This window comes from Pan troglodytes, chromosome 2 (genome assembly GCF_028858775.2).
Source record: "Pan troglodytes isolate AG18354 chromosome 2, NHGRI_mPanTro3-v2.0_pri, whole genome shotgun sequence".
Classification (NCBI taxonomy): domain Eukaryota; kingdom Metazoa; phylum Chordata; class Mammalia; order Primates; family Hominidae; genus Pan; species Pan troglodytes.
In genome coordinates this window covers 152,998,071-153,286,428 of record NC_086015.1, presented here as the reverse complement: position 1 = coordinate 153,286,428, position 288,358 = coordinate 152,998,071, and the positions used below count along the sequence as shown (strand labels likewise).

General features: G+C 38.8%; 3 protein-coding genes, 1 long non-coding RNA gene, 1 other non-coding gene and 4 pseudogenes across 12 annotated transcripts; 5 read left to right on the top strand and 4 right to left on the bottom strand.

The window, feature by feature from the left end:
* The first annotated feature begins 12,934 nt into the window (after nucleotides 1-12,934).
* Nucleotides 12,935-13,039, top strand: LOC112208866 (small nucleolar RNA U13). The gene has a single exon (XR_002943417.1). It is a non-coding gene; the product is annotated as a small nucleolar RNA U13 (small nucleolar RNA).
* Nucleotides 13,040-38,096: 25,057 nt separating this feature from the next.
* Nucleotides 38,097-39,970, bottom strand: LOC737608 (eukaryotic translation initiation factor 3 subunit J-like; annotated as a pseudogene).
* A 27,671-nt stretch (nucleotides 39,971-67,641) lies between these two features.
* LOC134809613 (uncharacterized) lies at nucleotides 67,642-73,324 on the top strand. The gene is made up of 2 exons (XR_010155836.1): nucleotides 67,642-68,060; nucleotides 72,593-73,324. It is a non-coding gene; the product is annotated as an uncharacterized LOC134809613 (long non-coding RNA).
* A 16,560-nt stretch (nucleotides 73,325-89,884) lies between these two features.
* LOC470963 (heterogeneous nuclear ribonucleoprotein A1-like) lies at nucleotides 89,885-106,209 on the bottom strand (annotated as a pseudogene).
* A 13,085-nt stretch (nucleotides 106,210-119,294) lies between these two features.
* LOC107970805 (uncharacterized) lies at nucleotides 119,295-122,564 on the bottom strand. Its single transcript, XM_054681165.2, has one exon. It carries the CDS (start codon nucleotides 122,489-122,491, stop codon nucleotides 121,778-121,780), a length of 714 nt encoding a protein of 237 aa, XP_054537140.1. The 5' UTR covers nucleotides 122,492-122,564; the 3' UTR covers nucleotides 119,295-121,777.
* PFN2 (profilin 2) lies at nucleotides 122,478-141,111 on the top strand. Of its 3 annotated transcripts, XM_063807271.1 has the most exons (4): nucleotides 122,584-122,808; nucleotides 124,975-125,167; nucleotides 140,491-140,557; nucleotides 140,975-141,111. In XM_063807271.1, exons 1-3 carry the CDS (start codon nucleotides 122,677-122,679, stop codon nucleotides 140,520-140,522), a joined length of 357 nt encoding a protein of 118 aa, XP_063663341.1. In that variant the 5' UTR covers nucleotides 122,584-122,676; the 3' UTR covers nucleotides 140,523-140,557; nucleotides 140,975-141,111. The 3 variants fall into 3 exon arrangements, with proteins under 3 accessions (XP_003310187.1, XP_516998.3, XP_063663341.1); XM_003310139.5 differs by lacking the exons at nucleotides 140,491-140,557; nucleotides 140,975-141,111 and adding an exon at nucleotides 127,259-128,623 and having other exon boundaries at nucleotides 122,478-122,808; XM_516998.7 differs by lacking the exons at nucleotides 140,491-140,557; nucleotides 140,975-141,111 and adding an exon at nucleotides 126,937-128,623 and having other exon boundaries at nucleotides 122,478-122,808.
* RNF13 (ring finger protein 13) lies at nucleotides 131,383-283,183 on the bottom strand. 6 transcript variants are annotated; one of them, XM_054681164.2, is made up of 10 exons: nucleotides 282,321-283,183; nucleotides 249,650-249,779; nucleotides 243,210-243,290; nucleotides 221,618-221,743; nucleotides 197,982-198,079; nucleotides 191,400-191,490; nucleotides 181,470-181,575; nucleotides 172,315-172,408; nucleotides 133,375-133,455; nucleotides 131,383-132,771 (listed from the first exon to the last, which is right to left on the bottom strand). In XM_054681164.2, the coding sequence occupies exons 5-10, from the start codon at nucleotides 198,031-198,033 to the stop codon at nucleotides 132,407-132,409; spliced, it is 789 nt and encodes a 262-aa protein (XP_054537139.1). In that variant the 5' UTR covers nucleotides 198,034-198,079; nucleotides 221,618-221,743; nucleotides 243,210-243,290; nucleotides 249,650-249,779; nucleotides 282,321-283,183; the 3' UTR covers nucleotides 131,383-132,406. The 6 variants fall into 6 exon arrangements, with proteins under 6 accessions (XP_054537139.1, XP_054537138.1, XP_001142115.1 ...); XM_054681163.2 differs by having other exon boundaries at nucleotides 197,992-198,079; nucleotides 281,650-282,982; XM_001142115.7 differs by having other exon boundaries at nucleotides 197,992-198,079; nucleotides 282,321-282,968.
* Nucleotides 153,626-154,631, top strand: LOC134809612 (nucleophosmin-like; annotated as a pseudogene).
* On the top strand, nucleotides 176,103-176,195 carry LOC112208779 (U6 spliceosomal RNA; annotated as a pseudogene).
* Nucleotides 283,184-288,358: the final 5,175 nt, after the last annotated feature.

Sequence of the window (288,358 nt, the reverse complement as noted above, 5' to 3'; positions counted from 1 at the left end):
GAGAATAGAGTAAACCAAACCTAAACCACAGCCCCAGGACAGTCCACTAGCTCTTCCCCACCACCCCAGCACACTCTTTCCTTTGCTTTCTGTCTCACCTGCAGTGAATGCCCCCTTCCTACTCCCCACAAAGCCCTAAGTCAACACTTTCCCTGTGAAGCCTCTAAACCATCCTCACCCACCATGGTCTTTCCTCCCCAGAATCCCTGTAGGTATAATGTCCGCATGATTAGATATTGCCTTATGCTGCTCTCAGCTATTCTTCTGTGCTTATCTTGCCTCTGATATAGATTACAAAGTCCTGTGAGAGCCATGCCTTCTATGTCTTTGCATATTCTCCCATGATGTGTCTTATATAGAGCTGGGGAGACAGAGGGAGCTTAATTATTCCTATTCCTGCATAATGTATCTTGTCCTGTATCAGCAATTCTTAACCCTCACAGTGCATCAGAATCACCTGGGGAACTTTGCAATATGCTAATTCTCAGGCCCCCTCCCAGGGATCCAGTTTCCATTGAACTGGAACAGAGCCCACCTATGGGTGCTTGCTTAGAAGTTCCCCAAATGATTCTAATGTGATATGCAGCTAAGAGCAAGCACCACTGCACCATATTAGCCAGGATGACTTTGTCCTCGGCGGTACTTAATTCCCCATGCCACGTCAGTTTGTCTTCTGGCTGCACTTTCTCCATTTAAAAATCTCAAATTATATCTTACAAGTTAAGTTACAATCCTTAGCTGCTTTCTGATATAATATACAAGGAATCATCGTTAGGCAAGTGAATACTTTCTGCCACTACTCATTGGGCAGAGAATCAAGCTGTAAAAAACCCAGCCAAGTAATCCCCTTCAATATGAGACTCTCATTAATCAGTGATCCCTTCTGCAAGCACCTGTGTGAAGCCAGCAGTCACTATTTGTGACTTCCTTCCCCCAAATATATCAGACAGGAGAGCCAGCAAACAATGACCAAAGCTGTGCTTATGTATTGGGGTGACCTGTAAGTTATAATAAGAGAAAAGGAAAAGAGGCAAAAAACAAAGATGATGAATTAATGAGGCTGCTATGACAAAATGAGTTAATGGCAAATATGTAAAAGGAATTCATGAGGCTTTGATGGTGTTTACAAGTTTCATTTCTCTTGAATGTCTCAATGAATTCAGTATCTTCTGAAAAACTTTTAAAAACGTTATACTTTGACGACTTTCTGCTAATGACAGGAAAAGCAACCTTGAGGAATATTATTCTTATTTGCCTCTTTTTGGTTTTCTACAGTTTTAATTACTAGGTGAAGTGAAACCATGAGGTGAAAGGAAAATAATCCAACAACCCACAGAACTCTTCAGCAGCCAAGGTGCTTTTAAGTGCAAATTTTTATAAGATTGTTAAAGAAAAGAAGGAAATTGTGAGGAAGTGTACACTATACTAACAAATTTGTCTTCAAATTATAATATCTTTCAAGGTTTTCCAACAGGCACCAATGAGTTTTTAAATATTCCGTCAGATTCATTTTCTCCACAATCACTTTAAAAAGAGCTCTGTTTACCTGCTCAGAATGAAGAGAGCTATTATACTTTTTTAATAAACCATGGAGCTGCCTTACTGAGGATCTACCACTTCAACTTTTTCTCTACTGTGTAGAGTTAAACTGGATTCTAGAATTCAATAATTTACTTCTGCATCTACCCACTTATTCATGACCAAAATTTTTATTATTCATGAATCTTTGGTATTGAACAGGTTACTTTTTTATTTGGAAATCATTGCACGACATTTTTAAAAATAAAATTTGCCATTTTTTCTTCTTGATAATTCAACAGAGAGGCTTACCGGGTGATACGTGCAGTATATATACTTTTACACATTTTAATCCCTCCCTCTAAAATATGAACAGAGGCCAAGGATCACCAACAATAGAAAAATCCTCCAATATACAAGAAAGTGACACCAAAACAAATATGCAGACTATGGGAATGTATATGAATGAGATAACGAAGTGAGAAGAAGAAAATATTGGAACAATTATAATTTATTTTCTATGGGAGAAAAGAGAAGTTGTTTGTATTCACTAACCAAATCAAGCCTAGGAAAAAAGATACATTCCAATAATAAGGAAAAGCTCATAGAAATTTAAACTATGATAGCCAAAATAAAAATCTCAGTGATTATTATCACTAAAAATGAGATGAAAATGTCAAGGGTAGAATGATAAAGTTAAGAAAATCTACTATAAGTAGAACAAAAAGAAGCCAAGAAATGAAATAAAAGAGAGAAAGAAAATTAATAACCCAGGAGGTCCAACGGTCACCTGTAATCCAGAAAGGGAAAATGAGGGATGTGTGGGGCTGAGATGGAGGAAATTGTAGACATTTTTCAGAAATTGAGGATGTGAGTTTCACATGGAAAGGGATGGATCCTGGAAAGTCCATCACAGTGGGAAAAAGAACAAAGACCCAAACTAAGGCTGATCATTTAAAAATTCTAGAACACCAGGGACAAGAAAAGATCATAAAGCTTTTGGTGATTATTTCAAAATGGGCTTCAGCTTTCTCAGCAGCAACACTAGACAGTAGAAGACAATGGGGGCCCAGCACAATGGTGGCTCATGCCTGTAATCCCAGCACTTTGGGAGGCTGAGGTGGGCGGATCACTTGAAGTCAGGAGTTCAAGACCAGCCTAGCCAACATGGAGAAACCCCATCTCTACTAAAAATATAAAAATTAGCTGGGCATGATGCCACACACCTGTAGTCCCAGCTACTTGGGAGGCTGAGGCAGGAGAATTGCTTGAACCTGGGAGGTGGAGGTTGCAGTGAGCCGAGATCATGCCACTGCACCCCAGCCTGGACAACAGAGTGAGACTCTGTCTCAAAAACAAAAACAAAAGAGAAGATAATGGATAAATACCATAAAAATTCCAAGAGTACTCAAAAATTTAAGTCTTATCCATTCTTTCTTAGGAAAGCATCAAAGTATACAGATACCAGCAAAAATAGAAGATAAACTAAGAAATACAAAGTCATTGAATAGAAGAAACAAGGGATTCTTCATAAAAGAATGGTAATAGAAGTCCCGGAAAGTTGCTCCCTATCCTTGCCAACACTTGATATTTTCAGTTTTTTGTTTTTTGTTCTGTTTTTATCCTTGCCATCCAGTTGGTGTGTACTGGTATCTCATTATGGTTTTTATTTGCATTTTTCTGATAACTAATGGTGTTGGGCACATTTTCATTTGTTTATTGACCACTTGGACATCTTGTTTATGCCTGTTCAAGCCTTTTGCCCATCTTTTAAAAGTTACTGTCCCCTTTTTCTTATTGATTTGTAAGAATTCTTGTATATCTTCTGGATTTGAGTCCTCTGTCAGGCTTGCCCCATACTCTGTTAAAGGTATATGCTTTTTTCAAAGTGTGAATTATTAGTCTTTTCCTTTATGGTTAGCACTTTTTAATATTGGTTAATATTGGAGTTTTCATTTCCAAATTGAGAATATTCTGAACATGGTTTTTGTAACATTTAAAAAATTTACCAATGTATCACAAAGCATTTGACATCATAATATTTCTGAAAGAACACTTTTTATTATTATTATTATTATTATTATACTTTAAGTTTTAGGATACATGTGCACAATGTGCAGGTTAGTTACATATGTATACATGTGCCATGCTGATGTGCTACACCCATTAACTCGTCATTTAGCATTAGGTATATCTCCTAATGCTATCCCTCCCCCCTCCCCTCACCCCACAACAGTCCCCAGAGTGTGATGTTCCCCTTCCTGTATCCATGTGTTCTCATTGTTCAATTCCCAACTGTGAGTGAGAACATGTGGTGTTTGGTTTTTTTGTCCTTGCGATAGTTTACTGAGAATGATGTTTTCCAATTTCATCCATGTCCCTACAAAGGACATGAACTCATCATTTTTTATGGCTGCATAGTATTCCATGGTGTATATGTGCCACATTTTCTTAATCCAGTCTATCATTGTTGGACATTTGGGTTGGTTCCAAGTCTTTGCTATTGTGAATAGTGCCGCAATAAACATACGTGTGCATGTGTCTTTATACCAGCATGATTTATAGTCCTTTGGGTATATACCCAGTAATGGGATGGCTGGGTCAAATGGTATTTCTAGTTCTAGATCCCTGAGGAATCGCCACACTGACTTCCACAATGGTTGAGCTAGTTTACAGTCCCACCAACAGTGTAAAAGTGTTCCTATTTCTCCACATCCTCTCCAGCACCTGTTGTTTCCTGACTTTTTAATGATTGCCATTCTAACTGGTGTGAGATGGTATCTTATTGTGGTTTTGATTTGCATTTCTCTGATGGCCAGTGATGATGAGCATTTTTTCATTGTCTTTTGGCTGCATAAATGTCTTCTTTTGAGAAGTGTCTTATTCATATCCTTTGCCCACTTTTTGATGGGGTTGTTTGTTTTTTTCTTGTAAATTTGTTTGAGTTCATTGTAGATTCTGGATATTAGCCCTTTGTCAGCTGAGTAAGTTGTGAAAATTTTCTCCCATTTTGTAGGTTGCCTGTTCACTCTGATGGTAGTTTCTTTTGCTGTGCAGAAGCTCTTTAGTTTAATTAGATCTGCAACTTCAGCAAAGTCTTAGGATACAAAATCAATGTACAAAAATCACAAGCATTCTTATACACCAATAACAGACAAACAGAGAGCCAAATCATGAGTGAACTCCCATTCACAATTGCTTCAAAGAGAACAAAATACTTAGGAATCCAACTTACAAGGGACGTGAAGGACCTCTTCAAGGAGAACTACAAACCACTGCTCAACGAAATAAAAGAGGATACAAACAAATGGAAGAACATTCCATGCTCATGGGTAGGAAGAATCAATATCGTGAAAATGGCCATACTACCCAAGGTAATTTATAGATTCAATGCCATCCCCATCAAGCTACCAATGACTTTCTTCACAGAATTGGAAAAAACTACTTTAAAGTTCATATGGAACCAAAAAAGAGCCCGCATCGCCAAGTCAATCCTAAGCCAAAAGAACAAAGCTGGAGGCATCACGCTACCTGACTTCAAACTATACTACAAGGCTACAGTAACCAAAACAGCATGGTACTGGTACCAAAACAGAGATATAGATCAATGGAACAGAACAGAGCCCTCAGAAATAACGCCACATATCTACAACTATCTGATCTTTTACAAACCTGAGAAAAACAAGCAGTGGGGAAAGGATTCCCTATTGAATAAATGGTGCTGGGAAAACTGGCTAGCCATATGTAGAAAGCTGAAACTGGATCCCTTCCTTACACCTTATACAAAAATTAATTCAAGATGGATTAAAGACTTAAACGTTAGACCCAAAACCATAAAAACCCTAGAAGAAAACCTAGGCATTACCTTTCAGGACATAGGCATGGGCAAGGAGTTCATGTCTAAAACACAAAAAGCAATGGCAACAGAAGCCACAATTGACAAATGGGATCTCATTAAACTAAAGAACACTTTTTAAAATAGCTACATATTATTTCCATTGTATGGATGTATTATTCCTTAAATAACACTTACTGTTGTACATTCAGATTGTTTTAGAGTATTACTTAAATAAAATTATAAAATTAATCAGTGTGCTATAAATTAAAAACCTAAGATTTTTAAATGCAAGTTTGACTATTTCCAATCTTCATTACCCAGTGAGTATATATTGAGTACCTAATGTTTCCTCCGCATTGTGCTGGATATTCTGGAGGATATAAGAGAACACTTAAGGTGGGCCCTGTCCTTAAGGAGGTGACAATATATTTGGGGTCCCAAATGTCACCTGTTTAGCAATGCCTTAAAGAATAATTGATAGCTCAACTAACTGTTAATAGCTATATTTGAAATAGGAAGAAAGTTAGGGGAAAGCAAGATGGGGGTGTACTAAAGTAGTTGGCTTCAAGGAAGAAATGGGTCTTGAAGGGTCTTTATATGTTGGAGTTGAGTACTTCGCAGAGTGGGGACTGCATGATCAAAGGTGTGGAATCAGAAGGAGTAAGCAGGGCATATCCGAAGGGCAGAAAGGAGTTGCTCTAGGTTGAAAGTCAGGGTAGATGTGGACAAATGGAAGGAAATAAGAATGGATAAGTAAGATGAAACCACATTAATGAGGGCTTTGACATGATGAATTTGGATCCAATCCCATAGGCAATAGGCTCACTACAGCTGGGGGTGAGGTGGCAGGGAGCCAGGCCATTGAACGGCAGTTTCCATAACAGCCTTCAGGTGAGTGGGAGGGTAGGGAGAGTGGAGAGTAACAAGACAAATTAAAATTGATAGAAATTGTCCAAAGGGCAGGTGATGTTATCTTCAAGAATTACAGATAATAGAATTTTTTAATGAAACAGAAAACTAGATATTTACTCCATAGTCTCTTGTTTGGGTCTAAATAATATCTTGGGTTTTTTAAGTGGCATTTCAAAAACAAAGTATCTTGACAATCATTACTGAGAGCCACTAACAACTGTTATGTCTCTAAAAAAAAAACCTTTCTATACACAGGAATAGTTGTGATTCTGTCACTGGCAGTAAAAGGCAAAGAGAATTCATTGTACAGTGGTTTGGGGTTTTACTTACATGGAGAAGCATTAGAACATAGTGGTCTGGGTTCAAATTCCAGCTATGCCATGTTAGAGAAGTAATGTAATCTCCCTGAACCTCAGTTTCCTCTCCTGCAAAATGGGTATAACAATAATTAGAAAAATGCTTGGCACATAATAAATGTTAACTATGATTATCCTGGTCTCTGAGATAGATGTTATCATTTTTATAGATTAATTGATCAAAATATTGGCTACATAGAGATAACGTATATTGGAAAAATACTGTCATTTATTATAGTGGTAAACAAGGGGTTAAAGGTTGTTGTAAGAAATAAGTAATGAACAATGGGAACTTTCATCAAAACCACTAAGGACAAAGTACCATTCCTTGGCTCTGCATCTATTATAACCATAGTATTATTAATAGTAATAAAGTGCTTGGTTTCTATAGAGCCTAAGACTTGGAAACAAAGCCAAGCGACATATGTATATATTTATTTAATTGTGGGAGACCCAGCAACATTTGGCGGCAGGTGCAGTGTTCCATTCAGTGGGATGAAATGCGTGCTTCACGCCAGCTTCTTTAGAGGGACTGTTATTCATCACAGCTGTAATGTTCCCTTCAGAGAGCTCCCACCAGAATGGAAAAGGCGCACTGGCAATTTATATACAAAAGCCAACCCACGTTTGGCTTTGAGAATTCACTGGGAAAACTGTATGCAGTCTGTTAGTTATTCACGGACATGCTCTGATTTCTGATGGAAGTGCTGTGGTTTCATTTTGTTATCATCACAGTAAAATTAGAAAGCAGCAAAGAAAAATTAAAGGACTAGCATGTAGACATCTTCTAGCTGACAAATTGTTATATGGTAAGTTTTCAGAGTTCAGTGGTCGTGTAAAAATAGTCATAATTGGCACAGCCCTGTGTTTGGAGTGTGCACCCTGGCATTTGCCTCTACTGTCCAGCCCTGCCCCCACATCCCCTTGATGAAGTTACATAGTTATCCTCTTCCCTAGGAACACCGAACAAGCCTGCAGAGACACACCCTGCCTCTCAAAACAGTGCCATTTATGTGAAATATATTGGGACATCTCTTAACATCTAATGAATATAAATTGCTTTACAGTTGAATCTTGATTCAAAAGGACTAATATCTACAGTTAACCTTGCAGCTAGAATAGTTCCCTACCCCTTATTGGAATAGGTGTCTAACTCCAAGATTTCTTTCCAAATAATACATTATCTCACATCTACAGAGGTGTGATCTAGTATTGTAAAAGCATGTTCACATCTACCATTACATCTGATCTTCACAAGAAATGTGAGAGGGAGACAAGGCAGGTACCACAATACCCATTTTACAGATGAGAAAACTGAAGTCCAGGAAGATTCACTAATTTGCACCAAATCTCACAACTAGGAGGGGCAGTAATGGGGCTCAAATCCAGTGACCAGTAAAGGGATCTATCCAACACTTTATACCACTTCCCTGAAATGGTTTTTATTTTGCAAGAGAAATAAGGCTTCATCTGCAACGATGAGTTAAATCTCAATTTGTTTAAATGACAAAGAATAAAAATAAGTAGTTTCTTTTAGTCCCAGCCAGAAAAGCAAGCATGATACTGGATGGTTTAAGTATGATATATATGAGAATGTGATGCTGTCATTTTGTTGGTTGCTTTTTCTCCCCCACAGAATCAGTTCTGTACTCATTTTAGTTCAACCAGCATTGAACAGAGCAACCACTATATAGCAACCAATATGTCCTGGCTCTTGTCCCAACAGTCCTTTGCGGAGACAGACAAGCAAACAGATAACACCTCACAGTGTTCTGAGTCCTGTGATCTAGAAGTACGCACCGGCTGCTAGGAGAGCCCAGGGGAGGCAGTGTCAATTAAGAAAGGCTCTTTTTTTTTTTTTTTTGAGACGGAGTCTCGCTCTGTCACCCAGGCTGGAGTGCAGTGGAGTGGTCTCAGCTCACTGCCAACTCCGCCTCCTGGGTTCATGCCATTCTCCTGCCTCAGCCTCCTGAGTAGCTGGGACTACAGGCACCTGCCACCACACCCGGCAAATTTTTTGTATTTTTAGTAGAGACGGGGTTTCACCGTGTTAGCCAGGATGGTTTCGATCTCCTGACCTCGTGATCTGCCTGCCTTGGCCTCCCAAAGTGCTGGGATTACAGGCGTGAGCCACTGTGCCCGGCCAAGAAAGGCTTTCTGCAGGGGGAGACATCTAAGATTAGTTGTGAAGGATGAGTAGGAGTTCTTCAGACAAAGAAGGGTGGAAGGAAATTCCAGGCATGTTCAGAGATGTGGAGATTGGAGACAGCAAGAATAAACACAGTTTCTGCCAAGGGGCACAGTTTCTGGAAAGTAGGGGGGAGGGCCATTTTAAAGGGGAATGGCATGTAATCATAATCATCACTAATGCTCACATAGTGCTTGCCACGCACCAGGCTGTATTCTAAGCACTTTACATATACAAATGCATTTAATCCTCACAGCCACCCTGAAAGGTAGGTGAAATTATCACCCCCAATTGCAGCAAAGAACAGAGGCACAAAAATGCAAAGCAACTCGGTCAGTATTTCATGGCTTATACTTTCAACACTGTGCTATTAGACTATATTTCAAAAATGTGTGTGTGTGCATGTGTGTGAAAGAGAGAACATGAAAAACTCCAAAGACAGAAACAAAGAGACCAAAGTTTGGGGAAACATATAAATTTTGGAAAAAATTAAACCAATGGAGGGGCTTTATTCTAGAGAAGAGGGCTGAGAAGGCAGCATGAAGAAAATGAGCCTCAGTAATATTAAGGAGCCTGTACGTTAACTCAAGTAAGAATTTTCTGCCAATTAGAAGTAAGCTAAGTCAGACACGCGTCACCCAAGGGAGCTGCCAACTCTACTTGCTGCAGGTTGTGCTCCTTGGAAATGTTTTGAATTGGTCTGAATCCTGCCAGCTGACTTGAGCAGGATGTGAAGAAGACACATAAGTTTGTTGGAATGTGTAAACTCTTTGAGTGCACATGTTCGATAAATATTAATTGATGGCAAACCAAATTTAGTACTATAACTAAGATTAGTAACATTAATTGAGAACACTTCTCATTTTATACATAGTTGTTATGTTTCATGGCCAACAGGTAAAAATTCTATAAGGAAAATTTTGCATTTTCTATCTTCTCTTTTTTAAGGACTTTGGTATAGATAAGCTATCACTGGTTATTAAGAAGTTCCATGTTCAATTTGCAATCCACTTCTGGCAAGGTAAAAAGAACTTTGTGATATTAGTTTAATTACTAATCTTTTCCCCATTTCATCTTGTTTTTTCAATGCTTATTTCCTCCCCATATTCACTATTTAAAAATAAATTGTTGCAGTATATGTATCGTTGAAAATGACAAATTTTTCTGAAACAAGATAGGGTATAATTAAATACACATGTAAACCAGATGTTACTTGGAGACTACTTGCAGATTAGGTAAAAATTAGTTTATCCCCAACCTCAGGACCTCAAGGTATCCCCATGATTTCTGCACTCCTGTGGGCCATGTCAGTTCAGCCCTATTTATTCATTTTTTTAGCTCATTCTTTCAACAAGTACTTACTGACCTCCTACTACATCCCAGGCATTATTATAGGCAATAACAACAACACAATGGTGCAAAACACAGGCAAGTTCCTGTTATGGCAGAATTTAAATTCCAGTGGGTGAGAGGCAAACAAACGAAAGGGAGGAATTCAATGCAAGAAAAGAGATTTTCAGATAGTGAAAAGTTTGATGAAGAAAGTGAAACAGGGTCCTGTGAGGTCCTGAGATGTAGTGAATTTCCCCTTGGGGGTTAGGGAAGTCTTCCCTTGAAGGTGGCTGCTGGCTGAGGCCTGGATGGCCAGCTTGGCAGCCTGTAAATCTGGAGGAGGGGTTCCTGGCAAAGGGAACCACCAGGGCCAAAGCTTTGAGGCCAGGCTGAGCTGCGCACATTTCAAAGACAAGGGAGGCCTGAGTGGCTGAGATTAGTTGCACTCAGGAGAGAAAGGGTGGCTATGGGGGATGAGCAGCCGGAAGGGGCCAGATCACACAGGGCTTTGTAACCAGAAGAAGGAGGTGGACGTTTCTTCTAAGTGGGAGTCCTAAGGGATCTGATTGCTGATTTTTAAGAGGTCAGTGTTTCTGTTTTGTGGAGAGAAGATTGAACAGAAGCAGAAATGAAAGCAGAACACCCATTAAGAGGTTCTTACGTTGAGAGCGAGGCTGCTTGAACTACAAGGTACTGGACATTCAGGCAGAAGTAGACAGAGGCAGTTTCTGTTGTAGAGATACTGAGAGAGGCAAACCTTCCTCCTCAGTCTCCCACCTACTCCCTTTGATGGCTTCTGCAAGAAACTCAATTGAACCAACTGGGATTTTTGGAATTTTACGAAAGATTTGCAGGGCCCTGAGGAGGGGTTCACTTTGGGGAACATGTGGGTATCTTGGATACCGCCCCCTTTGTCTCACTTTGCCCTTTGTAAGGGTCCCTGGTGCCTACCCATGGCCTTCCCCTCTATCCAAATCCTCTAACATATGTAATCCTGCCCCCACAACCAGCTTCCTCCAAGGGAGCAGCCCCTGTGCATCAATATCAGTTTCAGATCATTGCAAGCATATTAACTCACACAGAAATCCACCCACATTCCACATTAAATATTATTTACATGAGTTGACTTGTGGCTGACTAGATGATATGGTGTTACAGTTTGCAGACATTTAATTAGGCATTTATCTTTATTTTATGATTTACTTTTCTGTTGTTGTAATCTATATATATATTTTCAGATCTCAAACATTTTTTGGGCCATTACAAAGCTCATGTCCCCTATGTCTGTGGGGCCTAATGATTCAAACAGCCGTGACCAGGCCTGCCTGTGTGGCCCAGCCTGGCTGGCATTCAAGTGAATAACATCATCTCCATCTCACTGCACAGAAGTATGAACTGCGGTGTCAGCAGGTTTCCATGACACCACCGGTGATGTAGAGCACACATCTCTCCCACACTCTGCTGGTTACCAGTCCCCGGCAGTACAGACCAGGCCTCCTGGGTTGCCTTCCTCCTTCCGGCTCACAGGTTCCTCTTCACTCCCATGCTCTGCTCCCCAGACCTCTGGCCCAGAAGGAGTGACCCAGAGCCTGAGGCAGGAGAAATTTCGAGGCGGAGACTGGAGCTGAGGATGAGGCCCAGGCCCGGCTAGAGAGAAAACACTGAGAAGGGGCTGAGGCCCCCACATGCTGGAATCTTGTGGAAAGAGGTGAAGGCAAAGCTGGGGATGAGAGAGAGAAGACGGAGCAGGAGATTAGCGAGGAAATAAGGTGGGGAAACAGCTGGGAAGACAGACATGCATCTGGAAGATTCCAGAAAAGGCCATTTCATCCAGCCCTGCTCCAGCAGTTTGTATTTCAGCAGCCTCACGGGACACCTGGCCTTTCCTTTCTGACATCGTTCTCCATCCATCCAGCACCTCTTGGAGATCACAAGGGGCTCTCCACATGAGACTTTTGAAACTAAGAAACAGATTTGGGTGTTGCACGTGTTTGCTCTGGAGCCACATTGCTTGGGCTCAAATCCCAGATCCATGGCTTCATCACCTGTGAACCTTGGGCACATTTCCCCACATGCCTGTGCCTCAGTTTCCTCAGCTGTGAAATGGAGTGATAATAGTTCCTACTTTTACTGAGTCATTGTGACGTTTTCTGTGAAAGGCCTAACATATGAAAAGCACTCCATAAATGTTTAGCTATTATTATTTCAAGGAATTGTAAAAACAGGATCACAAAATTGTGGAATATCATTAATGTTTACATTTAACAAATTATACCCTTTAATTCAAAAAATGCAATGGCATATAACTGTGGTATTTACAGGTAATATAGAAGTTAAGGTTTTTTCTATATAATTAACTTATAGCACCCTAGAGGTAGGATGGTTCAATCATGGGACTTGAGTTTAGAGCTGAATGAGAAGTATCTGTGTTATGACTGTATTTATAACCTCATTTGGAAGCAACGTTAAAAGCCTAAATTTGAGGTCCTTTGTAAATGTTTGTCTCCAAGCCAAATGCTTTTTCCTGGTCCCCTTCCTGACTCCTGCTCCCACCCCCGTTCATATCTTAAAATGATTAGGGCAGAAAAGGGTGGGGGAGTTGGAATAGACTCTACTTCCTGCCTCTCTGATTTTACAATTAGATTAACAGGGCATAAGGCCTTTACCTCTACAACTGGATGATTTATAGTTTTATATATATTACACACACACACACACACACAGAGAGAGAAAGAGAGAGAGACAGAGAGAGAGACAGAGAGAGATATTCAGCCTAATATGTCAGTATAGATCCTTTTGCAATTCATGAGCATGATGATGTGGTATCACACTTATGTGTGAGATGTGCCTCCCTCAAACCTTCTTCCTACAGGTTGGCACTTTGCCCACCTGACATGAAAAAAAAAGTCAATGTAGAAGGAGAGGTAATACAAGGCTAAAACTCACTTGTCCTGTAAACAACTGAAGACAAGCCAGTCTTTGAGATGAAAGCCTGCAGGTGCTAGCCAAAAAAGAAGGGTGGGGAGGACAGGTAAACCTTCCCTACCTTACAATTTTGTTTTTACTCACATATGCCCAATAGAAGCTGTGTGTAATGCAAGCAAAAAAATGAATGACTTTCTACCAAATGGCACTCTTCATGGCTGCAAACGTGACCCTAAACTACAGCAGTCTATAATGTGGCAGACTCAAGAGGGACACAAAATTAACACACTGCCCCATGCTTTCCCCTGGAAACACCAATGCCATGCATGAAGGGCTTTGTGGCTGCTAACCCAGGGAACATTGCTTGCAGAACTTTAGAAACAGGAGCGTTGCCAGCTCTCAGGGAAGCTAAGATGAAAAGTCTACCTAGAGTACAGCAGACTGGTTGACCTTTCAAAGGCCCTTTTATCCTCGAGAGTCTGTGGTTTTGATGTAGTGTTGAGTACTTTTTAACTTTCTCTCAAGAAGTGTCAGTAAGTAGATGAAAAATAAAGTCTGGTTCTGCACAAATGCACTAATTCCCCCATGCATTTTCAAAGATTTTTAAAAATAGAGAAATTTTATAGTCACATAATAAGCAATAATAATCCAAACATGATGAGAAATTTAAATTTGTCTGCTTTGCAGATCTAAGAGTTCAAAATTGCTATGAAGGCATATTTTGGGGGGATACTATTTTATATACATGGGAGACAAGTCATTGTTGCTCTGCAAATAGTAGGAAGACAGCACTTTTTTTGAGTGAGTTTTTAAGAAAGTTTTTCGTGTCTTCATGTTAATTATTTTGGAGGAAATAGAGTCACTGGATAACGATGATAACTTAAAAATAGCTAACCTTTATTAAATGCAGTCTATCTCAGTTATCTATTGCTATGTAACAGGCCACAAAATTTAGTTGCTTAAGACAATATTTTATTATTTCTTAGGGTTTTATGGATTGACTGGGCTCAGCTGGGAGGTTCTTCTGCTCCAAATGGTGTCTGCTGAGACTGGAATGTCCAAGATAGCTGTCTGGTGCCTCAGTTGGCCTGGATAAAAGAGCTTGGGTTTTGTTGGGCATTTCTATCTTTCTCTCTCCAGGTGGTCTCTCCAATAGGACAACGTAATCTCTCTATGTGGTGGCTCAGGACTCTAAGAGCAAGTGTGCAAGGAGGATAAACCCCTATTTGCAAGCACTTATTAAGACTCTGCTTCCATACCATTTGCTAGAATCTCAATGGCCAAAGCAAGCTGCTCAGCCAAGTCCAGAGTCAATGGGAGAGGGAACTACATAAGGACTTAAATACTGGAAGGCATGGCTCATTCGGGGTCACGTCACCACAGTAACAGGCAACCACACAAATTATACACCACACCTTGGATTGGGTACTTTACATCCATTTATCTTCTTTAAAAATGAAAACAATCCTATGAAGTGGATGCTATTTACAATTTTCATTCTAAATAGACACAGAGAGGTTAGGTTACTTGAACAGAGTCACACCAGTAAAAAGTGGCAGAGCTGGGATTAAACCCAAGCCATCTAATCCCAGAGCCTGAACTCACAAATCTGAAGACACAAGCACAAGAATAGGAAATTATTAACTTCTAGAAGTAAATGATATTCCAGAAATACTTAGGTAATAATTAGTTCGTGAATTTACACATTCAATAATAATTATAATATTTTTGTCCTGCTTTTTTGAAGAGAGGGCTAAAAGCATTGTGAATCACAGAGGCAAAAGCGGTACCTTGACCGGGGTGACAATTGTACTTCTCCTTATTCATTGAGGCACTCGATGTCTTAATTTCCTCAACTGTAAAATGAGAATAGTAATAATATCTAACTTGCAAGTCTGTGATAAGGTTAAGTTAGATAATACAGTGAGCATAAAGTACCTAAAATATTCTTGATGCATAGAAGGTGCTCACAGCCATGCGTGAGGGCACCCGGTAGACGGAGCTGAGCATGGTATGACATATGGGAAGCAGGTCTCAGGGGATTCACGATCTCCTCCGTTAGCTCCCTGGAGGATGATTAGGGTGCTGAGCTTAAACTACAGGATAGGCTATTACTCCTGCCCATGGGTGGGAATCATGGGTCAGAACAGGGTGGGAGAAATTACTGATTTGCCATACCTCACTCTAGGAGCACTGGAAAAATAGACGCCATGGTTCCTGGAAGACTTGTAACTGCTGTCACCACAGAACTAGTCTAAGTAACCCATCCCAACTCGACTAAGCTGTGTTATCTACAAATTTAATCCGGCTCTAAAAATGTTTCAGGACACTTCCCAAATTTGGCATGTACTAACTCAGTAAGGATCAGTTATCTAGTTCTCATCACCTTCCAGCAGAAAAACTGTTTTGATGTTAGTGAAGATGTGGGAAAAAGGGAGGAAAGAAAAAGCAATTCGTCATGGATAACTTTCCAAACCTTAGTTTCCATTGTCTGGTTACGCCAGCTGCTGTCTGCTGGTTTTGAGGCAATTTACAGCTGGAAGAAACAGGACTCCACATTTCTTCATTTGGGGTCTGAATGACGGCTTTTTCCATGATATTGTAGTCACAGTTCTAAAAATGAATTATAGCAGCTTTAAATTACAGCCACAATATTATGGGTAAAAGGATAAATCCCTCACTGCCTTCTCTTATCTCGAAAGCAGTCGGGAGTGGGGAGGAGGCCACTTACCCCAAAGCAATAAAATGAGGGTGGGAGATGGGCCTGTGTCAGAAAAGACAGCTGGAAGCATGCTTTGCTGAAATGCTCTCAGATGCAAATGTGTTATTATACAAATCTCTCTTCCCCAGTTGCAGAAGGACAAAGTGAAAGAGGATGATTGAGGAGAAACCCTTGATCTTCAGGGCAAGCTCTTTTAAGATCTGCTCATTCCACTTATGTCCCTGGTAGCATATTGCCCAAACACTGCTCTCCAAGGACTCAAGGAAACTTTTCCCAAAGCTTGTTTTTGGGGTTTTTAAAGGTAGTTTTCCATAATTCATTAAATGTGTTTCTTTCTCACGATCTCACATGCTTGAGCAATTCCTGAGGGCAGCACCTCAATACTGTGATACAGTTTCTGTTTCATTAGCTGTGTAAACTCACATAAGTTTCTTCACCTCTTTAATCTCAGTTTCCTCAACTGTAAAATGGACATAATGACCCCTACGTCACAGTGTTACTGCAGGAGTGAAATGAAGTAATTTGCACCCTCTTTCCTTTCACCTTTCTCCCGGACTCTATCAATTCTGCATCCCACATGTCTCTGGGATGGATTCCCTTTTCTCCATTGTGCTGCTGACACATCCTCTTTCACCTGGACCCTGGCAGGACCCTCCATCCCCCTGCCACAGATGCCAGAGGGATTTTTCAGAATGCACACTGACCCTCCTCCACCCAAAGTTCTTTGCTCACCCTCATTGGCCGTAGACTACGGTCCAAACTGGAGCAGAACACCCATGGCTCAGTGATCCCACCCTGAGGATCCCCCCACCACCTCACTCTCCACACACAGTTTCCACTTCACGACAGCGTTTGCTTTTCCACCAAACTCTCTGTTTCTCTTTGTCCCTGTCTTTCTCAAGTCTATTGCGTTTTTACACAAGTCACTTTCTCTGCACAGGGGGCTCTAGCTCCTTTTTTCCACCAAGAACATTCCCATGCACTCTTCAATACTCATCACAGGAATCATCTTGTCCATGAAGTTTCCTTCTCCATAGCCCAGGAGGAGGTGGGCTCCCCTTTCTTTGCACAACACCTTCTACCTCCATGCGGGCACTTTGCATTTCATTGTGTTACAGTCTACCCCACCTTGCTGTCAGCTGCAGCAACTGTTTTTTGTAGCCTCAGGGTACTGCACAGGTCTGCAGAGAAGAATGACTCAAAATGTGTTGGCCTAAATGACCTAATAAATGCCTCTAGGGTCACACGCTCTCTTTTAAATGATGACTTTCCTATCTCCCTCCTTTCTGTCTCAAGAAGTCAAACTCACTTTCAGGAGCAATGACAAACTGCGTGGATCTAGCTCAGCTCAAAGCAGACAGGACAGGGAGGAGCCATTATTTTCAGCACAAGCGAAATATTAGGGGGACTCAAAATGATAAGAAATACAGCGCTTAATTCTCATAACATTTATTTTATCAATGACACTCCATCTATTTCAAGAAAGTGTCTGGGGGTAGTTCATAAATATTAAAGCATCTTTAAAACATGACGAATTAAAGAAATAAAACCCAGAACAAAAATATTTTAAAGGGAGCAGAGAATGAGATGCCTCAGTCTCCTGGAGTACTGTAAGAGTGGAGCTGGGGAGGAGGAAGGAAAGTGCCCTTGACTGCTCTGGTAGATTCTTTAGACATGAGAGCATCCACAAGTGGTATGGCCTTTGAGAGGGGGATAAAAGCTACTTATGAGATGGCAGAATTGAGAATCCAAAAGATTGTTACAACTGTGTGGTCACACGTGCAGTGGACAAAGCTGAGATTTTTGGTTTAAGTTTTTGTATGGAAATTGTATTTTAGGCACATCTTTGCCCTTGGAAGACTTTTAGCGGCCTAGGTATATTTCTGAACAAACACATTCCCTCATATTCTTTTCCTGGTTTAAAAATTTTTCTCTTAATTATAATTGAAAATACAATAAAAAGGGAATCCAAGCAGTACTTCCTTCCTTTGATTAGACAATTCCTAGGACTTCTAGTCCTGGGAAGAGACGAGGCACTTGGAGGCTCGGGAGCCAGCTCTGTGAGTGGCTCTGATGCAGCAGCATGGCACAGCAAGGACACCTCTCAGGTCACGCACTCTCTTTCCCACTTGTGCCTCTGCAATGGTGTTATCAGGGCTTCAATCTTAGCATTTCAAGGAAAAAAGAAAATTATTTGAATGGGCAGCTTTACAGTTTATACAGAAAAGAAATTGGAAGCTGAAGGACGACATTGAAAAATACCACAAGAACAATAGACTACTCTGTAATAAAAAGAAACAAAATACTGATGTATGCAAAAGCACAAATGAACCTCAAAAGCATCAGGCTAAGTGAAAGAAGCCAGGCACGAGAGATTACACATTGCATGACTCCGTTTATATGATATTCTGGGAAAGGTAAAGCTATAGAGACAGAAATCAGATCAGGGATGGGGATGAGGGGAGGGGATTTGCTAGAAAGGGGTGCAAAGGAATTTAGCGGGTGATGGAGCTGTTCTGTGTCTTGATTGTGGAGTTATTACAAGACGGTTATTACAGTTTTGTTGTATTGAATTTTACTGTATGAAAATCATACCGCAATAAAGCTCACTTACATACACACATTCAGGACAGTCCTGCTGGAGATGATTGGAATCAGGGTCTGTGGAGGTGTCTGGGAAATGGCCACTTGGATTTTGCCTGTGTTATCCATTAAAGCTCCATGGCAGATTTTGTCTGGAAAAAGAGTTCTGCTGCTAAAAACACTTGGAAACCACAGGATAAGATGAACGCCAGTGAGGGGCAGCCGAGGTGTCTTAAGAGAGCAATGCCTGTCTTCATTTTTGTTGTTGTTTTTACATGTATCTTACTAGGAGACAGAAAACAGAAGAGGAATAAAAAAAGACTATGTGTAATTACTTGCCCTCAGTAACCCCACAAGTGTTTTCTTTCCTTACAATTTAGTCTTAATAAGGACTCTGCACTCTCTAAATTTAAGACCAATGGTATGGAAGGCATCTATTTTTGCCAACTTGGAAGAGTCACCTAAATGATGCCCCTTAGGGTAAAGAGGTGCAAGTCAGCGACGCCTTTGTTAACCCCAGATAAGCCCCTGATGGGCTTTACTGGCCCCCAAACAGCAACGATTGTACAGCAATAAGGGGACTTTGGAAAGTTTTGCAAGCTGGGAAACTTGCTGAATAAATCATCTCTGAAGCTGCAGTTTGGCTCCAGGAACCAGACAGCTCTCCTGAATTCAGGACTGTGTAATGCTTCCATCTGAATGCCCTTCAGTAAGGCCAGCCTCACCCTTTCACCACCGCCCCCCTGCTCATTATTGGTTTTCGCCTGAATTCCTCACAGGTTCCTGACTGAGCCCTGAAGGCTTTAAAGTTTATGAAAACAGTTAGAGTTTGCTGACAAATATTTGGACTAAGGGTATTGATTGGAAGATGTGAAATTCTTTCTTTCCAGCCTCTGTAATTTGTGTCAAATGTTCAGATCGCTGTGTGCTCCATTGTCCTCAGAAGTCCAGGCGTGCCATGTCACCCATCCGCACCTGGACCCTCACCCCATGATAAGAGCTTCTCTCTGTTGCTAGTTCCTGGATGCTTCACCACCCTTTATTAGTTTCCTAATCCTGCCCACATTTAAGTAAATAATCCCCTCATTGCATTGTCTTCAGTTAAACCCTTTGATTGTTTCATCATCTAATTTCTGTTAGGATAGTGACCATCACAACTCCCTGCCCAAATCCTACAATAAGTTCTCAGTGTCCTAATGATCAAATCTAAACTCCTTTATGCCCTTCCTTCCTGACCTCAGCTCCTGCCACTCTCCCCTTGTCCAGTAGGTTCCATTCTGTTCCAATTGTTTCCTGTTGGGGGCTGTTTGCATCAGTGTTCCCCCCTCTAGATTGTTCTCTACATGCTGGTGTGGCTGTCTCATTCTCACTGTCATTGTGCCAGGTCAGATGTCACCTCTTCAGAAAGGCCTTTCCTGGCTACTTGAAAAAAAGTAGCTCTCCTCCCTAGACCCTCTCCAGCCATTCCATTACCCTGGTGTGCTTTCTTTTTTTAAAGCTTTTGTCACTATCTGAAATTACATAGATTGTATTTGCAAACACATTTGTTGTCTTTCTTTGTTCCACACTAACCTAAGCTCCAAGGAGGCCAAGGCTTTATCTTATTTACCACTGTATGGTCAGAGTTACTGCAAAAAAGAGATTATGGCACACTCAAACTGAGTCAAAGGAGTTTAATAAAGGAATCATTTAGAAAGATGAGGGCAATAGGGGATAGGGCAATACTCTGGGGCTAGTAACACCAGGGTCATCAGAGTGTTTGCCTGAACTCTGAGAGGACTGTCTGGTGGGCAACAGCTGCTAGTAACAAACCCACAGCAAACTGGCAGGGAGGCAGGTTCACTGGTCACTCTCCTCCTTCTCATTGTCCAACCTCTTGTCACAGGTCCCCATTATCCAATAGGAAGTTGGAGGGCAAAAGACTCAATGCAGCCCATACCAGTCGGCTTCCTGGGACACAGCACAGGGTAAATGGCCAAGTGCCTCTCAAGAAGCGTAGCATCATCTTCACTAGGCTCAAGATGAAGCTCAGCACCAGGCCCACCATAGTTTCCAGCCTCAGGGGCACCATTCACCCAGATTTGTGCAAAATGGTGGCTGTGCCTGGCAGTAGGATATCAGAGAAGGAGGCATGGAATGAATCCATGAGTTTTCATGGGTTTGGCCCTGGTTTCTAGCTACTGGTTGGGGGGACATTCACTCCCTCTGTAACACAGGGCAATCAGGACAAATGAAGGTTCACTCCCCAGTGGGCTTCCTGAAAGAGTTCCCAAGACCTCAGCCATTGCCCTGTAAGATGGAGAGAGAAAATTCCTGTAACTGCTAAGCTTGTACATTCTCGGCTAAGGACATTTCTGAAGTTGAAGAACAATCTCTATTTATGTTCAGCATGGAAACTGGAGCTTGTTTTGCATTGTGTTGGGAGGCAGAGAGGAATCAGGTAGCAGGCTGGCAACTCTTCTGATTTTTTCATGGGCTACAGAGCTCTCCAGGCTTTGTGGGGGTAGGAACAAAATAATCCATCTACAGGATTAGTGGCTGAATGGGGAAGAAGCCAAGTCATTACACACTATGCCATCAACTTTTAGCAAGGTGTAGAGTTACCATGGTGACATGTATGGGGTAGGTATATCTAAGTGGATTATTAATCAGAAATCCCCCTTCAGTGCCTACTAGGTATGGGAATGGTGAGAATTCAAAGCAATGTGAAGACAGATGTCTTCCCTTTAATAATAAGCAATGAGAGGAGCTATAGATGCATGATTGAGAAGCAATTACAAGGGGACATGTTAGATTACTAAGAGTGAAGTGGGAGCTACTTGTCAAAAGAGTTTGAACATAAGGCTAGAGAATAATATGATGTGATGAAAATTGCTGCCAGAACAATCTTCCTCACTTCCTCAGTGTAGGGCAGGTTGAAAGAGGAGGTGGCCTGGGATGGCTGTGAAAATGAAGAAGCTGGAACAGATGGGACAGACTGCCAGAATGTACAGCCCAGTCATCCCGAGTATGCCTGATGGCTAGGCTATGTCATCCCATAAATACAACTGAGCTGTAAACAGCTGTGAGCTCTCTGTGGCTGTGTTTACCTAGTAAATTTAATTTCCCAACACATCTTTCTACTTGATCCATCCTATACTATTTGGATGAAATAATGTCATTGCTTTCAATTACTTTGCATTACTTTTGTTACAAAAGGAAAATGACTCCCTAGCACGTGTTAATTTCTGGTAGGAATTCCGGTTCCTTGTACAGAAAGCTGCTGCGTACTTGTTGACTGATGACACACTGATCAATAAAAAAAGATAATAAAACCAGTGAGTACATGTCCTCTGGGGGCCTTTTAACTTCAAGCCTATAATGCAGAAACTTGTTCTTTCTTACCATAAACCACCCTGAGGCACCAGCTGACAATAGATTAAGAAGTTTACGTTCTATGTGAAATTTGCATTTGAAAGGAGGATTTTTATTCAACATTTATGGAGCCTTAACCAAGTGCCAAGCTCTGTGTTAGGTATCAAGGATACAAAGATGGCCAAGATGTGGCAGAACCCCCTCAAGTAGCTCACAGCCTAGGTGGAGGGGGGCAGATAGAGCAATGCTTGACAGCGAGAATTACAGGGTATAGGAGGCCCTAACAGGAGAAGCTGCTGATCTAGACTGGGGTTAGGGTTGGTCGGGGAAAGGATTGTGGGTGTCTCCCACTTTCCTCTCCAGGCCCACGCTCCATGCTGCTTTGTGCCCTGGGGGCTGATTGCAGGGACTGCCTCAATGGGCTCCTGTGCCTGCTGCTTCTAGTTGGATTTGGCCAATGGGGAGCTACAGCAAAGATGAGCCAGAGGAAGGAAAAGAAGGCTGAAGTGTTCACTCTCTGGAATCCCTTCTTTCAGGATCATTGTAGACTGGCTGTATCCCCTACTGAAGGACGCAGCTCTGGTCAAGCAGCCCTCTCCTCCGACTCTTTCTCTGTGTCCTAGTAACCTTCTCTCCCCTGGTGCTTTCCAGCCTCTCAGATGGTCACAGGACTACTAGCCATCAGGTTCAGTGCCATCGTTTGTTTCCTTAAACCCTGCTCTCACCTTTATAACTCGTCCCTTTAACAGTGCTCCTCAGTTACCCAGTGATAATGTGCCATGCCTTTCCTCTGGAATCCTGACAGTCAGAGAAGCTTTCCAGGGAGAAGCGATGCTCAAACTGAGTATGGAATAACAAGCGATTATTTGAGTAGAAAAGTGGAAAGGGTTCAGTCAGAAGCAACAAGAAGCCAGCAGAGGGAAGAGATCATAGGGTGTTCCAGCAGCCGAGGCATGATCCTTGAACCCTCCTTCTCCTTTACCCCCAACATCCACCTGGACACCAAGTCCTGTCCATGCTACTTCCTCACCATCTTCCAACCTGCCCACTCCTTTCCACCTCTGCCGCCCTCTGGATTTCTTGCCTCTCTTACTACACCAGCTTTGCAGTCATTCTCACACCCCTGCTGAAACCCCTTCACTGTTTCCTCATAAGCTTCAGGGTAAAGGTGGACTCCACAGCATGGTCCCCATAGCCCTGCCCACTGGCCTCAGGCCCAGCCTTCTGCACTTGCTGCCACAACTCTGCCTCATCAATCCACCTCCCCCCACTTGTTCTCTAGACTCACTCTCCTCATCCCATAGAACAAACGTCAGGGGACTGCCTCCCATGAGAAGCCTTTGGGATCACTCACCTGCCGTCAGTGACCAGCCCCTTCTCCCTTCAGGTGAGGTGTGGCCACAGTTGTGTTCCCGTGGTGCCTGGTGCTTTTCTCTATTTCAGTCCTGCCCACAGGATGCTCGATCATCCCTCTGCTCTTCTGTTTCCACTCCAGACTGTGGACTTCTAAAGATCAGGGACTGGATCTTATTCTTCTTTAAATCCTGATATACTCACAGAGCAGGGCACATCATAGGTGCCCAGTTGATGTTTGTTGACTAAGGAATGAAGTGCAGTTAACTCACAAGGGGACACAGTGGACAAAGAGGAGAAAAGAGAAGGAATATGAGGTGAGGATGGACGCAAGCAGTACCTGGATGAGAACGGACCTGATAAACTGGGCTGAGGATTACGGGTGTTATCCTCTCAGGATAACTGGGAGCCATGGAGCGTCTTAGGTACGAGTAAAGACCAGACCAGATGTGAATTGATGCAGCTCTCTAGCAGCATCAGTAAGTCAGAAAGCAATGGAAAAACCAAGATGGCAATGGGGGAGCAAAAGGAATGCCAGCCTCTGCCAAGGCAGGGCAGAGTAAGCAAAGAAAAAGAGATTGCAGATGGGAAATCCTCTGAGTCCAAGAGAATATGTAGCTATGGCATGTGGAAGACATTCACAATATCTTGTTGAATATAATATATAAAAGAGTATACATAACATACTTTCCCTCTTAAAAAATTAAAAAGGCCAGAAGGGATGTACATCAAAATATGACCAGTAATTTTGGGATATCAGAAATACAGGTAATTTAAGCCTAGAACCTGGGGGGGGGGAAAAAAGGAAAGGAATAAAGGTAATTTTCACTTCTCTATATATTTTTCCTACTCCGTTGCTTCCTTTCTTTTGTTCTTTCTTTCTTCCTTCCTTCCGCCTCCTCCTCCTCCTCTTCCTCCTCCTCCTTCTTCTTCTTTTTCTCTTACTTTTCTCCCTCTTCTTCCTTGTTTTTTGGACTATGAACCTCTATTCTTTTCTAACAATAAATATATTTTTTTCAGATACAAGAGGCAGCGAGAGATGGATAAAATTCTGGTCAGGAATTTGTCCATCTGTAAGAAATACACCTTCTCACTACAGGTTGAACATCCCTAATCTGAAAATTCAAAACGTGAAATGCTCCAAAACCCAAAACTTTTTGGGAACTGACATGACACCACAAGTGGAAAATTCACACTTGACCTCACATGACGAGTTGCAGTCAAACACAGTCACAACTTTGCACAATTTTTCAGTCACAAAATTATTTAAAATATTGTATAAAATTACCTTCATGCTATGTGCATAAGTTGTGTATAAAATAGAAATAAATTTTATTTTTAGGTTTGGGTCCTATCCCCAAGATATCTCATTATGTATATGCAAGTATTCCCAAATCCAAAAAAATTTGAAATCTGAAACACTTCTGGTTCCAAGCATTTTGAATAAGGGCTACTCAACCTGTACTTATAAAACTTCAGCCCACAGTATACGAGAAGTCTGAAAATTTGACAAGTAGCACAAGAGTTAAGAGCACAAGCTTTGAAATCAGACCAAGGATGGCGATACACAAGGGCAGGTGCTTTGTTTTGCTCACTTCCCCGGTGTCCAGGACAGTGCCTGGCACATAGCAGATGCTCAAGAAAATTTGTGCAATGAATGAAATCCCAGTTCCACCAAATACTAACTGTATGACTGTGAGCACATTGGGTCATCTCTCTATACCTTAATTACCTTTACTGTAAAATGTGGAATAATAATAGCAATTAACACAGAGATTGGTGTGATAATTACATGAGATAATACACATAAGAAGACTGCTTGGACTGTAGTAAGCTCTCAATCAATAATGCAAACATAAAAAGCCCTGGCCAATTCTAAATGAAGAATTTCCTCCTAGAATTGCATCTCTTTGCCCTTAGCTTTCGAAGTACAGATGGGTACTTTACCCATCAGGCACAATGCCTAGGGCCCATGAAAAGGTTTTATTTCTTTTAAAATCAGAAGCAAAAGGAATATAATAAAAATGAGTATGTAATAATAAACCTAGCCTGGATTATATTCATTGTTATACCAATGTGGTTATAAAACATAATATAATTTGTTTTGTTTTGATGAAAGAAAGGCCCCATGAAAAGTTACAATGTGTTCATGTTTCTTTCCATCATTCTATTCTTGTTATTCCAATGGATAATTTGATTTAAAACTTCATACATTAAGCTGCTACTGTAGATCAGACACTACCCTATAAAGAACAAAATCTAGAAAGAGTGGGAGGGGCTCTCTGCATTTGGGGTGCTCATCAGGCACAGTATTAGGTAATGGAGAGGCAAAGAAGGAGGGTGATAAAGAGATGGAATAATCCAGAGAGGACTATTGTTTCCTCAAAAAGCCGATGATGTGGGTGACTAGGGAGTTCCCAACACATGATCCCAGCATGATGAACTCTGTGTATCAAGAGGAAGGTGACACAGCACTGTGGCATCATATCATTTTTCCAAGTAAGGAGCATAAAGCTAAAAAATATTTTTTAATGACAAGACATGGAGCAGTAGAATCATGGTTTTCCTTCTTGGCATTTGTAATATATCATGTCAGAATTCATCTTGATTTTGCTGAATACCCAATAAATAAGCTCTGAAAGAAAAATAGTAGTAATGTGTAAAATGTGAATACATCAGTAGGTTTTTACTACATGAGTACCCTGATAAAATTTCAGCCATTTGGGCAAAGAGGAAAATAGAAGGAAATTATCAGAATTTTACAATAAACGTTCTGTCAACTTAGGGATGGAGTGCCATCAAAATCTAGCTGAGTTTATCTTTGGGTAATGGAATTGTGAGTTATTTTTATTTTATTTATTTTATTTTTGCTTCTCACTCTATTTTTTGTTTTTACAATGAACACCTGCAAATTTTGTCTCTAAAGGTCAATATCGTTTTTTGAACTCAGGTATAAAAAAATAATGTCACATATTGAGGAACTGAAAACTGGACATAAGCTAAGTTTCACCAATACAAGACTGATTAAATACATTATAGTGTAGCCTTAAACAGATATTAAAAATTATTATTTAGTCAGGATTTATTGATGTAAATCACATTCACAATATAGTGTTGAATATAATGTACTAAAGAGTATATATGGCATAATTTTTTTAAAAAAAAATTAAAAATATCTTTTTAAGGCCAAGAAAGACACACATTAAAATATCCGTAGCAATTTCGAGGTGTTGGAAATAGAGGTAATTTTTACTTTTTCTTGATATCTTTCTTTCTAGTCTTCTTTACAAACAAAATTTTTAAAAAACTACGTGTATGTATTTTTTTCTAACTAAGAAACATTTCCCCTGAACAACATTTCTCTAACTGAAATCCATGTGATTTTGAAAGAAGGAACAACAAAAATGCCATTGCCACAAATTCAACATCTCCAAGATGTACTGTCTTTCCCATCCAACCTGCTTCTCCTTCCTGCTTGACTTATTGGGACCATCCTTGAACTCACAAACCCAGGCATTTGTTACCCAAACCAAGTTGCAGTGAGTTGCAATGACTAAAAAGACCACATGGCAAAAGTGAGGTTATACTTAGGATGGGCTGAGGGGCCATGCATTCCAGGCAGGAAGAAGAAAATGAACAAGGGCTGGCATTTGAGAATATGCACATCGTCATTGAAAAACTGTGAGGAAACACGAGTGGATGAGTGGGGAGTTTGTGAGGCGTATAGTAGGAAGTAAGATAAAGTGGGCCAGATTAGAGGGTCTTAAATACCAGGCTGAGGGGTCTTCAGTTTATCCAGGAAATGATGGGGCTGTTGAGCTTTTGAGCAATAAAATGACTAAAGGTAATTGGAATCTTTGAAAGACTCATCTGAAGGCAGAAAGCAAAAAGATCAGTTTTACTGCTGCTGTTCATATCTGGGATGAGAAGAGCCTGGATTAAAATAATTAAAATAGCAGCAGTGGCAGAGGAAAAAGAGACAAATGAAAGACTCCCCAAGGAAATAAAATATTTACAATTTGGATTCAAGATGTCCATCTACCAGGAGTACACCTACAGGCTTGTCCCAACTCTGGGAAGAGACCCTCCCTGACCTCTCAGACATACAGCTGACACTCTACCATCCAACAGGGAAAACAACTGTGAAGCTCGCCATGAAGCCATCAGGCAGGTCTCACTGGGATAGTTGCCCACGGCCACAAGCATATTTGTCCAGGCACAGTTCAGAACATCCCAGTGAGCAGGTATTACTGGTGTGTTCTCCTCCTACCCAATTTAAAGATGAGGAAAATCATGACCAGGAACATTGAAATGACTTGTTAAAAGTCTCACAGCTATTAAGCGGCAAAGCTAGAACCAGGGAGGAAAATAAACTATTGAGCACCCATGGTGGATTAGGCAATGGGCTAGGCATTCATATACTTTACTGGGATTAATCCTCACAGTAACCCTAGGTGCTGTTATTATTCCCATTTTATAGATGAAGAAACTGAGGCTTACAGAAATTAAGAATCCCTCCCAAAGTAGGCAAAGAGATTTAGGGTTGGAATTCATGTCTGTCTGATTCCGAAGCCCTATGCTGTAGTCCACTGCTATACAACAAATCACACAAGGACAGAGGAAAAATTTAAAGACCACCAAGGGCAATGATCCAGCCCCAGTCCAAATTACTGGAGTAAATGAGCCGAGAAATTTCAATTCACTCGTCAGTATGTATAAGGATAGAGTCTGTTTTCCTGCTAATCAGCCTTGCAGTTTGGCCCAGACCTGTCTCCTAGCAGCTTTCTCTCCTCCAAGCCACATACAGGCCTGTGAAAAAATACTCAGTGGTGCTTGGAGTCACAGAAGGGCTCGACTTTTTTGATCGCGACAGAGAGGAACTCAGTGTTAGCAAACTGAAAGCAGAAATCCCAACTGCCAGAGAGATCCTTACACTTTGTACAATGCCTATTTCCTAAAAAACCAAGCAGTCCTAACTAACCGTCTGTTGTGACTCAACAGCAGAATGTTCTTTGGACAGACAGAGCTCAGAAGCTTCCAACAAAAAGTAAGATCGGCCCTTTGGAACAGCTTTTTCTCCCTTAGGGGTTGAAACTTCTGAACAGAATGCTTTAGTTAGGGTCAAGTTTCACTGGGACCTTAAATATAATTTCTTCTCTGTGGAGAGATCAGTGGATGAAGAAAAACCAGAGGCCTGGAAGATGCCGTGGGGGTTCCACTCATCCTTTTCCTGGTTTCACTCCTTTGCTACCTTGCAGGGGAGGGACAAAAACCTAAAACAGAGTTTATTAGGACTCTATTGTTTAGGTTTACACTGAAGTAAAACATTTGTTTCATATCTCACCTACATTTACCTAGTTTCCTGGAAATTCCTTTCATGATCCCACAGTCTAGCTACCCAAAAAATTAAAAACTAACCTCAGGTAAAATTTATATGAATGAAACGAATCTGGGTAGTGAAAGGTATTCTGTCCCAGCCTGTGGGGGTTTTGTATTCCTGATACACCCAGCCATGTATACACCATCCAAATTTGTCCACGCTTTTCCCATAAACCTCACAAGCAATGATCTGTAACCTCCACAGATAAATACCATTTTTTCACATCATACCTCTGATTTGGCACTCATATCCACACAGACATGTGGAGAGACCAGAGAACATTGAAAAAAAAATGTGTGCCTTTAAGAGAATGTTGTTGCTGCTTAATATTGCTGTGCATATTCCTCTCTCTCTCCAGCTGGTTTTTCAAGTCCCTGAGGGTAGGAACCATGCCCTGTGCATCTTAGAGCCCCCACAGAGAGTCTAGTTTGTTGTGGTAAGTATTCAATGAATAGGTTAGAAGATACAGGCTGGCTCAGAGAGCAGGTCAGTGACACAGCCAGGAGGAAGGAACGCCAAACACAAAGGAACATCTAAAACCTGAGAACAGGCCACTTCTGCAGTGCCCATGATAACGCTGAGTTGGATCTGATTTTGCCACTGAGTTCCAGTGGTACAGGCATAAAGCCCAAAGTGGTGTCAGGTGGCTGCCACAGGGAGATGAGGCAGCAGCCGGTTGGCAACTTCTGAACTGGCCGGAGTGAAAGGGGAGATGATTCAAAGGGAATCTCACTTGTCGCTCCAAGACCTGATATGCCTTGGAAACAATCGGAGAAGCTTCAACAATTACCAGAAGTCCTCAGCCCTTTGGTTGTGGGTGGCACTGATCTATGACACAGCCTCCAAGTCCTGGCAGGCTTTGAGAGGGCAGAAAGGACACTGCTGGTGCAGAGATTTCTATATTTAAGATGGTTGTCTCAGCCTCTGATTTGGAAACAGTTTGTCGTAGCTAAAGCATGAGTGCTTCTCTATGGGGTTGTTTCTTTGCAGTTGACACCCTACATTGAAAAAGCCATTTTTTGTTCTTTGTTTCAAGAGGTAGCCCATCTGGATATTATCCATGTTTGCAGTAATAATTATAAAACAGAAGGATTGTTTAATTTATAGTTAAGCAAAGAAACCGGGGTCACTGATCTTGGCTTTGAAATAGAGATTATTTCGAAGAGCACATGCTTGTTGCAAAAACATGCAGCATCTTATATGATGGTTAGTGGTAAGAGAAGATCCAGAATTTCTATAATGGAGGGGTTTAAGGTACGCATATGTTTGGAAATAGAGAAGGAGGCTGGAAGCTGCATTTACATGGTAACTTTCACAATATTGGGAAAACCTCGATTTTCTATACCAAGAGTGGAGTGAGGACTAAAGTCCCCCGAAGTACAATCATCATCCTTCCTACCCCTGAGGTGTCACTGCTTTTAGCTTAATGCTGCATTTCATCATGATTCTCAATCTTTCCCACTCCTTCCAAGGAAAGCCTTGTTTAGTTTTGGCATTTTACTCTGAAATGTTCATTTCAACCTATGATTTATGTAGCAATATGGGTTATTGTTGACTCCTCTCTTTTGAACCTACCCTCTGTGGGTTCTCCCATAGTCACAGCCTAAAACCAGGACCCCAACATCTCTCTCCCAGACTGTTGTAAAGACCTTCTGCCCTCCTTCTCATTTATCCTGTTGCTTGATGGACTTTCTTAATGCATATTTCAGTGTCACTCCCCTTCTTTAACAGTTCTCTGCAGTATCCAATCTGACTTCCTTAGCATGACATCTCTAGGCTTTTATGACCTGACCCTTGCCTACCATTCTTATAAAAATGAAAATAGTTCTTTCTGTTGTTGCAGAGGTTAATAATTTAATGAAGGCCTTTGTAACTGGTCTCCATGATTAGGGATTACTGAACCCTCTGCAGCACTTTGTAGCTGCCTCCCAGTGACTTCTGCCTCCAGGGAGCAATCTCTGGTCAAGAAATAATGACCACCACTGGAATCTGTTAAAAAATGAACTCTCTTAGGCTTTTCCCAAGGACAGTCGTATAAGGGAGGGTGAGTTCAAATCAGGGCAGGTTACATATGGCACTCCTTTCCCAGGTAAATATCTTTACCTTGGCAGCAGACAAAGGTTTACGAATATTTTTTAGCATTCTGAAAACTTTGAACAACCGAAATAGAAATAGCCAATCTAATTAACAGCACTATTCAGAAGCTGTTGACTCAAGGCCAAGCCTATTAAATGACAAGAGAAAGTACTCCTTGTGGGCCCAATTGAGCCCAGAACTGCTGAGCTGTTGATTCATGCTAAAAAAATTACTGGTGTACTTTACTTTGTACTTTGCCACTGAGGCCTGCTAGGGGATGTTTACTCTTTGGGCTTTGAGATCTATATTAATTTATTATTAAAGATGAGTGGGGTTGGTGGCAGGCAAACTCTGACGCTGAGGGAGAGACCCTAGTTGCCCTTAGAACCAGCCAAACTGGAAGAAGCCAGCCTTGGAGAAAGGCTCATGAAGATGAGATTTGCCTCCTGGGCCCTAGCCTCCCCTTTTGGGACCCTCCATGGCACCTCATCGGAGTGACATAGAGACAGGGTTAACACTATAAAGTCAACAGGCCTGGGTTCAAATCCCTTAAGATACATGGCCTAGAGTAGGGGTTGTCAAACTAAGGCCTGAGAGCCAAATCCAGCCTGCCACCTGATTTTATAAAGAAAAGTTTTATTGGAACACAGCCATGCTTACTCACTGAGGTATCGTCTATGACTGCTTTTGCGCTCCAGCGGTAGAGTCAAGTAGCCACAAGAGAGACCACACAGCTGTCAAAGATTAAAACATTTTTCACCTGACATTTTACAGAGTTTGTAGCTCCCTGACTTAGAGCTAGCGACTTAATCTCAATTTCTTTATCCATAGAATCCTGATAATAATATTCCAAAAGATTTTATGATAATTCTAATAGATGTAAAACAGAAATAAATAAGTACACTTGGAAAACTCTAAGTTAAACAAGGATGTGTGCTTTTACTACAGGCTCTCTCATTTTTTGTTTTTTGTTTTTTGTTTTTTTTTGAGACAGGGTCTTGCTCTGTCACACAGGCTGAAGTGCAGTCACAAGATCATAGCCTTGACCTTGACCTCTAGGCTCAAGCAATCCTCCTGCCTCCCACTGAGTAGCTGGGACTGCAGGTATGTACCACTAAGCCCAGCTAATTTTTTTTATTTTTATTTTTTATGGAGACGGGATCTTGCTATGTTGCCCAGGCTGGTTTCAAATTCCTGGTACTGGTTTGTGACACATATTCAAGTAGTCCTCCCACTTTGGTCTCCCAAAGTGCTGGGATTACAGAGGGGTGAGCCACCACATCCGGACCCTCTCAGAGTCTTTAAGAAGCCAGTCAGGGAACCTGGTATGCATTTCCCAAATTAATGTAAACTTGGAACCCTACTGTCATGAAGAATGTACAAGAGTTGTCTTCATACATACATGCATGTGCTTCAGGGATACACAAAGACTTCTAAGAGATACAGATAGAGTAAAATGAACCAGTTTCCAGATCTTAATTCCACATGGATTTGTTTCATAAAACTGACCCACCGAAGAATCAGCCTGCCTTCCCAATACTGTGGTCTTCTCCCGCTTACAAGACAGAGTCTGGCTCCACCCTTATCCCAAGTCTTACCATGGGGACCTGCACAGAGATCTGATTACTCTGGATTTCCCACTTCTTTAATGATAAATCGTGAAGTCCCTAGGGCCCACTGTCTTACACAGATTTTTGTTAAGCCTGAAGTTTTGCATTAATGATGTGTTTGGGGCCTGCTGATATGCTCTGAATTCAGAAACACATATTCTTTAGCCTATAACTGGAAAGTTTTCTGAGACTACCAAATTTTTTAAGATACATTAAGGAAAACCCTTGGGTAAAAATTCTACATCATTTATTTTAGATTTGGTCCTCTTATTCAACAAGCTAGTTAAAACATTTTATCAAGTCATATTATGAAATATTTATGTCAGTTGTGATCTACCCCCACCTGATTCCAAGTTATCAAATATTTGATCTTTGCCACTCCTATGATTAAAAAAGGAATCTTTAGACTTGTAATGAAAAATCTCAGATGTTAACTTAAAAATGTGTAAAAGGGTATGTGACTCCTCAAAATTCTTTTGTGAGGTAAGTGAGCAAAAAAGTTTGGAGACTTGTCTCTTGCAAGACTAGTTTTATCAGCACTCTCTTTGGGAAACACTAAATTAGACACGTATATGAAGAGTCCGTGAAGAAGCCCGACCCAACACACAGCAGCTGCTTAACAACTGTCTGTTCTCTCCTCCTGGTCTCTTCCCCAGCCAGTCTGATCAATACGTTCATGCTCTTTCTCCTCTCTCCAAAATGCCAACCTTGCTCCCAGCAGAGGGTTGATAAAATAATTTATACTAAGAGATGATTTAATTTAGGGTGCTTGCTCATAGATCACCCAGCACCAGCATGTTCACATTAGAGAGAATACAAGCCAATGGAAGAGGCAAGACAGTACTGGGGAGTTTCTCTGCTCTTGAGGTCAGGCCGCTGAAAGGGACCGCCTATTTGTACAGCTTTTTTTTTTTTTTTTTTTTTTGCAGGTGATTTTTCACTGGGATGAGTATGTGCTTTTTGGGCCCCAAACAGAATGCTTCATAAGAGCAGCTTCAAGCCTGGGTTCCCCCTCTGTGGACTGTGAGGCTGAGGCTGACAGTGACTTCCGGGCCCCAGGAGCACATTCCCTTTGAAAGGTCCCATGGGGGCCGTCTACCAGGAACACTTCTGCGCCTTCTCCCAGCACCACCCACGCTCTGCCAGCTTGTGGTATTTGGGGCTGTCTTACTTTCTCAGAAGTTAGAGAACAATCTGGAAGGGCCAATTTTGCGAGTTTTCTCTAACCTCAGAGATGAGATCAGTAAAACGATTAGCAGAGCACAAGAAATTCTGACACATCTACCCTTTTAGGAAAGCCCTGAACAAAAATCAACCCAAGGTGACAACATTCTCACCATTTACCTTCTGAACATGTTTACTGGCCTTGCACTGCCCTGTGTTCAGTTTGTGGTAGGGGCTGCTGCTTCCAAAAAGAAGCCCCCAATCCAGGAGGACTGCGCTCAGGTAACATTCCAAACCACCATCCCCAGAAAAGCCAGGAGGAGTTATTTTCTAAAAGCCTGATTCCTGAACTCAGAGGCTTTTGTATCCCATTATTACTCCTCCTTTAGGCTTTGCTCCCTTCATCCTAAGACTCTGTGTTGAAAAAACAGCAGGTAAAACTCTGTGTTGAAGAAACAGAAAGAGAAAATACCATTAAAATTGGCTGAAGTAATAGTAATAGTAATAATAATACGTATTGGTTCCAGTATCTGAAACACAGGGGTAATTGGTACATTAAGTCGGGTTTGATCCAGCAGCTCAGATAATTCACTAAAGTCCTCCCTCCTCCTTGCCACAACAAAGGATCCATCCTCAGCTCCACGTGATGTGGGGCTGCAGCCCACCCTGCCTCATGCCCTCCACCCCGTGACTACAGCCACTGTGCACCTCACACATTCACACTCCACTGCCCAGAGGAAAAGAGGCTTATCAAACGGAAAAGGAAAAATTTCTTTCCTAGAAGCCCTAGCCAGCATGTTGTTTCTCATCATCTCAGATTGGCTTATGCACCCATAAACCAATCACTAGATTAAGTCAACAGGGCTCACTCCTGTTATGAGGATAGAATAAACCCCACCCAAACCATGCGTAGACCCATTCCTTCCCCATCTTGAGACCAACTCCATGCTAAATAGAATACGCCTGGTCACAAGCATTATACTGACTGAACTTCTGAATTCTTGACTTTTTCCTTGCCATGACCCTTAAGATGGAGCCCCATCTTTGTGTCTCCCGACAGATGCCTTGCCTTCTAAACATCTGCTTCTTGTAGACCCAGTACAGGTCATTGATCTCAGACTACTGCCTTGATTGCCAGTGCATTGGGGTTGGAATTTAGGTTTAAGGTGAATAGTATCTAGTTCTCTCCTTTTATTTTTCCCATGGGCTTTTCCCCTGTAACAAAGCCCCAGCATTGGCAATCTTGAGTACAGGAGTGGTTGGGTGGGTAATGGGTCCACAGCCTCAGTTACCCTGACAACTTGGCATAAACGCAAACCATCCCAGTCTGTTCTGAACCAACCCCCTTTGATCCCTTCCAGTTAGTTAGCTGCCTGCTTCTAGCTCCAGCCCTATGATGAAGCGAAACATTGATGAGAAACATTATCTCCACTATTATATTAAGGGCTTCTTCAATCAAGCTAGCTGTTCGCTTTTCTCTTTAGGCAGCCCAATCAGAGGTTAGCTCTAACCAGGGTAGAATGGGAATCAGCCCAAAGTATGGCAAAGATCTGATTTACTGTTCAAGCTCCTCTGGAATCAAGGCAGAAAGTTACAGTAGCCTTAAAAGATCTGATTTATTGTTCAAGCTCCTCTGGAGGCTTATGTAGACTCCCTTTCTTTCCTGTAGGCATCTGGATTTAGGAACCTCTGCTTTTTTCCCTATCCCCCACGCCTGTGTGTACATGGCACGCCCTAGCCTGGACACCACTTCACCGTGACTTCCGTCGTTTGCCACATCAGAGCTCAGTGTGCCATGCTCACAGTTAAGGCTCCCTCTGACCTTGGTAATGGCTCAGCCAGCCCTAGGAACAGCTTGCTTTGTTTGTGCTGCTTCTTTGAGCCACATGACTGATTTGTCATTCAAGGTGCAGGTGCTCTGCTTACCAGCCTTAAAATCTGCCAATCCTTCCCAGCCCTGATCACTGGAAATCTACGTTAAAACAGCTGAGTCCTTTCCCATCTGAGCTCCATGACTGTCCCTTGACTTTGAAAGACACCCGCTCTCTCCTGGCACCCCAGGATTCTGGCAGCTGAAATTCCCTAAACCAGCCCCCTGTCTTTTCCAATCCTACACACTCCTCTTAGGTGAACCCCCAGCCTCAGTGAGCATATCCTGCTTTCCTCCCAGGCCTTTTCTGTTTTCCCTCATAAAAGCCACAACATCTCATTAAAACCTCATGGTCTACTTTCTTCCCCCATATTGCTATCCTGAAGCTGCCAGGTAGCCTGCTAAAGAAAAACATTTCACCCCTTCCACTTTACATCTAATGTCCAAGTAGTAGTCTTTCCTTTTGCCATTAACATATTTTAAAATCCAGTTTTATTTTTTTCACATGCAACCCACTGCTCAGGGATGCCCCAGCAGTCTACAAAGTGCAAGCTCCAGTCATGAAAGTGGGCTCTTGTGATAGAACTCCAGGGGATAGGCTAGCAGGAAGGGTGGCAGGAACGCATTTTAAAGGACTGAGGCATTGGGACAGGAGGCAGGAGACAATGTCCATGGAGGACATTAGGCCTGTGCCTAATGCCTGTGACCAGGGCCAGGATTAGAATCATCCGACTAGACCAGTGACCCCACTCCTGAACCTTCTCTGTCTGGTGCTCTCTGGGTAGACTAGAAATATCCTCAGACTTGTAGTGAACAGCTGTTTGACCTTCTTCTGGTGTCCCACCTCCCTTCTCCCATAATAGTGAAGATGTAAGAATCAAGGCAGAAAGTTACAGTAGCCTTGAAAATAGCCTGCCACAAAAGGCTGCCAGCCCCAAATGACACGAAACCATTTTCCAACATGGTTGTCAGTCAGCATTTACATAGCACTCCACATTTACAGATTGGGGAGCTGAGGGCAGTTAGTCATTCATATCAGCACAGAGAACAAGATGAGGGCTATGGGTCCTGTTTACAATTCTTCTTAAGATCCTGATTCACTGCCTGAATGAAGAAACCCCAACCCCATCTCCTTCAGGTGGAGGCCTCCTGCACAAGGGCAGGCTGAACCCCAAACTTGACATTGGCCCCTCCTGAGCTCTCAGCCCACAGCCAACAGCTTTCTTTTCACAGAACACTCTAGGTCCCCTCTCCTGTCATGAGCCCTAGCAGAGACAACCAATAAATCAAACCCTAAACAGGTGAGGATGCCAAGCTCTCTTGAACATTCACAGATCAATGCAATTATGAGCATCTTTGTACTTCCAACTGACTGCTTCATTATTAATGTGAAATTAAACCCATTCTGAGCGCTTACAATCTGATAAGTGTTCTATAATTGTTTTTACTGATATTGCCCTGATATTGAACACCTGGGAACAGATATAATAAACACAGGAGGTTGCAAATCTTAGCCATGATTACTTTCAAGTTGGAAAAGTACGGATCTGGATGTGGCTTTGCCAGATGCTTGAGCCACTTAAATTCTCTCAGCCTCAACTTTTGCATCAGTAAAACAGGGGTAATTATGCCTTCCACCTAGGGTTGTTGTGAAGACAATGAGGTAAGATTTGTAAAAGGCCTAACATAACATTTGAAAATGTAGCACATCCTCAATAAATAGTAGTTAGTATTAATGTGCTACATTACGATGGAAGTGCAGGATAATCAGAAGATACAGATAAACAGAGCAACTCTTAAAAGCTCTCTTTTTCTTCCTTTATGCATTTAACAGTATTCACGGAGCACCTACACTGTACCAGACATCATTCTAGAAGCAGAAAATACAGCAGAGAACAAGACAGGTAAAGCCCCAGCTATCCTGAAGGTTACCTGTGAATGGCAGGAAAATAATAGAGAAATAATAGTTAATAAAGATAATTTCAGATATCCATAAATGTTGAGAAGAAAATTAAACAGAGTGATATGATAGACAGTGATTGCTGGATTCTAGAAAGAACCTCTATAAAGGATCATAATTGAGGTAATACTTGCCAGGAGAAGCCGTAGGAGTAGAGAGGGGGCCAGGTAGAGGAAACAAGTGCCCACGCCTGAGGTGGGATCAAGCCTGGCTGGTCAGGAGAACTGAATGAGGACAAGGGTGTCTGGGGCGGTGAGAGAGAGATGGGACGAGATGAAGTTGAAGGTCTAGGCAGGGGATCTGAATTCCTATCCCAGCTCTGCTACTAGCAAGCTGTTGGGCTTTAAATAAAGATTTTAAACTCTTGAAATCTCTCAGTTTTGCCATCTGAAAAATGAGGGGAAGGGGTTACCCTTGATCATTGTTAAGGTCCTTTCAACTCTGACTGTAATATAGACCAAAAGCACTATTACTCTTCCTATGATGACAATACTGCAGTCAAATATGACTCTCTTACAGATTGTCTAGTCTTGTTTGCAAGTGTCTATATTGATCTTTAGGCAAGAGTTACCTGTAAAATTAATCAGGCACCATGATGTAAAATCCTTTATTCTGCTTATGTCGAAGTATCTTTTGGATTAGTAATGGCCAAAAGATCAGCTGGCCATAGACAGTTTTTGGTTCCTGGTGGCAAAATACTAGCAGCTCACATATGGTCCCAGGAACCTAGTTTTTAAAGTTTATTTTAATCGTTCTGTATTGTGTCTTGACCTTTTTTCAAGCAACTAAAGAGCATGTATCAAGTCATACAACTGAGTCTGGGAAAACTTTAAGAAACTTTCTATTTTGTTTGATAGCATCAACTTGCATAGTAGGTTATTCTGAACAGTTAAAACAAGTGTTAAAACGCTGTTTGTAAATCATTATCATCTTTTTTTAGTCCTCACAATAGTGATTTTATTAAATTAGTTGCTTTATAAAACATTGCAGATGTCATAATTGTTAACATAACAATTTACCAAACCGCAGTTAACTGGTGCAATGTGCTGAGCACGTTTTATAAAGGAAAGGAAATGCCAAAATCCTGGTAAAGTTGTTCCATTGTGGCCTAAGAGAACAAAGATTTGTTTCTCAGACACTTAAATCAGGCAGATTAAAAACAGGTAAAGAGTTTCCCTCCCCAGTCTGAAGCACTTCATCAGTAGAAATAGCCTGATAAATTACTAGACAGCCTGCACTCAAGAGATTCCACAACATGTAATGCAATAATGGAGAGGTTTACCTCCTTTAGCTTCAAAGTTGGAGGGTTTTGGCCATTTTAATTTTATATCAAACTAGTGCTATAGTTTGATATAAAAACTATAGAGTGAAGATATCAGCCACAGTATCTTCACTCTGAGATAAGCAGTCTTCTTCACAATGTATTTTTAATATCCTTACGTTCAATTTTAAGACAAAGCAATTTTAATACTAGGTGCACATCACATGCCCTTGCTGCAAGCTGGTTTTCTTGACAAGTTATGAAGTAGTTCAAGGAGGTATGGTTAAGACTGTATTACTGAATGGTGCTGGTAAATACTACACAATTTTTTTTGTCATGTTGCAACCTTTTATTTCCAATTCAGTGACTGCTGCTATGAAATCAGACAGCAACAATGACAACATTATTAGGTTCGTTTTGAACTATGATTTAGTAGCCACTGAGGTTCCCAATTTTAACCCCTTGGCAGCAAGATCCAAGTTCCCTCATTTGCACATTAGCACCTAAGTGTTGAGGGGTTAAATAACCAGCACAAAAGATACTACTGCACTTCTAATTGTAGCATTTGGCAGAACTGAAAGGAAAGGAAGTTGTACTACATGTTCAAGGGATTGTGGGCAACACAAAGATGACACCAGGACGGGAGGCTGAGGCAGAGAATTGCTTGAACCCGGGAGGCGGAGGTTGCAGTGAGCCGAGATCACGCCACTGCACTCCAGCCTGGGAGACAGAGCGAGACTCCGTCTCAAAAAAAAAAAAAAAAAAAAAAAAAAAAGACACCAGGAAAAGATAAAATGTCACATGAAGTCTTCATAGTCTTGTACATATACCTCCATCATAACCACCATAATCTGCCAGATCATCTTTCATGGTGGCTTTTATCCCTCTCCAGGAACCACACCTTTCTTCTTCTTTTTGGTTTTTCTTGCTTCTGTTTTTACGGCAAAGTACAGTCAGTGAATTGGTAATCTTTTTCAAGTTATCAATTTCCAATGAAATACACACATCTCGAACTAAGATTTCCAAAAAAAAAAAAAAAAGACATCATATAGTGACTTTTCATTTTGTGTAATTTTATCTTTTAGTAACTTTCCAAACTCTGTAAAATCATCTCTTGAAGATGGGTTCATAGCATCTATTCCATAAACTGTATTATTAACACCAAAAGTTTCCTTTGCTAATTCGAGGTCTGACTCTTCCTGTAATTTATTTAGCCCCAGTTTATCTGCTAATTGTTCTTCTGGTGTTAGCACTTTAGGTTCTTCAGGTTCTTTTAACCTCTTTTTAATTTCTTCTTGCCTTTTCTTCTGTTGCCGTTCTTTCTCTTTTATCTTCTCTGCTGTTTTTTTCTTTTCTGAACTTTTTACCTCTGGTTTTACTTCTGCTTCTTCTTTTTTTAAGTCTTGATCGTCATCCCAGTTACCGTTGACGCCCTCGTCTTAGTCCTCGCCTTCCCAGCGCTCCCCGCCAGCAGTGCCGCCGCCCCACACCTTCTGCACTGGGTCTTCCACGGAGAATGCATCCGCGTCTCAAGAGTCGGAGTCCCCCGCCGCCGCCGCCGCCATCTTGAGGAGGGTGTGAGCGCGGATTGAGGGGGAGAGCTAGCGAGGAGTTAGCGCGGCGAAGGTGAGTCACTGGGTTTGCTCAATCTTTATCATCTTAAATGTTCAAGCAACTCTGACTGTAGTGCACGCCTTTTCTCTAGGGATTTAATATGCAGTAGTTGGCCACCAGAGCAAATGTACATTTAGGAAAATGACAATTATCCACCATGGTCAACAGTGACGTAGATAATTTAAAGTCACCCAGTGTGAGAACTGAGTGAAATTCTAAGCCATCAGGTCAAGAAGGTAGGTGCTTATTCTGAAATGGCTCTAGTATAACAGATTTGCACCCCAACTATTCTGGTCAAATGAGTAACTAACTCTCCTGCTTTGTTTTTTAAGCACTTATAACTTCTTGGGTAGACCATTCCAGAACTTAAAAAACAACTTTCCAGTTCTTTCTTATTTCTAACCTAAGTCCTTTACATTGCTTTCTAGGTTATTTCCTCTAATTCTGTCATATATGGAGAAGGGTAAACTGGTGGTTACCCTCAGCGCATTACACTTTTTGATATGGTTTGGCTCTGTACTCCTACCCAAATCTCATGTTGAGTTGTAATCCCCAGCGTTGGAGGTGGGGTGTGATGGGAGGTGATTGGATTATGGGGATGGTTTCCAATGGTTTACCACCATTCCCTTAGTGCTGTCTCATGATAGAGTTTTCAGGAGATCTGGTCGTTTAAAAGTGTGTAGAGCCTCCCACTTCACTTTCTCCCTCTTTCTGCGGCTATGCTTGTGTCTGCTTCCCCTTCAGCTTCCGCCATGATTGTAAGTTTCCTGAGGCCTAACAGCCATGCTTCTTTTACAACCTGTGGAATTGTGAGTCAATTAAACCTCTTACCTTTATAAACTACCTAGTCTCAGGTAGTTCTTCAAAGCAATGAGAGAACGGACTACTACACTTTTAAAATAAATAACAATGACAAGCAACACAGTGTTTACTAATCTAGGTTCTTTACAGATTACCATTTAATTCTCACAACAATTCCATCAGATAGATAACTGTTTTAATCCCACTTTTCAGGTGGGATAACTGAGGCACAGAAGCTAAACACCAGCTAGTGAGAGACACAGCTGGGATCTGAGCCCAGGCCCCTGTCTCCAGGATCTTTGCTTCAGCCACTGCACCATTTTGCCCCTCCCATAAGCAAATTCTCCATCTGGGTTGCTATTCACTAATCCCTCTCTTTTTCTGTTTCTTTGTTTAAGTGATTCATGAAGAGACACCAAAAACCTTTCTCTTTTTTCTTTCATTATTTTATAAATAAATGTAATTCTTTTCCTTCTTCCTGAAAATAAAAACCTACGACCAATGCTTTATCTGAAAAAGAGTCTTTGACAGGTTATTGCAGAAAGGGTCTTTCATTTATTCATGCTGCCCTCATTAATAGAGAAAAAGTCTTGCTGGGCCAAATTAAGTCAACGTGTTCCCCATTCACCATCTAATTATTTTAAAAAGCACAATCCAGCACCAGAATTAAAGCAGGAATTCTACCCATCTTTTGTGAGAGCACAAGAGGCCACGAGATGAACCACATAGCTAAGACTGGTGACGAGGACTGGAGAACCCAGGAGATAATGTTATTCAAGTTTATGTGGAGGCTTTCGTGGCACTCTGGTTTTTCTGCATCAGGAAAACTGCTGTAGGCAGACAGATGGCAGCTCCATATCTATCTACCTACCTATGTATCTACGTGTCCATCTATGCACATATATGTACCACACACACCCACACAATTTCTTTTCATTTTCCTTATCTTAACCACTAAAATACTAAGTTTTTTGTGTACCCTTTCAAGTCCCCATCACAGATAGCAAAGAAAAGCCTACCCTTCTTATTGTCCACTTCCCAAGCAAATTCCCTAAAACAAACCAGAAACATAAAATAGAGGATGCACATAACTAAAAGATATAAAATATATACCACATAGGTATAAATAAAAAATTATAGGTATAGGTAAAAATTATATATAAGGTATAAATAAAAATTATATATATGGACATTGTGTATATGTATATATGTGTGTGTATAGGATATTTCACACCACAAACTTAGTGGTATAAAATATATCACTTTATTTAGTCTCATGAGAACAAACTTTAACACATCTTATGAGGAAACAATCTCAGTCAAGGAGGGTTTCTCCTGCCTTCTAAGTTGCCGGAGAAGAGCTGTGTTCCCAGGCAGTGGGTGGAAGGGGTTGTCTGGTCTGGGTCATGATCTGTCCAAGTTGGTGAAGACTGAGGCATCCTTATTGCTGTCTGGTCTTTGATTGTTCACACACAGAGGCAGCAAGGCTCCAAGGGTTCAACGCTCTCAGAGCTGCAGCCCAGGGCACAAGCAGCTCCATGAGGTTGCCTGGGGCCCTGAACCCTGCTGCTCCAGAATGCACATGAAGATTCCAGGGGGCCCTGGTTCTGGCTGCCACCCCTTTGAGGTTGGGTAGAGGGACAAGAAAGTAGACGCTCACCACGCTCAGATCCTCTCCTTTTACTTGGTATTTTTCTTACCCTGCTCCTTACCTCCTTCCCAGGGTTTTAGCCTAGGGGAGGGAGCAGCAATGTGGGACCGTTTCTCAGGTCACGCCAGAGTTTAGCTAACCTCCCTTTGCCTCCCCTCTAATTGTCTTCCTTTCCCTATGCCACTAACCTGTGAACCTTTGGAGGAATTAAGGGTCAAAGGGAAGACTGTCTCCTTCTCATCAGGTCTTCTTTATGCCCTGAGCCCCTCAGCACCTATGCTTTTAAAAGGCATAGCCTTTTTTTCTGCTATAATAACTTGAAGCAAAGAGGTTGCATGCCTAAGTGATAGAGTGGGGCAAAGGAAAATGGAGTGCAGAGAGACAACAGTCTTTTCCTCCAATCACATGTACCCACCTGGCAGTATATAATATATGCCAACTGTGTGTATCTTAACATGATATATACATATATGTATTTAATACACAAGAATCATATTTACACATATAGGCATTACTCATGTGGTTTGGGGCTATGGATTGTGGCTTTTTTGGGGAGAAAAATTTATGGATGAATACTTCTATCCAATTCTTAAATATTTAAGTCATATGTTCTTAATTTGTGGATCATAACAGAAAAAAATGGAGAACCAGAATATAAAAGATAATTATCTTATAGATAGATTGTAAAATGGATTATAATTATAATATATCAGATTATAGATAGATTTCTCATCACCATTTGCACGGAGAGAAAAGGGAGCAAGAATTTCTGACTCAGGAACTCTGTAACAATCAACTTACTGTAACCCCAGCCATGTCATTTAGCTTCATTAACAATCTCATTTTCATTATTAATGAGGATGAAAAATGTGCTCAAAATACATTACAAGTATAAGATCACAGATTTCAAATAATAAAGCTGATTCAGCTGAAGATCGAAAATATCAGCTTATTCATAAGACATTTTAGAGCACTATGCAGACAATAAAGAATTCTTAATCCTTGTACCAAATGCCATGATTCACGTTGTTTTCCTTTAGTATGAAATTACTTTCAATGTAAACTCTGACACACTGGGGAAAAAAATAGGTACTTTAAGACCTTTCCATACAAAATGTAGGTAAAATAACTTGAAAAAGAAGTAAAACAATCTTAGGTTATATTGGTTACATCTTTAACTTATTGCTACTAGTTTAAGGCAAGAACTTAATCTTTATATCTAAACATGCAAAAGGAAATACCCCTTTGCTCCATGGTGAGGAGACAGGACAAAGCAGTTTTTTATTACCTGTGGTTGAGGAAATAGCTGTTTAAGAAAAAGATACTTCCATTCTTTTGGCTAGCCTGAATCTTGAGAGGACAATCCCTCTCTTCCAGTTGTTGGGCAGGCTGTTTTTGTTTCTTGATGGATAAACATATTTCCACTATTAACCCTAGGTGATAAGATTCAGGGTAAACAGTGTCTCAGGGATTACTTAGGAGGGACAATAGGCAGAGGCAGAATCTTGGGGGAAAGCCCTCAGGTATAAGGTTGTCAAATTTAGCAAGTAAAAATACAGAAAAACCGGTTAAATGTAAATTTCAGATAAAGAATATACGTTCCCTATATTGCATGGGACCACCTTACCAAGGTGGAATTATGTGAACATAAGAAATGGCCACTGGGTGAGTGCCCAGCAGGAATATGGGCTCACCAACCAAGAGAGTAAACAAGTGGCCTCTGGGCATTCCAGCCTCAGAAGGTAACTTAGAATTCTACCAAATTCTACCAACAGTAGAAGCAATCTTCAGGGAGTACTAAAAATGCGTGTGGCAAACCGAAGCAGTGGTATTAGCACGAGCCTACCTTGGAATTAGCTTGAGCTGCTTGGTGCAACATTAAAGTGAGACCAAAGTAGGGCAGAAGAAGGAACAGGGGCCTGTGTACCCAGGGAGTGTCTGTCATGCCAATCTGTGCCTTGTCTCCAAGTTATCTTAGGACACAAATCTGCGCTCAGGAAGCTCATCTGTTTCTGTGCTTCTGTTTTTTCCCTTTTTTGGTCTTCTTGTGCTTTCCTCTCATTTCTCATTCAAATTTCTTTTTGAATATTCTAGCTTTTGTCTCTAAATAATTAACATCTAGGCCTTTAGTCTTGATCACCCTCACCAACCCATCCTCTTTGTGCCAACCAGAGGGCCTCTCTCCTTCTGTCTTTTAAAATCAGATTTATTGAGATATAATTTATATATAATAAAGCTCACCAATTTTATATGTATGATCTATGAGTTTTGACAAATGTGTACAGTGATTTTTCTCAATGTTTTGAGTTTTCAGCATACAGATCTTTCATGTATTTTGTTATATAACTTATAAGTGTCATGATTTTTTAATGCTAATGTAAATAATATTTTCATTTTAATTTCTAATTATGTATTCATAGCATATAGAAATGGAATTGATTTTTTCATTTTGACATGTATCTTGCACAGGTGCTAATTCACTTTTTAGTTTGAGTCACTTTTTTTATAGGTGCATTGGCATTTTTTATGTAGACAATCATGACATCTATGAATAGAGACAGTTTTATTTCTTTCTTTCCAATGTGTATGCATGTAATTTCTTTTTCTTGCCTGATTGCACTAGCTAGGGTCTGTAGTACAACATTGAATAGAGGTGGTGAGAGCAGACAGCCTTGCCTTATACCTTATCTTAGAAGGAAAGTATTCAGTCTTTCGCCATTAAGAATGATGGTAGCTGTAGGTATGTAGGTAGTTGTAGTAAATGCTCCAAGTGCACTTGATAAGAATGCATATTCTGCTGTTGGGTGGAACATTCTGTAAATATCAATTAGGTCAAAAGAACTAAGATGGCCTTTATTGAGTTGATGACTTTCCCTTCTATTTCTAGTTTGCTGACAGTTTGTATTATGAGCCTCTGTTGATTTTTGTCAAATGTTTTTGCTGCATTTGTTGAAATGATCTTATGCTTTTTTTCCCCTCATCTGTTGATATGGTAAATTATATTGATTTTTAAACATTGAACCAGCCTTGCATTTCTTTTATAATGGTCATAATATATTATCTTTTTATACCACTGGATTTCATTTGCTAGCATTTTGTTGAAGATGTTTGCGTGTAGGAAAATTGGTCTGTAGGAATATTGATCTGTAGTTTTCCTTTCTTGTAATGTCTTTAACCGGCTTTGGTATCATGATAATACTCATATTAAAAAATGAGTTGGGGAGTATCTTCTCCTCTTTTATTTTCTGGAATACACTACATAGAATTAGTCTTCTTTCTTTAGTGTTTGATAGAATTCAGCAGAATAGACAATTAGGGCTGGAGTATTCTTTGTTAGGTGGTTTGTAATCATGAACTCAATTTGTTTAATTGTTAACACTATTCAAATTATCTATTTCACATTGGACAAGCTGTGGTAGTTTGTGCTTTTCAAGGTATTGGTCTATTTCATTTAAGTTGTCAAACTTAGGTGTGTAGAGTTTTTCATAGTATTCCCTTATCCTTTTGGTGTCTGAAGGGTATGTAGTGGTATCTCCTGTTACATCCTTGATATTTGTGATTTGTTTCTTCTTTCTTTTTTCTTTTCATAGTATTCCCTTATTATCCTTTTGGTGTCTGCAGGGTACATAGTGATATCTCCTGTTACATCCTTGATATTTGTGATTTGTTTCTTCTTTCTTTTTTCTTTTTCAGGCTTGCTGGAGGATTGTCAAATTTTATTGATTTTTTTAAAAGAACTAATTTTTGTTTCATTGATTTTCTCTATTGCTTTTCTATTTTAAATTTCATTGATTTCTGCTCTTTTCATATAATGTCTTCTTTCTGCTTGCTTTGGATTTGATTTACTCTTTTTTTCTAGTTTCTTAAGCTGAAAGTTTAGAGGCATTTCTTCTTTCCTAATATTAGTCTTTAATTCTATATATTTCTCTCTAAGCATTATTTTAGCTGATGCTGTGTTTTTATTTCATTAAACTAACAATATTTTCTAATTTATCTTATGAATTTCTATTTGACTCATGACTTATTTAGCACTATGTTATTTAATTTCCAAATATTGGGAGATTTTCAGATATCTTTCTACTACTGAGTTCTAGTTTAATTGAGTTATGGACAAAGAACATATATTGTATGATTTCAATACTTTTACATTTTTAAAGGCTTGTTTTGTGGCCCAGAATATTATCTATATTAGTGAATGTTCCATGTACATGTGACAAGAATGTGTATTTTGTTGTTGAGTGGAATGTGCTATAAATATCAATTAAGTCAAGTTTGTTGATTATGTTATTCAAGCCTTCTATATGCTTTCTTTTTACATTTTTTATTTTTTTATTTTTATTAAATATAATTTAATATCATACAATCCACTCATTTAATGTGTACAATCCAGTGGATTATTAGTATATTCACATTGCATAACTCATCACCATTATCTAATTCCAGAACATTTTTATAATTCCAAAAAGAAATTTCATATTGTTTAGCAGTCACTCCCCATTTGCTCCAATTGTGACTGCTAAACAATGTGAAATTTCTTTCTGGAGTTATAAAAATAGATTAGAAATAGAAATATCTAATCTACTTTCTATTTCTATGGCTTTGCCAATTCTGGACATTTCATACTAATGAAATCATGCAATGTGTGTCCTTTTGTGTCTGGCTTCTTTGGCTTAGCATAATATTTTCAAGGTTCATCTATGTTGTGGCAATTGTCAGAACTTCATTCCTTTTTACAGCCTAATAATATTTCATATGTATATATAGTCAATCATCGTCATTCAAAGATTCCATATTTGTGAATTCACCTACTTGCTAAAATTTATTTGTAATCCCAAAAATAAACACTCATAGTGTTTTCACAGTCATTTGTGGACATGAACAGAACAACAAAAAATTGGATTTACCCAATGTGCATATTCCCAGTTGAGGTCGAACAAAGTGATACCCAGCTGTCTTGTTTTAGCTGTCATACTATAAACAAGTGTCCTTTTTGTGGTCTGTTTATTGCCATGTGTCCTGGTCCACCTAGTGTTGCTATAAAGGAATACCTGAGGCTGGGTAACTTATAAAGAAAAGAGATTTATTTGGATCATGTTTCTCAGGCTGTACAGGAAGCATTGCACCAGCATCTGCTTCCAGTGAGGGCTTCAGGCTGCTTCCACTCATGGCAGAAGGCCGAAGGGAGCCAGCATGTGCAGAGATCACATGGTGAGAGAGGAAGCAAGAGAGGGAAACGGTGCTAGGTTCTTTTTAACAACCAGCTCTTGCAGGAACCAATAGAGCAAGAACTCACTCATTACCACAAAGATGGTACCAAGCCATTCATGAGGGATCCATCCCCATAATCCAAATACCTCCCATGAGGCCCTATCTGCAATATTGGGGATCCTATTTCAACATGAAGTTTGAAGGAGTCAAATATCCAAGCCATAGCACTTATTTTTTTTTGCTTTTTTTTTTTTTTTTTTTTTTTTTGCTTTTTGTTGGTGAATTTGCTATTTAAATGCTCCCCACCAAGTGTAGTGCTGAAGTGCTATCTTGTGTTGGTCAGCACAAGAAGTCTGTGATATGCCTTACAGCAAAAATACGTGTTTTAAATAAGCTTTATTGAGGCATGAATTATAGTGCTGTTGGCTGTGAGTTAGATGTTAATGAATCAACAATATATATTAAATAAGGTGTCTTTAAAACAGAAACAAAGGCAAAGAAAAATTATTTATTTATTGGTTGACAAAAATATTGTGACCAGAGGCTCACAGGAGCATAACTGTATATTTTGCCTAGGTGCAATGGTTCAGTATTCACTGAGTCAATGCTTATGGTGGCTTTATTTACAATACTGCATTTTGTTTACCCATTCATCGGCTGATGGACATTTGGCTTGATTCCACTTTTGGTCTATTAGCAATAGTGCTGCTATGAATATTCATATATAGGCTTTTGTGTCTCTATATTGTTCTGTCAACTACTGAGAGAGGAATGTTGATGATTCCAAATGTTATTGTGGATCTGTGTATATCTGATTTCAGTCTTACCATTTTTGCGTTATATGTTTTGAAGCTCTGTGTTAAGTACATACACATTTGTGATTCTTATGTCTTCTCGGCGAATTGACACCTTTATTACTAAGTCCTTTACTCCTAGTAATATTCTTTGTCTTAACTGCATGCCAGATATTGCAAAATTTACATTATTAATTGCTGGATTTTGTTATATTCCTTTGAATAGTGTTGGATTTTTTGATACACAGATAAGTTACATGGAATGATTTTGACTTTTGAGGCTTGCTTTCCAACTCTGTTAGAGTGAGTTCAGAGGGGTCTTTAGGGCTAATTTAGCCCTACTACTAAAATAATACCCTTCTGAGGAATCTATTCAATTTCCTGTGTATTACAAGGTCTTTTAACTCTGGATGGTGAAATACAAGCTATTTTCAAGTCTAGGAATTCTTCTGCCCCACCATTTTAGTGGCTTTTTTTGCTGCTTCTCATGCATATACAGATCTGTACTCAGCCAAAAACTTGAGGATATTCCTCTACATCTCTCTAGGGCACTCTTGTTGGTTCTCTCTCTCTCTCTCTGTCTCTCTCTCTCTCTCCCTTTCTCTCTCTGTCTCTGGTACTATGCTGCCTTGGCTCCCCAAACTCTGATCTCTGTCTCCTCACTTTGGCATGATGGTTGGGCCAAGTTGGGTTCCTCTTCCTTGTGCTGCAGCTTAGAAAGAGCCTGCAGACAGAAACCTGGGGACATTACAGAGCTCACCTCAATTGTTTCCCTTCTATCATATATCACAATCCTGCAGCACATCTTATGTAATATGTGAAGGCCATTGTTTCATATATTTTGTTTGGTTTTCTAGCTGTATAGGCATGAGGGTAAATCTGGTCCTGGTTCCTCCATCTTGACTGAAAGAGAATTCCTGAGAGCCCAGAGTGCTCTTTTTATGACAAGTCTAATCCAGTTGCCTCCCCTAAACTTTGTAATGACTTTCTTGGGCATCAGTTTCAAAAGAGTAAATAAATGAAGGAGAAAGGGATGTGTGTATGTATCTCTGAAGATGGAAGAAATTAAAACGTGGCCTTTAGGGAACCAGAAATAGTGACGGAGTTTGGACAATGAAAGGTGCAAACACATGAAGGGGAGGTCCAGGAGTGGATTATGAAGGCAGAATGGAGCAAACACTGGTCCAGAATCCAGGGTCCTTGAGTTCCTCTGCTGGAATCCACAAATATAGCTAAAATAGTATCCCACTCTAGCCATTCCAGCTACTCAGCTTCATGTCCTGTTTGCCCATACATCCTTCATCCCATAGAGTCTTGCCAAGAATACAGACCATGTAAATAATGCTGACCACACTGCTAGTTTTTGGGGGGAGGGGGGAGTTATCTGAAGGAACTAGAGAACTAAAATGGAAACATCTTTTGCCTTCAAGATTAAAAATGAGAAGGTGGAAAGACAGACTATACATGATTAAAAAGGACTCAATCAATGGTTTTAAAAAAAAATGTTTAATAAGACAGTGAAGTTTCAGCTGTCTGAGAACAAAATGGGTTCAGGAGGGAAGCCCCTAGGAGGGAAGCCATCTTCTGCTTCTGGGTGAGTCTTGGGGCTGAAAGAGTCGTGTAAGCCATAATCAGAAAGAGAAATGGGCTCCCGGGTCTAGGTGTTTTTAGCTGCAACTGTTTACTTGCCAAGAAAGCACAGCTGTGGGTCTAATCTTCTCAATTTCTACCTTGGGTTCTGGGAGACACCTGAGCTGCCTTGAGTAACTGAAAGCATACTGGCTGAGACAAGAAAGACGTCAACAATTGTTGAGGGAAAATATGTGAGGTGTTATGTCAGAGCCTTAAAGACCTCATCTCGTAATGTTAACAGCAACCCACATTTCACAGATGAGAAAATTGAGGCTCAGAAAGGTTACATGCATGGTTTCAAGTTGGGGCTCTGTGCCAGCCCACCAGGCCATAAAATGAAAGAGATTATGAGGTTTTGTGGTGAGAGCAGCTCAAGCCAAGTTCGAATCCTGACTGTAAGTAAACATATAAAGATGGGTGACATATACTTGCGTATGTCATAATAAATTATAAATAGAATGATTTTCTTTAGAGAGTTTAACATACTGTCAAAGTACAGTTTTCAGAAAGTTAAAGACATAACTCCTGTACAAATTTAGAATGAACACATGTCAAATATGTTATTTAATTCATTAAGGAGGGAATTTGTAAGATGGTAACTCTGGTGCAAAGAATATTGGAGGAACTGGGTGTTCCTTGGCAACAAAAAATAAAGAGAGAATGAGATTACTAGATTAGATACAAAAGTTGTTAATGTCTTACAGGGCAATAAAACTATAATCTTTTAGGTTACCTTTTCTCTCAGACAGAAATCATTTGCATCTCCACCAGACAAAAATGTCTGCAAGTTAGCATGTAATTTCACAAAGTCTGAGACCTGTAAACATTAATTAAAAAGGAATCAAACAAAGATACATTTCCCTAGATAATTAAATACTCATTGATGGGTTTCTTGAACAACTCCTTGACTGATATTAAAAGGTCGTGGTTTCTCTCTTGGCCTTATTTCCAAATTTTGGTTGATTTTTTCTTATCAATACACTAGGAAATCTATCATAATAGTGTTAAGTCCTTTGACAGAAAGTGATTCCAGGTTTTATGGGGCCTGGAGTTCTTACAATATTAGAGTCTCTTTTAAAAAAAAAAAGAATACAAAAATATTTACTTTTGCAAATCTTATAAAAATATATAAACATGAGAACACATAAATTTATATCCCCCAAGGGCATTGGAAGGAGTCATGCACAAAAAGGTCTCTGTTTTTTTTTTTAATGTCAAATATTCTGTAACCAAGTATCTTCAACTCTGAGTTAGCGTATAACTGTAATCGTTCATTTTCATGCTGCTGATAAAGACATACCCAAGACTGGGTAATTTATAAAGAAAAAGAGGTTTAATGGGCTTACAGTTCCACATGGCTGTGTCACCGGTGGAGGGTGTCCAGGTTCTTGGCATCTTGAACAAAGAATTGGACAAAACGCACCAGCAAAACAAGGAAGGAATGAAGGGATTTACTGAAAATGAAAGTACACTCCCCAGTGTGGGAGTGGCCGGAGCATAGGGGCTCAAGGGCCTGGATACAGAATCTTCTCAGGTCCAAATACCCTCTGCAGGTTTCCCATTGGCCACTTGGTGGTCACCTCATGTAAATGAAGTGGCGGCCTGCAATCAGAGGCTGCAGCGAAGTTACAAAGGTTACACTCCTGTGCAAACATCTGATAGGCTGCAAAAAACAACCAATCAGAGGTTAAGGCAAAGTTACAAAGTTGCACTTTTACACAAACGAAGACTCTGCCTGCAATCGTCTGACTGGTTGCAGACATTCAATTTCCAATCTGCCTTGCAGAAAATGTGGGGGTTTGTAAAGGGAGTAGTCTCTGGTCCTTTTGTTACTTAGGCTTGGGAAGTTAGGGTTTTCCTTTCAATTTAGTTCTCGGAAGTCGGTGTGAAATGGCCTTAGGTTCCCTGCCTCCATACCTTGTTCTCCTGCCTCAGCTGGGGAGGCCTCATAATCATGATGGAAGATGAAAGGCACATCTTATATTGAGACAGATGAGAGAATGAGAGCCAAGCAAAAAGAGTTTCCCCTTATAAAACCATCAGATCTCATGAGACTTATTCACTACCATGAGAACAGTATGGGGAAAACCAGCCCCATGATTCAATTGTCTCCCACTACTGGGTCCCTCCCACAACACATGGGAATTGTGGAAGCTACAATTCAAGATGAGATTTGGGTGGGGACACAGCCAAACCATATCAATAACCAAGCTACACCCCTATAATTTTTTGTATTATCTAATATTCTATATTATTTTAAGATCATTCTGCTCACTGTTCCACAGGTGATTTGGTTGAATGAATTCCCTACAGCTTTACAAATTGTCTTTAAAATCGTATACCAGAAAATATGTACCAGCATTAAATTTTCACTAGTTAAGAAGATATTAAAGGCTAATGTGAACAAACTGATTAATTTGTGTTCAGTCTATATTTGACGAACTCAACTTTGTTAACAAATGTGTGTTCTTGACAGATTCTCTTTTATCCCCATTCACTGAAGAGGCTCTGCCTTCACCACCTCAGTTATTTCCCAGCCCCCAACCTTCAAAGCAAGTTCTGCCTGGTATTTACCAGACTAGTTTTCCTCTTTTCTTTTCTTTTTTCTTTTCTTCTTTCTTTTCTTTTTCTTTTCTTTTCTTTCTCTTTCTTTCTTTCTTTCTTTCTCTTTCTTTCTCTCTCTCTCTCCCCTCCCTCCCTCCTTCCTTTCTTTCTTCTTTCTTTCTTTCTTTCTTTCTTCTTTCTTTCTCGCTCTCTCCCCTCCCTCCCTCCCTCCTTCCTTCCTTTCTTCTTTCTTTCTTTCTCTTCCTTCCTTCCTTCCTTCCTTCCTTTCTCTCTCTCTCTCTCTCTCTCTTTCTTTCTTCTCTTTCTTCTTTTTCTTGACACAGGGTCCCACTATGTTGCCCACACTGACCTTGAGCTCCTGGGTTCACTCTTGGACTCAAGCAATCCTCCCCCCTCAGCCTCTCAAGTAGCTGGGACAACAGCATATACACCTGGCTCTGCCTTTTTTTGATGCTGACTTCGGATGGGGGAAAATTAACAGAGGAAAGAAAGGAAATGCAAGGAGACTACTAGAGTGGAGAATATGTATAGAGCATTTACTATGTGCTGGGCACTGTTCTAAGAGCTCTGCATGTATTAACCTACTGGAGGCAGGCACTGCTACTATTCTTATATTATAAAGGAGGAAACAAAATGAATAAATAACTTGCTCAGGTAAAGCCAAAACCCACGTTTCCATCTCAGAGCAAAATCACATTCAAAGAAACACAAACAGTTTGCATTTTTCTGTGTCGGGCCTTTGAAAAATGTAGTGTAAACACAGCGTTTGTATCTACTCTTATTAAAATCCTTTGACTTTTTTTATTCTCTAATTCCCTTGCATTGGGTTTCACATGACAAAAATCCAACTGAAACTTTCTCAAGCCGAAAGGGGCTCTATTGAGGCTCGTGTAACTAGGGTGTTCTCCCTTCAGGCATGACTCGATCTGGGGCCTTTGGTGACGCCATCAGAACTCTTGAGTGTGTTTGTCTCCCCACCCCTTGGCTCTGCTTTTCTCTGTGTGATGGCTTGGTTCTACAGGCAGTTTCTCTCATACTACTGGGGAAAATTGCTTCCAACAACTCCAGGCTTACCCAATCCCTACAACTAGAAATCCCAGAGTGAAATAGACATCTCCTCTCTCCCAGTGTCCATAGAGCATGCCATAGGGAAGGCCAGTGTTCCAGATGATGGAGACTGCCGGTTGGTCAGACTGGGCCACAGAGATCCCCTCTGTGAAGGTCATGGAAGAAGGTCATGGGGGAACTTAGTTTTTCCAGGACCACACGCAGCGTGAGAAGCATAGTGCCCAAAAAGAAAAAAGAGCATGCTGTTACCTGACGAAGGGGAAAGAATACCAATCAGGTGAAATCAGTGGACATCCATGACACTATGAAACACCGCTCTCCCTCCTTCTGCTGACCCAGAGCTCCACCTTCTTCATGCCATTTAGAAACTATGCTCTCACACTCCAACATCTCTGCATGAATCTACCCAGAGCTCTCAACAGATTATATTTCTGCTTTGTCACTCCCCTCTCACAGCCTCTTTCTGATTTAGGCTTACATGTCAATCATTTACATTTTAATGTGATTTTTTTCACTAATGCACTGTGTCTCCCAATGATATTTGAACTTGAAGCTTTAGTGAGCAATTAAAGCATTTATCCCTAGCTTAAATTAATTTTAGCATAGGCAAACAGGGAGGCTGCAGCTTCCCTGCAACACGTGAAAGTCCAGCAGATGGGCAGTTTTCCATATGCAAGCCGTTGTCACACAGAGTTCACTGACCACACACCGGTTCATCGAGGCAGAAGAACAGAATCTGCCTGCAGCCTGTACACAGAGAATTCCTTCCATAAACAGTCATAGTTTCTTTTAGGCCTGGGACACATGGACAGTCGCTTCTTCTTAAGGAGATTTACTAGCGGCTCAAAATGATCTTCCCTTCTCTGGTTACCCAAACCGAATAGTTGACCCAACCATATTTCATCTGATATCACCATATCTGAATAGCCCTCTTATTCTTGCACAATTCTATTTTTCTTTATACTTCCTCAGTCTCAGCAAAAATACATTATAACCCCTCCCTCTTAGTCATTTTTGACCACTTACTGCCTTTTCTTTTATCTGCTACATAACTCTTTTGAATGAGAGCTGTCTACAGCAATAAAGGAAGGAAGAATTATATTGGCTGGATGATGGAGTGGCATCCCAGATGCTACAAACAGTGGGAATAAATGGAAGGTGACATTTCGTCCCAGCGCTAGGTGGAGGAGGCTATTATTAAATCAACTAACAGCTCACGCGTAGAGCAGCAGCCATGAGATCTCCACTGCTGGGCCAGCCTTTGGTTTTTAAATAGATTCTGCCCACAGGTGGCCCAATGTTTTCTCTAAATTGTTTCTTGTCAACAAATGAGCTTACCCCTATCCCCTGGGGATGGCCACAAAGCATTGCAAGGTCTACCACTACCCTGCAAGCAAAAGAAAGTCGTGGCATTTCTAGAGGAGAAAAGTGCCTTATGTATTCCTACATTTCTTCCACATTCTTCTGGTTGAGTTGGCATTGATCCATGTAACAAACTTCTTCCCTGAGGAAAAGACTTTGCCAATATAAGAATGCTAAATAATACACACATCACCAGAGTTTATTTTCTTCATTCTGTTGGTGACATTGGTCCCTATGGACCAGTAATCAATAGGAGCTTGCTATTTCTGTGCTGTAAAATACTTTGCGCTAAAATGTTGCTTTCCCTTCCTGTGTTCCTTAGGGCAATGTTTCTTTGTCAACCAAGTACCGTTATAGCTGGGGTCTCAAGGATAGCTGGGGCTGTCTTACCAGTAAAATTCAGGCGTGTCCAGGTACCTCTGGAACACTGTGGACCAATAAAAGGAGCCCATTGGGATGTTCATTTGCATGAGTGTCCAAGAAATGTATGGGAGAAAACTCCTAAAAGAAGAAAGGATTCCTGTGTGTGCACAAATGTGAGTGAAGGGGTGATTTTGAGTATGATGAGGAGTGCAGGGCTCACACTGCCTGTGGATCCCCCTTCTTGCTGCCCCCACCCTTAGCTTTCCCCTGTACCTTCTTCCCGCAGTTCTCTACCTAGAGTGGGGGAGGGAGGTTGAGATACAAAATCAAAGAAGAGGTGTTTCACTAACACCTCTGTGAGGCTGTAAAAGCAGAAAGATGCCATCCCCTATGGCCCATGTTACAGAGCACAACACAAATAGAAAATAGTATTTTATCCCCATTTTATAGGGGGCAACCTGTCAGCTCAACATTGCCATCCAGAGCAGCAGAGCACCAAAGCCACCCAGCACAACCCAGTGCTATCTGAGTGGGGAAGGTGGGAAATCACAGGAGGCATGTACAAAGCTGTGGAGACAGGTTATGCTCAGGCTTCACCAAGGCTGCCATCTCCCTGCATTCTTTGGGAATAACTTGGTTGAGGGGCAGGGGTAGCAGGAAAGATGTGTAGCTAGAGTTGCTGAAATTGTGCCTAGATGCTGAGTAATAAAAAATCACTTTATTACTACTTCTGTGACCTGTTTCCCCCAGGTTTGATGTGTGGAGATCAAATTCACAGTTATGATAAAAATTCATTTATTCAATTGTCGGTGGGGTTTTTTTTTTTCCAAAATATAATTTTGACTCTAAGTCACTCCATTTTCTAGTTCTTAAATGAGCTGACATTTGGAATTAGTCTGATTTTTTACTGGTCCCATAATATATACCGTTTTAAAGAGGCTCATAAAAGCATGGAAACTCAAGGAGGGCCCAGAGATTATAATATTGATTTCGAATTACAAATACACTTTCAATGGGACAAAGAGCAGGCCAAATCCTTCACCAAGCTTCTACTGGGTGTCCCTATTTTAAGACTGCAATTTGTATGACTGCAATTATTTGCATTTTTATTACTAATTGCTCCTGCCATTGGTGCAGCCAGCCACTTTTGGGTGCAATTACCCCCTCATGGGAGCAATTACATATAAAAACAATTCTGCACGTGCAGCTCATTGTGACAAAACAAAAGGAGGCTGAGGAGAACAATTAGGCTCATCAAGTCCTATCTCCAACTTCATCGTGTGCTAGCTATAAGGTAGAACAGCAGGGACAGGAAAGTAGCACCTACCCTGGGATTTGCAGGCTGGAGCAGTCCTTCCACCGTCTATGAACATTTTTTTTTTGAGACAGAGTTTTGTTCTTGTCGCCCAGGCTAGAGTGCAATGGCATGATCTCAGCTCACTGCAACCTCCGCCTCCTGGGTTCAAGCGATTCTCCTGCCTCAGCCTCCCGAGTAGCTGGGATTACAGGCACCTGCCACCACGCCGGGCTAATTTTTGTATTTTTAGTAGAGACGGGGTTTCACCACATTGGCCAAGCAGGTCTCAAACTCCTGACGTCAGTTGATCTGCCCTCCTCCGCCTCCCAAAGTGCTGGGATTACAGGCGTGAGCCACTGCGCCCGGCCCTACGAACGTATTTTTAGAGGATTAGATTGTGGATTTATTTAATTAGAAAAAAGCAACTCATCTTGCTAAAGTGGATTCCAAACACCAAATCAAGCCATATAGCCCTCTAATTAAGTACCCAGACTTCCAGAAAATGCCAGATTTTTATGAAATTCTGTTTTTTCACAAAGAGCACTGACACATCCATCCCACTGAATTACAGCGTATACACCAGTCTCCCTCCCCTTGTCTCTGCTAGACACACTAACTTAACTGCTCCAGCCCTAAGATTGGGAATGATGGTGTAATGAGCTGACACATGAGGTCTGAGCACCAGGAGGAGCAGCCCCAATTGCAAAATGCAGCAGGCATTCTACACAAACCATCTTAGGGTTTCCAGGCAGCCCACAGACCAAATTGTCATATTACATCTCATCACCCGATTCAAATTTTAATTAGAAATGGGAAATGGGAGTGCATCCAAGGCCACCATCAGCCTGTAAACGATTACCTCATTGTGCCTCAATTTCCTCCTCTGTAAAATGGGGATAAGAATAGCCCTTGCCTCATAGGGTTTTGACAGTGATTAAAAGAGCCAATTCATGGAAACACTTAGAACAGTGCCTAGCACTCCAAAAATGTTAACTGTTTTTATCATTACCTGTGCAATTTTGTTGCAATTATTTATTTCTAGATCTGTCTCCTCTTTGAGTTGTTAGGAAAAATTACACAAAACTGGAGATAATCATAGTTTTTGTCATCATGTTCAAGCATCATTTAACACAGACCTAAAGGGAAAGTAACTTTGACTTACTATTTTTTGTTAACTAGAGGCTAGATTCTGGAAAGTTAGATATTTGTAGAAGATTGATAAATTACAAATGATTTTTATCCAGGAAAGAGGCAAACTATTTTCTTCCAATCAAAAAGAATAAACCCAAAGGTTTAGGGTCCTGAAGAAAGGACATTAACCTGTTTTGTACCTAACTTTGACACTGTATTCCAGCATTTTCTTTTTTCCTATTGACTACATTTATCAGTTTCCTCCTATTCTCCTTTGCTCCAGCTTTGCCATTTTGCTGGTCCCCTCATTAGTGAATTAAATAAATCTTTGACACACACTCACTGTACATTTTTCTGAGATCCATGTTTTTACTTTTTGTAAAAAAAAGTATTTGCCAGAAGCCATGCACTCCGTGCAGGTGGAACTCTCTCACAGTCATCTTTGTGTGCTGGTTCAGTGTTTCTCACATTTTAATGTGCATCCAAATCAACTGAGTGTTACCACCAGCGAATCCATATGGGTCTGCAGCAACCTCAATTCTTCCCTCCTAAGAAGAAAGAATTTGAGGAGGCGTAAGGCAAAAGGAGAGACTGAGGCAAGTTTTAGAGCAGGAATCAAAGTTATTAATAATTTAAAAAGCTTTAGGGCAGGAATGAAAGGAAGAGGGCCAAACAGGCGACTTGAGAGATCAAATGCATGCTTTGACCTCTGACTTCCAGGGTCTTGCATTACTTCCGTGATTCTTCCCGTGGGGTGGGCTGTCCACATAGGCAGTGGCCTGCTAGCGTTTGGGAGGGGAACATGAGTGGTGTGTTTAGTGGAGTTGTACGCATGCTCTCTTGAGGCGTTCTCCCCTTACCAGTCGAATGTCCCTAGAAGGTCATATACCATTTAAACTCTACCATTTTGCTTCTTAATGCTCATGCTTGAGCTCACTTGCCCAACTCCTGAGGTCTTATTGGGAAGCTGCTGATTACCAGTTTCAGGCATTTTCTATCTTATCGGGAGACTGCCTTTCCCTGGCACTAGCTGCAACTGACCAATTATTATTTTGGAAAGACAGTTAACAACCGCCTGACCATCACCTGATGGTTGCCTGACATTCCTGGTTGGGGGTGGGGGAGTCCTCTCCTGCCCTGAGCATGCCTGACTAGCCACCTACTGTAACATGACGATTCACTCATTCTGGGGAGAGGCCTAAAATACGAAATTTCTGCAGATGCTGCTGGCTTTAGTCCTGAGCCCAAAGCCTGGACTTGGAAAATGCAGGTGCTTAGAAATGTATGTAAACATCCACCTGTGAGGACAAATGACATGTCTTACTCCTTATTGCTACCTCCTCCAATACATGTCTTTTATTTCCACAATGTATATGTAGTAATGCAGAGGACCTGATTTGGGTGGGGACACAATAGGGCTTGCTTATCATAATGACGTAGTTAAATGAGAGCTTATTAAGAGGGTGAGGGAAGATGGGAGGTAGTTCAATAATGGGAAAACACAGTCAGTTAGGATGTAAAAACTATGCCACTTACAGTGGTTATGGTCCCCCCTGTTGATGCCCCCATTGCAGGACTCTCAGCAGGACTAACACCAGCAGCATTGCCCAACCTCATTCCTCAACGGCTGCGTGGATCCCCTCTCAGGCAATCTCAGGCTTAAGAGAAGTGAATCATAGTTGGCCTTAAAAACACAATGGGGACTTCTAACCTAGGCAGAAGACTTAGTTTCTAGCTTCTGTTGGCTCAGGGCATCCTACCTCCATGTGCCTTCATGTATATAAATTAACAGGCAGTTAACTCTACTGCTAGAAAAATAAAGTAATCATATAGCCCTTGTGTGAATTTAGGCAGAATTATAATTGTCTACCCCAGTGGTTCTCAAACCTGAGGTCACATTAGAATTGGGAGCTTGTATGAAAACATTCATATGCCTGGGTCTCACTTCTAGAGAGTCTGCTATAGTTAGCTTGGGCAACACATGAACAATATTCCTCTATGCCTAAAGAGGAGATGGCATTAGCTCATCAGCTGCGCTGTCATTGTGGTAAGTGAGAAGTTGTTAGGCATTGACTTCTTCTATCATTCTCCAACACATTAAGGCAAAGGTGTCTCTAGTCATCTTAGAAGCACTGCAAATTTTTCAAATAAAGTAGTTTTAATTTAATTTTCTGTACTTTATAATGTGAATACATTAGAACTGCTTTTCAGGGGGAAGTGCTAGATGCTGCGAAAGGTCTGGTATAAGTGGCATGAATCCTGACCATGAGGTGCTACTTCCCCAAGCACCCGGAAATAGGAAGAATAATGTTTTACTTGAGGCTGAAAATAATACAGTCCACACATAATGGATAAAATTAAGCAGCCAAATGATTGTAAATATGTGATTATAAAGTTTTCTTTGGCTTTTAAATAGAATACTTTTATTATTGAAATAATATCTTTCTAAAAATAAATTACTTTGGAAAGAGTTATACGAGGTAAGAATGTAAAGTTTCCATTTCTGCACCCTCTCTAACTCCCCATCGCCCCCTGCTCCCAGCTGCTCCTTCCTCAAAGAGAGTTTTCATTGAGTTTAGCTCATTTCCTTCCAGAGCTCCTCTGCACGTGTACAAATGCATGCTCATGTGTATGTGTGTATATAACTTTTTCTTCTTTTTGCATCCTGTTTCCAAGTCTTCCCCACCATTCTCATTTAAATCTACTCTAGTGAGGTTTTCCTTTATCCCAGTTAACTTTATCACAGGCAACTTCAGCAAAGCTCCCACAGTGGTAAATCCTATGGCAAATCTCTTATTGTCACAGTGGCTCGCTCCTGACACCACACACATCTGGTTTTCCTCCCACCTCCAACTACTCCTTCTCAGTCTCCTCTGCAGTTTTTTTCTTTAATCCTCTCTCTGATCTCTAAATTTAGACACCTTCCCCCCAACCCCCAGTCCTCCAAGCCCTTTCCTGCTCTATGTGCACTTACTCCCTTAGTGATCTCCGCAAGTCTCTTGGCTTTAAACACCATCTGTACGCTGATGACACCCAAATTTATATTTCCAATGTGAATAACTCTCGTAAACTTCATGTTTTGGTTTAGTTTTTGTTATTACATGAATATTTATTTGTATGCATATATCTTTTTTTCCTTCCCAACTTTTACTTTAGGTTCAGGGATACATGTGCAGGTTTGTTACATGGGTAAATTACATGTTGTGGGGATTTGATACACAAAGAATTTTGTCACCCAGGTAAAGGTAATGAGTACAGCACTTGATAGGTAGTTTTTCAATCCTCACTCTCCTCCCACCCTTCACCCGCAAGCGGCTCCAGAATCTTTTGTTGTCTCGTTTGTGTACATGTGTACTTAACATTTAACTCCCACTTATAAATGAGAACATGCAGTATTTGATTTTTGGATTCCTGCATTAATATTCTTAGGATAATGGCCTTCAGCTCCATCCATGTTGCTACAAAGAACATGATCTCATTCTTTATTATGGCTGCATAGTATTCCAGGGTGTATATGTACCACATTTTCTTTATCTAGCCCACTGTTGATGGGCATCTAGGTTGATTCCATGTCTTTTTTTGGTGGGGGGAAGGAGTTGTTTTATTAATTTATTTTTTAATTTTTGCTTTACATTTTAAAAATTTTTTTATTTCAATAGGTTTTGGGGGAGCAGGTGGTGTTTGGTTACATGAATAAGCTCTTTAGTGGTAATTTCTGGGATTTTGGTGCACCCATCACCCAAGCAGTGTATGCTGTACTCAATGTGTAGTCTTTTATCCCTTGCCACCCCCCACCCTTTCCCTGAGCCTCCAAAGTCCAATGTATTATTCTTATACCTTTACTTCGTCATAGCTTAGCTCCCACATGTGAGTGAGAACATAACAATGTTTGGTTTTTCATTCCTGAGTTACTTCACTTAAAATAATAGTCTCCAATTCCACCCAGGTTGCTGTGAATGCCATTATTTCATTCCTTTTTATGGCTGAGTAGTATTCCATGGTGTGTGTGTGTATATATATATGTGTGTGTGTGTGTGTATATATATATAGATATATATAGATACATGTGATATATATCACTGTGCAAGTATCTTTTCCGCATAATGACTTATTTTCCTCTGGGTAGGTACCTAGTAATAGGATTGCTGGATCAAACACTAGATCTACTTTTAGTTCTTTAAGGAATCTCCACACTGTTTTCCATAGTGGTTGTACTAGTTTATATTCCCACCAGCAGTGTAGAAGTGTTCTGTTTTCACCATATCCATGCCAACATCTATTTTTTTTTATTTTTTCATTATGGCCATTCTTGCAGGAGTGAGATGGTATGGAATTGTGGTTTTGATTTGCATTTCCCTGATAATTAGTGATGTTGAGCATTTTTCCATATGCTTGTGGGCCGTTTGTACATCTTATTTTGAGAATTGTCTGTTCATGTCCTTAGCCCACTTTTTGATGGGATTGTTTGTTTTTTCTTGCTGATTTGTTTGAATTCTTTGTAGATTCTGGATATTAGTTCTTTGTTGGATGTATAGATTGTGAAGATTTTCTCCCACTCTGTGGGTTGTCTGTTAACTCTGCTGATTATTTCTGTGTAGAAGCTTTTTAGTTTAATTAAATCCCATCTATTTATTTTTGTTTTTGTTGCATTTACTTTTGAGTTCTTAGTCATGAAGTCTTTGCCTAAGCCAATGTCTAGAAGGGTTTTTACAATGTTATCTTCTAGAATCTTTATGGTTTCAGGTCTTAGATTTAAGTCTTTGATCCATCTCAAGTTGATTTTTTTTATAAGGTGAGAGATGAGGATCCAGTTTCATTCTTCTGCATGTGGCTTGCCAATTATCCCAGCACCATTTGTTGAACAGGGTGTCCTTTCCCCACTTTATGTTTTTGTTTGCCTTGTCAAAGATTAGTTGGCTGTATTAGAGTTTATTTCTCGGTTCTCTATTCTGTTCCATTGGTCTATGTGCCTATTTTTATACCAATACCATGCTGTTTTGGTGACTATGGCCTTATAGTATAGTTTGAAGTTAGGTAATGTGATGCCTCCAGATTTGTTCTTTTTTCTTAGTCCTGCTTTTGCTATGTGGGCTCTTTTTTGGTTCCATATGAATTTTAAGACTTTTTTTTTCTAATTCTGAGAAGAATGATCATGGTATATTGATGGGAATTGCATTGAATTTGTGCATTGCTTTTGGCAGTATCGTCATTTTCACAGTATTGATTCTACCCATCCATGAACATGGGATGTGTTTCTATTTGCTTGTATCATCTATGATTTCTTTCAGCAGTGTTTTGTAGTTTTCCTTGTAGAGGTCCTTCATGTCCTTGGTTAGGTATATCCCTAAGTATTTTGTTTTTTTGCAGCTATTGTGAAAGGTGCTGAGTTCTTGATTTGATTCTCATCTTGGTCACTGTTGGTGTATAGTAGAGCTACTGACTTATGTACATTAAATTTGTATCCTGAAACTTTGCTGAACTCATTTACCAGTTCTAGAAACTTTTTTTTGGATGAGTCTTTAGAGTTTTTTAGGTATACAATCATATCATCAGCAAACAGCAATTCTCTTTACTGATGTGGATGCCTTTTATTTCTTTCTCTTGTCTGATTTCTCTGGCTAGGACTTCCAATACTATGTTGAACAGAAGTGGTGAAAGTGGGCATCCTTGTCTTGTTCTAGTTCTCAGGGGGAATGCTTTCAACTTTTCCCCATTTGGTATAATATTGACTGTGGGTTTGTGATAGATGGATTTTACTATGTTAAGGTATGTCCCTTGATGTCAATTTTGCTGAGGTTTTTAATCATAATGGGTACTGGATTTTGTCAAATGTTTTTTCTGCATATATTGAGATGATCAAGTGATTTTTGTTTTTAATTCTGTTTAAGTGGTGTATCACATTTATTGACTTACACATGTTAAACCATCCCTGCATCCCTAGTATAAAACCCGTTTGATCATGGTGGATTATCTTTTTGATATGCTGTTGGATTTGGTTCACTAGCATTTTGTTGAGGATTTTTGCATCTATGTTCATCTGGGATATTGGTCTGTAGTTTTCTTTTTTGTTACGTCCTTCCTTCATTTTAATATTAGGGTGATACTGCCTTCATAGAATGATTTAGGGAGGAGTCTCTTTTCTCTATCTTTTGTAATAGTGTCAATAGGTTTGGTACCAATTCTTTGAATATCTGATAGAATTCAGCTTTGAATCTCTCTGGTCCTGGACATTTTTTGTTGGCAGTTTTTTATTACCCTTTCAATCTTGCTGCTTGTTATTGGTCTGTTCAGACATTCTATATTTTCCTGGTTTAATCAAGGGGATTGTATATTTCCAGGAATTTATCTATCCCCTCTAGGTTTTCTAGTTTATGTGCATAAAGGTGTTCATGATAGCCTTGAATAATCTTTTGTATTTCTGTGCTATCAGTACTAATATCTCCCATTTCGTTTCTAATTGAGCTTATTTGGATTGTCTCTCTTCTTTTCTTGGTTAATCTCACTAATGGTCTATCAATTTTATTTATCTTTTCAAAGAACCAGCTTTTTGTTTCATTTATCTTTTGTATTTTTTCCCAATTTTATTTAGTTCTGCTCTGATCTTAGTTCTTTCTTTCCTTCTGCTGGATTTGGGTTTGAATTATTCTTGTTTCTCCAGTTCCATGAGGTCTGACCTTAGATTATTTATTTGTGCTCTTTCAGTCTTTTTGGTGTGGGCATTTAATGAACTTTCCTCTTAGCAATGCTTTTGCTGTATCCCAGAGGTTTTGATAGGTTATGTCACTATTATCATTCAGTTCAAAGAATTTTTTAATTTCCATCCTGATTTCATTGTTGACCCAACGTTCAGGAGCAAGTTATTTAATTTCCACATATTTGCATGGTTTTGAGAGTTCCTTTTGAAGTTGTTTTCCAATTTTATTCCACTGTGGTCTGAGAGAGTACTTGATATAATTTCAGTTTTCTTAAATTTACTGAGACTTGTGTGTTGGCCTATCATATGATCTCTCTTGGAGAATGATCCATGTGCTGATGAATAGAATGTATATTCTAGGGCCAGGCACAGTGGCTCACACCTATAATCCCAGCACTTTGGAAGGCCAAGGCAGGTGGATCACCTGAGTTCAGGAGTTCAAGACCAGCCTGGCCAACATGTCGAAAACCCATCTTCACTTGATCTTAGCCAAAAGGCCAAGAAGCGATTGGAACCCCATCTCTACTAAAAATACAAAAAAATAAAAAATAAAAATTAGCCGGGTGTGGTGGCAGGCACCTGTAATCCCAGCTACTTGGGAGGCTGAGGCAGGAGAATTGCTTGAACCCAAGAGGTGGAGGTTGCAGCAGTGAGCCGGAGCCAAGATCATGCCATTGCACTCCAACCTGGTGACAGAAGGAGACTCTGTCTCAAGAAAAAAAAAAAAGTATATTCTTCAGTTGCTTGGTAGACTGTTCTGTAAATATCTGTTAAGTCCATTTGTCGTAGGGTACATTTAGATTTAGGTTCACTGTTTCTTTGTTGACTTTCTGTCTTGATGACCTGTCTAGTGCTGTCAGTGGAGTATAGTCCCCCATTATTATTGTGTTACCATCTATCTCATTTATTAGGTCATAGTAATTGCTTTATAAATTTGGGAGCTCCAGTGTTAAGTGCATATATATTTAGAATTGTGATATTCTCCTGTTGGGCTAGTCCTTTTATCATTATATAATGTCCCACTTTGTCTTTTTAAACTGTTGTTGCTTTAAAGTTTGTTTTGTCTGATATAAGAATAGCTATTCCCGCTTGCTTTTGGTGTCCATTTGCATGGAATATCTTTTTCCACCCCTTTACCTTAAGTTTATATGAGTCCTTATGTGTGTTTATATGAGTCCTTATGTGTTAGGTGAGTCTCCTGAAGACACAGAAACTTGGCTGGTGAATTCTTATTCATTCTACTATTCTGTATCTTTTAAGTGGAGCATTTAGGACATTTACATTGAATGTTAGTGCTGAGATGTGAGTTACTATTCTATTCATTGTGCATTTATTGCCTGAATACCTTGGCTTTTTTCATTGTGTTATTGTTATATAGGTCCTGTGAGATTTATGCTCCAAGGAGGTTCTGTTTTGGTGTATTTCAAGGATTTGCTTCAAGATTTAGAGCTCCTTTTAGCAGTTCTTGTAGTGCTGTCTTGGTAGTGGCAGATTCTCTCGGCATTTGTTTGTTTGGAAAAGACTGTATCTTTCCTTCATTTATGAAGCTCAGTTTTGCTGGATACAAAATTCTTGGCTGATAATTGTTTTGTTTAAGGAGGCTAAAAAATAAGTCCCCAATCCCTTCTAGCTCATAGGGTTTCTGCTGAGAAATCTGCTGCTAATCTGTTAAGTTTTCCTTTGCAGGTTACCTGATGCTTTTGCCTCACAACTCTTAAGATTCTTTCCTTTGTCTTGACTTTAGATAACCTGATGATTATGTGCCTAGAGGGTGTTCTTTTTGTGATGAATTTCCCAGGTGTTCTTTGAGCTTCTTGTATTTGGATGTCTAGATCTCTAGCAAAGCCAGGGAAATTTTCATCGATTATTAGCTCAAATATGTTTTCCAGACTTTTAGATTTCTCTTCTTCCTCTGGAACACCAATTACTCACCAATTATTTGAAACGTTTAACATAGTCCCAAACTTCTTGGAGGCTTTGTTTATTTTAAAAAATTCCTTTCTCTTTGTCTTTGATGGATTGTGTTAATTCAAAAGCCTTGTCTCCAAGCTCTGGAGTTGTTTCTTCTGCTTGTTCGATTGTATTGCGGAGACTTTCCAGTGCACTTTGCATTTCTCTAAATGTGTCCTTGATTTGCATAAGTTGCGATTGTTTTTTATTTATGCTATCTGTTTCACTGAAGAATTTTCCTTTCATATCCTGTATCATGTTTTTCATTTCTTTAAGTTGGATTTTACCTTTCTCTGGTGCCTCCTGTATTAGCTTAATTCTGAATTCTTTTTTTGGCAATTCAGAGATTCTGTCTTGGTTTGGATCCATTGCTGGTGAGCTGGTATGATCTTTTGGGCGTGTTAAAGAACTGTGTTTTGTCATACTACCAGAAGTGTGTTTCTGGTTCCTTCTCATTTGGGTAGACTATGTCAGAGGGAAGACCTGGGATTCAAGGGCTGCTCTTCAGATTCTTTTGTCCCATGGGGTGCTCCCTTGATGTGGTGTTCTCCCCCTTCCCATAGGAATGTGGCTTCCTGAGAGCTGAACTGTAATGGTTGTTTTTGCTTTTCTGCGTCTTACCACCCAGCAGAGCTACCAGGCTCTGGGCTGGTACTGAGGAATGTCTGCAAAGAGTCCTGTGATGTGATCCGTTTTCAGGCCTTGCAGGCATGGATACCAGCACCTGCTCCAGTGGAGGTAGCAGGAGAGTGAAGTGGACTCTGTGAGGATCTTTGGTTGTGTTTTTGTTTAGTGCACTGGTTTTGTGTTGGTTAACCTCCAGGCAGGAGGTGCCACTTTCAAGAGTTTATCAGCTGTGGCCCTGTAAGGAGGATGCAAATTTACCCTAGGGAGACCTGGTTAAGTATTCAGGTTTCTCAGGCAGTGGGGCAGGGCCATAGACCTCCCAAGAGATTATGACCTTTATCTTCCGCTACCAGGGCAGGTAGAGAAAGACCACCTAGTGGGGATAGGGATAGGTGTGTCTGAACTGAGCCTCTCCTTGGGCGGAGTTTGCTGCAGCTGCTGTGGGGAATGGGTGTGTGGCTCCCAGTCCAAGGGAGCTATATTCCCTGGAGGATTATGGCTGCTTCTGCTGAGTCATACAGGTTGCCAGGGAAGTGGGGGAAAGCTGGCAGTCACAGGCCTCACTTCACTCCCACTCAGCCCACAGTCCTAAAGGCTGGTCTCACTCCCACCGAGGCCCTGCAACAGCACCAAGTCTATTTCTAGGCAGCCCATGACCAGGGCTGAGAACTTGCCCCAGACCATGAGCCTCCCTGCTGAGAAAGCAAGTTAACTCACAGTTTTTCAGCATCTCAGGGAGCCTGCAGCAGTGATCCAGTTCCTTCAAACTGTCTGTGGATTCTCTCGGCTTTCCTGGTATGTGCCTGAGAAAGCAAGTCGACTCAGTTTTTCAGCATCTCAGGGAGCCTGCAGCAGTGATCCAGTTGCTTCAAACTGTCTGTGGATTCCCTCGGCTTTCCTGGTATGTTCCTGTGCTACAAGAATTGTAGCAAAAAAGCTCATGATGTGAGTCTCCACATGCGCTCTCTCCATATGAGCAGGAGCTGCAAGCTAGTCCTGCCTCCTATTCGCCATCTTAATCCTGGTTTGGGCTGATTCCATATCTTTGCTATTGTGAATAGTGCTGTGATGAACATACATGTGCATGTGTCTTTATGGTAGAACAATTTATATTCCGTTGGGTACATACCCAATAATGGGATTGCTGGGTCAAGTGGTAGTTCTGTTTTAAGTTCTTTGAGAAATCTCCAGATTGCTTTCCACAGTGGCTGAACTAATTTACACTCCCACCAGCAGTGTCTAAGTGTTCCCTTTTCTCTGCAACCTTGCCAGCATGTTATTTTTTGACTTTTTATTAATTGCCATTATGACTGGTGTGAGATGGTGTCTCATTGTGGCTTTGATTTGTATTTCTCTAATGATTAGTGATGTTGAGAATTTTTTCACATGCTTGCCCATGTGTATGTGTTCTTTTGAGAGTATCTGTTCATGTCCTTTGCCCATTTTTTAATGGGGTTATTTATTTTTTGCTTATTGATTTGCTTAAGTTCCTTACAGATTCTGGATATTAGACCTTTGTCAGCTGCATAGTTTGCAAATATTTTCTCCCATTCTGTAGGTTGTCTGTTTACTCTGTTGATAGTTTCTTTTGCTGTGCAGATGCTCTTGGTTTAATTAGGTCCCACTTATCAATTTTTTTGTTTGTTGCAATTGCTTCTGGAGTCTTTATCACGAACTCTTTCCAGGGCCTGTGTCCAGAATGGTATTTCCTAGGTTTTCTTCTAGGTTTTTTATAGTTTTAGGTTTTACATTTAAGTCATATGTCTTTGTGTAAGTATTTATGAGTTGTAATTTTTTTTTTTTTTTGAGACAGAGTCTCGCTCTGTGGCCCAGGCTGGAGTGCAGTGGCACGATCTCGGCTCACTGCAAGCTCCGTCTCCCAGGTTCATGCCATTCTCCTGCCTCAGCCTCCCGAGTAGCTGGGACTATGGGTGCCCGCCACCACGCCTGGCTAATTTTTTGTATTTTTAGTGGAGATGGGGTTTCACCATATTAGCCAGGGTGGTCTCCATCTCCTGACCTCGTGATCCACCCACCTTGGCCTCCCAAAGTACTGGGATTACAGGTGTGAGCCACCGCCAGCCTATGAGTTGCAAATTTTTTAAGTGGAATTACGAATGAGAACGTGGCCAGGCATGGTGGCTCACGCCTGTAATCCCAGCACTTTGGGAGGCCAAAGCAGATGAATCACTTGAGGTCAGGGGTTTGAGACCAGCCTGGTCAACATGGTGAAGCCCCATCTCTACTAAAAATACAAAAATTAGCCGGTTTTGGTGGTGCATGTTTGTAATTCCAGCTACTCAGAAGGCTGAGGCACAAGAATCGCTTGAACCTGGGAGACAGACGTTGCAGTGAGCCGAGATCACGCCATTCTACTCCAGCCCGGATGACAGTGAGACCCCATCTAAAAAATAAAAAAAAGAATGAGAATGTTTTAGAATACCCAGGACTGCAATCAAGGTCACCTAAGTTTAATTTCTGGGAAGCAGATTTGAAATTGATTGAATTTAGTGAATAAAAACTGAATCAATTTTATCATGAGATGGTGAGAATGAAGCATAGAAAAAGAAAACCCAGTGAGCAAAAAGTATACATTGTTGTCCAGCATGCTCAGTCAGTGTGAAAATATTTATTGAATATCCATGATAGAGCAGGCACATGCAAAGGAGTGAGACACTGACTCAGACAAACAGGAATTCAGCCCTAGAAAGATTCTCTCTCTGAGGAGGTACTGCTAATCTATTGCCCCTGTCTGTGGCCTTGATCAGATTTCATCTTCACTGAGCAACTTCAGGTTTATGCCCTGATCCTGCACATTATACATGAATCTTTCAGGCATTTCAAAGAATGTCTCCCAATAAAACAACCACTTTCAGAATCATAATAGCAACATCAGTGTTTACTTTGCACCTGACAGCCACTAAACACTTTACAATCTAATTTAGTCTTTGCAGTTATTCTCTGAGGTACGTAGTATCTCCGTTTTCTAGATGAGGAAACTGAGGCTCAGCAAGATTAGGTCAGTTGTCCAAGATCACATTGCTCCACATGGCAGAGTGAAGATAAGGACATAGTTCTGAGTCCAAAGCCCGTGGTCATAATCCCTGAGCTATCCTGAGTCTAGGATTCTGGTTTAGACAATTGGTCCTTCATTAATCAGTTGAAACAAATCAGTGCTTTGCTGTCCATCAACTTTGAGTGACCTGATAAAGCTTAATTTTTGCCTGACAGCAAGCCTTGACCCAAGGTTACATAAATTCATGGCACCATAGTGAAAGGCTTAGCTTGGGAGCCAGTGCACATCCCAGAAGGACATCTATCTTACTTTTGCCCTTCTAATCCCAAAAAAGGTAAACAGCAACAAGGACCACAGTGTTTATGTAACAGGAAGAATGGCCCGTGTGTGAAAGACATAGTATTCTTCCTGAGAGGTTTTCTTCCATGTCACTGCTACTTACAAGTATCTTACAAGGCTATTGATTAAGAGTTTTATTCATTAACAGCAGTGAGGTTACCCTAACTAATACAGTTTCACTGTGAAGATATTTTCTATTCAGACTTAAAAGACTAATTTTGCCAAGGAGTTTGCAAAGCCCAGAAGAGTAGCTTTGAAGACGTTGAAAGTGAGGTTCAAAGGACAGCTCATATTTTGTTGTGGCTTTATTCAAAACATTTATGGCAATGATGAGTTTATTCGGATGATATGAGAGGGAATAATATTCTATTAATGATTTTTTGAAGGCATCTATACAATTTCATCTAAAAAATCTCTTGTGAAATTCACAGTCTTTAAAATAAAATGAATAGGCTTATCATTTGGGTTCTGATGCCTTTGTTCTCATCTGCTGAATGGTGTGTTCTCATCTGCTAAATGAGGGGTAGAGATGAATGAGCCGGGAAGTACCTTCCAGCATCAACATTCTAGGCTGGCTCAACATGGGAAATTTAACTTAAAGTAGGAGTAATTGCTTATTACAAACAGTTCAAGACTTAGGGACAAATCAAGCTTCTCGCTCGTCTTAACTCTGAGCTTGGAGCAGAAGTCATGAAGCGTCTGTGTAAGAATGTGAGCATATTTACAGACACCAGCTGATATAAAGGATTCTAGCTACATTTTAACTAGGCTATCATTTTTTTAAAAATCACGTACATTGTATGACTCTACCTTAAATAAAATGATTAATTGAAGTATTTCTTTTTTTGTGCAAAGTAGAGTACTGCTAGATCCTCAAAAGGTTTCTAAGAGAAAACACATCAAGGCGCAGTGGCTCACGCCTGTAATCCCAGCGCTTTGGGAGACCAGGGCGGGCGGTACACGAGGTCAAGAAATCGAGAAAACATACCAGCTCAGCTAGGCCAATTTGACTTCCTCTTCCTTCCGTCATTTTCTTCACCCCTTTGTTCTCTGTCCTTTGAACTCCTCCTCATTAGAGCCCCTGGCTCTCTAATTTCACAGTCCCACCATTTGACATTGAATTCACCTTTCCTTTTGACAGGACCTGCTGCTTTATCTTTTCCCTTTTCTAACTTTGCAAAGATAAAATCTTATTTCTCAATGAAAACTGAGACTCGGATACAAGGTATACCCAAGAATTGACTTAATTGTCAAAGAAAATTAGTGATGAGTCAGATAACTGAGCTAACCCAAATCCAATTTTAAATCTGGTATAATAATGGTCCTTTTTCAAACTCAGAGCATAACCAAATCACTACTTTTTGAAGGCTTCATGAAACTCAATCAAGCATACAGCAGGGTATGTGAATGGCAATCTTTACAAGAATCATTAGTACCAGCCTGCCTTTCACCGGCTTGAACCTAACCAAGCTGGAACAACCTCAGGTGTAACTAGAAACTGAAATCTAAACAGCAAATTTTAAGCTTCTGCTCCGTTGAGGGTTAAAGTAGCAACTGCAATTAATTTTATCAATTAGGCTGAGTAGTCTCTAAAAACAGATTTGAGAATTTGATTTTACTCTTCAGATAATTTGAGTTCTTATTTATTCCATAAGCTAAAGTTAGACTCTAAATCTAGTATTCTCTCTCTCTCTTTTCCCCCAGCTCTGTCTCCTCACCTCCTTTACCTTGGTCCTCCCACCTCCTTTTTATCTCTCCCTCCCCTGTCCTCCCTCTTCTCTCTCCTTTGCCTTTGGTTGCTGGTGGGGGAATGTCCTCCAAGGCTCAGGCTTTTTACCATTTCTCCTTTGAAGGGTCCAGTCCATTCTTGTGAATCCACCTCTCTTATCTCTGTCTGTGATTTCTATTTTTGGTCTCTAGTTCTATTCTTTCATCTAAATTCCAGGTCTGCATGACACATTTGCATGAATGTTGTAGCTTGTCTCCAAGAATGCTGCCTCAATTTCTTCTCCTGTTAGTGAATTCTATCCCTTCACCCCCTTGAATCTGGGCTAATGTGTGACTGTTTTAACCAACAGAAATAGTGATGCTGTGACACTTCTAAGGCTAGGATTTAAGAAGCCTTGCAGAGTCCACCAGGGTCCCTTGGAACACAAATTGTGGGAGAAGCAGTCCCTGAAGAAAGCCAGCCATTATGGAAGAAATCCAACGACCCTGAGACCACTATGCTGTAAGGAAGACCAAGCCAGCAAACAAGAAGAAACCATGTCCGGGTGCGGTGGCTCACGCCTGTAATCCCAGCACTTTGGGAGGCCGAGGTGGGCGGATCATGAGGTCAAGAGAAAGAGACCATCCTGGCCAACATGGTGAAACCCCATCTCTACTAAAAATACAAAAATTAGCTGGGCGTGGTGGCACGTGCCTGTAGTCCCAGCTACTCGGGAGGCTGAGGCAGGAGAACCGCTTTGAACCTGGGGGGCGGAGGTTGTAGTGAGCCAAGATTGCACCACTGCACTCCAGCCTGGCAACAGAGTGAAAAAAAAAAAAAAAAGAAGAAACCATATGGAGACAGAGATGCCCCACCAGTACCCAAATGTCTCAGACATCACAGGCATCAGACACATTAGTAAAGAAGCTGTAAGCCAACCCCAGTTATTTGACTGGAATCATATGAGGAACCCTAAGTAAGAACTACATCTCTGAGCTCATCAAGGCCACAGAATGGTGAGAGGTAATCATAAATGGTTGTTTTAAGCCACAAAGTTCAGGAGTAGATGGTTATATGGAATAAATAACTACCAGAGGTGTCTAACTTTCATTCAATCACTGACTCTTTCATTCAGCAATTGTTTATTGAACACTTTATGTGCAGCAACTTGCAAGGCACTAGGAACAAGAATGAATAAGACAGGCCCAACCCCTACTACTTTTATGGGGTTGACAGTCTTTTGGAAAGGCATTGAAAAATTGGTTGATTGATCATTTCAACTTCTAATACCTGTTCCCCTGTGCTCACTCTAAGCTGGTGACTTTTCTCATTTTTCATTGAGACTTTAGAAATAATTAGAAAGGAACTCCTTCATCAACCTAGAATGTAGACTCCTAACCTACCAGCATCTATGTAAAATTCTCCACCTTTTCTTTTCTCTGGATGAAGTGTCTCCAGAGATTCCCCGTCCACTTGAGCTCTGGATCCCATCCCCTTAACAATGACTTCTCTATCACTTTCATCAGAAAGCAAACATGCTCCAGATGATCTCAACCAGGATCCCAGCTTACCATCTTTGGGCTGATGGTCCTGGAACCCATGTCTCCAGCCTTGATCTATCTGCAGAACCACAGACTTTTATATATTCAGCCTTCTACTTGGCCCCTCAGCTTAGATATCTGATCTATCTCAAACTTAGCATGACCCAAATAGAACGCCAGATGTTTCACCTGCAACCTACCCCCTCTCACATTCTTCCCTACCCCCATAAATGGCCTCTTCACCAATTCTATTTCTAAAATAGATAAGTTATCCTTATTTTCTTTCTCCCCATTCCCCCCACATCCAACCCAGTAGGCAGTCCTATTGACTCTACCTTCAAAACATATCCTGAATCCACCCACTCCTCTTCAGCTTCAGCATTTCTATCCTGGTCCAAGCCACCATCCTCTCACTGAATTGCTGAAATTTCAAGCCTCCTAACTTGCCTGCCCCATTTCACTCTGACCCACACAATCTGAGCCTCCTCTTCATATGGGTGGCTGACTGGAAACATCCAAAGGGCACTGAAAAGGATGTTAACATTCTACTAGGTTTTAAGAACAGGCCTAAAGTGAGATACACTGCATGACTCATAGCAAATTACTCTAAAATCCCTCTCTAGCCATCCATGCCTGTTTCCAGGGCAGCCACTCAGAAATCTCTCCTGGCTCCTTTCCCCACCCTTTCTTTGCTAACTCTCCCGCTAAACTCCTCCAGCGTTGGCTATTTCCCTCTCCCCTCCCCACTTCTGCTCAGCTCTTCACTAAGGAGACCCAATTAGCTTTCTAGGTCTCCTTCAATTCATTTTTTATTCCAAGCAGCAACACAAAGCCAGGCTGTAAGACCTCCTTAGAAAGAAAGGGGGAGGTTGCAAACATTTGTTATATTATTCTGTTTCTTTTTCACCCAGTCACAAATTCTCTCTAGGGAAAACTTTTCTGTTCTCTGAAATGAGGACATCATACTCTCTGGGTCACCTTCCAGACACCCCAGCGTACTTCCCCCAATCCTTTTCTCCTATTGGATTCAGCCAGGTTCTGCTCTGACATAGGCCTTGTGGGGGTGGGGTAGAGGGCACTACTGAGGTTGCTGGTGAGGACCAAGTCCTCTAGACTTTCTCCTAGAAAAGTGACTTTCACACTTTTCTTTTGCGACTCACTGTAAGAAATACATTTCACATCTCAGCCAAGTGCACATATGTGTACACACACACATCTGAAGCAAAAGGTTAATATTACTTAACCTTCACTCTGATATTTTCTATTCTCTGTATGTCATTTCAAAATGGTACTAATCATCTTTTAGTGATACATACCAAAATATTTACTGATGAAATGATATGAGGTCTGGAGCTTGCTTCAAAATCTTTGAGACAGATGACTAGTGAAACAAGATTGGTCATGAGTTGATCATATCAAACTGGGTGATAGGCACGTGGGAGTTTGTTATACTATTCCAATATTTTATATATTTGATATCTTTAATAATAAATTTAAAACAAAAGAAAATTATTGGTCATGCCCCACTAAATTGATTTCAGAACCCACTAATAGGCCAAGAACTAGTTTGTAAAGTACCTTCTAGAAAAATCTAGGAGTTGGGAAGTTTAAAATTAGATGGCAGGGAAACAAATCTACAGCTAAATTTAATCTAACGCTCTCTTTCTACCCCACCCCCTAATGAAGTCTATTTCTTCTTCCAGGGTTAGGAGGTAGGATATTTACTGAGTTTTCTGCCACCCTCAGAGTACAGTTTCATATCAGATGTCATTATTTGCCAAAACTGAAACAAAGAGGTGATCTCCACCCACCAAGATTCAAGCCAGTTTCTCATGAACTGCAGTTTCCTAGACATCAGGGGATTTGTCCCTGGGGGCCACAGGGCCAGCCACCTGGGAGATTCTATCTGTGAGCAACCCAGTCATGTTGGAAGCAAACTAAGGGATATTGTCTGTGACCAAAGTCCTGGAAAGGATCTGGTAGGATCCTGGGCTGGGCAAGAAAGGCTGCTCAGTCTCTCCTCCACAGCCAAGCTGTTCACCACTTCTGGCTCATCAGCTGCTCCCTGTTGCTTTCCTGGTGTTCTCTGATGACCTCCATGATCACCCCATGCTCTTCTTATTTTTTAATTAGTTTCATGGAAGTAAGAGCTCAGGCAGCCCTTTAGTTTGTGGCCAAATATAAGGTTGTTTGGTATCTCTTGGTCACGAGGTTTTCCTGAACAAGCCTCAACTCTGCTTCTCCAGAGCTCTCCATTGTGCTGAGTGGATGCCTCAGCCGCCTCTTGTGTCTGAAAGCACACATGGACCATTTCTCTATTCCCTTTGCTAGGTAGCTATGAACTCTACCTAGAAATCCCACTTTGGTTAAAAAAAAAAGTCTTTCCATAGCTAAAGCAACTCTGTCACAAAAACAAAGGACCCGCGAATTTTGAGTTCACAATGCTGACTTGGCAAACCCAATCATTTCCCCACCTGAGGCCTGTCACCTTCATAACTCAAGGTTCCCTTCTCCCATCTGGCCCACAGTTTCGGTAGTTTCTGAAAGCAAATAATTCCTACTTGTGGTTTCTAAACCCTTATCAATTGAAACACCACAGTGGCCCAATTCCCAGTGGATCCCAACACTATTATCGTCTGTATGGATAAAAATGAATATGGTTGAGGGAGGAAAAACACAATGAAAAGATGGTAAAGACAGTCAAGGCAGTTCTGTCTGGTGTCTGTTTTAAGTGGGGAAAAAAAAGGAGGTAATCATTGCATTCCATCTAGACATGACAGTGAGATTTACTGGAAGTATTTCCAGTTGTGTTCATCTGCCAACCCTCCAGGAATGCTTGATAAAGTTTATATTTGATGTCAAGTTGCCAGCCACCTGGGATATGATCTCCATAGTTGAGGTTATGTTTATGAAAAAAGGCAAGCTCCCAGTTGAGGAAGGATGGGCATCACCTATTGCCTGTAACAGAGAATGTGATCCCATATACTATTTAGACCAGAAGGCTATAAAGCTCATTCTGAGGCTGACTCCACCATCCCAGCTTTCCTGAAAGGTATCTACCGGGTAGTGATAGACCTGTCTCGTGAGGACTCTGGTTATGGGGCTCCTGACATTGTACCTGCAACACCCATTGACCTGTCAGATCTTCTGAGTGGGGACTGGCATAAAACCGCATCAACATCTTTCCTGGAAACCATCAGCAAGAAAACCCAAGCCCGAGTCCTCTGACTCCTAAACAGAAACATGGAGAAGGAGGCCCCTAAATGCACTACTGAATTCTAAGATTACATAAACAACACTGCAGAAAGATACTGCTAACTTATAAAAGTATGGACCTCCTGGAAGAAATTAAAAGCAATCCCAATTTCCATAAAATGTACTATTAAAAGGTTGCTAACATCCTTCTTAATAACCTGCATACATAAATAGCTGATTCCAGTGGTAACCTTCCTTACCACATTGGAAAATGTGGCAGTCTACCATGGCGGGATGACAGTGAACTTTATTTTATTTACTGTAATTCTCTACTGGAACCTATTTCTCATCCTGCCTTTGGGTTGCTATCAACAGCTCTCTCGGAGACTCCCTGGTTGCGAAGCCCTCATGAAGCCTCAGTTCCTCCAATTGGCTGAGAAAACTGACCCATTCACAGTGACTCTGAGGAGTAAGACTCTGAACCCTGGTTAAAAAAAAAAAAAAAAAAAAAATCATACCCACTCAAAAAGATGCTTCTATAAGCCATGACATGGTGATGCTGCTGCTTCTAAAATGCACACTAGTCCAGCTTTTCTGGGGTCTCTAGCCACCAGAGATGGGGACAAGGTCTGGTCTAGGACTAGGCCACAGTACAGTCCCTTGGTATCAGGAAGCCCCGCTGTCAGAGTCTTTCATCACTACAGCAGACAATGGTGTTGCCAGATGGTGTTGCTGGATGACCACACAGTGTCAGAGGAACAGCAGTCTGAGTGGTGAGACTCAGGAACCCACTGGCACTCCTTACACTCCTTACACTACCTACCCCATGATGTGTGCCCCTGACTTCCTTTTCTTTTCTGAAATGGATTCACATTTCCTGAAAAAAACTTATCTTTATGGAGGCTCAAATAAAAATTTTTTAATAAAAAACAAACAAACTGTATTTAGCCTATAAGCTGATGAGGGAGTGGATAGTCTCAATCTAAAGCTGTCTCAAAGTCCCCGTGCAAGTGTGACTCGATATCCATTCACCCAACTCTGGGTCAGACATTCTTAACAAAGATTGGTTCTGCAGTTTTAGAGTGGGTTCCATCACTTCCTGATGATTCCAAGGTGCTGCTCCATGAGGAGATCTGCTGAGACTGCATGCACATCATTTGCTTTGCACATCAGTTTGCTGGCAGACCCTCTTGCTGAAGTTGACCATGAAGTTCAGTTCTGGGGGGACATTTAACTATATTTACAAATAAATATGTATGTTTATCTGGAACTGAGATACTGGTGAGTTGCTGCTACTTCAGGGCCAAGGTCCAGGACACCTTCTCTCAATTTTGCCTTGTAGGCAACACACAGGAACTAAAACCAAAGAGAAAGGCTGGGAAAGGATAAGAGATTGTAACTTATGTTTTCTTGATTTCCTTTGCAGCTCATGGCAGAGAGTTGAGACTTAAGTAAGAGGCAGGGTCACTTTATGAATTTATTTCTTTCTTTTATTTATTTATTTTTTTTTTGAGATGGAGTCTCACTCTATCATCCAGGCTGGAGTGCAGTGGCGCGATCTTGGCTCACTGCAACCTCCACCTCCCGGGTTCTAGTGATTCTCCTGCATCAGCCTCCCGAGTAGCTGGGACTATAGGCGTGTGCCACCATGCCCGGCTAATTTTTGTATTTTTTACTAGAGACAGGGTTTCACCATATTGGCCAGGCTGGTCTGGAACTCCTGACCTCGTGATCTGCGTGCCTTGGCCTCCCAAAGTGCTGGGATTACAGGCGTGAGCTACCACGCCCGGCCTTCTTCTTCTTTTTTTAAAGTATTATTAAAAACTTTTAAGTTTTATTTTAGGTTCAGAGGTATATGTGTAGGTTTGTTATGTAGGTGAACTCATGTCACAGGGGTTTGTTGTACAGATTATTTAGTCCCCCAGGTACTAAGCCTAGTACCCAATAGTTTTTTCTCTGATCCTCTCCCTCCTCCCACCCTCCACCCTCAAGTAGGCCCCAGTGTGTGTTATTCCCCTCTTTGTGTCCTTGTGTTCTCATCATTTAGCTCCCACTTACAAGTGAGAACATGTGGTATTTGTTTTTCTGTTTCTGTGTTAGTTAGCTAAGGATAATAGCTTCCAGCCCCATCCATGTTCCTGCAAAAGACGTGATCTCATTCTTTTTTATGGCTGCATGATATTTCATGGTGTATATGTACATTTTCTTTATCCAGTCTGTCATTGATGGACATGTAGATTGATTCTTTGTCTTTGCTATTTCTAATAGCACTGCAATGAACATATGCGTGTGTGTCTCTTTATGACACAATGATTTATACTCCTTTGGGTATATGTAATGGGATTGTTGAAGTGAATGGTAATTCTGCTTTTAGCTCTTTGAGGAATTGCTACACTGCTTTCCACAATGGTTGAACTAATTTACACTCCCACCAGCAGTGTATAAGCATTCCCTTTTCTCCACAACCTTGCCAGCATCTGTTATTTTTTGACTTTTTAATAATAGCCATTCTGACTGGTGTGAGATGGTACCTCATTGTGGTTTCTCTAATTGCACTTCTCTAATGATAGTGCTATTAAGCTTTTTTTCATATGCTTCTTGGCCACTGTATTAATCAGGGTTCTCTAGAGGAACAGAACTAGTAGGATAGATAGATAAATATAAAGGGGAGTTTATTAAGGAGTATTAAATTCACACGATCACAAGGTCCCACAATAGGCCACCTGCAAGCTGAGGAGCAAGGAAGCCAGTCCAAGTCTCAAAGCTGAAGAACTTGAAGTCTGATGTTCAAGGGAAGGAAGCATCCAGCATGGGAGAAAGATGTAGGCTGGGAGGCTAAGCCAGTCTGGCCTTTTCACGTTTTTCTGCCTGCTTTATATTCTAGCTGAACTGGCCGCTGACTAGATGGTGCCTACGAAGATTAAGGGTGAATCTGCCTTTCCCAGCCCACTGACTCCATTGTTAATCTCCTTGGCAACACGCTTACAGACACAGCCAGGATCAATACTTTGCATCCTTCAATCCAATCAAGTTTACACTCAGTATTAACCATCCGAGCCACATATGTATCTTCTTTTGAAGAGTGTCTGTTCGTGTCCCTTGCCCACTTTTTAATGAGGCTGTTTGTTTTTTTCCTGTCAATTTGTTTAAATTCCTTATAGATGCTGGGTATTATTAGACCCTTTGTCAGATGCATAGTTTGCAAATATTTTCTCCCATTCTGTAGGTTGTCTACGTATTCTAATGATAGTTTCTTTTGCTCTGCGGAAGCTCTTAAGTTCAGTTAAAGCCCATTTGTCAATTTTTGCTTTTGTTGCAATTGCTTTCGGCATCTTCATTATGAAATATTTTCCAGTTCCTATATCTTGAATGGTATTGCCTAGCTTGTCTTCCACAGTTTTTATAGTTTTGGGTTTTACATTTAAGTCTTTAATCCATCTTGAGTTGATTTTTGTATATGGTATAAGGAAGGAGTCCAGTTTCAGTCTTCTACATATGGCTAGCCAGTTATCCCAGCATCATTTATTGAATAAGAAGGAATCCTTTCCCCATTGCTTGCTTTTGTCAAATTTGTCAAAGATCAGGTGGTTGTAGGTGTGAGACCTTATTTCTGGATTTTCTATTCTGTTCCATTAGTCTATGTGTTTTTTCTTGTATTAGTACCATGGTGTTTTGGTTACTGTAGCCCTGTAGTATATTTTGAAGTTGGGTAGTGTGATGCCTCCAGCTTTGTTCTTTTTGCTTAGAATTGCCTTGGCTATTCGAGCTCTTTTTTTGGTTCCATATGAATTAAAAAAATTTTTTTTCTAGTTCTGTGAAGAATGTCATTGGTAGTTTGATAGAAATAGCATTGAATCTGTAAATTGCTTTGGGCTGTGTGGCCATTTTAATGATATTGATTCTTTTTATCCATGAGCATGGACTGTTTTTCCATTTGTTTGTGTCATCTCTGATTTCTTTGGCAAGTGTTTTGTAAATCTCATTTTAGAGAACTTTCACTTCTCTGGTTAGCTGTATTCCTAGGTATTTTATTCTTTTTGTGGCAATTGTGAAAGGGATTATGTTCCTGATTTGGCTCTCAGCTTGGCTGTCGTTTGGTGTATAGGAATGCTAGTGATTTTTGTACATTGATTTTGTATCCTGAAACTTTGCCGAAGTTGTTTATCAGCTGAAGGAGCTTTTTGAGTTGAGATTGTGTGGTTTTTCTCCATATAGAATTATTTCACCTGCAAACAAGGATAGTTTGACTACCTTTCTTCGTATTTGGATGCCCTTTATTTCTTTCTCTTGGTTGATTGCTCTGACCAGGACTATATTTAGTACTGTGTTTAAGCAGGAGTGGTGGGAGAGGACTTCCTTGTCTTGTGCCAGTTTTCAGGGGGAATGCTTCCAGCTTTTGCCCATTGAGTATGATGTTGGCTGTGGGTCTGTCATAGATGGCTCTTTATTATTTTGAGGTATGTTCCTTCAATACATATTATGAATTTCAAGGGCCCTTAGCACTTTTACTTCCCTGGGCTTCTTCCTTCATTAAAAATATTTGAAATTATATTTTGTCACTGCATTGCTGTAAAGACAAATAATATTAGTATGAAAACATTTTCTTCAACCTAAAAGTTATTTTTTCTTCTAATTTTAAAAGAAATTAAAACATTTTCACAGACCTCTGAAAATAGTGTGGATCTTAGTTGTTGTACCTACTGTGCCTGTTAAGATATGCCCATTAAATATCTGTTGATGGATGGGTGGATGGATGAATGTTATAAAAAAGTTAACTTTAGGGGTAAGAACATGACATAGAAGAGCGATGGAGGTATGAGGAAATCATTTACTGTGCTTCCTTCTATCTGTTCACACTGCCCTGAGCTCCCTGTTCTCAGCCATGATGTCTGGATCTCCAATTCACTTTGAAGGATGGGAGCATTGATGTGAAGCATTGATGTGAAGCTTCATTTCCCACATATAAGTCACTACAACACTAATACAAGATTATAGTTTTCAAATTTAAAATAAAATTAATTTAAGCACACTGACAGAAATATCAAGAATAAATTTTGTCTTCGACTACAAACATCACTGCAGATGTCATTAGAAAGACTATTCTAAAAGATGTTTAGAAAACTACCTTCAGAATCTTGGGCCTTATTATCATAATATTTTTCAGCTGTTGATTAATTGAGTATCTAGTCTTATGATCCACTGAGTCACAAATAGAAAGACATAAGATTGGCAATGGCTTCTACAATATTTCATATTTGTTATTTTCAGAACATATCAACAAGAGAAAATTTATTATAGTATTTTTTGTTGATGTGGCCCTAATTTGCTTTTCCCCACTGTTCTACAGGTCTACAATGGTGAGAATCTAAGATGGAATCCTGAAAATCCTATGCTTTTCAAAATACATTTTGAGTTCCCTTTAACCTAACACAGAGATGCCAAGTGGCGCATTTAGCAGTAGATTGTGTGTGTCCTCAAGCAAGGATGGAGTGGCACACTAGAGAGTTTGAAAATGGCTCTTAATATTGTCAGAACTAAGTTAACTGAGTTATTATCTTAGAGCAGCAGTAGGCAAACTACAACCTGTGAGCCAAATCTGGCCCACCACCTGTTTTTGATTAGACCAGGAGATAAAATGGTTTCTACATTTTTTCAATGGTTGGAAAAAAAAGCCTAAAGAAAAATAATATTTAGTAACATGAAAATTATATAAAATTCAAATTCCAATGGAAGAATAATATTTAGTGACATAAAAAATTATGTGAAATTCAGATTCCAGCATACATAAATAAAGTTTAATTTGGAACATAACTATGTCAATTTATTTATGGATTATGGCAGCTTTCATGCCAAACAGCAAAGTTGAGTATTTGCAACAGAGATAATATGGCCCACTAAGCCTGAAATATTTACTACCTGGCTCTTTACAGAAAACACTTGACCCCTGTCTTGGAGCACAGAAATTCCTGAACAAGATCTGAAGCACCAAGTTTCTTTTAGTAATCCCATTATGGGAACTCTTTTTTTTTTTTCTTTCAGATGGAGTCTTGCTCTTGTCACCCAGGCTGGAGTACAATGCACAATCTCAGCTCACTGCAACCTCCACCTCCCGGGTTCAAGCATTTCTCCTGCCTCAGCCTCCTGAGTAGCTGGGAATAGTGGTATTCCCAGCTTATTTTTTGTATTTTTAGTAGAGATGAGGTTTCACCATTTTGGCCAGCCTAGTCTCAAACTCCTGACCTCAGGTGATCCTCCCGCCTCAGCCTCCCAAAGTGCTGGGATTACAGGCATGAGCCACCGCACCCAGCCCCATTACAGGAACTCTTATCCATGAATAATGCATAAATCATATTGCTAGTTCACCTGTGTTGATCTTTTACTATGTACTGGGCCCCATGTTAGATGTTTCCATTCATTATCTCATTTAATCTTCACAACCTAGTGAGGTAGATAATGTCAACATCTCTATTTTATAGGTTAGAAAAATGAAGTTCCAAGGAGATTACCTAACTTGCCCAAAGTCACTCTCAGCAAATGGCCTACCTGGGATTCAAACCCAAGACCATCTAATGTCAAAGTTTATGCCCTGAGCTATGTTATCATAATGACTCAAGCCTTTCTTGGCATTAAGGATGTTTGTCACTAGTACTTCCCCTCTGAGAAAAGACTGCATGAAACTTACTATCTTAGTCTGTTTGGGCTGCTATGCCATGGACTGGGTGACTCTAACAACAGAAATTTCTCAAAAATTGTGCAGGCAGAATTTTGGGAGATACAAAATCCAGGCATTGGCAGACCCAGTGTTTGGTGAGGGGCTGTGTCCTGGTGGAGAACGAGGGAGCAAGCTCTCCCCTGTCTTTTATAAGGGCACCAACCCCATCATGAGAGCTCCATCTTCATGACCTAGTTATCTCTCAAAGGCCCCATCTCCAAATACCGTCACACTGAGGAGCTAAGCTTCAACATATAAATTTTATAGGAATACAAATATTCAGTACATTGCACTTACTAACTACTGTGCAAAGTAATTCTTCCTTTTATTTGTCTTAAATTTGCAACTTTCAAGCTTCCCATGAGACTTACTCCTGGTGAGTTTGTGTTTATCTAGTCACAGCTTTCTCTGCTATATGTATTTTAATCTTATCCCCCTCTAGGCCTTTTTTCAGGGGAAATGGAGGGTCTGTGCTTTCTGTATATGGAAGTCCCCCCTGCTCTTCTTCAAGCCTGCTATGATTTGATTTCTTTGAATGCAATGACCAGAATAACACATGATATTTCTATGTTCAATAAACTGGCAGGATAATGGTTATTTTCATTTCCCATGTCTTCTTAATGATTCATAGCATTTCACTGTTGTTTTAGTTCATCTTCTTGGGGCTACAGAAGCAAAATAGGTAAATGTTTTCAGCTTACAATTTCCCAGTCATATTCCTGGAGTATAACTTTGCTCAGAGACAATCATCTTATTATATTGCTCACATTAGTTTTCTCTGAATAGTTTAAATATCATTTTTCTGCAGAGTTAAAGGTTTTTGGTTCTTATTCTAGAGAGAAAGGCACAGTACAAATAGCGTGAGTGTGTGTCCCTGCACTGGGAAAGGCTGACCAGTGAGGCAGGAAAAACCTATATTTCTTTAAAAGAAGCAGAACTTCCACATTTTCCCAAGAGTAACAGATATGATCTAATCTCTGACAGACTCTGTTCCTATGACTCATGACTCTAGATACATCTTGTAACAATCAAGCTTTATCTTAACATGGATGAGAGTATCTATCACCTGAGCAATGCAGATAAAGCAGATCTTTTTAAAGGCTTCTATGTCTTCCAAAGAAGTAGAAACAATATTTTGATTCAATATATCTTATGCCTGTCTTCTTAAATATATTTTTGCAAAACATATATTTCTGACAGGTTTATAGGTAAATTTGCATGTAAGCTTCAGTGTAATTGCCAGTTGGTGGTGGGGGTTGACCCTGACACAGCTCCTAACAGTACATGTCTAGGCTCTCTAAGGTAATCAGCCTCACGGGCTGTATAATTTGAGATGATGCCATTCATCAACCTGGCTGAGAAAGACTGTAATTCCTGCCTAGCAATTCATCTCCACAATGAAAGATTCTATTGATGAGGCTCTTTCTGGACATTCATGCAACTTTTTCAAAGTCTTCAGTGTTTTTCATGACCTCTCCCCTCTATGCTATTCATGTTTATTCTGTCTAGTCAGCTAGTTCCTTTTGTACTAACTTCTCCAGTCTCTTTTTAGAAAACCTAATAAAAATTTCACCCACTCTCACTATTTAACACATTTCCCATTCTATATGTGGTTTTTTTTTTTTATAAAATTAAGTTTAGAAGCCAAGAAAAATACTTTTGTGATAAGGGAAACCAAGTGTGTGGTATCCCTGTTGACTGTACTGGGCACCTTTCCTCAACCAAGGTGAACATCACACTGTCCTGAGTTCTCCCAGGTTCCCAACACCTCACGGCAGAAAGAAGAGTGGACCCCTTCTGCCTCCAAGGAATAAGTATAAATCGTGAAGAATGAATAATTAATTAGGATATTGCTTTAGAACTTATTTTTATAACTATTATAGTAAATGAATATAATAAATCCATGTGTGAAGATAAACAAAATACAAACAGAATACATTTTATTTGCTTAACAGGAATCTATACTATAGAGTAGAATCATGTCTCACCCAGAACATAGACTCTAAAATCAATCTGTAATAAGAAGATTACGTATAATCCAATCTTCTCTTAAAAAGAATCAAACACAGTATTCATGGATTTGGACTTACAACTTCTTGCTATGTGTGCAGGATGGACAGAATATAATAAAGAATACACATGCCAAATATGTTTACAGTGTTTTATTTCCATGAAGGTAGTTGAACTGGACTCACAATATGCACATATTATGTGATATTATGTGACTCTACTATATCTCATCTCTTCTGAATAGTAGTAGTAATGATGATGATGATCATGATGACAATGATTATGCTAAAATTGTTCAGTATGGTTACTGGTAGACACTAAAGCCACTGAGATCATCACGGTACCGCTCAGATCTCCTTCCATGTTGTAGGGTCAACCTTAGCCAAGGACAAAATGATGCCAGCTAAGTTCAAAGGTAAACTCATTTAGCATATTTCAAATGTCTTAATATAATAGCCAACCCAAACTTTTGGAACCTGTGTTCTACTTATTATCTTGCTTTCCATATAAGCAAGTAATTTGCTTATATGGAAATCACTTAGTAATTTCCATGTCTCATTAATAGTCTGAGACTGGACTCAGCACAGACCTGAAGAAACAGCTTTCTTTGGCATTTCTTCCTGTAACCTCTCCCTGTCATCAGACACTTCCATTGACAAGGAATGTACCCCAGGGTGGGTCTCATTTGCTGACTTTAGGCTTTACTCTATAGCTCAACCTCTCATGTATTTTGTGAGTGGAGATTCCCCACCCACCCTACCCTATGATTGACTATGAGATTGACTTATAGTCAGTCTCCATGAGACAGAGATGAACTAGAATTACTAATTCATCTTCCTTATTACTCTTCATTAGATAAGACATAAAGAGAAAAATAGTAATTAGGTATTAATGTTCATAATTCACATACAGAAGTCAGCTGGATTACATTATCTAGAATGCACAAACTCCGGGCTTGCTGAAAGGCTAGAGAATGTGACAATGTCACACATTCTTCAGGTGGTCATAATTCCACAAAAAGGGGCTTGCTTACTGGGCTTTTTAGAACTGGTACAATTTTATCAATAACATTTCACATATTGACAAACAATTTATTTAAACTTGGTGTAGATATTGTGTCACAGCATCAGCCAGTGTTCTCAGAGGAGGATCCAAAGCATTTCTGGACAATCAAAGCTCAGGGACAATGGATCAAGGTGTCTGCAAGACCAGGTTTGACCTAAAGCCCATGGAGCTCACTGGGAGCCCAAAGTGAAAAGAGCACTGCCATTTCCAGGCTCTAAATGGGTCCTACAGGACAGAGCCTGAAATTGAGCTAATGCTTAGTTAAAACAAGAGCAACCAGTCATATTTGAGGCTTGCATCAAGGTAAAGGGGCCATAAAACTGGCAGAGCTTGAAAAAGACAAAGCTTTTAGCCCATGTCAAAAATAATTATGTAATGTGACTCTCTAATCTTGTAATTATCTATACTAAATAAAATACTCTAGAACTAGAATTATTTCTAATTTATTTCTAATTATTTCTGTATCTGGAAATAACAGTCTGTGGTCATGAGCTTTCTATGCATGCCAAATGTGCAGTGAGGTGTTTGTGAGAGGAGAGATAGGACAAAAGGTTGTAAATCTCAGGCTTGTATCTTTTAGAGAAGACCTTCTTGGCCCTTTTCAGAATTGTGGAATGTTAGCTATCACCTAGAGAGACTGCCCTAGATAGGGCACTTTTAATACATTAGGGACCCAAGAAACCAGGAAAAATCTTACTTTGGGAGAGTAGGTTGCAGGTAGCCCTTGAAACAAAGAATTTCTACAGTCAATTTTGGACTCTCCCTGTTTTATTAAAATGCAGTATACATGTGAACTCTTGCCTATTTAAAAAAATTCTGAACCACAGAATATCACAATAAAAAGCCAGAAAGAAGAAGGTAAAATGAAACCCTGCATTTTGTCATGTAGTTATTCTGGTTTCTACAACAACTGGAGAAGAAACAAATTAAAAATTACCAATGCTTCTTAAACATTTTCAAAATTCTTCTGAAAAGTTTTTCTCTAGTTTTACATCCTTACTGATTCCCCAAACTGACCTCATTATTGATAATGTAATGGAACACAAACAGCGAAATATAGTCATGAATATGAAACATTTGTACTTAAAAATCTAGTCTGAACCATCATAGTTTTATACACTGTTCATCAAAATAAAATATCACATGTCATAATCTGTCAGATTTTGGAAAGAAAAATATTTTTATCAAATAGCGTTAATCCTTCTTTTTCCTAGTTGAAATCTTATTTTTGAAGCAATTAATACTTTATATAACTCACATAATTTGTCAGTTGTTCAGTAGGCCGCCAGGAGGGCAAACCCAAAATTCAGACCATAGTGTGGTCTATCATTATCAAAATTAGTTATTTTCTCTAGGAAACAGCCTAGTCAAAAATTAACTTGCCACTTTATTTTTAATTGATACGTAATACCTGTACACATTTATGGGGTACATGTGATATTTTGTTACGTGCATAGAATGTGTAATGATCAAGTCAGGGTATTTAGGGTACCTATCACCTCAAGTATTTATCATTTTTATGTGTTGGGAATATTTCAAGTCCTTTCCTCTAGCTGTTTTGAAAGATACAATATATTGTTGTTAACTATAATCACCCTACTCTGTTATCAAACATTAGAACTTATTTCTTCATCTAACTGCATGTTTTTACTCACTGACCAAACTCTATTCATTCTTCCAACCCCCAACACCCTTCCCAGCTTCTCGTAACTATCATTCAACTCTCAATCTCCATGAGATCAACTTCTGTAGCTCTCATAGATGAGTGAGAACATGTGATTATGTGATATTTGTTTTTCTGTGCCAAGCTTAATTTCACTTAACATAGTAACCTCCAGTTCTATCCATGTTGCTGCAAATAACATGTGTTTATTATTTTTATGGCCAAATAGCATTCCATTATGTAAATATAGCACACTTTCTTTATCCATTCACCTGTTGAGAGACACTTAGGTTGATTCCATATATTCCATATATTGACTATTGTGAATAGTTCTGCTGTAAACATGACGGTACAGGTATCTTTCTGATACACTGATTTCTTTTCCTTTGGATAAATACCCAGTAGTGGGATTGCTGGATCATATTATAGTTCTATTTTTAGTTTTTCTGATAAATCTCCATACTGTTTTTCATAGTGGTTGTACTAGTTTTTATTCCTATCAACAGTGCATAAGAATTCCCTTTTCTCCATATCCTCACCAGCATCTGTTATTTTCTGTCTTTTTAATAACAGCCTATTTAACTGGGGTAAGATGATATCTCATTGTGATTTTAATTTGCATTTCCTTGATGATTAGGAATATTGAGTATTTTTTCATATACCTGTTGACCTTTTCTGTGTCTTATTTTTAAAAATATCTATTCATGTCTTTTGCCCACTTTTTAATGGGATTGTTTGGTTTATTGTTGAGTTGTTTGAGTTCCTTGTATATTCTGGATATTAGTCTCTGACTGAATGAATAGTTTGCAAATATTTTCTCCCATTCAAGAGATTTTCTCTTTATTGATTGTTTCTTTTGCTGTGCAGAAACTTTTTAGTTTAATCAAGTTCCACTTGTCTGTTTTTGTTTTTGTTTTTGATACTTGTGCTTTTGGGGTCTTAGGCATAAAATATTTCCCTAGACCAATGTCCTGAAGTGATTCCCCTATATTTTCTGCTAGTAGCTTTATAGTTTTGGGACTTACACTTGCGTCTTTAACATATTTTGAGTTGATTTTTGTGTATGGTGAGAAATAGGGGAACATTCTTTTGCATATGGATATCCAGTTTTCCCAGCACCATTCACTTTTTTAAAAAGACATATTTATTCAGCATCATGTTCATACAGACTATTACATCTGGCAATCAACAGCATGAGTGGAAAAAATCTACATTAAACCCCTTTTGTTGGGATGCTTTACACTTTCCACAGAACAGAAACATTAAGCTGTTATACAATTAGTCACAACTACAGTCCTCAAGTTTTTTTCTAATACAGATGAGTATTGTCTAAAACATGTCCCTTTTTTTGTGTGTGTGGTAGCTAGGCCCTGCCACCACTGTGCTTGGCCCAGTTCACAAATCTCTTGTAACCTATAGCTTCCTTATCACTTCTCTAGCTTTCCTCTACTGCTAAGCTTTGTTTCCTGGCAGTAACTAAAATCTTCTGCTACTGCTGTAGCTATTGCTGCTACTGGAACCACCATAGCTGCCTTGGTTTTATGGTTTGGCAAAGTATTAGCCTCCACCACCATAGGAACCAGAACTTCTGCCTCCAAAGTTTTCTCCCTTCATGGATTCAAAATTTGAAGACTGACAGTTGTAATTGCCAAAATCATTGTAGCTTCTGCCACCTCCAAAATTGCTTCCACTGCTAGCACTAATGCTGCCTCTGCCTCCTCCATTGTTATAGCAGTCATAGGTGCCAATCCTGCCATAGCCACTGCCCTGGTTTCCATAACCCTGTTCACCACTTCTGTAGCCTCTGCTTCCTCCTCCAGAGTAACCAGGGCTTCCTCCTCCATAAGCACCAACATTACAGCATTCATTATAACTATGCCCACTGCCACCATATCCACCACCACCACAGCTGCCACTAAAGCCTACACAACCATTAAAGTTTCCTCCATGACTAAAATTGTCATTTCCACCAAAACCACCTTCACAGCTACTACCAAAGTTTCCAAAACCACTGTGACCTCTTTGGCTTCGTGAAGCCATCTCTTGCTTTAAAAGCGCTTTCCTTACTTCCCCATTATATCCATTCACAGTATGGTGTTTCTGAATGACAGTCTTATCCACAGAGTCACGGTTGTCAAAGGTTACAAAAGCAAAGCCCTTTTTCTTGCCACTGCCTCAGACAGCCATGATTTCAATCATTTAAATTTTCCTATTCTGTTCAAAATAATCTCTTAGGTGATGCTCTTCAATGTCTCCTTTAATAGCACCAACAAATATCTTTCTCACAGTTAAGTGGGCACCTAGTCTTTGGGAATCTTCGCTTGAGACAACTCCCTTTGTTTCCACAACTCTTCCATCTACTTTGTGTGGCCTTGATTCATGGCTGCATTCCCCTCCTCTAAATTGGCATAGGTGACAAACCCAAAGCTCCTGGAGCGCTAGGTGTTTGGATCTCTCGTTACCACACATTCTGTGAGTGTTTCCCATTGCTCACAGTGGCTCCTCAGACTCCCGTTGGTTGTTTCACCAAGCCTTTGATGAAGACCTTCCACAGCTGTTTGGTCTCTTTAGGAGACCCTGACTTAGAGTGGCAGATGGCAGATGGCAGAATTAGACAGATGGCAGTGGGAAGATACTTAATGATACTTTTTCCACAGACAGAAAAGAGTAAGCTAACAAACATATATCTCATTTATTATTTGTTTGTTTTTATACATTTAAGAAATACAAGTGCAATATTGTTACATGGATATATTGTGAAGTGGTGAAGTCAGGGCTTTTAGTGTATCCGTCACCCAAATAATGTATATTGTACCTGTTAAGTAAATTCTCATCATCTACCCTCTCACACTCTTCCACCCTTCCCAGGTTCCATTGTCTCTCAGTCCACGTATATACATTATTTAGCTTCCATTTGTAAGTGAGAACATGCAGTATTTGTCTTTCTGTGTCTGACTTATTTCACTTAAGACAATGGCCTCCAGTTCTATCCATGTTGCTAAAAAAGACATGATTTCTTTTTTATGGCTGTATAGTATTCCATTGTGTATATATACCACATTTTCTTTATCCATTCATCCATTGATGGACACTTAAGTGATTCCACATCTATGCTATAGTGATTGTAATTTTGTGCTGTGATAAACATGCAAGTGTAGGTATCTTTTTGATATAATGATTTATTTTCTTTTGGGTAGATACCCAGTAGTGGAATTGCTGGATCAAATGGCAGTTCTATTTTTAGTTCTTTGATACATTTCCATACAGTTTTCCAAAGAGGTTGTACTAATTTACATTCCCACCAACAGTGACTGGCATTCCCTTTTCTCTATATCCTTGTCATCTGTTATTTTTTGTCTTTTTAATAATAGCCATTCTGACTGGTACAAGATGATAGCTCATCATGGTTTTAATTTCCCTGATGATTAGTGATGTTGAGCATTTTGTATATGCCTCTTGGCCATTTGTATGTCTTATTTTGAAAAATATCTGTTAATATCCTTTGCCCACTATTTAATGAGATTATTTGGGGTTTTTCTTGTTATTGATGAGTTGTTTGAGTTCTTTGTAAATTCTGAATATCAGTCTCCTGTTGCATGCATAGTTTCCAAATATTTTCTCTTTTTCTGAAGGTTGTCTGATCACTCTGTTATTTTTTCTCTGCAGAAGCTTTTTAGTTTAGTTAAGTTCCATTTGTCTATTTGTTGTTTTCATTGCTTATGCTTTTGAAGTCTTACTCATAAAATCTTTCCTAAACCAGTGTCCTGAAGTGTTTCCCCTATATTATCTGTTAGTAGTTTTATAGTTGCAGGTCTTATATTTTAAGTGTTTAATCCATTTCAAGTTTATTTTTCATCTATGGTGAGAGATAGGGGTCCAGTTTCATTATTTGCATATAGATATCCAAGCACTATGATTGAAGAAGATGTTCCTTCTCCAATGTCTGTTCTTGGCATCTTTGTTGAAAATCAGTTGGCTGTAAATACATAAATTAATTTCTAGATTTCTTATTATGTTCCATTGGTCTATGTGTCACCAATACCATGTTATTTTTGTTACTATAGCCTTATAATGATGCCTCCAGATTTGTTCTTTTTGCTTAGGATTGCTTTGGTTTTTTGGGTTCTTTTTTGGTTCCATATGAATTTTAGGATTGTTTTTTCTATTTCTGAAAATAGCATTGGTATTTTCATAAGAATTGCATGGAACCTGTAGATTGCTTTGGGCAGCATGGCCATTTTAATGATATTAATTCTTCCAATTCATGAGCATATGATGTCTGTCCATTTGTTTGTGTCCTCTTTAATTTATTTCATCGTAGTTCACTAGTTTCCATTATAGAGGTCTTTCACTTCCTTAGTTAAATTTATTCCCACATATTTCATTATTTTATAGCTATTATAAATGGGATCACTTTTTTATTTCTTTTTCAGCTGGCTCGATATTGTTGTATATTAATGCTACTAATTTTTGTATATCGATTTTGTATCCTGCAGTATTACCAAATTTATTCATCAGATCTAAGAGTTTTTTGGTGGAGGCTTTAGGCTTTTCTAGATATAAGATCATGTCATCCGAAAAGAGGAGCAGTTTGACTTCCACTTTTCCAAGTTGGATGCCTTTTATTTCTTTTTCATGCCTGATTGTTCTGTCTAGGACTTCCAGTACTATGTTCAATAGGAGTGGTGAAAGTGGTCACCCTTGTCTTGTTCCAGATCTAAAGGCCTTCAATTTTCCATTTAGTATGGTGTTACCTGTCATATTTGGCCTTTATTATTTTGAGGTATGTTCCTTCTATACCCAATTTGAGGAGGTTTTTCTTTTTTTATCATGAAGAGATGTTAAATTTTATCAAATGCTTTTTCTGCTTTTATTGAGATGATCACATAGTTTTTGTCCTTTATTCTGTTGATGTGTGTATGTTGAACTGTACTTGTATCCATGAGATAAATACCACTTGATCATGGTGTACTGCTGGATTTTTGGGGGTCATATTTGTTGAGGAATTTTGCATTTAAATTCATCAAGGATATTGGTCTGTAATTTTCTTTTTTATTGCAAACTTGTCTGGTTTTGATATCAGGGCAATGCCAGCTTCATAGAATAAGCTATGGAGAAGTCCTTCCTCTTCAATTTTTGGAATTGTTTGAGGTGTTAGTTCTTCCTTGTAATTATGGCAAAATTTGGCAGTGAAGATATCCAGTCCTGGACTTTCCTTTGTGGGGAGACTTTTGATACTGAATCAATCTCATTACTTGTAATTGGTCTGTTCAGTTTCTCTCTTTATGATTCAGTCTTGATAGGTCATATGTGTCCATGAATTCATCTATTTCCTCACAATTACCTAGTTTGTTAGTGTATGGTTGTTCATAGCAATCTCTGATTATCTTATGCATTTCTGTGACAACAGTCGTAATGTCTCCTTTTTCATTTCTGATTCTATTTGTGTCTTTTTTTTTTCTTAGTCTAACTAGTGGTTTGTTGATTTTGTTTATCCTTTCAAAAAACAGACTTTTCAGTGTGTTGATCCTTTGTATGGTTTTGTAGTCTATTTCATTTAGTTCTGCTCTGATCTTTATTATTTCTTTCCTTCTTTTCTTGCTCTTCTAGTTTCTTAAGGTGAATTATTAGAACTTACTGGGGATCCTTCGACTTTTTTGATGTCAGATTTATTGTTATAAAATTCATTCTTATCACTGCTTTGGTTTTATCCCATAGGTTTTGGCATATTGTGCTTTGATTTTCATTTGTTTCAATTTTTTTGAACTTCTTCCTAATTTCTTCCTTGACCCAGTGGTCATTTAGGAGCATGTTTTTAAATTTCCATATAATTGTACAGTTTCCAAAGTTCCTCTTCTTACTGATTTCTAGTTTTATTCCATTGTGGTCTGAGAAGATACTTGATATGATTACAATTTTTAAAAATCTGTTGAGACTTGTTTTGTGTCCTAATATATGGCTTATCCTGGAGAATATTCCATGTGTTGATGAGAAGAATGTGTATTCTGTAGCTGTTGGATGAAGTGTTCTCTGTCTGTTTGGTCCATCTGGTCTAATGTGCAGCTTAAACTCAATGTTTCTTTGTTAATTTTCTGTCTAGATGATCTGTCTAATACTGAGAATGGGATGTTGAAGTCCCCAACTATTATTGTGTTGGAGTTTATCTCTCCCTTTAGATCTAATATTTGCTATCTGTCTGGGTGTTCTGGTACTGGGTGCATATATGTTTAGTATAATTATATCCTCTTGCTGAGTTGATCTCATCATTATATAATGACCTTCTTTGTCTCTTTTTACTGTTTTTCACTTTAAAGTCTGTTTTGTCTGAGATAACTATAGCTATTCCTGCTTATTTTTGGTTTCTGTTTGCATGGGATATCTTTTTCTATCCCTTTATTTTCAGTCTATATGTGTCTTTACAGGAGAGATGAGTTTCTTGGTGGCATGTAGTTGAGTCATGTTTTTTAATTCATTCAGCCACTCTATATCTTTTAAATGGACAGTTTAATTCATTTACATTCAAACTTTTTATTGCTATGTGAGGGCTATTCCTGTCATTTTATTAATTGATTTCTGGTTGTTGTGTATATCCTTTGTTCTTTTCGCTCTCTCTTACTATTTATCATTGTGGTTTAGTGGTTTTGTGTAGTAAGAACATTTGAATTCTTTTTCTTACTTATTTATGTGTTTGCTCTCCAGTGCATTTTATACTTTTGTATGTTTTAATGAGGATAGATATCATCTTTTGCTTCCACATGTGGGATTTCCTTACGCATTTCTTTTTCTTTCTTTTAAAATTTTCTTTCTGTTTTTGTTTTTTAAGAGATAAGTGTCTTGCTATGTTGCCCAGGCTGGCCTTGAACTCCTGGGCACAAGTGATCCTCCTGGCTCAGCCTCCCTGGTAGTTATGACTATTGGTATGCACCACCACATCTGGTCAAGTATTTCTTGTAGGACCAGTCTAATGGTGAAGACTTCCTTTAGCTTTTGCTTCTATAGGAAAGACTTTATTTCTCCTTCACTTATGAAGGATAACTTTGCTGGGTATAATATCTTTGGCCGACAATTTTTTTTTCCTTTCAGCATTTTGAATATATAATCTCATTCTCTCCTGAGCTATAAAGTTTCTGCTAAGAAATCTGCCATTGGTCTGATGAGGCTTCCCTCATAAGTAACTATATACTTTTCTCCTGCTATTTTTACAATTCTCTCTTCATCCTTGACTTTTGACAGTTTGACTATAATGTGCTGTGGAGAAGACCTTTTTGAATTTTATCTGTTTGGAAATCTCTGAGCTTTCTGTGTCTAGGTATCTAAATTTCTTGCTAGATTTGGGAAGTTTTTAGCTAAATTTCATTAAGTAGGTTTACTATCCCTTTTATTTTCTCTTCACCTTGTGGGACATCAAAAATCCAAATAATTTGGTTGCCTTATGGTGTTCCATATGTCACATAGGCTTTGTTCATTCTTTTTTCTTTATTTTTGTCTGACTAGGTGATTTTAAAAGACCCTTTTTTGGCTGGGCACGGTGGCTCACGCCTGTAATTCCAGCACTTTGGGAGGCCAAGGTGGTTGTATCACCTGAGGTTAGGAGTTCGAGACCAGCCTGACCAATATGATGAAACCCTGTCTCTACTAAAAATACAAAAATTAGCTGGGTGTGGTGGCATGTGCCTGTAATCCCAGCTACTTGGGAGGCTGAGACAGGAGAATGACTTGAACCCGGGAGTTAGAGGTTGCAGTGAGCCAAGATCACACCATTGCACTTCAGCCTGGGCAACAAGAGCAAAACTCCATCTCAAAAACAAACAAACAAACAAACAAAAAACCTTTTTCAAGTTCTGAAATAATTTCTTCTGTTTGGTCTAATCTATTGTTAAAGCTTTCATATGTATTTTGTATTTTATTCAATAAATTCTTGCATTACTAAATTTATGTTTGGTTCTTTTTATGATATCTATGTCTTTAGTAAATTTCTCATTTATGTCCTGAATTTTCTGATTTCTTTGTATTGTTTTTCTGAGTTCTCTTATGTCTCACTGAGCTTTTTAAATATTATTTTGAACCATTTTGAATTATTTTTCTGAGATTTCATAAATTTCTTTTTCATTGGAATCTGTTGCTGGAGAATTATTGTGTTCCTCTGGAGGTGTCATATTTCCTTGCCTTTTCATGTTTCCTGTGTTCTCATGTTGATATCTGTGCATCTGGTATAATGGTCACTTCTTCCAATTCTTTGAATTTGCTTTCATAGCAGAGGACTTTTTCCTGATGATGTCCCTGTGGCATTGGTTGGTAGGGTACTTTGACTTTGAATTAGGGTGTATGCAATAGTGTAGTCTCTTTTTGATTTCTTTGCCTATAAACAGTGTCAAGAGTGTCTGTAGTTCCCTCAGTGGCTTAGGGTGTAATCATTAACGGAGGGAGTGGTGAAGTTTTGTTGGAGACAGGGACATCAGGTGGGCCAGCCATTGGGTCCCAATGGTGGCGGCAGCATGCCAAGCATGCCTGTCCTTCGCTCCCAGGGAAGTATATACTGGCATTGTTTTTAGCAGGTACAGGTGAGCCAATTCTTGGGCCTCCAGGCTGCTTACTTGGGAGCCAGTAGTGGCAGTGGTGGGTCAGGCAGGTGGGTGGGTCCTTGGGCCTCCAGGCAGTGGGTGTAGTGTGGCCAATGACAGTAGCAGTAGTGGGACAATTCTCTGGTTCCCAAGTGATGTTGACGGTGGCTGTGATAGGCTGGGTGAGCCAGTCCCCAGGCCTGAAGGTGATACACATGGGTGAGTGCCAGCTATGATACTAGCAGCAGGTTGGGTGGTCTGTTCTCTGGCCTCCAAGAGGAGTCCTCACATGCCAATGGTGGTAGACGGGGAAGGGAGATCCCCAGGTTCCTGAATGGCGTGCCTGGGCACTGGTGGATACGAGCTGGGCCATGTAGACCTGTCCTCAGGCCCCTTAGAGATGCATGCAGGTGCTAGCTGTGGTAGGCAGGGGTGAGATGATCACCAGGCCTCTGGCTGAAATGCTCAAGTAGGGGGAAGCTGCGGCTATGCTGCAACTCTGCTCCTGTGAAGAGCAGGGTTGCTTTCAGTGGCTGCAGTCTTAAATGTGTGGCAGGGGGGCATACAAACTTGGGCCCTTGGTGGCAGATTTAAGGAGGATAGCCTGTCCTCAGGGTGCTTTCAAAGCAGCCATGCTACTGGGAGTGGCAGGGTTGCTCCCAATAGTTTGCACTTCAGCCCTGGTGGCAGCAACTAGCAGCAGCACCTGGCTGCATGCAAGGTATGTCAGTGGGGCTCTATGGATATGGAGATGAAAGGGCTACTGAGCCCCAGGGCAGGATGCAGGCTGGTGGGAGCTGGACTCTCAAAATGGCACTTTGCTGTAGCTGCTTAGGACTCCAGGCATCTGTGGGACCCCTCTCTGAAGCAATCCTGTTATGCAGTCTCCAGGCAGATCCCTATGTTAGTCTCAGGGCCCTCATGAGTTGAGGGGCTCTCCCATGGCTAGGATTGGGAGAGTCTGCAGTGAGAATGTAGATCACTGGGAGTCACTTACTCTTTCCCCACATTGAGGAGCCTCTGCAGACTCCCAACTGATGCTGTCATCCCTGAGCTGACTACCTCACTCCCCTCTCCTTTGTCTTAGGTGTCTACTGTCATTTCTTTGTTGAATTCCAGTGTTCTTAGGTGATCTGTTAGAAATGTGATTATTGGCCGGGCGCGGTGGCTCATGCGTGTAATCCCAGCACTTTGGGAGGCCGAGGCGGGCGGATCACGAGGTCAGGAGATTGAGACCATCCTGGCTAACATGGTGAAACCCCGTCTCTACTAAAAATACAAAAAATTAGCCAAGCGTGGTGGCGGGTGCCTGTAGTCCCAGCTACTCGGGAGGCTGAGGCAGGAGAATGACGTGAACCCGGGAGGCGGAGCTTGCAGTGAGCCGAGATAGTGCCACTGCACTCCAGCCTGAGCGACAGAGCGACCCGCTCCTTCCTCTGTTTAGGAAGATGATTAAGTGCCAAACTACGTAGGTTCAATCAAACCATTTCCTAACTAAATAACTTTAGGCAAGTACTCACCTTCTCCATGCCTTAACTTTCTTATCTGTAAGATGAGTAACACCTTATATGATTTATGTGGATTAATTGAGTGAATATTTGTAAAGCACTCAAAATAATGCCTGTATGTAGAAAGCATTATATAAGTGTTTGCTAAATAAAATAAATACTTCATTGATTTATTTTAACATTTAATTAAGATGACTTAAATAAATCACCATTATGTCTGACAAATAGTAATAAGTAGTCAGCAGGAGTTGCCATTACCATTACAGGAGGTGATGTGGTGATCATTGCTAAACATTTCCTTACTAGTAGACTTTCAATCCTACACTGGGGAGAAGTCTGTTTGCTCATTAATAATGAGAGTTCATAAACCTTATGCAGTTTTTGTCCTTATAGGCCATATAATCAAGTAAAACAGTGATGGTAAGGGAAAATTTGTTCAAGAAGAGATCCCGCAGGAGTTTGGAAAAAAAAAAAAGGGGTGGTAATATAAAGTTGTAACTGTCAGGACTGTTCAAAGCTGATGAAAATGTTAGCGAAGAACCAAGGCTTTACCTTTAGAGTGGGCATAATTAATACGGAAGAAATCAAGCTTTCAGAGCCTTTGCCAGAGACTGGCAGCAACAGCATTCCCTGGGAGCTTGTTAGAAATGCAGAATATTGGGCCCTCCCAGAATCAGAATTAGCAAGATCCCCCAGGTGGTTCTTATGCAAATTAAAATTTGAGAGGCATTGTTGTATAATATTTTTACTTTCCATGTTTTTTTCCTGTAGTTTATTTTGAATATGCCATATCAATAATACTAACATTTTGGCCATATTAGGTCTTTTTTAAAGTGATACATGTTTCTTTGAAGGTGTGACTAAAATTTGGCTACATGCAATGGTTTTAGTATATCCCAGGGACAATTTTTTCTAATCAAAAGTCACTTCTGGTTTTATAATGCAAATAAGCATGAAAGGAGGCACCATGCATGTTTTATAGCAAATGTCACTGGCATTTCTCAGGTTTATTACATGAGGGATGCATGTTTTTAAAAAAATCATCTCCGAATCACAAGAGTTCAGAATTTTATCACTTTTCACTGTTCACTCTTGCTTATCCTGAAGGTGACAAATGAAAACAGGTCTCTGATTCATGCTTCTTCTGCTATAATGAAGCCACAACTCACTGACTTTTAAAATAGAATGTTTCAAGACCAAATATTTTATTTGGATGTATCTGAGGGGCTAAAATATTTCTATTGAAACTCTCTGTGAGAAAACATTCTAGATATGAAACATCTGTTTTTGGTCATTCCAGTTAAAGACTAATATTTGCGCAGGGTAGAGAGGCCCATGGTAATATTGTGTTGTTCTAAGTACAGTATTCCCATGATTCAATATTCCTGAAGGATTGGGTCAAAGTATTCACCCAATTAACATGGCTCAAACATTCCCAACATATTTGTGAATATGTACATCTGCAAATATATTAAACACACTTTCCCACTTCCTCTTTTTCTTTCTTTTTGGGGATAGAGGGTGGGAAGAGTGTGGGTGGGGGTTGGACACAGCTATGGAAAAACCCTGAAGCTCAAGATCAGGGGTAAAGTGCCTAGAAAGAGTCAAGGGAGACAGGAATGTCAGATTTAGTATTCCTTAATAGGAGTCATTACAACCAGAGGCTCTTTCAGACGACCCTCTGGGTCAGAGTGAAGATGATCAAGACACCTGCCATTTACTATGGTGTGGCTGTGGGGGCCATTCATCCCCACCTTTTGCAGAGCAAGAGGTCAGAAAGTTCCATCCTCTAGTCTAACTTTCTTTGTGTAGGGTACTGGAGCTGAAGGGCTTGTGATCAAACCTTTAGGTTTTCAACCTTGGCTGCACAGTTGGAATCACTTGGGGAGCTTTAAAAGTTACTGATGCCCAGGTTTCACCCCCAGACATTCTGATTGAATTGTTCTTGAGTACAATCTGGGCATTGAGATTATGATGACCAATGTGCAGACAGAGGCCTCTGTACCACAACCCTTGGGGCTCCTCTCTCGCTTCCTCAGAATACACCCTCCTCTCTGATTTCTGCTCCTCATATCATTCAATTCCTTTTCTATACCCCCAGAGTTTCCATCGCAGATCCTTTCCAAGGCTGGGTTCTTCTGCCCACCATGTTTGAGCCCTCAGTCTCTTGGTTCTTGGAAATCATTATGAGCTGAATTGTGCTCCCCAAAATTCACACGTATGTTGAAATCCTAACACCCATCCAGTACCTTAAAGATGTGACTATAGAGCCAGGGCCTGTAAAGAGGTAATTAAGGTAAAATGAGCTCATATGGGTGGGCCCTAATCCAATATAACAGGTGTCCTTACAAGAGGAGCACATTAGGAGACAGATAGGCACAGAGGAAAAACCATGTATTACTACAGAGAGAAGATGGCCATCTACAAGCCAAGGAGAAAAACCTCAGAAGAAAGTAATCTTGTCGACACCTTGATGTCAGACTTCTAGCTGCTATAATTGTGAGCAAGTAAATTTCTGTTGTTCAAATCCCCCAGTCTGTGGTACTTGATATAGCAGCCCAAGCACACTAAGACAGAAATCTTCCCAGCACACAGGGTGCATTTTGAGTCACGGTCCTTCTCTCTGCAGAGACTGAGTTTGCTGGCATGTAGATTAGCCTTTAATATCTGAGAGAGTTTTTGCATAGAGAGGAACACTCACAATTATATGAACCTTAATGTCAGTGGAGTGAGCATTTAGGTATTGATACAAAATTTGATTAAATTCCTTTAAACAGCAATTGCAAATTTAGTATGTCTGATTCTTTTGAACATTTCAACACCCTAAAATACAAAATACACAAAATGCATTTTGTAGATAAAACAACAAAACTTATTACAACATTTAACCTTAAGCTATTCCAAACATCAAGTACCATGTGGTGAATTTATTTCTTCCTTAAAGTTGTTTTTATACCTTTCTAGGATTAGAGATAAACATATTTTGATTTCTTCCTAATGTTTCAGTACTATTAGTTGGATACCTTCTGGGTAGTAATTTTTACTCAACCCCAAATTCCCTGGGGTCCTGGATTTTTTTTCTTTTTTTTTTTTAGATGGAGTCTCACTCTCTCGCCCAGGCTGGAGTGCAGTGGCATGATCTCGGCTCACTGCAACCTCCGCCTCCCAGGTTCAAGTGATTCTTCTGCCTCAGCCTCCTGAGTAGCTGGGATTACAGGCACCCACCACTACATCCAGCTAATTTTTTGTATTTTTAGTAGAGACGGGGTTTCACCATGTTGGCCAGGCTGGTCTCAAACTCCTGACCTCGTGATTCTCCCACCTCAGCCTCCCAAAGTGCTGGGATTACACAAAATTCAGTTTTTTCTTCTAAAGTGACTTAAGCCTAAGACAGTAGCCTCTCTTTCTTATTATTAAACTTTGTTGTTAGGTTGCTTAAACTTTTTAAAGTCAACTCCTTTCTCTAGATTTTAGTTTGCCCCCAGAACTTGGTGTTTGTTTTCTGAAATAATGTATTTTAAAGTCTCACTTGGTCAAGATGATATAATACATTACCCTATATTGGGGTAGATTGATCTGTCATATTAGGGTTTTAAACAACATATATGTTCTTATTGGTACTTTATTGCCTTTGCTGGAACCACCAGAGTTTCATTACCTCAGTCTGTGTGCTTAGCAAACCTCTGTAGGACATTTAGGAAATTTATCGTTTTGGAATACATGAATGGACCTCTTTTTTATTTGGTGATGCAACTGACCCCTGGTGCTAATTAACAATCCAATTATTCTATACTTTTTGTTAACTCATTAGTTACAAGCTCATAACCCTTCATAAACACCACTTGTTTCAATTTAAACTTATTCTATTTTTATGCTTATATCACCACATAATGACTAGAGCCTATCTTCTGCTTGAGCTTGAGTGACATGACAAGCAAAATATCTTCTAATTAGTTAACCTTGGAAGATGCCATTTTCAAAGCTTCCTACCCAATCCATGGCTTCTTCACATCCTTACTTCACTTAGGGGAGCAGGGAGAAGGGCAGTTTTGGCCACACACACAAATGGGATCTTTTGTGTTGAGCTGATGAATAGAGATAGGATGGTATGTCTTCTTTTTTGGCTGATTTTGAACCTCTTTGGAGAGGCTAAAAGCAGACACAGTCAAGTGGGACTTTGTGAGATTTACCCAAGCTGAGCTGCTTTGGAGGCATGTGCAAGAATGGCCCAGAGTTAAAAGGAAGGTTCTCCTTGTATTTTTGGAGACAGAGTCTTGCTCTATCCCCCAGGCTGGAGTACAGTGGCATAATCTCAGCTCACTGCCACCTCTGCCTCCCAGGTTCAAGCGATTCTCATGCCTCAGCCTCCCAAGTAGCTGGGATTACAGGCGTCTGCCACCACACCTAGGTAATTTTTTATTTTTAGTAGAGATGGGGCTTCACCATGTTGGCCAATCTAGTCTTGAACTCCTGACCTCAGGTGATCCTTGGCCTCCCAAAGTGCTGGGATTACACGTGTGAGGCACCTCACCCAGCCCCCCTTGTTTATTATAATGATGATGATGATGATGATGACAGCTTTTTATTGTCTATTGTACCAGAGCCTGTGGTCCTACTTTGTATATTTTATATATATATTATATAGTCCTCAAAATAGTCTTTTGAGCTAGGTATTACTTATTGGGCTATTATAAATAATGCTGTTTTTCAGACCTTTTAAAGGTTTTTTGGTGCAAAAAATGTGAACACGTTTTTGTTGCATGTATACCTATGGTTGGAATGAATAGGTCCTAGGGTATGGGTACGATCAGCTTTGTGAGATTTGATATATATCACATCATAGGAGCTCAAGACTAGCCTGGGCAACATGGTGAAACCCTGTCTCTACTAAATATACAAAAAAAAATTAGCCAGGTGTGGTGGCGAGTGCCTGTAGTCCCAGCTACTCAGGAGGCTGAGGCATGAGAATTGCTTGAACCTAGGAGGCAGAAGTTGCAGTGAGCTGAGATCACGCCACTGGATTCCAGTCTGGGCAACAGAACAAGACTGTGTCTCAAAACAAACAAACAAACGAATAAACCCCAAAGATACATATTTATCACATATCAGCAGGCACATTATATCAACATGACTTATTATTGTTGATGCTAACTTTGACCCACTTAGGGTCATGCTTGCCACTCTTCTCTTGCTATTTTTCCCTTTTCATATTCTGTTCATTAGCAGCAAGTCACTAAGTCCAGCCTACACTCAAGGGAAAAGGAGTTAAACTCTACCTCTGGAGGAGGGTATATGAAAGACTTTATAGGCTTATGTTAAATGACCACAGTAATTAATAAATATTTAGAAGGAAATACTTTGAGGTTATGCAAATATCTCACTCATCCTAAAAGTTTCACTCACTAATTTTAGCATTCATCAGTGGATCTTGCTCATAGTAGCTATTACTGTGGTGTTCTAATGGTGATTTTCTATTTCTCTCATTCCTTCTATATTTAGTACTTACAATTCTTCTGTAAGGAAGATTTGTCCCTTCTTACCCATTTATGTATGTATGTATGTATGTCACTATGGAGTCATGAATATCACGAAGATTCTATTTTGGGGCTTTAATCCAGTACTACCATTACTTAATTTGTTGCTCAAATTGTTCCAACTTTGGCCATTGGTAGCACTTTCAGTTGGTTCTTGTGTGTCTTCAATATACACCATCCTTTTTTCTTTCTTTCTTTCTTTTTTTTTTTGAGATGGAAGCTCGCTTTGTTTCCCAGGCTGGAGTGCAGTGGCGCGATCTTGGCTCACTGCAACCTCCGCCTCCCAGGTTCAAGCGATTCTCTTGCCTCAGCCTCCCAAGTAGCTGGGACTACAGGTGTGTGCCACCACACCTGGCTAATTTTTTGTATTTTTGGTAGAGATGGGGGTTTCACCGTGTTAGCCAGGATGGTCTTGATCTCCTGACATCGTGATCCCCCCGCCTCGGCCTCCCAAAGTGCTGGGATTACAGGTGTGAGCCACTGTGCCTGGCCTTTTTGTTTGTTTGTTTTATAGAGCACTTTCTTCTTAATCAGCTTTGTTGAGGTATAATTTATATACCATAAAATTTATTGACGTGTATGCACATATTCAACTTTCATACTCATCACATCAGGAGGTACATGATATCAATATGAATTTTAGTATATTTACAGAGTTGTAAAACTAATAGGACAAGCTAATTGTAGAATACTTCCACCATCCCGAAAGGAAGCCTATCTTCATTTGCAGTCATTTTCCCATTCTCAATCTCAGCCATAGGCATTCACTAATCTAATTTCCATCTCTATAGAGTTTTTTTCTGGACACTTCCTTTCTGGCACTGTAAGATGCTCCAGGCTCATATTGTATTTACTCTGCTCTAGATCTAGAAACAAGTATTTCTTTAAGGAGCACTGGTTCTGTTTGTTGGAAAAAGGTATTTAGATTTGGGAGGCCGAAGCGGGTGTATCACCTGAAGTCACAAGTTTGAGACCCTGGCCAACATGGTGAAACCCCATCTCTACTAAAAATACAAAAGTTAGCTGGGCATGGTGGTGTGTGGCTGTAATCCCAGCTACTCGGGAGGCTGAGGCAGAATTGCTTGAACCTGGGAGGCAGAGGTTGCAGTGACCCAAGATCATGCCACTGCACTACAGCCTGGGTGACAGAGTGAGACTCCATCTCAAACAAACAAACAAAAAAAAGGTATTTAGAAATAAAGATCTAAGTAGTATGTCTACTTGTTACTACTTGAGTGTCATTGCTTCAGCTTCTGTTAGTGAACAGAGGTAGGAGATATATGTACGTATACTAACCCATGTATCTACAATACCTGTATTTATGCTCATATATCTGTATACATATTAATATAAATTCATGCTGATAAATGTGACTCTAATCCAGCACCACAGAGGTCATTCTAACCTTTCACTCTTGCTTATTTGTAACTTCTTTCTCATGTCAGTGAGAAACCTGGCTCTCATTATTTACAATATATTTTCTTATTCAATTTTTATTTTTTATTTTTTGTTATTTAGTTTTTATTTCATGATCATAAATGTAACTGTGTAATCCAGCTAGACATGGAAGGGAATAAGGAAAATATAGAACCTAAAGAATAGCAGAGATAGCACAAAGATTATAGGATACTGTGAGCAAATGGGTTGGAGGGGTGCTCTCCTGAGCTACAGAAGCAATTCTCTTGTGGTTAACATAAAACACGATTCAAATTTATTAGCGTTTTCCACAGTCAGCAATGATCTTCTTGCTGGTCTTGCCATTCCTGGACCCAAAGCATTCCATGGCTTCCACCTTATTAGTGCCCACTTTCACCTTGCCGAAGACCACATGCTTGCCTACCAATCACTCAGTCTTTGCAGTGCAGATGAAAAAATGGGAACCATTTGTGTTGAGTACAGCATTTGCCATGGACAAGATGCCAGAACCTGTATACTTCAGGATGACGCTCTCATCATCAAATTTCTCCGCATAGATGGACTTTCCACCAGTGCCTTTATGGCATGTGAAATCACCACCCAGACACATAAATCCTGGAATAATACTGTGAAAGCAAGAACTCTTAATAACCAAATTCTTTCTCTCCAGTGCTCAGAGCATGAAAATTTTCTGCTGTCTTTGTATTAATAGCTTTGTCTGCAAATGGATCTAAGGAAATGTGGCCCAAGGACTCACCACTGACAGTGATGTCAAAGAGCATGGTGGGGTCAACTATGGCTGGTGTCAGGGGCTCTGGGCAGTGACAGTGTTTGCAAAGCACTTATTCATTTTATATACATGTGTATTAGGTTGATTGGTGATCCTCAAAAATATATGCCTATGTCTTAACCACTGGAAGCTGTGAATGTAACCTTATTTAGAAAAGGGGTCTTCACAGACATAATCAAGGATCTTAAGATTCATTTACATTAGATTATCCCAGTGGGCCCTAAATCCAATGACAAGTATCCTTATAAGAGACACGCAGAGAAGAGAAACATAGAGGCAAGAGGAGAAGACCAGGTAAAGACAGAGGCAGAGACTGTAGTGAAGCAGCCACAAGTCAACGAACACCTGAAGTCACCAGGAGCTGGAAGACACAAAGAAGGATTCTCCCCTAGAGACTTCAGAGATACCGCAGCTCTGACACCTTGATTTTGGACTTCCGGTTTTCAGAACTATGAAAGATTAAATTTGTCCTGCTTTATGCCACCAAGTCTGTGGTAGTTTGTTACAGCAGCCTTAGAAAACACAACATGTAAAAGAGTTTCAGAATTGCTAACCAAGCTCCTATGAGAAACAAACAGATTTACCAACCAGAGTGTAGTGTTTGTGTACAGTTTTGTCTGCCTTGTAGTATCAAGTCAAAATATTGCATTTCAAAGCTTCTAAGGTCAGCTTTATCAGTAAGTGCTCTTTTGTGGTGGGGAGTGGTCTGGCTTCTTTCATTAAACATGATTCACTGTTGTTGGATGTATCAGATGTGTTATTTTTTATTGTTGAATAATATTCCATTATATGAATACATCACAATTTTCTAATCCATACCTCTGCTGATGGACATTTAGTTTTTTACCAGTTTGGGGTTATTACAAATAAAGCTGCTAAAACCATTTTTGTCCAAGTGTTTGTGTAAACATGTGATTTAAAGTTCCATGATAAATACTTAAGAGTACAATAGCTCAGTCATATGGTGGGTTTGTGTTTAAAATTTTAAGAAACTGCCAAGTTGTTTTCCAAAAGGCTGTACCATATTTTACATTCCCATTATCAGTGTATGAGTTTGTAGTATAAAGAAAGAAATTACAAACTTTTTGATAAGGTCCAATTTATCATTTTTTTCTTTTGTGATTCATGCTTTTCTGTGTCCTAATTAAGAATTCTTTGCCTAATTCAAGGTCACAAAGACTTCATTTTCTTCTAGAAATATTATAATTTTAGCTCTTAAATTTAGGTTAGGATCCCCTTTCATTTTTTGCAGAGAGTGAGATGTAAGGGTAGAGGTTCATTTTTTTGCACAGATGTCCAGTTATTCCAGCACTATTTTTTGAAAAAATTATCTTCTCCCATTACCTTGACATCTATTTGAAAAAGTGATTGACCATACATAGATCTATTTCTGGAGTCTCTATTCTGGCCTACTGACCTATATGTTTATCCTTGTGCCAATATTACATATACTGTAGACTTGATAGCCAATAGTGAATGTCCTCCAATTCTGTTGTTCTTCAAGAAACATTTTCTTGGTTATTCTTGGTCCTTTGCATTTATGTATGAATTTTATTAACAGTTTGCCAATTTTTTCTCTCTCTCTGTCTCTCTCTCTCACTCACTGTCTCTCATACAGACACACACACATGCACACACACATAACTGTTGGGATTTCAAAATTTCTCATTTTAATTATGACAAAAATACAGAAAATTGCACCAGTTATAGGTATATAGCTTGATGAATTTCCACAGAGTTAACACATCCATATAAATAGCCCTGAGATCAAGAAACAGTACTATAACACTACTCCAGGGCACCCTTCAAATAATCTACCCAAAGGATACACTTTATCTGGCATTTTTTAACTGTATGTTTGTGAGTTTCATTCATATGTTGAAAATAGTTACCATTATGTTTATTCTCACTGCTGTATAATATTCCATTGCATGAATATAACATTTATTATCCATCCTATTTTTGATAGGCATTTGGGTGTTTCCAGTTTGGAGTTACTATGAATTGTGCTGTGAACATTCTTGCAGTCTTTTAGGGAAGACATGGAAGCATTTTTACTTGGATATATATCTAGGAGTGGAACTGTGAAGTCTTAGGTTTGTGTATGTTCAGTTATAGTAGACACTGCAAGCATCATCCAAAATTATTGTACTATTTTACGCTTCTAATAGCAGTCAGTGTATGTGTTGTTCTGATTGGTAACACATGGTATTTTCTCTCTTTTTCATTTTTTGCCATTCTAATAGGCAAATAGTGATATTGCATTGTGGTTAAACTTCAATTGTGGTAAAATACACATAACAAAACTTACTATCTTAACAATTTTAAAGTGTACAGATCAGTAGAATGAATTCTATTCACATTATTGTGCTACCATTACCATCGTCCACATATAGAACTCTTTTCATCTTCTTAAACTGAAACTCTGTACCCATTAAACAATAATTCACTTCCTCCTCCCTCCAGGCCTGGTACCTCCATTCTATTTACTATCTCTATGATTTTAACTGATCTAAGTATCTCATATAAGTGGAATCATACAATATTTGTCGCTTAGCGACTGACTTATTTCACTAAGCATAATGTCCTCAAGATTTATCCGTGTCTTAGCATGTGTCAGAATTTTCTTCCTTTTTAAGGCTAAATAACATTCCATTGTATGTATATACCACCACTTGTTTATCCATCTGTCATGGACACTTGGGTTACTTCTACCTTTTGGCTATTGGAAATAATGCTGCTATGAACATGGGTGTGCCACATCTGTTTGAGTTATTACTTTCACTTCTTTTGTTTTTATACCCAGAAATGAAACTTCTGGATCATATGGCAATTGTATTTTTAATTTTTTGAGGAACCACCTTACTATTTTCTATATTGGTTGTACCATTTTACGTTCCCACCAAGAGTGCACAAGGATTCCAGTTTCTCCACATCCTTACCAACACTTAGTATTTTCTGTTTTTTTTTTTTTATTATAATAGCCATCCTAATGGGTATAAGATGGTGCAAAAGATAATTTGCTTTTTCCTGGTGAATAATGCAGTTGAACATCTTCTCCTGTGGTTATTGGCCTGTAATCTCTTTTGTAGATTTTCCATTCAAGCCTTTGCCCACTTTTCTTACAAATTGTCACCCTTTTTCTGTTGTCCTATAGTTTATTTACATATTTTGAATGAGTACTATATTAGTCTGTTCTCACACTGCTATAAAGAACTACCTGACACTCAGTAGTTCATAAAGAAAAGAGGTTTAATTGACTCACCGTTCCACAGTCTCTGTACAGGAGGCATGGCTGGGGAGGCCTCAGGAAATTTACAATCATGGCAGAAGGTGAAGGAGAAGCAGGCACAATCTTCACATGGTGGAGCGGGAGGGAGTGAGCGAGCGAAGAGGGAAGTGGTACACGCTTTCAAACGACCAGATCTCATGAGAACTCTATCACAAGAAAAGCAAGGCAGGGAGTCCACCCCATGATTCAGTCATCTTCCACAAGGCCATGCCCCTGACATGTGAGGATTACAATTCAACATGAGATTTGAGTGGGGACACAGAGCCAAACCATATGAAGTACTTTGTCAGATGTATGTGTTGCAAATATCTTCTCTCATTCTGTGGGCTGCTTTTTCTAGTGGAAGGGGGAATCAGTGGCTTATGCTGTCTCTATGATTTTGAAAACCAAACTTCAGTTCTACCCATTCCTTAAGGTCTAACAGTACTTGGGTCTTTTCTATGAAACATTGTTTTATTAGTTTCTTATAACTCCAGCCTCCATTAATTTTCACCATCTCCGCCCTTCTAGAGTGTTTACCACCTGATTTTGTGATCTAATGGTAATATAATTAGTTCATATCCTTGTTTGCCTCTCACATACTCTACAGCCAGACCACATTGCTCACGTGCTTTGCATGCATTACTTTCCTGCCTGACTTTAAATCAGAGGGCAAGGGCCTTTTTAACAAATGTTACCCTTAATACATACCAACAAGTACAGCGGTAGCAAGAGCTGCAACACTTGTTACCTGTAACAAGAGCTACAATACTTGTTATATGTAATACTTGTTATATGTAACAAGAGCAAGAGCTCAATACTTGTTATATGACTTGAAAAATGTAAATATTACCAGGAATATCTACTATCCACTAAAAGAACTGATAGCAAATAAATTGTTCCAATTAAATATTTTGTTCAAGAGGTCTTTAAAACAGAGCCACGTAAGTCATCAAGTGAGTCTAACCTCTACAACATAAAGGCATCGTATTGAAAGTGTTTCACTTTAACCTCCCTGGATTCTATTTGGAATTTCAGTTATTAACAGTCCTGCATACTACCTTCATCATCTACTTCATCTAGTTACTCACTTACTTCTAAAAATACTTACTTTTGACCTCAGGTTGGTAAAATTAGCCTACTCTCATGTTTGTTTATGCTTTTGTTCTGCTGCTGGTCTCTTTGGTCAATGTCCATCTATTCATATTATGAGTTTGGATCAGCCTGAAATGGTAAAGTGGGATAAGATGTCAACATGATCTTTGACAGTCTTATTATGTGCATAATTAGCTACCTAATATAAATTTCTCAATAAGAATGCGGGTGCTGTAGCTGGTGGTGGTGAAGTTTACATTCTTTGAAAATCAAATGATTTAGACATCTATATATTTGACATTCACTTTTAAAATGCTTGTAAATGGAACACAGCCATTGCTCAATTTACACTTTCCTTTTAGTTCTCTGTCAGTATGTTTGTGAACCCAGAAAGAATTTTTCCCAGAAGTGATATCTGAGTTTCATTGGGTAAAAGTAAAAGATTTTAAAAGCCTCATTTAATACTTTTTTGGGGGAAACAGCTACTTAATTAAATTTTATTATTTGTCCTCTGGAACTGAGATGAAGAAAAATTAGACATGTAATCTCTTTGGGGGGTGTTTTGATGGATTGCCTGCATTTCTCTCATATCAGATAACAAGATGGCCAATGTTTTTGTAGGCTTTGTGCCTTTACCCTTGGAATTCTACAAAAAACATCTCTCAAGTTCACGTATAACTTGGAATGAAATGCTCTACATGTGCTTCCAGAATTCTCTTTTCTGCATCAAATCAGAAAAAATGAGTCATAACTCATAAGGAATTTTCTGTCAGCTAATGTGATATTTAGGGAGGTACACGAAATCGTTGAAGCCTCTAGGGCACAATTTAATGTATTATTGCCAAAAAAAAAAAACAAACAGTAGAGCAATTTTCTTTTTTTTTTTTTTTCTTTTTTATCGATCATTCTTGGGTGTTTCTCGCAGAGGGGGATTTGGCAGGGTCACAGGACAATAGTGGAGGGAAGGTCAGCAGATAAACAAGTGAACAAAGTTCTCTGGTTTTCCTAGGCAGAGGACCCTGCGGCCTTCCGCAGTGTTTGTGTCCCTGGGTACTTGAGATTAGGGAGTGGTGATGACTCTTAACGAACATGCTGCCTTCAAGCATCTGTTTAACAAAGCACATCTTGCACCGCCCTTAATCCATTCAACCCTGAGTGGATACAGCACATGTTTCAGAGAGCACAGGGTTGGGGGTAAGGTCACAGATCAACAGGATCCCAAGGTAGAAGAATTTTTCTTAGTACAGAACAAAATGAAAAGTCTCCCATGTCTACCTCTTTCTACACAGACACGGCAACCATCCGATTTCTCAATCTTTTCCCCACCTTTCCCCCCTTTCTATTCCACAAAACCGCCATTGTCTTCATGGCCCGTTCTCAATGAGCTGTTGAGTACACCTCCCAGATGGGGTGGTGGCCGGGCAGAGGAGCTCCTCACTTCCCAGTAGGGGCGGCCGGGCAGAAGCGCCCCTCACCTCCCGGACGGGGCGGCTGGCCGGGCGGGGGGCTGACCCCCCCCACCTCCCTCCCGGACGGGGCGGCTGGCCGGGCAGAGGGGCTCTTCACTTCCCAGTAGGGGCGGCCGGGCAGAAGCGCCCCTCACCTCCCGGACGGGGCGGCTGGCCGGGCGGGGGGCTGACCCCCCCCACCTCCCTCCCGGACGGGGCGGCTGGCCGGGCAGAGGGGCTCCTCACTTCCCAGTAGGGGCGGCCGGGCAGAGGCGCCCCTCACTTCCCCGACGGGGCGGCTGGCCCAGCGGGGGGGCTGACCCCCCCACCTCCTTCCTGGATGGGGCGGCTGGCCGGGCAGAGGGGCTCCTCACTTCCTGGTAGGGGCGGCCGGGCAGAGGCGCCCCTCACCTCCCGGACAGGGCGGCTGGCCGGGCGGGGGGCTGATCCCCCCACCTCCCTCCCGGACGGGGCGGCTGGCCAGGCGGGGGGCTGACCCCCCCACCTCCCTCCCGGACGGGGCGGCTGGCCGGGCGGGGGGCTGACCCCCCCCACCTCCCTCCCGGACAGAGCGGCTGGCCGGGCAGAGGGGCTGCTCACTTCCCAGAAGGGGCGGCCGGGCAGAGGCGCCCCTCACCTCCCGGACGGGGCGGCTGGCCAGGCGGGGGGCTAACCCCCCCACCTCCCTCCCGGACGGGGCGGCTGGCCGGGCAGAGAGGCTCCTCACTTCCCAGTAGGGGCGGCCGGGCAGAGGCGCCCCCCTACCTCCTGGACAGGGCGGCTGGCTGGGCGGGGGGCTGACCCCCCCACCTCCCTCCCGGACAGGGTGGCTGGCCAGGTGGGGGGCTGATCCCCCCACCTCCCTCCCGGACGGGGCGGCTGGCCGGGCGGGGGGCTGACCCCCCCACCTCCCTCCCGGACGGGGCGGCTGGCCGGGCAGAGGGGCTCCTCACTTCCCAGTAGGGGCGGCCGGGCAGAGGCGCCCCTCACTTCCCCGACGGGGCGGCTGGCCCAGCGGGGGGGCTGACCCCCCCACCTCCTTCCTGGATGGGGCGGCTGGCCGGGCAGAGGGGCTCCTCACTTCCTGGTAGGGGCGGCCGGGCAGAGGCGCCCCTCACCTCCCGGACAGGGCGGCTGGCCGGGCGGGGGGCTGATCCCCCCACCTCCCTCCCGGACGGGGCGGCTGGCCAGGCGGGGGGCTGACCCCCCCACCTCCCTCCCGGACGGGGCGGCTGGCCGGGCGGGGGGCTGACCCCCCCCCACCTCCCTCCCGGACGGGGCGGCTGGCCGGGCGGGGGGCTGACCCCCCCACCTCCCTCCCGGACAGAGCGGCTGGCCGGGCAGAGGGGCTCCTCACTTCCCAGAAGGGGCGGCCGGGCAGAGGCGCCCCTCACCTCCCGGACGGGGCGGCTGGCCAGGCGGGGGGCTAACCCCCCCACCTCCCTCCCGGACGGGGCGGCTGGCCGGGCCGGGGGCTGACCCCCCACCTCCCTCCCAGACAGAGCGGCTGGCCGGGCAGAGAGGCTCCTCACTTCCCAGTAGGGGCGGCCGGGCAGAGGCGCCCCCCCACCTCCTGGACAGGGCGGCTGGCTGGGCGGGGGGCTGATCCCCCCACCTCCCTCCCGGACGGGGTGGCTGGCCAGGTGGGGGGCTGATCCCCCCACCTCCCTCCCGGACGGGGCGGCTGGCCGGGCGGGGGGCTGACCCCCCCACCTCCCTCCCGGATGGGGCGGCTGGCCGGGCGGGGGGCTGACCCCCCCACCTCCCTCCCGGATGGGGCGGCTGGCCGGGCGGGGGGCTGACCCCCCCACCTCCCTCCCGGACGGGGCGGCTGGCCGGGCAGAGGGGCTCCTCACTTCCCAGTAGGGGCGGCCGGGCAGAGGCGCCCCTCACCTCCCGGACAGGGCGGCTGGCCGGGCGGGGGGCTGATCCCCCCACCTCCCTCCCGGACGGGGCGGCTGGCCAGGCGGGGGGCTGACCCCCCCACCTCCCTCCCGGACGGGGCGGCTGGCCGGGCGGGGGGCTGACCCCCCCCCACCTCCCTCCCGGACGGGGCGGCTGGCCGGGCGGGGGGCTGACCCCCCCACCTCCCTCCCGGACAGAGCGGCTGGCCGGGCAGAGGGGCTCCTCACTTCCCAGAAGGGGCGGCCGGGCAGAGGCGCCCCTCACCTCCCGGACGGGGCGGCTGGCCAAGCGGGGGGCTAACCCCCCCACCTCCCTCCCGGACGGGGCGGCTGGCCGGGCCGGGGGCTGACCCCCCACCTCCCTCCCAGACAGAGCGGCTGGCCGGGCAGAGAGGCTCCTCACTTCCCAGTAGGGGCGGCCGGGCAGAGGCGCCCCCCCCACCTCCTGGACAGGGCGGCTGGCTGGGCGGGGGGCTGATCCCCCCACCTCCCTCCCGGACGGGGTGGCTGGCCAGGTGGGGGGCTGATCCCCCCACCTCCCTCCCGGACGGGGCGGCTGGCCGGGCGGGGGGCTGACCCCCCCACCTCCCTCCCGGACGGGGCGGCTGGCCGGGCGGGGGGCTGACCCCCCCACCTCCCTCCCGGACGGGGCGGCTGGCCGGGCAGAGGGGCTCCTCACTTCCCAGTAGGGGCGGCCGGGCAGAGGCGCCCCTCACTTCCCCGACGGGGCGGCTGGCCCAGCGGGGGGGCTGACCCCCCCACCTCCTTCCTGGATGGGGCGGCTGGCCGGGCAGAGGGGCTCCTCACTTCCTGGTAGGGGCGGCCGGGCAGAGGCGCCCCTCACCTCCCGGACAGGGCGGCTGGCCGGGCGGGGGGCTGATCCCCCCACCTCCCTCCCGGACGGGGCGGCTGGCCAGGCGGGGGGCTGACCCCCCCACCTCCCTCCCCGACGGGGCGGCTGGCCGGGCGGGGGGCTGACCCCCCCCCACCTCCCTCCCGGACGGGGCGGCTGGCTGGGCCGGGGGCTGACCCCCCATCTCCCTCCCAGACAGAGCGGCTGGCCGGGCAGAGAGGCTCCTCACTTCCCCGTAGGGGCGGCCGGGCAGAGGCGCCCCCCCACCTCCTGGACAGGGCGGCTGGCTGGGCGGGGGGCTGATCCCCCCACCTCCCTCCCGGACGGGGTGGCTGGCCAGGTGGGGGGCTGATCCCCCCACCTCCCTCCCGGACGGGGCGGCTGGCCGGGCGGGGGGCTGACCCCCCCACCTCCCTCCCGGATGGGGCGGCTGGCCGGGCGGGGGGCTGACCCCCCCACCTCCCTCCCGGACGGGGCGGCTGGCCGGGCAGAGGGGCTCCTCACTTCCCAGTAGGGGCGGCCGGGCAGAGGCACCCCTCGCCTCCCGGACGGGGCGGCTGGCCAGGCGGGGGGCTGACCCCCCCACCTCCCTCCCGGACGAGGCGGCTGGCCGGGCAGAGGGGCTCCTCACTTCCCGGTAGGTGCGGCCGGGCAGAGGCGCCCCTCACCTCCCGGACGGGGCGGCTGGCCGGGCGGGGGGCTGACCCCCCCACCTCCCTCCCGGACGAGGAGGGAGGACGCTCCTCACTTCTCAGACGGGGTGGCTGCCGGGCGGAGGGGCTCCTCACTTCTCAGACGGGGCGGTTGCCAGGCAGAGGGTCTCCTCACTTCTCAGACAGGGCGGCCGGGCAGAGACACTCCTCACATCCTGGACAGGGCGGCAGGGCAGAGGTGCTCCCCACATCTCAGACGATGGGCGGCCGGGCAGAGACCGCTCCTCACTTCCCAGATGTGATGGCGGCCGGGAAGAGGCGCTCCTCACTTCCTAGATGGGATGGCGGCTGGGCAGAGACGCTCCTCACTTTCCAGACTGGGCAGCCAGGCAGAGGGGCTCCTCACATCCCAGACGATGGGCGGTCAGGCGGAGACGCTCCTCACTTCCCAGACGGGGTGGCTGCCAGGCAGAGGCTGCAATCTCGGCACTTAGGGAGGCCAAGGCAGGCGGCTGGGAGGTGGCTGTAGCGAGCCGAGATCACGCCACTGCACTCCAGCCTGGGCGCCATTGAGCACTGAGTTAACGAGACTCCGTCTGCAATCCCGGCACCTCGGGAGGCCGAGGCTGGCGGATCACTCGCGGTTAGGAGCTGGAGACCAGCCCAGCCGACACATCGAAACCCCGTCTCCACCAAAAAAATACGAAAACCAGTAGCAATTTTCTATGATATGGCTAATTCAGACATTATTACAACAGGGATGCAATAGATGTAAAGCATTTCCTCAAGAGCTTAACTCATTATGGAAAAGCAAAACTGGATAAACTAGAATGCTTAGAGACCTGAGGTGGGATAGCAAAATGGATATTCTGGTTAGAGCAGGGTCTGGTTGCACTTAACACAGGCTGATTACAGTACTTTAACCAAGTAAGGAGTTTATTTACCCAATCTAACAAGAGTCTGGGGGTAGGAAATGTATGGATAGTGAAGGTCCTTGAGAGAACAGGCCCCTTTCTCCTCCTGCTCCACAATGCTCAGCACTTACGAATGACTGCCCCACTTTGACACTGAATCACAATCTGGACAAGAGAAAAGACAGGTTAAAAGTAGAAAGCTTATGCCAGCTGAGCAGTTCTTTACAGAAAGATATAGGTATCAAGGAAAAAATAGCTTTCCATGAAGTAGCTTTTGATCTAGTTTATTGGCCAATGGACTAGATGACCACCCTAGCTGGAAGGGCATTTATGGAGGTATTTTAAATTATTTACTATTATCTCAAGCAAATTCAAGATTCTGTTAGCAAGGAAGAAGAGTACATACTGGATAGGCAAACCAGCAATGTCTATCACATTTGATTAACTGAATTAAGTGCCACACTTTATATTTTAAATCTTGCCATCAGACATTTAAAAGAATGTATTTCATCCATTTCCACACAATTCAAAGTTCACCACCACACAGATCATAAAGAAGTTTTCTTTTGGTTATTGTTTCTCAACTTACCTGATATTTCAATAAGAAATGATAACTTATGATACAGCCACTTGATGGACTACTGCACAGTCATTAACAATGAAAAATATGTAGCAAAAGATTTGCACAAGCACTTCACAAAAAAGTATCTAAATGACTAACAAGAAAAAGATGCTCACCTTTGTCATTGGAAATATGCAAATTAAAGCCATAATTAAATACCATAATACAACTAGCAAAATGTTTAAAATTAAAAAGACACACAATATCAACTGTTGGTGCATATGTGGAGAAACTGAAATCCTCATACAGAAATTATTAGAGAAATCTTCAAAATACCCTTTTCCTGCCAAATAACGGGAAACAAATCTTGAGCAGAAAGCAGAGCTGAAGTCTGTATGTAACCAGGAAAAATGGGGCTAGTCTGAGTGCAGATGCCAATGGCAGCTATGTGAGGAGCTGAATCAGATACTCCTGCCTTTAGGGGGCACCACAGAAAGGGTTAAAGTGCCCCCAGGTTGCTAGCACCCTGGACATATAGTAGAAGCAGATACAAACTGTTTTTGAAGAAAAGTCTCCACACTTTAGGCCATTAAATTTCCTACATATTAAGATCAATGAAATATCATTCACAATCTTTAAGATCACCAAGCATACAAGGAGGCAAGCCACTATGGGTGAGGTAGATGAAAAACAACATACAACTTGTTTATATATTGGAATGGTTTCACTGGGCAAAAACAAAAGATTTTAAAAGCCTCGTTTAATACTGACTACTGAGATACAGATACAGAGTACAGAATAAGTAGGTAAGAAACATTTAAAGAAATGAAGTATGGAACCACAAAGATCGGGAAGGAATACAAGAGTATCAGGAATAACTGGGAAGATACACATAACAATAAAATGGAACTTCTAAAATGAAAAATAGACTTTTAGAAATTAAAAAAGTCTCAATGTATGGGTTTATCAACAGATGAAACATAGCTGAACAGTGATATGGAATACACATCTGAGGAAATTACCCAGAATAGAGCACAGAGAGTAGTAAGAAGATGAAAAAGATGAAAGAAGTTAAGAGATACGGAGAACAGAAGAGGAAACAGAAACATATGTATTCTGAACTCTAAGACAGTAAAGAGAACTGAGAAAAAGGAATTAATTGAAGAGATAGTGATTGAGAATTTTACAGAAGTGATGATAAATATAAATCTATTTTCCTAAGTAGAATAAAAGAAACCCAAATGTAGACACATCATAGTGAAACTGTAGAAGAGCAAACACAAAAAGGTTCCAAAGTAGCCAGAGGAAAAGAGACAAATCATCCATATGATACAACAGCAGTGACAAAAACCAAAATGAAATGGAATAACATCTTCAAAGTGTCCATTTTGCATTGTAGATCCAACCCATTGTCAGAGGATGAAAGTGATATAAATATATTTTCAGATAAACATAGTTTCTCACCAACAGACTGCTATTAAAGGAACTTCTAAAAGATGTACTTTAGAAAGAAAAATGATCATAGAATGATCTGAGATATGAAAAGGAATAGTAAGTAAATAAAATACAAACATGTAAGTACATATATATACACACATACATAAACATCTGTGTAAGAGTCTGGAGAGAGGTGTCCAGACTTAAAACATTCTAAGGTTTTTGGATTGTCTAGGGGTAGTGTTTAAGATATTTAACTTAAAACTTTATTGTATTAAATATGCAAGGCAAAAATTTAAGGGTAACACTAAGAAAAATTGGTAGCATAAATTTGAAAAAAAAAAAGGAAGAATAAAACACACATGCCCGACATTTTTTTTAAAGGCAAGGAAGAAAAAAGAAGCATCGGAAAAAAAAGAGACTAATAAAATTAGTTCAAACAAGTCCAAATGTATGTCAATAATTACAATGAATGTAAATGGAATAAACTTGCCAATTAAAGGTTATACTGCCATATTGGATAAAAAAACAAAATCCAGCTGCGTGAAGTTTATGAGACACAAAATAAAAAGGACAGAGAAAGGTTGAAAGAGAGGTGGGGAGCGAAAAGATATATAAGGTAAACACCAATAAAAAGAGAGCTGGGATGTTACCTTAATATTTGACAAAAATTTTAAGACAAAAAGCAGTATTGGTGATCAAGAGGGCAACTACTAAATAATAAAGAATAAATTCATCAGAAAGGAAAAATATAACAATTTAAATTTCCATTTTCCTAATAGCCTCAAAATATAAAAAGCAAAAATTCATAGAATTTCAGGGTAAAATGGCCAAATGCAGAATTATAAGTTCTCCTTGTTCTTTACTGTAAAAATCATAAATAGTGAATACATTCAAAAGATATTTGTATTAGCTTGTGGGATTAAGGATTTTTCTCCATTTTCTAAACTTTATTGCTGTGATATTGATTTTATAATTCATATACTGTTTTCAGAAATGAACTATGCGGTGAAATTTTTAAATAACCGATGGTTAATTATGGTTTTACTAAATTTGGGGGTAATTACTGTGTATAGTTTTAGATCCTGCCCCCAATGATTATCAGGTTGTGTACATTTTAAAGATAATTTGTTTGTGTTTTGCTAAAATTTCAAATGATTTTTACATGGACTCAAGTGGTTCAGACACCACTTGACTTACACATTAAATGTGGCTTACTACACAGTTTCTGCTTTACTCAATAAGAGTAAAATAATTCTGGAAAGAATGCATAATAATGCACTCCAAACTTAAATATGCTACTGATTGTTAATGGCTACATTATTCTGGCTATTTGTATCAACAACACAGCCACAACTTTTCTAAACTTCTGCCCAGATATTACAATTATTATCCTAGGGATTACTTACTCTCAGAAAAGTAGAGGAAGATACAAATTGGCAATTCTTTTTCTCACACTGATACTCCTTTGGACTTAAGTGAACCAATATTGTTATTACTAAAGCTCAGTATTCCACCTCTATTTATACTTTCTGAAACGTATAAGCAACACTTAGATGAAATAGGAAGAGATCACTGTACACAAATGGAAAATAAAGCAGCATGCAAGGAAGCTGGTTCTAAAGAAAACAAGCACAGGTGGCCGGGCATGGTGGCTTATGCCTGTAATCCCAGCACTTTGGGAGGCCGAGGCAGGCGAATAACGAGGTCAGGAGTTTGAGACCAGCCTGGCCAACATGGTGAAACCCCGTCTCTACAAAAAATACAAAAAATTAGCTGGGCGTAGTGGCGGGTGTCTGTAATCCCAGCTACTTTTGGGAGGCTGAGGCAGGAGAATTGCTTGAACCCAGGAAGCGGAGGTTGCAGTGAGCCGAGATCATGCCACTGCACTCCAGCCCTGGTGACGGAGTCTCAATAAACAAACAAAAAAGCACAGGTTACTTTATTACAGTACTGAAAACCAAGACAGCACATGGACTCTCTTTGAATATATAACCTAAAAATTGAAACTGTAAAATTTAATCTATTATACAGAATTTTTTTCATAGTTGTTTAAATTTTACTGTTTGCAATTCTAGAAAAATAACATCATGTTGGAAAAGTAAGCAGTAATTTAAAATGAATTATATTTTGAAAAATATAGAAAAATGTCAAGAATTCTAAATTTTTGTGAATATTTTACCCAAGAAATGTGTTTTAGAATCTTTTGAGATTTGAATTAGAAAATATTGTTGGTCAAATTCTTTCACTGTTTAAAGCCAACAATAAAAGAATAGGAAAAGAATGTAGTTATTTCCAACTCTGTGCTATAACAATAAGATAGTAACGTCTAGAAATTATATCTTAAAACCTTCAGAGTAAATTAATAAAAATTCAACATACTTCAAGTTATCACTGTATTTTTTCTATAATTACCTTTTTGTTTACTGTTTCAATTTATTGAATTATACATACAATGAAGAGCACAATAAATGTACATACAGCTTGATGAATTCTCACATAGCCTGTGTTACAAGTAATCTATTATTAACTTTTAAGATGATACAGTGCTATGATCGAAGGACTAAAATGATCAACATCACCATAAAAGGCAGAGTCATAAACAAGAACAATTAAGTGTAATTAAATCAGGTGGGAGGCACACTTACAAAAATGAAACAATTTTTGGCTCACATTTTACACCACACAGGTATTCTGTATCTTTAGAACATGAGAAAATACATATTCTCAGTCTGATAGGTCTCTGACTTGGGGGTTTCTTTTACTGTACTTTTTTTCTCTCTAGTAGCTGAACATTTTAAAGCAATCAGCAGAAAAAATATAAAACTTCAGAACCAATTAGACTTTTAAAAGCAACGTTCTTGCCCTTTCCAGAGATACATTCCTTAATCCTCCTACAAATCATGACCTTACACGATAACTTTAAGGGTGAACATCAACTTATCTACATTTTGGTGCTTTCTTTCCCTTAAGTGGCAGATGGTTTCTATTAACCTAAAATTGAAGTCATTGTTGGGGGACCCCTAATTCCATGTCTAGTCCTAGTGCCCAGAGGCTACCAAAGACGATACGAATAGCTTCTCAGGCACTCTACCCACCGTTTACCTTGTTAATACAAATCTTTCCCAGACCTGGGTCCCGAAATTATTTTACCCTGCAGAGCAGAAATGTTACGGTGTTCATTCAGTGAACTCTTCCCTAGTTTTTAATCTTTGTATTTTCTGCGTATACTTCAAGCCACCAGTAACTTTCCCAGTTACCAAGAAACAGTGTAACACAGGTCGCTATTTGTTTTGTTCGGAATTCACGAGCAATTTAACCACACGTGATTAGCAACATTAAGGGGGCTCCTCCAGGCAAAGAATCCACAGAATGAGAGGCCCTTGGTACCCAAATGAAGCAACAATGAAAGATCGGCGAAGCTCAGCAAGGTTCCTGAGCGCCACGGACGCCTGCTCTGATTTCAGGTTGCCGGCGCGCGCCCGCGGGTCTGCCTTTATGGACGAGGCGCAAGAGGGATCCAGGAAAGACGGTGCCCTTAGAGACTCGGAGATTAGCGTGGGCAACCCTGCCACCAGCTGCCCCTGCCACCAGCCGCCCCCACCACAAAGAGGAGGAAACGCTCCGCATCCCGTCACCAGGACAACTCTGTAACCCGACACCGAGGCTCAAGATTCCGCATCCCGGGCAGCGGACACAGGAGAAAAGCACATCGCGGCCCGGCCGCGGGGCTCCAAGGCGTCCGTGCCGCTGCTGTTCCTGGGGTGCCGAGAGCGACGCGGGGTCCACCCTCTCCGCCGGCCCGAGGTCCGAAGCTCGGCCCTCCACCGCAACGCCACCGCGCCCGGCCGGCGCCTCCCGCACGTGGCGGCCGTGATTGTCCCGGGGCGGTATCCCTCCGCGCCCCCGCCTCAGTCTCCCCCCGCCCTTCCCGGGACCCTCCGTGCCCGGGCGCCGCGGAAGGATCGCACGCACGCGCGCGCGCACGCCCAGCCGTGTCCGCGGAAAACGGAGGGCGCTGCGGTAAGGAGCAGCCGCCACAGGCACAGCCGCTTCGCAGCCTCCCGCCGCTGGTTTGTCAGCCCCGCGGCTGCGGGCGGCCGAGCGGCCGAGCGCGCTCTGAGGTTCGTCCCTCATCGCTGAACCCGCGTCCTCCCTCCGCAGCTCCTCGGGGAGGGGGGCGGTCGGTGCCTGCGCAGAGCCGCCTCCTCCCCGCCCCCGCCCCGCCTCCCCCCGCGCCGCCGCCGCCGCCCGCTACCGCCGCCGCCGCCGCTGCGCCTGCTGCTCCTCGCCGTCCGCGCTGCAGTGCGAAGGGCTCGAAGATGGCCGGTTGGCAGAGCTACGTGGATAACCTGATGTGCGATGGCTGCTGCCAGGAGGCCGCCATTGTCGGCTACTGCGACGCCAAATACGTCTGGGCAGCCACGGCCGGGGGCGTCTTTCAGAGCATTACGGTGAGGACCAGTGGCGGCCGGTACCCTGGTCCCTGCACCGGAGCGGGGTTGGCCGGCCGCGGGGGCACCGCAGCGCGGGGCTGGAACACTGAGGGCCGAGCCCGCAGGTGTGCTAGGCAGCGGGCGCCGAGGATGCGGCTGCCGGGCGGGCGGGGAGGCCGAGGCCCGGGGACGCCCCCTCACCCGGGGCTGCGCTGACAGGCTGGGGGCGGCGGCCGGACTCCTCGCTGGCCCTGGCCGGGCGTTCCCAGCGTCGGTCCAGGTGCCCGGGTTGGGGGAGGGGGCACGCACCGGCCAGGGCAAGGGGAGGGGTTCCTTTTCTCCTCCTAGTGCGGTTCCCCTAGGTTCTCTTGAAGCCCTGAGGTTTGCTATGCACGTCCTGGGGTGGAAGCGGGGGTCGGGGATCCGGGCTGGGGCGCGCGGGCCCCGGGTGGAGGTCCCTAGGCTCTCTGGCCGGCTCTTGCTCCGCGGACAGCGCGCCTCCCGCGCCTCCGGCTGTGGGAGGCGGCGGCCCCGGCCCGGCCCCCGGGATTCTCGAAGCGACTTTGCGTAGGTTTACCGATGTCCAGGCCTCTGGGGCTTGCGAGAGATGTACGCCGACCGCGTAGGTGGATTCGTGAATCTCGACTTCAGCTCTAGCTCTATAGGTTGTTTTTTTTTTTTTTTTAAATTCTCCAAGATGGCGAACTGCCATTGATTTCTCTCCTCATATGGAGATTCATCGATATACGGTTATCCCCAGTTATGCAACATAGCTCAAAAAAGGGGTGCTTTTCGGGGGCTTTCAATTATCTGCGAAGACCAGGAGCACACTTCACTTCTCTAAGTCCCTCCCTCTTTAGTGGTGGCAGTAAAGGAACTAATGCAGTTTTATGCTTCACATTGCCTGATTTTCTTGAGACTTGATGGTTTTGAGTTGGTTGCAATATGTTTGGCGAATATTTGCCACAAAACCTCCAGCTTATTGTTTTGCCTGTTTCTGCCCAAGGCTGTTTCTAAAATTATGATAATTGTATTAAATACGAGACCATTCTCTTTATTTCTTAGCACCACGCTCCCTTTCCATTAAACACCAAAATTCAGGTCCCCTATTAAGGGTGCTAATTATTCTTTTACCACTTAACATGGTTTAAAGTCTAACTTTAGAACTCAGTCCTTGATAGTAGTACTTTAAGGTCTCGTATACCCGCAGTGGACTACAATTCTTGTAGGGAATTGGCATCTGGTCATCAACTTTTTTCCTGCAGTCCTCTTGTCTTTGTGTGTGAGTTCCCGCTGTCTGACTAGGAAGATTGCGGGAGTGTGCTTGGAAATGGCTGGGGCCTGCTATGACTCTGCAGTTCTGATGGGGGCGACGCCTTCCTTCTTATTCATGGAATGTTAGAATGCACGTTTTCTCCTTTCCGGTTCTGGTGGCTACCTCAGTTTCTTTCCCAATCTCCCTCCATTTTTTCTGTTTTACTATTGCCTACCGCAGTGCTGTAGACAGAATCCACTTTGCGTTTGCCCAGAAAGAAAACTGATTACTGAGATGGGAGGGGAAGGGAAGTTGGAAAGAAACGGGAGTCGTGGCTAGAAAAATAGGAGGGAAATATGAATTTGGAAAAGCACTGATGTCCAGGGGTTGAAGTCCATCTCATCACGTATATTTCTAGTTATTCTAAGCAGAGAAGTGAACACATCAAAGAACAGGCTTTATTTTGGGAGACTTTGAAGCAACTTTAAATTTGATGAAACATGATTTACTGTAATGGGACTGAATATGATAGACCAGCTTTGTTCAGAGTTGATAGCTGAATTTTTACCATTACGTGAACACTTTCAGGCACCAGCTGACTTAATACAGTTTATAAATAACTCTTTTAAGTTTGCACTTTGTCTAGTGTCAACTGTCAACTCTTTACAGTTTCTTTGTATAGGCTGGTCTTGGTTAAGAGACGACACCATTAACTGAAGTCAAATCAACTCATGTAAAATATGTGATTATATAGGATTAAGTAATTATTTAGAAAAGACTGAATCTTGGTTTTACATTAGTGAAATGTGGCTATCTGGCAGTGGTAGTATAAGCCTAGCATACAGCCTTTCCTGTTACATCAAGCCCTAAAAGGAATTAACTACAACTTAATGTGTGTTTGTTTTTTTTTTCTTTTTGGTGGGGGGCAGCCAATAGAAATAGATATGATTGTAGGAAAAGACCGGGAAGGTTTCTTTACCAACGGTTTGACTCTTGGCGCGAAGAAGTGCTCAGTGATCAGAGATAGTCTATACGTCGATGGTGACTGCACAATGGACATCCGGACAAAGAGTCAAGGTGGGGAGCCAACATACAATGTGGCTGTCGGCAGAGCTGGTAGAGGTGAGTAAGGCATTCTTTTGGTTAAAGTTGCATGCCACATTACAACTTATTAAGCAGTTTCTTTTAACATTTTGAATAAAAGTTAGTCCATAATGGCTATTAAGGTGGTTTTTGTGAACTGCCCAGCACTATGGAGAAGCACTGCTTTAGTTGTACCTACTCTACAGCATCTACAACCTGGCCTCTTAGATCCTGATTTTGTTTCTAAGATAGAATATTCGTATGAACTCACTTTCAGCTTTATTAAACTTAAAAGTCTCTTAAACTGCTTGACATGTCAAATCATAATCCTGTGGTGTTTCAGATTGTTAAATTGTTCGAATCACTTGGTTATTTTAGTCCCTTTTGGTGTGTGTTTGACCTTTGGATCTCTTTTCTTTTTTTTCTTGCTTGTATTCTAACCATTTCACTACTCAGCATAAAGAAGGAAAAATTAACATCCGTTCATTTTTCAGTTAGGAACTTTGCTGGGGAAAAGATAATTAGATGAGGATTTTGGAGTAAGTTGTCCATTCACTGAAATATTTTCAAAGATTGTGTCTGAGACTTAGATTTGAAAAGTAGGAAATTACATTTAGTTTGTATACTTGGTCCAGAAATTCAGGTGTCTCCAGACTGTTGTCAGCATTATAGAAACTCTTAATTGCACTAAAGAAGTCTCCCTACTTTTTCAAAATAAACTTTTGAAATTGAGTTTTATTATGACATCTAATTGATTTACAAATACATTTTAATGTGTTAACGCATACGAATATTTTGTAAATAGAGAGTGCTTCTGTAGCCTCACATAGCTGACTTGGCACATCTAATTTTAATAACAGCTCTACCATGTGAGGGGAGTTGAAGCTGCTGTGAGTTATAATTAATGCTATGGCTCTACCAGCTCCCTGTGATTATCCTAAAAGTTACTCGTATTCTGGTGTGAGTTGATGTTTATAAGTATTTATAAGAAAATTAGATGACTTTGAAATAGTGACAAATCTCTTTAAACCTTAGCTGCACTATACGCTGAAAAGAAGCGTCAAACACAAGACAAAAAACCAGAATATTTTATACGATACAGCACTACTGACATCTAGTGGTAGTGAATATAAAATTTGACATATACATATATTTTGGGTTATACACCTTTGAATTGCATCATAGAAGAGCAATTAGAAATCGTAAACCTATTTTCTTAGACGCAATTAAAAACAAGGCTACTACGGTGAAGTTATCAGTAAGCAAACACCTTAAATAATTTAATTTGGCCTTTTCTGAATGATACTGAGTATGCTACTTAAAATTTGATCTTCATTTTCCTCTGGAAATAATAGATACATTTAGCCTCACTGGTAAAACTTAATAGTTTAAACTTATCAAGCATGTTAAAATTTGGGGAGAGTTTGTAAGTAAGTAACTCCCCAGGTTTATTAAGTTTATATTTTGGGGGCAAGTAATAACATGTACTTGACATCAGCCAGAATTTTTTTGCCCTAAAATAGAAGACAAATGATCACTTTTTTTTTTCTGTAGCTAGTGTAAAGATAGTTGTATAGAACTTTTGCTTGCATTGATTGGCTTCCAAGATGCAGTCAAGTTTACTATTTTCTGTTTAGTATATTACTAGTTTGAAAGTTCTTTTTGGAAACCTACTTGACTTCAGTGCTTGGCAGTTCATGGAAAACTAACTTAATGTTAACTTATTAATCCGGGTTCTGTCTGCTAAAACTTATGTGACTTTCTTGATTAACACTTCTTTTGAAACACTTTTCTTCTTTCTCTTTCAGTCTTGGTCTTTGTAATGGGAAAAGAAGGGGTCCATGGAGGCGGATTGAATAAGAAGGCATACTCAATGGCAAAATACTTGAGAGACTCTGGGTTCTAGCTGCTAGGCAGACTGTTAAGTATTAGGGGAAAATTGCTCTTAAACTTTCCTAGCTGTAAGCTTAAGTCTTAATTCTGGAAATTTTATTAGCAATGCAGGGTGATGGGGTATGAACCTGTGTCTCCTTTGTATCCCTCTGTTGGTGGGGAAAGGTCTCTTTCTTTCTGCCCTCCCCCCCCAAAATAATTCTGTTCACTTTTGTTTTGTTTCCTTGTGTACTCCAGCATTGGTTATAGTCATGGGAAAGGAAGGTGTCCACGGAGGCACACTTAACAAGAAAGCATATGAACTCGCTTTATACCTGAGGAGGTCTGATGTGTAAGCAGCCTCTCCCCATCTACCTAGCAACTGTCTTCATCAACAACCCTAATTATGGTCACAATGCTACCAAACTATAGATGGTAGCTAATTTTTCTTTACCTATTTTCTAATGTCATGATTCCTGTTTGCCCAATGGATCATTTGTATGTTAACCACTGTATGTAACCAACCCTTATCTGGCAACATAATTGCAGCACAATAATGATTTGCATGATACCTTGAAATTGGGGGGAGGGGGCATGCCAAGTTGGGCATCACTTTGTCTTAGCAATTAATGGGATATTGATTACTAAAATAAGTTAATATTAAGCAAGGTGCCGGTTGTACAATCTCTGATCAGTGTCTTTTCAGCACTTTGAGCATTTACTTGGCTCATTTAGTCTTCCTTTTGTAGCGCATGGTTGGGAGGAAAAAGTGCATGCATCATTCCTTCACTCTTCTCTTTTTCCCGCCCCCCCGCCCCTCCCTTCGCACATAGGCATTTGGTTTGCTTCCATCTTTTTTTATGCAGTGCCTGTTTTTTTTAACCAATTAAAATCCCTTTTGTTGATGAGCTATTGAGAGCTGCAGTAGTTTGCTTTTAGTATTGTTGTTGCACTTGAGTAGAGACAAACCTTTATTCATAGTGTCTACAGGACATATGAAGAGTGCAATGGCAAAACAAGAGCAAAAAGCACTTCCTCCCATGACCTTACAGTAACCATACTGATTGAATCCCCAGGGACATTCCATCATTGCAATAGCTCAGATTTTTCTTCCTTTTTCTTTGCACACCAGCTCTACTCTTTAGTAAAATTGTAAAAGGCTGCCATTATGGACATTAGGTATCCCAACATAACCATCTGGAGTGTGTCCAGTTTGTTCTTCATAGGACCAATTTTTATTTGCAGCTTGAGTTTTTATATGAAGTTGCATTATTGTGGACTTGGCTGTCTTGTGATGAATTTTTTTCATATGTATTCTGTGCCATACTATTGTTAAAATGAACTGTTGCTATTGTGAGATGGATTTTAACTGACCTATTAAGGGTTTCTTTCGAATGGCACTACTTTAGGGACATTCTAGTATTTGCTTCTATTGTTTGGGCCTTGTGGATAATGTACAGATTTAAAAACAAATCTTGTTGCTGATTTGTCCATTTCTTTCCCTGCACTTTGTTACATCTGGGATACAGTCTAACTCATCTGATTTAATATGCATTTAAAAAAATGCCATAACTATTAAACACCTTGTTTACAGACAGATGAAATAAATTTATTCCAACCAAATACTCTAGGCTCCTGTTGTTTATATACATTGTTTATATAAACTGTTAAAAGTTGATTTTTGACAAAGTGGGAATACACAGAATAGGCCAAAGTCTGCTGCAAGCATAAAACTTTAGCAATATTAGGTGATGGCCTACTTCAAGTAATATTACAGATAAAATTAGTGCCTGGGAATTTCTTTTTAATGGGCTTTGATCTGTTACACATAGCTTTTAGTCATTTCAGGCTCATCTTCACGAGTATGTGAGAAGCAACTGACTTATCTGCTAGAAAATAAGTATTTTCCTCTTCTTGCTGGTTTCTAGATGTGAAATCTAATAAACAGTAAAGGGAATACCAAGAAGGGTTTCTGCACTATTGTGGTTTTTTCTGTGTTGAAATGTCATATGACTTTAGATTTGGAAGCTGTGTTGGCAGGCTGAAGTCAGCCAGCTGGGGCCCTCCCACATAAGAGCAGAAGACATTCCTTAGGCAGCATATAAGATAATTGGGATGCTTTTGCATTTTTTGGCTTTGTAGTGACATGTTGACCATGGCTATGTAATAGGTTTAAATCCAGAGGCCATAAAATCCCTGATATATATTGAAGTTTGATAAATATGTAAATTTAGGGCTATTTACATAAATCATTATTACCAACAACTGTCAAGCGGACGCTTAGAGCCAGGGGTGCTCAAAAGTTAGGGGGTCTCAGTAAAACTGGGGAGCTGGTTGTAAGGCAGACTATGGACTCTGGGGTTCCACTCTGGAGATGGAGAGTCCATAAGCCCAGGAATCCCTTTTCAGAAACAATCACTGAGTCAGTCTGATTCATTTTAAGTGGTGTATATGCTACCTTTTGAGAAACAATGGGTTAGGGAATAGGAATTAACCTGTCTTAAAATATACTATGCATAATGAAAGTTTTTTTTTCTTTGACTAGTTGTCAGGCACTGGTTGTGAATATGGTTGTACATACACAGGGATGTACAAATATGGGAGATAAAGGATTTGGGGCTATTTTGGTAGTTGGACATAACCTAGAAATTGTAAAACTATAATAAAAACCTGGTATCAGTTTCTTGACCTGTTAAGGCCAAAAGACGGGGCAAATGAAAATTTGGTGGTTGAGTTGTGATGATTTGAGATTTTACAATAATACACATTCACACTTTACATGTAAAGAACTATTAGGGTAACCAATTATAGAAGGCAGTGACCAAAATTCTGAAACAAATCTGTAAGTAGGTGAGGGGGCAGTGTGTATGTGTGTGTTCAGAGAGGAGGTTGGGGGTAGAGAAGGTGGTAAAGGGTGAGTGTATCACTAAAATAGTATATAATGAAACTATTCATTGGCTTTCTACCCACAATTTCATTAGAAAAATACTTAGGGAAATATATACATGCGTACTTTGCTTTGTACTTAGTTATAGGAATTTAGCATATGGAAATGAAGCTATACAAATTTGTATACCAGAATGTCCATCATGCTGCATTACTTATGACATCCAAACTTGGAAAATATCTACAAAGTTCAGCTTTTTAAGGGGTATGGTTTGAATAAATGATTTTAAGTCCATAGGACAAAATAGTCATTGAAGAATGACATAAGAATGCTTACCAATGAATGTTAATAATATAAGGATATAAACATGTCACATGACAGTGCACATACATACAGTATTAATATACATGTATTTGTGAAGGCAATATATTAAGATAAATTTATCTCTGGAGTGAAAGTTTCCAGGTGACTATATTTTGATTTCTAGTGTTAATATTACTTTTGTAATCAAGAAGGTTTTAAATGTTTTTTAAATAGAAATTGTATTTTAATTGTACCTACTGTCCTGTTTGAAAAGCTATACCATGAAATTACAGAACATTTCAAGTGAACATTCACAGAACCTAGTAACAGCCCTAGCCAGTGCTGCTAAATAAGACACTTCGTAGATTTTTTTTACAGTTAAAGTAATTATTTGGAATTTCAAAAAAAAATTTTTTTTTCCATAAAACTCGTAACATAAAGGGACCAGGTCCTTATTCTAAACTTTGGATTAAAGACTGAGGGAATATAACATCTAATACATACTTAACCATTACCGTGACTTTTTACTTTTTTCCCTTTTCCTATTTTAAAATATTGTTTTAGGTTTGTTTTTATTTAATAATTATTTTGAAGGCTATTACTTATTGCGCATTGATGTGCCAGATACTGAGCTCAATGTTTTGTCCTCACACCCTCACTTAGGTTAAATGAAAATTATGCAAATGACCAAGCAGGTTTAAAAAGGTTAGGGCCATACAATTATGTCAAATTCCAAACTCTGCTTAACTACCGTGGTAACCTTTGATGTCCTGTTTCTCAGGCCTGTGGTTCTTTAATTTTTTATAAAAAAGGGGAAGAGGGATGAGGTATCAGATAGCTGATGCTGAATTCAACCGTTTATTTTCCAAAGTAGAAATACCTATTTAATTTTTTCCTGATTATGAACATTATTTTTTAAAAGGCAATTTGGAAAGTGAAATTTTCCCTCGATATACCATAATTTACAACAGGGTACCAAAATGTACACTGTTTATTTTTGGAATAATTTTGGCAGCAGTCTAAACTTTTTGGGCTATTACCTAACTAACTGCATGTGAATGGTCAGTTACCTTGTATAAAGTCCTAAGGTGATGTGATTTCTCTGACCTCAGTCATTATCACTTTATAGGATATATAAAAATAAGGCTAATACGGTAAGTAATACTACAGTAGAACAGACATTTACTGGATCTTAAAGTGGAAAACGTTTATTAACATTCAAACTCCCCTCATACAAGGCCATATAAAAATCCTTAGCATTTTGATTATACATTAGTCTACACTTTCTACATAGTTACAATGATGTATAATTTAGCTTTTCATAATACAGTGTTTCAATACATCATTAGTTCTGTTAAACGTAAGTCACTTACTTTCAAATCCAATACTTGAACAGTTTCCTCTGTACATAGTTTAGCAGGGCTAATTAGCATAAGATGCTATTTATTAAGAGGTATATGATCTGAGTATTAACAGTTGCTGAAGTTTGGTATTTTTATGCAGCATTTTCTTTTTGCTTTGATAACACTACAGAACCCTTAAGGACACTGAAAATTAGTAAGTAAAGTTCAGAAACATTAGCTGCTCAATCAGATCTCTACATAACACTATAGTAATTAAAACGTTAAAAAAAAGTGTTGAAATCTGCACTAGTATAGACCGCTCCTGTCAGGATAAGACTGCTTTGGAACAGAAAGGGAAAAAACAGCTTTGAGTTTCTTTGTGCTGATAGGAGGAAAGGCTGAATTACCTTGTTGCCTCTCCCTAATGATTGGCAGGTCAGGTAAATGCCAGAACATATTCCAACTCAACAACTTTAGGTAACTTTATGGAGGTGGAAGCTGGGTTAGTTCATGCTAGGTGGCTGTAGCACTGACCTCATGTATAAAACGCAAAACACTTAAATACTGTGATCTAGGTCTTAATTGCAAGCTATACTGAGGATTTTTTTTTTTTTTTTATGTTTTGGCTATACTTTCATTCCAAAAGAAGAGCTGAATTGATGCTTGAGTTACAGCACCAGTCTATTATTAGTGAATGAAGTATATTCTTGCAGATAAATACCAGATCAAAAGTCCTGTTTCAGTAATTTGATTAAACTGTAGAATACTAAAAAATAAGTTATTTCTACAGAAATCTTTGAAGGGAGCAAAAAATCAAATTACAGTATATACCTAAACATTTTAAAGGGAAATAAACCAATCATCTTCTGAAAGTCAAACAGTATTTGCTATGTTGTAATCCCGTTCACCATTAGGCTGCAACTGGACCACGACATCATGTTCATTAATTTCATTTTCTGCATCACTACTGTCAGTATCTTCATTGTCGTCTTCCTCATAGTCTGAAGATTCTGTCATGTTCTGATGTGAGCGGGATTCCGATAAAGCCCCAAATGACTGGGCACTGACAGAAGCTAAAGGTCTCAGTAAAGGGGTATGTTCTGTCACTTCATTTTCTTCTTGACTACTGTCTGTGTCAGAGTCTGAATCGCCTTGAGAAGGAACAACTTTTTGCTTGCACACTGGACAGGTTTTTTTGGTTTTAGTTAGCCAAGGGTCTACACACTTGCAGTGATAAGCTGTTGAAGCAAAATATACATCTTTAGTTAGTATGCTGCGGTTGATACTTTTATATTTAATCTCTTGCCATATTTATTCAGTGTTCTGTATGTATCATGTAGGGACGGGAAGAAAGTTTATTTTTTATTTTTATTTTTATTTTTTTTGGAGATGGAGTCTTGCTCTGTCACCCAGGCTGGAGTGCAGTGGCACGATCTCAGCTCACTGTAACCTCTGCCTCCTGGGTTCACACCATTGTCCTGCCTCAGCCTCCCTAGTAGCTGGGGACTACAGGCGCCCGCCACCACGCCCAGCTAATTTTTTGTATTTTTAGTAGAGACGGGGTTTCACTGTGTTAGCCAGGATGGTCTCGATCTCCTGACCTCATGATCTGCCTGCCTCGGCCTCCCAAAGTGCTGGGATCACAGGCCTGAGCCACCATGCCCGGCCTGAAAGTTTATAAATTTTTATAAATACACCTCCATCCTTGAATGAGACCACTAATTAGTACAGGGCCTGGCTTCTGGTGTGCTAATAACTATTTTCCATCTCTTCCCCTGGAATATGGAACCTAAATATAAATTACTATATGTAAATTCAAAGCAGTATGTAATTACTCATACCATGGGAACAGGGAAGGATTCTGAGTTTGTCTCCATCTTCATACTCATCCAAACAAATGGCACATACATCATACTCATCTCCTGAAAACAGAAAATATGTAGAGAACTATTTTTTCACCTTTCAAACTTTTCAAGTTAGTCCTCAGTTACTGCCTTTTGATGTATTTATCTTTGAATGATGCCTTTTGCATCGGACTCAAGGATCTGCTTATCTAAGTCCTAGGACCTGAAGTTTCAATTTAAGTAATTAACATTTTACCTAAACTAGTTAAAAATTGATGACAAATTTGTTTACCTTGATTATCTTTGCAAAATATTTTAGTAAGACTCATAATTACATCAGTGTTCTACCTAACCAAATGCTAGTTTTGAAATATTTAATGCCAGAGAACAAAATTTCACTACTAAAATGTTCAAACTCTGAGTCATTTTTTAAATAAAAATGGAAACATGAGAATATACTCAAATGTTTAACTATATTAGCAAATAAAAACAGAATTGAAATGAGTCACACTGGACTTCAAATCTCCAGCATTTACCAAATTCTGTGGTGCTTGGCAAGTTGCTTAGCCTTTGCCATCCAGTTCTTTATCAGTAAAAAGATTAACTTACCTTGCAGGTTATAAGGATGAAATGAGCAAAGGGCCAGACACATAGGTATTCAATAAAGGGTATACTATTAATATTGCCACTTTAATTGTCTTACTGTGGAATTTATCAGTTTTATAATCATAGAAATTTATTAATTCATAGCTGTTTTTGGAGTTCCAGTGTAGTTTTTTAAGTTTTTAAAGGAACTAGCAGTTTTTGTTTGTTTGTTTGTTTGTTTTTGGAGACGGAGTCTCGCACTTTTGGCCCAGGCTGGAGTGCAGTGGCATGATCTTGGTTCACAGGAACTAGCAGTTTTTTTAAATACAGCAGCTTTTTCAATTAATAGTGGCTTAGACACCACTGTGAGTGCTTGAAAGCACTTTTGTGAGTTTTTTTCCACTACATGAATATGTTAGATAAAAACTTATAAAACTTTTAGGGACAAAAGACAGTTAAATTCATTGCCTATCCCACACGGGGTAACAACCTTGGAAGACATATCAGAAATAAAGCAATTATCTGGATGGATAGTCTGGATGAACATGACACATAAAAAAGGTGCTGATAGTTCTTCTGAAACAATCCCTTTAATGTCCTAGTCATTTAAAACGCACATTCAGGAGAAGCCCGAAATAGAAAGCTTTAATGAAAATTACTAAGTTTTGTCCATTACCTTGAATTTGGTTACTATAGTATCTAAATTGCATTCTGTAACAAATGCATATGTACATGTGTTAGAATCTTGTGTGTGGAATTTGGTGAGACTTACTAGACTCAACTATTAGAAGACTAAAGGACCTCTGATATATCTGCAATTATTGTTTTTAATTATAATTACATAGATCTATTTACATGGACTTTGAGGACAGATAGTTATGCAATTCAATCATGACTGATTTCTCATACAAATCAACCTTTGAGTCACATCACCTTTTGAAAACGCCTACTAAAAACAAAACAGTTAATGTAGCTGAACAGGAACTGACTGTGGCTCAAAGCTGTGCCAAGGCTCTAAGGCTCATTTTATTGAGGTAGGGAGATCAGCTTGTATTATCCATGTGAGCTCAATGTGATCACAAGGGTTTTGAAAAGTAGAAGAAGGAAGCAGGAAAATTCAGAGTCAGGGGGCGGTGTGGCTACAGATGAATGGTCAGGGAGATGCAACTACTGGCTTTGAAGATAGGGGGAAGAAGGGTCACAAGTCAAGGAATTGAGTGCCCTCCAGAAGCCAGAAAAGGTAAGGAAATGGATTCTTCCCTGGAACCTCCAGAAAGGAACACAGTCCTGCTGACACCTTGGTTTTGGCCCTGTGAGACCTGTGTCAAACTTCTAACCTATAGATAATATATTTTTGTTGTTTTAGGGCATTAAGCTTTTGGTGATTTGTTATCAAATAAATAGGAAACTAATACAGGTATATTTGGGTTATCTTTAAATGTATAGACTTGATGATTTGGAGTCACTGAGCTTTCTTATCAATCCTTTGAATTGTTCCAAGTAGTAGATTTATATTAATATCCCATATTTTATTGCCATAGCACTTAGTTTGAAGATGACAGGTCAAGATTCCAAGGTACAGTTTGTGATCATGGACCAAACTGGAGCTTAGTGCTCTGTAGAAAATTAACCTTTACGGCCTTGGACTTGTGATGAAATGGTAAAGCACATATTAGAATGCCTGAGGTTCCCATCCTGGTCCTTTTATTAGCTATGTAACTTTATGTAAAACACTTATCTTTATGTTTGTTTTCTCAAAGGCAAAACACAAACATTAACATAATTATGTATTAGGGTTGTTGTGAAGATTAAAAGAGATAATGCAAGTAGAGTAATTTACATGGTGTTTCGCACATACAATACTTCTTAACCAATTTTTACCTAGTAAAACTAGCCGATAGGCATACTCACTTATCACATGGTAGAAGACTGGCTAGGAGGCTATTCTCTAACCAACCTTATGCTTTTGTCCCAACAGATGATCAGCTGCATGCTTACAAAAGGCTAGTGGCAGTGGTCATTGAACCTGTTTGTTTTACTTAGGGTAATTATGTAATTTAGTTAAATATTCAGCAGTCCATAAACTGTAAGTGTAAAAGACTTCTGGTTTTATTTGAAAGCTAGGTTGAATGCATTAGAAATACTTAAAAAAAAAAGCTAGTTGCTCCCCTCAACCCATCCCCAGTCAAAAAGTGGTTAAATTGGGTATGGGTAAAAAAACTAAAAGACTGGACAAATGTAGAAAGCAAGGATGAAAGCAGAATCCAGTTTTTCCCCCACTAAAATACTTGAAACTAAAAATGGTAGAAAATGCTTCATGTACCATGGCAATTTGGAAATCCAGCCAGTGGATTCATACTCAAAAGGCTGTGGTCCAACATCAATTGTTGAGTGGATTTACAGTTACATTTAAAATAGAAATTAAAGGCATTTATCTATTTTTATGATTTATAAGATTTTAAACATTACCTACTGGCTCTGGTAGTATAAGATAAAAGGGCTATAACAAGTGCTTTATAAGTGTTAGTTTTGTTACTATTAGCACCATGAGTTGGGTTCTAAACTGGGGATGATTTTGCTCCCAAAGGACACTTGGTGATATCTGGAAACATTTTTGGTTTTCATAACTGAGAGTTGCGGCTGGCATCTTGTGGACCAGAGATGGTGCTAAACATCCTATAATGTACTGAACAGCCCCCTAAACCAAAGTACCCCATCTAAATGTCAGTAGTGCTGAGGGTGAGAAACCCTCATAGAAACCCCTGCAGGCTAACAAAACTTTGCTAATTCACTAGTGGATAAGATGTCAGAAGTTGTGGAAGAAATCAGATTCATGTCTGTTATATGAAACAATAAGACACACTTTTGTCTGGAATGTTTTTGGCACTGCTGTAGAATAAAGTTTCAGAAAAATTTCATGAAGGTACTTTTAAAGTAAATCTCATCAATCTGGGAATGTTAAAACATGGTAGCTGGACGGAACTTAGATTGTCTCCTCTTTAAACTTGTTCATCCATGATTTTTCCCCATTTCAAGCCCAAAACTTTGGCTCATCAGATACAGAAAAGTATTGGCCCTTCATAACAAGACTCACACAAAGACCTAGGTAGCCACGGCAGTGGCATGAACTAAATATCAGGCCTAGGCCTATCTTTGATGCTTCTTTTGCTTAGAGCCTTCATACAATCTGTCACCAGATCCTGGAACCTTTTATCTGCAAAACATGTCCTGAATCTTTCCCCTTCTCTCCATCACCTTGATTACTCTGGTCTAATCTTCTAGATTATGCTAAGAGCCTCCTCTCTGGTCTCCCATCTAGTCCTGCCCCATGTAGTTTTTAGCACTTAGAGTGATCTTTTAAAAATGAAATATCACATCATGCCATTCTAATTTAAATGGCTTCCCTGAGAATAAAATTTGACCTCCTTATTATGGCCTTCATATAGCTATATATGATTTGATCCCTCTACCCCCACATCCTGTCTCATCTCATACCAATCCACCCTTCATTCATGCTTCATCCTTGTGGCCTTCTTTCAGTCTTTGAATAAATATGATAGTAAGTTAGATGGGGACCTGAATTTGGCCAGGCTGTAACAAAAACATTTGGACATAAAATTAAATTTAGAAAGAGGAATTACCATTTTTAAACAAGGCTTGAAACTGAGCTAGTTAAAATAGTCACAGTGCAGACAAATTGATGTAGAAGTTAATTGTTCAATTCTATACCAAACTAGTTCGGGTATCAAGTAAACCAAGAATAGGTTTCCTCAAAGTAAAAGATAAAAGAGATTGAAGATTCAGGGTTAAATACATATAGATTTCACTAGTGATACTGACTTTACATATGCATTATAAATAATCTGCCTAGGGATGATGCCTCATTAGAGTCATGAGTTGCCACTTACTCGCTGCTTCTGCCAGTGAAGAAAACAATAGCAGCTTTTTTTTCTTAGTATTGAATTCTTTTTAATTGCCCTGTAGTCCAAAAGTGTGTTTGGTATGAATAGCAGCTTTTTTTCTAGCAAATAAGAAATAAATGAATCTTATTTTTTATTCTTTTCCCTGTACCAGTTCCCAAGAAATCTCAACAAAATACAACAGGATAAAATATTTTAAAAAGCCAGATTTGCCTGAGAACTCTTTCTGATTATTTCCAAGCCCTGGGCAAAGGAACTAATATTTATTATTAAGGTTAGATTAAAAGCTGTTAAAATGTAGTTATAAAAAAAGAAGTCTTTAATAGCTAGAGTAAAATTTTATAAGTAAAAAATTATAAAATTTTAAAAAATTATAAAAATTAACTATTGCTCCATTTTTATGCAATCTACTAAAATGCTATGTTGCTTTTTTCCAGTCTCTGAAATAAAAATCTTTCCCCTCCTGTACATATAATCTTCAAAAATCTCAATGATTAAGCCATAAAGGAAAAATGCCTGGTAACTTAAAATGTCAGATATGAAATCCACTTTTATCATTTATATTTCAGGGATCTGGCTGCTTTAACATACTAATGGGGCAAGGGAGACAGCTCCCAGAGAGAGCTGCTTAATAGAGGGATGTTAAGTGAAAACATAAGGATTTTCCATCTGTTAGGAAACAGTGTGTGGTATCTAGTTCTTATGGTTAGACTTGGAGAAATGCATTAATTGAATGACACAGGAAATACAGGAAACCACATTTTGCTTGAAGAGCAATTTTTGAGGACAATAACGAGTAATGAAAAAATGTGTAAGGATGCTGGCTGCTTCAGAAGCAAGAAAACAACTAAAAGGCTACTACTATATTATATATGCTAGAAATGGGTAAGTTAATACTTAAATCATTTAACTATTAATCAGCATGAACATTTCTGAAAGAACTTCAAAAGTGAAGATGAATAAGATAGGAAGATTTAAGATCCTGTCCCCAAAGTGTGGTAAATAGGAAAGTTTACAGATACTATATTCAAGTTGTTTTTAAAAGTTTCTGTGAATTGTATTACAAGCTATGCCAATGGAAGATATTTCCAAATGCCAAATTCTTTTTGGTTCATTGGCAAATATTTCCAAAACAGAAATACGTTTTAGCACAGTGAAGCAGCTGATTACTATGATAGTTTCTTTTTTTCTTTTTTGTTTTTTTGCAGGTGGGTGGGTAAGGAGTAAGGGTAAGGGTGGTAATACAAACGTTATAGAGTCCCCTAACATTTTCACTACATTCTAAGCCTATAGGAGTTCTCTTAAAGACTTCCATGGCTTCCATGGTACTATCACTGGTATGAAAAGTACCCACAGATGTGTTCTACACTTTCCTCTATGTTTTCAATTAGATGCAATAAGGAGAAAATTGCAACAACCAAAGGGTTTTTTTTTTCTAACATCTGTGTGTATATACCTTGTCAAAACCACTAGAGTACACCAGAACATGGTATAACAAACAGACCTTTTACTTAAGATGTCAAATCTCATGATAACCAAAAAATTCTAAAACAAACATACAACTAGCTCAAACTTACTGTTATTGAAATTTCAAGTGTAATGTTTTTATTTTCCAACTGCTTCACGATTTTGGCAGTCTTCTTTTTAATCATAAAATATGTTTAATAACTGAATTTTGATGACACTAATATTTTATGATTTTTATGTAAGAGGTTGTTTTGCTTTTATAATAATAATTGCTACCACTTGTTGAGTTCTATGTGCCAAGCACTATTGTAGGCATTTTTCATAAACTGATTTAAATCCCTCCCACCACACACCTTGTGAATTAAGTACTATTAGGTACATTTACACATGAATGGGTGCTTGGCAAGGTTAAGAAACTTGCACAAGGTCACACAGCCAATAAATGGGGGATCCAGAATTCCAGCCCAGGTCTGTTGGGCTCTAAAGCCTTTGCACAGTCTTAGCTGTTATGTTGTATTATATTGCCTCCTAGGTTATGTATGTAGAATTTTTGGTCACATTTAAATATTCCCCTTCGATTCACAGTGTTAAGAAATATACTTAAGCAGCTACGTATTTACTAGGGATGAAAATGTTTCCAATTCATAAGCCAGAACACTTTTTTCTTCAGATATTTAACACAAAGAAGGGAAGAAGACCATTTTTTATTCCCATCTCCCATGGTTTCATATTTTTATAAACATTTCTAGAATGCTACACAATAGCAGATAATATTCTGCAACTTTAATTAAAGGTCAAACATTTCTTATATATTCTGATGGTGAGATGATAGTGCCTGCGCTAAAACAATCAGATGACTCCACTGAGGGAAAGAGCATTGCATTAGCAACTCTTTGGGAGAAATGTGTTAGTGAATTATTTCATGAATGCAGTGAGAATAAAATGATTGTCTTAGAGGCCATAAATAAATCCATTTAAGTTAAAACCCAAGTCTAGGAATTGATATCCGCTTTGGCCAAATTTAACTTTGGGTAATCTAGCTTAAAAAAAAAAAAATCCAACTTTTCCCTGTAGTATTTTAAATAGTCATTCTATATATTACTGTTTATTGGGTCTAACTTGGTTGATATTATCTATGCAGATAAACTACAACTGTACCCAAAGCCTTTCTGAATGAAGATTTATCATCCTGAGGAGAAAAACCAAAGGTAATGGGAGTTTTGGAATGGTAAATATTGTGCCAGACCTCAAGTACTTAAAAAGCATTTCCTAGGCCAGGCATGGTGGCTCATGCCTGTAATCCCAGCACTTTGGGAGGTCGAGGCAGGCGGATCACCTGAGGTCGGGAGTTCAATAGCCTGATTGACATGGAGAAACTCTGTCTCTACTAAAAATACAAAATTAGCTGGGCGTTGTAACGCATGCCTGTAATCCCAGCTACTCAGGAGGCTGAGGCGGGAGAATCGCTTGAACCCGGGAGGCAGAGGTTGTGATGAGCCAAGATCACACCATTGCACCCCAGCCTGGGCGACAAGAGCGAAACTCCATCTCAAAAAAAAAAAAAAAGCATTTCCTTTTACTAAGTACAGAAGGTTCATTATTCTTCTTTTATTATTCTTTTTCAGGCCACTAGGAAATGAGGGTGTACAACACCCTTCCAGAGCCAACGTCAACAAACTCAAATTTATGTACATCCTAATCTAAAATTTTTCTTTTCCTACATATAAAGGAAATTAAATAAAAAACCTGTCCGTTTCAGTTACACTTGGGGCAGTGGGCCTACATTATTTTTGCATAAAGCCCAATTGCTTCTAGATGACTTCTGCTTGTTGATTAGATTAGTCTAATATTTGTTGCGGCTCTGAGTGGCAAAGGTGACTACAGGAAGTCATACATAAAATTTCCTTCTAAATAGTGCATACAAATCAATAATAAAATAGTAATGATCCTAACAGAAATGTGAACAAAGGGCATGCCAGGTTTTAAAGCAGAAATATAAATGGATATTTTACCTTGTTAATGTAGAATATGATGAGTATTATATACTGCTAGTAGACTTGAACTTTCAGCAAATTAGTTTGTCTCAAAAATGGTCTTTCCTTTTCTCTTTGACATAGTGAGTTGAAGAGGAGAAGGAAAAGTAGGAGTAGGGTGGAGGGAATGACAAGAGAAGGAGAATGGGGAGAATGAAAGCCATGAAATGGTAGTGACTGAAAAGAGTAGGGTAGTATTTACTAGTGTTTGGAGTCAGGAGGTTGAATTGCAGCCCTGCCACTTCCCTTTAGCTGCTCGTGTATCCTCAGGTAATTTACTTGACCTTTCTAAGTCTCATATTCGTTATCCATAAAGTAGACATGACAGTTTTTCCTAATTAGGCTGCTCTGAAAACTAACTGAATTCATGTATGCAAAGTACACAGTTTGCTTTCATACTACATAATAGTATGTGTTACATGCTTATAAGACCTAAAATGTGAAATTATCAAATTTTGATTTGGTGCAATGCCCATCCCAATCCAACTTAATTTTAAATAACCCATTTGGTACAAACAACTCCGACTAAAGTAGAAAGAGGCAGGGGTGGACTGAAGCATGGTTCTCCTAAGCAAATACAGCTACAGGCAAATGATAAAAGAGTGCCATGATACAAATCAACCTATAGCACCAACTCTCTCAGTTTCCTTCAGTCAAAGCTATTACAGTACAGACCTTAGGATCTTTATCTCTGGACATGAGGTAATAAAACAGTTCCTTTTCAAATAACTCATGAATGCACTGATTTCTTAGGAACCATAGCCATGGTAGTACTTCCTCACCCAACTTGCATCCTCAGTTATTTCACTGCTTTGTGGGCCTTCTGAAAAGTATTCCTTTAGAAGAGCTGAGAAACATTCCCTTTTCTGACAGACAGCAAATACAAAGAGCCACAACTTAGCAGAAACCCTGAGTAGAAAACCACCATAAGAACCAGTACTGGTAGCCAAGCCTGAACTGTGATAAATTGCCAGAGACTCAGTGTGGACAAGTCTGAGAGTTAAAACACTTCCAGGGGACCCAGTGCTTTTTTGAGTTTTACCTCCTGAAGCTCTACCAGGAAAAATCCCCTCAGGTATTGGGGGTGGTCGGGAGAAGCATTATGTTCTGAACAAGGCCTTTCCCCAAGAAAAACTATTTTACCAGATCATAATCTACTGTGGTTTTAGAATCTAACTGACCTGGGGAAAGGGCAAAAATACCCAACTCCCATCAGCTCTAACCTACATGGAACAGAAGATACCCAACTCCAGCTCCCGCCAGCCATCTTGTCCCACCTAATTCTGGGAAAAGAAGTGACGGGCACTTGTGAAGTTCAGACCCTTGGGCCACAGGCTCACTTAAAGACTGAGACAGGCCAAGTGTGGTGGCTCACATCTGTAATCCCAGCACTTTGGGAGGCTGGGGTGGGAGGAGTGCTTGATTCCAGATGTTGAAGACCAGCCTGGGCAACATAGAAAGACCCCATTTCTACCAAAAAAAAAAAAAAAAATTAGCTGGGCATGGTGGTGTGTGCCAGTAGTCCCAGCTATTCGGGAGGCTGAGGCAGGAGGATGGCTTGAACTCAGGAGGTAGAGGCTGCAGTGAGTCAAGATTATGCCACTGCATTCCAGCTTAGGTACCAGAGTGAGAGCTTCGCTCTGTCCTAATTTTAAAAAAAGGTTCAGATATAATTATAAAACTATAGAATGCTTCCCCTTCCCTGTACCTCACTACTAACATGACTAACGGCCTATTTACTGCAATTCTTTTCACCCAGTATATCATGTCCAGCTTTCAATAAAAAATTACAAAGCATACTAAGAGGCAAAAACACAGCTTGAAGAGACAGAGCAGGCATCACAAACAGACTCAGATATGGCAGGAATGTTGGAATTATCGGATCAGGAATTTAAAACAACCACCGTTAATATTCTGAGGGTGCTAGTGGAAAAATTAGGTAACATGCAACAATGGTTGGTTAATGTAGGCAAAGAGATGGAAATTCTGAGAAAGAATTAAAAAGAAGTGCTAGAGATCAAAAACACTAACAAAAATGAAGAATGCATTTGATTAGCTCATTAGTATACTGGACACATCTTGAGCAAAGTATCTTTGAGCTTAAGGACATGTCACTAGAAACTTACAAAACTGAAAAGCAAAGAGAAAAAAGACGGAAAAAATGGAATAATATGCAAGAATATGGAACAACTACAGAAAATGTAGCATATGCATAATGGAAACATCAAGAAAATTAAAAGAGAAAAGAATAGAAGCAATAAATAAAGTTATAATGACTAGGGATTTCCTGAAATTAGTTTCAGACACCCCACCACAGATCCAGGAAGTTAAGAGAACACTAAGCAGGATAAATCCCCAAAAAAGAAAGAAGAAAAAGAGAAGAAATGAAGAGAAGAAAAAAAAAAAGAATGAAGGAAAATGAAGAGAATCTGAGGGACTTCTGGGATAGCATCAAATAGAAGAAAACATGCATTATGGGAACCTCAGAAGGAGAAGAAAGAAAGCGGTAGAGGACCTATGTGAAGAAATAATGGTTGGAAACTTCCCAAATCTGAGAGAAATGGATATACAAATTCAAGAATCTCAGATAATTCCAACCAGAATAAATCTAAAGGGATCTAAGGGATCTACACTGAGACATATCATCATATTATAATTAAACTGTCTAGTGACAGAGATCTTGAAAGCAGCAAAAAAAAAAAAAAAAAAAGCAACCCAGTACATACAAAGGAGCTCATATTAGATTCTCAGCAGACTTAGCAGAAACCCTGCAGGCTAGGAAGTGGGATGATGTATTCGAAAGAAAAGCGGTGCCAATCAAGAATGCTATGTTTAGCAAAAGTGCCCTTTCAAAACAAACAAAAACAGAAATTAAGACTTTCTCAGATAAAAATTGAGGGAGTTTATCACCACTAGACTTATTCTATAGGAAATTCTAAAAGAGCACCTACAAGTAAGTGAAAAGCTGATAAACAGGAACATAAAACCATGTATTAATAAAAACATAAGTCCCAGGTAAAGTTAAATATATAGACAAATATAGAATCCTGTATTATTGTAATGTAGGTGAGTAAATCACTTATAAATCTGGTATATAATTTTTTTTTTTTTCTAGACAGGGTCTGGCTCTGTCACCCAGGCTGGAGTGCAGTGGCATGATCTCGACTCTCGGCAACCTTCGCCTCCCAGGCTCAAGCCATCCTCTTGCCTCAGTCCCCCAAGTAGTTGGGATCACAGGCACTTGCCACCATGCCTGGCTAATTTTTGTGTTTTTTTGTAGAGATGAGGTTTCACCATTTTGCCCAGGCTGGTCTCAAACTGAACTCAAGTGATCCGCCCACCTTGGCCTCCCAAAGTGCTGCGATTACAGCCATGAGTCACTGCACGTGGCCCAGAATTTTTCTAAAAGCATAAAAAGTAATAATTACATTAAATGATAAGCAATGTAAAAACAGGCAATTTGAGTCATCAATAACATAAAATGGGAGGCAGAGAGACAAGGAGCATGGTTTTTATATGTGATTGAAGTTAATTTGTCAGTTTGAAATATTTAAAAGGTCAGTTTAAAACAGATTGTTAGAACTTTTAAGATGTTTTATGGAATTGCAAGGGTAACCATAAGGAAGATATCTGTAGAATATATACAAAGGGAAATAAGGGAATCAAAACATCACTAGAAAAAATCAACAAAAAACACAGTGAGAGGAAAGACAAAGCGGTAAGACAGACAAAAAACAATGAACAAAAGTAATACTAAGTCCTTTCCTGTCAGTAATTATTTTAAATGTAAAAAGATCAAACATACCAAGACATTGATTGAATGGCTAAAAAATATGAGATCCAACAATAAAGTGCTTACAAGAAAATCATTTTATATCGAAAAACACGTGGGGACCAGGCACGGTGGCTCACACCTGTAATGCCAGCACTTTGGGAGGCCGAGGTGGGCAGATCATGAGGTTAGGAGTTCGAGACCAGCCTGGCCAGCATGGTGAAACCCCATCTCTACTAAAAATACAAAAAATTAGCTGGACATGGTGGCGTGTGCCTGTAATCCCAGCTACTCGGGAGGCTGAGGCAGGAGAATTGCTTGAACCCAGGAGGTGGAGGTTGCAGTGAGCCGAGATCGCGCCACTGCACTCCTGCCTGGGTGACAGAGCAAGACTCCTTCTCAAACAAACAAACAAAAAGCACACATGGGCTAAAAGTGAAAAGGTGGAAAAGATATCCTATGCAAATGAGAAACTGGGGAGCAGGAGAGGCCATACATATATCAAACAGAATAGACTTTAAGAAAAAAAACTATCATAAGAGAAAAACGGGGGCATTATATAATGACATAATGGTAAATTCACCAAAAAGATATAACAATAAATATATACACATCTAACATCAAAGCAGTCAAATACGTGAAGCAACATTGACAGAACTGAAGGAAGATGGCCAGGTGCGGTGGCTCACGCCTGTAATTCCAGCACTTTGGGAGGCCCAGGCGGTCGGATCACCAGAGGTCAGGAGACCAGTCTGGCCAATATAGTGAAACCTCATCTCAACTAAAAATACAAAAAAGTACCTGGGTGTAGTGGCAGGCGCCTATAATCCCAGCTATTCAGGAGATTGAGGCAGAAGAATCGCTTAAGCCCAGCGGGAGGAGGTTGCAGTGAGCCAAGATTGCACCACTTCGCTCAAGCTTGGGCAAAAGAGCGAAACTCCGCCTTTAAAAAAAAAAAAAAAAAGAACTGAAAGAAGAAATGAGCAGCAACACAATACTAACAGGTGACTTCAATACCCCACTTTCAGTAAGAATAGAACAACCAGACAGAAGATCAAACAGAAGACACAGATGACTTGAATAACTCTTTAGACCAATTGGAACTAACAAACATATACAGAACACTCCACCCAACAACAGGGGATACACATTCTCAAACGCACATGTAATATTCTCCAAGACAGACTACATATTAGACCACGAAAAAAGCCTTAAATGTAAGAAGATTGAAGTCATACAAATATATTCTCCAACCTCAGCACAATGAAACTACAAATCAATAGCAAAAAAAACAAAAAACAGGCAAATCCACAAATGTATAGGAATTAATGCGGTTTTTAACAACCAATGGGTCAAATAAGAAATCACAAGGGAATTTAGAAAATATCTGGAGATAAATGAAAATGAAAACACAGCATACCAAAACTGATGGAATGCAACAAAAACAGTATTAAGAGGAAAGTCTTATTAAAAAGGAAGAAAGACCTCAAATCAACAACTTAACCTGACACTTAAAGGAATAACGAAAAATAAGCTAAATCCACAACTAGCTTACAGCAGAGACAAATGAAACAAATGGGAAAAAAGATAGAAAAAATACAACAAAACCAACAGTTGGTATTCTGAGAAGGTGAACAAAATTAGCAAATCTTTAGCTGCAATAACTAAAATGGAGAGAAGACTGAAATAGCTAAAATTAGAAATAAAAGAGAAGACATTCAACTGATGTCATAGAAATAAAAAGAATTATGAGGCTAGTATTAAATTACAACCAAACCAGATAATCTAGAAGAAATGGATAAATTCCTAGAAACATACAGCCTACCAGTACTAAATCATGAAGAAATAAGAAATCTATGTGAACATACCTATAACTAGTAAAGAATTGAAATAGTAATTAAAAGCCTCCCAACAAAAAAGGCCAGGACCAGATAGATTCACTGGAGAAGTCCTCACTGGAGAAGTCCACAAATATTTAAATAAGAACTAACACTAATCCTTCTCAAACTCTTTGAAAGAATCAAAACAGAAAACTCTTTGAAAGAACTGCAATCACTGATACCCTTTCTTCCAGTTGATTGAATTGGCTACTGAAGCTTGTGCATCCGTCATGTAGTTCTCATGCCATGGTTTTCAGCTCCATCAGGTCATTTAAGGACTTCGCTACACTGGTTATTCTAGTTAGCCATTTGTCTAATCTTTTCTCAAGGTTTTTAGATTCTTTGGGATGGGTTCGAACTTCCTCCTTTAGCTCGGAGAAATCTGATCGTCTGAAGCCTTCTTCTCTCAACTTGTCAAAGTCATTCTCCATCCAGCTTTGTTCCGTTGCTGGTGAGGAGCTGCATTCCTTTGGAGGGGGAGAGGCGCTCTGATTTTTAGAATTTTCAGCTTTTCTGCTCTGTTTTTTCCCCATCTTTGTGGTTTTATCTACCTTTGGTCTTTGATGATGGTGAAGTACAGATGGGGTTTTGGTGTGGATGTCCCTTTTGTTTGATAATTTTCCTTCTAACAGTCAGGACCCTCAGCTGCAGGTCTGTTGGAGTTTGCTGGAGGTCCACTCCAGACGCTTTTTGCCTGGGTATCAGCAGCGGAGGCTGCAGAACAGCGAATATGGCTGAACAGCAAATGGTGCTGCCAGATCGTTCCTCCGGAAGCTTCATCTCAGAGGGGTACCTGGCCGTGTGGGGTGTCAGTCTGCCCCTACTGGGGGGTGCCTCCCAGTTAGGCTACTCGGGGGTCAGGGACCCACTTAAGGAGGCAGTCTGTCTGTTCTCAGATCTCAAGCTGCGTGCTGGGAGAACCACTACTCTCTTCAAAGCTGTCAGACAGGGACATTTAAGTCTGCAGAGATTTCTGCTGCCTTTTGTTTGGCTATACCCTGCCCCCAGAGGTGGAGACTACAGAGGCAGGCAGGCCTCCTTGAGCTGTGGTGGGCTCCACCCAGTTCAAGCTTCCCAACCACTTTGTGTACCTACACAAGCCTCAGCAATGGCGGGCACCCCCCACCCCCCAGCCTTGCTGCCGCCTTGCAGTTCGATCTCAGACTGCTGTGCTAGCAATGACCAAGGCTCAAAAAAGAGCCCGCACTGCCAGACAATCCTAAGCCAAAAGAACAAAGCTGGAGGCATTACACTACCTGACTTCAAACTATACTACAAGGCTACAGTAACCAAAACAGCATGGTACTGCTGCCAAGACAGAGATATAGACCAATGGAACAGAACAGAGCCCTCAGAAATAATATCACACATCTACAACCATCTGATCTTTGACAAACCTGACAAAAACAAGAAATGAGGAAAGGATTCCCTATTTAATAAATGGTGCTGGGAAAACTGGCTAGCCATATGTGGAAAGCTGAAACTGGATCCCTTCCTTATACCTTATACAAAAATTAATTCAAGATGGATTAAAGACTTACATGTTAGACCTAAAACCATAAAAACCCTAGAAGAAAACCTAGGCAATACCATTCAGGACATAGGCATGGGCAAGGACTTCATGTCTAAAACACCAAAAGCAATGGCAACAAAAGCCAAAATTGACAAATGGGATCTAACTAAACAAAAGAGCTTCTGCACAGCAAAAGAAACTACCATCAGAGTGAACAGGCAACCTAGAGAATGGGAGAAAATTATTGCAATCTACCCATCTGACAAAGGGCTAATATCCAGAATCCACAAAGAACTCCAACAAATTTACAAGAAAAAAAACAACCCCATCAAAAAGTGGGCGAAGGATATGAACAGACACTTTTCAAAAGAAGACATTGATGCAGCCAACAGACACATGAAAAAATGCTCATCATCACTGGCCATCAGAGAAATGCAAATCAAAACCACAATGAGATACCAACTCACACCAGTTAGAATGGCGATCATTAAAAAGTCAGGAAACAACAGGTGCTGGAGAGGATGTGGAGAAATAGGAACACTTTTACACTGTTGGTGGGACTGTAAACTAGTTCAACCATTGTGGAAGACAGTGTGGTGATTCCTCAAGGATCTAGAACTAGAAATACCATTTGACCCAGCAATCCCATTACTGGGTATATAGCTAAAGGATTATAAATAATGCTGCTATAAAGACACATGTACATGTATGTTTATTGAGGCACTATTCACAATAGCAAAGACTTGGAGCCAACCCAAATGTCCATCAATGATAGACTGGATTAAGAAAATGTGGCACATATACACCATGGAATACTATGCAGCCATAAAAAAGGATAAGTTCATGTCCTTTGTAGGGACACGGATGAAGCTGGAAACCATCATTCTCAGCAAACTATCGCAAGGACAAAAAACCAAACACCGCATCTTCTCACTCATAGGTGGGAACTGAATGATGAGAACACTGGGACGTAGGAAGGGGAACATCACACACCGGGGCATGTCGTGGGGTTGGGGGAGGGGGAGGGATAGCATTAGGAGATATACCTAATGCTAAATAACGAGTTAATGGGCGCAGCACACCAACATGGCACATGTATACATATGTAACAAACCTGCATGTTGTGTGCATGTACCCTAGAACTTAAAGTATATATATATTAAAAAAAAGACAAAAGAACACAGTATGCTAGCCTGAAGAGGCAATATACTATATGATTCCAACTACATGACATCCTTGAAAAAGTGACTGTGGAAACAGTAAGGTCAGTGGTTGCTAGGGGATGGGGGAAGGGAGAGATAAACAGGCAGAACACAGAGGATTGCTAAGGCAGTGAACCTACTCCATGTGATACTATAATGATGGACACATGTCACTATAAATTTGTCTAAACCCATAGAATGTACAACACCAAGAATAAACGCTAAGGTAAACTATGGGCTTTGGAGGATAACGATGTGTCCATGTAGGTTCATCAGTTGCAACAGATGTACCACTCTGGTGCAGGATGTTGATAATAGGGGAGGCATACAACACCAAGAGTAAACCCTAATGTAAACTACAGGCTTTGGAGGATAATGATATGTTCATGTACATTCATCAGTTGCAACAGATGGACCACTCTAGTGCAGGATGTTGATAATTGGTAAGGCTTTGCCTGTGTGAGGGCAGGGGATATTGGGATATCTCAGTACATTCTACTCAATTTTGCTGTGAACCTAAAACTGCTCTAAAAAATAAAGTCTTAAAAAAAAAAAAAAAAAGAACTGCAACACTTCCAAACTCATTCTATGAGGTCAGAATTACCTTAACACCAAAATGAGAGACAGATACAAAAAAAGAAAACTGCAGGCAAATATCCCTTAAGTATACTGATGTGAAAATCCTCAACAAAATACTAGTAAACTGAATTCAACAGTACATTAAAAGGATTATACACCATGACCAGTGGGACTTATTCGTGGAATGAAAGGATGGTTTAACATATGAAAATAAATCTATTTAATACACCACATTAACAAGATGAAGGACAAAACCAGGTGATCATTTCAATTGATGCAGACAAAATTCAACAATCTCATGACACAAATACTCAATAAACTAGGAATAGAAAAAAACTATCCCAGCATAATAAAAGTCATATATGAGATGGCTACATTTAACATCATAGTCAACAAAAGAAGACTGAAACTTTCCCTCTAAGAGCAGGAATAAGGCAAGGATGCCCACACTCACCACTACTATTCAACACAGTACTAGGAGGTCTATCCAGAGCAATTAGACAAGAAAATGAAATAGAAAACATACAGATTGGAAAATCAGTAAAATTAATTCCCTTCACAGATGACATATTCCATACAAACTGTTAAAATTAGCAAATTCAGCAAACTTACAGGATGAAAAATCAAAATTCAAAAATTGCATTTCTATACACTAACAATCAATTCACAAAGGAAATTATCCTTCAACCAAAGAACCTGTAAAAAAAAAACAAAACAGGAAATTAAGAAAACAATTCCATTTACTATAGCAACAAAAAGGATAAATACTTTGGAATAAGCTTGAGCTTATTAAAAGGTTTCTACACTACAAACTAAACACTGCCACAAGAAATCAAAGAAGATAGAAATAAATGGAAAGATATTCCAGGCTCATAGATTGAAAGACTTAACATTGTCAAACTGTCCATGCTACCCACAGTGATCTACAGATTCAATGTAATTCTTATCAAAATACCAATGACATTTTTTGCAGAAACAGAAAAAAGCATCGTAAAATTCTCAAGGGACTATGAATAGCCAAAACAATCTTGAAAAGAACAAAATTGGAAGACTCATACTCCCTGATTTCAAAACATTCTACACAGCAACAGTAATTAAGATGGTATGGTACTAGAATAAAGACAGATATATATACACCAATGGAACAGAATTTAGAGCCTAGGAATAAACCCTTGTATATATGGCCAAATGACTTTTGACAAGGATGCCAAGATGACACAGTGAATAAAGGACAGTCTCCTTAACAAATGGTACTGGGAAAACTGGGATATCCACATGCCTAAATAAATAAATAAATAAATATTAAGCTGGACCTTAACTTACACCTTACATAAAATTAACTCAAAAGGGATTAAAGACCTAAATGTAAGGCCTAAAACTATTAAACTCCTAGAAAAAAATATAGGGGAAAAACTTCAGGATATTGGATTTGAGAATTATGTCTTGGAAGTGACACCATAAGCACAGGCAACAAAAGAAAAAAATAGACAAATGGGACTACGAGAAACTTTTGTGCATAAACAGACATGATTGACAGAGTGAAGGGGCAGCTTATGGACTGGGCAAAAATAACTGCAACACATGTATCTGATTTGGGGTTAATATCCAGACTATATAAGGAACTTCTACAACTCAACAGTAAAAAACAAAACAAACAAAAAAAAAAACCTAATTTAAAAATGAGAAAATGACTTGGATAGAAAATTCTCCAAAGAAGATATACGAATAGCCAATAAATACTTGAAAAGATGCTCATCATCACTAATCATCAGGGAAATGCAAATCAAAACAATGAGATATCGACTCATACTCACTAGAATGGCCACTAACAAAAGAGCAGAATGTAAGTTGAGCATGTGGAGAGCCCTTGTGCACTGGTGATGGGAATGTAAAATGGTGCAGGTAGTACAGAGAGCAAGCAGTAAGGAGATACTCCTACAATTAAAAAGACAATTAGAATATGATTCAGCAATCCCACTTCTGGATATATATCCAAAAAGAATTCAAAGCAGGGTCTTAAAGATAAATTTTCACCCATGTTCATGGAAGCATTATTTATAATAGACAAGGGGTAGAGTGGAAACAATCCAAATGTCTATTGACAACGAATGGAAAAGGAAAATGGTATATACATAAAATGTAGTATTATGAAATCTTTAAAAATAAAAGAATATTCTGTCACATGCCACAACATAGGTGAACCGTGAGGGCATTATGCTAAGCAAAATATGCCAGTTGCAAAAGGACAAATACTGTATCAGTCCACTCATATGAAGTATCTAAAGTAGTCAAATTGTAGAAAAGAAACAGCAGAAATGTGGTTAGCAAGGGCTGGAGAGAAGAGAAAGAGGGAATTATTAGTGTTTAGTGGGTACAGAGTCTTAGTGTTATAAGATGAAAAAATTCTAGAGATTGGTTGCACAATAATGTAAATATACTTAACACTATTGAACTGTACACTTAAAAATGGTTAAGATTGTAAATTTATTGTTATGTGTTTTTTTACAATAAAAAATGCAAGCAAAAAAGGTGAAGAAAAAATAAAAACTTTCATAAACACAATTTGAGGTAATTTTTGCCCACAGAACTGACTTGTGAGAAATGTTAAAATAAGTTCTTTAAAGAGAAGAAAAATGATATAGGTCAGAATCTTAGATCTACATAAAGAAAGTAAACATCCTGGAGAGAAATAAGTAAAAGTAAAATAAAAACTTCTACTTTTCTTATTCTTACTTGATTTTACTTGTGAACAAACAAATAGCAGTTTGTTCAAAATAGTAACAGCAATAATATATTCAATTATGTATGCTATTAATGTATAACATATATAAGTGAAATGAATAACAGCAATGATATAAGGGATGGAGGGTAGAAATTAGGAATATTTTGTTATTATTGGGAACTTGCACTACCCACAAAGAAGTATAGTGTTATTTGAAAGTCAAATTGGATTAGTTGTAAATGTACAATGCAAACTCTAGGGCAACCACTAAAAAAGAAAATACATACACACATATAAATAACATTAATATGCTAAGAAAGGAAAGTGGAATCATTATGAAATACTTAATTAAAACCACAAATGATGAAAAAAGATTGAAAGAGAAAAACAGAAACAGGGGCAACAAATACAGAACAATGATAAATATAATAGATATTAATCCAACTACATTCATAATCACTTTAAATATCTATGTCCTAAATATGCTAATCAAAAGATTGTCAGAGTGGATCAGATAAAAAAAATAAGACCAGCTATATTTTGTTGAAAAGAAACCCACTTTAAATATGAAGACACATACCCTGGTGTGATTCCATCCTGCGCGGCTGTTCTCTGGAGCAGCAGTCGTTTATCTCTGTCCACCTTCTCTCCCACCTAAGTGCGTGTCACCACCCCATGGAAGATTTGATGGACATGGACATGAGCCCTCTGAGGCCCCAGAACTATCTTTTCAGTTGTCAACAAAAGGCTGACAAAGATGATCACTTTAAGGTGAATAATGATGAAAATGAGCACCAGTTATCTTTAAGAACGGTCATTTCAGGGACTGGTGCAAAGGATAAATTGCATATTGTTGAAGCAGAGGCAATGAATTATGAAGGCAGTCCGAATAAAGTAACACTGGCAACTTTGAAAATGTCTGTACAGCCAGTGGTTTCTGGGGGCCTTAAAATAACACCACTGGTGATCTTACGGTTGAAGTGTGCTTCAGAGCCAGTGCATATTAGTGGACAGCACTCAGTAGCTGTGGAGGAAGATGCAGAGTCAGAAGATGAAGAAGAGGAGTATGTGAAACTCAAGTTTATCTGGAAAGCGATCTGCCCCCGGAGGTGGTAGAAAAGTTCCACAGAAAAAAGTACAACTTGCTGCTGATGCGGAAGATGATGATGAAAATGACGATGATGATGATTTTGATGATGAGGAAACTGGATAAAAAGCACCAGTGAGGAAATCCATACGAGATACTCCAGCCAAAAATGCACAGAAGTCAAGTCAGAATGGAAAAGACTGAAAACCATCAACACCAAGATCAAAAGGACAAGAATCTTTCAAAAAACAGGAAAAAACTCCTAAAACACGAAAAGGACCTAGTTCTGTAGAAGACATTAAAATGCAAGCAGTTCATCAATTATGTGAGGAGTGCTTCCGGATGACTGACCAGGAGGTTATTCAAAATCTCTGGCAGTGGAGGAAGTCTCTTTAGGAAAATAGTTTAAACAATTTGTTAAAAATTTTCCATTTTATTTCATTTCTGTAACAGTTGATATCTGGCTGTCCTTTTTATAATGCAGTGAGAACTTTCCATACTGTGTTTGATAAATGTTGTCCAGGCTCTATTGCCAAGAATGTGTTGTCCAAAATGGCTGTTTAGTTTTTAAAGATGGAACTCCACCCTTTGCTTGGTTTTAAGTATGTATGGAATGTTATGATAGGACATAGTAGTAGTGGTGGTCAGACATGGAAATGGTGGGGAGGCAAAAATATACATGTAAAATAAAACTCAGTATTTTAATAAAGTAAAAAAAAATTAAGACACATAGATTAAAAGTAAAGAGATTGACAAAAATATCATGCTAACCCTAATCCAAAAAATGTGAGAGTAAGCATATTTTCAGACAGAGCAGACATCAGTGCAAGAAAAATCATCACAGATAGAGAGGCATTACATAATAATAAAGGGATCAATTCTCCAAAAAAAAAAAAATAACAACAATATGGCCAGGCACGGTGGCTCATGCCTGTAATTCCAGGACTTTTGGAGCTGGTGGATCACTTGAGGTCAGGAGTTAGAGACCAGCCTGGCCCAACATAGTGAAACCCCATCTCTACTAAAAAATACAAAAATTAGCCGGGCATGGTGGTCTGCATCTATAGTCCCAGCTACTTGGGAGGCTGAAGGAGGAGAATTGCTTGAACCTGGGAGGCAGAGGCTGCAGTGAGCTGAGATCGCACCACTGCACTCCAGCCTGGGCAACAGAGCGAGACTCTGTCTCAAAATAAATAAATAAAAAAATTTTTTAAATTATATATATACATAACTATATATATAACAATATTTAATGTGTATGTACCTAATAACAGAGTGCCAAAATATATAAGGCAAAAACTGATAGAACTGCAAGGAGAAACAGATGAATCTGCTATTATAGTTGGAGACATCAACACCCCTCTATCTGAAATGGACAGATCCAGCAGGCAGAAAATCAGTAAGGACACAGTTGAACTCAACAGCAGCACCAGTCAACTGGATTTAATTGATATACACACTACTTCATCATCCAACAAGAAATAGAATATACATTCCTTTCCAGCTCACATGGAACATTCATCCACGGAGAGACCACATTCTGGGACATAAAGTATACTTTATTTTTTAAAAATAAGTCTTACAATATTACCATGCAGAGCACAATGGAGTTAAACTAGAAATATATAATAATATATAAATACAGATAGCTGGAAAATTCCCAAACATGTGAAGATTAAAAAACACACTTCTGAGTAACAAGTAGGTCAAAGAAGAAATCTCAAGAGAAATTTTAAAATATTTTGAGCTAAGTGAAAATAAAAATACAACATATCAAAATTTGTAAAATGCAGTGATGTTACCAAAATGGCAGAGTAGAAGCAATCTGAGTTGATTTTCCCGTACAGAAAATGAAAAACAACTATACAGTGACAACATTATCACCATCAATATTCCAGAACTCAAAACTGAGGCTGTGACAATCCTTGGTGTCAAAAAAAAGTGAAAAATTATGAGAAGAGAGAATGGACTTTTCTATCCATGATGCCCCTCGACTTCTCTATCCATGATGCCCCTCCCTTAAGTTATTAGGCACTGGATAAAAAAGTCTCCCAAGACTTATGGTTCCTATCCTGGAGAAACTGAGACTAAGGTAGACAGCCAGTTTCCCTACCGTCTAGGGTTACTATGCAGGAAAGCTGTTCCTGCCTCAACCCACAGGAAGCATTGCTAGTGCCTGTTGGGAGAAAATCTGAAGACAGCTATGGACAAACGTGGAAGTAGGGCTAGCAACTCCAGCAAAGGAAACTTGGGGCTGCTCTTCATCTCAGCCAAAGGAGATGCCAAATCAGAGGGACAATGGATCAGCAGCAGTAGGAGGCACATTCCACGGGTCCTCTGCGCACAAACTCCTAGCTAATTCCCTTCCCCGCCAACCCCAGCCAGGGAATCCCCTTTGGAACATCCCCTAACCCAACATGGTCAGTGCGCCGAACGTTTGTGAAAGCCAGGCAAACCTGGGCTTAGGGTGCCATCTAGTGCTGAAAAGAAGGCAGTGATCTAAGTCTAAGAGAATGCAACAAACGACACCTGAAAGACCAAGCAAAGGCAGATAGCAAAAACTAGAATAAATAACAAATCAATGGGAAGACATAAATGTACATCTGTAAGAAACAACATCAAACAGGGAACCACGACCTTCCCAAATTTACAAAGCAAGGAGCCAGTGACACCCTACCAACCTGAGATGAAGATGTGTAAGTTCTCTGATCAAGAATTCAAAATAGCAATTTTGGAGAAACCTGGGGAACTCCAAGATAGCAGAGTAAAACACTTTAGAAACTTATCAGAAAAATTTAACAAACAGATTAAAAAAATTAAAAAAATAGAAATCTTGGAACTGTGAAATACATTGGCTGAACTGAAAATGCATGAGAGGGTTTTGACAGAACTAATCAAGCAGAAGAAAGAATCAGTGAGCTCAAAGACAATTTGAAAATATATAAAGAGAGGAGACATAGGAGAGTAAAAAGGAAGAACACATATAAGATCTAGAAAATAGCCTAAAAAGAGCAAATTTAAGAGTCATTGGCCTTCAAGACATAGTTAAGAAAGAGCAAGGGGTACAGAGCTTATTCAAAGAAATAATAACAGAAAACTTTCCAGATCTATAGAAAGATAAATATCCAGGCATAGGAAGGTCAAAGATTACCAAACAGATTAAACTCCAATAAGACTATCCCAAGGCATACAATAATCAAATTCTCAAAGGTCAAAAACAAAAAGAGGAGCATAAAAGCAGAAAAAAAAAGAAGCATAACATATAAAGAGCTCTAATTCATCTGCTAATGGACATCTAGTAGAAACCATACATGCCTGAATGGAGTGGGATGACATATTAAAAAGCTAAAGGAAAAAAAAAAACTGCCAACTGAGAACAGTGTCCCCAGCAAAGCTATCCTTCAACCATAAATGAGAGATAATGACTTCTGAAGACAAACGAAAGCTGAAGGAATTCATCTTATTAAAAATGTCAAAGGTAGTTCTTCAATCTGGAACAAAAGGACACTAACATGCAACAAGAAAATATCTGAAGTTATAAAAGTCATTGGTAAAAATATACAGACAAATTTAGAATACTCTAATACTGTAACTGTGGTATCTCTAGTATGAAGACTAAATCTACCAAAGTAAAAACTACAATCTGTTAAAAGTCAGGCAATATAAAAAGATGTAAATTGTGTCAACAAGAGGTCAAAATGTGTGTCGGGGATGAAATTACGATGTAAAGTTTTTTGTCGTTTTCTTTGTGATCAACATTGAGTTCTCATATATTCAGAATAACTTATAAGATGTTTTTTGTAAGCCTCATAGTAACCACAAAGCAAAACACCTATAATAGGTAACACTAAAAATAAACAGCAAGGAATTATAACATACTACCAGAGAAATTTGCACAATCATAAAGAAAGGTGAAAGAGAAAGAAAGAAAAGAAAGTAAAAGAGGAGTCACAAAACAACCAGAAAACAAACAACAAAATGACAGGAGGGAAGTTCTTACCTATCAATAATAACAATGTAAATGAACTAAATGTTCTAATTAAAAGACATAGAGTGATTAAATGAATAGAAAAACAGAACCCAATGATCTGCTGCCGATAAGAAACTCACTTTACCTATAAAGACACATAGACTGAAAGTAAAGGGGTGGAAAAAGATATTCCATGCAATTGGAAAACAAAAAAGAGCAAGAATAGCCATATTTATATCAGATAAAATAAACAACAAACACTATAAAAAGAGACCAAAAAAATCACTATATAATGATAACTGATATTTACAGAACACTTCATCCAGCTCTGTGGAATATACATTCTTCTCATCGGCACATGGAACATTCCCCAGGACAGATCACGTTAGGAGAAAAAACAAGTCTCAGCAAACTCAAAAAAGTCAAAATTGTATCAAGTATCTTTTCTGACCATAGCAGAATAAAACTAGATTTTTATTCTTTTTTAAAGGGGAACTTTGGGCCAGGTGTGGTGGCTCATGCCTGTAATCCCAGCAATCTGGGAGGCTGAGGCAGGCAGATCACTTGAGTCTAGGAGTTTGAGACCAGCCTTGGGCAACATGGTAAAACCTCATCTCTACAAAAAAATTAGCTGGGTGTAGTAGTGCATGCCTGTACTCCCAGCTACTTGGGAGGTGGATACTGCACTGAGCTGAGATTGTGCAACTGCACTCCAGCCTTGGGCCAAAGAGTGAGACACTGCCTCAGGAAAAAAAAAAAAAAAGGAACTTTGAAAACTATAAATATGTGAAAATTAAACAACATGCTCCTAAATAAAAAATGGGTCAATAAAGAAATTAAAAAGGAAATCTAAAAATTTTTTTGAGCAAATGAAAATGGAAACACAGCATATCAAAATCTATGGGACAAGCAAAAGCAATACTAAGTAGGAAGTTCATAGCAATAATCCTCCATCAAAAAGGAGAAAAACTTCATATAAACAACTGAACAATCCACCTCAAGGAACTAGAAAAACAAGAATAAACAAAATCTAAAATTAGTAGAAAGAAATAATACAGATCAGAGCAGAAATAAAATTCAGACTGAAAAATACAAAAGATAACTGAAAGAAAAAATTGTTTTTTGAAAAGATAAAGTCCACATACCTTTTGCTAGACTAACAAAAAAAAACACTCAAAGTATAAATGAAAAAAATTACAATCAATACCCTAGAATATAATGATCATCAGAGATTTTATGAATAATTATATGCCAACAAATTAGATAACCTAGAAAAAATGGGCAAATTCATAGACATGTACACCTGTCAAGACTGAACCATAGAGAAAGAAAAAGCCTGAACAGACCAATAGCAAGTAATGAAACTGAAACAGTAATTAAAAGTCTCCCATCAAAGAAAAGCCCAGGACTGGATGGCTTCACTGCTGAAAACTACCAAACTGGAAAGGAAGAAGTCAAATTAACCTTGTTCACAGATGACATGATTGTATATTTTAAAAACCAAAGAAAACTCCATCAAGAAACTGTTAGAGGCTGGGCATGGTGGCTCACACCTGTAATCCTAACACTTTGGGAGGCTGAGGCGGGTGGATCACTTGAGGTCAGGAGTTCGAGACCAGCCTGTCCAACATGGTGAAACCCCGTCTCTACTAAGAATACAAAAATTAGCCAGGCGTGGTCGTGGGTACCTATAGTCCCAGCTACTTGGGAGGCTGAGGCAGGAGAATTGCTTGAACCTGGCAGGCAGAGGTTACAGTGAGCCGAGATCACACCACTGCACTCCAGCCTGGGTGACAAAGCTAGACTCCATCTCAAAAAAAAAAAAGAAGAAGAAAGAAAAGAAACTGTTAGAACTAATATAGCAAATTCAGTACAGTTGCAGGATATAAAATCAACATACAAAAATCAGTATCATTTGTATATGCCAACAGCAAACAATCTGAAAAATAAGAAAGTAATCTCATTTACAATAGCTACTCTGGAGAGCGCAAGCTGTAATCCTTGGTGGCTTCCATGTGGTATTAAGGCTGTAAGTGTGCAGCATTCAAAAGAATACAAGTGGGCTGTGAACCAACCACTTGCTAGATAGATTAGCATTACTAAAAGAGAGCCAAGTGCTAATATCCAAGACAATTAAAAAAAAAAAAGCCTCAAAAGGCAGCTCCTCCCATCACAAGCCCAGAGGCCTAGGAGGAAAGAATGGTTTAGTGGGTCAGGCCTGCGGAGCCTCTGCCCTGCACCATCTTAAGAGGCTGCTCCCTGCATCCTGGCTGCTCCAGCCTCAGCTCAAAAGGGCCCCTGGTACAGTTTGGGGCACTGCTCTGAGAGCACAAGCTGTAATCCTTGCTGGTTTCCATGTGGTATTAAGGCTGTAGGTGTGCAGCATTCAAAAGGAAAGAAGGCTTGCCAGGTTCCAACCTAGATTTCAGAGGATGTATTAGAAAGCCTGGGTCCCAGGCAGAAATCTGTCCCAGGACATAGCCCCCACACAGAAACTCTGCTAGTGCAGTATTGAGGGGAAATGTAAGGTTGGATCCCCAACACAGACTCCCTACCAGGGCAGTCTAGTGAAGCTATGGGAACAGGACTGCTACCCTCCAGACCCAAGAAGGGTAGAGCCACCAGCAGCTTGCACCCTCAGCATTGAAAAGGCACAGACACCAGACTCCAACCTGTGAGAGCCACAGGGATGGAGCTTCCCAAGGCACTGGGAGCCCACCCCTTGCACCAGTGTGCCTTGGATGCAGGACACAGAGTCAAAGATTATGTTGGAGCTTTAAAGTTTAATGTCTGCCCTGCTAGGTTTCAGATTTGTGTGGGGCCTATTTCCCTTTCTTTTGGCCAATTCCTCCCTTTTGTAATGGGAATGTTTACCTAATACCTGCACCACTATTGTATCTTGGAAGTTAAGAATTTGTTTTTGATTTTACGGGCTAATAGGTGGAAAGAAATGTGTCTTGAGTCTCAGATAAGACTTTAGACTTTGGATTTTTGAGTTGATGCTGGAATGAGTTAAGACTTTGGATACTACTGGGAAGAGATGATTGTATTGTACAACGCAAGAGGAACATGTGATGTGGCGGGAGAAAGGGGACCACTCGTACACTGCTGGTGGGAATATAAATTAGTATGGCTACTAAGGAAAACAGTATTGAGGTTCCTCAAAAAAGTAAAAATGAAACCACCATATGATCCAGCAATCCCATTGCTGGATATGTGTCCAAAAGAAAGGAAAATCAGTATATTGAAGAGATATCTGCACTCCCATGTTTACTGCAGCACTATTCACAATAGCCAAGATATGGAATCAACCTAAGTGTCTATCAATGGATGACTGGATAAAGAAAATGTGGCATATATACACAATGGAATACTATTCAGCCATTAAAAAAACCCTGTTATTTGCAGCAACATGGATGGAACTAGAGGACATGATACTAAGTGACATAAGCCAAACCCAGAAAGACAAATATCCCATGTTCTCACTCATATGTGGGAACTAAGAAAACTGATCTCATGGAGGTAGAGAGCAAACTGGTGGTTACCAGATGCTGGGAAGGGTGGAAGGGAGCAGTGAAGGGAGGCTGGCTACTGGCTACAAAAACAGTTAGAAGGAATAAGTTCTAGTTTTTGATAGTATGGTAAGGCAACTATAGTTAACAATAAAGTTATGTATTTCAAATAGCTAGATGAGAAGCTTTGAATTATTCCCAACACACACACAAAAATGATCATTGCTTGGGGTGATAAATATCCCAATTATCCTGATTTGATCCTTACATATTGTATGCATGTATCAAAATATAACATGTACCCCATAAATATGTATAACTATTATATATCAATAAAAAATGGTAAAATGCAATGAAAGCAGTACAGGGAAATTTATAGCACTGAATATATATATGTTAGAAAAGAAAAAAGAGCTAAAATCAATAATCTAAGCTTTACCTTTAGGAAACTAGAAACAGAGCAAATTAAATTCAAAGTAGCAGAAAAAAAGAAATAAAAATTGAACAAATCAATGCAAGTAAAAGCAGAAAATCAGGCTGGGTGTGGTGGCTCATGCCTGTAATCCCAGCACTTTGGGAGGCCAAAGTGGGAGGATCACTTGAGGCCAGCAGTTCAGACCTGGCAACATAGTGAGACCCTGTCTCTAAAAAAATAAAAATAAAAAAATTAGCCGGTCACAGTGGTGCACACCTGTAGTTCCAGTTACTTGGAAGGCTGAGGTGGAAGGGTTGGTTGAGCCTGGGAAGTCGAGGCTGCAGTCAGCCATGGTTGTGCCACTGCACTCCAGCCTGGATGACAGAGTGAGACCTTGTCCCCCCAGAAAAAAACCCAAAAAAACAAAAACACACACACACAACCAAAAAAACACCAGAAAATCAATACAGAAAATCAACAAAACCAAAATATTGTTCTTTGAAAAGATAAATGAAATCGATATCTAGCTAGGTGAACCAAGAAAAAGAGACAAAAGATACAAATTATTAATATCAAAAATTTTAGAAAAGGAGTCATCACTATTAATCCTATGAATATAAAAACAATAATAAAGGAATACTAAACAATTCTATGCCTACAAATCTGGTAACAGATGAAATGTACCAATTACTCAGAAAGGCACAATCTGCCAAAAGCCACACAAAAAGAAATGTACAATCTGAATAGGCCTAGGTCTATTAAAGAACCTGAACCGATAAATAATAACCTTCCAAAACAGCAGGCACCATATCCAGATAGGTTCACTGGTGAATTCTACCAAACGCTCAGGAAAGAAATTACCTGAATTCTTTACAATTTCTTCCAGAAAACAGCAGAGGGTATATCATAACTCATTCTGTGAAGCCAGTTATTATCCAAATCTCACAACTAGGCAAAGACATCACAAGAAAGGAAAACTACTGACTAGTAACTACCATGAACATAGATGATAAATCCTAAACAAAATATTAGAAAATTGAATATCCGTATATAAAAAATTATACACCATGACCAAGTGGGATGCCCAACTTGATTTATAAATTCAATGCAATCCCAATCAAAATCTCAGCAATTTATTTTTTTGGATACCAACAAACTAGTTCACAAGTATATACGGAATGGCAAAACACCAAAACAGCCAACACCATACTGAAGTAACAAAGTCAATGAACTGACACTACCCAATGTTAAGACTTACTATAAAGTAATCAGCTGGTGCAGTGGCTCACGCCTGTAATCCCAGCACTTTGGGAGGCTGAGGCAGTCAGATCACTTGAGGTCAGGAGTTCAAGACCAGCCTAGCCAACATGGTGAAACCCTGTCTCTACTAAAAATACAAAAAAAATTAGACAGGCATGGTGGCACATGCCTGTACTCCCAGCTACATGGGAGGCTGAGGCAGAAGAATTGCTTGAACCTGGGAGGCGGAGGTTGCAGTGAGCCGAGATTGCGCCACTGCACTCCAGCCTGGGCGACAGAGCAAGACTCCATTTCAAGACAAAACAAAACAAAAGTACAGTAATCAAGGCGGTGTGGTACTGGTGAAAGAATAGATAAATGGGACAGAATAGAGATTCCAGAAAAAGACTCACACAAATATAGTCAACTGCTCTCTAACAGTGGAGCAAAGGTGATTCAAGGGAGAAAGGACAGTCTTTTCAACAAATAATGCTGGAACAAGTAGATTTCAACATGCCAAAAAAATGAACCTATATAGTAGGGGACTTCATCAACTTGATAAAGGGCATTTATTAAAAACAACAACAACAACTCACAGCTAAAATACTCACTGGTGAAGTACTGCAAGTTTTTGCCTTAAAATCAGAAAGAAAGTAGAATGGCCACTTTCACCACTGTTATTCAATATTGTACTGTAAGTTCTATAAGCAGTTACACAAGAAAATGAAATAAATCCATGTTGGAAAGAAAGAAGTAAAACTACACCTATTCACAGATGACATGATCTGTGATATGGTTTGGCTGTGTCTCCACCCAAAATCTCATCGTGAATTATAATACACATAATCCCCACGTGTCAGGGGCAGGACCAGGTGGAGGTAATTGGATCATGGGGGCAGTTTCCCCCACGCTGTTCTCATGATAGTGAGTCTCACGAGATCTGATGGTTTTATAAGCATCTGGCATTTCCCCTGCTTGCACTTACTCTGTCCTGATGCCCTATGAAGAAGATGTCTGCTTCTCCTTTGCCTTCCACCATGATTAGAAGTTTCCTGAGGCTTCTCCAGCAATGTGGAACTGTGAGTCAATTAAAACCTTTCCTTTATAAATTACCCAGTCTTGGGTATTTCTTGTAGTAGTGTGAGAACAGGCTAATACAATCTGCTATATAGGAAATCCCCAAGAATCCACAAGAAAGCTACCAGAGCTATATACAAATCCATCAAAGTTGTAGGTTATAAGATCAATGCATAAAAATCAGTTGTGTTTCTCCACACCAGCAATGAACAATCCATAAAAGAAATTTAGAAAGGAATTCTATTTATAATAGTATCTAAAACAATAAAATGCCTAGAAATAAATCTAAGGAGATGAAAGACTTATAGACTGAAAATTACATGGCATTGCTGAAGGAAATTAAAGAAGACCTCAATAAATGGAAAAGCATCCCATATTCATGGATTGGAAGACTTAATATTGTTAAGATGTCAAGACTACCCAAAGCAACCTACAAATTTAGCACAATCCCTATCAAAATTCTATAACTTTTTTGCAAAAATAGAAAGTTCTATCCTCAAATTATTCTCAAGTTATTATGGAATTGCAAAGGACCCTGAATAGCTAAAATACTGAAGAACAACAACAAATGTGGAAGACTCACAATTCTCAGTTTCAAAATTTACTACAAAACTAGAGTAATCAAAATAGTGTGGGACTGGCATAAGGATAATCATATAGACCAAAGGAATGTACCTGAGAGTCCATAAATAAAACCATACATCTATGGCCAACTTATTTTTGATGAGAGTGCCAAGATATTCAATGAGAAAACAGTCTCTTCAACAAATGGTGCTGGGATAACTGGATTTCCACATACAAAAAAATAAGCTGGGAGCCCTACCTCATATTTACTATATATGAAAATCAACTCTAAATTGATAAAAGACCTAAATATAAGCTAAAACCATAAAACTTTGAAGAAAACATAGGATAAATCTTTATGACCTTAGATTTGACAATGTATTCTTAGATATGACATAAGGTAAAAACTGGACTTAATCAAAATTTTTAAACTTTTCATTTCTGCAAAAAAAGTTCTTGGAATTTTGATAGCAATTGTGCTGAATTTGTAGACTGCTTTGGGTAGTCTTGATATCTTAACAATATTAAGTCTTCCAATCCATGAATGTGGGATGCTTTTCCATTTATTGAGGTCTTCTTTAATTTCCTTCACAAGCAAAAAAAAAAAAAAAGGTTTTTGCTTATGCTTCATATCATAAGCAAAAAAAGAAAAAAGGTAAATTGGACTACATCAAAATTTGAAACTTCTGTACATAAAAGGACATTATCAAGAAAGTGATAACTGACAGAATGGGAAAAAATATTTGCAAATCATGTTATCTAGAATATACAAAGAACTCCTATAACTCAAGAACAAAATGATAAACCACCCAATTGAAAATAAGCAAAGTACTTGAACAGATAATTTGCCAAAGGAAATATCCAAGTGGACAATAAGCACAAGAAAAGATGCTCAACATCATTAGTCAGTAGGGAAATGCAAATAAAACCACATTAAGGTACCACTTCATACCCATTAGGATAGCTATATTAAAACAAAACGACAGAATACAAGTATTGACAAGGATGTGGAGAAATATGAACCCTTGAGCATTGCTGCTGGGAATGTAAAATGGTACAGTAACTGTGGAAGACAGTATCCAGGTTCCTCATAAAGTTAAACAATATCACTCCTTGGTATATACCCAAAATAATTGAATCCATGGACTTAAACAGATACTTTTTTATCAATGTTCATTGCAGTATTATTTACAATAGCCAAAAGGTGTAACCAACTCGTATTCGCTAATAGATGAATGAATAATCAAAATGTGGTAAAAATACACAACAGACTATTATTCAGCCAGAGAAAGTAAAGACATTCTGATATATGCTACAACATGGATAATCCTTGAAAACATTATGGGAAGTGAAATAAGTCAGAAACAGGACAAATATCAGGTAATTCCACTTACGTGAGGTACCTACAGTAGTCAAATTCAGAGACAGTAAGTAGAATGGTGGATGCCAGTGGCTGGGGGGAAGTGGAAATGGGGAGTTACTGTTTAACAGGTACAGAGTTTCAGTTTGGGAAGATAAAGAAGTCTGGAGATGGATGGTGGTGATGGTTGCATAACAATATGAAGATACTTTAAAATGATTAAAATGGTAAATTTTATGCTGTGTGTATTCTGCTACAATAAAAATACAATCACTTGTGCATATATTTGGAGGTGGGGTGGCCTTGACAATTCGATTTTTACCTTTAAGTGGAAAGGCAAAGTGTTAAACATAGGTAAACACTATTGAAAAAAAACAAAGTGGGAAGACTAGCTCTATCAGGTCTTACCATGAACCTACTGTAATTGAAACAGTGTGATACTGATACACGGTTAAACAATAAAACCAAGAGAAATCCAGAAACAAACCCACACATATCTGGACCTTAATTTACATCAGAGGTGACACTGCAGAACAGTGTATTTTCAATAATTAGCTCTGGAACAACTGGATACCCTTATATAAAATATCAAACTGGAAAAAAAACTTAAATTGGACTCCAGTTTTACACAATCAATTCATGTGGATTAAACACAAAAGACAAAAATATAAAGCTTTCAGAAGGTAATATAAAATAACATCTGTATGATCTTGGGATAGAAAACGTACTCTAAAAACACAGAAGAGGCTGGGCATGGTAGCTCACGCCTGTAATCCCAGCACTTTGGGAGGCCAAGGTGGGCAGATCATGAGGTCAGGAGATCGAGATCATCCTGGCTAACATGGTAAAACCCCATCTCTACTAAAAATACAAAAACGAGCCAGGCATGGTGGCGGGCGCCTGTAGTCCCAGCTACTCGGCAGGATGAGGCAAGAGAATAGTGTGAACTCGGGAGGCGGAGCTTGCAGTGAGCTGAGATCACGCCACTTCACTCCAGCCTAGGGGACAGAGCGAGACTCCGCCTCAAAAAAACAAATCAAGACAAAACTAAACAAAACAAAAATAGAAGAATACTACCATGAAAGGCAAGAATTCTGGTCCATAAACTAGAAAAAGACAGTTAAAACACAAGAATTATTGAAGAACTAAATTGCCATATACTACGCCTCCCTCTGGAGGCTTGTAGGAACATATAAAGAATTCCTCCTATATATGAAACAGACACATGGGCATATATCATGAAAGGTACTTCGTGAAAGTGAAAATCCAACTGGCAAATAATGTGAACAGATATTTAACCTCATTGCAAGAAGGGAAATAAAAAGTAAAACAACAATGAGTTATAAACCCACCAGAATGCTAAAATTTAAAAGTCCATCAGTACAAAGTATTGGATAAATACATAGAACAACAGGAACTCCTATAGACTGTTGGTGAGAGTAGAAATTGGTACCATCAATCACTTTGGAAGTGATTTTGCATTATCCAATAAAATTGAAAATAGCTATATACTATGATCAAATTAATCTACTTCTAGGTATATATGCTAAAGAAATTCATGGACATATGCACCAGGATATATGTACAAGTATATTCTCAAAAGTATGATTTATAATAGCCCTAAACTGAAAAAAAAGAATGTCAATTAACAGTAAAGTGGGTAAGTAAAATCTTTAAAAGACAGAATGAAAGTAAATGAACTATACCTAAATGCAACTAAGTGTATAAATTTCATTAAAAAATTAATCAGAGGTAAGAAAAATACAATTCAAAAATAGGCAAAATTAAGCCAACTGTTTAGGTATGCATTCGTATGTGGTACAACTTGAGAAAGGCAGTGAAATTATCATAAGCCAGGATAGTGATTACCTCCAGAGGACAAGAAAGGATTATTTATCTAGAAGGGAACATAACAGCTCCTGGGGTGGCAGTAATGTTCTATCTCTTGAACTGGATGATTCTAGAAATATGTATTCTACATACTCTTCTGTATAAATGTTATACTTCACATTTTGAAAAAAGTGATGATAAACACCACTCCATAGAGAAAAACAGTTATGCTGATGGATTCAAAATGGGTTCAGGCTGCCAAGCAACCATATTATATTTCCCTAGTCCATTCCTCCTCCTACTCTCCTGGAATAATAGTATTTTATACCTCTGTTCTTAAAAGCTCCAATACCTCCTCTCTGTCCTCACCCTCAGTTGGTGATTTCCTACCTGAGAGAAATGAAAGCAAAGAACATTTCCACAGACTCACCACTACAAATACCCACCTACTGTGATTTTTCACCCACATATTCTACTTTCCCTTAGCTCAAGTCTCTATGATACTACCTAAGGCCAGTTCACCTTTTTGTGCAAGATATCCAATCTCCTCTTGCCTTCTCAAGAACATTACAGGGACTCTCCCATCTGTCACCTACATCATCAATTTCCTTTAGCAAACAAACATGCTGTTATTTCTTGACTCAACTTCCCCCAGCAGCTATGACCCCATTTCTTTGCTCCCTTTTTTAGTTAAACTTCTTACAAAAACTATCTCTAATTCCTCTCTTTCCACCATTCTCTCTTAAATCAACTACAATCAGATTTTTGGCCTGACCACTCTGTCAACTGCTCATCAAGATCATCAATAGTCTCTAGTGGTCAATACTGAGCTCTCATCTTACTTATGTTCAGCAGCACTGACACAGGTTATCATTCCTTGCTCCCTGATAGATTTGCATCACTGGGTTTCTGGTAAATCACACTCTTCTGATTTTCTTCCTATGTAATTGGTCACACCTTCTCAGTCTCCACTGCTGCCACTTCTGATTCCTCTTCTACTGAATGATGGAATGCCCCACAGTATCTTTGGTATTCTCTCTCTTTGTACTCACTCTCTTGGTAATCTCATCCAGTCTAATGATATAAATACATTTTCATGCTGGTATTTCCAGTTCAGACCTCTCTCTTAAACTTCTAACATCTAATAGACATCTGAAATTCCATATGTTCAATACCAATCTTCCAATTTCCCTCCTAAAACCTGCTCTCTCATACATTAACCATCCTTATTTCTATTTAAGGACTGTCCTTAAATAGACCATCCATTTTGTTGTTCAGACCAAAAAATCTGGAGTCATCCTTGTCTCCTCTTCCAATATCTAGTCCATCAGTAAATTCTGTGTATTCCATCTCCAGATACAGCCAGTATTTAAAGATTTCTTCTCCTCCACTGATATCACCCCAAGCCACATTTATATCACACCTGAATTACTACAATAACTTTCCTGTCTGTTCTCTCTGTTTATACCCTTTGCCATCTAATAACCTATTCTTAATGTCAGCAGAAGGATCCTTTTAACAGTTAACTGAGACATTCTCTCTCTCCTCTGTTCAAAATCCTACTATAGCTACCCATCTTACTCAGAGGAAAAGCCAATGACATGTTTTCCCTTTAAACCCAGGACAGTATCACCATTTTTTAAACTTTTCTTTTTTTTTTTTTTTTTTTTGAGATGGAGTCTTGCTCTGCCACCAGGCTGGATTGCAGTCATGTGATCTCGGCTCACTGCAACCTCTGCCTCCCGGGTTCAAGTGATTCCCCTGCCTCAGCCTCCCGAGTAGCTGGTACTACAGGCACGCACCACCACACCCGGCTAATTTTTTTGTATTTTAGTAGAGACGGGGTTTCACCATGTTGGCCAGGATGGTCTCGATCTCCTGACCTAGTGATCTGTCTGCCTTGGCCTCCCTAAGTGCTGGGATTACAGGTGTGAGCCACCGTGCCTGGCCATTTTAAACATATTTTTAAACACACAAAATGAAGCCTAAAAAAGTAATGCCTAATCTTCAAACTAGTTCTGGTCTATGTGGAAATCTTTAATCCAAGCTGGGCCCAGTGGCACATGCCTATAGTCTTAGCTACATGAGAAGCTGAGGTGGGATGATCACTTGAGCTCAGGAGTTCAAGCTCAGCCTGAGCAACACAGTGAGACCCCATCTCTTAAAAACAAAACAAAAAAAACTATTAACTAATCCACACTATATAATGATAATGTAAATCACTGTATAATAATAATGTAAATGTAAAATGCAGTGCATTTTTAGAAATGTCTATTCATTTCTTTATTTTAACATGATGTTCTTTTTCCTACTTTTTTTTGTTAAGTGTTCTATTTTTTAATGTTAATGGTAAATGGCAGGTTTATAAAACATTTTATTATTTGAAAAATAAAAATGTGGCAGAACTATGTTTTATTGCCTTTTTCTCTATTTTCTCCCTCCACTCCCTACACTTTTTCACTGCTGAATTAAAAAACAGAATATTTTTACTGGTATATGAAAATGAAGTCTGGGAAGTGCCAGCCAAAAGGATTTATCAAGTAGGTATCTGCACTAAAAGGTCACTAAATCACAGAGAAACTATACTATAGGGGAAACTTACATTGGCTATGGTATTATAGTCACACCTCTCCTCTAGTTCTGTCAATACTGGCTATGTGATATTAAAATTCCTAATGTCCCTGACCCGATTTTTCCTCATCTATAAAGGGAAAATAATAAGAGTATACAGTTCATAGAAGTATGAAAATTAAGATGATATATATAAGTGATGATATATAACAGCTACCTACCTATGTGTTTAGTTAATACAACACTATACAGTGTTATATTGTGGGAGACAGAATAGGAGGAAGGTAAGTGAGAGTAGTTCACCTGGTACAGAAAAATATTTTATCTACTGACATTGTTTAGAACTAATGGCACATGGTGATAATATTTACAAGCATTTTGGTTAGTTTAATTATTGTTTTTAAATTCTCTGCAGACTGTGCATCCTTCTCCTGCTTTCACCAGGTCATCACAGCAAAACATCATCTCTCACATTCATTCATTCATTTATTTATTCATTCATTCTTAACTGAAAGTCTACTTAGCGTTAGGCACAGTTTATGGTAGGGACACAGAAGGTAGTATAAGAGTATAGTCTTAAAAAGTCAGGAAACAGGCCAGGCACAGTGGCTCACACCTGTAGTCCCAGCACTCTGGGAGGCCGAGGTGGATGGATCACAAGGTCAGGAGTCCAAGACCAGCCTGGCCAAGATGGTGAAACCCCGTCTCTACTAAGAATACAAAAATTAGCTGGGTGCAGTGGCAGGCATCTGTAATCCCAGCTACTCGGGAGGCTGAGGCAGGAGAATCGCTTGAACCTGGGGGGCAGAGGCTGCAGTGAGCCAAGATCGCACCACTGCACTCCAGCCTGGTGACAGAGTGAGACTCCGTCTCAAAAGAAAAAAAAAACAAGTCAGGAAACAACAGATGCTGGAGAGGATGTGGAGAAATAGGAACACTTTTACACTGTTGGTGGGTATGTAAATTAGTTCAACCATTGTGGAAGACAGTGTGGCGATTCCTCAGGGATCTAGAACTAGAAATACCATTTGATCCAGCAATCCCATTACAGGGTATATACCCAAATGATTATAAATCATGCTACTATAAAGACACATGCACACATATGTGTATTGTGGCACTATTCACAATAGCAAAGACTTGGAACCAACCCAAATGTCCATCAATAATAGACTGGATAAAGAAAATGTGGCACATATACACCATGGAATACTATGCAGCCAGAAAAAAAGATGAGGTCGTGTCCTTTGCAGGGACATGGATGAAGCTAGAAACCATCATTCTCAGCAAAATATCACAAGGACAGAAAACCAAACACTGCGTGTTCTCACTCATAAGTGGAAGGTGAACAATGAGAACACATGGACACAGGGAGGGGAACATCACACAACAGGGCCTGTTGCGGGGTGGAGGGCTGGGGGAGGGATAGCATTAGGAGAAATACCTAATGTAAATGACGAGTTGATGGGTGCAGCAAACCAACATGGCACATGTATACCTATGTAACAAACCTGCACGTTGTGCACATGTACCCTAGAACTTTAAGTATAATAATAATAAAAAAAATTTTTTTAAAGAGTATAGTCACCCTGCAGTCTTAAATAAACTAAGGATAATTATTTAGAAAACAAATACTTACCTTTCTTGAATTTATGTACAGGAAGTTTCTTAAGTTGATCTTTACGAAGTCTGTTTCTTCTAGCTCTATGTCTATCCTGGACAAATTTTGTGATCTAAAAATAAAAGAGTAAAAAAAGGAGTCAGATATTAAATGTGCAAAGAGAAAGTGACCATTAAAATAACAAATATCTTTTAAGTTTCTGGATAGCTACTGCAAATCAATTCAATTCATTTAAATTCTAATTGCAATAGTACTGTTAATTAAAGCATTAAATTACATTAGTGATTAGTTAACCCATGAATTACCCCTTGAATTTTTTATTAATTGATCTTGATTATCTTTGAATTACCTACGGAGACATTATAAAAATCATATAACTGTTTGCTTGCAAAAATACAAATGGTAAACTATAGATTTTATAAAGACTCCAATGGGTAAAAAAAAAAAAAAAAAAAAAAAAAAAAGAATGGGAAGGTTGATATTCCTATATATTACAAACTGATAAAAATTTCAAACATACACTTATTAGTTACTGCAGAATAACAGGCAGAAATAATGCAGAACACCTTCACTACAAATATTCAGAAATGCTGGATAAAATGTACAAAATATTTTAAACTATAAATTGCTATGCTTGCAAGAATAAAAAGAAAGTACACAGGGCCAAAAACCAAATACCAAAAACACCCTCTGTAAAGGAAAAATTTGACTATGTCAAAGTTAAGAACTTCTCTGCTTAAAAGGCACTGTTAAAAAAATAAAAGACAACTGAAGTGGGAGGACTGTTTGAGGCCAGGAAATCAAGACCAGCCTGGGCAACATAGTGAGACCCCATCTCTAAAAAGAAAAAAATTAGCCTGGCGCATTGCCGTGTGCCTGTAGTTCCAGCTACTTGGGTGGCTGAAGTGTGAGAATCATTTGAGCCCAGGATGTCAAGGCTGCAGTGACTCATGTTTGTGCCACTGTACTCCAGCCTGCACAACAGTGAGGGCCTGTCTCCAAAACATAAATAAGTAAATGAATACATAAATAAAATTTAAAAATGAAAAATACAGATGAGCCACAGACTGAAATAAAATATTTGCAAATTGTATACAAGATAAGGGATTTGTATCCAGAATATATATAAAAACCTCTCAAAACTCAATAATAAGAAAACAAGTTACCCAACAGAAAATGGACAAAATATTTGAAGATACTTCACCATACAAGACAAACAGCAAATAAGCTCTTGAAGAGATGTGCAATGTCTACTAGCAGTCAATAGGAAAACAAAAATTCAAATCATAAATACTATAATACAATATACCTATTAGGGTGACTAAAATGTAAAAGACTGACTATACCAAGCGTTGGCACGGAAGTGGAGGGACTGGCACTCTCATACACTTTCTGGTGGGATTGTAAAATGGTACAACCACTTTGGAAAAGAGCTTGGCAATTTCTTATGAATCTAAACACACATTTATCCTGTGACCCAACTGTCCTGCTCCTAGATATACTTACCCAATAGAAATGAAAGCATATTTCCATACAACAAATGTCCATGTCAGCTTTATTTGTAATAGCCAAAAACTAGAAACAACCCAAATGTTGATCAATAGGTAAATGGGTAAACAAATCATGGTATATTCACACAATGGAATATATCTCAGCAATAAAAAGGAATGAACAATCCATGCACTCAATAACATATACAAATCTCAAAATAATTACGGTGACAGAAAGAAGACAGACACAAAAGAGTACAGACTTTATGATTCCATTTATATAAAGCTGTAGAAAATGCAAAGTAATCTATAGTGACTAAAATCAGATTTGTAGTTGTCTGGGCATGGAGAAGGGTAGGGAGGGGAGGATGAAGGAAAAGTTGGAAGGGGTAGAAGGAAGGCATTGCCAAACTTTTTAGGGTGGTTAATATTTCATTATCTTGATTGTGGTGGTGGTGGTTTCGCAGGTATATACATACATATCTGTTACATATGGATGATATATGTGATATACATATGCATAAGTGACATATATGCTTATAAACCTACGTCAAAACTTACCAAAGTGTACAATTTAAATATGTGTAATTTATTATGTCAAATCATACCTCCATAAATTTTTTTAAAGTTTAATGGTAACCACTAAAAGAACAGCAATATAATGCAAATTTTCATATCAATAGGAAAAAGAAAGTAAAAGTTATTATTGCAAATTTACACAGAAGAAAATACAGAATAAAAAGTAAACAATAGAAATTAATCCAAATACATGTGTGATCACAATATATGTTAAATGGATTAAATTCACCGTTTTCAAAAGGAGTGTATCACATTGTATAAGAAAAAAATTCCGATCATATGCTATTTACAAGACACAAGATTAAAACTGAATGATACATTAGGACAAAAATAAAAGTAAAAAATAAAGGGATAGGACCAGGTGCAGTGGCTCACACCTGTAATTCCAGTGCTTTGGGAGGCCAAGGCTGAAGGACTGCTTGAGCCCAGGAGTTTGAGACTAGCCTAAGCAACACAGAGAGGCCCCATCTCTACAAAAAAAAAAAACAAAACAATTAGCTGGGCATGGTGATGTGCGCCTCTAGTCCCAGCTACTTGGGAGGCTGAGGTGGGAGGATCACTTGAGGTTATAGTGAGCTATGATTGTGCCACTGCACTCCAGCCTGGGTGATAGAGCAAGACCCTGCATAAAATAACCAAATTAACATACAAAATAAAATAAAGGGATAAAGATCTACCATGAAAATATTAAGCAAAAGAAAAGCTAGAATATCAAGCAAAATAGAATTTAAGGCAAAAAGCATCATTAGGAGAGTCATGACAACAATAAAAACAACACCTCATCTAGAAACAAAATAGTGAAATACATACATTCACAAGCTCGGCAACTTATAGCTTAAGCACACAAAAAATTTAGAAGACTATAGACCTGTGCTGTCCAATATGGTAGCCACCAAGTACATGTGACTACTGAGCACTTGAAACATAGATAGTCTGAACTGGGATGTGCTGTAAGTATAAAATAGACACCAGATTACAAAGACACTATACAAAAAGAATATAAAAATATCATATATTTGTATTAACTGAATGTTGTTATATATTTTAGATTTATTGAGTTAAATAAATATAGTATTAAAATTAATCTCATCTGTTTCCTTTTTTTAACCTTTTAAATTTGGCTACCAGAAAATTTAAAATTACAATAAAATGTGGCTCATAATATTGTTCTATTCTTAGCACTGCTTCAGAAAATAGAAAAAGAACGCAGAAAATTATTAACGATTGTGGTGATGGTTGCATAATTCTGTGAAGATACTTAAAATTATTGAATTGTGTACTTTAAATGAGTTAATTTTAAGTTACATTAATTATGTCTCAATAAAGCTGTTAAAAGACTAGACAAAACAAATTCACAAGTTCGAACTAATGGACATAGAACTGCACTTCACAGCTTTTCACACACACGGAATGTTTACAAAATTTAATCAGAAAACCATGCCACAAAGGAGGTTTTTGAAAATAACCAAAGAATCCATAACATACAATGTTTTCTTACCTCAACACAACTGAATTAGAAATCAATAGAAAAAAATACATATTTTGGAAATGTAAAACTGTACTGAAGTAATTCATAAGTCACAGAACAAATCATAATGAATATCTACGTTTCTGAGGGGGTGTTATAATCAGCATGCGCCCCTTTGCCACCTGGATTCTAAATAACTTGAGAAATAAGACCATGAACTGGCCAGAAGGAGGAAGTGTTTCTCACTGGAGACAGAAACAGAACTTTCTGTACTCGTTTCAGCAACACATATACTAAAATTGGAATGATACAGAGAAGATTAGCATGACCCCCGTGCAGTGCAAGAAACAGAATTTTTTATTGAGCAATAGAATTAGGTTGCCTTAGCCACTTAGATATAGACAAAGACAACTTTGGAATGAAGTAGGCCTTCCCTTCACCCTGCCGCAGAATTGCAGAACCAGCCCTAACCCTGGAGGAGCTGAATGAACATCTATGTCCCAAAGTCAGGTTAATAACAAAACAAAGATGGTGGAGCTGAACCAAGTGTGCCCAATTTGCCCTTCCTAAAGTGTCAGATAAGACACTTTATCTCCTCTAAGGTGGAAAGAGCAAATGGGCAGAGAAGGGCTAAGAGTCATAGTAACTAGAGTTCCCCCTTCATATGGATTGAAACATTAAGAGTGATAAAGAAACATCCTATATTAAAATGAAAAACTTTTAAATTTAAGTCAAATGAAAATAAGAATTTTCCTTATCAAAAGTTGTGGGTTTCAGCTAAAGTTATTGTTGTAGAAAAATTTATAACCTAAATGCATATACTAGAAAGAAAAAAATAAGCATTTGGCTGAATAAACTAGAAAAAGAAAAGCCATACAACCCGCTGTTCTTGAGTTTCAAGGGAAGGCTTCTAGCATTTCACCATTTAATAATGTTTATTTTAAGTTTTTAGTCTATATTCTTTATCTGTATAAGGTTATTTACTTGTACTCCTGGTTTTCCAAGGGTATTTTTGTTTGTTTGTTTTTTGGTTTTCTAACTTACTCTCTACTTTCTTGCTTCTATGCTGAAACCCCAAGGGAATCAACAACCAGATATACAACCAGACAAGGTAGAAGAAAGAAAATGATAAAAACAAAAATTCATGATAAAAATAAAGAAAGTAAAGAATTTAGCATTAAGTTCTACTAAAATGTAAGCTACTTAACATCAGGGATTTTTACCGATTTTGTTTACTGATGAATCTGCAGACCCTTGAACGGTGCCTAGTTCACCATAGGTACAGAATAAATATTTATTGAATGAAAGCCTACTTCTTTGAAAGACTAATAAGGCAATAATTTCTGACAACATTGTGAAAGGCACAGATGGATATGAATAAAGATAACTTATTCCACAAATAGTAGAAATTCTCTTTAAATTGTTATTTGAGTATACGAATATTATAAATCACTTTATTCCACTACACTTGAAAACAGGAAATTTCTTAGAAATACACTTTAGTAGGAACTGGAAAACCATCTGAATGTCTATATAACTATGAGAAGGTCACTAGACATGGATGATTTTATAGGCATCCTCTACAAAAATGTCAAGTAACAGATAACCCCAATTTTCTTTAAAAAAAAAAAAACTATTTTAGAAAGTAAGAGAAAGCTTAGTTTTATGAGGCTATAATTTTGATTGCCTAGTTAATTTTAAAATTACAGTAAAATATACACAACATAAACCTTACTATCTCAACCACGTTTAAGTGTACAGTTCGATGGCTTAAGTACATTCATACAGTTGTGCTACCATCACTACCATCCATTCACAGCCTTCATCTTATTAAGCTGAAACTCTGTATCCATTAAACAATAACTCCCCGTTCCTCAGTCCCCTCAGTCCCTGGCAACCACCATTCTAGTTTCTGTCTCTATGAATTTGGCTACTCCAGGTACCTCGTATAAGTAGAATCAGTATTTGTCCTTTTGTGACTGGCTTATTTCACGTAGCATAAAGTCAAGTTTCATCTATGTGGTAGCATGTGTTAGAATTTCCTTCCTTAATAACACTGAATAATATTCCATTGTATGCATATTCCACATCTTGTTTATCCATTCATCCGTCAATGTACACTTGCGTTGCTTTCATCATTGGCTATTGTAAATAATATTGCTATAAACATGGTGTACAAATATCTATTCGAGTCTTTGCTTTGAATTCTTTTTGGTATATACCCAGAAGTGGAATTACCAGATCCATGTTTTATTTTTTGAGGAGTTGCCATACTGTATTCTTTAGTGGTTGTTCCATTCTACCTTCCTACCAACAGTGCTCAAGGGATTGTCTAGTTTTGATGTCAAGGTGGCCCCATAAAACCAAAGTTTTCTTTTACCTGAATATTCAGATTGCTAATATTCTAGAATTTTTACATCGATATCCAAGTATAAAAAATTAATCTATATTAGAAATCTGAATAATCCAGAGATGTAAGGACAAAATTTATACATCATAAACAGGATTTATCCCCAGAATATAAGGAATTTCAAAATTTACAAAGCATATTAATGTAACCCAACACAAACATGATAAAAGAGAGAAAAACCAATTATTATTACAACAGATAAAAAACATATAATCCAGTACCCATTTAAAAAAGTCAAGCAAATAAAAATCTGATTTATGTCCACAACTTATACTGCTTTTTCCCCTTTATTTTCCCAAAAAATATAGCACAATGTTAAAGGAGGTACAACAATAGACATCCATTTCCTGTTCTTGACTTTTTTTTTTTGAGATGGAGTTTCGATCTTGTTGCCCAGGCTGGAGTGCAATGGTGTGATCTTGGCTCACTGCAACCTCTGCCTCCTGGGTGCAAATGATTCTCCTGCCTCAGCCTCCCGAGTAGCTGGGATTATAGATGCCTGCCACCACACCCAGCTAAATTTTGTATTTTTAGTAGAGATGGGGTTTCACCATGTTGGCCAGGCTGATCTTGAACTCCTGACCTCAGGTGATCCACCCGCCTTGGCCTCCCAAAGTGCTGGGATTACAGGTGTGAGCCACCGCACCCGGCCCCGCTGTTCTTGAGTTTCAAGGGAAGGCTTCTAGCATTTCACCATTTAATAATGTTTATTTTAAGTTTTTAGTCTATATTCTTTATCTGTATAAGGTTATTTACTTGTACTCCTGGTTTTCCAAGGGTATTTTTGTTTGTTTGTTTTTTGGTTTTCTAACTTACTCTCTACTTTCTTGCTTCTATGCTGAAACCCCAAGGGAATCAACAAACAAATTACCATAATGGAATTTGTTACATGATTACACGATTAATGACATGATTACATGATTAATATATAAAAATCTATAATGTCCCCTGACCAAACCTTGCTTTCTAAATATAGCTCTCTAATTAAAAAAAACATGACTCCCTGGGAAAAGGTCTGATGCTAGGGCTGGGACAAGAAAAATATAAAAAATATAAGATGAACCTGAAGCATCTTATAGTACAAGATAGTAGTCAAGAAGTGCTTAATAATAAAAAAAAGGGATAGCGTTGAATCAAAGGAACACAAGATCCAGCATGACAAGAGCCAAAGTTAAACAATTTAAAAACAATCAAAAAACAAAAATAATGTATGAATATTACTGGATTATAACCTAAGTGTAAAATAAATATACATGAGTGTATACTAATGAAAGTGGTTGAATAAATAAATGCTGAGAAGAGAAAAATCTTCCTTGTAGAAGAATTTCAAATAATGCAGATATGCCCTCCCCTTCCCACCTTAAGGGTGGGCTATACTTAGTGCCTCACTTCTAAAGAAAGAAAAGAGTAGAAAAAGGAAAAAATATTAACTTTATAAGTGGAGAAATTCAATTCAGCAAACACTACCTTAACCAAGGGATGAACGTTAGCATCATCAGTGATGTTCTACAGATACCATATACCCTCAAATATGATGTGATGAGAAGGGCACTTCACGTCTGTGATACTCTTTTGAAAAACCTGTAGCCTTGTCTAATCATGAGAAAAAAATCAGGTTGAGAGACATTCTACAGGATACCTGGCTAGTACTCAAAATTATCAAGGCCATGAAAAACAAGAACAGCAAAATTGTCATAGACCAGAGGGAAGACAGGATAATGAAATACAATGTGGTATCCTGGATTTGATCCTGGAACAGAAAGAGTACATTAATGAAAAACCTGGTAAAATCCAAAATGTGGAGTTTAGTTAACAGTAATGTACCAATGTCAGTTTCTTAGTTTTGACAAAAATCTCCTGGCAATGTAAAATGTTAACAATGCGGGAAAGTAGATGACGGATGAACAGGAATTCTCTTCTTTGCAAACTTTCTGTAAATCTTAACATTATTCCAAAATTAAATGTTTAATAAAAAGCAATACTCTAATACTCAATTATAAGAATAACCAATTAAAAAATATAATTTCAAAAATCCTTTTTTTGGTAGCAAGAAAAACTTACTATATGTGTAATAAGTCTAAAAAAAGACATGCAAAACATTTATAGGAAAAAAATTATTTAACTGATGGAAAGACCTAAATAAGTAAATTTAAAAATACCATAGCATCATAGGAAGACTGAACATTTTAAAGATAGCATTTAATCTTTAAACTAATCTATGAATTCAATACAATAATAAATGTACTGAATATGAAAATATGTATTCTTTATGACAAAGAAGTTGGCAAGAAGAGTGGGACTGTTTTATATCTTTGCAAATCTATTTTAATATCTGTCCAAATAGAATACAGAGGGATTTTCAAACTGCTTCTGTTTTCAAATATTTTGATATTGCACATCATGTAGCCTCTAGAAATTTTTACTGTACACCTCTAAGAGAATGAGAGTGACCAAAGGAAATACTACCTTAATATTATTACATAATAATTTTGAGCTTGCAGACCTACTAATAGTCTTGTAACCATATTTTGATAACCACCGTTATGGAGAAATAATATGTCATTCCCCCTTAACCTTAAGCTCTCACATTATTTTTTTCATACTTTAATATAAAAAATTTCAAACATACAGAAGAGTTGAATTTTATAATAAATACCCATATATCCACCTGGATTCTATAATTAACATTTTACTGTGCTTTTTGTCACAACCCTATTTACCCATCAATACATCTTACTTTTTCCTCTTATTTTTTTACATTGTATTTTAAAGTAAGTTGCAGATATCAGTGTACTTTCCCTAAAATACTTTGGCATGCATGTCATTACTAGGTTTAGTAAATTTTTTTTGCAATTCATTTTGAGGTAAAATTTACATATAATGAAATGTACAACACAATTAATTTTGTGAATCCAGACAAATGCCATGCATTTTTGCACCCCACATCTCTAACAAGATACAGAACACGACTGTCATCCCCCAAAAGTTCCCTTATACTCTTTTCAGTAAATCGATCACTTCTCTCTAACCCCCCCCGGCGGAGGAAATCACCATTCTTACTTTTTCCTATTCACATTATCTTTGTTTTTTCTAGAACTTCACATAAATGAATTTATATAATATGTACTCTTTTATGTACACATTGTTTAAATTCTCTCACTCAATACAATGTTTTTAGATTCATCCATACTATTTTTTAAAAATTATTAAAAGTTAATGTACCTACCATGAAAATGACTATCAAGATGAGACAGATGCCCACTATGATAAGGAAGGGAATTAGGTAGTATTCCAAAGGAAGACTAAATTCTGGAACTAAGATAAGGTGGCCCCTAGAAGAAAACAAAAATCAATAATTGAGAAATGAAGAGTTGTTAAATTCTGATGTTAATTAAAAACAGGAAAAAATATTTTTAAAAACAGACATATAGACATTACAATTAAATCCACTACATACATTTCATTTTCTTAAATATGACTTTCAATAATTTAAGGAATGCTTTCTACATCTTTAAGTCTATTTTACATATTTTTCCTAATAGCATGCCTATATGATTAAACTGGGTAAAGAAAACTAGCCAATCAATTCTTACTGTGTCTATCCTGGAGATATGTTATTTATTTATTTATTTTATTTTACTTTATTTTTTTGAGATGGAGCCTTGTTCTGTTGCCCAGGCTGGAGTACAGTGGTGCAATCTCAGCTCACTGCAACCTCCACCTCCGGGGTTCAAGTGATTCTCCTACCTCAGCCTCCTGAGTAGCTGGGATTACAGGTGCCTGCCACCATACCCTGCTAATTTTTGTATTTTTATTAGTAGAGAGGGTTTTGCCATGTTGGCCAGGGTGGTCTTGAATTCTTGACCTCAGGTGATTTGCCTGCCTTGGCCTCCCAAAGTGCTGGGATTACAGGCGTGAGCCACCACGGCAGGTCTAGAGATGTTGTTTATTGAATTTAGTAGCTGGGGCAAAAGTTATATTTTATATGTAAAATCATGGTAGTACCTTGGGTACCAAAAAGAACCTCCACCTCAATCAAATTACTGTTCATAAGTTCTTCCTATGGAAAAACTCTAGCGTCAGTATTGATAAAAATTATACTGTTTCCTCCCTATCCACTTTACATGTATCTGTTGTATCAGGTACAATGGATACAGGTCCTATACTCTACAATTATCTATGAGATATGGAATGAAAAACTGGTCAAATAATTCATAAGAGTTATGGCTTCCTGTATATCCCCCACCTTCTCCACCACTGGACTGAAAAAAACTACAGAAATGTGTATGTTGTAAGGTGGGTAATAGGAAATGCTACATGCCTTAATTCTCATTTATCATTAACCATGTTATTACTGTGACATTATCATTACAAAAATTGACAGGGACCCATGAAATAAAACTGTAATCAGAATAAGCACATCATTTGTGTTACATGAGGAAATTTTACATGGCATCAAAGCTCTGCATTAAAAATACCCTTAGTTTAGGGAAGAGTTTGTATAATGTTCAGTAATATGACAGATATGACAGATGAATCCATTGGGTCCACTGTGCTACTAGACTAGTACGGTGCCAGCAAAGCTACTCTGTTATCCACTGCTAGTTAATTTTTTAAGTAGTGAAGCCAGGTATTTCATAACCGAAAGGTTCAATGCAAAACAATCGTTCTCAGTATAAAGGAAAATAACAGATTTACTCCTTTCCTCATACAGAGGTGCTTAGGACACCATAGCACTTAAGACAAATAACATGTATGCAACTTATTTTTTTCCGAGACTATTTTTAAATCTTCATGCTATTATTTCTTATACACACACACAAGGGGCTCTATCAAGCTTCAACAAACAAAAAATACCAGGAATTTACCCCAATAATTTAAACTTTCCAAAAATTGCTACGATTGCTAGAATACAAGTAGCTTTTTACTTCACTTTCCAGCAGAATGGGGGATGACAAAGGATTTCACACACATTTGTATAGCTTTGCACAAAATACTAAAGTAACTAATATATCATCAGTGTAAAAAAGAAAATCAGCAGCAGCAGGGCCTAAGCTGCTCTATTTGATACCATCTCTTCCAGCACGAGGCCAGCCAGCTCCGCAATTAATATCCCTGTTCCCGGCACATACCCTCTGAAACTGCCCTGAGCCAGTGGTACCACTTTTAAGTATAAGAGCCTTTCCATGAGACGCTAATCCTCTATAACCTCCCTACCCCACAGCCACTAACCTGCTATAAATAAACACTATCAGGGTTTAGAAGCCAGACTATTGCATATCCTAAATTCAACCCATTGTAACTTAGTATCTCAGCAGTAGGAAGGCTTACAACTCTCATATTCTGTTTTTTTTTTCTTCTCTTTTTATGTTTATGACTTCCTAAGGCACATTCAGCCTTGATGAGATAAATAAATCCTGTCCTATGAGACAAGCCCCAGGGTTGCTCAGAAATAAACAGAGCTTCTAGGTGAGAAGGAGCAAGCTAAAAGAACAAATCAGGAAGTCCCAGTGAACTAGGAACTTCGTGTGTGTTTGTAATGGCAGAAATGGAATCAATTTCAGAATTTCCCAGGAAGCATTATGCTAAGATTCATACGCCCGGGTTCTAAATCTAATATTCTACATATCCTATTAATGCTTTCCATTATAAACTAAATGCCATTTTAGTTTACCATCAAGATATATTGTGGGGATTTTAAAGGGTCAACAATTGATAAAAGATTTTGAGCATCTTGCCTGTAATCCCAGCACTTTGGGAGGCCACGGTGGGTGGATCACTTGAGGCCACAGGAGTTTGAGACCAGCCTGGCCAACATGGCAAAACCCCATCTCTACTAAAAATACAAAAAAAAAAAAAAAAATTAACCAGGCATGGTGGCCAGCACCTGTAGTCCCAGCTACCCCAGGGGCTAAGGCTGGAAACTTAGCTTGAACCCGGGAGGCGGAGGTTGCAGTGAGCTGAGATCGCACCACTGCACTCCAGCCTGGGTGACATAGTGAGGCTTTGTCTCAAAAAAAAAAAAAAAAAAAGGTTTTGAGCATCTTGAATCAAAAGCTCAATGTACACTCAAGATACTGTTTTTTTCTTAACCAAATTGCTAACAGTGGATGCGGTGATAGTGATGATACAGGGAACTACAACAGAACTACAATGGAATTTCAGTCCTCTGGCTCCATTTCTATTTCTTCTGTCAGCCCAGGTCTCCCACAGCTGAACTTGCAGATTCATCCTTGCCCTAGTCCCAGATTAATCTGTATTTGAGGAAGAAGGTATTTAAACAGGTAATTATCCTACCACACTGCCTCCATGTCCATGCCTAAATACAGCACATCTTATGAGCTCTGCAGCTAAGATTTGATCACTGAAGCAGAGTCCTAAGCAACCCAGAAAATAGGGTCTTATTTTCCTTTGTGTGACTTCCCAGGCTAATTTCAAACCAGCTGCCTAGGCTTAAGCTTGATAATAATAACCTGTCTAATTTCCCCATCCTTCTGTTGACACATGAAGTCTTGTCTGTTCTTTTCTGACATCCAGCCCCCACCAATCAAACTACTGAGCCTCAGTGGATTTACAGCCACACAGCAGAGCCTTCTGTCCTATAGATCAGCTTTCCAGGCAATAACCTGTATTCAGCCCAACTGCTGGATATCCCCACTATTTCATCTGACTACTTCCTTGAACTTGCTCCTTTCAGACAAAGCTCACAGCTGCCTCATTAAACATCTTACATCACTTAATAAACAGGCTCTGTGCTCAGCCCTGTGTCCCCATTTACTGCCAGTGCACTGCTCTGTCTTCTTGAGGAATTCTGAGGTAACATAAAAGCAGTTTAATTTCATTAGAATTTACTAAATATCTACTGTGATATAGTCAATGGGCCTGGTGCTAGGGATTAAATGTGAAAAAATAGAATCCCTAACCATCAGAGAGAATATAGAAATCCTAAAGGAACCTCAATATTCTTTGTTCTAACTCTTCATTTTCAAGAGAAATTGTCCATGAAGATTAAATACCCTCCCAAAGGCCACACCCCAGCAATCCCTCCAGTGAACTGCACTACTCACTCTGATCAAAAACAAGCTTTGTCTCTGCCCACAACCTGTAAAAGTTGTATGTTATCCAATAATTTGCCTTCCCTAATAAAAGTTACAAATGCTTCTAGAATTTAAGTTTTTAAAAGACCAAAATTGACAAAGGACACCAAACAGTTTATAAAACTATTCCCTGTGAATAAAGAAATGCTAATCGGACCAACTCATTTTCTTCTTGTCAGATTGGGAGGTCATAAAAAGACTGATAATATGTATTTCTGGCAAGAGTAGGGGAAAACATTGGCTTTCCTAAAATGTTGGTGGAAACATAACTGCTTTTTAAAGGGCAATATGACAATTGTTTACTGAAATTTAAAACTGTTTCTCCTTAATCAAAAAAATTCCACTTTTAGGTGCTTTTGCTAAAGAAACATTTGTGCAATTGCACATAGTATATGGTCAAGGATATCATTATAGCACTTTCTGTAATAGACAAGAATTGGAAAGTAAGCATTAACATTTATGAAGCATTTACTATGTCCCAGGTATTCTTCTAAGAATTTTATTAATGTGTTTAATCCTTCCAGCAATGCTATATGCTGTAGGTTCTATTATTGTTCACATTTTAATGAGGAGAGAGGCTACGGCCCAGAGATAATAAATTTTTTGTTGAAGATCACACAGCTAACAAGTGATGGAAGCCAGGATTTGAATCCATACAGCTCTTATTCCAGAGGTCATGCTTATAGTCGGTGGCTTACTGGCTAAGTAAATTAGGATATATCTAAACAATGGACTATTGTTAAATCCAGAATATACCATCCTTTTTAAAAGTAGTTAAAAGAGTGAACAGTAGCTAAAAAGAATAAAGTACAATAAAACAATAATTGATGAATACTTCATTAATATGATGAAAAACCAGAATCTTACTTAAAGAAACGAGAAGCTTTCTTACTAAAGGGAATAACAAGGGAAAGATGCCTATCTCTACTACTATTTAACATGGTGTTAAAGTTATTACCAATGCAATTAGATGAGGGAAAGCAATTAGAAGCATAAGAATTGGAAAGGAAAAGATAAAACTATTTCTATTTATATGAAAAAACTGCCACCAACAGTAAGAGAATTTAGTCAAATTGCAGGTTATTATATCCACACTCAAAAATGAGCTTTCAGCTGTACAAATAAAAACCAGTTAGTAGATGTAATGAAAGAGGAGACTCCACTTATGATAGCAAACAATAAAATACCTTGGCATAAATTTAACAAGAAATGTTTATCTCACATAGATTTTGGGCTAAAAAAACTAAACAAAGCTGAATACATAAAAACAGAATTGGCTGCTCACTCACACCTGTAATCCCAACACTTTGTGGAGCTGAGGCGGGCAGATTGCTTGAGTCCAGGAGTTCAAGACCAGCCTTGGCAACATGGCAAAACCCCAGCTCTACTAAAAATACAAAAAATTAGCTGGGCAAGGTGGTGCATGCCTGTGGTCCTAGCTACTCAGGAGGCTGCAGTGGGAGGATCACCTGAGCCTCGGAGATCAAGGCTGCAGTGAGCTGGCACCACTGCACTCCAGCCTGCACAACTGGAGTGAGACCCTTTCTAAATTAAAAAAAAAAAAAAAAAAAAAAAGGCAGAATTGAACAAATGAAAGGACATACCACACTCTTGAATAAGGAGACTTATCCTAAAAATGTCAATTCTTCCTAAATTAATTTATGAATATAATGTAATCTCAATAAAAATCTTATCAGGTTTTTCTGAAGCTAGACCAGTTGATTATTAAATTCCTTTGGAAGGAAAAACTGGAACCCTCATACATTGCTGGTGTGAATATAAATTGGTGAAGGCACTTTGGGAAAAAGTCTGGCAGTTCCTCAAAGTGTTAAACATAGAGTTACCACATAATGCAACAATTCCATTCTAGGTATATACCAAAGAGAAATAAAAACATATGCACATGTAAAAATTTGTACACAAATAGTGAAAAAAGCATTATTCACAATAGCCAAGTTGTGGAAACAAGCTAAATGTCCATCCATCAACTGATGAATAGATAAACAAAACATGGTATATCCATACAATGGAAAGCTATTCAGCAATAAAAAGAATAAAGTACCAATACATGTTACAATATGATGAATCTTGAAAACATTACACTAAATGAAAAAAAATCATAAAATATTATATGTTTCCATTCATGTGAAATAACCAGAATAGACAAATCCATAAAGACAGAAAGTAGATTAGTGATTGCCTGGGGCTGGAGTGGACGAAGAAGGACTGGGGAATAGGAAGTGACTGCAAATGTGTACGGGGTTTCTACTTGGAATATTGAAAAAGTTCTAAAATTAGAATGTGATGATGATTGCAGAATTCTATAAATATACTCAAATCACTGAATTTTACACCTTAAATGGGTAAACCTTATGGTATGTGAGATATATCTTAATAAAATTGTTTTAAAAATTTCATTGGGAAGGACAAAAAAAAACCCCATTGGAATAACTGATGGCTATTTGGAAAAAGATATGATTGGATCCATTCTTCAAGCTATATATAGGATAAATTACAAATGAACAAAAGATTTAATGTTAAAAACAAAACCATACAAGTATAAATGTGGGTGAATTCCTCTATAACACAGGAGTAGGGAAAACTTTATTAAGACTCAAGACCAACAGCCCAAGGGAAGAGATATTTGATTTTTGTTTACATTAAAAAAAAACCAACATCATAGTGAAATAAAAATTTCAAAATACAAAAAAAATTGTAATATTAAAAAATAAAGGACCAACATAACTAATAAAATACAGAACTTCTAAAAATAGGGAAGAAAATGACCAATAATCTAATACAAAAAACTGGCCTAGAGATAAACAGCTCATAAAAGATAAAATATAAGTAGCGCTTAAGCATAAGAAAAAAATGCTTAAATGTGCTTGTAATAAGAGAAATACACATGAAAACTATAATAGAATACCATTTCTCACCTATCTGATTAGTAAAAATAAGAAAATCTGACAACAACTTTGTTGGTGAGGGTACAATAAAAGAGACACCCTCATAAACTGTTGGCATGACCCTTACGGATGGGAATTGACAATATCTAGCAAAAATACATACACATTAAACCTCTGAACTAGCAATCCCACTTCTAGAAACCTATTCCAAAAGTATACTGGCAAAAACATGAAAACACTTAGGCATAAGGTTATGCATTACAGCAGTATTTATAATTACAAAATAACGTAACCGATTCAAATGCTGATCAACAGGGGACTGGCTGATTAAACTGGAACATCCACAAAATAAGAGTTCTATGCAGCTGTACAAAAGAATGAAGAATATCTCTATCTACTCAAGGATAAACGATCAAGTCAAAAGCAGGATGGGGAATATTGTTTATGCACTAAGGGTAGAAGATAGGGGAGAGGAGATATATATTTTCCTACATATTTTTAAATTTAATGAACTAAAGAATAAATTAAAATCTTTTTTTAATTGTTACTTATAAGGTAAGGAGAGGAACAAGATGGACAAGATGGATGATACTTAGAATCTGAACTTCTCTGAATATACATTGTTTCACTGATTTTGACTTAGAGTTTATATATAATTTTTAAAATCACAGTTGGGGGTAAGGGGAGCAATCTACAAACTCTGAAAGCAAATGAATCAAATAAACCTGTGTTTTCAATTTATAACACCAGCACACAGACTATTTCACTTTCTTTTAAAAAAAGAATTCGCCTGTAGCCCCCAGCTGCTGGGGAGGCTAAGGTAGGAGGATCGCTTGAGATCAGGAGGCAGAGGTTGCAGTGAGTTGAGACCATGCCACTGCACTCCAGCCTGGGCAACAGAGTAACAGCCTGTCTCAAAAATAATAATAATAATGATAATAATTTAGCTTTATCTTATCTATTATGACATACTCTAAGCAGAGAAAGAACTGTTTTTTAAGAAATGTTGGTAATAGCATTGATATTCTTCTTCTGAGTCTGTTGTGTACATACTTTACATTTAGAAAAGACAATATATTATTATGTTGGTGTCTTTCAGCATAGAAAAATAAAATACCCATTTAAGATCAATAAAGTAAAAATTCTAGACCTTTGTATTTAAATTGGAAGCAACAGTATACACTCATGATTTATTGTATCTTTAAAAGCCATATATATTTCCTAGTTCTGCCCACTGAAAGAGAGGGGGCTTGAGGGTAAAGTAGGTGGTAGATAGATACTAAATAGACAGACAGATAAATAGATAGATGATAGGTATAGGTAGGTAGGTAGGTAGATAGATAGACAGACAGACAGACAGACAGACAGATAGAGAGATAGACAGATATATAGATAGATAGATAGATAGAGTAGATCTTTATGTACGGGTCTACAATTCCTTATGACCAATTCTAAAACCTAAAAAGCTTTAAAAAATAATGTTTGCAATTCATTTGACAGTCAACTTGAAGTGAACTGACATGAAAAAATAGCCATATATTTATTGCAGATACATTAATTTGTTTGATTATGGGGTGTTGCCTCAAATTCTATTTGGAATGTTATTTAACTTTTTAAAATTCAAACATTTTTCAATGCCACAATATATCTGTAGCCAAGAGGTGGGATAAGAGAGTTTGTAAACTTGTATTCACCTGGAAAGGGTCAAAACATTAAGTAAATAAAGCAAGTTACAAATTATTAGGCACCGTATGGTTCCGTTTTATGAGCATGTGATCACTAATTAAGGTGAATAATCAAATATGGGGAAAAACAAAGGGCTTTTTAAAAAACAGTAGTTGGTAAACAATAGTGTCACATAGAGACTTTCACTTTAAATATTTTATATTTCAATTTTTCCATATTTTGCTAGTATCTATATATTACTTCTTAATTTAAAAAAGTATGGTTTTATAATTAAAAACAAAAAATACTCTTTAAAATACATATTAAAATATATAGAAGTATTCTAAACGAGGGAGCAATATTGAGGTAAAAGCAAGTACTAATTCTCCTCTCTTTTAACCAAGCAAACACGGCTGACAAAACACCACTTTGCATAACTGTTTTTTGATACAACTTCCAAAATTACATTCCTTAACTTAAATGTTCTGAGCATATAATATGTGAACAGTATTTTAAATATCAACACTGTAGTGGGGAACTAACAATAACAGTAAACAGAAAACCTTGCCCTCTTCTTTTTATGCATTTTCAAACAGAAATATTCGTGGATTTCTTTTCCCCCTAAATAATTAGAATTGGATTTCATTGTGCCAGTTACCTCTTCTGGCAAATGTAGATAATAGGTGATAATAATAACAACCACTAGAGGGTTGTTGTGAGGATTAAATGGATAACAAAATGTAGAAGTCTTGCTTTCATGAGTGCCCAGCTTTGCTAAATGCTCAATAAATATTAGCTGCTTTTATTATTATTTTTGTTGTTGTTCCTCTTAGACCAAAGTCTGTTCTGGTCAACTACGTTTTGGGGATCTGTGTGTCATGGAAGAAGTTCTGAAGTGTTCATTGTACCGTTTTCTCTCTGTTTTCTATATTAGCTGAGACAGCTGTGCCTTAAGTTAATTTCAGTCTGTATGTTATCTTTGTAATGAGATTATTTTGTGGGGGTAGGGGAGAAGCGTTTCATATAAAAGTTCTCATTCAAATCAAGCTTCTAAAACTTGAAAACTGACTTTTTACCTTTGTAAATGTTAGTCACTTAACACAATGTTTTGGATTCTGTGTTTATAATATATAAAATATCTTTTTAGTAATATACAAACATTTCGTAATAGAAAATGTCATATAAACATAAATTGCATTGTTTTAAAATACCAGTAGTTTGATTAAACTTCAAAATGAAAAGTTATCTTTTTAGCAACAAGGGTGACTTACTCTCACTAGCATGAATATATTTTCAACATAATCATACAAAGAAAAAGTAGTAAAATACTTTAAAATACTACGTCTTAAAAGCATAATGATTTAAAAAGGGATAATTTAGCACTACAGAGTTCATTCTGAAACATAATCTTGATTACAATATTATATAATTCTACCTTAATATAAAGAAGAATTTTAAGCAACATGATTTTTTATATCCATTACTTACCCTTTTTCATATGTGAATTCATCTTTCAGAGAATTAGCTGATGATTCACCAATAAAGACAGATGGAATGTCAATTTTCTTTAGTACCTCAACTGTATAAAAGAATAATGAAATTATTCTTAAAAGCCCATATTTAGTGTATAATCAACTTAACTTTCTTCATAATAGCAGCAAATGCAACTGGAAACAATTACAATCAACTTTAATTGTCTATTGCTTGATTTTCCAGATTGCAGATTTTATTCATCATCAAAATGGTTGAGAAACATAACATTTACAGTAACAAAGCTAACATTTTGCATATACACATTACCTGAATTCTCTCAATAGTCTATAAGATTGAGATGTAATTTTTATTTTTAATATTTCCATTTGATTTCTTCCTCTCTAGACATAACTTATTAGAGAAGAAAGATGAAGAAATTTTAGGTTTTCTTCCCACACATAACTTAATTCCTAAATGAAAAAGAGAAAAAGCTTCTTTTACATACCCATTTCCAGGAGACGTATAAGCCAGAGAATATAAGAAAAGACAACTTCACAACAATCTAAAAAGTAATACCACACATCTCTGGCTTTCCAGACTGAAAGGCTGACAGGGGTTGAGAAAGGGAATAGGGTAGGAAAGCTGGTTTCTATTTCCTTGTAAGCCTGGCGCTCATGGCAAAGTTTTGTGTTTGATTGGTATCTTAAGATATTTGACTCTTCTACCCATATTCAAAACCAAAATCAAATGCCACCCAAAAAGAATTTCGTCAAAATTACCCATTACTCAGGAATAGAAAGAAAAACAATCCTCTTAATGTTGCTAATAGAAAAAGCAGCCTCATTATTAGCTGTCAGTTAGTTTAACACATTTGGCTTTAGAGAAGGCCCATTTGTTTTCTTTTTATAGTTTTCAAAATAACTTTGTTCTGCATTTTAAAAACAATGCATATTCATTATGCATTTAAAAGGGGGGGAGGCAAGTAAAGAAAAAGAAAACAAAACAAAACCATAATCTTTCCCATCCAAGGACAAATGTTTTATTTAAAGTAATAAGCAGTTCTGTAAGTTGTGACAAATACATACAATTATAACCACAACTACAGTTGGATATAGAATGTTCCATCACCCACCAAAATTCCCTCATACAGTCAACCCCTACCCCCTAAACTTACAAATTACTGATCTATTTTGCTGTTATTGTTTTCATCCTTATAAAGACAAGGTTTAAAATCTTGATATCCTTGGTAGAGTAAGTTTTTTTCACTTCTAGATTGTTTTATGCAAATATAAACGTTCAACTCTCACACATTCTCTCTCTCTCACACACACACACACGCACACACGCGCACACATACACACCAGAAAAAAACATGTAAGCCCCAAAGAGGGAAGAAACAAAAAATATTAGTCAAGAAATATTTAATCACTATTTTTATATCAACGTGATCAATAAAATTTTATTTTTTATATCAATGGGATCATATAATTTTTAAAGTGTAAGCTTTTTTCTACACAATGATACAGCTCAGATATCCTGTTATGTCAATAAATACAGATCTACCTCATCATTTATTTTTATTTTTATTTTTTTAGAGACAGAGTCTCGCTATGTTGCTCAGGATGCAGTGCAGTGGCTATTCACAGATGGCACCATTGTGTACTACAGCCTGTAACTCCTGGGCTCAAGTGCCCCTCCTGTCTCAGCCTCCCAAGTAGCTGGGGCTACAGGCATTATTGCATTTTTTTTAATAGATGCAGAGGTATTGTTATAGGACTATATTTTTTTTATATTTGGGAGATATTTTCTATTTTGCTAAGATATTTTCTCTACCACATATGAGTTTAAAGCTTATTTTATTTGATACTTAAAACTTGGAATTGTATGATGCTTTCTTCTTTCATGAAGATACTATGACAAACTCAAGGAATAACTTTTGGTTTGTAACTACTGGCTAATAATATTGGAAGTAACCTAGCTTCTTTGAATTATGACATCTAAAGAGATGTAGAAAGCTCCTTTAATAAAATGATTAAGAAAAAGGGAGAAAATATTGTAAGCAAATATGAGTAGCCATCTTGAAAATGGCAACATTATCTACTGAAAACAAAACTAAATATGTTTTACTTCACAAAATACTTTTAAAACACTCTATTTTGATCTGTAAAACAACTCTGTGAAGTACATATCGACAAAGATAGATTACAATTTGAATGATCCAGCCCCAAACTCTCCAGATTCGTATATCCAATTGTCCATTCAATATCTCCATTTGATTGCCTAATACATGTTTCAAACAAAGTTTCTCAACTGAACTCTGAATGTCTCTTTTCTCTCAGTCGATCAACTCTATTTCTCATCTCTGTAAACAGCATAGCCATTCACTTAGTTTCTCAGACTAAACATCTTGGAATCATCCTTGACTCCTCCCTTTCCCTTACTCCCTATACCAAATCCTGTCAGCTTCAAAATATAGCCATATTCCTACCACTTCTCATGACTTTAACTACTAATACTCCAAACCACCATTACTCTTGCCTGGCTGCTGCAGCAGCTTTCTAAATGTTCTCTCTGTTGGCACTTTTGCTCACCTTTCACCTTCAGTGTTCTCTCCAAAGAACAGCAAAGTGCTCCTTTTATGAAATATGTCATATTGCCTTACACAGCTGTTTAAAACTTATTTTTTTTAATTTATTCATTCATTCATTCAATCATTTGGAGACGGAGTCTTGCTCTGTTGCCCAGGCTGGAGTGCAGTGGCACGATCTCGGCTCACTGCACCCTCCGCCTCCCAGGTTCAAGTGATTCTTGTGGTTCAGCCTCTTGAGTAGCTGGGACTACAGGCATGCACGCCACCACACCTGGCTAATTTTTTATATATTTAGTAGAGATGGGGTTTCACAATGTTGCCAAGGTTGGTCTTGAACTCCTAAGCTCAGGCAATCCTCCCGCCTTGGCCTCCCAAAGTGCTAGGATTACAGGCCTGAGCCACTGCGCCCAGCCTAAAACTTATTTAGAATAAATTCCAAAGTCCTTATCATGGCTGACAAGGCCCATCATATTTGACCCCTGGCTCCTTCTCTAACCTTATCCCCCAACTCCCTCCCTTGTTCACCACTCTAGCCATTGTGGCTTTATGCCACACTTTGGAAACACCAAGCATGATTTATCTTTGAATTGTTGTACTTGTTGTTCCGTCTCCTTGGAATACCCTCCTTCAGAAATCTGCATGACTCAGCCTCTAACTTTAGATCAGTGCTCAAATTGCAATGCCTCACAGAAGCTTTCTCTGACCACCCTATCTAAAATAGCTGCCTTCCTTTCATCTCTGTCATTCTATATCCCCTTATGCTGATATTTTTCTTCATAGCATTTATCACTACTTGACATTATAGCACATCTATTTGATTATGTGTTCATTTCTTCTCTCCTACTCTAGAATGCAATAAAATGATAATAATCACAATAATAATATCTGAACAATCATTAAATGATTGCTAAGAACCAGGAAGTCTTCTAGACGCTTAACAGGCCTTAATTCATTCAATCTTCATAGCAACTAAATAACTTAGGTACTATTATTATCCTAATTTCACAGATCAGAAAAACTGAAGCATGTAGATATTAGGTAATATACCCAAGGTCATACAGTTACTAGGTGGTAAAGCTGGGATTCAAACCCTAACAAGCAGTACCCCGAAAGTACTCTCTTAAGTACTGCACTCTACTACCTCAATGAAAGATATGAAGGCAGAGCCTCTGACTGCATCATTACTTGCTATAGTCACAGTGCCTAAAACAGTGCAGAGTAGGCTGTCAAAATGCATTTGTTGAAGAAAGAAATCAAAGAAAAAAAGGAAAAAAAAAATGACCCAGAGATATTAACAACTTGACCTGGTTATACAGTTAGATATTTGCACAGTCTGGACTCAAACTGGAGGCTTCTGACTCCTTATCTAGGCTCCTCTCACTCTGCCATTGCATGGGTTTTCTCATATACCTTCTCTCATAAGGTTTTCACAAATTTGTCAGGTCAAATAATTATTAAAATTATTCACACTATTATAGATGAAAATAATGTGCTTATAAAGATTAAGTAACTTTCCTGAGGGCGCAGGTATCTGGTTCACATAACAACTAGCCTGGCTTAGAATAAACACATATTTCCTGGTTCTGAAGTTGGTGTCCTTCCTACCACTTTCTGCTGTCTCCTAAAGATAAAGAATGTTATTGGCTCACTGAATTAATCCATTCTGTTCCTGGCTGAAATAAAAATTGGTATATTCCTTACGTGAAGTGTCAACAGGAAGGGGCTTTTACAACTTCCTTTTGTTTCCAGGCGTTAGTATCTCTGCTTGGTATAAGATACCAGTATTCCTAGGAAAGGCCTTGAAAAGAGGGACAGATACAAGCCTCTTCTGATAAATCTATGCTTTTCTTACCTCTACCAAGTAATAGCAAAGATGAAAATGGTAAAGATCTTTACAACATTCGTCTCTGTACATATAAAACGTTTAAACACATGCGCAAAGATGGAGCAAAATATCATAGAAAACAATCTAAGCAACAAAGTCAAGAACCAAAATTCTGAGCAGTCTTTGAATAACAACTCAGTTGAAACATTTCCATGGCAACAGCAGGCTTATATGGTTGTGTGCTACTTTTAATATTGAACATATTTTCTTTAGGAGCTGACATGATTATCACAAAAAGGTTTTACAGTATTACAAAGAAAAAATAAGTGATAAAGGGAACTGACAATTTCAGCCTGCAAAATTTTTACTGAAAACATGTCAAAAGAGTAAATAGTTTACAAATAATAATCAATTTGTTCAATCCAAAACATATTCAGCCCTTGAGAAGGTCCTGAAGGTTTGCTAAATCCTGGGCTTGGGCCTTTAGCAAAACACACAAAGACTAAGTAACTTGCCCAAAGTTATACAACTGATACAAGTAGGATTTGATTTCGAATTCAGGCCTATCCATTTCCAGACTACGCATGCTTTCCATTTTGCCAGTAAATGTATACAGATCACAAAAGTTACTGACCATGGGATGTATCAACTGGGATAATTTTTTTTAAGAGGGAAATAGTTAAAGGAGAAGTAAAATGTGTCAAATTGGCAGTACTAACATTACCAGTTTATTTGATAAGTAAACTCACTTAAGTAAGTCCTGTAATTCCCATGTAGTAGCTGTCAAACTATTTCTGAAATGCTAAAACTTCTTATGGGTACTTAATGGATTCTACAGTCATGAAGATTTAATTAGCTAGGAGGTTAAAATAATAATTTAAAATATAAAGAAATTAACTAAGAAATGTATTAATAAATTTTACTTTTTACATATTATAATTTTGCCTCACTCTATTAGGGTTAAGAAGGACAAAAATGCCCAGGCGCGGTGGCCCACGAATGTAATCCCAGCACTTTGGGAGGCTGAGGTGGGCGGATCACCTGAGGTCGGGAGTTCAAGACCAACCTGACCAACATGGAGAAACTCCATCTCTACTTAAAATACAAAATTAGCCAGGCGTGGTGGCAGGTGCCTGTCATCCCAGCTATTCAGGAGGCTGAGGCAGGAGAATCGCTTGAACCCAGGAGGCAGAGGTTGCGGTGAGCCAAGATCGCACCATTGCACTCCAGCCCGGGCAACAAGAGTGAAACTCCATCTCAAAAAAAAAAAAAAAAAAGAAGAAGGGCAAAAACAAAAACAACAGAAAACACTGTCATAGGCTAAAAGAAGACTTTTTGGTTAAGGAATATAAAATATTTCCTTTTCAGGATGCAGTTATTTAAACTCCTAAATACATTCCAGTGTTTTCTATCAGTCTATAGCTTTATGTCTATACTTTGCTCTACCCTGAAAATATGAATCAATAGGACTTAATAACAAAATATATTATGGTTATGCACTCAAAAGAATAAAATAAATTCTAATCATGAGTGTTGACAGTAAATCATCTTAGTATCAATTAGAAAGGTTTTGATAAAACCCCATAGTGCCCTGAGTAATAGAAACTACATTGAGGCATACAGCTTAAAAGTCAGTGTCTTATTACAGCCAGTTATGCCACTAAGATTGGCTCGTTTTTCCCTACAAGCTAATAATTAGTAGAGAGTAAAGAAAGACATTCCCATCTGAAATGAAAAACTATGAACATACCAATGTATGACGAAGGGCTAATAACCAACTGGTATAAGGAAGCACAAGTATGTGGCTTTGGAATTCCAGCAGATTATAGCAGCTACTTAGTATATGTGCATACCCTAAAATAATGCTGTGAATCTCTAAATAAATTACAAAACACCCTCTATGGCATTCTTAACTCAGCATGTTTATCCCTATTAAAGCTGTTTCCCCCATTTTGGTTTTTAACAAAATATCAATAAATAAAACATACATGTTTTAAAAAAAACTGTTCAGAAAAGAAAGTCATTTTCATCTCTACTATGAATAAAATCATCCAGAGTTAAGAATGAGGGATTATCTGATAGAGAAGAAATTTTGCTTTTTAAAAAGAAAATGAGAGAAGGAAAATCCTGTTAATTTTTAGTTACAAATGATCTGTCAAACAGGAGAGAAGAAAAGTGATACCTGTACTTACTGTCGTTGGATCCCATGCTAATGAGGTCATCAGAATCAACATTGTGAACTATGGCTGCCTTGTATCCTGCTCTCTGTGCATTTAAAACCTGCAAAGCAAAAAAAAAAAAAATCATGTTATAAGGAAGACAGTGGTTTGTCACAGTGTCCCTCAACTCTATAAATCAGCAAGTCTATACTATATACCTAGGACTAGATTATGAACATGCATAGAAATAAATCTCAGGTATGCTCTTGAGACATATAGATGTTTTACAATTGATTATAAAAACTTACTGAAGTATAAAAGATGAGGATACAAGCTAAAACATTAAAAGGACTCAAAGCATTAATCTGTTTTGCTCTAAAGAGGTAGAAACTTGCTGTAATCAGGCTTAGGAGTTACCAGACCTTGAGCATTCTAATTCCCACCTCTGCCATGAATTAGTGGGATGAACTTGAGCAAATTACTTCTTTTGTAACCCTCAGTTTCCTAACCTCTGAAATGAGAATGACAATATTCTTGTCATATGTAAAATAATATTTTAAAAATGCTTAATACCATGCCTAACACACAGAAATGAGTCAGATAAAACCAATTCATATCACTAGCTTGATCATCCAAAATATTCTGTAAAATTCCTTTACAAAGCTTTTTAAAAACTTAAAAATACCTGCAGGCTGAAGTTGCTTACTCTGGTTCTATCTAGCTATTTGATCTTTCCTAAAGCTAGCCTCCAAAACAGTAACCTTTGTACCATAAGAATATAGTTGGATGTGTGGCAGAATTTTTTTACATGAAAGATCTGGAAAGTGTCAAAACATGTTATTACGTCTCACTTTAAAAATAATATTCTGTTATAAGTAAAAATAAACCCAGACCTAAACTACTTATTGTATGACCTTTAGACTATTAGCAAAAATGAAGGATCAGATAGATCATTATTTGCATATTGGTTGAATAAAATAAAAATTAGGAGGGCAAACACATATATACATAGTTTTGAATACTTGAAATACTTTTGAGTATATATAGTTCTGGATACTAATGATAGTAAGAAACTCTTGAAATACATTACCTTATGAGCATTCCACAATGGTATGTCTCAGAGTGTTTGAGTGTTAAGTGTTTTTAAGAAACAGGCATATTAATTTTTTAGAAGAATTTCCAAGTCTAATATTAGTTCTGTTTTAGTTATCAGCATTATAATGATTCAACACTCTGCTATAATTCAATAAAATAAAATCTGAGTCATGTTCCAAAGGGCCAGGGAAAGCCCAAAGAGTCAAGTTCCCAAATGTAAAAAGGATGTGCAATTATTCAGACTGGATCTGAAAGCTAGGTAAGAGAAATGAGGTCTACATATTCAATCCCAGTCAGGTCAGTTGACTTGGCACAGAGAAAAATTCTCTTCTACATTATTCTTGACTTCTCTAAAACTATCCCACCAATTCAAGTTAGATTTCTGAAAGAGACAACAGTGTGGATAAATCAGAATAATATTATCCTATTACTAAAAAAATCTAAATCTGTAGGAGATATGACTGCCCCAAGAAATTAATACTTTGTTTATCTTATAGCCTCCATAGCACCTATGAAATAGCCTGACACAGGGTAGGCCAGTATTAAATATTACTTGAATCAATCAAACGTACTTTTTAAATGTGCTTAAATTAATAGCTCATATTATAACATTATAAACACAGGAGATAAAATCAGGCAGAAAGTGATTTTTTAAAAAACTAATTAAAATAATATAAATTGTTTGTTGGCACAGGACTTACTGCTCTACTGTAGGAATGGCAAGAAATCACCAGTCAACAAAACTGTGACAAGTATGTTTTAGAGTTGTGCAAAGAAAGGTCAATAATCAAAAAAGTAAGTTTAGCATTTTTGCATATGAGTACATGTTTTATTTTTAGGTGGATTTTGTTATCCAACTATGAATGTTGAGAAAATGCCAGTCCCCCACACCCTCTTCCCCTTAGATATCACTACTTTCCAAAGGGAGGAAAAAAATAATCTCTTAAGAATGTAGTCTATAAACTTTGATTATTTGTTACATACATTAACTTATTATTTCTGCATTATATTACCATGGCAGTACAGACTTCACTTGGCTTTTATTTAAACAAAAGTATACTCAGTTGGGGTTACTATTAGTTTATCTGATGCTTTCATGACCATTTTAACTTTTCCCTAAAAGCTAACCAAGGAACTGAGGAGAAATGTTTCTTTCCACACCCAAAAAGTAACTGTTGCCAAAGACACAATTTAAGAAATATAATAGACCAATATCAAAAGCTGTTTCCTGCTAATACAAAACTTAAGTTTTAAATTTCTTTTTAAAGCCAACCAAAGCACATAGTCATTGAAATTACATAATTTAACTTTTTTCCCTGAATAAAAATGTGTGTGAAGGCAAACATGCAACATGTTAGAACACAGAGAAAAGTGGTCTCAGAAAGCACAACGAGTAAAAACTGTGGCTGAATTCAGCAAGTAGTTTGCTGAGCTTACATAATGAATAAGATAACTGTATCCATACCAGGCACAATGTGGAACTTGAGGATCAATCAGAAAGTCATTATCCTTAAGGAAATTTCAGTACTCATGGGTAGCCAAACAGGTCAGTTGCTTTCTTGACCCTGTGTAGAACTGGCTTTGTCTTCTGAATGCCTATCAGTACTTCAAATTCCATCATCTCCACGAAGCTTGCCCTGTCCTGTACCCCTATGCCACATGTACCTATATTAATTGCTCCCTGCTTAGAGTATTTATATTAATCTATTTATATTTTTCTTCAAGATCTTATATAGTGTCTTATACTTACACATATACATGTCATATCCCAGGGGTCCCCAACCTTTTTGGTACCAGGCACTACTTTTGTGGAAGACAACTTTTCCACCGGGGGAATAGTTTCAGAATGAAACTGTTCCACCTCAGATCATCAGGCATTAGTTAGATTCTCGTAAGAAGTGTGCAACCTAGGTCCCTTGCATGCACAGTTCACAATAGGGTTCACGCTCCTACGAGAATCTAATGCACCACTGATCTGACAGGAGGCAGAGTTCAGGCAGTAATGCTTGCCGGCCCACCGCTCACCTCCTGCCACGCGGCCCATTTCCTAACAGGTACGGGACCACGGCTGGGGGCTTGGGGACCCCTGTACTATCCCAATTCCCCAACAGGTCTCCAGGGGGTCCTTAAATCTGCGGTTGTCTACATATAAACTTTTCTGGAGAGAAGAGACAAAGTAATAATCTTTCAAGAGGCTTTCTCACTCTCAAATTATTAAGAATCATCTATATACATGAATGGATTTATAACAGTCCACCATGTTTAACTAAATCTAGCCATTAGGCTTTTAAAACTGTACCAAGCAACTTAGGAGAAATATGTCTTTCACACATCCAAAATGCACTTGTTTCTATAAATACACTACAAAATTATATCAATATCAAAAGCTGTTCTCTGTTAACATAATAATAAAACTCCTAAAATAGAAACCTTAGGAAACCACTAAAATGGGAAGAAATTCTGTAGGCATAAGTGTGATCTCCAAAAAATAGATGCATGTTTTCAAAAATGTAGCAAGTATGAAGGCTTTCCCAAGGTTTTTGTTGTTGTTTTTATTGATTTTTAAAATAAAGAAATGAAATTAAATCAAAGAACACATTAACATATGGACTAACAGGCTTATGAATACAAACAAGGAAAATACATCCATGTTTATGAACTATAAAACTCATGTGTCAGTCAAATTAAATTACATTTTCAACTAAGCAGCAGCTGGTATTTTTAAGAACACATGAGGCAGAAATAAATGTTAAATCATTTAGTAAGCATTTGCAAAGTTTCCCATTCATAAAATGCAACCTCAAACACATGGTGTCAGACGGAAGCAAAGAACTTAAAGATTCATGAAACAAAGCATGCACAGTGAACAAATCTAAATCCAAAACAGCCACCAAAACTGAAAACTACATTATAAAGCCTTCTAAATTGTATTGGCAATCTGCCTTTTTATGGAGACTGATCAGAGCTATTAGCCCAAATTGTGGTAAATGCACTGAGTATTTTACATCCAATAAACAAATTACATGCAACTAAATTATATAGACCAGGTGGCACCTAACCAAGAGGTTTAAAGAAATAATGGAACTGTTGGCTTGTTATTATAAATAGCCAGTCTGTCAGAAGATAGCAGACTGCTAATAGAAAAGTCTTCAATAAGATAGGTTCTAAAAGGAACCCTGGGAACAACACAATAATTCATCTTATTTCTAGCCTGAACAAATTTATAATACTGACACTAATAAAACATGCCTTATAATAGAGATGATTATGCTTTTGAGATGATCATGAATAGAGACCTTTTAAAAAGAAACCTCTGTGTGCTAGTGCTTTATACATGTTATCTCTAATATTCAATACAACTCCACAATGTAGATATTCTTTTCTATAGTTTAGAAATGAGGAAAGATGGGTAAGTGTAACTACCCTAAGGTCACACTTAGGCAGAGCTGAGATTTAAACACTGCTTTGTCAGGTTAGATAGAGAAGCATGGGGTTGCCCAATGGATCAGGATCATTAACCTTATGTAACATTTTACAAATGTCTAGAAAGAGGAATTGAACTGAGAAAGCATCAAGATGCAGATAACATTAATCTTAAAATCTTGTGGGCAAAATAAAACCTATAAACAAAACAACACAAGCCAAGACGAAATGTGTTAAAATATTGTGGGAAGAGCTGATAGAAACTTAGAGGGAAAAAGGCTGTGGGATGAAATACCTATGACAGATTTTATAAGACTTGAATTACACCTCAATAAAAACAGGAAATTCTGGTTAACAGTGGGAAAAGGTGGGGATATTTTTTCATATGGGAAGAAGAGAGCTACAACAGGGCAAATGGTATGTTAAAAGACACATTTAAAACAAAACAAAACAAAAAACATAGTGACTTGACTTAAAGAAGAGTGTTACTGAAAGGCAGAATGGCAGATTAGTTAAAAGTACAGACCCTGGGAACTAGACTACCTGGGCTCAAATCCTACTTCTATTAGACATGCAAGTGATTTAATGTCTACATTACTAGTATTACAATATACACATTTATTATTGTTTAATCTGAGGATTAAATAATTTAATATATGAAAAACACTTAAAACAGTGCTTAAACATTACCTGGCACATACTAAGAGTTATGTTTATTGCCATTGCTACTAGTGTTTATTGTTGGACAGTCAGAAGTGAGAAGAGAGAGAAAAAAAAGGACAGACTGTGCAGTACCCTGAAGGCTCTTTAGAAAAGTAGACTTGTGGTCTCCTCAGTCAAGAGTTCACAGTAGGCACTTGAATAAGGGGTTGACATGGCTAAAACACTGCTTTGGAACAATCTGGTAATGATTACATTGACTTGGAAAGGAGAGACTGAAGATTTAGAAGCTTTTATGACAATGCAGGATGACAGCAATGACGTTAAAGAATACTATCTCTTACACTTCATAACCAATTTTTGAACTTAGGGAACTTGGAGAATGCCTTTGGCCAAAATAGGAAAGCTGAGAAACTTTGTTTTGATAGGAAAGTAGCAGAGACTGGCTTTAAACATACTAAATTTGAGAGGTAGCAAGTTTTCCTAGGTAGGTAGAACACAACAGGTTAGAACTTAAGACAAAAATGTTCAGGCCGGGCGCGATAGCTCATGCCTGTAATCCCAGGACTTTGGGAGGCTGAGGCGGGCAGATCACGAGGTCAGGAGTTCGAGACCAGTCTGGCCAAGAAATTCGGGACTAGTCTGGCCAACATGGTGAAATCCCATCTCTACTAAAAATACAAAAATCAGCTGGGCACAGTGGTGCACGCCTGTAGTCCTAGCTACTCAGGAGGTTGAGGCAGGAGAATTGCTTGAACCCGGAAGTCAGAGGTTGCAGTGAGCCGAGATCGTACCACTACACTCCAGCCTGGGCGACAGAGCGAGACTCCATCTCAAAAAAAAAAAAAAAAAAAAAAAAAATTGTCAGATTTTCAGCAAGTTAATCTATTTATTCATTCAATAAATATTTGGGGCCAGGTGCAGTGGCTCACGCCTTTAATCCCAGCACTTTGGGAGGCTGAGTCGGGCAGATCACGAGGTCAAGAGATAAAGACCATCCTGGCCAACAAGGTGAAACCCCGTCTCTACTAAAAATACAAAAATTAGCTGGGCATGGTGGCACACGCCTGTAGTCCTAGTTACTTGGGAGGTTGAGGCAGGAGAATCGTTTGAACACAGGAGGTGGAGGTTGCAGTGAGCCGAGATCACGCCACTGCACTACAGCCTGGGCAACAGAGCGAGACTCCGACACACACACACACACACACACACACACACACACGCACACTCAAATTCAGATTTTCAGCACATTAATCTATTCATTCAATAAATATCTGGGGCCAGGTGCAGTGGCTCACGCCTGTAATCCCAGCACTTTGGGAGGCTGAGTCGGGGGGATCATGAGGTCAAGAGATAAAGACCATCCTGGCCAACATGGTGAAACCCCATCTCTACTAAAAGTACAAAAATTGGCTGGGCGTGGTGGCACACACCTGTAGTCCCAGCTACTCGGGAGGGTGAGGCAGGAGAATCGCTTGAACCCAGGAGGCGGAGGTTGCAATGAGCTGAGATCGCGCCACTGGACCTCGGCCTGGGTGACAGAGCAAGACTCCATCTCAAAAAAAGACAAATCTGGCTACCTCGTTGTTTAAAACAAACTTCTAATAAAATGCAATCTATTCACATTGTTACATTTCCTATAATCTTCAATCCTCTTTAACTTCTATATATGAACGAAGTTAAGTGTACTTCATTGTTTCTCTGGGAAGAGATGTTGCAAATAAGCAGACATGTGTATATGTCCAGGCTACACACCTGCAAGAATGGTAAAAATGTAAGAGAGGTGACTTTCCCTGGTGAACAATAACCTTGAAAAGAATCCAGTTATTATATTAGACAGGAGTCTGGATATTCATGTAAAATGATACATACTTAGAACTAGAACATTATTTACTTGAAATACAAATCTGCATTTCAAGTTCTAAAACTTTTATCTGAATTATAGTGCTGTTTTGCACGAAGAGTAATTTATAATGTTTGAAGAACAGAGAAAAGGCAAGCCCAAAAGCAGGACTACTTCAGACAGACAGAGGATATTCCAGCAACAGCATACATTCATTTCCTGCAAATGCCCAGTGTTTCTGAGAACATCTGTCTTCAGATAATGGGCAAAAGATATCTGATGATAAATAGTAGCTTTTACAAATATACTCTCTTCTAATTTTAATAACATAAATTTTAGTTCACTATTTCAACATTTTTATAAGTACAAATAGATCATTTATTTTAATTGGGAAGTTAAAAGAGGATATACTGAAATATGTCAAACAGAGTAATGCATGCAGAATAAAAATATATGTGAGGTAGAGGAAAATTTCAGTGACAAGTCATAATTTTATTACTAAAACAAGTAAACTAATAAGAATAGAAGTAGAAAAAAGTAATAAATACTGGGAAAATTCATCTACCATGGTTTAGGAATAAATATAAAAATACACCTCTCTCAAGGTGTATTTTAAGTGCTTACTCACTAGGAAGAGAATGACTAAATTTTCTTGAATTCCAATTTACTCATGATGTCTTCAGTAGCTTTAAAGCGTCTTTCTTTTCTTTTTGCTCCCAATCAACTTTCATGTTCAAGTATGAACTTGGCTTCATATTATTTTAAAATATCTTCTGTTAATAGTGTTACTTACAAAACTCTTACAATTAACATTCTATTTGCTGGTAAAAGACTGAATGCTTTCTCCTTAGTAACAGCAACAAAATGAAGATATTCACTCTTACTGCTTCTATTCAACATTGTACTGAAGCTCTTAGCCAATGCAATAAGGTGGTGGGAGTAGGGCAAAGGGAGAGGAGAGAAGAGAGAGTGTGTAAAAGTGCATATGGATGAAGAAATGAAAAACTAAAACAGTCTTTATCTGCAGTTCACATAATCATCTACTTAAATGAATCTGCAAAAAGACTTCTAGAAGACAGGGCATGGTGGCTCATGCCTGTAATCCCAGCACTTTGGGAGGCTGAGACAGTAGGATTGTTTGATTCCAGGAATTGAAGACCAGCCTGGCAATGTAAAGAGACCCCATCTCTACAAAAAATTTAAAAATAAGCTGGGTGTGATGGCACACGCCTGTAGTCCCAGCTACTCAGGAGGCTGAGGTGGGAGGATCACCTGAGCCCTGGAGATCAACATCTGTTGTTGGATGGAACATTCTATAGATATCTGTTTGGTCTAGATGATTTATACTGTTGCTCAAGTCTTGTGTTTCCTTACTGATTTTCTGACTAGCTGTTCTATTCATTATTGAAATTGGGGCATTGCAGTCTCCAACTATCATTGTTGAACTGTGTGACAGGGCAGCACTGAGTTCCATGTAAAGTCCTCTAGTCACTGTGCTCTCGCTACCCCTAGTGCACAGACTCTGCATTGCGTGGTTGCTGCCGGGAAGCGGGCGGGGAATGAAGAAGGGTGGTGTCAGCGATTCAAGTCTGTCTCTCCTGTCCTCTTCGACGTCCCTGGATAACTTTAAAAGTACTGAAATCACACAAAGTATATTCTCCAATCATAGTGGAATGAAATTAAAGATTAACATCAGAAGGAAATTTGGGAAATTCACAAATATTTCAAAATTAAATAACACACTCCTAATCAATGGGTCAAAAAATCACAAAGGAAATTTTACAATACTTTGAGATGAATGAAAGCAAAAACAAAACATACCAAAACTTATTTGGATACTACTAACACTACACATTTGAAAAAATCATATCCTTTCATGATAAAAGTACTCAACGAACAGAAATAGAAGTGAACTCAACCTGATAAAGAGCATCTATGAGAAATCACAGCTAACATCATACTTCAGGTTAAAAGACTTAATGCCTTCTCTCTAGGATCAGAAAGACAAGAATTCCACTCTTGGCCCTTCTATTTAGTATTGTACAGGCAGTTCTAGCCAGGAAAATTAGGCAAGAAATTGAAATAAAATGCTTCCAGATTGGAAAAGAAGAAGTAAAACTATATGTATGTGCAAATGATATCTCGATCAATCAATCAATCAATCATATGAAAGAATCCACAAATAAACTACTAAAACTAATAAACCAGTTTAGCAATGTGACAGGATACAAGATCAATATACATAAATCCACTGTTTCTCTATACACTTGCAATGAACAATCCAAAATAAAATTAAGAGAAAAAAATCCATGTTCATAGATTGGAAGAATCAATATTGTTAAAATGCCCACACTACCCAAAGCAATCTACAGATTCAATGCAATCTCTATCAAAACCAATGACATTCTTCACAGAAATAGAGAAAAACAATTGTAAAATTTATATGAAACCACAAAAGACCAAGAAGAGACAAAGGTATCCTCAGCAAAAAGAACAAAACTGAAGGAATCACATTATCTGACTTCAAATTATACTACACAGCTATAGTAACCAAAACAGCATGATGCTGGCATAAAAAGATACACAGAACAATGGAACAGAATAGAAAACACAGAAACAAATCCACACACCTACAGTGAACTCATTTTTGACAATAATGTCAAGAACATACACTGGGGAAAAGACAGTCTCTTCAATGAAAGGCGCTGAGAAAACTGGAGGTACATATCCAGAAGAATGAAACTAGACCCCTATTTCTTGCCATATAAAAATATCAAACCAAAATGGATGAAATACTTAAATTTAACATCTCAAATTATGAAATTACTACAAGAAAACATTGGGGAAAATCTCCAGGACATTTGTCTGGGCAAAAATTTCTTGAGTAATACCCCATAAGCACAGGCAACCAAAGCAAAAGGGACAAATGGACTCACATCAAGATAAAAGCCTTGCACGCAGCAAAGGAAACAATCAACAAAGTAAAGAGACAACCTACAGACTAGTAGAAAATATCTGCAAACTACCCATCTGAAAAGGAATCAATAACCAGAATATATAAGGAGTTCAAACAATGCTATAGGAAAAAAGTCTGATAATCCAATTAATAAATGGGCAAAAGATTTGAATAGACATTTCTCAAAAGAAGACATAGAAATGGGAAATAGGCAAATAAAAATGTGCTCAACATCACTGATCATCAGAGAAATGCAAGTCAAAACTATAATGAGATATCATCTCACCCCAGTTGAAATGCTTTTATCCAAAAAAAACAGGCAACAAGAAATGCTGGAGAGTATGTGGAGAAAAGGGAACCCTGTACACGGTTGGTAGGAATGTAAATTAGCACAATCACTATGGAGAATGGCTTGGAGATTCCTCAAAAAAACTAAAAATAGAGCTGCCATATGATCCAGCAACCTCAGTGCTGGGTATATTCCCCAAAGAAAGAAAATCACTATATGAAAGAGATACCCAAGCTCCCATGTTTGTTGCAGCACTGTTCACAATAGCCAAGACTTGGAAACAACCTAAGTGTCCATCCACAGGTGAATGAATAAAGAAAATGTGGTACTTAGCCACAATGGAGTACTATTCAGCCATTAGAAAAAATGAGATCCTGTCATTTGCAACATGAATGAAACTGAAAGCCACTATGTTAAGTGAAATGAGCCAGGCACAGAAAGACAAACATCACATGTTCTCACTTATTTGTGGGATCTAAAAATCAAAACAATTGAACTCATGGAGATAAGAGAGTAGTGTAGTGGGGGGAGATGGGGATGGTTAATGGGTACAAAAAAAAACCACACACACACACACAGAATAAGTAAGACCTAGTACTTGATAGCACAACAGGGTTACTATAGTTAATAATTTAATTGTACATTCTAAAGGAACTAAAAAGTAAAACTGAATTGTATGTAACACAAAGGATAAATGCTCGAGGTCATAGATACTCCATTTTCTATGATGTGATTATTATACATTACATGTTTGTATCAAAAAATGTCATGTATCCTATAAATACATACACCTACTATGTACCCACAAAAATTTTAAATAAAAAACTAAAAAAAAATGTAGATGGGTTCCCTTTAGGTCTTTGGCTAAATATAAGAATGGCATATGCATGCATACAGTGAGACCTTATAAGCCTGGACAAACAAGCTCACTAGGGAAAAAAAAACAATTACTGGAAAAAAGATTAACAATTTCCAGAATTCAAACAGGGTCAGGAAGAGTTCAAGCTCTGACCAGCCAGAGAGAGGAGACTTCCTTGAATACTAGATAATTCAGAGGACACCCTAGAAGGGTTATACCTTATTAGTACAGCTAAAATAGTAGTGCTACAGTAAAGGCAACTCTTCATCAACTTAACAAACTTTAAAAACAAGCCTGAAAATAACCAAGCTCATCTGCAAGTAACTTACTGCCAGCCACAACAAAATTAAAAGGTCTTTAAAGACCAAGACATATGACAATACAACACTATGTCCAACATCTAATCAAAAGTTACTAGACATGCACTATTCACAACAAAGATACGGAATTGACCCAAATGCCCATCAATCATAGACTAGATAAAGCAAATGTGGTACATATACACCATGGAATACTATGCAGCCATAAAAAGGAACGAGATCATGTCCTTTGCAGGGACATGAATGGAGCTGGATGCCATTATCCTTGGCAAACTAACGCAGAAACAGAAAACCAAACACCACGTGTTCTCACTTATAAGTGGGAGCTAAACAATGAGAACACATGGACACAGGGTGGAGAACATACACTGGTACTTCTCAGGGAGGGTCGGGGGAGAGAGAGCATCAGAAGAATAGCTAATGGATGCTGGGCTTAATTATTGGGTGATGGGTTGATCTGTGCAGCAAACCACCATGGCACACGTTTACCTATGTACCAAACCTGCACGTCCTGTACATGTACCCCAGAACTTAAAAAATGAAAGTTGAAAAAAAAAAATGGTAGACACGCCAAGAAGCAAGAAAATGTGACCCATAACCATGAGAAAAACCATTCAACAGAAACAGACCCAGAAATTACATGGATATGGAATTATGAATAGCAGACAAGGATTTTAAAACAGCTATAAATTATAATTTATTATTATAAGAATACATTTACATGTAATATAAAGACATAAAATTATAAATTACGTTCAAGGATTTGAAGGAGAATATAAACATAAGGCTCAGAGAAATGGATGATACATACACACACACACACACACACACACACATTTTAAAGATCCAAGTGAAACTTCTAGATAAAAGAGATACAATATGAAAAGTTCACTAGGTGGGCTTAAAAGATTATAGACATTGTAGAATAAAGGATCAGCAAATGTGAAGACAAAGGAATAGAAATTATTAAACTGAAACACAGAAATGCACAAAGTAGGAAAAAAAGAATCAAGAGCTGTTGTAGATTAAAGGAGACATGACAACTAAGCTGAATATGTTTAGTCTGGGATTCATGATTGGATCCTGAAATGGTTAAAAAGAAAACAACTATAAGAGATATTTTGGACACAATTAGGAAATTTAAACATGTAGTTTATATTATTAGATAATATTTATCAATATTAAATTTCTTAAGTGTGGTAACTACATGTAGGAGAATGCTGCTGTTGTACAGACAGAGAATGTATAAGACATAAAATATGGGGCTTATTTTAAAACTGTTTAAGAAAAAACACTTGGTAGTTACTAACAATGGATTAACTTCAGAAGTATACCTGTATTTTCATCTTTGTTATAACATGAACCACAAGCTTTTGTCTTGAGGGCATTATTTTTTAAATATCCAGCTGAGTACTGTGACAACCTGATACATTTTAATCAGGCCAGCTTCACATACTTAACTTTAAATAGATTAATTTTCAACTACCATGGCTCATTAAAAACATGATATAAATATGGACTAATTTCATCATGGTCTCAAATTGAAAATAAAAACAAAATCATCCTGCACTTAGTAAAGATAAGTGCATAGCACAATACTAGTAAGCAAAATTTGTGAAAATTCATGTTTCAGAGTATTACTTTAAAAATTAACAAAAGATCTGTTTTCATGCTTCTTGGTATAAACATTAATTACTAGAAAACTAAGCCTGTTTTCACCTTGAAAAACAGAGATCTGACAAAATAACATTTAGAGCATTTTAAGTACCAGGCTTTAATGTTCCTTAAGAACAATCTTTTTTGTTTATGTATATCTCAAGCCTAGAAAAATATCTCTCATATAAATAGCTGTTTAAAGTAAACTGCAACTAAGGTAACTGATTATCCAGCCCTATCCAGCAATATATAAGTCAAAAAAATAAAATTTCCTCGTATCTGTTGGTTAGTTCCTTCCCACCCCCTCCCCCACCCACCCTCCACGAAAGCACACAGGAAATTTTACTTTAGTCATTTTGGATAAAAATTTTTGTGATATGTTGCATTTTCCCCACCTTTTCACCAAATGTGACTTGACCTTTTCCAGTTACTCGGGATCATCATGAACATGCTTCAACAGACTATAGTTTTTCTCCTTAATGTTAAGTGTCATATGTTACTTCCTCTCTCTGTGCTTACCACTGGTACTCTACTAATAGTTATTCTGGACTTCCTCCATCCGTATATCCTTCTCTGTGGCAGAGAAAAAAAAAGAACTAAACCCGATAAGAATTCTATTCTTTAAAAAAAATTAAGTGCATAAGAATTCTGAGAAAAACTGCCAGGAAAAGTACATGGTTTTAACGCTGAAGCTTAGCAACATTCATAATGGTGGTACAAAGGCATGTTTCCTTCTCTTCTCTGAGGCTATGTTCTGGGAAAGTTGACCTTTTGCTAAGTGGCATATTACCACCGTACATGTTAAGCTTAGAGGTAAGCTGAATTTATTTATTTCATTAGAAAACATTTTTGGTAGGGCTAGTAAAATCTTGTGTTATACAAAAAGCCATACTTACTTGTTTCAAGTACAGTATACCAAAAAACAGAAGCCAAAACGCTTGGAACTTAAATTATTAAAGATCTTATGTTGGCCGGGTGCAGTAGCTCACACCTGTAATCCCAACACTTTGGAAGGCCGAGGTGGGTGGATCACTTGAGGTCAGGGGTTCGAGGCCAGCCTGGACAACGTGGTGAAACCCCATCTCTACTAAAAATATGAAAATTAGCCAGGCGTGGTGGCGGGTGCCTGTAATATCAGCTACTCAGGAGGCTAGGGCAGGAGAATCATTTGAACCTGGAAGGTGGAGGTTGCAGTGAGCTGCGAGCAAGCCACTGTATTCCAGCCTGGGCAACAGAGCAAGACTCCATCTCAAAAAAAAACAAAGATCTTTTGTTATTTTTTCCAATGGCATCATTTTAAAGTCAATCTATGGCATATGGACAAGCAATTTTAAATACTGGGAGACACAATTTACTACTAAAATTACAAATAAAAAGCAATTTTTGAACTTAGAAGTGCTTAGGCAAAAAGCATACTTCTTAGTGTCCCTGCCAGTTTTCACTGCTACACAGAAAAGATTGGCCTAAATCTGCATTTTTCAAACTATAGGTCATGATCCATTACCAGGCAGTAAAGTCATTTAGTGAACCCAAGTGAATTTTATTTTTTAATAAAAAGAAATTTCATATATCAAGTTATTATCGTATAGGTAGTATAGGTAAGTACTATTCCATGAAATTTTATTGTCAGACTGTGTGCTGTATACAAACTAGGGAACAAGTAAAAATAAACTTCTTACTGTGGGTGGGTTGCAGTCAAAAAAGTTTGAAACTCACTCATATAGATAGTTTTTAATATTCCATAGGTTGTTGGCAATCAGAAAAAAGACTGATGCCTTTCAACATGATTGTTCCATGTTGCAACAATCATGTTCTGCAACATCCCATCAAAAAATCAAAGTCATTAGCTTATAGGTCTTTGAATGTGGCTATTTCCAGTATTATGAAGCTTAATACTGTAGCTGGAACATGATTAGTACTAAAGATAATAAAATGAATAACATAAAATTAAAATTAATTTAAAAGTTAAATTACATTCGTCTTTTTTTCCCAGTGACATTAAGAAAATCTGAATAACCTTTATGTGTAGTTATGCTTGCTATAAGTTAAAACTTGTAAGTTATGCTTAAGTTAAAACTGCTTTAAAAAAATCTTTACTTTGTAATGAACCACACCAGTTAAAATAAACTATACTAGTTAAAAGCTGCCTAAATATTTGTCAGAATTGCAATTTAAATCTAAAAAAGCTATTCATAAATATTCTCTAGTTACCTATGTATATTAAAGTAGATATTTAAAATAAAGGATCTGATCTAAGTTCATATTTTTTAGACACTGATAGGATTCATATTCCAATCAAATCTTAATGATTTCTCATCCTAACATAGCAGAGGCCCCATTTCAGCCCACCCACCACTGAAAATAAAGGCTTTAGAATAACTTTCTGTGCAACAAGAGGATAACTTTCTGTACTTAAAATCAGCTTACTAGGAATTTCACAAGTAACACAGGAACTTCCATTGCACTTGAAAAGTAACTGTGATGGAGCAATTACAGTAAGAATTTTGATGTTCAGCGCCACCCAGCGACAGATCTCTGAGTATACTCCTCCATTACTGCCTGTTAATTGTTTCTGGTATTGTAGGCACTGTACTAAAAGCTCAGTACACAGAACTGCATAAAACATAAGCTCTACTCCCAAGAATCTGAAATTAGAAAAGACATATCCATGGGTTTTTTAGGTTAGGATCAGGCTAGAGGTAATGAAAACAGTATAATGTAGCAAAAAGAAAGAATTAGAAAATACACAGTATTGCTAGAATTTGTTCTGGCCTTACAAAGAGACTTTCCCATTGCAAGCTATTATAAACACAAGATAAAAAATGAGTAACTTTAATGAGCAGTCACTTTATGGTATACTTAACATCACTTTATTTAAAACATTTGAAATCAATGTAAAATTAGTGCAAATATAGAGCTTTCTCATTATGAAGATCAGCTCATTTAATATAATCTGTAGATGGAATAAAATCTTGAAGATAAAGAATTACCAGGCCAGATGCAATGGTTCACATCTGTAATCTCAGCACTTTGGAAGGCCAAGGTAAAAGGATCACTTGAGCCCAGGAGTTTGAGACCAGTCTGAGCAACATAACAAGACCCCCTCTCAACAAAACAAAACAAATTAGCCAGGCATGGTGGAGTGTGCATATAGTCCTAGCTTCTTGGGAGGCTGAGGTGGAAGGATCGCCTGAGCCCAGGAGGTCAAGGCTGCAGTGAGCCATGTTCATGCCACTGCACTCCAGCCCAGGCAACAGTATAAGACCCTGTCTCAAAAAAAAAAAAAAAAAAAAAAAAAAAAAATTACCTGATAACAAGGTCTTTAATGAAGTCTGATTAAAGTGATACATTAGAAAGTAACAGGTCTCTGTTAAACTAAGTATTGAGTACACAGAAATTCATTTTACTATTATTTAAATTGCACATATACACATTATGGATACTTTTACTGTGTCTTCCATCTTTCAAAACACAAAAAGGTGAAAAGTCAAAACGAAAAAGAAAACAGCATAATACAGATACTGGATGGTTCTGGAGCCTGGCCTCTTCAAACTATCTAGTTATAAATTGGGTTTTTGCAGTTCTAGAAATGTGACACAACTAGACCTTCACTTTAATGTCTACCTTCTAAAGATTCCCTAAAGAAAACACACTCTAACTCTGCTTCTAAATCTTTCCAAGTGCAAAATGGAAAAGTTCTCTGGAGAACTGATTTTCTCTTCCTTCAGCATAGCCACAAAGGAACAGTAAATTAACCATCAGCCTGGACACAAAATACCCTTTCTCCCCACCCAGATGTCTAATAGAGGAGAAAAAGTACTTATTCTATAAGGGAAGAAAATGAAATAAATTAATGAGAGACATAGAGAATAGAGATAATTCTCAAAACCTAGCTATGATCATCTTTTTGAGTCCAAAGAAATAAGAAGAAATTAAGAAGTAGAATCTCTTTCTCAAGTGATCAAAACAATGCAGATGAGAATGAAGCAATAGATCTGAGGATTCAGATTGTGAATGTAAATCATTAATTTTATCTATTGGATAAAAATTCCTGGGAACTTTGCAGTATCGAATAATCAATTATTGAAATAAGATCCAGAATTATAGCAAGCAATCCTGCCAATATTACATTCCATTTCAACATTGTTCTTTCCTGCACATTATTTTAGGACTACTGCAGGCCATGTTGAGAAGAGCTACTCCTCAGAAGAGAGTATCAGGCTCTTATGACATTTTAACTCTCATTAATATTATAGTTCAGTGACAAAAACTATCTTTCTCTCTTTCTTTCGATCCCATCTTTCCTCCTTACCTAGACATCGTTCATTTATAGTATATCTGAGTAATCTGAATATCTTGATTTTAATACATTTTATTGCTTGAGTCCAAAATAAAGCAGTAAGTCTCTTGAAAAGTATATGGTCTAGCATTCTGATGTCTGTGATTAAAGGATACCTATGTAAAAATTCTGAAGCAAAAGAATGTTTGGGGAATAGATACATAAATAAAGTTACTGGCATTACACTGCTTCATTAGATTAGAATAAAGCACATGTAAATTAATATTTTTCAGCTTTTTTCTTTCATGAAAGATTACCTTCCTGGTAAAAGAAGGGAATTTTGCTTTGTTATTTTAATATTGAATAAATTTGTGTATAAAGAAACCTAATCATGAAAATGCAAGTATATTTACCAATTAAAGGGTGGAAGAAATTAATGAATGAACAAATGAATGAATGAATTAGCAGCACAAAGCTGTTTGATTGCACTATATATGGACAGAACTGTTTCCATCCATCGAATATCCTTGAATATGCTCCTTTAGTGGAATCTTTTAAACATGATTCTGAAGTAGATTAATAACAAATGTTATACATCACTTTATAGAAATATATACATTATGAAAAATTAAATGATATTAAATGACTTTCAGGTAATTTGCAGAGTTTAATTTCTACTTAAGGTCGTATCTACTCGCTTACTACTACTGAAATAGTAGTGCAGAGTATGTTCTGGGGACAAGTAATGTGTTTGCCTGAAGGCCTGAAAGGGGATAATGTAATGAAAGGTAAGTCTAGAAAGGAAAACTAGAGGGCTACTTTCTGAGATAACAAAAAAATCACCAAAAAAAAAAAAAAAAAAAAAAAGACAGAAAGAAAAAGAGTTATTATGATATGATCAAATAATCCCAAAAATGTTTATGGTAATTTAAAAAAATTCTATAAACATTGAGAACTAGAGAAAAATATCTGTGGGATAAATAAATATCTAGGCTTAGAAATAATGCCAAAAGCATTAAGTGAAATGAATATGAAGCAAATGGAAAGTTCCAGTGATACTGTTTAGGCTCTAATCTATTCACATTTTATTATAAGCCCTTAAGGTTTTTAAAGTAAATCACTTTGCAAATATTTATTATTCATCTACCAATGCCATATAATGCATTAGGCACTAGCACTACAGAATCTAAAACATGATTTTTTTCTCTCACAGAGAGAAACAGAGACTGATGTGGGATTAAATAGTATATAAAAGATACGGGCCGGGTGTGGTGGCTCACGCCTGTAATCCCTGCACTTTGAGAGGCCGAGGCGGGTGGATCACCTGAGGCCAGGAGTTCAAGACTAGCCTGGCCAACATGATGAAATCCCATCTCTACTAAAAACACAAAAAATTAGTTGGGCATGGTGGCACACACCTGTAATCCCAGCTACTCAGGAGGCTGAGGCAAGAGAATTGCTTGAACCCGGGAGGCAGAGGTTGCAGTGAGCCAAGACCGTGCTACTGCACTCCAGCCTGGGCAACAAGAGCAAAACTCCATCTCAAAAAAAAAAAAAAAAAAAGATATGATGACTTCTACCTTGAAGAAAATCAGGAAAGGTTTCAGACAGGACACAGTTTATCTCAGATTTAAAATAAAGTCAGATTGGCCAGACAGACAAGTAGAAGGAGGACATGCCAGATGGAGGACATGACAGAAACTAAGACAGAGTGGGAGAGACTGCTCAGCACATATGGGGACTTGTAAATTCTTACAAGGTGGGAGGAGTGGCAAAGTAGAGATGAGACTTGAGAGAGAGGCAGAAGTCAGGTAAAGTATCCCAGTTAAGTTTTGTATCTATATCCCAGTTAAGTTTTATAAAAGCCACATTACAGCAGAAAATAGCTCTGAAGAGACCCAACATATTCCTTATCATCTACAATCCAAATGTACCTCCATTCATGCCCACAAAAAAGGGGGTGTGGGAAGGGAGAATAATATCTAAGTCCTTTCAGTCTTGGTAACTGGCCTAGATGGCTTTGCAGCTGCATTTTTCAAAAATACTCATTCACACATAAGATAGAATAAGATTCAGCACACACTGCTGAATAAAGTGCATATGTTGCACCATTTCTGTTTACCAGCCTTTCCTAAAGTCCAGCTAAAATACAGTAAATTGGCTACTCAAAGAAATTGGTGACTTACCATTATACCCAAGTAATGAAAGCATCTGGTACTGAAATGACAATGGACAGATTTTTTTATAACTTGTCTTTATTCAGTTATATACACAGAAAATTGTATAGCTCTGAAAGTTCAATGTTAAGTGATTACTTTAATGGCCTTTCAATTAGTAGGTATTTTTACAGATTTTTTTTTTAAAGTCGTATTTCTCACTGGGATGCCAATTCAAGCCTTTTGAGAAATATCTCCCTCAAAATGCTTCAAAGTCAATTTTCTAATTAAAAGATTTAATACAGCCTTAATTTATTTGCCAAAGTGCCAACAATGTTTTTTAATCTCAAATGCTCACCAAAAACTAACATTTCCAAACAATTATATTTTGTCACAGTAAAGAACAGCATCATACAAAGACAAAATAGCACTGTTTCGCTTTTCCTCTAAAGAGCTGTATTTTTCAGAGGATACAGTTTTTGTAAAACAGTGTAAGTGATTACTTTTAGAATAAGTACCTGACATGTAATCAATAGTTCTTCTTACTGGCTTTTCGGATATTCTACATATTCAAACATTCATTCTGAGCATGGGTTTTGCTGCATCTCCTCAAGGTAAGACAGATTAAAAGGTTCATATGTGCTTCTCTCAACAGAAGATAAAAAATTAAAACAATGGCTCTCTTTATTTGGAAAGCAATTCCCTTTCCTCCAGGAATTGTTAATTGCATTTCTGCTGCCTTCGTGGCTATCTTTGAGTCACAAATCACTTGGGATGGTTTGTATGAAGAAAATATGCCATTTTAAAAATTATAACATACATTCCACTTATTCATTTCCTTTTAAAGAAGTAAGAAAAGTGTAGGTTTCTTTAATCTGTTTAAAACAAAACTAAAAGAGTTGTAAAAATCCTGAAATACTCACCAACATTAATCATCTGGAATAACTCGATAAATTTTTATTCCTTGTTTCTTTTCTCTTTGTGGTCTACAACAAAGAGTTCCTTTCTCCAAGGAAAATTTTAAAAGATAGAGCCAATTCTCCTTTGTCTGAGATAATTTGTATGTCACTTTGGATAAGAGGCATGCCAAAATATAACCCTGCACTACCATCAATTGTAGTATTATGTATGGAGTTGAATTAAGTTTTCCTCAGTACTCAGTCCTAGTAAGCTATGTAATAAATAAGGAAATATATCATTTTTCTAACTATCTTAAGTCAATGCATCATACAAAATTGTGGATATACATGAATGAACCACTATTGATTATCTATAAGAGATATATATTAACACTGATGACTGAATTCCACAACACACAATATAAAACTGTATATAACCATTTTGGAAGCTCATTAAATGCAGTCAGAGATTTCTGATATGAAAATTACAGCTAATAAGGCTAACAGCTTATCCATCAGTAACCACTCTAGAAAGGAAATCTTCTTTAGGGTGCGATTCCAGTTGTTTTTCCAGTACCCATAATGACTTTATCCTTACCCAGTCACACTACCTTGATAGGTGATCCATAATTCTTACTATTACAAATTTATGAAACATACTTTCCACAATGGCATGACTAAACTGTCTTTATAAGCCAAGTCAGAAATTTTACATCAGCTGACACTGAGTTGCTATATCACATGTGACTTACCAGACAATTTAATTTCTGAAAAGTCAGGAATTTTGCCATCTTTACCCTTATTCTATTTAATTCTAATGGTAAAAAGCATAAAACATCAACAGCTAAGACCCACTGCCTCCTTCCTGTGTGCAAGGTGCTGTTTGGTAGGCATTTAACATTGATTAGTTCATTTGATCCTCCCAACAATCCTATCATATAGGGAACATTATAATTCTTATTTTACAGATAAGGAAATTGAGGCACACAGAGGTAAAATAACTTGTCCAAGATCATACTGCTAGTAAATAATAAAGATGAGATTGAAATGTATACAGTCTGTTTCCAGACCTTGATTATAATCATTGTGTCTCCCCTATAAACTGATGTTCCAGAAATTTATACAACTCTGACAAAGACAGAAATCATTAGGAATGACATAAGTAAGGAATCTTTAGCCTTAAATGGCCAGAATATACTCCACTGTATATTTGTGGAGGAAAAAATAACCAAGTTAAAGAACATGTACAACAGACTAGACCCTTATTCATAAAAACTGTGCCTACATGGTAAAGTACAATGAGAATTTTTTTAACATTTCCCTGTCTAACATTAGAATGGCTCAACTGAAAACTTCTTCCATGTTTTTCATATGTACATGTTTTTCAAGAATATATTAGACACATAAGCAAAAGGCTATTACATAGCTTCATTTAATAAGTCTTTATTGATTACCACATACTATAATACAAATTGGATACATAAATATGACTAAAACATGAATTCTAAACACCATCAATTCACAAATAAGTGAGATATATATATTCAATAAAAAGTAACAACGTGATAAAAAGCAATGAAGGATTTACAAAGTGGAAGGGTGGCACATTGAGCTGGAATGGTCTGCACTGCAACAGAGGAAGTAGAAAGAAAAGTAAGGCTCCCTGAGGAGGTAACATCCTCAGCTAGCACATAACCGATGAGACAGATAAATGGGTGGTAAAGATCATTGGAGACAGAGATCTTGGACAGAGAAAATAGTACATGTAAAGGCACAAATGTATGATCAGCATGGCACAGCCAGTTGAGAGAGTTCAGGTAGGCAGTATGGCTGCAACATAAAATTCAAGGCAAGCAGTGAAAAGAGATGAGCTGGAGTAATGACTAAATCATTAAACTCCTTTAGAAGTACTCAGACTCATGATGAGGATCCACTAAAGGGAAAAGAAGGCTAACAAGCCTACTGTATTCATTCCTGAGCTGTGGTTTCATCTTCAAAAACAGATATTCAATAACAGTATTTCCCTAATTTTCAAAGTGTACCATCTGCCATCCCTGCCTATAAAGGAAAGTTATAACAACAGCAAAAAAGTATTCTAGTCTCTAATTATCAGACTGTACCGAGTCCAGAAATTACATAGCATAATAGTGTAGTAAACCTTGGGATCAATAGAATTAGTTTACTTTTAATTTCTTAGCAGCAAGAAATTAATGAAACATTACAATAACATTTAATTTTAACTGAAGCAACCTGTAATTATTATAGTTTAGTTCTGGATAAAACAGTTAAATTTAAACTATCATAAACAACTCTGAGGAGCAGGAAGTCTACTACTTTGACTTCAAGCTCTAATTTATTCCCATTTAAAGGCAATTGAGAGTCTATATTTGGAACTAACATAAAGTAGTAACAATAACTATCATTTATACAGTACTATACATTTTCAAATCCCTTTATATTATTTTATTCCTCTCATAAGTTTACTATGGAGGTATCATTTCTTCCATGCAATCAAAATTGCGGAGAAAATTCATGCACAGCATGATAGGGCGGTTTTTCTTGCTGAACGGACAAATTATCTAAGACCAAGTGACATGAAATAATAGCCCATGTCCTATTCTGGGAGATACATGCAAGACGCTATATGACACTCAGCTCTGAGGTAGTCCAGTAACAGTTACATCAAGGTTTATTTTACATAGGCCTCAATGTGGCTCCTTTGCCAATGCCAATCCCAAAACAGACTTTAAAAAACCATACACCTAGAGCAGCACTGGTGATATATGGTGACGGAGGTGGGTAAACCTTGTTTTACTATCTGAAATGCTAGCTTAACCCATGTCAGAGAGAAAAAACTTTACACAGGGGCAGATTTAACTTATTACAAAAGAGAAACCTCAATGACAATGTAGACACAGGTATAGATGTAGGTTTGAGATTGATACTGGAAGGGTAAAAGCATAAAACTAAAGGCTGAAGTTAAGTTTTCATTCCTAGATGAGATCAAGTAACATTCCACTGTTAAACCACAGTTCAAGATGTCCAACAAATGCCTGAAAATTCTTAGAACCAGTAAACGTTATTTCTATTCTATGAATCCAGTTTATTTTCAATCTTACTGGATTTTAAATTTTAAATGTTTTCTGAAACAAGGGAGGATGTAAATGATTTAAATTAGCTAACTGAACAAATAGGAAACAAAAAATGAAAAAAGATAATCATACCTTTATATCAAAATTACAATCAAGTCTTCTAATTAACACGATGAAAGTGCCAGATGAATTGTCTTTTACTGGTGGAGGCACTATGGGTTCACAGGCATTCTCTGGTTTTGAGTTAATCAAAAAACCCTGAAAAAGAATTGGTAAAAATTATCTCTCTGTTTCACTCAGTAAATCAATCAACTTACTTCTACAAATATCTTTTCAATTTGTCATGTGTTTTGCATTATGCTAGATGTATCATTGGGCATGTAAAATTGCTCACAATCACGGAACTTCTAAAGCAGCATTTGCTTTCACAAGCATTTAGTTTTCTAAAATAAGTTCTATCTTTTGTATTGAAGTTAAAAAAATAATAATAATAAGCAAACTCAGGCATAAGCCAATCACCCCAAAGACAACCACTGGTATATTTTCTAACAATATTTGACATTTTCAAACCAAGCAAATATGTCTTAAAAATTAACTTTCTTTCATGTTAGCAGACAATGAAATGCACATAATAAATAAATTTCTAGAAATTTATTCTGCAGAAATGCTAGCCTGAGTATGTAAGGTGTATGTGGAAAGACAGTCATTGGTACATTATTTTTAATAGCAAAAACTGGAAATCATGCATATCCACAAGGTAACTATTTAAACAATTATAGTATATTTATAGAATAGGAAAATAATGCAGCCATTTAAAAAAATAAGGAAGACCTGTATACACTAAACTGAAAAGACGTCCACGAGATAACCATGAATTTAAAAAGTAAACAGCAAGTTGCTTTCCCAGGAATGCAGGATGGTTTGACATAAGAAAATGTAGTAACAGGCTGGTCACAGTGACTCACACTTGCAATCCCAGCACTTTGGGAGGCTGAGGCAGATGGATCACCTGAAGTCAGGAGTTCAAGACCAGCCTGGCCAACATGGCAAAACCCCATCTCTACTAAAAATACAAAAATTAGCCGAGCATGGTGGCACACACCTGTAGTCCCAGCTACTTGGGAGGCTGAGGCAGGAGGATGGCTTGAACCCAGGAGGTGGAGGTTGCAGTGAGTCAAGATTCTGCCACTGCACTCCAGCCTGGGCGATAGAGCGAAACTCCGTCTCGGAAAAAAAAAAAAAAAAAATCTGGTAACAGATTAAAACAGAAAAATCAAATGTCTATCTTTTGTAAAAAGTGAATAAACACATAAAAAGATGATCAAATTCACTGATTTCATTTATAAAGGAAGGAGGCAATTAAAGCTATGAGACAATGCCTTAACAACAGTTCTGTATGGTCCTGAACTGGTCACACCAATCATCTATTCCACAGGATTTGGCAATTTCTCCTCCCTGAAATTATATTGCTCAGCTTGTGATATGGAAAGTGTTTGTACATATCTTGGGTATAAAATGTATCACTCTTTCATTTGCTCATATAATAGCTCCTCTTCTTAATCCCATAAAGCACTCAGTTTTTGTTTTGCAATGAAGTACAACTGTGGTCATCCTTCCAATGATGAATATTTGCTTTATTCTTGTTAAATTTGCATCCTGCTCTGAGTGCCTTTCTGCAAACACTAAGTTTTTGCTCCAATGCTAAATCATATAGTGTAGGAAATATTTTTCAACATGATTATTACAGCAATTAAACTCAAGTCATATAGGTTGGCTTCCAGCTCCAAAATGATGATGCAGAAGCAAGCTGGTTTGACTCCCCCCATAGAAAAAGAAAAACAAATGTACAGCAATGAGATTACGGCCAGAAATAAGCTAGAACTCAAATATAAGGAGAGATCATTCCCAGGGCCACAGAGAAGTAAAAAAAACTCCCAGCGGACAGAGAATCAGACTTCCACATCTACTATGCCCCTCCCCCCATTTTGCCCAGCACCAACTGCAAGGAAAATTTCCCTCCAACTCACTGTTTCTACACTGGAAAAGTAAGACCAAAGTGGAACCAGATTGCCCACTATCTTGGGTTCCCTAGGAGGAGATCTGTCCCTTCCTTAACCCACAGAAAGCATCACAAGTACCTGAAGGGAGAAATATCCATGAGGTAGATAGAGACTAAGAGGGGAAGCAGGACTACAATCCCTAGCCCTGGAAAGGAGAGCCCTCCTTTGTAACTCTACCAAAGGAGATGCCAAATCACAGTAGCTATTCAGTAGCACCATACAGTAGGTTTGTCCCACAGGTCCACTGGGCATGAACCTCCATAGTCAGCCTTCCCACAGTGCCAAGATATCCCCGTTGGGACCTGCCCCTTTGGGAAGGGCAGCACTTTGATAATTTACTAGAGCCAAGGTGAACCTAAGCTTAAGGCATCACCTATAGCCAAAAAGGAGGCAGTAACCTAGCAGTAAATAATCTCTAACCAAATACATCCAATAGAAACCAAAACAAGCCAGACAGAGAAGAACAGAATAAATAACTAATCTTTCAATGCAAAGACACTGACATACATCCACAAGAAACAAGAGCAAGCAGGGAACCATGATCCCCAAATGGACAAAGCAAGAAACCAACAAGCAACCCTAACAAGATGGCAATATGTGAACTTTTTAACCAAGAATTCAAAATAGTAGTTTTAAGGAAACTCAGTGATCTCCAAGATAACACAGAAAAGAAATTCAGAAATTTATCAGAAAATTTTAACCAGAAAATTGAAATAATTTTGTTTAAATCAAACAAATTTTGGAACTGAGAAATACATCTGCTGACCTGAAAAATTCATTAAAGGCTCTCAACATCAGAATGGATCAAGGAGAAGAAAGAATCAGCCAAGTCAAAGACAGCCTATTTTTAAGTACACAGAAGAGAAAAAAGAAAAGAGTGAAAAGCAATAAAGATCTCCTACAAGATAAAGAAAATTACCTCAAAAGACTAACTCTAAGAATTATTGTGTTCAAGAGGGAGCTGAGCAAAAGTAAGGTATAGAAAGCTTATTCAAAAAAATAATAAAAAACTTTCCAAAACTTGAGAAAGATACAAATAACCAGCTACAGGAAGGTCAGAGAACAAACAGATTTGACCCAAATAAGACTACCCCAAGACATACACTAATCAAACTCTCAAAGGTCAAGGACAAAGAGAGGATCCTAAATGCAGCAAGAAAAAAGAAGGAAATGATATACAAAGGAGTTCCAATTCATCTGGCAACAGACTTTTCATTGAAAAACAATACAAGCCAGGAGGGAGTGGAATAACAAGAGAAAGAGAGAGAGAGAGAAAGAAAGGAAAGAACAGAAAGGGAAAGGAGAGGGAAGGAGAAGGGTTGGGAGGAAAGGGGAGGGGAGGAGAGGAGTGGAGAGGATCGGAATAAAGAGGAGCAGAAAGGAAAAAGGGAAGGGAGGGAGGCAGGGAGGAAGAAAGGAAACCTATCATCCAAGAATACCAAATCCAGTAAAGTTATCCTTCAAATAATAAGAAACAAAGTTTTTCCCAGATAAACAAAAGTTGAGAGAGTTTACCACCACCAGGCCTGTCTTACAAGAAATGCTAAGGAAAATTATTTAATCTGAAAGAAAAAAGACTAATGTGCTAAAATTAAAAAAAAAACAGTTGAAGGTCTAAAACGCACTGGTACAATTAAGTACATAGACAAACCCAGAATACTCACACCATAATTGTGGTGTGCAATCCACCCATAACTCTAGCTATGTCCAGAAGACAAATCTATTTAAAACAATTGTTTAAAAAAAGAAAAACAAAAAAAATTATAGCTACAGCAACATAGTAAGAGATAGGTAATATAAAAATATGTGAACTGAGACAACTAAAAGCCAAAATGTGAGGGATACAGTTAAAGTGTAGAAGATTTTTTTTCATTTTCCTTTGTTTCTATTCTTTTCTATGTCACTTAAAATGTCACCCTTTAAATTACTTGTTATAAGATGGCTTTGTAAGCCTCATAGTAATGACAATGCAAAAACCTGTAACAGATTCACTAAAAATAAAAAGCAATGAATTAAAAAGTACTATCAGAGAAAATAACCACAAAGGAAGACAGTAAGAAAGGAAGAGAAAAATTACAATACAAAAAACAATCAACAAAATGGCAGTAAAAGTCCTAACTCATCAATAACACTAAATGTAAATGGAATCCATTCTCCAATTAAAAGGCACAGAATGGCTGGATGGATAAAGAAACAAGACCCAATACAATGCTGCTTACAAAAAAACCACTTCACCTATAAAGATACATATAGTCCAAAAGTGAAGAGTGAAAAATGAAATTCCAGTAGTAGCTATACTTATATCAGATAAAACAGACTACAAATCATCAAACAGTGTAAAAAGAGACAAGAGGCCGGGTGCGGTCGCTCATGCCTATAATCCCAGCACTTTGGGAGGCCGAGGCAGGTGGATCACAAGGTCAAGAGATCAACACCATCCTGGCTAACACGTGAAACCCCATCTCTACTAAAAATACAAAAAAATTAGCCGGGCGTGGTGGTGGGCGCCTGTAGTCCCAGCTACTAGGGAGGCTGAGGCAGGAGAATGGTGTGAACCCGGGAGGCGGAGCTTGCAGTGAGCCAAGGTAGGGCCACTGCACTCCAGCCTGGGTGACAGAGCAAGACTCTGTCTCAAAAAAAGAAAAAAAAAAGAGACAAGGAAGGTCACTATATATGATAAAGGGGTCAATTCTGCAAGACGATATAACAATTATAACTATTTATGCACCCAATATGGGGCAGCCCAGTATATGCAGCAAACATAAACAGATCCAAAGGGAGAGAGAGACCACAATACAATAATAGTAGGGAACTTTAGCATACCACTTTCAGAAATGTACAGATCATCCAGACAGAAAATCAACAAAGAATCAATAACCGAAAAGTCCTGACATTTACAGAACATCTCACCCAACAGTTATAGAAAAGACATTATTTTTATCAGCACATGGAACATTTTCAGAATATACCATATCTTAGGCCACAAAACCAGTCTGAAAAATTCAAAAAGTAGCAATCATACCACTATCTTTTCTGGCCACAATAGACTACAATAACAAGAAGAACCTTGGAAACTTCACAAATACATGGCAAGTAAACAAAATGTTCCTGAATAACCAATGGGTGAATAAAGAAATTAAGAAAAGAAATGTAAAATTTCCTGAAACAAATGAAAATGAAACTACTACATACTAAAATATATGGGATACAGCAAAAGCAGTATTAAGAGGGAAGTTTATAGTAATAAACGTGTCAGAGGTGTCTGAACCAGATCAACTCCATCTTGAATAGGAGCTGGGTAAAATGAGACTGAGACCTACTAGGCTGCACTCCCAGATGGTTAAAGCATTCTAAGTCACAGAATGAGATAAGAGGTCAGCACTAGACACAGGTCATAAAGACCTTGCTGATAAAATAGGTTACAATAAAGAAGTCAGCTAAAATCCACCAAAACCAAGATGGTGACGTGAGTGACCTCTGGTCTTCCTCACTGCTACACTCCCACCAGTGCCATGACACTTTACAAATGCCACGGCAACTTCAGGAAGTTACCTATACGGTCTAAAAAGGGGAGGCATAAATAATCTACCCCTTGTTTAGCATATCATCAAGAAATAATCATAAAAATGGGCAACCAGCAGCCCTCCAGGCTGTTCTGTCTATGGAGTAGTCATTCTTTTATTCCTTTACTTTCTTAATAAACTTGCTTTCACTTTGCACTGCAGACTTGTCCTGAATTCTTTCTTGTGTGAGATCCAACGACCCTCTCTTGGGGTCTGGATCAGGATCCCTTTCCTGTAACACTACCAGTGCCATGACAGTTTACAGATGTCATGACGTCAGGAAATTATCCTATATGGTCTAAAAACGGAAGGCAGAAATAATCCCACCCCTTGTTTAGCATATCATCAAGAAATAATCATAAAAATGGCCAACCAGGAGCCCTCTGGGCTGCTCTGTCTATGGGGTAGCCATTTTTTTATTCCCTTATTTTCCTAATAAACTTGCTTTCACTTTACTCTATAGACTCACCCTGAATTCTTTCTTGCACGAGATCCAAGAACTCTCTCTTGGGGTCTAGACTGGGACCCCTTTCCTGTAACAAACGCTTATATCAAAAAAGCATAAAGATTTCAAATAAACCACCTAACAATTAACCTCAAGGAACTAGAAAAACAACACCAAATGCAACCCAAAATTAGTAGACAGAAAGAAAGTTCATCTATTCCAATTTTTTTGTATACAGAAAAATACAAAATTACAAAAATACAAAAAATACAAAAATTAGCTGGCTGTGGTGGTGCATGCCTGTAGTCCCAACTACTTGGGAGGCTAAAGTAGGAGGATTGCTTGAGGCCAGGAGTGGAAGGCTGCAGTGAGCCATGATCACACCACTGCACTTCATCTTGGGAAACAGAGTGAGACTCTCTCTCTCAAAAAAACGAAACAGGAGGGTATAGCGCTGGTCAATGAACAAGACAGCTTTTGAGGTTATATCTTAAATATTCCTGCTTTTACTATTAATGGTGATGATTATTACAACAAATATAATGTCTGTTTTATACATACATATATATATATATATATATATATATATATATATATATATCACCAAAACATCTAGAAAGAAGTTTCATGAATGTGTTGAAAGGGTTAGCCCCTTTGCACAGGCTCCAGTCTACTGTAACCATTGATAAGTACCACTTGTGCAGACAGCCAGAAAAGACACTTTTATGGAGATGCTTGTTTTTATTTTTTTTTATTTCTTAGATCACACTGGTTAAGGAGAAATATACTCCAAATGCCTAATTTTTCTTCTCTTGGTTTTGGAATTTTGGTTGTCCCATCTAAATACAATATATCTTATTAAACATCCACTATACCTTTCTTTATATCATCAGAATAACCTGATTGCAAATAAAATTTCATTTACATATAAATTAATAAATATCTTCTCCCAAAGTTTACTACTTCAAATTAATCTGCAGACATAAATAGTTTGCTAGTGACCTCGACATTAAAGGAGGGAGGGATGGCAACAAATCATAGTGTCCAGAATAAAGCTAGGAAATATGATCAATAATTTCTTTTTTATTTGAGCTGATATGGAGAGATTTAAGCAAAGGGAAATCATAAAAGATCCAGTTGACATTCTTTTTGTCTTTATCAAATTTAGTTCTTAATAACAATAGCATAATTGGCAAACATTTAATGACTATAACCTTCAGTTTTCTTTTACTTAACACAGTACTGATTTGTCAGGATTTTGATTTTATGATATTCCAGCTCTGTGAAGAAAAGGTCATCTGGTGTGTGCCTCTCATTTGGTACACACAGATAATGTGTGTTCACTCAATGGATATGATACCTTGACATTTTAGAAAACAAAATGAATGTGTGCTCTGGAGGACAATGCCTTTTAATTGATACGTTACTGTCTTGGTGCGTTTATACTGCTATAAAGGAATACCTGAGGCTGGGTAATTTGTAAAGAGGTTTATTTGGCTCATAGTTCTGCAGGCTATACAAGAAAGCACACATACACACACACACAAAAGGCACGGCACCAGCATCTGTTTCTGATGGCCTGCTTCCACTCATGCATAGTGGAAGGTGAAGGGGAGCCTGCGTGAGAAGAGATCACATGATGAGAGAGGAGAAGAGAGGGGCCAGACTCTTGAACAACTAGCTCGTACAGGAACTAAGAGTGAGAATTCATTCATTACAGCAGAAGTCACCAAGCCATTCATGAGGGATCCACTTCCCTGACCCAAACATCCTCCCATTGTGCCTTACCTCCAACACTAGGGATCAGATTTCAACATAAGGATCAAATATCCAAACTATGGTAGTTACATTCATACTAATACTACAATCACATCATCATTCTAAAAAAAAAAAAAAAAAAAAAAAAATTCCAATCAAACATTGCCATTCCAGCTACATGCAACAAAATAATTTCTCTAAAAACAAGAATTCCAAGTGGATTGTGCTTACACTAGCAATCCATGTCCTCTACAATTGCCATATAATCAGTACAACCCAGTAATGAATATTTATGCATAATTCATATTCTATAGTATTTGACAAATCCTGTAAAAACATAAAGAGGTTAAATGTAATAACTACAGAATTCTTAACAAAATCTTTGACAGCAAGAGTTCAGAAACAAATACAAAAAGTAAATCCATGAAAACTTAACAGGCATCAGAAAAATTCTCCTTTAGTATTATGAACAAATGTAGCCCAGGTGTGGTGGCTCACACCTGTAATCCCAGTACTTTGGGAGGCCGAGGCAGGCAGATCACCTGAGGTCAGGAGTTCAAGACTAGCCTAGCCAATATGGTGAAACCCTGTCTCTACTAAAAATACAAAAATTAGCCAGGCATGGTGGTACACGCCTGTAATCCCAGCTACACAGGAAGCTGAGGCATGACAATTGCTTGAACCCAGGAGGCGTAGCTTGCAGTGAGCTGAGATTGCACCATTGCACTCCAGCCTGCATGACAGAGCGAGTCTCCATCTTAAAAAAATAAAAAAAAGAATCAAGACTAAGAGGAATTCTTTGGTAATGAAACATAAAACATACTGTTTTCCAAAACATAACAAACACAACCACAACAAAAAAGACCCTCACTCATTCATTACTTACCACAGCACTTGCCATTTGCAATTTGTCATTATAACTCAGTTTATAGTTGAACACAACCTGGTTAATTAAAGTTGATACAATTTGCTTATCAATCTGATTAAAGGGATCATAATGATGGACATGGTCAGATCCTAACTAGAGGAATTATTTCAGTATTCAGAATTCAAAGAGAATGGCAACTGGCAAGAAGGGATAGTGCAGGCAAACAAAAGTAGGGAGAAGAATTACAATACCTTAATAAGGGTACTGTCATTGCCATTAGTTATTCTGTTAATTTCAAAGGTGAAGATTACTCATTCATTTATTTCATGAAACAGGGAATATATCAAATGTAAAATATAATGAATTATTTTATTACTTATCACTTACAGAAGAAGGGAGATATTACTAAACTCATCAAAGTGGCTGGACATTCTTTTATATCAGCAGTATATAAAAGTACCTGGTTTCACATCCTTGCCAGTTGTGGATATTGTTAGACTCCTACTTTTACTAATTTGATGAGTGTGAATTGGCATCTAGTTATAATGTATACAAGGAGACATATTTAAAAGATGTTCACTAAAAAAGAAAGTAAAAAACTGGCATCTACCAGCAAATGAATGAAAAAATAAATTGTGGCATATTCATAAAATGCAGTATGCAACAGTTAAAATGAATTAGGAATATGTAATAACAAAAATTTCAAATATAGTGTTAGATGGAAAAGCAAGTTTTAAAACCACAGCAAAGAAAATTTAAATGGAAGCACAACGTTTATAGATGTATATATGGTAGAAAAAATATATATATGTATGTTTTATAACATAAATAGGAAAGATACACATAAGTTTCAGGATAATGATCATCTGTAAGGAGCGAGGTAAGGGAACAGAATATGGTAGGATAAAAAGGATGTTTCAGTAGTATCTGTAATATTTTATTTCTTCTTTCAAAAAAATAGTAAAATATTAACCTCTAGGTAGCAGATATACAGGATGCTCTGTTATTCTCATACTCTAGTCTATGCTTGAAATATTTCAATTTTTAAAAAGTGAAAGCAATCTAAATGTCCAATGACACAAGGGATTGGTTACATTATGGTGTAATTTAAGTACTATAATAAATCATATAATTTTGAATAATGATATGAATGTATAGATTTTTATATGGGAAGATATCCATGATATTGGATATGCCATCCAACATATTGCCAATTTTTTTAAGTTGCAAAATAACAAATAAGTGCATAAAATGAAGGCATGAATGTGTCTACATAAGTTCACACAGTTGTACCCAAACGTCTACCATTATAATCTTTAATTGTAGAATTATGTATGATTTTCATATTCTTTTAAAACTTTATTGGCATTTAATATTTTATATATTTATGGGGTGCGTGTGATAATTTGTTACGTGCATAAAATGTGTAATGATCAAGTCAGGACACTTGAGGAACCTATTACCTTGAGTATTTATCATTTCTATGTGTTGAGAACATTTCAAGTTCTGTCTTCCAGCAACTTCAAAATATACTTAATACATTATTGCTAACTATAGTCACCCTACTCTGTTATCAAACATTAGAACTTATACCTTCTATCTAACTGCATGTTTGTACCCACTGACCAACCTTTCTTCATCTCCCCCTCTCAACCACATCTTTTTCTCACCCTCTGGTATCTATCAATCTACTCTCAACCTCCATAAGATCAACTTTTTTAGCTCCTACAAATGAGTGAGAACATTGGATATTTGTTCTTTCTCTGCCTGTGTAATTCCACTTGACATAATAATCTCTAATTCCATTCATGTTGTGACAAATGACATGGTTTCATTCTTTTTTACAGCCAAATAGTATTACATTCCATATATACACTTTTTTAATCCATTCATCTATTCATGGACAGTAGGTTGATTCCACATCTTGGCTATTGTGAATAGTGACATAATAAACATGCAAGTGCAGGTATCCCTTTGATACACTTCTTTTCCTTTGGATAAATACCCAGTGGTGGGACTGCTGGGTCCTATGGTAGTGCTATATTTAGTTCTCCCCCACCCCCTTTTTAGTTTTTTTTTTAATCTCGATATTGTTTTCCACAATAGTTGTACTAATTTACATTCCCACCAACAGTGTATGAGTTCCCTCTTCTCTGAATCCTTGCCAAAATCTGTCTTTTTTTTGTCATTTTAATAATAGTCATCCTAGCTGGATTAAGATGCTATCTCGCTGTGGTTTTGATTTACATTTCCCTGATGATTAGTGATGTTAAACATTTTTTTCATATGCCCGTTGGCCATTTGTATGTCTTCTTTTGAAAAATATCTGTTTAGATCATTTACCCTTTTTTAAATCAGACTGTCTTTTTGCTGCTGAGATGTTCAAATTCCTTATATATTCTGGATATTAGTCCTCTGTCACATGGAGAGTTTCCAAATATCTTCTCCCATTCAACAGGTTGTCTCTTCACTCTGTTGACTCCTTTGCTGTGCAAAAGCTTTTTAGTTCAATATAGCATCATTTGTCTATTTTTCTTTTTGTTGTCTGTGCTTTTGTGATTTTAGCTGTAAAATCTTTGCCTAGATCAATGCCCTGAAGTGTTTTCCGTATGTTTTCTTCCAATAGTTTTATAGTTTTGGGGCTTTAATTCTTTAATCCATCTTGAGTTGATTTTTGTATATGGTCAGAGATGAGGGTTCAGTTTCATTATTCTGCATATGGATATCCAATTTTCCCAGCATTTTTTATTGAAGAGACTGCCCTTTCCCCAGTGTATGTTCTTGGCACCTTTGTCAGTAATCATTTGGCCATAAATATGTGAATTTACTTCTGGATCCTCTACTCTGTAGCATTGGTCTATGTGCCTGTTTTTATATCAGTACCATACTGTTTTGGTTTTTACAGCCTTGTTATATGTATGTGTGTGCATAATATGTATATATGTGTGTATATATTATGTATAAATACATTATACACATTTTATATATATATATTTATATATATTATATATATATTATATATATATATATATATATATATATTTTTTTTTTTTTTTGTAGATGGAGTCTCTCTCTGTTGCCCAGGCTGGGGTGCAGTGGCATGATCTCAGCTCACTGCAACCTGCATCTCCGTTCAATGATTCTGCTGCCTCAGCCTCTTGAGTAGCTGGGACTACAGGTGCCCACCACCATGCCTGGCTAATTTTGTATTTTTAGTAGAGATGGGGTTTCACCATGTTGGTCAGGCTGGTCTCGAACTCCTGACCTCAAATGCTCCACCCGCCTCGGGCTCCCCAAGTGCTGGGATTACAGGTGTGAGCCACCACACCTGGTTGCCTTGTAATATATTTTGATGTCAGGTAGTGTGATGTCTCCAGCTTTGTTCTTTTTGTTCAGGATTTCTTTGGTTATTTGAGGTCTTTTCTGGATCCATATAAATTTTAAGATAGTTTTTTCTATTTCTGTGAAAAATGACATTGATATTTTGAAAGAAATTTCACTGAATCTGTAGACTGCTTTAGGCAGTATGGTCATTTTAATTATACCAATTCTACTCCATGAGCCATATTCTTTTTCATATCTATATCATCTTAATTTTAATGGTGAGCATGTATCACTCTTCTAATGAGAAAAATATTTTTTCATGAGCAGAAGAATAAAAAATTAGCTATATTGAACTGAGAAAGCCAGTAAGAAAATCTAATAAAAACTACTAAGTGAACAAAAAAGATGCCCAGTAATGCAATGAGAAAATGAAGGGAGTGTGTTGATTTATGAAATCAAAAACCTGAGCCTCCTTTGACTTCCTCTGTGTGTGTGTGTGTCTTTATCTCCCCTCTTCTCTAAGTGATAATTTGCCATGATGAAACAATTATTTTCTAAATCAAATGAAATGCTATATTCCTGCTTCATTTAATAAATGAATAAGCAACCATTACTTTTTGAAATTAAGAGGAAAGGGTTTATTTTAGAAGCTCAAAATTCACTTCAAAAGTATTCTTTTTATACCATCTAACTATGTGCATGTGAAAATGTCCTTAGATCTTAGAATTCTTATTTCATGTATAACCAGATGGTTTGACTCTTTATTTTGACAATGCTATTTCTTTATTTATCCTTTGAAAAAGGAACTCTGACCTTTGTTTTAGTTTATAAACTGAGGGTGATACTGTAACATAAGGGTGAGGAAGTCCAGCACATTGAGCCTTAACCAGGGCTTTCTTCACATCACAAAACTGTGTAAGTGTTCTGAGAGGAAAAATACACTAAGTGGCACTGAGCTTCTTTCCTGCAAAGAAAGCAGGCAAAGGACATAACACAAATAAAACATCCAAACAACCACATTTCTTTGCAATGTTTGCATTTTCCTTCACCAGGGAAAAAAAACTCTCTTCTAATCTCAAGACTTTATATTAAACAAAATCATTTCCTGTAATAAGAATTTTGAAATTAACTGGTAAATTAACTTTCAAAGAACAAGCCTAGTTTGTGGAAAATTAATTGGTGATGATATGAGGCACTAATTTAATGAATAATGATGAGGGGAAATAAATTATACATCATATAAGAACAACTGCTTATTTGCAACTTTGTTCTGGATAGTAGGAACAGCATAGTCTAGGACAAATCCGCATCCCATGATCTTCATCTCTTCTATCTTCTTCCTCTTCAACATAAAGAATATACCCTGACTACCAGGTTACAAAACACAGTATATGTGGATCATGTCAAATCTAGCCCAAAAGTTGTGTTGCTGAAAATGAGATTTGCCATTGATAATTATACTCAGGTAATCTGACACTTGGCTTACTGATCAAAGCTTCCTTATCAGAGATAAATCTTGTTTTCAATTTTTTAACAATCATTATCTCCTCCACCTATCAAGGCACTTCCTAAAAATATAGAAACAAGAAATCTGGAGAAGCTTGATTCTCCTGAGACTGGCCCTCAATGTGTAACTAAATTATTCCAATTATACTGATAATAAAAAGTATAGCAAGAGACCTTGCTTGCTAGCATTACAAATCTACATGTAAAGTCTTGACTACTGTCTTGGTCTATTTTGTGTTTCTATAACAGCACACCTCAGGCAGGTTATTTATAAAGGAAGGAGTTTTATTTAGCTCATGGTTGTGCAGGCTGTTTAAGAAGCATGGCACTGGCACCTGCTCAGCTTCTGGTGAGGGCTGCATCAAAACATGATGGAGAAGGCCAAAGGAGAAGTGGGCATATGTGAAGAGGGACCAAACCTAAGCGGTATCCTGGCTTTATAACAACCCACTCTTGAGGGAACTAATCTATTCCGTCGGAACTAATTCCATCTAGCCGGAGAGAGAATGGCATCAAGCAATTCATGAGGGATCTGCCCCCATGACCCAAACACCTCCCACTGGGCCCCACCTTCCAACACCCCCACAATGGGGATCAAATTTCAACATGTGATTTGGTGGGGACAAAAAAACCATATCCAAACCATAGTAACTACTCAATAATGATTCTTTAATACTTGGTTATCCATTTGAAAAAAGTAAAAATAGAGTCATATGTTACATTATACTATAATAATTCTTGGCCTCCTAAGCATAGAGTGGGGGAAGGGGATGGGGAAAGGTAATCTTTACCAATTTTTTGAGGACGTAGGAAAGTATATTTATACTGCTAAGTAACATTATTTATCTTTTCAAAGACAAAACATGTTTTCCAAAAAGAACAGTTGTATAGTTCTGAATTTTGCCAAAACATATAAATATACTGTTCAAAAGAACTGTAAACTAATTACTAATGGTACTCAAAGGTTACAAGGTCTAAAAAGGTTGTCTGGAAAAGGTAACTTCCTAAACAGCCAATTAAAAGTAAAACTACAAACACAGGACTTATCTAGATACAAAAATAAAATCTTTCTTTTAAAACTTCTGTAACACTGATGTGCCATATTTTAATCCATGAAAAGATTTACATTTTTGCATTAAAGTTCAAATAGGTCAAAATTCCTTGGCTTTCTCATTTTCTTATACTTGAATAATAGTATTTTTTAAGATACAGGAGAGGACAGAAAAAGGCTTTAAATACAATTAACCTAATATTGGGGCATATATAAATAGAATGTAAACAGAATTTCAACTGATATGTTATACTATAAATATCTGATGTCTTATAAATGATTCTGATGGAATCCAGGGATGTTATAAAAGCTACAAAATATAGAACATAAATTAGACCTACAAAAACTATCTCACCTAAACTTTCTGGGCAGAGTTTAAAAGTAAGATATTTTGGGCCGGGCATGGTGGCTCACACCTGTATCCCAGCACTTTGGGAGGCCAAGGTGGGTGGATCATGAAGTCAGAAGATTGAGAGCATTCTAGCTAACACGGTGAAACCCCATCTCTACTAAAAATACAAAAAAATTAGCCGTGCGTAGTGGCGGGCGCCTGTAGTCCCAGCTACTCGGGAGGCTGAGGCAGGAGAATGGCGTGAAGCCAGGAGGCCGGAGCTTGCAGTGAGCCGGGATCGCGCCACTGCACTCCAGCCTGGGCGACAGAGTGAGACTCCGTCTCAAAAAAAAAAGTAAGATATTTTGGCCAGGTGCAGTAGCTCATGCCTACAATCCCATCACTTTAGGAGGCTGAAGCAGGAGGATTGCTTGAAGCCAGGGGTTCGCAACCAGCCTGGGAAACGTAGCAAGATTCCATTCCTAAAAAAATTTAAAAATTAGCCGGGCACAGTAGCACACTCCCATAGTACTAGCTACACAGGAGCCTGAGGTGGGAGGATGGCTTGAGCCCAGCAGTTGGTGGTTTCAGTGAGCTATGATCATGCCACTGCACTCCAGACTGGGCAATAGGGCGAGACTCTGTCTCAAAAAAAAAAAAAAAAAGTATTTTTCAGCTAAGTCTCTTAATAACCATATTATATCTTTAAATTAGTTATATTTTTAACGTATTTATTTAATTGGTTTTACAGACATAATACTATAGTGAGCTACCTCACTTCATTATTATCAAGTCCTTGTAAACAAATGTAAATCTTTGCATGGCTGGCATTTTAAATTCTGATTCTGGGCAATGGCAAAACCAGTCACGCAAGTATAAAAGCTACCCATAATAATCCAATAATTTTGTTAGAATATTTCACTTCTCTTCTTGCCCTATATTGTCAAGTGCAAAAAGCAGACAGATATCTAACACCATTTTTTTTTTTTTGGTCAGGCAGTGAATAAACAAATTCGTCAACATATCTTTTAAATGTAAACCAAATTTATAGTAGCACAGTAATTGAGGAGCACCAGTAAGATTATGCTTATCGAGAATTAATGGAGCTCTTTAAAATAAGCTTATTCAGTAGAAAAGCTCTTCAGTGAGAAGGAATAGTCTGACTCCTTATGATAGAATGAAAGAAAGGTTGCCAGATCATCATTAGTAATCAGAGAAATGCAAATTAAAACAAGATAATACTTTTGCCCATCAGATTGGCAAGAGTTAGAAAGACTGATAATATCCAGTGTTGGCAAGAGTATAGGGAGATAAGTATTCTCCTACAGTGTTAATGGGAATAAATTAGCACAGCCTTTGCAAAGGTAATTTGGCAGTATCTATGAAACTTTTAGATGTACATACCCATTGGTTTCATCAATTCTACTTCCAGACCTCTATCCTAGAGAAATAACAACTTTGGGGGAAAAAAATACATATATATATACACACACATATATATGCACACATATATACACGTATATATGCACACATATATACACGTATATATATATACACATATATACATATATATGTATTTTTAATATATAAATGTAAAGATACATATGTATTTTTTAATGCATAAATGTAAAAATACATATATATATATGTATTTTTTAAGAGGAAATTACTAATAAACTATGATCATTCATATTACAGAATACCATGAAGTGCTTAACAGGAACATACTAGATTTATAGATGCTGCTGTGGAAAGAGCTCTAAAACAGAAGAAGTAGGGGAATCAAACTGCAGAGTAGTTATTTATTTATTTTTATTTTTGAGACAAGGTCTCACTCTGTCGCCCAGGCTGGAGTGCAATGGCTTGATCTCGGCTCACTGCAACCTCACCTTCCTGGGTTCAAGCGATTCTCCCACCTCAGCTTCCCAAGTAGCTGAGACCACAGGCTTGCGCCACCATGCCCAGCTACTTTTTATATTTTTTGGTAGAGACAGGGTTTCACCATGTTGCTCAGGCTGGTCTCTTGACCTGAAGTGATCTACCCACCTTGGCCTCCCAAAGTGCTGGGACTGCAGATGTGAGCCACTGCACCCAGCCCAGCCTTGCAGGGTAATTATTGCAGTAGACATCTGTCACTCACGGTGCTCCAAATTTTCTGAACCCACTACGCATTCCACCTTCCCAAAGTAGGCTAAAACAACAAAAATAACAACAACAACAAAAACCCTACATTGTATTTCCCAGCCTTCCTCATAGCTAGGTATTTCACCAAAATATGTAGCAAGTAACTATGTGGCCAAAAGTCTATCACTCAGAAAAATCCAAGTGTTGGATTTGGAAGTAGACATGTAAGGAAACAGTCTGAAAAAGGGTATCTCTTTGATTAGCTTGGGTGGCAGAAGAGGCCAAATGTTGTGAGGTAAAACCACAAAGGCTTCCTGATGAGAGAAAAAATAATGTGGTGTGAGGGTCCATTGGCTGCACCACTCATCTATAAAGCCAGTCCTGCAAGGTGGTTCTGGGTTTTATTCCTGTAACAGTTTAGAAACTGCCTGTCCAGGCTATGATACTCTGAACATCTTTATCCCTTTATAAATCCCTTTCTGGGTAAAACTAGCTAGAGCGGATTCCATTGTAAGAATTAAGAAACTTTTCATATATACAAATGATAACCATTTATGAACTATACATGTTCATAAGTTTATGAACAAAAAAGAATGAAAAAGCATTACATGTTCAGAAAAGGATCTGAAGGCCTGTAAAATCACTGATAATATTTAACTCTGAAGAGGGAAGTGTGACTGCTACATATAGGTAAGGAAAGAATAAAAGAAGGTGTTTCCTTTTTCTTATGTATATTACTTTTCGGTTGAAATATTTTTATGAGAAATAGTCATACAATGCTATGAATTTTTTTTTAATAATTAAAAGTTCAATGCCCCTCCCAGAGGTGTCTAGCCATCCTAATTAAGAATAATAGGTTTGCTCTCCCTCTCCCTCTCCCCACGGTGTCCCTCTCTTTCCACGGTCTCCCTCTCATGCAGACCCGAAGCTGGACTGTACTGCTGCCATCTTGGCTCACTGCAACCTCCCTGCCTGATTCTCCTGCCTCAGCCTGCCGAGAGGCACGCGCCGCCACGCCTGACTGGTTTTGGTGGAGACGGGGTTTCGCTGTGTTGGCCGGGCCGGTCTCCAGCCCCTAACCGCGAGTGATCTGCCAGCCTCGGCCTCCCGAGGTGCCGGGATTGCAAACGGAGTCTCGTTCACTCAGTGCTCAATGGTGCCCAGGCTGGAGTGCAGTGGCGTGATCCCGGCTCGCTACAACCTCCACCTCCCAGTCGCCTGCCTTGGCCTCCCAAAGTGCCGAGATTGCCGCCTCTGCCTGGCCGCCACCCCGTCTGGGAAGTGAGGAGTGTCTCTGCCTGGCCGCCCATCGTCTGGGATGTGAGGAGCCCCTCTGCCTGGCTGCCCAGTCTGGAAAGTGAGGAGCGTCTCCGCCCGGCCGCCATCCCATCTAGGAAGTGAGGAGCGCCTCTTCCTGGCCGCCATCACATCTAGGAAGTGAGGAGCGTCTCTGCCCGGCCGCCCATCGTCTGAGATGTGGGGAGCGCCTCTGCCCCGCCGCCCCATCTGGGATGTGAGGAGCGCCTCTGCCCGGCCGCGACCCCGTCTGGGAGGTGAGGAGCGTCTCTGCCTGGCCGCCCCGTCTGAGAAGTGAGGAGCCCCTCCGCCCGGCAGCCGCCCCGTCTGAGAAGTGAGGAGCCTCTCCGCCCGGCAGCCACCCCATCTGGGAAGTGAGGAGCGTCTCCGCCCGGCAGCCACCCCGTCCAGGAGGGAGGTGGGGGGGTCAGCCCCCCGCCCGGCCAGCCGCCCCATCCGGGAGGGAGGTGGGGGTGGTCAGCCCCCAACCCGGCCAGCCGCCCCGTCCGGGAGGTGAGAGGCGCCTCTGCCCGGCCGCCCCTACTGGGTAGTGAGGAGCCCCTCTGCCCGGCCAGCCACCCCGTCCGGGAAGGAGGTGGGGGGGTCAGCCCCCCGCCCGGCCAGCCGCCCCGTCCGGTAGGGAGGTGGGGGGGTCAGCCCCCCGCCCGGCCAGCTGCCCTGTCCGGGAGGGAGGTGGGGGGGTCAGCCCCCCGCCCGGCCAGCCGCCCCGTCCGGGAGGTGAGGGGCGCCTCTGCCCAGCCGCCCCTACTGGGTAGTGAGGAGCCCCTCTGCCCGGCCAGCCACCCCGTCCGGGAGGGAGGTGGGGGGGTCAGCCCCCCCGCCCGGCCAGCCGCCCCGTCCGGGAGGGAGGTGGGGGGGTCAGCCCCCCGCCCGGCCAGCCACCCCGTCCGGGAGGTGAGGGGTGCCTCTGCCTGGCCGCCGCTACTGGGAAGTGAGGAGCCCCTCTGCCCGGCCAGCCACCCCGTCCGGGAGGGAGGTGGGGGGGTCAGCCCCCCACCCAGCCAGCCAACCCGTCCGGGAGGGAGGTGGGGGGGGTCAGCCCCCCGCCCGGCCAGCCGTCCCGTCCGGGAGGTGAGGGGTGCCTCTGCCCGGCCGCCCCTACTGGGAAGTGAAGAGCCCCTCTGCCCGGCCAGCCGCCCCATCCAGGAGGGAGGTGGGGGGGTCAGCCCCCTGCCCGGCCAGCCGCCCCGTCCAGGAGGTGAGGGGCGCCTCTGCCCGGCCGCCCCTACTGGGAAGTGAGGAGCCCCTCTGCCCAGCCACCACCCCGTCTGGGAGGTGTGCCCAACAGCTCATTGAGAACGGGCCAGGATGACAATGGCGGCTTTGTGGAATAGAAAGGCGGGAAAGGTGGGGAAAAGATTGAGAAATCGGATGGTTGCCGTGTCTGTGTAGAAAGAAGTAGACATAGGAGACTTTTCATTTTGTTCTGTACTAAGAAAAATTCTTCTGCCTTGGGATCCTGTTGATCTGTGACCTTACCCCCAACCCTGTGCTCTCTGAAACATGTGCTGTGTCCACTCAGGGTTAAATGGATTAAGGGCGGTGCAAGATGTGCTTTGTTAAACAGATGCTTGAAGGCAGCATGCTCGTTAAGAGTCATCACCACTCCCTAATCTCAAGTAACCAGGGACACAAACACTGCGGAAGGCCGCAGGGTCCTCTGCCTAGGAAAACCAGAGACCTTTGTTCACTTGTTTATCTGCTGACCTTCCCTCCACTATTGTCCCATGACCCTGCCAAATCCCCCTCTGTGAGAAACACCCAAGAATTATCAATAAAAAAATAAATTAAAAAAAAAAAAAAAGAATAATAGGTTTGTGGTATCTTACTAAGAAATTCTGGCTAGGCACGGTGGCTCATGCCTGAAATACCAGTACTTTGGGAGGCTAAGGTGGGCAGATCACTTGAGCTCAGGAATTCAAGACCAGCCTGGGCAACATGGCGAAACCCCATCTCTACATAAAAATACAAAAACTAGCCGGGCATGGTGGTGCCCACTTAGTCTCAGCCACTCAGGAGGTTGAGGTGGGAGGATCACTTGAGCCCAGAAGGCGGACGTTGCAGTGAGCCAAGATTGTGCCACTGCGCTCCAGTCTGGGCAACAGAGTGAAACCCTACCTTAAAAAAAAAAAAAAAAAAAAAAAAGAGAGAGAAATTTTAAGAAAATTAGAATAAACTGAAAACATTCTGTGGTACATATCCACACAACTTCATGAATTCATATAACAAAAAACTAATATTATCTTGGAATGAGAAAGGACTTTCTAACCCCCAGAGGTAGAGGAAAAAGAAGAATTTTTAACTACTTAAACAAAACTTTTGAAATCTTAAAAAAAATTAAAAGATAAACGAAAAACTGAAGAAGGGATAATCTGAAGCATATATGGCAAACAATAAATTGATACTTCCAATATATAAAGAACTCTTACAAAGCACAAGGACACTTTCATTTCAAATTGGGCAAAGAGCATTAATAGTCCATTTTCTCTCTCTCTCTCTCTCTCTCTCTCTCTCTCCCCCTCTCTCTCTCTCTCACACACAGCAAAAAATATGTTTAAGTTCATTAGATTTTTTAAAATCAAATTAGCAAAAGTTTGATAATATCTAGTATTTAAGAGGGTATAGGGAAAAGGACAGTCTCAGATGTTATTGATGGAATTCTAAATCGTTCCAAACTTTTTGGAGGAAGAACTGAAAATACAGAACAAAATTTTAAACATTCATGCCATAAAGCAATTCTACATTTGGAAATGTATCCTATGGAGATAAATGGATGAATACACAAAGACAAAAACATCCATTGTAGCACTGTAATAGTAAAAACTAGACAACCTAAATATCCACTATGAAAAACTAAAGCAATGTTCAAAATCCATACTATTTCATGATATTGCAAAACCATGCAGCTGTTACAATTAATAATGTAAATCCTTACCTATCAGCATGAAAAAACATGATCAAAACATACAATTAAAAGAAAAAGGCAGGTAACCAAATAGCATGTTTCTATTAGTGTTAAATATAGATTTACTGTATATGAAAGCATTTACATATATATGTAAATGTGTGTGTACATATATATATGTACACACACATACATACATCTACAAACACACGCATAGCACATATCCTAAAAAAACAGGTCTGAAATGTGATATACCAAAATGTTAAACACAGCTAGTTCAGAATAATACAATCCTAGGTGATTTTCACTTTCTTTCTGATATCTTTTGAATAATCTTACCCTTTACAAATGACTATATATAGGTTTTATAATAATAAATAGTAAGAAATGATTTCATTCTTTAAATAATAAACAATAAAAATCACCTTATTAAATACCTTGTGTCTTTACAATGTATTACCAACTGTCTTACCTTTAAACCTTCAGCTGGAAGTCTATAACCAAATCTTGCAGGGAGGTCATCAAATGTCTGAGATGCATTTTCAAAGTTATACTAAAAATAAAATTTTAAATATTCAAGTTAAGACCAATTTATATATAACATTAAAAACAAAGACTTATTTAATTATGTATAATTATTATTTTGACAATTCTGATTACTATCACAGCTTATCAAAATAAAACCGAATTTGTAAATGTACATCCACTAAAATAGAAGGAATATATACAATTTACAACATATACAACTGCTTAAATTGGATTATGATTTCAAATATTATCGAGCAGCAACACTAATTCAGCCTACTGTTTTCTGAGTTTTTCCCATAGACAATTTCCTAGCAAGGAATTTTCCAGACAGATCATCTTCCAGGAGGAGTGTTCCATTTTAATTTCTCTGTATTATAAAGGTCTGATTTACTGGAAGAAATTTACAGCATTTCTGGCTCTAGCTATGAAAAATGACTTTCTTTTTGGAAAGAAGCAGCATCATATCATATTTTTAAGGCATGTCAATTTTGTATAAGCTGAACATTTTTATCCAGGGTTGAACACTGAAAAGACCAAATTCAATGAAATACATACACGGAAAAAGCTGGAGGTATTCAAACTCTTTAACAATTTTCCCCCTTCCACACAGATATAGATTCCAAAGCTACAATATTTATTACTCCTTTATCAAAACAAAAGTTCTTTGTGCTTTTAGAAGATAACAGTAATGATAATAATTGTGAGATGAGTTTGCTGTATCATTTAATAATGTTCAATTTGCTATACAGAGAGCAAGAGAAACAAGGGAAATGGATGAAACTCAGCATAGATAGTAAACAAGTAACTTTTGAAACACAAGTGAAAATGATGTACTAGAAATTAAGGGAAGTGTTCACAACCTGTAGGACATAAATACAAAGAAAAAGAACACATTTGTTTTGCATATAGATACAAAGGATGGTTTGAAGATAGACAAAAAGGAAGAAAGCAAGAGTGTTATATATAGATAAGAAAAGATGGAAGGATCAAGTAAACCTTAAGTATTCACAAAGCATGGATTAAGTCACACATCCAGATTGATTAGCTACGTCATCCCTGAATCAAACACCCATTGGTTAACGCTATCCTAGCCTCTTATGTCATCTGCCAGAGGCATGCAGATAAGCAACTCCACAGTTTAACAGCCAATTACAGCTGTGACCAGTTGCCTTGCATCTCTCCAGTAGAGCAAGCAAATGTTGGATCTAGACACCTTTCATCTGTCAAGTCTCCTTGGCTCACCGTCAACTCAGGTCCTGGTAACCATACCACACTGTCAGCAGGAAAAGTTGATGCAGCATACAGGAAGACTGGACAAACTACAACAAGTGACCCAGGATTCAGGTAGTGTGGTTCTTGCATCCCACCAGAACCCTATCTTGAGTGTCTTAGCATGTCCATCTTATACCTTTGCCTCTCACTGTATGCTTGTAATTAGCTCAGGAAACTGTGTGATTCAAGCATCTAAATGCAGTCACTAAACCTATTCATTCTGTCATTGCTGGGATAATCATCCTAGCAGTGTACTTGGAGGCCATCAAGTATATGTGGTAATTGCTTCAGCGTGATTTCCCATTGCAACAATAATTCATATTTGAAGAGTACTCCATAGTTTACAAAGTACTTCAGAGTTACAAAATGCTTTTAAACCCATTATCACAATCTATCGTTTAATCTCTTAATTAAAACACGTTTGTTTAATTGATTTAATTCACCTATGATCAGGTTAATGTTGAACTTGAGAAAAACATTTAATTCCTCCCAGCCAAAGATGCCACTGTAAAATAAAGTAACTTATCTAGATCAATGGAAATAGAATGAGGACAAAATACAAATGTGTGTAAGCAGTATTTTTTAATGTACTTTTGAAATTAGGAAATGGGGAATCTACAAACTATACTAAAGTATTCTTTTATCTCTTCCTATTACTTAAGAGTTTCACTATTATAGCTAAAATTATAGAAATAAAATATCTAGCTTGAACTACAGTACTTGTAACACTGAGATGTGGAATAAGTTTTGTTACTGAATGAAACCCTTTTTGAAACTGCTTTGTCTTTCCTTAACAGCAAAATAAGGACTGTTTCATATTGTCTCTTAAAATCATATTGTTTAAAACAAAAAATGTTCCTACAGTGAACAAGACTAACAAAGGTACTTTACGTTTTTGGTATAAGGAGGGAGGGGAGCGATGCTCATAAAATTAAAGCATGTTCACTGTTTAAAAATCTGAAGTAGTAGGCCGGATGCAGTGGCTCACACCTGTAATCCTAGCACTTTGGGAGGCCGAGGTGGGCAGATCACCTGAGGTCAGGAGTTCAAGACCAGCCAGGCCAACATGTTGAAACCCCATCTCTACTAAAAATACAAAAATTAGCCAGGCCTGATGGCAAATGCCTGTAATCCCAGCTACTTGCAAGGCTGAGGCAGGAGAGTCGCTTGAATCCAGGAGACAGATGTTGCAGGGAGCCGAGATTGCGCCACTGCACAACAGCTTGGGCAACACAGCAAGACTCCATCTCAAAAAAAAAAAAAAAATCTGAAGTAGAAAATAGTTACTCCTCACTAGAATCCCATTCTTAGTGATCACCACATAAGTTTCAGTCCACTTATTTTGAAAAGGTCTTTTCCTTAACCAATTATTTTTCTTGACAGCTTCCTTAACAAAAGGTTTAATTTAATTTAGAAAGTAATAAATATCTAACAATTACTGAGCACTCATTATGTACAGACATCATGCTAAGCACTTTACAGGTAATAATTTATTTAATCCTAACAACAACTCTACAAAGTAGGCCACTATTACTATCATCCTCATTTTACAGATTGACAACAGAATGTTGAAAATAACAAGCTCTGGTAAATTAGAAGAACCAGGATTCTAACCGAGGCAGTCTGGCCACAGAGCCCCAGCCCTTAACCCACTACCCTGCACTGTCCTTCACAAACTCTCACTTTTACAAAGTTAACTGTGACTTAAGAAATGTTAAGTAATCTGCCCAAGGTCATGCAAATAGAGTGGTAGAGCTGGATTTCAACTCTGATTATAAATCCATTTCTGGAGCCTGGACTACCCATGCTATATAATCCAGTCCATTCACACCACCACGCATTGGGTGTTTCTTTGCTACACAGCACACTGGCCCTCATAATCACTACCCAGCAACCAATTCTCTCTGACAAATCCAGACAAAAGAATCAAAAGGCAGATTGGGCATCAAGCTACACGGGTTGTTTGACTCTCATATAAGATGGATGTTACTTCTCAGTAAAATCATGGGCGCTACTCAAAACTAACATGTCACTTGTGGACTCTGAGCCTCAGAATATACAGCACTGATGTAGTTATCTCTTAAGTGCAATTCTAAAATTCCATGTTTCTAGTATAAGCCTACATAATTAATAGTATTATGTTTCCTTTTGGGTAAAAGAAAAATGATAAGAGATAAAAACAGTAATCTAAAAGTACTAAGGAACAGATGCTATTAAAAGAAAATGTGATGGTACAAAATCTCTAAGAGAAGGCTTTTAATTACTTCAAACGTTTATTGAATTCCTGTGTAACTGACACCAGGCACCAGGAATAAAGTTTAGTAAGACACGGTCCTGCCTTCCAAGTACTCATGGCCTAGAGGTCTGTCTGACTAGTCAGCTAGTCTAGTCAGCTATAGCCTAGATGCTACAGTAGCATCTCCATAGCCTCTTAGAACTCAACAACTACTTGGACAAACACTGTTGTCTGTGAATTGAATTCAACTGCCAAAAACAAAAAACAAAAAACAAAAAAAAAAAACACAAAACAAAACAACCAACCAACCAACCAAAAAATCAAAGGCATCTGGCATTACAAATAGCATAACTAAAACTTAATTTTTCAAAAGCAGCATCCCAAGCCCTGTGCAAATGGAACTAGAATCAACCTAGTTGACTGGAACTAGATGTCTAATTTATTTATATCTGTATTACTGCAAACTCAGATTTCAGGGATGCTCTTATTGCATTAAAAGGAAGTGCTCTTATTTTCTACCTCTTAACTCACTTCCTTTGAATGATTGTCACACATCCAGTTCCTCTGTCTCAATTTTTAGTTCCCTGTTTTACCAGTTATATGCCTTCACAAGCCACTCCCCTCCAGCCATCTTTGCATTCGTGTCAGCCTTCTATCCTTATGGACAGCATAGAGACCAGATTTAAGCAGCTCCCATCTTACAGTTCCTTCACTACAGGACATCAACATACATTCCACAAGTACCTGTGTAAAGCACAGGGAACGCTGCTGGCAAAAAGGATTGACCATTCTTCCATACCTAACATTTTTTTTTTTGTCTCTACATTAAAAAATACAGCTCAGGTAGTTTCGTATCTTCTCAAGGGGCTGAATGAAGTATAATCAGAATGATAATTATAATGAAGATTAAAACCATATATAAAACATTTACTATGTGTCAGATACTATTCTAAGCAGTTTATCTTATTTAATCACCACCACAACACTCCAGTTTACATAAAGAAATAAAGAAACTGTGGCACTTATAGCAGCTGAGTAATTTGATCAAGGTTATATATCTGCTTAAGTTCCCAGAGCACAACACTGAAAATCATTTAACCCATCAGGGAGCTCGACCACAGAATAGCAATCCATCTTGGGTATAAATGAAAGAAAGAAGGCAAAAAGTATTAAAAACAACAGAGAGGGAAAAAGAGAGACACAAAATGGAAGAAATCAAAGGAGAGAAAGGAGACAAGGAGAAGTTTATTCCCTGATCAGTCCATAAATCCTCTAACTCATTTCAAAAGTCATGCCAAGAATATTCTAAGGATTTTAGGGACCAATTTAGAAGGGAGATTTGGATAGCAATGGACTCAGTCTTTAAAGCCTCTATTTCCATTCCACCTCAAAAAGACCAAGACTATTCCCCAAAACAAACCTAATCAACCAGTTCCCTACTACAGAGGACAACAGGGGGTGAGAAATCTCGTATGGATTACTAGCATCCTCTGCCTTCAAAAGCTATGGTATGGAAACCAGCCTGGCTCTCTCAAGTGCTACAGTGATCTCAGAATCTTCCAGAATTGCTGCAATGTGCAGAAGCACAGCTGGGGACCACATCAAGCTTTGGTCAGCAACAATTCTTGCCCTTTTATTTCTCACCTGATATCATTAAGCAAATCAGTTGCACCCAGAAAGTAAAACCAAATCCTTAGCACAGACCTAGAGTATAGGCATGTATGTTCTTTTTCTACCTTCACAGAAAAAGAGAAATAGAAAATATATATCCTCAACTTACAATGGGGCTACATCTGGATAAATTCATCATAAACTGAAAATATCTAAGTCAAAAATGTTTCATAAGTCAAATTCTACTTATGATATTTTCAACTTATGATGGGGTTGTTGGAACATAATCTCATCATAAGTTGAGGTGCGTACTGAATGCATATCACTTTCATACCATCATAAAGTCGAAAGCTCACTAGTCAAGCCTTATCTTAAGCTGGAGACCATCTGTATACTCCCCAGTGTGGAGGAAAGTAAGACAGTAGCTAAGAGAGGCTATGCTAAGGTTTTGAGCAGCACTCTTCTTCTCTAAAAACTCTTCTATCCACCATCAAAGATAGGACCACTGTGCTTCTCTTCTGATTCATTAATGCTAATCTTGGGTTGAAATTTTCTATGAACATCTTATAGAATTTCTTAAATATTATTATCAATAGAGATACTACTGAGATCTTACAGTCATTAAGAGATGTACTAGGTACCAAGAAAAACAGTAAAATTCTATGTAAGTACACAGCAGGTAGGTATGTGTGCAAAGCACCCACATGTGCACACATACCCTCATGAGCAACATTATTTATCAGGTACTGATTGTTCATGAGATCTTACATTAGATATGAAGCAATAAAAAATGAATAAGGGGCTGGGCGTGGTGGCTCACACCTGTAATCCCAATACTTTGGGAGGCCAAGGCGGGAAGATCACCTTAGGTTCAGGAGTTCAAGACCAGCCTGGCCAACATGGTGAAACCCTGTCTCTATTAAAAATACAAAAAAATTAGTCGGGCATGGTGGCACACGCCTGTAATTCCAGCTACTCAGGAGGGTGAGGCAGGAGAACTGCTTGAACCCGGGAGGTGGAGGTTTCAGTGAGCCAGGACCGCAACAATGTACTCCAGCCTGGGCAACGAGAATGAAACTCCGTCTCAAAAAATAAATAAACAAATGAATAAGGTACCCCAATGTCAAGTAACTGTGTATATGTGTTGGGGTATGTTTTTAGATAAAAATGTCTTATAACAATGTCTTATAAATATCATTCCGGGCTTTTTTTAAGCTTTTCTTTAAGGGATGTTTCTAGACATGAATAAATTTTACTGTACTTACTGCTAAAATGTCTGCTTCTACAGGCAGTAGGTTTAAGAATGCAAAGAGCTGGACAGTCAAGATGGTGTAGACTTGTGTGGCTGACAGCATGAGCATCCCTATGGAGAGCAGCATCTCGTTGTAAAATCACCTGGAAGACAAGGATGTGAGTAACTGAGAGCTGGTGCTTTGTCCCAGGGAATAGATCATTTGATATATTAATTCCCAATGTCCAAAAATATCCCTTTTAATTATAAACATGTATTAACATTAAAAGTAAAGCTTTTATTTCAAAAGCATAAGAACTTACACAGATTTGGACATTTAGGTAAACACCCATGTTTAGTTGATACCTATATAACTCATGATGACAAAGTTCTGTTTTAATCACAAAACAAACATCCTCCCATAGTGCTCAGTTTATAGTACAGCTTGTCTTACCCAAATTTCAGAGAAACTAGATTTCAACCAAAATAATGGTTAAAAACATACACACAAGCATCTTTGCTTTAAAATTGAAAATTTTCTACAACTTAAAAAATTTTTACTTCTCGTTCAATATAAATTCACATGTAAATTTACTTTTCATTTGCTATTGTATATTGTACCAACATCAGAGAATGCCAAAAAATTAACAGCCACTTATAATAAAGGAATACTTTTTGTCCATTACCTCCTAACAATCTACGCTTTTTTCCCCTCTCTACATCTGAATGGCAACAGCATAACTACCTCTCCCAACTTCATCCTGTTCACTATGAGTCCCTTTCTCTCTTTTAGCAAAAAGATACCGTGAAAAGACTAAATGTCAACCCATAAATATAAAAATTCTCATTGGTAAGCCTCAATCAATTGTATTATATACTCTTAAACAAGTGAGAACGAACATTACAAAAACAAGGGCTTTTATAATGAATTATTTCATTAAATATCCCAAACTCATGTAATATCCGTTTTGATGATGATTAGTTTGGATAAGTGCTCTAGATATAGAAGCTGCCATACAGACTCAAACTCTGAATCTCTGACTCACACACTGGAAGTAAAATGCCTGTGAATAATTTTTAAGGTACCATTTACAAAGCCACTAATATCAGAGATGAAATAAAAATGAAAACATGCTAAAGTATAGATTTGTTCCTTAATGACAAAAAGTAAATTAGTGGTTGCCTAGGGATTGGCAGGGCGTGGGGAGAAAGCTTGAGGGAGGGGAAAGGTGGGAATGAGAAATGACTGCTAATGAGTAAGGGTTTTGGAGGGGAGATGGTGAAAATGTTCTAAAATTAGACTCTGGTGATGGTTGCACAACTCTATAAATATACTAAAAATCACGGCATTGTACACTTTAATTGGTTGAATTTTATAATGTGAGAATTGTATCTCAATAAAGCTTTTTTTAAATGTCTAGATTTGTTGACATTTGTTTCTTAAGTAAAATACATTTCATAACATACCATGGTACAGAAAAGAGTTAACACAGCAGGCCTGAGATTGCTATCCCTAGAAAGGTCTGCTTGCAAGGTTGGCCCCTCGCTGGCATCTGGAAATTTAGATTTCAGGACAGTTCCCACTATTTCCTAGTAAGAACAGCTCAGTGTGCCTACACTTTACAAACAATGTGGTTTGTGCTGAATACCTGTTTTCCTTCTAGGATCTAGAATTTTGGTACATGCTAGACAGAGAGTGTCCATATTAACAACCCCTAATATAAACCCTGGGCACTGAGTCTCTAATGAGCTTCCCTGGTAAACATTTTACATGTGTTGTCACAACTTGCTTGAGGAATTAGACGCATCCCATGTAACTCCACTGGGAAAGGACCCTTAGACGCTTACACTGATTTACTCTGGACTTTACCCCATGTGCCTTTTCTTCTCACTCATTTTGTTTTGTATCCTTTTGCTGTAATAAATCACAGCCATAAGTACAACCATGTGCTGAGTCTTGTAAATGCTCCTAGTGAATCACTGAATGTGGACAATTTCTGGTTAGAAATCATACCATAAAAGCATACAAATATTTACAAAATAAGGTACAGTTGTTATTAAATTTTAGTAGGAAGAAGAAGTATGTACCTAATTGACCAGTGACCTCTTTGGGAAACTGAATCTGAATAAAAACTATGACTTTCCATCTAAATTTCCAGCTAACTTTGGGGGAGGGAAAGGGAGACAGAGTTTGGAGGGAAAATAAAAGATTGGAATAATAACCAAAACAACTAATACTGATCTCTTACTAAGTGCCAGGCATTGCTGTAAGCATGTTATTGAGTTAACTCACTTAATCCTAACCTCCCTGTAAGGTAGGTATCATTTCACAAATGGGGAAGACTTAAGAACTGTTAAGCAACTTGCCCAAGATAAAACAACAAATAATAGCAGAGCCAGGATTCAAACCTAACAGTCAGTTTCCGAAGTCCACATTCTAAACCCCTACTGAAAACAGCATCAATATCCATCCAAGGTTGATGTTCGAAGAGTAAAGTACAGCTTCTTGCCTACACATGTATTCAAGGGCTTCAAAAGCCAATGCTCATGGAGCAACAGTCACCAGTTTTCTTTTACTTTGTATATGACAGTGTATGTGTGTATATTGTGTGTATTCAATGACATGTGGCATGTTTTGAGGGTTTTTTGCATTTATTGCCTTTTTAAAATAATTTTCAGGAGTTTTGCTTTATAGTCTCTATTTACGAAACTAATTCTTGCTCATTGTGGAAAATGTGGGGAAAATGAAAATTATAAATAATCCTCAAATTAAGGAACAACTAGTGTTCATACTTTGATGTATAACTTCCTAGTCTTTCAGCAATGTATAGAGTTGTCCTTTGGTATCCATGGGGGATCAGTTCCAGGACTCCCTGCGGATACCAGAATCTGAGGATGCTTAAGTTCCTTATGTAAAATCATGTAGTATTTGTATATAATCTACACATATCCACCCAAATACTTTAAAACATCTCTAGATTGCTTATATCTAATGCAATGTAAATGCTATGTAAATAGTGGTTATGCTGTATTGTTTCAAGAATAATGACAAGAAAAATAGTCTGTACATGTTCAGTATAGACACTTTTTTCCCCAAATATTTTCACTCTGCAGTCGATTGAATCCATGGATGTAGAACCCATGGATACGGAGGGCGAACTGCACATTCAAATACATTTTTAGCAAAATTGGGGGCACACTGTGCATACTGTTTTACTAATTGTATTTTTTTCACTTAAGGTATTATGAATATTTTCCTAACTCTCCTCAAAAACCACTGCAGATAGCTGTCCATGAAATACTGTGGAGCGTCCCTCCCTTTCAAGCATTATTTTTTCTTAATCTATTTCACACATTGGGTTTCCATACGTAATTTGTTTATACAAAATAAAAACTACTGGTCAAAAATATGATGTATAAATGGCCATATGGCATTCCTTATGAATATTCTTTAATGGGCTGAACAGAAATTCTTACTGTTGGAATTTTTCTTTTTAGAAAAACACTGCAATAAATATTCCTTTAATTACACCTATAGGTAAACCCTTAATATTTTTTAGATTAAAGTGATAGAAGTGGCTGGCATTATAATAATTGCAGTAAAAAATATGGAATTTATACATATAGGTTTATATCCCAGCACTGTCTCATACTAATAGTGTAATCTGGAGGTAAATATTTAAACTACAAAAATTGCTTTATCTCTAAAAGAAGGACCATAGGACCTATAAGACAACTCTGTAGAATAAATACAATTATGCACAGCAGGGCTTAACATAGCAATGGAATATAGAAAGAAAGGACTTTGGACAGGGATGCCAACAGATGAAACAGGAAACACAGAAGGAAGACCACAGTGAGAAAGTAAGTACAATTTGAGAATTTCTGAACTTAGTATTTGTGGAACAGTCTGGTGGACATGTACACAGGCAACAATAAATAAAGATCTCGAGCTCCACACAAGGCAAAAAGAGACTTAGGAATCATCAGCAGATAGGAATAATTGAAGTGCTCTTAATGTAAAAGTGAAAATCAAAAAGAAAAGAGGACTAAAAAACTCTGAGGGATATCTAAGTTTCAAAGACAGGTGGAAAAAGAGAAAAGAGAGAGAGACTGATTTCACAAAAGTCAAGAGAGAAAAGAACTTTAAAATGAATGTGGGGGGAAGTAAGGCATTGGTCAACAGAAGTAAATGTTGGAGAAGGCGCAAGAGGGTCTAAAATTTTCACATTTAAGAATCTGCCCAGGCCGAGCGTAGCAGCTCACACCTGTAATCCTAACACTTTGGGAGGCCGAGGCAGGTGGATCACCTGAGGTCTGGAGTTCCAGACTAGCCTGGCCAACATGGGGAAACCCCGTCTCTACTAAAAATACAAAAATTAGCCAGGCACGGTAATTTTTGTAGCTGAGTAGCTGCAATCCCAGCTACTCAGGAGGCTGAGGCACAAGAATCACTTGAACCTGGGAGGCAGAGGTTGCAGTGAGCCGAGGTCATACCACTGCACTCCAGCCTGAGCAACAGAGCAAGACTCTGTCTCAAAAAATAAAAATAAAAAAAAGAATCTGCTCAACCTAAACAATTTTACTTCCTCATACTCTACCACTCACCCTTGCTCTGATCAATCAGCTCACTGTTTCCAGCAATCACCTTGCTGGCGTTATATCTTCATTCACATGTTACCCAGGAACTAAAATACACTCTCTTCTATCTTCAAAAGAGAACTTGGGAGAAAACTACAAATCTTATTAAATTGTATGCAAAATTTTGTGTATGTTCAACTACACAAAGTTTCTGCGAAAAAGATCCACACTTATTAACATGTTCTCAAATAAGCACATAGGTTTTTTGTTGTTGCTGCTGGGTTTTGTTTTGTTTTGTTTTCACTTAAATCTGCCCTTTTCCAGGAAGCCTCCTGAGGAAAAAGGTTAGCAAGCTTAAATTCTCTGATATCTTCTTCTAGCACTTAATCAACTGGATTAAAATAAATGCAGGCTGTCAGCTGTATTACTAGGCAATATTATTTATGGTAAGAATGACTCCTGATTGGTGAAAAGTATTTAAACTGAAAAGACTGTAAGTTAACTAAAAAAGCTTATTACAAAAACATAAACAAAAAAAGTCTCTGATTCCCTGCAGTGTCTGTTTCTTGAAAGAAAGCATGATGCTTGAGGGAAGCTGGAGCTACTCACGGACTATTAAAAGAAGTGGTTCCTTTCATACGTCACACTTTTGTATGCTGAGGTGATACACATCCATATATTTATCTCACTGGTTACAATCCAGTGTACTCTTTGGTAGGTATGAAAGGTTTATCTGAATGAACGTAAGGCTTCTCAATGAAGATGCATTTTATGTTGATATGTTGTGCTCCCAGTCTCTATCCTCCTACCTCCTACCAAGCTAGTGAACCTGGTACCAGGTAATAGCCCATCAGTTATTGAGAGTGTGGATGCCAATCAGAACCCCTGACCACGCAGGTGGACAGTGAGTGTGGTATCTTTCTTCCCCATTACAATTCTTACTGGCCTCTCATGCTTGAACTTATTCAACTGTTGGAGTCTCTGCATGGACCACAATAAAGTACTGTTTGTCGAGACTCTTATCCCCCAGCAAATAGAATACATCCATCTTGAGGATATTTTAGAACCATTCTGGGAAGCAGAGAACACAGAAAAAAATCTAGTAAAATCTTGCTGATAACAAACATCTACCCTTTATCCTTTTCCTCCTCCTTGTGCCCCTCCTCCTCCCACTCATATTACCAAAGACAGAATATAACTCTGTATTCATTTTGAGTATGCCTATAATAAAAAAAGTCACACTTCTTCAAAGGAAGAAAGTTCAAAGTAGAGAATATATAAGAAACTCTTGAGAACTACCAAAAAGGCTTCTAGAGATGTGTACACTACCACGATCCTTGATCACATCTAATTTGGCCTACCATTTGACATAATTCTACTAGTTATTAACAGACATTTTAACTGAAATCAGCTTCGTGACTCTAAAGATTTTTCCAACTGTCAAATTCTAATTTTACTTTCTGTTCAGTCTGTATTATAACACTTAAGATGTATTCTTGCAAAACTGTTTTAAACCAGTTCTAACAAGCCTTTAGCTCTCACTTCAAGTTTACAAGAATTTTCTGGAATGAAAAAAAATAAATAAGATACCACAAGATGGGTGTCTTGCTTGAGGGTAATGCCCCAATTTCTACAAAATTCAACACAATAAACAGAGACAGTACAAGAGGATAGAATGAGGAAATGGCATGAAATTGTTACACATCAAAAGAGATGAGAAACAGTAAAGACAAATGCAACATACAGTTCCATTAAACCAACAATAAAAATACATTTTCGAAATAATGGAGACAACGGAAATATGGCCCAGATATTAGATATCCTTTAAAAAAATCCTTAGCTATGATGATAGTATTATGGCTGGTATGGGTTTGGCTGCGTCCCCAACCAAATCACATCTTGAATTCCCAGGTGTTGTGGGAGAAACCTCGTGGGAGGTTAATTGAATCATGGGGGCAGGTCTTTCCCACGCTATTCTCATGAGAGTGAGTAAGTCTCACAAGACCTGATAGGTTTATAAATAGGAGTTTCCCTGAACAAGCTCTTCTCTTCTCTGCCAACAAGTGAGATGTGCCTTTCACCCTCCACCATGATTGTGAGGCGTCCCCAGCCACATGGAACTATAAGTCCATTAAACCTCTTTCTTTTGTAAATTGCCCAGTTTAAGGTATGTCTTTAACAACAACATGAAAATGGACTAATTCAGTAAATTGGTATCAGTAGAGTGGGGCGCTGCTGAAAAGATACCTGAAAATGTGGAAGCAACTTTGGAACTGGATAACAGGCAGAGGTTGGAACAGTTTGGAGGGCTCAGAAGAAGACAGGAAAATGTGGGAAAATGTGGAGCTTCCTAAAGACTTGTTGAATGTTTTGACCAAAATGCTGATAGTCATATGGACAATGAAGTTCAGGCTGAAGTGGTCTCAGAAGGAGATGAGGAACTTATTGGGAACTGGTGAAAAGGTGATTCTTGATATGCTTTAGCAAACAGACTAGTGGCATTTTGTCCCTGCCCTAGAGATTTGTGGAACTTTTAACTTGAGAGAGATGATTTAGGGTATCTGGCGGAAGAAATTTCTAAGCAGTAAACTGTTCAAGAGGTGATTTGAGTACTCTTAAAAGCATTCAGTTTTATTCATTCACAAAAATACGGTTTGGAATTGGAACTTATGTTTAAGGGAAGCAGAGCATAAAAGTTCAGAAAACTTGCAGCCTGATGATGCAATAGAAAAGAAAAACCCATTTTCTGAGGAGAAATTCAAGCCAGCTGTAGAAATTTGCTTAAGTAACGAGGAGCCAAATGTTAATTGCCAAGAAAATAGGGAAAATGTCTCCAGGGCATGTCAGAGGTCGTCATGGCAGCCTCTCCCATCACAGGCCCAGAGGCCTAGGAGGAAAAAATGGTTGCTGGGCTGGGCCCAGGGCCTTGCTGCTTTGTGAAGTCTTGGGACTTGGTGCCCTGCATCCCAGCCGTGGCTAAACAGGACCGAGGTACAGTTCGGGCCCTGGCTTCAGAGGATGCAAGCCCCAAGCCTTGGCAGTTTCCACGTGGTATTGAGCCTGCAGGTGCACAAAAGTCAAGAATTGAGGCTTGGGAACCTCTGCCTAGATTACAGAATCTGTATGGAAATGCCTGGATCCCCAGGCAAAAGTTTGCTGCAGGGGCAGAGCCCTCATGGAGAACCTTTGCTAGGGCAGTGTGGAAGGGAAATACAGTGTTGGAGCCCCCACACAGAGTCCCTACTGAGGCACCACCTGGTGGAGCTGTGAGAAGAGGACCACTGTCCACCAGATGCCAGAATAGTAGATCCACCAACAACTTGCACCGTGCACCTGGAAAAGCCGTAGACACTCAACGCCAGCCCATGAAAGCAGCCAAGAGGAAGGCTGTACACTGTAAAGCCACTGGGGAGGAGCTGCCCAAGACCATAGGAACCTACCTCTTGCATCAGCGTGACCTGGATGTGAGACAAGGAGTCAAAGGAGATCATTTTGGAGCTTTAAGATTTGACTGCCCCGCTGGATTCTGGACTTGCATGGGGCCTGTAGCCCTTTTGATTTGGCCAATTTCTCCCACTTGGAACAGCTGTATTTACACAATGCCTGTACCCCCATTGTATCTAGGAAGTGACTGATTGGCTTTTGATTTTACAGGCACATAGGCAGAAGGAACTTGCCTTGTCTCAGATGAGACATTGGAATGTGGACTTTTGAGTTAATGCTGAAATGAATTAAGACTTTGGGGGACTTTTGGAAGGCATGATTGGTTTTGAAATATGAGGACATGAGATTTGGGAGGGGCCAGGGCAGAATGACATGGTTTGGCTGTGTCCTCACCCAAATCTCATCTTGAATTCCCACGTGTTGTGGGAGGGACCCGGCAGGAGGTAATTCAATCATGGAGGCAGGTCTTCCCCATGTTATTCTCATGATAATGAATAAGTCTCATGAGATCTGATGGATTTATAAAGGAGAGTTGCCCTGCACAAGCTCTCTTCTCTTGTCTGCCGCCATGTGAGACGTGCCTTTCACCCTCTGCCATGATTGTGAGGCCTCCCCAGTGACGTGGAACTGTAAGTCCATTAAACCTCTTTCTTTTGAAAATTGCCCAGTCTCAGGTGTCTTTATCAGCAGTGTGAAAAAGGACTAATACAATAGCTGTATGAAAAAGTCCTTATTTGGGGAGCCATCTATTATAGTAAAGTACTTAGGAAAGAAATGTCATGATATCTGTCATTTAAAGCACTTCAGGAAAAAACACACTATAAATCTAGGTGAAGATTACATTGAGATTCATTATACTATTTCTCTGCTTTTCTATATGTTTGAGAATTTATATAATAAAAAGTTTACTAAATGCATGAAAAATTATTTTAACTCTTCAGTGATCTTTTCAGAAGGCCTTCAGCCTCTTTTCTTAATGTGGCATATAGACATAAAATTTACCATATAAAAAATTTTAAAGTATACAGTTCAGTAACATTAACTATATTCACATTGTTGTGCAAATATTACCACAATCCATCCCTAGAATTTTCTCATCTTCCCAAACTGAAACCTGGTACACATTAATTACCCATGCCCCATCCCCTGGCCATTGGCAAGCACAATTTTATTTTCTGTTTCTATGAATTCAACTACTCTAAGTACCTAATATAAGTGGAATCATACAATATCTGTCCTTTTGTGACTAGCTTATTTCACTTAGCATGATATCTTGAAGTGTTGTACCACATGTGAAAATTTCCTTCCTTAGCAGGCTGAGTAATATTCCATTATATGTACATACCCCATGTTACTGATCCATTCATCTCTCAACTGACACTTGGGTTGCTTAGATCTTTTAGCTATTGTGAAAAAAATAACTGAGTTCCTGCTTTAAATTATTTGTGGCATATACCCAGAAGTATTGCTGTATCATATGGTAATTCTACGTTTGATTTTTTTTTTTAAAGAACTGCCATACCATTTTCCAAAGTGGTTGCACCATTTTACTTTCCCACAAATAATGCACAGTTACTATTTCTTCACATCCTTGCCAACATTTGCTATTTTATGTTGTTTTCCTTCAAGACCAGAATGAGATACCACTTTAAATCTATTTTATGATAGACATATATATACTATATATATATATAATACACATATAGCCATACTAAAATACATGTAAGGTGGTATCTCATTGTGGTCTTGACTTGCACTTCCCCAATGATTAGTGATGTTGAGCATCTTTTCATGTACTTTTTGGCCATTTGTATGTCTTCTTTGGAAAAATGTCTATTCAGCTCCTATGTTCATTTTTTAATTGGGTTGCTTGGTTTTTTGCCACTGAGTTAACAATCCCATCAAAAAGTGGGCTAAGGACATGAATAGGCAATTCTCAAAAGAAGATACACAAATAGCCAACAAACAAAATAAAAAATGCTCAACATCACTAGTGATCAGAGAAATGCAAATCAAAACCACTATGCAATAACACCTTACTCCTGCAAGAATGGCCATTATCAAAAAAATTTTTAAAAATGGAGGTTGGCATGGATGTGGTGAAAGGGAACACTTCTACACTGCTGGCAGGAATGTAAACTAGTACAACCACTATGGAAAACAATGTGGAGATTCCTTAAAGAACCAAAAGTAGAACTACCATTTGATCCAGCAATCCCAGTACTGGGGATCCAGCAATCCCACTACTGGGGATCCAGCAATCCCAACCCAGGAGAAAAGTCATTAAAAAAAGATATTTGCACACACGTTTATAACAACACAATTCACAATTGCAAAAATATGGAACCAGCCCAAATGCCCATCAATCAACTACTGGATAAAGAAATTGTGGTACACACACACACACACACACACACACACACACACAATGGAATACTACGCAGCCATAAAAATGAATTAATTAATGGCATCTGCAGCAACCTAGATAGAACTGGAAACTATTATTTCAAGTGAAGTAACTCAGGAATGGAAAACCAAACATCGTATGTTCTCACTCGTTAGTGGGAGCTAAGCTACGAGAATGCAACGGCATAAGAATGATACAATGGACTTTAGGGACTCGGGGGAAAGGGTAGGAGAGGGGTGAAGGTGTATACTGCTCAGGTGATGGATGCACCAAAATCTCACAAATCACCACTAAAGAACTTACTCATGTAACCAAATACCACCTGTTCCCCAAAAACCTATGGAAATAAAAAAAAATTTTAAATTCTCTATATATTCTAGACAGCAATTCCTTATAAAATATATGATTGAAAAGTATTTTCTCTCATTTTTTTCACCCTGTTGGTACTGTCCTTCAATGCACAAAAAGTTTTAATTTTCATGAAGTCAAACATCTACTTTTTTCTTTTCTTGCCTGTGCTTTTGGTGTCCTGCCCAAGAAATTATTGACAACTCCAATGTTGTGAAGCTTTCTTTATGTTTTCCTCTAAGAGTTTTACATAGTAGCTCTTATGTTTAGATCTCTGATCCATTTTGAGTTAACTGTTGCATATGGTATAAGGTAAAGGTCAAATTCATTCTTTTGCATACAGATATTCAGTTTTCCCAACACCATTTGTAGAAGAGACTGTGTACAATGCCTTTCTCCATCAAATGATCTTGACACCTTAGTCCATTTGTGTTGCTATAAAGGAATATCTGAAGCTGGGTAATTTATAAAGAAAAGAGGTTTATTTGGCCCACAGTTCTGTAAGCTGTACAAGAAGGATGGCGCCAACATCTATATCTGGTGAGGACCTCAAGCTGCTTCCATTCATGGCAGAAGGCAAAAGGGAGCCCATCACACAGCAAGAGCAGCAAGTGAGAGAGAGGGAAGAAAGTGCCAAGCTCTTTTCAATCACCAGTTCTCAAAAGAAGTAAGAGTGAAATTTCAGTCATTCCCATGAGAACGGCATCAAGCCATTCATGAGGGATCTACCCCCATAATCCAAATAGCTCCCATCAGACCCTACCTCCAATACTGGGGATCAAATATCAATATGAGACTTGGTGGGGCCAGACAAACCATTTCCAAACCATAGGAGGACTTCTGTCAAAAGTTATTTGAGCATGTATGTGAGGCTTTATTCCTGAGCTCTTTATTCTATTCCATTGCTCTATATGTCTATCTTTACACCAGTACCACACTATTTTAATTACTGTAATTTTGTAGTTAAGTTTTGAAATCAGGAAGTATATGACCTACAACTTTGTTTTGGCTATTTGGGGTCCCTTGAGATTCCATATATGGTTTAGGATAGATTTTCCTATTTTTGCAAGAAGGTTATTGCAATTTTGATAATATTACATTGAATCCATAGATTTCTTTGGGTAGTACTGACATCTTAACAGTATTAAGTCTATCAATCCATAAACATGGAATGTCTATTCATTTATTTATGTCCTCTTTATTTCAGCAAAGTCTTACAATTTTCAGTGTACAATTCTTCCAACTCCTTGGTTTAATTTATTACTATTTTATTTTTGTTGATATTGTAAATGGAATTGTTTTCTTAATTTCCTTTTTGGATAGTTCGCTGTTACTTTATAGGAATGCAACTGATTTTTGTGTGTGATTTTGTATCCTGCAACTTTGCTGAATTCATTTATTATTAATAGTTCTATCAGATATTTTTTCTTTTGTAGAATCTTAGATTGTCTACATGTAAGGTCATATCATCTGCTTACAATGGTAATTTTACTTATTCCTTTCTAATTTCGATGCCTTTCATTTGTCTTTCTTGCCTAATTGCTCTGGCTAGGACTTCTGGTGCCAAGATAAATAGAAATGGCAAAGGCAGGAATCCTTGTCTTGTTCCTGATCTTAGAGGAAAAGCTTTCAGTCTTTTACGACCAATTATATTAGTTGTCGGTTTTTTACACATGGCCTTTATTCTGAGGTAGTCTCCTTCTATTTTCAGTTTGTTGGGTGTTTTATCATGAAAGAGTGTTAAATTCTGTGAAATGCTTTTTCTGCATCTATTGAAGTGATTATGTGTTTTTATTCTCTTAATGTGGTACATTACATTGATTATAACACTTTTCACATGTAGAACCATCCTTGCATTCCAAGAATAAGTCCAACTTGGTCATGTGTATAATGCTTTTAACATGCTGCTGAATTCAGTTTGCTAGCATTTTGTTGAGGATTTTTACATCAGCAGTCATAAGAGATAATGGCCTGCCTGGCCAAAATGGTGAAACCCTGCCTCTACTAAAAATACAAAAATTAGCTGGGTGTGGTGACAGGCACCTGTAATCCCAGCTACTCGGGAGGCTGAGGCAGGAGAATCTCTTAAACCTGGGAGGCAGAGGTTGCAGTAAGCCAAGATCACACCATTGCACTCCAGCCTAGGCAACAGAGCGAGGCTCCATCTCAAAAAAAAAAAAAACAAAAAGAGAGAGAGAGAGAAAGATAAGTTATGTAGTTTTCTTTTCTTTCTTTTTTTAGTATCCTAGTCTGACTTTGGTACCAGGGTAATTTTGGCCCCTTAGAATGAGTTAGGAGGTGTTCCCTCTTTATCAGTTTTTTGGGAAGAGTTTGAGAAAAATTGATGTTGATTCTTCCTTAAATATTTGGTAGAATTCACCAATGAAGCCATCTGATCCCAGGCTTTTCTTTCTTGGAATGTTTTTGATTATTGCTTCAATCTCCCATAGGTCTGTGCAAGCTTTCTATTTTTTCATAATTCAGTGTTGGGAGGTTGTGTCTTTCCAGGTATTCATCCATTTCATCTAGGTTATCCAATTTCTTGGCATAAAATTGTTTATAGTACTTTTACAAATCCTTTTTATTTCTATAAAATTGGTAGTTATGTCCCCTCTTTCATTTCTGATTTTAGTTGAGTCTCCTCTCTTGTTTTCTTTAATCACTATAATGAAAGATTTGTTAATTTCATAGATTTTTTTTAAAAACCAATTGTTGGTTTGGCTGAGTTTTCTCTTGGCCTCTTTTTTGAGAAAATGAGCAAACTGGCTGGTACACATGATTATCTGTATGGTTTTAGAGGATAAATGACAGTTACTTGTCTAATGCTGGTCACTGAAAAATTTGAAAATTTCCCAAGCATCACAGTAAATCCTAACTTCACATTTAAATCTGTGACAATGAATTTTTAAGACCAGTATTACTTTCAGGAAATTCACTTCCAAATAAATTTTAATTCTGAAGATGAGTCAACAGTGTGATACCAACTGCTTCCCTGCCAAATAACACTCATGAAACAGCCAACCATCTCCATAAGAAATCCACCAAGTAAGCTCAGATTCCACTGGTTCTGAAGCTACATTCTTGACCTTCACTGGCATCTCAAGAACTGGACCAAAATATTCCACTACTAAAAGAATTGTTATCTTTTCCTAATTTGCAAACAGAATAGGCAGAGTAATTTCAATTTGTTTTTTTCAAGAAATGTACCTTATACTACAATAAGCATCAGAAGAATATATACTGTACCAAGCACTAACAGAAAAAAATCAGTGAACAATTAATTATTTTAGTGGAAAATTTATAATAGCCAGTCACACATCATTTAATAGGTTATTTTTCCTATAAATGTGATTATGGTCACATATGTTTATAACATATATATGGCACTATAAAATTTCCTCCAAAATAGTGTTCTCAGCTCACACACCACCTAAATATATCAATAACTTCCTAGTGTTCCTTAAAAAGCATCAAGATTTCCAGGAATTCTGGCAACTAGAATTTCTAACACATACTGTATTAGTCCATTTTCATACTGCTATGAAGAAATACCTGCCCCTGGACCCTCCCAAATCTCATGTCCTCATATTTCAAAACCAATCATGCCTTCCCAACAGTCCCCCAAAGTCTTAACTCATTTCAGCATTAACTCAAAAGTCCACAGTCCAAAGTCTCATCTGAAACAAGGTAAGTCCATTCCGCCTATGAGCCTGTAAAATCAAAAGCAAGTTAATTATTTCCTAGATACAATGAGGGGACAGGCATTGGTTAAATACACCCATTCCAAATGGGAGAAACTGGCAGAAACAAGGGGGGTACAGGGTCCATGCAGACTGAAATTTTACAGCAGAGCAATCAAATCTTAAAGCTCCAAAATGATCTCCTTTGACTCCATGTCTCATATCCAGCTCATGCTGAGGAAGAGGTGGGCTCTCGCAGACTTGGGCAGATCTGCTCCTGTAGCTTTGCAGGGTACAGCTCCCTTCCTGGTTGCTTTCATGGGCTGGCATTGAGTGTGTAAAGCTTTTCCAGGCATGTGGTGCAAGCCGTTGGTGGATCTACCATTCTGGAGTCTGGAGAACAGTGGCCTGCTTCTCACAGCTCCACTAGGCAGTCCCCAGTAGGGACTCTGTGTGGGGGCTCCAACACTGTATTTCCCTTCCACACTGCCCTAGCAAAGGTTCTCCATGAGGGCTCTGCCCCTGCAGCAAACTTTTGCCTGGGGATCCAGGCATTTCCATACAGATTCTGTAATCTAGGCAGAGGTTCCCAAGCCTCAATTCTTGACTTTTGTGCACCTGCAGGCTCAATACCACGTGGAAACTGCCAAGGCTTGGGGCTTGCATCCTCTGAAGCCAGGGCCCGAACTGTACCTCGGTCCTGTTTAGCCACGGCTGGGATGCAGGGCACCAAGTCCCAAGACTTCACAAAGCAGCAAGGCCCTGGGCCCAGCCCAGCAACCATTTTTTCCTCCTAGGCCTCTGGGCCTGTGATGGGAGAGGCTGCCATGACGACCTCTGACATGCCCTGGAGACATTTTCCCTATTTTCTTGGCAATTAACATTTGGCTCCTCGTTACTTAAGCAAATTTCTACAGCTGGCTTGAATTTCTCCTCAGAAAATGGGTTTTTCTTTTCTATTGCATCATCAGGCTGCAAGTTTTCTGAACTTTTATGCTCTGCTTCCCTTAAACATAAGTTCCAATTCCAAACCGTATTTTTGTGAATGAATAAAACTGAATGCTTTTAAGAGTACTCAAATCACCTCTTGAACAGTTTACTGCTTAGAAATTTCTTCCGCCAGATACCCTAAATCATCTCTCTCAAGTTAAAAGTTCCACAAATCTCTAGGGCAGGGACAAAATGCCACTAGTCTGTTTGCTAAAGCATATCAAGAATCACCTTTTCACCAGTTCCCAATAAGTTCCTCATCTCCTTCTGAGACCACTTCAGCCTGAACTTCATTGTCCATATGACTATCAGCATTTTGGTCAAAACATTCAACAAGTCTTTAGGAAGCTCCACATTTTCCCACATTTTCCTGTCTTCTTCTGAGCCCTCCAAACTGTTCCAACCTCTGCCTGTTATCCAGTTCCAAAGTCACTTCCCTTTTAAACGTAAGTTTTCTGGTATCTTAATAGCAGTACCCACTCCACTGGTACCAATTTACTATGTTAGTCCATTTTCATACTGCTATGATGAAATACTCAAGACTGGGTAATTTATAAAGAAAAAGAGGTCTAATGGACTGACAGCTCTACATGGCTGGAGAGGCCTCAGAATCATGGCAGAAGGCAAAGGAGAAGCAAAGGCATGTCTTACATGGCAGCAAGCAAGAGAGCATGTGCAGGAGAACTTCCCTTTTATAAAACCATCAGTTCACATGAGACTTACTCACTATCACGAGAACAGCACAGAAAAAACCACCCCCATGATTCAATTACCTCCCACCAGGTCCCTCCCACAACACACGGGGTTTATAGGAGCTACAATTTGAAATGTGATTTGGGTGGGAACACAGCCAAACCATATCACATACTATATTTAAATCCCCATAGTTTTTTAATGCTTCTAAAAACACTGGATCAGAAGTTGTCATAAGCAAAAGTGTTACATCAGAAACCAAAACAAAACAAAAACAACAATAATAGGGCTTCTCTTTTTAAGCAAAAATAAGATGTCCAATATTTTTTACAAGAAAGCAGAAGTTTGCCCAGCAAATTCCTCTAACATAAAGCCTTCCAAAGTAAAAGCAAGCATAATCTAAGATTTTTAACTACCACAATCAACCAAAGCAAAATTTTTTCACCTATGCAATAAATGTTTTACAATTTTATTTTTCAACAAATGAAACAAAATGATCAATTTTTTACTTTTAATAGATTAAGAAAAAACAGGTTTTTCCAGCCGGGCGCAGTGGCTCACACCTGTAATCCCAACACTTTGGGAGGCCGAGGCAAGAGGATCGCCCGAGGTCAGGAGTTCGAGACAAGCCTGGCCAACATGATAAAACTCTGTCTCTACTAAAAATACAAAAATTAGCTGAGCCTGGTGGCTCACGTCTGTAATCCCAGCTACTTGGGAGGCTGAGGCAGGAGAATCGCTTGAACCTGGGAGGAAGAGGTTGCAGTGAGCCAAGATAGCCACTGCACACCAGCCTGGGTGACAAAACAAGACTCCATCTCAAAAAGAAATAGGTTTTTCCAAAATATCAAATTCTTTCCAATCTCAGGGCCTTCATACCAATTGTTCTCAATCCCAAAGTTATAGTTTCTCACTCAGTATATATGAGATGTGATCCGGTCATCTATACTATTCACAGTATTAACATGTACTCCAGGTGATTCTTATAAATGGAAAATACATTTTTAGTTCAGTATATCACAAATCTCTTAGCGCCTGTGACAAAAATAAATGTTCCCAGGCCCCCCCCCTTGAGATGCAGACAGAAAACCTATAATTTGACTTTTAAAAAAGTTCCCTATTGAATCCATATAATTAAGTCAAATTTGGAAAGCACTGTTTTGAACCAAAGATTGGCAAGTGGCATACCAAGTCATTATTCATAAACTTCTTGCAAGTCAATAGGCAGTGGGTAGAGGTTCAAACTAGAGAAGAAAAAAAAAGAGAGAGAGAGAGTGATAGGAGTGCTAAGAAAAACAGACTTCATAATTCTTTCAAATACCACTGTTGTCACCAGTACCATAGGCTGCCAACTCTAGCAATAAGCCACACAGCAAACAAGAAAAAGACAATTGACAATGAAATTGCTTTCATGAATAGCAGAATATTAAACACTAGGGAAAGATGGTAGGAAATTCTAGTTTTCTTGATTATCAAAATATCAAATATCATGCACAGTGTACTTGAAGGTATTAATGTCATCTATCTCCCAAACCAGAATGTTTTATTTTCATGATTCCTCACATAAATGTCACCATCACTGTAGCCAACATTGATAGAAAACTTAATTTTGTGCTAGGCACTGTGTTAAGCATCTGACATGAATGTTTTTCCTTCTAATCATCAAAACAACATTGTAAAATAAAACAAAAACAACACAGGAAAATAGTAACTTGCACTGTCATTCCATTTTCCCTATTTTAGGGGATTCAATTTCTATGTTTAAGTGCTAGAGTCTAACTGACTGACTAAACGAACCAGTTCCCTCATCCTAATTCCTCCTTTAATTTTTGCAATTTCTGAACAAAAAGCTGAGAAGTCCAATGACTCACACTTAGTTCAGGTGTTAAACATGAAACTTAACATGGCTTACCACGTTAATGGTGGAGCACCAGATCAAGTTACACCATTCCCATTGATTATAACAACCGTTTCTTTAAAAAAAAAAAAAACAAAATAGAGAGATAGGGTCTTGCCTTGCTGCCCAGGCTGGTCTTGAACTCTTGGCCTCAAGCGATCCTCCCACCTTGGCCTCTCAAAATGCTAGGATAACAGGCATGAGCCACCACACTCAGCCTATAACAACTGTTTATTTAAAACATCACCCACAGCCCTGTTCTTGGTCTTTTCTGGACACCACACTCTCCCTTGACAAGTGTTTGCAGCCTGCCTATGCACCTATCATGCCTCACTCTTCTTATAATCATCTTTCCTTTTTTTATTATAATATGACTTTCTATCACACTATAATACTTGTTATGTTTATTGTTTAGTGTTCAGCTTTGCCACAAAAATATATGCTCCTCAAAGACAGGAATCTTTATTTTATGGATGTATCACAAGTACCTAAAGAGTGCCTATAATGTATTAGGTGTTTAATATTAATATTTATAGACTGAATGCCTACATAGCCTCTCTTGATATCTTCTGCAGAGCCTCTATGCTCAAAAAAAAATTTAAGACCGTAACATTAAAAATGTTAAAAGTTTATATATAGTTTATATATACAGTCATCCTCGGTATCTGTGAGAGACTGGTGCCAGGACTGCCCGCTCATACTAAAATCTATGGATGGTCAAGTTCCTTACCACAGATGGTATACTATTTGCATATAACCTACGCACCTCCTTCTATATACTTTAAATCATCTCTAGATTAGTTGTAATACTGAATACAGTGTAAATGCTATGTAAATAGTTGTTATACCATATTGTTTAACATGTTCAGTACAGATGCGACCATCCATTTTTTTTCCTGAATATTTTGAATACTGGTTGAATCCACAGATACAGAGCCATGGATACAGAGGGCCAACTGTACGTTAATATTTAAAAATATATAAATATGGCTAGGCATGGTGGCTAATGCCTGTAATCCCAGCACTCTGGGAAGCTAAGGTAAGTGGACTGCTTGAGCCCAGGAGTTCAAGACCACCCTGGCCAAGATGGCAAAACTCTGTCTCTACAAAAAATACAAAAATTAGCTAGGCATAGTGGCATGCACAAGTAGTCCCAGCTACTCAGGAGGCTGAGGCATGAGGATCGTTTGAGGCCAGGAAGCAGAAGTTGCAGTGAGACAAGATCGTACCTCTGCACTCCAGCCTGGGTGACAGAGCAAGACCCTATCTCAAAACGAAACATAAATACTATGAAATAATAAATTAATTTGCTGAATCATGTAAGCTCTGGATGGTGGGACTCTGTTGTTTTTATTCTTCTTTATATTTATCTGCATGTTTCATAATAAAAAACTAAAACTCCCTAGACTATTTCATTTTGCATAATATATACAGGAGACTAGAAGAAAATACACGAAAATATTAAGAGAAATCTGTTCTACTTGCTCAAGTTTTCTAAGTGTGCATTACTTTTACACAGCAAAATATTTCTTAAATGAGCAAGCAACAAGTCTTTTAATTCACAAGTTTATTCATAATTTGGAGGAGATGAAATGATTTGAAGTAAAATATATAATCAAAAAAGAGAAAGGGCAGATCTTGAGCAGAGTTAACAAATCTGAGCAGTCATTTTCTGTCTGTAAGCCTTTAATTATACTCAAAAGACTCTATCCTACACTATAGTCCTTACAGTTATTATTGCCATAAAGGTCAAATGTAGCAGCCACTTGGGCTCTGAGGCATCTGCATTCATTAGCAACACATTATAATCAACCACAGGTGATAGCTTAATTAATTGTGATGCCATGGATTACCAGCATTCCATTTCCCTCTGACAAGGAGCTCAACACTGTGCTCAGGCCCAAAGGCATAACCACCCAAATGCCAAAATCTCAGAATTTCAGATCTATCTGCTGGAGCCACTCCAGACACCAATTGTGTACCAGTAGAGATTCAAACAGGAGAAACTATTCAGTAAGTTAAACAAAAGGTATTCAATATAAATGATTATTAAGCTATGATAGGACAGTAAATATAAAGATACAAAGGGGTAGGGAGGGGCAGGAGAGAGGGATTCCAAAAGGGGATCAGGAAACTTCTAAGAGTGATGAATATGTTCATTAACTTCATTATATAGGTGGTTTCATGATTATATAAATATATCAGAACTTATCAAAGTATACACTTTTATGTATTTATTGTATGTGAATTATAAGTCAGTAAAGCTGTTTTTAATTTTTTAGAGAAAAGGAATTATTAAACTATAAGAGAGTAACACTGAGGGAGACATTACAAAGGGACAAACTTGGAAGAGAGCCTGAAGCTGAAATTCAGTTTTCACTGGAGTAGGTGTGGTTGCAGCACACCAGGTAACAGAGAATCTCACTGGGTTGACCAGACCAGAGCTGGTCCAAGGTTGCCCGGCAAACAATAAACAGCCCACTGGGGTGCTGATGGGTAGGTAAGCAGAGGCAGTCAGGGCACAGCTGCAGGCACCAGGCCTGGAATGTACAACATCTGCGTCAAGAGGGTTGCTGGAGGCAGGGCATGGTGGCTCATACCTGTAATCCCAACACTCCGGGAGGCCGAGGTAGGCGGATCACCTGAGGTCAGGAGTTTGAGACCAGCCTGGACAACATGGTGAAACCCTGTCTCTACTAAAAATACAAAAATTAGCCAGGCGTGGTGATGCCTGTAATCCCGGCTACTTAGGAGGCTGAATCACTTGAGCCCGGGAGGCAGAGGTTACAGTGAGCAGAGAATGTGCCACTGCACTCCAGCCTGGGCAACAGAGCAAGACTAAGCCTTAAAAAAAAAAAAAAAAAAAAAAAAAAAAGGGTTGCTGGAGCCTGGGCAACATAGCTAGACTCTGTCTCTACAAAAAATACAAAAATTAGCCAGGTGTGGTGGCATGCACCTATAGTCCCAGCTACTGAGAAGGCTAAGGCAGAAGGATTGCTTGAGCCCAGGATTTGAGGCTGCAGTGAGCTATGATCGCCAGTGCACTCCAGCCTGAGCAACACGGAAAGACTTTGTATCTTAAAAAAAAAAAAAAAATCAGGAAAAATAACAGGTACTAGGCTTAATACGTGGGTGATGAAATAATCTAGTCAGCAAACTCCCATGACACAAGTTTACCTATATAACAAACCCGCACATGTACTCCTGAACTTAAAATAAGTTAAATTAAAAAAAAAAAAAAAAGAGGATGACCTCTGACCTAGTTCTTTTGGAGCTTTTGATACAGACATACTTACAAATGGACATTAACTAGACATACTCATATAATCCTGTATGTGTCTGTTTATCAATCTACCTAACTATATTTGTGTGTATATCTTTAAAAAAAAAAAAAGCCCCAAAGGAAAACTAGGACAGAGGTCATTTCCTTTCACAAAAAAAAACATATATTTTTTCTAGTCTAGGATATTATTCATCTATGTTTTTAAATGAAAATGTTTTACATTATACAACAATTTGATTGTTATACTTATCAGCTTCTAGAGGCTGCCAACATCCTTGGCTTGTAGCCTCTTCTTCCATCTTCAAAGCCAGCAATGGCAGATTAATTCCTTCTTATAGCACATTATTCCAAACTCCTCTTCTGCCTCCCTCTTCCATTTTTAAGGACACTTGTGATTACACTGGGCCCACACAGGTAATCTTCCCAACCCGAGGTCCTTAATCACATCTGCAAAGTTCCTTTTCTCATACAAGGTAACATATTCACAGATTCCAAGTATTATGATATGGACATCTTTGGGCAGTCATTATTCTGCCTACCACGGTAATTATCACATTTCTTGGCAACATTCTAATTTATTCATTTACTTATTTATATCAGTGTGGAATCACAGATTACTGTTTTATTCAATGGGTTATAATCTGCTATTGTATTATCATTTTGATGTCCAATTGTTTGGCCAGTGGAGGCTTATTCAAGCTAGCTTTTGTGTCTTTTTGATATGTTCCCAACATTCTTGAGCACCTCCTTGTTTTCTGGCACAAGATTTTCCAGTCCTGTCTTGTACTTTTCCTGCCCCAGCCCTGAAATCAGCCATTTCTTTGAAGAGAATATTGTTGTTTATAGGAATATACAGCATCAGAGAAACAACTTTCTCTCAAATAACAAAAAACATAAAGGTCTTTGTACTGTTTTTACAACTTTAACTCCGTAGCTACTTCAAAATTTTAACATGTTATTTTATTTTAATAATATAATGTCTTCCAAAGTTCAAAGTAATCACTTGTATCATATTGTATTATGATTTGTATGCTTTTTTACTTGAAATTATAACAAAGATTTTCCCTTGTTGTTCAAACTCTTCATAACCACTATGTTAACAGCTACTTTGTACTGCTTTATATGGCTGACACATGACTTTGTCTATTTTCTTGCTGTACAACATTGAATTGAACTCTTACTATTATAAATAATTTTCCAATGAATATAAATCTTTCCATACTTCTGATTATCTTCTTGGGATAGATTCCTTGACATGGAATCACTACACCAAAGAAACATTTTAAGACTTCATACATATTGCCCAATTGCTTTCCAGAAAAGAACATTCCTATTTATATTTCCAAATAAATGTGCATTTCATTGTATCGATTCTCCTTTTTTGGTCTTTTGTTGGTGTTAGGTGAAATTATAAATGACAAAAATAGCTAATATTTATCAAATGCTTACTACATATCTGGCTAAGTCCTTAATATACATTATTTATTTTAATCCTCACAACTCTATAGTAGGTTCCACTGTCTTTCCATAAATATAGGAATAAAAACTTAGATCAACAGCATAAAGTGCTTAAAACAGTGCCTAACACACAGCAAGCACTTTATAAATATTTCCTCTTATTTTTAAGTGTTTTAAGTGTTCAGTTACTTGCCCAGTAATACTTACCTCATAAATAATGAAGCTAGGATTCAATTAAAAGTCTGTGTCATGAAATATTGCCCTTCCCAAATCATCCAAGTATTGCATAAATTTGCATTTCTTTAATTACTTATGAGGTTGAAATTGTTCACATTTCTATTCATAATGAAATTTTAAGGCTATTTGAAAACTTCAAGAAAAAACAGAAAAACTAATGTATATTAATGGTAATTTACATATTCAAATTAGCTTCTGTTCTAATTTTATCTTTATTATTCATGGATCTCTGTACCAGACTCTGCGATAAATATGGTTTATCCCTGAGGCTTTCTGTGTAACATCAAAATTAAGTTGCAAAATAATTGTAACTTTGAAAATGAATTACGTATTGACACTTCTCTCCAAACCTAAAGAAAATGAAATGATCTACCTTCTTTAATAATGACCAAATATATGTAATGTGATACCAGAAATGGAATAGCCCAAGTATAGTAAGATAATAGTTCAACACCATGCTAAAAACATATTTCATAGTTTTCACATTCAGGGAAATCAGACATCTTACAGATCAAGTTCTTTAGTGTTCCACTTTCCACTTTCTTATTTACCCACGTGATTCAGCTTGCACATGGAAAAAAGAAAGTAAATGACTGTTAAAGGCAATAAATGTTACACACAAAATCCATTGTGTTTCTACATACCAGCAATGAACTATCCAAAAATTAAATTAAGAAAAACTTCCATGTATAATAGTATCCAAATGAATACAATACCCAGGAATAAATATAACAAAGGAGGTGAGAGACTTGTACACCGAAAACTATAAAACACAAAAACAATGCTGAAGGATATCAAAAACACATGCAGGTACTCAAAGACTTAACATTATTAAGATGGCAATACTACCCAAAGCAATCTACAGATTCAATATATTACCTATCAAAATTTCTATGGCCTTTTATGCAGAAATGGAAAAGCTGATTCTCAAATTCATATGGAATTGCAAGGGGCCCTAAACAGGCCAAACAATTTCTAAAAAGAAGAACAAAGCTGGAGAACTCACATTTCCCAATTTCAAAACCTTACCACAAAGCTACAGTAATCAAAACAACATGGCACTGGCATAGTGATAGATATATAGACCAAAGGAGTAGAATTGAGCATCCAAAAATAAACTGATACATCTATAGCCAATTGATTTTAAAGATGCCAAAGACCATTCAATGGAAGAACAGTGTCTTCAACAAGTGGTGCTGGGACAACTATTCACATGCAAGACAATGAAGTTGGAATTTATACCATATACAACAATTAACACAAAATGAATCAGTGACCTAAATATAAGGAGTAAAATTATAAAACTCTTGGAAGAAAACATAGGGTAAATCTTCATGGCCTGGGATTTGGAAATGGATTCTTGATATGACACCAAAAGCATGGGTCAAATAAATAAAATGGACTTCATCAAAATTCAAAATATTTATCTATCAAAGGACATTATCAAAAAATTGAAAAAAAAATCCACAGAATGGAAGAAAACATTTGCACATTATATATTTGATAATGAACAGTCTAGTATCTGGAGTATATAAAAACACAACTCAATACAAAAACACAAACAATGTAGTTTTTTAAAAGGGCAAAGAACGTAAATAGACATTTCTCTAAAGCAGATACACACATGGCCAACAAGCACATGAAAAGATGCTTAAAATCATTAGTTATCTGGGAAACGCAAATCAAAACCACAGTGAGATACCACTTCATACCCATAAGGATGGCAATTATAATTTCTTAAAAACAGAAAATAAGTGTAGGCAAGGATGTAGGGAAATTGGAACCCTCACACATTGCCAGTGGGAATGTAAAATGGTTTAGCTACTGTGGAAAGCAGTTTGGCAGGTCCTCAAAAAGCTAAACAAAATTACCATAAGACCCAGCATTCCATTCTTGGTATATACCCGAAAAAGTGAAAACAGGTTCTCAAATAAATCCTTGGGCACAAATATTCACAGCAACATATTCATAATAACTAAAAGTTGGAAACAACCCAAATATCCATCGATGGATAAATGGATAAACAAACTGATATATATACATGGAAAGGAATATTCTTCTGCTATGAAAAGGAAAGAAGTACTGATATATGCTACATGTGGGTAAACCTTGAAAACATTTTGCTAAGTGAAAGAAGCCAGGGATAAAAACTCAAATATTGAAAATTCAATTTATATAAAATATCCAGAATAAGTAAATCCATAAAAACAGAAAACAGATTTGGTTGCCATGAGCTAGGGGCATCAGGGAATGACTGCTTAATAGGTATGAGATTTTACTTTAAAGTGATAAAAATGTTTTGAAACTAGACAGAAGTGATGGTTGCACAACACTGCAAAGGTACTAAATGCCACTGAACTATTGCTTTAAAATGGTTAATTACGTGAATTTTTACCTCAATTTTTTTTCCAAAAAAAGCAATTAACATTTATAATCCATGTTGGATAAATGTGGAAATTATAAGCAGCTCTTCCTCTTTGAGGGTCAAAAGAGTAAATGACAAGCATAGTAAGTATGCAAATAAAGTATTCTTCAACATTTAATGAGGTGTTTCACATCTAAATAAAGTAGATGTTTCTCCCTCATGACTTCATTCAGAAATATTCATTTATCACCAGCTCCTCACTAGGATTATTTCCCAGTGGAAATTCATTCCCTCTATAAAGTTTACCTGGATATTTCTATCATTAGAAACAGAGCCCGGGCAGGGAGTGGTGACTCATGCCTGTAATCCCAGCACTTTGGGAAGCTGAGGAGGGAGGATTGCTTGGGGCCAGGAGTTTGAGACCAATCCAGGTGACAGAAAAAGACGGTCTCTTTAAAAAAACAAAAAAAAAAGAAAGAAAGAAACTGAGCCTGAACTACATTCACTTTCAATCAATTCAAGGTCAACGTATTTCTAACTCCTTAAAAATGATTCAAAGCCAAATTCTTGTAGCTGGCCAAGAGCTCTCTAACATCAAAGCGCAAAACATCCCAAAATTTCAGTTTTCTTTTCAGTTTACGTTAATGTGGCAATAAACATTTAAATGTTTTAATGCCTGAATATTTCATAATTATTAATATTTAATAATTATTAACTCTATAACCACAAAATTGACAATGTTCCTCAGACTTTATTTCAAAGTTAAAAAGACTGATTTCCTCAGGAAGATCTACATCATTGAAACAACTAGAAATAACAAATACCTTCCTCAGGGAACACCTTCTCTTAAGAGGAATATAAAGGTAGATATAAAAATGCCTGATTATGTTACTGCCTGCATAAAATTCCTTAACAGATTAAGCAGTTTTCAGAATACAGTTCAGAACTAAACTGTGGTTTAGCACGAAGTTCTTCATAAACTGGCTCGTCTCTGTATGCCATTCCTCCAGTCTTTTTTCTCTGTAACCATGAACACTTTCTCTTCTCCCAGACTCTCATTATATGCTTCTCTATGCCACCAAAATGCAACACAACTAAATGGTCTGTCACTCCCATTATTCCTTAAGCTCCTTAAAGTTAGGAGCTATACATTTTCTAATTCTGTATACAATACCTAGCATCTAGCACAATATCAGAGGCAAGTGACTGTTGTATAAATTAAAGTATGAAAGTGAGTAACTATTATGATCCATTATTAAGGTCTAAAATACTATGGCTTATTTTTCCTTTACATAATGGCAAAGGGGGAAACTATATATTAGGTAATATTTTGCTCTATTTTAAAAAATTACAATGTAATCTTACCGGTAAATAGCATCAACAAATTTTGTAGACATCTTTTCTTAAACATTAGTTTATTAACTAAGAGTATATATTTAGCTTGATGCTTATTCAATGGAAGCTCATGCTTGGCTCTATATTATCTACATTAGTGAAGTGAAATATTAGTGCAAGAGATATTTTACAAGAAGTCGTAAAAACAGATTTTAACTGGACAATTCCAACTACTTCATTTACAGGTGAGGAAATGAACTGAGAGGTTAAGATATTTATGCAAAGTCACCCAGCTAATTAGTGGGAATGTTGGGTGACACCCAGACTACCATAATGTTGATGCTTTCAGCTACAATATAACTTTATTCCTATTCCAACCTCATAGATAAGCCAGGGGATTCTCTTTTTATTTTTATTTTTATCTTACTTTATTTTTTTGAGACAGAGTCACGCTCTGTCACCCAGGCTGGAGTACAGTGCCGCAATCTTGGCTCACTGCAACCTCCGCCTCCCAAGTACAAGCAATTCTCCTGCCTCAGCCTCTCAAGTAACTGGGATTACATGAGCACGCCACCACATCTGGCTAATTTCTGTATTTTAGTACAAATGGGGTTTTACCATGTTGCCCAGGCTGGCCTCGAACTCTGGCCTCAAGTGATCTGCCCACCTCAGCTTCCCAAAGTGCTGGGATTACAGACATGAGCCACTGCGCCCAGCTGGATTCTCTTCTTCTCACCCTCAATCTAGGGGGTACATGGGTCCTTAATACATGCCACATTTAACTGACTCCTTTAATCTTTAAGATCTAGCCTCTGCCTTAACACCTTCTCCCTGTAATAAACATTTGATGAGTACCTACGTTTGTTAAGCATTAAACACATCTAAGCCATTCCACTGGGAGGAAGGGGAAAAGGGAGAGACAAATGCGAATAAGAAAGACATGGTCCCTTCCTTCAAATGCTCTGCAAAATTAGTTACAATCTGTTATAGTATTCATTATTACCATCTGCTTAAATAGGTACAAATACATAGTACGAGAAAAATCTAATTACCGTCTATTATGAAAATGCACCTTATTTCTCCCATTAGCAGATAAGCTCCATGCGGGCAAGGATTTTTCTCTTTAGAACAGTGCCTGACATAGAAGGTACTCAACAAATATTTGAGTGAATAAATGCTACAGAAAAACCCCTAAGTAGTAGGATCCAAGTAATGTTTCCAAAAATGGTATGACAAGACATGTAAACCTTCTTCTCATGCTCAATAACATTTTTCTGTTGGTTTACTGAGAACTTGACAGGAAACTGAAAATAGTTGAGATGGATATATTTTACTACTTAATTCAACATCATGCTCTACCCAATTGTACCAAACCCTAGAAAACCTTCCAAGAAAGGAAACCTACAGTCCTTCTAGGACTTAGTCCTGAGCCCTTTTTCAAGTACAAAGGGTCTCCAGATGTTTTCCTTTTTTTCTTATAATAGGTTCTGGGATCTCTGTGTTTGCCCCCCACTTGTGAAGATAATAATACTGGTAACAAAAACATCTCAATTACTATCTATCATGTACCAGACCCTTTTCATATATTAACTCAGTATTTCAAAACAACTCTCAGAATTGGTATTGTCATCAACATGGTTTTACAGAATGGAAAAAATGGTAAGCCTCTTATCCTTTGAGTCTCTTCTTCCACAATCCTGGCTATAAGTAAAATACAATCTCATCAGCTGCACCCTGACTTTCATTGTTGCCCCCCATAACAAGCACACAGAGTCTCTGATTCTAAAGGTTTTGCTATTAACCAATTCAAGGTAACAAAGACGGGATAATAAAAATAACAAATCTGGAGATGTTCAAATGTTCAACAATTCAACATTCAACATATGTTTATAAATGCCTGGCACCACACAAAAATCAGACTCTCAAAATTCTTACGGTGAGAATCCCTAGCCTCCGATTTATCCCTAGCCTCAAAAAATCCCTAGCTATTTTTTGAATAAATGGGAGCCTTACTAGGTCTAAAAGTTTTTCCTCCCCACTACCTTACCTCCTGATCTCCCAGGACACGAATCAAAATACACTAAAGGGAAAAATAATGGGTGCATCTTCATTGAGAAATCTGTACTTGTGAGTAATTTAAGGAGTCACATCCCTCTTGTGAAACTCTGACCCACAGAGGAGTGGTTACTTTTAGGTCATTTCCTTACAATATAAGCATTTGTTCTCTTCCCTTTTCATAGAATACACAGAGCTTCCAGTTTTCATTCTACATTTCCAAATGTCTGAACAACTCCTCAGCTCCAAAAGTAAACTCCCTATCATCCTCTCTCCTCCTAAATCTCCTTCCACCAAAACCTGCTCTTCATGATAATATCCTTATTTCTGTTAATAACATCACTATCCTCCCAAAAATTTGTCCTAGGCCTATACTCTGGTCAGTTCCCAGTGTCAATGTCATTATAATGTCAACATCTTTCAAATCTATACCTTCACCATGATCATCACTTCTTGCCTCAACTACTATAATTAAATTGCATGGTATTCCTACTTCTAGGCTTCCACTCTTCCATTGGACCTGTTCACAAATTATTATCCATAAAGAGAGTTTCTTCTTAACTAAAAATCATATATAAAATCTTTAGTCTGACATTTAAGAATCTCCATAATCTGTATCCATCTATCTTTACCAGTCTGGTCCTTAAACATATATCCTTACCAAATGTATTCTGCTTTTCCTATCTCTATACCTTTGCTTGGGCAGTGTCCTTATGTGGAACTTTTTTTTTCCCACCCTCCTTCAACTGCTAACAATCTTTCAAATGACCTCATCCTCAATGAAAAAAAAAAAAAAGGCTAAGGCATATAATTTACTAAACATATACTCCATCTGATTGCTTCACAAATTATCTGAATCCCCACAAAAACAAGTAAGGAAGGAGTTAAGGAAATTGAGGAGGAGCTTCCCCAAGGTCACCAGCAAGTAAGAATCCACAGTAGCCCCACAGCATTCCATATTTTTTAATGAAATAAGACACAAAAGAGACAGACGTTCTGTAGTCAGAATACCTGTCCTCAAATTCCAGCTACTCCACCAGCTACTTGTGTGAACTCACAAGTTATGTATCTGTGATGCCTTAATTCCCCCACTTCCCACTTAGAAAATGGAGATAAGACAGGCATGATGTATCACACCTGTAATCCCAGCATTTTGGAAGGCTGAAGCAGGTGGATGACTTGAAACCTAAAGTTTCATACCAGACTGAGCAACATAATGAGACCTTGTCTCTACAAAAAAAAAAAAAAAATTTAATTAGCCAGGCATGGGGGTTTATGACTGTAGTCCCAGCTACTTGTCGGGCTAAGATAGGAGGATCCCTTGAGCATGGGAGGTCGAGGGTGCAGTGAGCCATAATTGCTCCAGCCTGGGCAACAGAGCAAGACCCTGTCCCAAAAAAAAATAAAAAGGAAACAATTTACTATCTACCACATCAATGACTGTAAGAACCACCTGAGATATTATAAAGCACTTAGAATTGTATTTGGCTCATATTAACCAATCAATATTAGCTACATTACTGTTTTGTTGTTGTTGATATACTACGCTATATAAACTTTGACAATACCAATAATATGCTGTGTTGTTCCCAAATCAACTTTTGTGTAATGTAAAAGATTCATAAAAGTTTAATATTTTACTTTTATATATGCTCAATAAATATCTATAGAATACATACATTTTTGAACAATGACTCACCAGTATGCTTTATTAAAAGGAATTCGCTTCTAATTTTGTTTCCTCTTTTGGGAAAAGTAACAATGCTTACCAACTTTCTTCCCCTTTTTATGTCATGTGAAACTATCATATGCAATGCCATATGGTAAACATGACAAATGGTGCAAAACACTGTTTTGACTGAAACTCATTTGCCTCCTGCTAAACATCAATTCCCAGATTTAAAAATATTGTTATTTAAATGCCAACCATTTTTAGGTCACACCTACATGAAGTAAGCAAAACATACCATGATAGTTGACCAAACTATTTCATTTCATACATCTCTTATGGCAAGAACTATAAGGCATAAAATGCCTTCCTAGCCAACTTAACTCAAAGACATAAATCTATCCCTTTAGTCATACCCTCAGTCCTACCCTCACTTAGCTAAAGTTAGTGCCTGTAAAAGTTCTGATAAATCTACGTTATTCTGGAATGCAGAAAAATATCAAGGGAAGAAAGCTGAATGCTAGCAACAATTTATGCCCCTCCAAAATTATTGAGAAAATTAGCTTTATACAAGCATAGATGAGAACTTATCCCAAACCCTTCAGTATTATACCTCTCAAACCAAGATTCTGTCTATGATTTGCATTACACATAGAGACAAGATGTCAAGCTGCCTAGCTTCAAACAAAGGCAGAGGTTTAAAAAAAAAAAACTAATAAAACAGTTCTCATTCCCTACATAGAGAAAAATAACTGTGCTTCTCTCCAACAGTTTCCAACAAAACAAAAAAAAATTATGTAATAGACAAATTTTGTTTCATTTAATCCTCATAACAACTCATTTCTTATTTACGGAAAATGTCACAGAATTAGTAAATGGCAGAGCTGAACCCAGCTTGACTCCCAAATTTGGAATCTAGTATTTTGAAACATTTGTTTTTGCCATAATCCATAATACACTTTACATTTCCATCTTCCTCTTGACACACACATACTGTTAAAAACTGAAACAAAAGCTTCTTGCCATAATATTTACTTTTATTCCATACAATGTCCTCTGGTATTTTTTTCTTTCTTTTTAATGCTTATGTCAATGTACTAAATTGATTCTAAAATCTATTAATGAATCCTTATGGGCCCTGCACTACAGCACTGCACTACACTTCTTACCTCCTGTTTAAAGTTCTTTTTAATTGCTACCACTGTCCAGTTTTGTTACTTCGAGATGGAGCTAATGTCCACCCATTTAAAAACTGTGCTTAAATAGAATAAACTCTTGAAAGCCCTACCTTAAATCTTGAATTGATCTGTGTCTCCACATGAACTCTTTGGAGGCACAGCCACCTTACTTATTTATATTGTATCAAAAACTGCAGATGTTCTCCTTGGAGAACAACACATCATTGTTGAAAGGAATGCATCAGTTTTCACTGTTCCTGCTGCATCACTGACGAACAGTAATAGCCGGGCAGGTTTGGGGCAACAAGAGAGGACCCGAGCAGCTGCCCACGGTGCTGAAACTGATGATGAAACGACAGTTTTGGAAATTTACTATTTACTATTGTCAGATTAGGACAAAATAGAGGAATTTACCAGACACTGGCAGAGAAAACTGAGTGGCCGCCACCAAAGTTGCATGAGTGCTTCCGGGATACTGCTGTTTGGCTTCGATGTCTGCCCACTCTCTTTCTCTCTGGGACAAAGTTCTTTAATAAGTGCAAGTCAAGTCAAGTCAAGCATACAGGCAGAGCTGCTGACTGACCGTAGTATCTGGCCCTAGCAGGGGTTAAGTCCCAAACCTGCAATCTGAGCTTCCAGGGAAAGAAAAAGGGGGTGGGGGTAAAAGAGAGGAAGTGACTGCCCTCCTTCTATTCAGAGACAAAACAGCCCCCTCAACTAAAGTCAAGCGATTTGCCCGAGGACGTTGCGGCAGGTGCTTGACCAAGAAAAGCCTTCCAAACATGTTTTCCAGACAGGCTCTTGCAGCCTCAAGAAGGGAATGAGAGAAGCAAAACCGGTAACTCAACTTTGTACACACACAAACTCGCGGAATGAGAGTGCAGGGGAGACTCGGTCCCCCGAGGGCAAGGCTATTTTATTCCTTTTGCAAAAAGCCTAATTCACTTCTCGCCCAGCTCTAGAGGAGCAGCAAAGACCTCAGCAGCAGGGCCGACTCCGAGCTCGAGGGCCAACAAGCGGGGTATGTTCTCTGGGCCGCTCGATAACGCGCTGCCCGGCTGCCGCGAAGCCGGACAGGGTCTTACCTTGAAGTCCGGCCCCCGCAACACAAACAGTCGTGCCAGCCGCGTCGCTGCGGGAGAAGTCCCTACCCTGACTTCATGACTGAATATCCGCACCGACCCCCACAGCCCGGAGTACTAGCAGGGACGACAACACCTAAGCGAAGCGGAAGTCCCGCCCCACGCGCCTCATTGGTCCGCACCCAAAGGCACAGAAAACCCACTGGGCAACATGGTTGCCTGTTAAGGCTCTTTCCCACTCTCACGCGGAGTCTAGATACTTGCTCTAGCCCGGCTCGGAGAAATGCCCAGTTTGCGAGTCTCGTTCTTGGCCGCGTGATCCGTCTTCCCTGGAAGGGAAGAGCAGGGTGGGGCAGTCGTCTGCGGAACTGGAGCGCGGCTGAAGAAGCTGCTCTTGGCAGAGGAAGGGGCAGGCTGGCAAAGTGGATTGGCTGTGGGCGCCTGCCGCTAACCATGTGCCCCTAGAAACGGAGACCGTAGGGTCTGGAGGGCGCGGGACCGAGCGGGCAGGGCCGGTCGGTCTGATCCGCTCCGGCTGTTGGGACAGAGTAGCCCAAGATCCGGCTGCCGGGCTGCCCCCGGGCGGGCCTGGCCCTGGCGCTGACGCGTCTCTTCCCTGCACACTACACTCACCCGACCTACTAAAGAGGCGAGGGCGAGACCTCATCCGCCCGCCTTCCGTACCGTGCCCAGTCTGAGATCAGAGTGGGTGGGGACCGTGGCCACACCTTAAAGTAGGGCTCAAATTGTTAGAGATGCGAGCGGCCCGAGGTCTGAACGCCAGTCCCCTGAGGCCTGGCTCGGATCCGCGCTGGCATCAGCACTCTGGGCCTGACACGCGCCATCCCCGGGGCTTAGCAAAAGTCAAACCATGTGATTCAGGCCCTAGGTCAGCCTTTTAAAACCCTTGCCTCCTTTTGATGAACCAAAAATCTCCTCCCCTGCCGCCCTTCTGATAAGCCTTCCTTTCTGGTTGTCTCAATCTTAAACCAGTCGAAACTTAAATTACCGGATTGTACCATCCACATTGATTAATCATTGCCAACTCGCCACCTTACAAAAGCAGTGTGACTTAGGCAAATATTACAGAGTCCTGAAAGAAATGTCAGGAGACATAGAATCAGGCACTACTTCTGCTTCAAATAATAAGGCACCCTTAATAAGGCCTTTACAGGCTTCAACTCCTTCAACATCATCTTTTAAAAATGGTGGCGAGGAGGCTATCACACAGAGTATTAGTAGAATACCATTGGATGTAACTTGTAACTTTGATTGCTTGGAGAGCCCTGAGTAGGTGGGACACAGCAATAGGGAAAAGACTCTTTCCTTATTGTGTATCCTTTTGTGCCTTTGAATTTTGAACCTTGTAAATATTACCTACTCAAATAAAATTCAAATACAAGAAATTTAAGATCAAATTTTAAAAAATTAAATAAAAGCTATCAAAGGTACTTTCCTCTTCTGTGTATCCTATGAGTATTCTATGTAGTCTTAACTTTTCATTGGTTGCGAAGACATTCAATACTTAAATCACAATTCTGCCTTTAAGAAAGTCATAAATAAAAGTCAGCATTGGGAATATTACTAAGAAGACTAATTAGTATAAACACATTTATAATATCTCTATAAGCATTTTTTTCATTAAATTATCCCAAATTGGTATATTAAATCAGATTTCTTGCATAACATCAAAATAAATTTTTTTAGGCCGGGTGCGGTGGCTCATGCCTGTAATCCCGGCACTTTGGGAGGCCAAGTCAGGCGGATCACTTGAGGTCAGGAGTTCAAGACCACACTGGCCAACATGGTGAAACCTCGCCTCTACTAAAAATACAAAATTACCCGGGCATTGCGGTGCACACCTGTAATCCCAGCTACTTGGGAAGCTGAGGCAGGAGAATCGCTTGAACATGGGAGGCAGAGGTTACAGTGAGCTGAGATCCCACCACTGCACTCCGGCATAGGCAACAGAGCAAGATTCCGTCTCCAAAAAAAAAAAAAAAAAAAAAAAATTAAGTCCACAGAGAGGAGCTTTGGGTTTTGTTTTATTTTTATTTATTTTAGAGACAAGGTCTCACTCTGTTGCCCAGGCTGGAGTGCAGTGGTGAGATCATGTCTCACTGCAGCCCAGAACTCCTGGGCTCAAGTAATCCTCCCACCTCAACCTCTGGAGTAGCTAGGATTACAGGCATGTGCCACCAGGCCCGGCTAATTTTTTAATTTTTTTTAGCCTTAGAGTCTGGCTATGTTGCCCAGGCAGGTCTCAAACTCCTGGCCTCAAAGGATCCTCTTGCCTCAGTCTCCCAAAGTGCTAGGATTACAGGCATGAGTCACCACGCTCAGCCAAAGAGCTTTGCTTATTCCTTAAAGGCACCTTGAGTACAGAATATTTTACTTCTGGTTTCAACCTGCTCTTCAGATAACAATAGGTATAGTTCTCTCAGCTATGAACAAGGTAATGTGTCATTTGTACTGCATTTAGGCTACACTCTGCAAAAACATTTACTCCCCCAACCTGTGCTGAAAAAGGTAAATTGGAAAAAAAAATATTGGAAAAATGTATTAATTTTTCTAAAGCAGATTAGACAGTAAGATTGACAGATATCATAATTACAATTTTCAAGAACATGAAGGGTTAATATGGCACATGATACTAATATACCACTAATTATCTTTTTAAAAATCAAAATGTGCTTTTAGGGTGTTGTATCTAACAGGTTTTTTTTTTTTAAACCTTCCTAAAAAGTACAAACAGATAGCATGTAAAAGTAATTGTAGAATCTCCTGCTTCCAAAATATTGTAAGGCAACAACAACAAAAAAAGACAGATACCCAATTATGTAATTGTCTGAAATGGCTTAGAAATAGTTCTCCCTAAATACCAGAAAGAATGCAGGCTGTCTCCTTAAGCACAGAGATTAATCAGAAACCTTAAACAATTCTATATATTATCATATTTAGAAACAGAAAAAAAGGTAATTTTAGAATCAGAAAAAAGGTATTTTCATTTTGAAAACAAAATAAAATTATTACTATTAAAAGAAAGAATAAGATCCATAAAGAATTTATATATGTATGAAATAAGCAATTTTGAAAAGTACCAAACAGAATTTCTACAAATAGCATCAGGGAACTTTTAGCCAAAGATTCTAAAAGATTCTCATTTCTTTGCCAAGTTCCAAATTAATGAATGGGTTCATTAAGTAAGATAAAAAGTGAAAAGTTCAGAACCTAAGGCGATACATATCAGTCAGAGGGTTTTTCAACAAAGTTTAACCAATTTATTTTCAAGGAGTTGAGAAAGATCAGGCAAAAAGAGGTGTGCTTAATGTTCAATGCCTTAAAAATGATCTAGTCATTGTTTTATGTGGGATGAGTTACTTCTCTGTATATCTGAGATGACCAACATGCAAATTCAACTTTTCCTTTGCACACTGAGAACCAGTTTTCCCCTGTTTGCTAACAAAGGAATTACAAAATAAGCATGCAAAAAGTCATATGACATAATGCAATATAAAGATGGAAGAAGTCATTGGGGTGTGAACTGATATAATCACATTAGCAAACAATTTGAAATTGTCTAGGAAGGGTAAAAAAGAAAATTTTCTATGACATAGCAATTCAATCCAAGGAATATACCCTAAAGAAACACAAAATAAATTCATGTTTAGGCACATTGTAATAAAATTTAAAGAGGATCAAAGAAAAATAAAAGGTTTTAAACAAACAAAAAAAGATAAAATACTTACAAAGGAGTGACAGCTGATAGCTGAGTTGTTTTTTTTTTTCCCGAGACGGAGTCTTGCTCTGTCGCCCAGGCTGGAGTGCGGTGGTGCGATCTCGGCTCACTGCAAGCTCCGCCTCCCGGCTTCATGCCATTCTCCTGCCTCAGCCTCCCGAGTAGCTGGGACTACAGGCACCCGCCACCATGCCCGGCTAATTTTTTGTATTTTTAGTAGAGACGGGGTTTCACCGTGTTAGCCAGGATGGTCTCGATCTCCTGACCTCGTGATCCTCCTGCCTCAGCCTCCCAAAGTGCTGGGATTACAGGCCTGAGCCACCGCACCCGGCCCAGACTTCTTAGTAGCTACAAAAGAAACTAAAAGTGAGTTAAATAATATCTTCAAATGCTAAAATAAAATAGTTACAACTGTCAATTTAGAATTATATGCCTAGTTAAGCTGTCATTTAAGAGTGAGGGCAAAATAAAGACATTTTTAGGGAAAATCAGCTTTTACCACTAACAGACTTCTACTAACAGAACTTGTAAAGAATATCTTCAGAAAAATGAAAATCGAACCCAGAAAAAAGAGATGCAAAAAAAAGTATGGAGACCAAAGATATTGAGTATGATTTCCAAACCAGTAGACATAAAAAAGGGAATAAAGGAATAAAGAAAACAATATGCAATATAAAGCAGAAAAGGAGAAATGGGAAGAAGCAAATAAAAGGTATTTTAAATGGCAAATTCAAAATGAGATGGAATAAGTGACATCAGCAAGATGGTGAAATAGGAGCTCTTTACTGTCATTGCCCTGCAGAAGCATCCATTTTGAAAACTACCTCCAGATGAGAGTACATTTGTGGAAGTCCAGGAGTCCAGTGGAGAAGTTCCAGCAAACTGTTGGAGTTTTCTGAGGCCAGGAGTTTGAGACCAGACTGGCCAACATGGTGAAACCCTGTCTCTACTAAAAACACAAAAAAATTAACTGGGTGTAGTGACGCACACCTGTAATCCCAGCTGTTCAGGAGGCTGAGGCAGGAGAATCGCTTGAACCCAGGAGGCAGAGGTTTCAGTGGGCCAAGATAGTACCACTGCACTCCAGCCTGGGGGACACAGCAAGACTCTGTCTCAAAAATAAAATAAAAAATGAAAATTTTCATAACAGATAAATTGAAGTGGCTAAGAATAGTTTTGCTTTTCCTGCATCACTGCCTCCACTAGGTGGCAGAGCTCAGTGCCAAGAGAGACCTCCCCTGGCCAGCGATTTCTCCCACAGGAAAAGTGGGAGCTTAGTGAGTGAGCTCATGTCTCTCCCAGCCATGTGGAACACCGTCCATGAGACCCACAGCCGAAAACAATTATCAAAATGGCAATAGTAAGTCCTTACCTATCAATAATTACTCTGAATGGGAAATGGATTTAATTCTCCAATCAAGACATAGAGTAGCTGAATGGATTTTAAAAAAAACAGAGACCCAGTTACATGCTCCCTATAATAAACTCACATCAGCTTTAGGGACATACACAGGCTTAAAGTGTGGAGATGGAAAAAGATATTCCATGCAAATAAAAAACAGAAAAAGAGTAGGGATTGCTACTCTTGTATCACACAAAATAAACTTTAAGTGAAAAGCCGTAAAAAGAAACAAATAAGCATTATATAATGTTTAAAAAAAAAAAGTCAATTCATTAAGAGGCTGTAAGAGGCCGGGCGCGGTGGCTCACGCCTGTAATCCAAGCACTTTGGGAGGCCGAGGTGGGCAGATCACTTGAGGTCAGGAGTTTGAGATGAGCCTGACCAACATGGTGAAACCCCGTCTCTACCAAAAATACAAAAATTAGCCCAGTGAGGTAGCGTGCATCTGTAGTCCCAGCTACTCAGGAGGCTAAGGCAGGAGAACTGCTTGAACCCGGGAGGTGGAGGTTGCAGTGAGCTGAGATTGTACCACTGCTCTCCAGCCTGGGAAACAGAGACTTTGTCTCAAAAAAAAAAAAAAAAAAAAAAGAAGCTATAAGAATTGTAAATATATGTTCCCAGGCGAGAAACAGTAATAGAACAACAAGAGGAGACTTCAATACCCCACTTTCAACAATGGATAGATCATCCAGACCAAAAATCAATAAGGAAATAGTAGATTTGGACTACACTTTGGGCCAACTGGACCTAACACACATATATAGAACATTTTATCCAACAGCAACAGAATATACATTCTTCTTAAGTACACATGGAACATTCTCCACAATTGATCATGTTAGGCCACGGATTGAAATCATACCAAGTATCTTTTCTTGACACAATGGCACGAAACTAGAA

Coding starts and splice junctions, on each gene's coding strand:
- LOC107970805 (XM_054681165.2), bottom strand. CDS start 122,491: ATGAGGGACGAACCTCAGAGCGCGCTCGGCCGCTCGGCCGCCCGCAGC.
- PFN2 (XM_003310139.5), top strand. CDS start 122,677: ATGGCCGGTTGGCAGAGCTACGTGGATAACCTGATGTGCGATGGCTGC. Junction 122,809..124,974: donor GCGTCTTTCAGAGCATTACG/GTGAGGACCAGT, acceptor GGTGGGGGGCAG/CCAATAGAAATAGATATGAT. Junction 125,168..127,258: donor TGTCGGCAGAGCTGGTAGAG/GTGAGTAAGGCA, acceptor TGTGTACTCCAG/CATTGGTTATAGTCATGGGA.
- RNF13 (XM_054681163.2), bottom strand. CDS start 249,763: ATGCTGCTCTCCATAGGGATGCTCATGCTGTCAGCCACACAAGTCTAC. Junction 172,409..181,469: donor TCTTGATAGTCATTTTCATG/GTAGGTACATTA, acceptor TTTTATTTTTAG/ATCACAAAATTTGTCCAGGA. Junction 133,456..172,314: donor TGTACATAAATTCAAGAAAG/GTAAGTATTTGT, acceptor TTCTGTTTTCAG/GAGATGAGTATGATGTATGT.